Raw genomic sequence first — 267,523 nt, forward strand, 5'->3', positions numbered from 1 at the left:
TTAATTTTTTTTCTGGGACGCCTTCCTAAGAACGTCGTAGGAAGGCGTCCCAGAAAAATAATAAAATAGCCTTGCCAGACGTCATAATTATTTGGACTAATACATGAGATATTGTGTATTTTTCTGCATTATTTTAACCAGTTGAGCATTTTACAGGATTGTTGGTTTAATGCTGTTTAAACTTTACTGAAAAACAAACACCTTAAATTTGCTAATTATTTGGCATGAAAGTTTGATTTATTGAAAGGGACTCATAGTTTTCCATTTTATTTTAATAATTGACTTGTTTTTACAATTACACAAATTGTCTAATTGTTAAAACAACAGCTTTGGTAAGGGCTTCGTTGTTTACCTTTATACACTACATATTCACTTTCGTTTCGTGGTTTACCAAAATACACAACAACATATTCACTATGTACTTGGTAACAGTAATTAATTAGTTGAATAGAAAATATTATAACAAATATTATTGGATGCCGAATTGACGTCGAATAGGTGCCGATTTGACTAGATGCCAATTTAACCAGGTGCCGACTTGACTTGTACGTTTCAATTCCTCTGCGATCGTTTGCGGTATTTTCTTGAGAAAACCTATTTTCCATCATCATAGAGAAGAAGAAACTGCTTTAAAATGATTCTGGAACGCTTCATGATTGTTAAAATAAGTTTAATTCACTCAAAAACAATTTTAAAACAGGAAGTTTCCAAAGCACGTGTAAAAGAAGAAATTAACCGGTGAGAGTGGAAATCCGTATATGACAGATATCCCTATAGTACGACTTTGAAAGTAAAACAGTTCAATCCTTTTGTAAAACAATCTTTAATATACCTATCACATTAATGTTTGAAGGGTCTTAAGCTTATTCAAACCATATAAGTCGGTATGAAACACCAAAACGGAATGAACAATAACCGATTACGTTTTGTAGTTTACAAATTCTAAAACTGGTTCCCGTCAAACTACAACACTTTGTTCGAGTGTAGTGGAATACAAGCAAAAACCAGTGTAAACTGGGTCCTGGCTGATTTAATACTACACAATGATGCACAATGATAACACAAGCAGATTCCAGTTTGTATGGAAAATAGGAAATACGAAACCAAGCGCGGTAGGCAGAGAAATGTAATGAAGTTCAGGTCGGCAGTTATGGAACAATGACTGCGTCATTTTCCAAAAATGACAGCACCAAAATTCAAACTTGATCTGTATATTGTAGTAATAAGCATTGTGTATAAGTGTCATAACACTTGGTTGTGGCATACTTAAGTTAGAGAACGGACGTACAGACTGATTAGGGTAAAACTTAATGCCCCCTCAACTACGGTGGAGGCATAAAAAGACCAAAACGCAAAAACTTGACTATAACCACTGAACTATGAAAATTAGGTCAAGATCAGACGACACCTGCCAGTTGGACATGTAAATCTTACAGTCCTTCCATACACCAAATATAGGAGACCTATTGCTTATAGTATCTGAGATATGGACTTGACTACCATTCTTAACCTTGTTCACTGATCCATGGAATGAGGTCAAGGTCAAGTGAAAACTGCCTGATGGTATGAGGACCTTGCAAGGTAGGCATATACCAAAGATAATTATCCTCTTACTCATAATAAGAGAGAAATTAATATTACAAAAAATCTTAACTTTTTAGTGGTCACTGAAACATGAAAATGAGGTCAAGGACAATGGACATGTGACAGACGGAAACTTCGTAATGTGGAGCATCTATAAATAAAGTATGAAGCATACAGGTCTTCTACCTTCTCAAATATAAAGCTTTTAAGAAGTTAGCTAGCGCCGCTGCCGCCACAGCCGGATCACTATTCCTATGTCGAGCTTTCTGCAACAAAAGTAGAAAGCTCAACAAAAACCATTGCCAGTTTACTTCAGGCAGTCAACAGGAAAATGAATTCTACATTCTTTAATTGCCAGCCAGATATTGGGGTCATCCAAGCTAGCCATTCATTTCATGACAACTTTGTATTTATATTATCTGGATAAGATTAGCATAATCTCACCCAACAAAATGAATTATGAATCAAAACTAGAATGTCAATAATTTATTTCTATGTATGAATAAAATTATTTCTGTTTGTGAATAAATTTATTTCTTTTTGTCCTTTAATCCTGCTCCAGCATTGAATTTAAACAAGATAATGTCCCCATCTTCTACAATATAATCACGTCCTTTCTGTCTGTACTTGCCATTAGCCTAAAACATAAAAAATACATATACTCTTCGCTAGAGTAGTTTTTTCATTATTTATGTCAAAAATGTTTATTGTCACTAAGGAAAAGCATGCAATTGACAATATTTGTTTCTCAAGCTAAGAAGAAAAACATTGCATAGCAGCCCAAAATTTATGGAAGTGACATCTCTAACACTTCAGTTAATATATTTTGTAATTTTTGTTATTTCTTGACATATTTAAAATTCATTTATCCCCGATAGTTTTCCACCAAAAAAAAATGCATCTTCAACAATTGGCACTCTCAAACATACAGGCCTGGGGCCATTACATTGCAATGTAATGTATTACATTACAATTACTTTGTGATTCTTCCATTACAATTACAATTACAATTACACTATTTCTCACATGTAATGCATTACATTACAATTACTTTGCCTGTGTAATGCATTACATTACACATTACTTTTTCAATATAAAAACAAAAAGCATTTCAAAAACAGAGGTATATGTACATACAATGTATGTATACAGTGTAAGGGACATAGACTTCAAATACTGGTTAATTAATATGTCCATTGCACTTTATCATCATAAGTGGTTTAAATGTGATGCCATTATGAGAACAGCGATCAGTTCTGTACACCTTTCCGGCAATACTTAAAAGCCTTTCTACAGGAGCTTATGTGTGGGAAATGGCTAAATACTTGATAGCTGTATTAGCCAAAGAAGAAAGGCACACTGAATTTGACTTCCATTATTCCAGTGCATTGATTGAAATTTCTTCACATGGCTCAGACAAGTAGATGTCAACATCATGTACTGCACCTTACCTGTGTCTATACCCTTTGATTGTAGGAGGCATGAAACTGAAAAAGTCACTTTTAAGTTTCTTAGGTGGTGGTAAAAAATAAATAAATTATCTTATAATTTTGTTTCTAACATTGATCACTTAATCATTAAGACATCATTAAGGATTTCAAAGGGATATAATAAATGTGTCATTAAAGGATTATCTTGTGAAATGCCTAGGGTTCTGTGAGGACAAACATAAGTTAAGAAGATTTGATTGCAATAAAAACATTGTGATATTAATTAGGTGAAATAACAACACAGGCAGGACTCAAACCACAGCTTGGTTTAAAAATGTTGTTTGATATATATTCAATATTTCATTGAAATACATGTAAGGTGTGTATAGAATTATGAAATTTTCATCTTCATATTTTTTTCATTGATCTATATAGTTTTGTTTGATAATTCTTTTATAAGATTTTTCATAGACCACCAAACACCAAAATATTCCCATATCATATTAAACAAATATCAGAAACCAAGATCAAAGACTTGCTATTTTTTAACCATTTTATGTTTCTTACCTTATAATTAATGTGTGTTTTAAAGATTGATGTAATTTATTTAATACAGTAATCAACTGTGACAAAAGTTTTATTCCATACTTTCTTTTGTTTTTGTTAATATTTTATTTTTATTATACAATATTCTTCAATTTTATCTATTTTACCAATTTGTAATGAAAAGTAATGTACTGTAATGGAGGCATTACATCAATTTTTAACTAAAGTAATCATTACATTACATGTAATTGTAATGCAGAAAATGTGCATTACAAATTACTTTGCATTACATCCAAAAAATGTAATATTACAATGCATTACAATTACAAATTACCATTACCCCAGGCCTGCAAACATAGCAGACTGGTACAAAAATCATGACAAAAATCTCTTTATTTTTGAACTCATCTTTCTGAAGAAAAAAATCTATTTACAGATTTACTATATCTTTGCAAAAAACACTTAAAAGGGTAAAATAAAAATTGTTATTTAAGGCTAAAAAATTCCTAGAAAGATATAAGAAGATGTGGTATGAGCGCCAATGAGATAACTCTCCATCCAAGTCACAATTTGTAGATGTAAACCATTATAGGTCAAAGTATGAGTTCACTGACAATTTCTGCAAACATAAATCTTAACTTGTTGATCTTTTTTTTTTTATATAAGTGTCCATCTATTTTTTTTCTAGTTTTCAAGTTAACAGGCAAAAATATGGTGGACAGATGCGTCCATTTCGCCTTTTCACGTTTTCGTGTTTTCCCTTTTCACCTTGCAAACGCCAAATCAGGAAATCGAGAAATTGAGAAAGTGAAATTGAGAAATCTGGAAATTGAGAAATCAAGAATGCAAAAACGCGAAAAACACAAAATGAATTTTTCGATTTCATGTTTTTTGCTTTCTCGATTTCCCGATTTTCTCGATTTTCCGATTTCGCGTTTGAAAAGTAAGAGGAAAAAACGTGAAAAACACGAAAAGGGGAAATGGCCACATCCGGTTACCATACAAAAACATAAATCATTTGTACTACTAGTGGGTGTTTCATCACCTTGACTAGACATTGGGCAAAATTATTGGTAAAATCGTCATTATAGAAATAAAGCTCTAAATAGGAGCTGATTGACAATTTCAGCCATTTGACCAATTTGTAGATCTTGCCATGTTGATTCAATGTGTCTTTTTATATATTTTAGTTTTCAAGATAATAGATAAAACGCAAAAAAAAAGGTAAATATTGTCATTAAAGGGAATTAACTGAAATTAAGAGTTGTCTAACAATTTATTATATGTTAATCTATTTCAAGATCTTGTCTTGTTGATCTTTTTTTGCATTTTTCAGTTTCTATCTTTGATAACAAAATATAAGTCATAACTTCCAAAAATTGGAAAATACATTGAGAGTACTCTGTCCATGGGACACAGATGATGCCCCAGCTTGCATATAACATTATAAAGGGATAAAACTCAAGAATAACAAACGTAACCAACTTAAACTTGATCTAAGTTTTATGGTAATAAGCATTTGTAGAAGTTTCATAACATTTGAAAAGAAAAACCAAAAATTGAGTAGAGGGTCATAACTCTAGAAGGGTTAAAGTGACACCACCAAAATTCGAATTTGATCAGTGTTTTGAGGTAATAATCATTTTGTATAAGATTCATAACATTTGGTCTATGTTAATGCAAACTAAAGTAAGAGAACAGAAACCAACTTGGGACAGACAAACGAAGTGAAAACTTAATGCCCCCGCCCAAAAAAAACCTGCCTTCCTGGTCTGTTTACAAAGGGTAGACCCGGGGGAGGGGAGACAGACATTCTTTTAAATGTGGCCTAACATACTGATCTTATCATAAATTACAACTGCTCAACTTTTCTTTATCACAACAGTTAGTATTTGTTACCTTGCATTCCGCTTCTGATCCATGCTCTTTGAAATCATTGAATCCCATCACTTCTGCCATAATAAAACCTCTTTCAAAGTCAGTATGTATTCTTCCAGCAGCCTGTGGAGATTTGGTTCCCACCTGAGAGAAAAATGGAAAATTGAAAAGATTTATAAAGTCCCAATATAACATCCTTTGTATGTTCATGTGATCTTTTTAAGCTATATCTGCATGCCTGATAAATCCATTTCCATAATCAAGTGTGTAGTTTTCTTCTTTAGAATTGTTTAACATTAGTCATTTTGGGTCCTTTCACAGTGGACTATGGGGTTTCGGTTTAGCTCATTGTTGAAGGTGGTGACTTGTAGTAGTTAACTTCTAAGTCATTTAGTCTATGGGGGAGAGTTATCACACAACTTCTCATTTTATAATGTGATAGATGAAATATTTAAGTTTAAGGTGGTACATAACACTACAGGGAGATAACTCTGTAAAATCAGATGAATATTTTAATCGATCATGTTCAATCATTATGGAAAAATTAAGCTTCTCAATGTTCGAAATAAGAAAAAAGTGTTTCTCAAACTGCTATATACGACCAAAATTTTTCAATAAAATGTGTGGTTTTATATTTTTTAATTTTTTTTTTTATTAAAGGGAGTAAGTAAATAATTTTTCAAAATTTTATGAAAATTAAAGAACCTTAGTGAGCACGCTCACATACCCCACGTCCCCACATTGTCATTGGAGAAATTAAATAAGTATAAGAAAAAAAAATTGTATAAGAAAAAATATTGAATAATAATTTCCTGTCAATATACATAGTATGTCCTTATTATCTACAAAATTTCATGAAATTCTGTTGTGTGTTTTCAGAGGAGTTGAGATGACAAACTGTTGCAGAAGTACATTGAAGCAAATAAGTTCAAAGGGCATAACTCCTAGAAAAGAAAAATAAAACGTAATTTCCTGTCGATATGCACATCTACATAGTATGTCCTTATTATCTACAAAGTTTCATGAAATTCTGTTGTGTGGTTTGAGAGGAGTTGCGATGACAAACTGTTGCAGTAGTACATTAAAGTAAATAAGTTCAAAGGGGCGTAACTCCTAGAAAAAAAATTGAATCGCAATTTCCCGTCGATATGCACAACTACATAGTATGTCCTTATTATCTGAAAAGGTTTCGTGAAATTCTGTTGTGTGGTTTGAGAGGAGTTGTGATGACAAGAAACAGGACTGACGGACGGACTGACGGACGGACGGGTCAAAAACATTATACCCTCCGCAACTTCGTTGCATGGGGTATAATTAAACGAGCTAAACTAATTTTAGTCATTGTGATTGGTGACCCCTTAAATGTTATCGGTTATCCCACTGTCTATATCACTCTGTTCAAATCTTAATAAAATTGCCTATCAAGGCTTTGAGACGTCAAATACGTTGACCCTTAACAACTTTGACCTGGACGTCATAATGTTTGAACCGACGTTGATAAGTTTAAAGTCATCTTCCAGTTACTAATGAAACAAAGTAAACAATCCCAAAAGATGCAATTACAGCCCAATAAATCAATTATCGAGTTATCTGCAATTTGATCTTGTAAAATATCAGCTGCTCAACACAATATGAAGGCTTTTTAATCTCGTTTTTTGCTGCACTCACTCAACAAAAAGCTTTATATTATGTCTCACAGCTGATATTTTACAATATCAACATGCAGACAACCTAATAATCAGTACATATTAGCAGTAGTATTTTTTAAGTGATTTTTGTTAGCAATTTACACTATACTCACATGCATTGTCCATGCTTTAACTTCATCCTTTCCTACTGTGAAGAAATATATTAAATTCAGGGCCTTGTAACCAGTCACAATAATTTTCTCCAGGGCACTGCAATACATAAATATTCACCACAATCTGTATTGTTTTAAAACTTCAATATTTATAGTTTGTGACAAAATTAAACCAGATGCTCCGCAGGGCGCAGCTTTATACGACCGCAGAGGTTGAACCCTGAACGGTTGGGGCAAGTATGGACACAACATTCAAGCTGGATTCAGCTCTAAATTTGGATTGTGATTAAATAGTTGAAACAGCATAGGTTTCTGACACAGAATGAATGTGGTCTAATGAACTTAAAATAATTTTTTTGTCTTTGAGCAATCACTATGCTGTTGAATATTAATCCTCTCAAAAAAATGTTTGAAGAAATTTTCTTTTTATTTATGAAATCTGAAATGAGAAAAATTTAACCCCCCCCCTTCCCACCATTTTTTTTTCACATCCCCCCTCGCCTTTTTTCAAAACTGATCTCAATTCAAATTTCTAATGGAGTTTGCAACAATAACTACTCATTTAAATACATCATAAAATATTAAAATGTAACAAAAAGTGCTTGTTATCACTGAATGGTAAAGATTGTTTTAATTTATCAGTTGGTAGTAAAAGTGAATATACATTGTGTATTGTATAAAACAATGATTTAAGTTGATTCAACTACTATTCTGGACAAAGAAAGATAACTCCAATCAATTGAAAATTTCTTGCTATTGCACAATATTGTGCAATTAGATATTTCTTGCTATTGCACAATATTGTGCAATTAGATATTTCTTGCTATTGCGCAATACTGTGCAATTGAAAATATTTGCTATTGCACAATACTGTGCAATTGAAGATTTCTTGCTATTGCACAATACTGTGCAATTGAAAATTTCTTGCTATTGCACAATACTGTGCAATTGAAGATTTCTTGCTATTGCTGAATACTGTGCAATTGAAAATTTCTTGCTATTGCACAATACTTAATATAATAATTTTGGATCCTGATTTGAACCAACTTGAAAACTGGGCCCATAATCAAAAATCTAAGTACCTGATTAAATTCAGCATATCAAAAAAGCCAAAGAATTCAATTTTTATTAAAATCAAACTTAGTTTAATTTTGGACCCTTTGGTATTTAACGTAGACCAATTTGAAAACGGGACTAAAAATTAAGAATTTACATACACAGTTAGATTTGGCATATCAAAAAACCCCAATTATTCAATTTTTGATGAAATCAAACAAAGTTTAATTTTGGACCCCGATTTGGACCAACTTGAAAACTGGGCCAATAATCAAAAATCTAAGTACATTTTTAAATTCAGCATATCAAAGAACCCCAAGGATTCAATTTTTGTTAAAATCAAACTAAGTTTAATTTTGGACCCTTTGGACCTTAATGTAGACCAATTGGAAAACGGGACCAAAAATTAAGAATCTACATACACAGTTAGATCCGGCATATCAAAGAACCCCAATTATTCAATTTTTGATGAAATCAAACAAAGTTCAATTTTGGACCCTTTGGGCCCCTTATTCCTAAAAACCTGTTGGGACCGAAACTCCCAAAATCAAACCCAACCTTCCTTTTATGGTCATAAACCTTGTGTTTAAATTTCAAAGATTTCTATTTACTTATACTAAAGTTATGGTGCAAAAACCAAGAATAATGCTTACTTGGGCCCCTTTTTGGCCCCTAATTCCTAAACTGTTCAGACATCAACTCCCAAAATCAATCCCAACCTTTCTTTTGTGGTCATAAACCTTGTGTTTAAATTTCATTGATTTCTATTTACTTATACTAAAGTTATTGTGTGAAAACCAAGAATAATGCTTATTTGGGCCCTTTTTTGGCCCCTAATTCCTAAACTGTTTGAACTAAAACTCCCAAAATCAATCCCAACCTTCCTTTTGTGGTCATAAATCTTGTGTCAAAATTTCATAGATTTCTATTTATTTAAACTAAAGTTATAGTGCGAAAACCAAGAAAATGCTTATTTGGGCCCTTTTTGGCCCCTAATTCCTAAAATTTTGGGACCAAAACTCCCAAAATCAAACCCAGCCTTCCTTTTATGGTCATAAACCTTGTGTTTAAATTTCAAAGATTTCTATTTATTTATACTAAAGTTATGGTGCAAAAACCAAGAATAATCGGCCCAGCCACAATCAGATGTGCATTTTGTGTTTCACATGAAGTCAAAAATGAGTATCACCTCAGGGAAAAACTCTTTTGATATTTTGGTTCAAAAATGGTTTAAATTATGAAAAATTGCCATCTTTAGGCTAACACTGGAAGCATTTATATAATTAGATCCAGTTTTGGAAGAAATATTTAATTTTTTTATTAAATAAATGGTGTTTAATCAAAGTGATGGAAATCACTCATGGAAAGATTAGAAGAGTAGTTTGAATTATTTCATATTAAGGTATGGTGGGGAAAAATGAACATTTATAAAGCACTTTTACTGAAAATTGCATTTACAGCAGGTCTTTAGAAGGAAACTTGCTTTTCCAGTATGAGGATAAAACAAGCTCAAATTAAATAATATGGGTCTCTTAATTTGCACAATTTTATTTAAACTGCAGTTTATATCTTATCGAAATTATGTTGCCGGTTCTGAACATGTTTCAAAAAAACAAAAAAATGCAAAAATTCTTCTAGTAAATGTTACCAACTATCCTTGTAAGACATAAATCTGGACCAACATCTTAAAACTTTCAAGTGTCAACAAAAAAAAATTGAAAAATGTTGTTTTGGGGCATTTTGTAAGTTGAAACAGAGGTTATATGGCATTGAAGATTAAAAGTTTTAGAGTGCCTTTTGATCATTTTTTAAAGTATTTTTCAACAGGGGGCATTGAAAATGTACTTTTTCAACGTTAACCAATTGAAAAACTTATCTTATTGAAATGTGGATTCTTTCTCGATTGTAAAAATATATATTCACTTGTAATAACAAGAATGTGTCCACAGTACACGGATGCCCCACTCACACTATCATTTTCTATGTTTAAAGGACTGTGAAATTGGAATAAATTCTCTAATTTGGCATTAAAATTAGAATGATCTTATCAAAGGAAACATGTATACTAAGTTTCAAGTTGATTGGACTTCTACTTTATCAAAAACTACCTTGACCAAAAACTTTAACCTGAAATTTGCACTATCATTTTCTATGTTCAGTGAACCGTAAAATTGGGGTCAAAACTCTAATTTGGCATTTAAATTAGAAAGATCATATCATAGGGCACATGTATACTAAGTTTCAAGTTGATTGGACTTCAACTTCATCAAAAACTACCTTGACCAAAAACTTTAACCTGAAATTTGCACTATCATTTTCTATGTTCAGTGAACCGTAAAATTGGGGTCAAAACTCTAATTTGGCATTTAAATTAGAAAGATCATATCATAGGGCACATGTATACTAAGTTTCAAGTTGATTGGACTTCAACTTCATCAAAAACTACCTTGACCAAAAACTTTAACCTGAAATTTGCACTATCATTTTCTATGTTCAGTGAACCGTAAAATTGGGGGTCAAAACTCTAATTTGGCATTTAAATTAGAAAGATCATATCATAGGGCACATGTATACTAAGTTTCAAGTTGATTGGACTTCAACTTCATCAAAAACTACCTTGACCAAAAACTTTAACCTGAAATTTGCACTATCATTTTCTATGTTCAGTGAACCGTAAAATTGGGGTCAAAACTCTAATTTGGCATTTAAATTAGAAAGATCATATCATAGGGCACATGTATACTAAGTTTCAAGTTGATTGGACTTCAACTTCATCAAAAACTACCTTGACCAAAAACTTTAACCTGAAATTTGCACTATCATTTTCTATGTTCAGTGAACCGTAAAATTGGGGTCAAAACTCTAATTTGGCATTTAAATTAGAAAGATCATATCATAGGGCACATGTATACTAAGTTTCAAGTTGATTGGACTTCAACTTCATCAAAAACTACCTTGACCAAAAACTTTAACCTGAAGCCAAAAACTTTAACCTGAAATTTGCACTATCATTTTCTATCAGTGAACCGTAAAATTGGGGTCAAAACTCTAATTTGGCATTTAAATTAGAAAGATCATATCATAAGGAACATGTGTACTAAGTTTCAAGTTGATTGGACTTCAACTTCATCAAAAACTACCTCGACCAAAAACTTTAACCTGAAGCGGGACAGACGGACGAACGGACGAACGGACGAACGAACAGACGGACGAACGGACGCACAGACCAGAAAACATAATGCCCCTAAATGGGGCATAAAAATTCAAATGACTAAAATAGACATACTGATTGATGGGAAATAAACTAATAAACAATGGTTTGTTATAATTAAAAGTTTTAAAATTTTTAAACTGTTTCAAGCCAGTTCCTTCTTGTTAATCCATTAATAATTTGTCTTTCAGATATAATTTACAGAATCTGTCCGCGTGACGGTGACTATATGTAATGTAGATCAAAAGTAATTGGCAATAAATAAATCTATCATCCTTATAAATATCAAACATCTAATATACACATTTGTGGATTCAATTATGAGGTCAAATACTTGTGTATTAAGAATTATATGTATATTTAGTGGTCTGTATAATTATGTAAGACTGAGGTTGATAGGTAATGTGGTCAATTTGATTGGCAGTTTAGGAGGTGGGGCATTGTAATTAAAGGTCCACCTTGTCTCTGATTGTTTAGTGATAATGACAGTTGTCAATCATACTTCTAGTTGAATCAATACCCAGTTACCTAAGGCCTAAAATAAAATTTCATTTGTTTGGCATTGCCGCCCGACCCACTGAAAAACTTGCCGCCCAAATAATTTTATTTGCGTTTCAGAAATTATTTTTTTTTTATTTAAAAAAAATCGAAATTGTGCCGGAATTTGATCGTATCCGCCGAGTTTGTTCCTGACTTTACTTATTTCAAATCACGATCTTAAAAGCGCTTGCCTTACACCGTACTGGGAGCAAACATTTAAATGACATGGAATAGAAAAAGTCTGCCAAAAGTAATGTCAGAGAGGCCGGCAGGGGAAAGCATCTCCCTATGCTGCAATGCATTGGTTAATGGAGATGGATTTTATAAAAAATCAAATTTTCAGCTATTCTTTGAAAGAAACGTTCTGAGAGACCTTGAAGAGGACTTAAATTCTATCTTTTGTAAAGCAGAAACAGATGATTTCTGCTTAACTTTGTCGCTTCATGAGATAGAAGTTTTTCTCCGGGACATCACAGAACAAACATGCGTGGCTCTTACATTTGTTGAACTTATTAAATATTTGAAATTTATTATTGACAAATTTTCCCTTGAACCAGAGAACAAAGTATCTACTATAGTCAGAACCACAATGATGCATTCAAGATAATTATGGCTGTAAGCACCAAAGCTTAAAGACCAAAATGGTCCCAGATTTACAGGTTTATAGTAGTTTTGTACCAGTAGATGCTAGCCTGGTACAAAACATACATATTTTAAAGACTAGCATCTTCTGTCAATTGAAGTACTTCCCCCTTTTCTTGCCTTTCTTCTTAACATGAATAAGATAATTCTTAAAACAAAAGATACTGACAGAAACATATTTATAAATGTATCTAGTGTACTAGTGATGAATAAAATCCCCTCCTTTTCCACAATTCTAAGGGCTCATTAATTTATCTGTATTCATGTAATGCATGTCCAGATTTCTGTTAATCAAACAGGCATTACAACCCATAATTTATTTATCTGCAAAAATTGTCTGTCCTGCAGCATATTTCCATTTTGAATTTATCATACGTTTTAAACTTAGCCCTGAAAAACCTTGCACTTGTATTATCACCATGTCTATTTGTGTCAACCTTCCAAATTTTTAATATTTTGCTATCCTAATTTGGTACAGGTCCTTTATCCTCAAAACTTATCAGGGGCAGTAGGCGTGTTTGTATGGTAGTTCGTCACATCTTGCATGTATGATTACTAGCCTCTAGGTATTGGTTTGAGCCCTAGTTGGGCAGTTGCAAAATTAAGGTTTGATTTTCATGTCATATGTGATAAGGTTAGTCAGTTTCCTCCCGCAGGTTGGCGTTTTCCTTCAAGTACTACGGTTTAGTACACCACTAAAACTGACTGCCATGAAATTATTCATATGGTGTAGAAAGTGATGTTTATAAAACCAAAGCAAACAATCAAAGTTTTAAATCTTTGTCCATTTGTACAAGGAGCCGTAGTGGTTGAGCCATTTAACTTATAGTAATTTTACCAAACTGTGACCACAACTTCAAGATGTACATCAGGCCTCTGTTCAATGGGCAGTCCCACAATAAAACTTCAATTTTCACGTCATACATTTTATATGGTTAATTTGTCAGTTTCCTGCCTCAGTTCTGTGTTTTTTTCTGTGTACTTTGGTTAACTCTGCCAATAAAACTTACTGTCTTACATGAAATTATCCATATGATGTAGAATGTGACATTGACTGTTGACCCCTTTCAAATAAACCACCAGCATGTACACACAACAATGCTGCAATGCTTTATACAACATTGATCTAGATACTTCATGATTTACATGTATAAAGCTTTTAAATGTAAAAAAAAAAAAAAAAAAATCCCTACCTACCTACCCACCTGCTGATAGTGTGGGTCGGCAATGCCAAACAAACAATTTTTTAAGGGTGGCCTAATCAATATGTTTTTTTTAAAAAAAGCCTGCACATCAACACACCTTAATGACATACATTCTTGAATGAACTGCTCCAATAATATACCCAGTTTTTTTTCAGTTTATATGTGTTTTATGTGCACATACATGAGAACATAGGGAACTATATTTCAGTATGAATACATTAAGTAACAGTAGCTAACCTGTCCTGTTGTTATGGAGGCCAGTGGCTAAGTAAAGATTTAGAACAAGTTCTAATCTTTCCAAAAACTGTATAATTTTCTTTAATGGTTGCCTTCAAGACATTGTCACCAGTGTCAGATTTTTGGTCAATGACAAAGACAACAAAATATGTTTTGAATTATTGAATATCAAACATTTTAATTGAAAAAAAATTGACAAGAACATGTTTAACTCACAGTTATTTCAAACAACAGTAGCTTTCTTTGATCATTAATCTTATCTGATAAAACTGTATCTAAACTTATCTATAGATAACAAAACTTCAAAAAAAAACCTTTCTTTTGGTGTATAGAACATTAAAATAACTTGATGCATATTCGTACAATAAACAAAAACAAACTTAGCAATACAATTTATATGTTTTGTCTACGGACAAGACATTGTATTCATATTTAATGAAATGAACTATTAAAACCTAATTTTGATATTGCTGAAAGTGTTCTCTTGAAGAAAAAAAACATACATTTTATCAGGTTTATCTATCAAATGATGCTTAACTTCGAGGAAAATGGAAACAAATACATTTTGATAATGTCTACGGACAAGACATTTTATTGATATTCAATAAAATGCTTTCAAAGATGATTGTTAAAGTTAAGATTAAAAGTTACTAATTAAATTTTAAGTTGTGTTTTTTAAATTTTGGAAAATATAAAAATGTACCCACAATTCTTTACATATCTCAATAATTTATTGATTAAGCCAAAATGAAGACACATTCTTTTAACTGAAATCCATATATCTGACTGTTTAAAACAATCAAACTATTATTAAAACTCAATTTTGACATAGTCGAATGTGTTCTCTTGAAAAAATAACATACATTTTACCTATCAAATTATGCTGAACTCAAGGAAATTGGATACAAATATATTGTGGTGATGTCTACGGACAAGACAATTTCAGTTAAAAAAAAAATCTGTTTGAATTAATTGTGACTATATTTATGTTGAAAATACTGAGTTTTAATTTGAATAGATAACTTTCATCACCTATAAATAAGATTTAAGTTCCATAGCAGACATATAATTGAATTTAATACTTGTTATGTACAAGTGTCTTGTCCGTAGACACTTCCTCTTCTGCTGTTAATACTGAAATGCAAAAGAGAAAGTTAGAGAGAGAGAAATACTTTTTCTTCATTTGATTTAGTTAATCTTTTAAGGTATGCAGCAACTGGAATAATTAATATTGGAGTAAAATAAGGTTTGCTTTTTATGGCTGATAATCTGACACTTTTTAAAATCCACTCCTGTAAAGTAATTTTACAAAAATTGAGAACACTTAAATTACCATTTATTTATTAAAAAAGATATTTCTAAGTTTAAACAACACATAGGACTTATTAAGACCCATGAAGCCAAGCAATATTGATAAAAAGACATGTCTACGGACAAGACATGTGTCTACGGACAAGACATTCTGACATATTTTTGAATTTTTTCCTCTATTAATAGATGGTAGAAAAAAATGTTAGTAGTGTTTTCATATCTACAAAAGAACAGGCACTTAGCAATGTAACATTAATGTAATTATGCTTCCAGTTTACTAGGGAATGCATGTCTACGGACAAGACATTTTTTCACCTTATTTGTATATTCAACTTTGATGGCATATATCTCCAGCTAGGGTACTGCAATTTTGATAAATGAGGTATTTTTTTATAATGTATATACTAGAAGAGAAAACAAAACACATAATAGTATAAATTTGATTTATTTTTCTCTTTTATCACTACACTGAGCAAGCTAAAATCAAAAGTACAAAATTGCATAACAAGCGCATAGTATTCAACTTTTTATCATAACTTTGTAACCACTGAAGATTTTTTGTTGCAACAACCAGTAAAAGAAAGATGAATAAATTGTCTATAACAGTGAACCAATAATGTAGTTCAAATTAAGTTCACTTATTAACTATCAAATGATAAAAACAGCGAAATTTTAAATGAAACAACATAACGTGAAATTTTGCCCATTTTCAGCGTGTATTTTAGTGTTTTTTTTCAAAACGGTAACACCTATACATAATATTTGATATTCATTGTGAAGCCCTACATTATCTTCTTCAGTTCAAAGATGTATTACTTATGAAAAGTTTATCTTCTTGTCTTTACAAGCCTATAACATAGACCCAATATGAAATGCACATCTGATCTTGGCTAGGCCGAATGCTTACTTGGGCCCCTTATTGGCCCCTAATTCCTAAACTGTTCAGACCTCAACTCCCAAAATCAATCCCAACCTTCCTTTTGTGGTCATAAACCTTGTGTTTAAATTTCATTGATTTCTATTTACTTATACTAAAGTTATTGTGCGAAAACCAAGAATAATGCTTATTTGGGCCCTTTTTTGGCCCCTAATTCCTAAACTGTTTAAACTAAAACTCCCAAAATCAATCCCAACCTTCCTTTTGTGGTCATAAACCTTGTGTCAAAATTTCATAGATTTCTATTTACTTAAACTAAAGTTATAGTGCGAAAACCAAGAAAATGCTTATTTGGGCCCTTTTTGGCCCCTAATTCCTAAAATTTTGGGACCAAAACTCCCAAAATCAATCCCAACCTTCCTTTTGTGGATATAAACCTTGTGTTAAAATTTCATAGATTTCTATTCACTTTTACTAACGTTAGAGTGCGAAAACTAAAAGTATTCGGACGACGACGACGCAAGACGACGACGACGCCAACGTGAGCAATATACGACGAAAAATTAAAATTTTTGCGGTCGTATAAAAATCATCGGTGTAATTTATTCACAAACTTTAACTCTTACTATGCTCCAATGGCTCTGCACAACTTAAGAGGTCAACTTTATGCTATGTATTTCAAAATATATGCATTTTCTCTCAACCTCAGACTATTTTTTGTAATGTTTCTCAGATTGAAGGTGTAGTTTCAATGCTCTTCAACTTCGTACTTTATTTGGCATTTTTTACTTTTTGGGATTCGAGCGTCACTGATGAGTCTTTTGTAGACGAAACGCGCGTCTGGCGTATATACTTAATTTAGTCCTGGTATCTATGATGAGTTTATTTAGGTCTATTTGCAAACTATGAAAATTTAAATCAGATAAAAATTTGTTTTTCTGGAGGGATGGGGTTCTGTGTTTGGCCAAAGGTGTATCAAGGCCTTAGTTTTCCAAAAACTTTCAAAACATATGACGGTTATTCAAGTAATATCTTTAGTACTCAACATTTCCTAAAAAGTAAATATTGCTGTCCCATGGATGTATACCTAGCATTTCATTACATTCTTAATAAGGTGTAATCCATAAACTGTTTTTATTGCTTTTGAGACAATTCAAGGGACCTAAACAATACTTGCAGCAAAAGGAAAAATACATTCAGTCTGCATTTTATAAATAATCAAAATTTTGCAAAAGTTATCAAGTCTTACTTTTAAACCAAATGTATCATTCTTTAAACTATTGATTTTAAATACCTTGAGATAATTCAAGGACTTTAAAAAAAGAATTAGTGAAGCAGTAGAAAATGGACTTGACCCTGTTGAGGTTTGTTAAGTCCTTCTCCAAAGAGTTTTTAAGTTATCATGTTCAAAACTGTTTTTGATTTCCTTTGAATAATAGATTGTTTAATACGACTTTCTGAATAATTAAAATTGAATACTTTTTCAAGTGAGTAAAACTTCATATCATTTGTTACCTTGTTGTATTTTTCTCCTTGAAATAAGCTTCTTTTTCATCTGGTTCCATGTCAAATAATTTTAACTCTATAGCACAGCTCATCAAAATGACTATAGCTCCAGGATCGTTAGCATCAATCCATTCCTTTATCTTAACTAACCTGGAAATAAAAGAAATTTTGACAAACTCTTTTACTAAAAATCCTAGAAACCTTTCTACCGTAAAAAGTAAATGTATAATTAAATATCCTAATTAAATTAGATAACAGTAAACTGTAACACACTTTTTTCCGACGTAGTCGGTTATAGTTTCGGTTTGTGCCCTTTGAACTTAAAGACGCTTAACTATGGCAACAGAATATGCATGCTCGAAAATCCTTTCTGTGATTAGACAAAATGCTGTCATGGTGGGTGATTTGATTGTGTTTGAAAAAACGTCTCGCTAATTATATCGTGATGGAAAGCAAGTGAAAAACTATAAATATTTGATATTACAAAGACTCTACAAAGATTTATATTTTTATTAAAATAATTGCTTCTCCAATAGCTCTTTGCATCCGTGTCAGCTGTTTATTCGGGACAAGCATATAATTTTGAATGTAAACTTTGTTGTACGAACGTACTTGACTTTTAGAATGCACCTACGCATGTGAGATTTCCGCGGGGTTTTGGTGAATGTAAACAGAAAGATACGAGGACCGAGAATACTGAACACAAACAGAGAAAACGTTATTTAAATGGTATCTTTGTGCTTCTGAAGGTTATCGAAATGATAGTTTTAAACATATACTCAGATTTAAATACGTCGGATATCTTTTTTAAAGATAGTTCTTGTTTTTATTTATGGTATCCAAGGTACAAAGGCAATTACTAATAAAAGCAGTTATTTCTTCTTTTTTTTTTTAATATTTAAGAAATACTTAGGAATGATTGAATGTGCAATGTGATTTTCATTGTAAGAAGTATTTTCAAGGGGGATAACTATTCTAAAACATTTGATCAGAACTTATTTTTGAAAGTTTTAGACATTGTTGATATAACCTATGATACAAGTTTTATTAAAATCTGGCAAGAATAGTGCAACTGACCAGATGCAGTTTACCAGGTTTATTGAACGTCATCTTGTTTCCATACAATCTGTCAATAGCTAATTATTTTGTTAAGCTATTGAATAAAGTGGTTTACAAATCTAATGTGATTACTAAAGTAATACAATGTGAAATAAAATTTCCATTACAACTTTCAAATCTTTTATATTCATGTTAACTTTCATAAAAGTCCTCATGTATTAATATAAGGCTTTTCTAACTGCTGGTTCAGAAAGCAAGTCCTCTAAGTTTTATAGATTTAACCAGAATAACTTCAACACTTTAAATTGAGCAACTAAAGTACTAACCATTTATTCTTCTTTCTGATGTAATCTTTCTCAGACATATTCACTAAATATATAACAGGCTTGGCTGTTAAAAATAAATGTTGATTTAAAACATCAATCTGCAAAAAAAACCACCACAAGTATTAATTATTTAATGTAAACCTACAATTTACTATAACCAAGAGAGAAAGTAATGGTTCATAGTACTGTAAATCTTCATCTCAATAAAAGAAAGATATTTCTAAAACAAACCATCCATGTCAGGTCTCATCAGTGGTAGTTGAAGTGAATGTTATGGTGCTGAGAGATCTTTAATAGCCTGTTTAATCTATTCCCTATACTGACAGGCAACTATGCTATACCTTTAATGACTTTCAAAATAAGAATCCCCAGATCAGTGCATTTCCTCCCATGTTTCATTTTTAGCATTGGTGGTAATGATGGTTGCAAAACACTGAAAAACAACAAATTTTGACAGGTGAAGGAAAAGCTCACTAGGACCTTTGAAGCCAGACAAGTTCACTTCGACCTTTATTGGCAGGCAAGCTCACTAGGACCTTTGGACCCAGGCAAGTTCACTTCGTCCTTTGAAGCCAGGCAAGCTCACTAGGACCTTTGGAGCCAGGTAAGCTCACTAGGACCTTTGAGGCCAGACAAGCTCACAAGGACATTTGAAGCCAGGTAAGTTCCCTTGGTCTTTTGAAACCAGACTAGCTCACTAGGACTTTTGAAACCAGGCAAGCTCACTTGGTGCTTTGAGGCCAGGTAAGCTCAGTTGGTCCTTTAAGGCCAGGCAAGCTCACTTTGTCTTATGAAGATAGGCAAGCTCATTTGGTCCTTTGAGGCTAGGCAAGCTCCCTTGGCCCTTTGAAGCCAGTCAAGCTCATTTGGTCCTTTGAGGCTAGGCAAGCTCACTTTGTCCTTTGAGGTTAGGCAAGCTCATTTGAACCTTTGAGGTTATGCAAGCTCCCTTGGCCCTTTGAGGCCAGGCAAGCTCATTTGGTCCTTTGAGACTAGGCAAGCTCCCTTGGTCCTTTCAGGCCATACAAGCTCATTTGGTCCTTTGAGGCTAGGCAAGCTCCTTGATCCTTTCAGGCATTTGGAGATGAGATATGATTGCAAATTAGTTAAATGTACACTAGTTTCCATGTGAGCAATTCTATGTCATGCCTTTAACAATACAGATGAACATAATGTATAGACAAAAGGCCCGGACAGTTTGCAATAGAGTTTACAATTTTTGTGTTTTAGTTCAAAACTGTTATAACAGCGAAAGTTTCATGTTACAGAACGGACAGATCAGACACATAAGCTCAAATGGCCTATCTAATGGAGAGTTACAAAATTAAGTGTCTCCAAAAGTGGTCTTACCTCTCTATTATCCCATATTCCATTTCTAACCCATTTTCCTGCCTGCAGTATTTCTCGAACCTTTACTAAACAATCCTAGATTTAAAAAAAACACAAAATATCAAAGTCTGTAGATGAAAAGAAAACCAAACCAACATTGATCAAAGTGGGTCTTTGGTTACAAAAAACAACATTTACTTTATCACATTCAGAGGTCAAAAGTGGTTTAAAGCATGCAAGCATAAATGTTAGAGAACTTCAGATCAACAATTAGGTTTACTGAGATAAATTGTCTTTTTACCTAGATATTATTACCTTCAGTGAATTCCTGTTTTATTATATTTAAAAAAAAAAGATTACTTTCAAATAGATTTGATTTAAATTGTCAATCAACAAAATACTGACATGTTCAGCTTTCCTATGTTTATCAGCACCTCTGGCAACTGATTTCTCTAATGGATCAAGCTGTTTATGTAAATACTCCAAATCTTTGAACCTTAGCTCACTATGTATTATGTCTAAATCTCTAGCAGGATCAACATCTCCTTCAACATGAATAATTTCTTCCTCATCAAATGCTCCTAAAAGAAATATATGTGTGATTGAGAAATATATATACATGTGTGATTGAGAAATATATATATATGTGTGATAGAGAAAAATATACATGAGTGATTGATATTCAAATAAATCTACAAGAAATATATATACATGTGTAATAGAGAAATATATATACATGTGTGGTTGAGAAATATATATACATGTGTGATAGAGAAACATATATTATTAGGTCCGAGTACACAGTTATCGTCCCTTGATTTTCGTTGTCCACGAATATAGCCCCTAATGTGGACAGTGTGTTACTTGTCAATTTTTTTATACCCCTTCCAAATTTATTTATTTATGTTTTATGCCTCAAGTAGCAAGAAGGGGGATAAAATTACACTGTAAAAAAATTTGATTCATGAATTATAATGTAAAGTAGTGATTTGGTCCAGTTGAAAAAGGTCAAAAATTAGCATTTCGGAAGCTGTCAAAAGATTTCAAGACCCCCTTCACATAAAATTGTCCATATTTTGAGTTAGAGCTGATATAGTTTTCTATAATTTTGATATAATTTGTCCCAAAAGTAGTACAACACACTGTAAAAATATTGTGGAGAAAGCGCAGGTGGGATTTTTTTTATTTCCATTTATTGTCTAAAGGAAATGCACTACGAAATAACTGTGTACTCGGACCTAAGAGGTGAAATCATGAAATATAGAATCTGTACTTGGGCAACTTCCCTGAATGATTTAATGGTGTCAATTTGTCAAAAAGCATAAAACTAAAGGATTTAAACTTTTATTTGATAGAAATCTGCAAAAATTTCCCATTTTGGCATTACATGGGGAAATTGAGCATTTCAAAGCTTTTTCAATTTTGATGCATAAGTGGCATTCTAACTTGCTATCGGACAGGTTTTCATGTGTTAATATTTGTGTTTCTATGCTTTAATCCAGTTGTATAACTCATTTGTGAACTCTGAATCTACAGAAAAGAAGATTATCTCAGATAATGTGTGCAAAATGCAGGGGCGGATGCAGGAATTTTCGAAAGGGGGGGTGCTAACCCAGGGCAAAGGGGGGGTGCAAAACATATGTCCCGATACAAATGCATTGATCGGCAAAAATAAAGGGGGGGTGCGCACCCCCGGAACCCCCCCCCCTGGATCCGCCACTGAAATGTGCTGTATAAATTACCCTGGTCTAACGCCCTGTTTGGATCAAGTTAAATGTGAGGAGCTTGGTACATAAAAGTTGAAGTCCATATTGAAGATTTCACTAAATTTGTATAAAAAGCACTTTATAGTGTCTTTTGTACCTGTCTCATTTCACATAATATCTCTCTTTTCTTCTGTAGGATAGCAAGTGGTTCAAATATAAGCCTGTTTGGGCTAAAATTGCATGCAAGTTTTTCACTAAAAAATTGAAAAATCTTTGCATTTAACCATACTGTCTGCACAAAAAGTTGAACTAAAGAGTCCTTTTGTGCTCAAATTTATTGTATCATGTAACTTGAGTATAGAAATGATGAATAAGACACAAATTTTTATTTCCTATAGCTTTAGTATGCATTTTTAAATGTAAATATGTGCTACGGCCTAAATTGACCCTAAACTATTTTCAGACTTACTTGGCCTAAGACCCTTTTAAACTAATATGATATGCTATTTGTAATTTTTCTTTCCATTTAAAGTACAATAAATACATATGTGAGGATTATTTATAACCAAAAAACTTCACAAATTTAAAATTGCTGGAAAATATTACATCTTCATGTAAGGCTCCCCTTCATTGGAAAACCTCCATTTTTAGGCACAGGCTCATATAAATTTGACTTTTGAATAATTATGCTAGGTCTGATAAATTAAATGAGTATTCTATTGCTTTTCATACATGATATATTATATATTAAAGCATTTAAAAAGTGTTTATTTGCAATCTTTTGATTTTTAAAGCCCCAAATGTTGATAGTTGAAACTTTTCAATTTTAACGTCAAATTTTAACACGCAATGTTGAATATAGAATTGATCATACCGTCCTATTGCCATGAAACTTTGTAAGCAGTCTCAAAGTTTATTAGGCTTAGGTCATACCAAGTTTTATTAAGATTGGTCAATTTTTTCTATCCTATAATGAGTCTTAGGTCCGAGTACACAGTTATCGTCCCTTGATTTTCGTTGTCCACGAATATAGTCCCTAATGTGGACAGTGTGTTACTTGTCAATTTTTTTTATACCCCTTCCAAATTTATTTATTTATGTTTTATGCCTCAAGTAGCAAGAAGGGGGATAAAATTACACTGTAAAGAAATTTGATTCATGAATTATAATGTAAAGTAGTGATTTGGTCCAGTTGAAAAAGGTCAAAAATTAGCATTTCGGAAGCTGTCAAAAGATTTCAAGACCCCCTTCACATAAAATTGTCCATATTTTGAGTTAGAGCTGATGAAGTTTTCTATAATTTTGATATAATTTGTCCCAAAAGTAGTACAACACACTGTAACCAGATGCTCCGCAGGGCGCAGCTATATACGACCGCAGAGGTTGAACCCTGAACAGTTGGGCAAGTATGGACACAACATTTAAGCTGGATTCAGCTCTAAATTTGGATTGTGATTAAATAGTTGACACAGCATAGGTTTCTGACACAGAATGAATGTGGTCTAATGAACTTAAATTTTTTTTTTTTGCCTTTGAGCAATTCACTATGCTGTTGAATATTAATCCTCTCAAAAAAATGTTTGAAGAAATTTTCTTTTTATTTATGAAATCTGAAATGAGAAAAATTCAACCCCCCCCCCCACCCCCCATTTTTTTTCACATCCCCCTTTCCCTTTTTCCAAAACTGATCTCAATTCAAATTCCTAATGAAGTTTGCAACAATAACTACTCATTTAAATACATCATAAAATATTAAAATGTAAAACTAGAGGCTCTAAAGAGCCTGTGTCGCTCACCTTGGTCTTGTGCATATTAAACAATGGACACGGATAAATTCATGACATAATTGTGTTTTGGTGATAGTGATGTGTTTGTAGATCTTACTTTACTGAACATTCTTGTTGCTACAATTATCTCTATCTATAATGAACTTGGCCCAGTAATTACAGTGGAAAATATTTTCTAAAAATTAACAAAAATTTATGAAAAATGTTAAAAATTAACTATAAAGGGCAATAACTCCTTAAGGGGTCAATTGACTATTTTGGTCATGTAAACTTATTTGTAGATCTTATTTTGCTGAACGTTATTGCTGTATATAGTTTATCTCTATCTATAATATTCAAGATAATAACAAACCAGGTGCTCCGCAGGGCGCAGCTTTATACGACCGCAGAGGTCGAACCCTGAACAGTTGGGGCAAGTATGGACAAAACATTCAAGCGTGATACAGCTCTGAATTTGGATTGTGATCAAATTTTTGACATTACATGGTTTTTTTTACACAAAACAAATGTCAAGATTTTACAAATCAATTAAAGATTTCTTCTTATTTAAATCTAAAATTAAATAGTTGACACAGCATAGGTTTCTGACACAGAATGAATGTGGTCTAATGAACTTAAAAGTCTTTTTTTTGCCTTTGAGCAATTCACTATGCTGTTGAATATTAATCCTCTCAAAAAAATGTTTGAAGAAATTTTCTTTTTATTTATGAAATCTGAAATGAGAAAAATTTAACCCCCCCCCCCTTTTTTCACATCCCTGTTTCCCTTTTTCCAAAACTGATATCAATTCAAATTTCTAATGGAGTTTGCAACAATAACTACTCTTTTAAATACATCATAAAATATTAAAATGTAAAATAAAGTGCTTGTTATCACTGAATGGTAAAGATTGGTTGGTAGTAAAAGTGAATATACATTGTTTATTGTATAAAACAATAAAAACCAGATGCTCCGCAGGGCGTAGCTTTATACGACCGCAGAGGTTGAACCCTGAACGGTTGGGGCAAGTATGGACACAACATTCAAGCTGGATTCAGCTCTAAATTTGGATTGTGATTAAATAGTTGACACAGCATAGGTTTCTGACACAGAATGAATGTGTTCTAATGAACTTAAAATTTTTGTTTTCTCTTAGAGCAATTCACTATGCTGTTGAATATTAATCCTCTCAAAACAAGAATGTGTCCTCAGTACACGAATGCCCCACTCGCACTATCATTTTCCATGTTCAGTGGACCGTGAAATTGGGGTAAAAACTCTAATTTGGCATTAAAATTAGAAAGATCATATCATAGGGGACATGTGTACTAAGTTTGAAGTCGATTGGACTTAAACTTCATCAAAAACTACCTTGACCAAAAACTTTAACCTGAAGCGGGACAGACGGACAGACGAACGGACGGACGAATGAACGGACAGACGGACGGACGGACGGACGCACAGACCAGAAAACATAATGCCCCTCTACTATCGTAGGTGGGGCATAAAAATGTTTGAAGAAATTTTCTTTTTTATTTATGAAATTTCAAATGAGAACCAGGTGCTCCGCAGGGCGCAGCTTTATACGACCGCAGAGGTCGAACCCTGAACAGTTGGGGCAAGTATGGACAAAACATTCAAGCATGATACAGCTCTGAATTTGGATTGTGATCAAATTTTTGACATTACATGGTTTTTTTTTACACAAAACAAATGCCAAGATTTTACAAATCTATTAAAGATTTCTTCTTCAAACTTTTTAAATCTAAAATTAAATAGTTGACACAGCATAGGTTTCTGACACAGAATGAATGTGGTCTAATGAACTTAAAAGGTTTTTTTTGCCTTTGAGCAAATCACTATGCTGTTGAATATTAATCCTCTCAAAAAAATGTTTGAAGAAATTTTCTTTTTATTTATGAAATCTGAAATGAGAAAAATTTAACCCCCCCCCCCTTTTTTTCACATCCCCGTTTCCCTTTTTCAAAACTGATATCAATTCAAATTTCTAATGGAGTTTGCAACAATAACTACTCATTTAAATACATCATAAAATATTAAGATGTAAAAAAACTGCTTGTTATCACTGAATGGTAAAGATTATTTAAATTTATCAGTTGGTAGTAAAAAGTGTATATACATTGTATATTGTATATAACAAAGATTTAAGTTGATTCTGGACAAAGAAAGATAACTCCAATTAAAAAAAATTCTTGCTATTGCACAAATAGGATATTTCTTGCTTACTATTCTGGACAAAGAAAGATAACTCTAATTAAAAAAAAATTTGCTATTTCACAATATTGTGCAATTAGATATTTCTTGCCATTGCACAATACTGTGCAATTGAAAAGACTTGCTATTGCACAATACTTAATATAATAATTTTAGATCCTGATTTGGACCAACTTGAAAACTGGGCCCATAATCAAAAATCTAAGTACATGTTTAGATTCAGCATATCAAAGAGGCCCAAGAATTCAATTTTTGTTAAAATCGAACTTAGTTTAATTTTGGACCCTTTGGACTTTAATGTAGAATTTGAAATTTGAAAACAGGACCAAAAATGAAGAATCTACATACACAGTTAGATTTGGCATATCAAAGAACCCCAAGGATTCAATTTTTGATGAAATCAAACAAAGTTTAATTTTGGACCCTTTGGACCTTAATGTAGACCAATTTGAAAACTGGACCAAAAAAACTTCAATAATCAACAATCTAAGTACATTTTTAGATTCAACATATCAAAGAACCCAACCGATTCATTTTTTGTCAAAATCAAACTAAGTTTAATTTTGGACCCTTTGGACCTTAATGTAGACCAATTTGAAAACGGGACCAAAAGTTGAGAATCTACATATACAGTTAGATTCGGCATATCAAAGAACCCCAATTATTCAATTTTGATGAAATCAAACAAAGTTTAATTTTGGACCCTTTGGGCCCCTTTTTCCTAAACTGTTGGGACCAAAACTCCCAAAATCAATACCAACCTTCCTTTTATGGTCATAAGCCTTGTGTTTAAATTTCATAGATTTGTATTTACTTATACTAACATTATAGTGCGAAAACCAAGAAAAATGCTTATTTGGGTCCCTTTTTGGCCCCTAATTCCTAATCTGTTGGGTCCTAAACTCCCAAAATAAATACCAACCTTCCTTTTGTGGTCATAAACATTTTGTTTAAATTTCATAGATTTCCATTTACTTAACCTAAGGTTATTGTGCAAAAACCAAGAAAAATGCTTATTTGGGCCCTTTATTGGCCCCTTATTCCTAAACTATTGAAACCAAAACTCCCAAAATCAATCCCAATCTTTCTTTTGTGGTCATAAACCTTGTGTCAAAATTTCATAGATTTCTATTAACTTAAACTAAAGTTATGGTGCGAAAACCAAGAAAATGCTTATTTGGGCCCTTTTTGGCCCCTTATTCCTAAAATGTTGGGACCAAAACTCCCAAAATCAATACCAACCTTCCTTTTATGGTCATAAACCTTGTGTTAAAATTTCATAGATTTCTATTCACTTTTACTAAAGTTAGAGTGCGAAAACTAAAAGTATTCGGACGCCGGACGACGACGACGACGACGACGACGACGACGACGACGCAGACGCCAACGTGATAGCAATATACGACGAAAATTTTTTCAAAATTTGCGGTCGTATAAAAATTGAACCCAATTTTTTTAATCACATCCCCCTTTCCCTTATTCCAAAACTAATCTCAATTAAAATTTCTAATGGAGTTTGCAACAATAACTACTCATTTAAATACATCATAAAATATTAAGATGTAAAAAAAAACTGCTTGTTATCACTGAATGTTATTTATTATAATTTATCAGTTGGTAGTAAAAAGTGAATATACATTGTATATTGTATATAACAAAGATTTAAGTTGATTCTGGACAAAGAAAGATAACTCCAATTAAAAAAAAATCTTGCTATCGCACAATATTTTGCAATTAGATATTTCTTGCTTACTATTCTGGACAAAGAAAGATAACTCTAATTAAAAAAAAATTTGCTATTTCACAATATTGTGCAATTAGATATTTCTTGCCATTGCGCAATACTGTGCAATTGAAAAGACTTGCTATTGCACAACACTTAATATAATAATTTTAGATCCTGATTTGGACCAACTTGAAAACTGGGCCTATAATAAAAAATCTAAGTACATTTTTGGATTCAGCATATCAAAGAACCCCAAGATTTCAATTTTTGTTGAAATCAGACTAAGTTTAATTTTGGACCCTTTAGTGTAGACCAATTTGAAAACAGGACCAAAAATGAAGAATCTACATACACAGTTAGATTTGGTATATCAAAGAACCCCATTTATTCAATTTTTGATGAAATCAAACAAAGTTTAATTTTGGACCCCGATTTGGACCAACTTGAAAACTGGGCCAATAATCAAGAATCTAAGTACATTTTTAGATTCAGCATATCAAAGAACCTAACTGATTCATTTTTTGTCAAAATCAAACTAAGTTTAATTTTGGACCCTTTGGACCTTAATGTAGACCAATTTGAAAACGGGACCAAAAGTTAAGAATCTACATACACAGTCATGACAGTTAGATTCGGCATATCAAAGAACCCCAATTATTCAATTTTGATGAAATCAAACAAAGTTTAATTTTGGACCCTTTGGGCCCCTTATTCTGTTGGGACCAAAACTCCCAAAATCAATACCAACCTTCCTTTTATGGTCATAAACCTTGTGTTTAAATTTCATAGATTTCTATTTACTTATACTAACGTTATGGTGCAAAAACCAAGAAAAATGCTAATTTGGGTCCCTTTTTGGCCCCTAATTCCTAAACTGTTGGGACCTAAACTCCCAAAATCAATACCAACCTTCCTTTTGTAGTCATTAACATTGTGTTTAAATTTCATTGATTTCTATTTACTTAAACTAAAGTTATTGTGCGAAAACCAAGAATAATGCTTATTTGGGCCCTTTTTTGGCCCCTAATTCCTAAACTGTTGAAACCTAAACTCCCAAAATCAATCCCAACCGTTCTTTTGTGGTCATAAACCTTGTGTCAAAATTTCATAGATTTCTATTAACTTAAACAAAAGTTATAGTGCGAAAACCAAGAAAATGCTTATTTGGGCCCTTTTTGGCCCCTAATTCCTAAAATGTTGGGACCAAAACTCCCAAAATCAATACCAACCTTCCTTTTGTGGTCATAAACCTTGTGTTAAAATTTCTTAGATTTCCATTCACTTTTACTAAAGTTAGAGTGCGAAAACTAAAAGTATTCGGACGCCGGACGACGACGACGACGCCGACGCCAACGTGATAGCAATATACGACGAAAAATTTTTCAAATTTTGCGGTCGTATAAAAACTTCATCAGCAACATTTTATATTGGCAAATTTCCAATGAAGTTATTTACATAAAGTTATTGGCAAATAAAAATAGAAAATGACATCATAGTCATGTCTGGAAAATTTCCAACATACATTATCTAAAATTTTTTTAGATAAGATAAGGAAAAAAAGCTTCATCAGCAACATTTTATATTGGCAAATTTCCAATGAAGTTATTTACATAAAGTTATTGGCAAATAAAAATAGAAAATGACATCATAGTCATGTCTGGCAAATTTCCAACATATATTACCAACTACTATTCTATACAAAGAAAGATAACTCCAATTGAAAATGAATTGCTATTGCACAATATTGTGCAATTAGATATTTCTTGCTATTGTGCAATACTGTGCAATTGAAAATTTCTTGCTATTGCACAATACTTGATATGGAATCCTGATTTGGACCAACTTGAAAACTGGGCCAATAATCAAAAATCAAAGTACATATTTAGATAAAGCATATCAAATAAGCCCAAGAATATAATTTTTGTTAAAATCAAACTTAGTTTAATTTTGGACCCTTTGGACCTTAATGTAGACCAATTTGAAAACTGGACCAAACATTAAGAATCTACATACACAGTTATATTTGGCATATCATGGAACCCATTTATTCAATTTTTGATGAAATCAAACAAAGTTTAATTTTGGACCCCCATTTGGACCAACTTGAAAACTAGGCCAATAATTAAAAATCTAAGTACATTTTTAAATTCAGCATATCAAAGAACCCCAAGGATTCAATTTTTGTTAAAATCAAACTAAGTTTAATTTTGGACCCTTAGGACCTTAATGTAGACCAATTTGAAAACGGGACCAAAAATTAAGAATCTACATACATAGTTAGATTCGGCATATCAAAGAACCCCAATTATTCAATTTTTGATGAAATCACACAAAGTTCAATTTTGGACCCTTTGGGCCCTGTATTCCTAAACTGTTAGGACCAAAACTCCCAAAATCAAACCCAACCTTCCTTTTATGGTCATAAACCTTGTGTTTAAATTTCATAGATTTCTATTTATATTAGTCCGAGATTACTCTGACGTCCAACGGCTGTTTTGCCAGACAAGCTGGGGCCGTGGGACGTCAGAGCTCGCCCCATATCAAAAAGTGGATATTTGCCCACCCAAAATAGATGCGCTGCTTCTTCGCTTCTGGTACCGACTGACGGCCTTGGAATTATATAAATCGGGCATCAATCTGTTCATTTTTCATTTATCTTTTCATTTATGTAAGTTTCACCTACCTGCCAACTTTAATTTTTCCATATTTTAACAGTTTTCACAGAGACCCATCGATTTCTGCATTTTGACTTTCATTCTCAAAGATAATCACGTGACCACGAGAAAACCGTGATGATTTATGCAAATGACCATAATGTAACACCTCGTTCATTTACGATGCAAGTTATCTAAATGTCCGAGAGCTTCCGATTGTTCTCGTGGTCGGAACTAAATGCTTAATACCGATCTCCTGTAAAGGAGGTGTAAAATCGTGGTTGGCTACTAAATGTTAAACATCGATCTCCTACAAAATTTGCATATTTGAGTCTCGAGGACATGAACTCTCTCGTAACTTGACGTCCATTTGAAAGTGAAAGTCAAAATGCAGAAATCGATGGGTCTCTGTGAAAACTGTTAAAATATGGAAAAATAAAAGTTGGCAGGTAGGTGAAACTTACATAAATGAAAAGATAAATGAAAAATGAACAGATTGATGCCCGATTTATATAATTCCAAGGCCTTCAGTCGGTACCAGAAGGGACGAAGCAGCGCATCTATTTTGGGTGGGCAAATATCCACTTTTTGATATGGGACGAGCTCTGACGTCCCACGGCCCCAGCTTGTCTGGCAAAACAGCCGTTGGACGTCAGAGTAATCTCGGGCTATATTTATATATACTAAAGTTATGGTGCAAAAACCAAAAATAATGCTTATTTGGGCCCCTTTTTGGCCCCTAATTCATAAACTGTTGTGACCTCAACTCCAAAAATCAATCCCAACCTTCCTTTTGTGGTCATAAACCTTGTGCTAAAATTTCATTGATTTCTATTTACTTATACTAAAGTTATTGTGCGAAAACCAAGAATAATGCTTATTTGGGCCCTTTTTTGGCCCTTAATTCCTAAACTGTTGGAACCAAAACCCCCAAAATCAATCCCAACCTTCCTTTTGTGGTCATAAACCTTGTGTCAAAATTTCATAGATTTCTATTCACTTAAACTAAAGTTATAGTGCGAAAACCAAGAAAATGTATATTTGGGCCCTTTTTGGCCCCTAATTCCTAAAATGTTGGGACCAAAACTCCCAAAATCAATACCAACCTTCCTTTTGTGGTCATAAACCTTGTGTTAAAATTTCATAGATTTCCATTCACTTTTACTAAAGTTAGATTGCGAAAACTAAAAGTATTCGGACGACGACGACGACGACGACGACGCCGACGCCGACGCCAACGTGATAGCAATATACGACGAAAAATTTTTCAAATTTTGCGGTCGTATAAAAACGGCAAAATTTCCTTAAAATTACCAATTCAGGACAGTAACCTAACAACGGGTTGTCCGATCCATGTGAAAACATCAGGGCAGATAGATCTTGACCTGATAAACAATTAAACCCTGTCAGATTTTCTCTTAATGCTTCGGTTTTTGAGTTATAAGCCAAAAACTGCATTTTACCCCTATGTTCTATTATTAGCCGTGGCAGCCATTTTGGTTGATTGGCCAGGTCACGCCACACATTTTTTAAAGGGAAACTTCGCAAAAAAATCAAAAATTGATATTATGTTTATTCTGTATAAAAATGGTCAAATTCATAGGTATTAAAGTTTTATTCTGCTAGATAAGAGATCACCATCGATTTTAAATTTAGTGTATCAATTCTCTCCGGTCGGCCATTTTGTCACCTTGTCCGATTTGCAGTCGCGATATGTCTAAGGACCAGAACTACAGTAACCCGATGTAGTCGTAATTGCGTGTCGATATCTCGTCAATCGTACGGTTGTTTTATCCGACTAGTTAACTTGATACGGAAAATTTTCTTTTTTTTTTTAATAACCATGATCTGTTATTTTAAGACTGATAATATAGGAATTAGTGAAAAGGTCAAAATTTCAAATCATAAATAAGTCTTCCGTGAAACTTGATTTGTTTTCGGCAATCTAATTAGTTCATAATTCTTTTATGTAATAAACTTTATTCAAATAAATTAGGATCTTCCCTCCACTGATCACCCGCATGGCTAAAGGTATTACTCCCAAAGGTATTGTAGGGGGTGTGAGGTGACACGTCCAGGTATTCAAGCGATTTCCTGTCGAGTTTGCAAATTCATGCATCGTTTCACTTCTTAGTGTATTGATAAGTGTACACGGCCGATAACTTATAACTTTCCATTTTGAACTATTAGGTGTATAATATACATCTCTATCTTGCGTGTCCGAAAGTGATATAATATATAGTCATTACTAAACATATACGCTTGTTTATGAATAACATTTCTGGTTAAAAGAAAATTATTTATAAAAATATAAATAATACCAAAAAAAAACAACAGATCTGATGAAATAAAAAAAAAAATCCAAGAGTAAATTTGGTAACTGAATGTAATATATACTCGTTGTCAATGGTGAAGGACAGATTGGAACATACCAGAAATATATTGATTTAAAAAAAGGAGCGCACTAGTCGACCATTCGTATATACGCCTGGATTATAAGTTACGGAACTATAGCGCAAATTAAAATATATACATTTATACATAGAACATAAGAAAGAAAAATATATTTTGCGTAAATTGGGGTAAAAGTTTTGTAAAATGAAAAGTCCACGTATGCCAACAGTAAGTAATCATCAAATGTCGATAGATTATTGTATACCAAACGAAGAAGGAGAAGAAGAAGAGATTTAAACACAGGTCGATATATAACTTTATTTGGCTCATCGAAGTTATGGACATTTATAATTCAATTATATTGTTCTCGAAAAAAGGAAGAAATTCGTCTTCGTCACAATTGTTCCAAAATGCATACGCCACTGGAAGTACACTTATACCGAGGGATGTGAATATTTTCCGGGAAAACTATAGAGTATCAAAGTTTCAAATCAATTTCGGGATTTATTTTTTCTCTAGATATTCAATGACAGCAATTTAAAGAAACTGCTTGTCCGCTTTAGTGGTATTCTTGCCAGTTGAAACAGACTTATAATTACATTAAAAAATAGGGAAGGATGACATTAAATTCGTTGTCTTTCTTTATACATCGTTGGTCAAATAGCTAAAGTATTATATATAGTTCCGGTGTGAGACGAAGAGTATTTTAAGAAGGACATATTCCCGATTATGTATAAATTTTGTTGATGTTTTTCACACTTGAAAAGCATATCTGTTCGTAATTTGTCGATTCCATTCCAATTAGATCCTTTAATTTCCTGTCAATTTTTTTAAACATTTTTCTTTTTAAATATCTGAAGTCTTCATGTGTTGTCAGATTTAAAATATTTTGATGAGCACATTAATTTCTAAATAGGTAATTAAAGATCACTTTGGATGGACTAAAATATATAATTGCAATTGTTAATGATCTGTTTGAAATATTTAAGGCTGCCGATCCTTATTTGAAATAGTACAATTTTTAGTTCATAAACTCGTGTTTAGAAGGCTATTTTTATTTATAAATTCTTCAATTAAAATAATTCAGTGTTTTATCGTTACTAAAGTAATCAAAAGTCATAATTCATTAAAAAGTGATCTTATGCAAAATATAAAAATATACAACAGCTATATCCAGTTATTGTGCGATCTTATTATTCCCGTTAATTAATTTTAATTTTTTTTTTTTACATTCATGTGTCTGAAATTTTGTCGGAGTCCCGTTTACAATTATGTTGTTCACACCTGAATGCCAGTGAACCGTGACGCCTAGATTTCACTGAATGAGGATCAAAGGATTAGAATTACATAATGCTAATCTTTTAATTACCTTGAGTTAACCTACGCATTCAACATTCTTTAGGTGTCACAAAACAATACACATTTTATTTCCACCGTACAAGCAAGTGAAAATGTTTGCTGTAATGAAGCAAAAACGTCAGAATACAAACATGTATTTTTAATACACTATTGATCATGTCAATTTCATATGTTTGTTTAAAGTATTTGTACAAAACAAATCATAAAAATGTTCTATGTATGAATTAATTTTATTATTAAAATTCGGTTTAAAATATCCACACGATCTAATTTTAAAAGTTGCATGGCTATCACTTATTTTTCGTTGGTTAATAGCTACACCAAAAGTCGTCGATGCGCTTTAAATCGCGTAATTAGATTGTTAACGAACAAGACTTAAATGAGATATTTTCACTCCCGGCATGCATCAAAGACTTAAACTACGTCACATAAGTCAGGAAGCTTCAAGAAATAAAATTAATAATTCCCAATTTTCTTCTTTATTAGATTTCATATCAAAATAAAACTTGGTGAATATGTTTTTTATGGTATTATGAACATAATAAGATGATAAGTGAAAAATCGCGAATTATCCCTTTAAACAAGTTACCCCAATGATGACTGTGGCCAAGTTTAGTTTAATTTGGCCCAGTAGTTTCAGAGAAGAAGATTTTTGTAAAAGATTACTAAGATTTACGAAAAAATGGTTAAGAATTGACTATAAAGGGCAATAACTCCTTCAGGGGTCAACTGACCATTTTGGTCATGCTGACTTATTTGTAAATCTTACTTTGCTGAACATTATTGCTGTTTACAGTTTATCTCTATCTATAATAATATTCAAGATAATAACCAAAAACAGCAAAATTTCCTTAAAATTACCAATTCAGGGGCAGCAACCCAACAACAGGTTGTCTGATTCATCTGAAAATTTCAGGACAGATAGATCTTGACCTGATAAACACTTTTATCCCTGTCAGATTTGCTCTAAATGCTTTGGTTTTTGAGTTATAAGTTAAAAACTGCATTTTACCCCTATGTTCTATTTTTAGCCATGGCGGCCATCTTGGTTGGTTGGCCGGGTCACGCCACACATTTTTTAAACTACATACCCCAATAATGATTGTGGCCAAGTTTGGTTTAATTTGGCCCAATAGTTTCAGAGGAGAAGATTTTTGTAAAAGTTAACGACGATGGATGACGACGCCGGGCGCCTGACGCCAAGTGATGAGAAAAGCTCACTTGGCCTTTGGGCAAGGTGAGCTAAAAAAGAAGACGTGGTATGTCAGACGGCAACTCTGAAGTGTAGTCTAAATTTAACAGATAAAGATAGTCGGTAAGATAAATTTGTTACATAGCTTTAGCGTGCTAGTAACCTAATACGATATACACAGGGTCAGTAACTTCCATATGGGGTTTGAGCAAACTCTCACCCAATATGGAAATTACTGACCCCATTTATTTTGTATTGGGTCACTAACACATGATTTAACTAATAGTATTGTTGATATTGAATGCATATTAAAAGTATCATAAAATTTTATTTAACAGTCTTTTATTCTTATTAACATCAATACAGATAGTTAATACAGATAGCTACAAAACCACAATTTCACAGACCAAAATCCTATATATAAATCTAACCCTTATATCTAAGGTGTTACCACAGGAACCAACCATACTAGGGTGTATTCAGGAATCCAGTTACTGTGCTATCAAGTAAGAGATTTGTTGAATGTACACATTCCTAACACATGAAGACTTGACCGCTCAGTTTTTGTTGCATAACTTTCAATTATTGGAAATATATTACGAAAAACAAACAAATTTCAAGTTTACCCTTTTGACAGAAAATTACCTTTATTTAGTGTTGAATAATCAGTTGAAATTACCAATCGATTATCTATTACTATCAGTTGACAGCAACCAACCGACTATCTGTTATAATCGCATCATTATACCATGCCCTTTTTTTAAATGAAATCATGCATTGAGTCACATTGTACATGCATAATGTGTATACTCCATATCATTGCAGATCTCATTTGTGTATGTCCATATTTGATCTTTTGTTTCATTTTCATATTCAATTTAACAATTTAAACAGTGAATTGATTAGAATCCAGATTAAGATTGAACATTGATTACCAGCATTGACACTCAAATTTCTAAATTTCAATGGTGTTACTCACATCATAATTTCAATAACATAGCTGTGTAAACATTTCTTAGATATAGAGTATTTAGTTTAAGCAATTTAAAATTAAGAATAATAAAAATAAAAACAAAAACAAAACAATCTATACAGTAAATTAAGGGATCCAACCAATGCTGTTAATTTGTGTAGAATGCTTTTTTTTCATTTTTGTGATCATTATTCTTCTGTCAATTGTGTCATTCGCGAGGTCTGTACTTAAAATTGCAAGAATGTGGAATTACTACATAGTTGATCCGTTTCTGATCCGTGATTCATATTTACTTCAATGGCGTACAATCGGGAAAATTTACAAAAAATAAAACGATGTTTGACAAGCAATATGGAAAGGAATATGATGTTTTTGACGCAACAAACTGAAAAGTCATTAATAAAAGGCAATTTGCAACACATTATATGTAGCAAAGAAATTATTTTGTCTAAAATCAGAATGATTTCATGTACGCTCTCAAGTAACAAGTACTGGAATAGAAAGAAAGTATTTAAAACCAAAGTTATTGTTTTTTAAAAATACCATTCGATCAATCTGTATATATAGTCAATGCTTTTACCACGTCTAGAAATAAATAAATTGGTTGTGTCTTTAATTATAGGATGTTTGACAATGCTATTGTCATCAACTGAAATTTTTCGTTACAATTTGTTTGACTGCGCATATAAAATGCAAACTGGAAACGGACCAGAAGTTTATACGCTAAATTCCGGACACTATAACAACAAACGATTGAAAAAAATCCCAATCGATTATCGACATCGCCAGGCCCAACCAACTGATTTCCGACTTATTCCGATCATCGGAACCACTACCTTTATTTCATGCATTACATTTCTGGTATATCTTTCTAGGTATGATATTGGTTTAAAGATGTATACTTACTGATGACATGGAATATTGCATCACAGGCATTAATATTTGACAAAAAGGCATTTCCTAATCCTTTCCCTTCATGTGCCCCTTTCACAAGTCCAGCAATGTCTGTAACATTTAGAAATGCTGGAACCTTGCTGTAATACAAAAAGTTAGTGTTTAAAAGATATGAAAAGAACACCTTAGGATCAAACACATCCATCTCAAAATATCAATACATGCTAATAATAATAAATATCTAAGCAATTAGCTTTACATGATATCGTTAACAATAACACTTCAATCAGTTTTACACTATTGTGCGTATTTACCAAAGGAGATTTCATACAAGAGGTCCTAAGGGTCAGAATCATGTAGTAAAAATATGGTTTTTTTTTTACTTTTATTGCAATTCGTCATATTAGCTTACTTGCAAATCTTATTCTTATTATGTGGAATTTTTGTAGATGATACAGTGATTAATGATCATCCATGAGAGGCCAGTGTGACCTTTTGCCATTACGCGGTGTCCATCGTCTTCCGTCATCTGTGGTCATCATTCTTTAACTTTAAAATGATCATCTCCTCTGTCTAACAATTTACCGGTACTAGAGTCCTTTTTTTTCTGATGGCAACTATGGGACTGAATGTTATTATACACTATTCTTAACAGGACTGAGAATCTTGACTGGTTATTCTTACATGCTGTTTCAGTGCAGAGGGACTTGTTAAAGAGATTCAGCATCACAGAAGAGTTGACTTCTGTTGGAAGTTCACAGCAGGGAAGACTTAACACAAGTTTTTAAAGGCCTGGGGTTTCTTCATAAGCTTTCATCAGTTGGCATACTGAATACAACTAGAGGCTCTCAAGATCTAGAGCCTGTGTCGCTCACCTTGGTCTATGTGCATATCAAACAATGTCCAGACACAGATGACAGATTCATGACAAAATTGTGTTTTGGTGATGGTGATGTGTTAGTAGATCTTACTTTACTGAACATTCTTTTTACTACAATTATCTCTATCTATAATGCACTTGACCCAGTAATTAGTGGAAAATATTTGCGAAAAATTTACAAAAATTAATGAAAATTGTTAAAAATTAACTATAAGGAGCCAATAACTCCTTAAGGGGTCAATTGACAATTTTGGTAATGCAAACTTAATTGTAGATCTTATTTTGCTGAACATTATTGCTGTTTCAGTTTATCTCTATCTATAAAAATATTCAAGATAATAACCAAAATCTGCAAAATTTCCTTAAAAATTACTAATTCAGGGGCAGCAACCCAGCAACAGGTTGTCCAATTCATCTGAAAATTTTACAGCAGATAGATCGTGACATGATAAACAATTTTGCCCCATGTCAGATTTGCTCTAAATGCTTTGGTTTCAGAGCTATAAGCCAAAATCCACATTTTTTAACTAGATATCCCAATGATGATTGCGGCAAAGTTTGGTTAAATTTGGCCCAGTAGTTTCAGAGGAGAAGATTTTTGTAAAAGTTTACAGACGCTGGACGACGGACCCCAAGTGATGAGAAAAGCTCACTTGACCTTTCAGGTCAGGTGAGCTAATAAAAATTCATAGCAGAATCAGAAATTACCTGGCTGGTTTATAATGTTCACAGAGATAATCAAATCTTGCATCTGGAACTGGAACTCTGCCTGAAATTATGTTAAATTAAACAGGTTAATGAATAATATCATAATTACCCCAGTTGAAAGGCAAACGCCTGAATCTGACAGATAAAGGTCAATCTATCGACACAAAAAGTACCTGTACGTAAAATGTTTACGCCCACAAACAGCGCCACCTATATATTTTTCTACTGCATCTTTGAGAACGATGTCCTGTTTTGTAGTAAATTAAAACATTAAAACATATAGAAAAGTAAGTGTAAACCAGATGCTCTGCAGGGCGCAGCTTTATACGACCGCAGATGTTGAACCCTGAACGGTTGGGGCAAGTATGGACACAACATTCAAGCTGGATTCAGCTCTAAATTTGGATTGTGATTAAATAGTTTACACAGCATAGGTTTCTGACACAGAATGAATGTGGTCTAATGAACTTAAATTTTTTTTTTTGCCTTTGAGCAATTCACTATGCTGTTGAATATTAATCCTCTCAAAAAAATGTTTGAAGAAATTTTCTTTTTATTTATGAAATCTGAAATGAGAAAAATTGAACGCCCCCCCCCCCCCCATTTCCCTTATTCCAAAACTGATCTCAATTCAAATTTCTAATGGAGTTTGCAACATTAACTACTCATTTAAATGCATCATAAAATATTAAAATGTAAAAAAAGTGTTTGTTATCACTGAATGGTAAAGATTGTTTTAATTGTTTAAAATCTAAGTACATTTTTAGATTCAGCATATCAAAGAACCCCAAGGATTCAGGTTTTGTTAAAATCAAACTAACTTTAATTTTGGACCCTTTGGACCTTAATGTAGACCAATTTTAAAACGGGACCAAAAATTAAGAATCTACATACACAGTTAGTTTCGGCATATCAAAGAACCCCAATTATTCAATTTTTGATGAAATCAAACAAAGTTTAATTTTTGACCCTTTGGGCCCCTTATTACTAAACTGTTGGAACCAAAAATCCCAAAATCAATCCCAACCTTCCTTTTATGGTCATAAACCTTGTGTTTAAATTTCATGATTTGTATTTACTTATACTAAAGTTATGGTGAGAAAACCAAGAACCAGTTGCTCGGCAGGGCGCAGCTTTATACGACCCCAGTGGTTGAACCCTGAACAATTGGGGCAAATTTGGTCACAATATTCAAGCTTGATTCTGTCTGAATTTGGATTGTGATCAAATTTTTGACATAATATAGGTTTTTGTCACAAAATTAATGTGGTCAAAGATCTAACAAATCTATTGCACAATACTGTGCAACTGAAGATTTCTTCTTGAACTTTTCAAAATTCGAAATTTGAAAAATGTTGAAAAAAAGGAAGCCCTTCAAAAAATGGTAAACAAAAAATCCCCCCCCCCCCAACTTTTTGAAACCCCCTTGGAGCAATAACCCTTAAACTCAATCCCATGATTTCCATTGCAGTATTGAACCTTGCAGTACAATTTCAGAGAGAACCATACACTGAAACACAAGTTATTGTCATGATTGTTTGGAAACTAGAAACATGCTTCTTTTTGGCCCTTTTTGGCCCCTTATTCCTACATATTTTGGGCAATTAACCCAAAACTTAATCCCAGCCTCCCCTTTGTTATATGGTACATTTAAGAAACAAGAGGCTTTCAAGAGCCTGAATCGCTCACCTTAATTTTTTTGGTTAAATCTCTCATCAATGATTATTTTGGCTTTTCAATTTATTTAAATGTTCTTTGAATCGTCCTGTTTTCTTCAAAAGCAAAAAAAAAATCATTTTCTCCTACATGTATGTTCTATTTTAGCCATAGGAGCTATGTTTCTGACATACAAGGAAATGAAATATAAAATTTATACTAAATACTCTGAAACTCATTTAGCCTAAGTTTGGCTGAAATTGATACAGCAGTTTCAAAGGAGAAGATTTTTTAAAGTAAGTCAACATGATGAACAAATTGTGAAAAAAGTCTTTAAAGGGCAATAACTCCTTAAGGGGTCAATTGACAATTTTGGTCATATTGACTTATTTGTAGATCTTACTTTGCTTAACATTTTTGCTATTAACAGTTTATCTGTATCTATAATAATATTCAAGATAATAACCAAAAACTGCAAAATTTCTTTAAAATCATCAATTCAGGGGCATTATACCTGAAAAACCAGTAACCCAATTCGGCTGAAAATTTCAGGACAGGTAGACCTTGACCTAATAAATACTTTAACTTCTTGTCTTATTTGCTCTAAATGCTGGAGTTTTTGAGATATAAGCCAAAAACTGCATTTTACCCTGTGTTCTATTTTTAGCCATGACGGCCATGTTTTTTGACGAAATAAAAAATAAAGCACAAACTTTATTTTATACACCCTACTGATCATTCAGTTGAAGTTTGGTTGAATTTGGTTTAGTAGTTTTAGAGGAGAAGATTTTTTAAAGTTAGCAAATATGATGAACAAATTGTGAAAAATTGTCATTAAAGGACAATGGCTATTGGTACTTTACGGAACGGAACGGAACGGAACGGAACGGAATTTCATTTAAGGTATCCAAAGGGGGCATTTGTCAAAATTTCGAAAAATCTTTAAAACAAAACAAACTTTAGAATTTCTGTGTTTTACGGTTTTCCATATACAAATAACACAAATGTATACTTAATCTCATCTTCAGAGGTGAAATGTGTAATAATGTATAACATCGGGAAATATTCTGTAGATGAATATGTCGGATTGTCCTGATAAATTATCATGAAATTAACGCATTTGCAAGTCATGCATTATGATATCTAGACTGACCTCACGTCGTCCTTGATTAGAGACAGTGATCAAAATGAATCTGATTTAAACTTTTTAATTTATTTTTCCGTTCCGTTCCGTTCCGCAAAGTACCAATTGCTCTGAGGAATTGGTATTTAACGGAAAAAACGGAAACAGACATCTTTAATGTAATTAAAGCAGTATGATAAAAAAAATTGTCTGACACCTCTTTTTGCATGAGTGGTATGTGTTTAAGATAGCATTTTCGACTTGATCAATAATAAAAAATTTAACACAAAGGCAGGTTACACAAAAATTCTTTCTCCTTCCATCGGTAATTATATTTTAAAAAAGGGGCCTTCAACAGCCCGTTCAGACGATGATTAGAGACAGTGATCCAGTTGAATCTGATTTAAACTTTTTAATTTATTTTTCCGTTCCGCAAAGTACCAATTGCTCTGAGGAATTGGTATTTAACGGAAAAAAACGGAAACAGACATCTTTAATGTAATTAAAGCAGTATGATAAAAAAAAAATTGTCTGACACCTCTTTTTGCATGAGTGGTATGTGTTTTAGATAGCATTTTCGACTTGATCAATAATAAAAAATTTAACACAAAGGCAGGTTACACAAAAAGTCTTTCTCCTTCCATCGGTAATTATATTTTAAAAAAGAGGCCTTCAACAGCCCGTTCCGACGATGATTAGAGACAGTGATCCAGTTGAATCTGATGTAAACTTTTTAATTTATTTTTCCGTTCCGTTCCGTTCCGTTCCGCAAAGTACCAATTGCTCAGAGGAATTGGTATTTAACGGAAAAAACGGAAACAGACATCTTTAATGTAATTAAAGCAGTATGATAAAAAAAATTGTCTGACACCTCTTTTTGCATGAGTGGTATGTGTTTTAGATAGCATTTTCGACTTGATCAATAATAAACCAGGTGCTCCGCAGGGCGCAGCTTTATACGACCGCAGAGGTCGAACCCTGAACAGTTGGGGCAAGTATGGACAAAACATTCAAGCATGATACAGCTCTGAATTTGGATTGTGATCAAATTTTTGACATTACATGGTTTTTTTTTACACAAAACAAATGCCAAGATTTTACAAATCAATTAAAGATTTCTTCTTCAAACTTTTTAAATCTAAAATTAAATAGTTGACACAGCATAGGTTTCTGACACAGAATGAATGTGGTCTAATGAACTTAAAAGGTTTTTTTTGCCTTTGAGCAAATCACTATGCTGTTGAATATTAATCCTCTCAAAAAAATGTTTGAAGAAATTTTCTTTTTATTTATGAAATCTGAAATGAGAAAAATTTAACCCCCCCCCCCTTTTTTTCACATCCCCGTTTCCCTTTTTCAAAACTGATATCAATTCAAATTTCTAATGGAGTTTGCAACAATAACTACTCATTTAAATACATCATAAAATATTAAGATGTAAAAAAAACTGCTTGTTATCACTGAATGGTAAAGATTATTTAAATTTATCAGTTGGTAGTAAAAAGTGTATATACATTGTATATTGTATATAACAAAGATTTAAGTTGATTCTGGACAAAGAAAGATAACTCCAATTAAAAAAAATTCTTGCTATTGCACAAATAGGATATTTCTTGCTTACTATTCTGGACAAAGAAAGATAACTCTAATTAAAAAAAAATTTGCTATTTCACAATATTGTGCAATCAGATATTTCTTGCCATTGCACAATACTGTGCAATTGAAAAGACTTGCTATTGCACAATACTTAATATAATAATTTTAGATCCTGATTTGGACCAACTTGAAAACTGGGCCCATAATCAAAAATCTAAGTACATGTTTAGATTCAGCATATCAAAGAGGCCCAAGAATTCAATTTTTGTTAAAATCAAACTTAGTTTAATTTTGGACCCTTTGGACTTTAATGTAGAATTTGAAATTTGAAAACAGGACCAAAAATGAAGAATCTACATACACAGTTAGATTTGGCATATCAAAGAACCCCAAGGATTCAATTTTTGATGAAATCAAACAAAGTTTAATTTTGGACCCTTTGGACCTTAATGTAGACCAATTTGAAAACTGGACCAAAAAAACTTCAATAATCAACAATCTAAGTACATTTTTAGATTCAACATATCAAAGAACCCAACCGATTCATTTTTTGTCAAAATCAAACTAAGTTTAATTTTGGACCCTTTGGACCTTAATGTAGACCAATTTGAAAACGGGACCAAAAGTTGAGAATCTACATATACAGTTAGATTCGGCATATCAAAGAACCCCAATTATTCAATTTTGATGAAATCAAACAAAGTTTAATTTTGGACCCTTTGGGCCCCTTTTTCCTAAACTGTTGGGACCAAAACTCCCAAAATCAATATCAACCTTCCTTTTATGGTCATAAGCCTTGTGTTTAAATTTCATAGATTTGTATTTACTTATACTAACGTTATGGTGCGAAAACCAAGAAAAATGCTTATTTGGGTCCCTTTTTGGCCCCTAATTCCTAAACTGTTGGGTCCTAAACTCCCAAAATCAATACCAACCTTCCTTTTGTGGTCATAAACATTGTGTTTAAATTTCATAGATTTCTATTTACTTAACCTAAGGTTATTGTGCAAAAACCAAGAAAAATGCTTATTTGGGCCCTTTATTTGCCCCTTATTCCTAAACTATTGAAACCAAAACTCCCAAAATCAATCCCAATCTTTCTTTTGTGGTCATAAACCTTGTGTCAAAATTTCATAGATTTCTATTAACTTAAACTAAAGTTATGGTGCGAAAACCAAGAAAATGCTTATTTGGGCCCTTTTTGGCCCCTAATTCCTAAAATGTTGTGACCAAAACTCCCAAAATCAATACCAACCTTCCTTTTATGGTCATAAACCTTGTGTTAAAATTTCATAGATTTCTATTCACTTTTACTACAGTTAGAGTGCGAAAACTAAAAGTATTCGGACGCCGGACGACGACGACGACGACGACGACGACGACGCAGACGCCAACGTGATAGCAATATACGACGAAAATTTTTTCAAAATTTGCGGTCGTATAAAAATTTAACAAAAAGGCAGGTTACACAAAAAGTCTTTCTCCTTCCATCGGTAATTATATTTTAAAAAAGAGGCCTTCAATAGCCCGTTCCGACGATGATTAGAGACAGTGATCCAGTTGAATCTGATGTAAACTTTTTAATTTATTTTTCCGTTCCGTTCCGTTCCGCAAAGTACAAATTGCTCTGAGGAATTGGTATTTAACGGAAAAAACGGAAACAGACATCTTTAATGTAATTAAAGCAGTATGATAAAAAAAATTGTCTGAGACCTCTTTTTGCATGAGTGGTATGTGTTTTAGATAGCATTTTCGACTTGATCAATAATAAAAAATTTAACACAAAGGCAGGTTACACAAAAAGTCTTTCTCCTTCCATCGGTAATTATATTTTAAAAAAGAGGCCTTCAACAGCCCGTTCCGACGATGATTAGAGACAGTGATCAAGTTGAATCTGATGTAAACTTTTTAATTTATTTTTCCGTTCCGTTCCGTTCCGCAAAGTACCAATTGCTCTAAGGAATTGGTATTTAACGGAAAAAACGGAAACAGACATCTTTAATGTAATTAAAGCAGTATGATAAAAAAAATTGTCTGACACCTCTTTTTGCATGAGTGGTATGTGTTTTAGATAGCATTTCGACTTGATCAATATTTAAATAAACAGCTGCGCCATGAGCGCATGATACGCCCGTCGTCTTGTGAAAAAACATAAATCTTTTTTGAATAACACAGGGTTGTACAGGATGTCATGCTTAGTATATCCTGACTCATTCCTTATTCCCGCTCAATAGGAAGATTGTACAAGATGTATTTGGAAACTCGACGAAGCCTGTTAAGTTTTAAGCAATAGAGATACAGCGCAACATGTGAAAAAAACCTCTTTTTTTACAAAAAACTCAATAACTCGAAAATGTAAAAATGAATCATCACCAAAAAGTATACAGATCTTTAGATTAATATAACAAAGAAGTGTGTAAAGTTTTAAGCAATAATCATAAATCGTTTTTGAGATATGGTGCGACATGTAAACCCCCCCTTTTTTTTTAACAAAATACTCAATAACTCAAAAATGAAATTTTGAATCATCACCAAAAAGTATACAGATATTAAGATTAATATAACTAAGAAGTATTTAAAGTTTTAAGCCATAATCAAGAATCGTTTTTGAGATACGGTGCGACATGTGAAAAAAAAACCCTGTTTTAGTTACAAAGTGCTGTAACTCAAAAAGTTGTAATCTTATTTTCACAAAAAAGTATACAGATCATTTTACCATCATAAGAAACAACTATGTTAAGTTTAATGAAATTTGGATAAGTCGTTCCCAAGTTACGGTGCGACATGTTTACACCGGACAGACGGACAGACGGACGGACGGACGGACGGACACTGGACATTTGTATACCATAATACATCCCGTCAAAATTGACGGACGTATAAAAAATAACACAAAGACAGGTTAGACAAAAGGTCTTTCTACTTCCATTGGTAATTATAAATTAAAAAAGGGGCCTTCCGAAGATGATTAGAAACAGTGATCAAATTGAATCTGATTTCCGTTCCGTTCCGCAAAATACCAATTGCTCTGAGGAATTGGTATTTAACGGAATCGAACGGAAACAGGCATCTGTAATGTAATAAAAGCAGTCTTGATAATATCAGTGCAAAGTTTTTAAAAATTACTTCTCATCTTATTTCAGTTCCCTTATGTCAAATTTTTAATTCAAGCATTAAAAAATCAGTTTATCCATCATTATTCAAACTAGCTAAAGTCATACCAGTTTTTGAAAATAAATGTTAAAAAATGATGTATTTAATTACAGACCAATTGCATTTTTACAATTAGTATCTAAAATACTTGAGAGACACGTTAAAACTTATTTAATGAACTATACGGACACATATAATCTGTTGTATGTCCTGCAATCAGGTTTTCGTTCGAACCATTCCTGTCAAACTGCCATGACAACTTTGTTAGATAAATGGTTAAAAGCAATTGATGAAGGCGAATTAGTAGGAGCAGTATTTCTGGATCTTTGTAAAGCTTCTGATGTTCTTCATCATAAACTGCTCCTCCAGAAATTACAACAATACAGATTTTCTTATTCTTCACTGCACTGGCTTACTTCATATCTAACTGATAGACAGCAGGTTGTATACATTTCAACTTTATTAATTGTATTAAAATGAATATTTTGTACTGCAACAACATCTTACCTGTTAGTTATAAAGCACCTGCACGATCTGTTCGTGAAATGTCATAAATATTCACCTATTTTGGTATATATTTCAAAGCTGGATGGCTTTAGGCGCGATAAAACCCCGCTCGCATCTCTTACTTTGTTTTATTAGTATTATGTATTTCTGAACATATACATTTTAACTAATTTTCTTCATTTTCTTCGAAAGTAAAAAAAGTTCGTCTGTTTATTTATCATTCTACATTAGACATTTATGGCATATACAGTAAAAATGATATTTTAGGATCCGCACTTTACATACACTGACTCATGCAAAAAGAGGTGTCAGACAATTTTTTTTAATCATACTGCTTTAATTACATTAAAGATGTCTGTTTCCGTTTTTTCCGTTAAATACCAATTCCTCAGAGCAATTGGTACTTTGCGGAACGGAACGGAACGGAAAAATAAATTAAAAAGTTTAAATCAGATTCAACTGGATCACTGTCTCTAATCATCATCGGAACGGGCTGTTGAAGGCCTCTTTTTTAAAATATAATTACCGATGGAAGGAGAAAGACTTTTTGTGTAACCTGCCTTTGTGTTAAATTTTTTATTATTGATCAAGTCGAAAATGCTATCTAAAACACATACCACTCATGCAAAAAGAGGTGTCAGACAATTTTTTTTTTATCATACTGCTTTAATTACATTAAAGATGTCTGTTTCCGTTTTTTCTGTTAAATACCAATTCCTCAGAGCAATTGGTACTTTGCGGAACGAAACGGAACGGAAAAATAAATTAAAAAGTTTAAATCAGATTCAACTGGATCACTGTCTCTAATCATCGTCGGAACGGGCTGTTGAAGGCCCCTTTTTAAAATATAATTACCGATGGAAGGAGAAAGACTTTTTGTGTAACCTGCCTTTGTGTTAAATTTTTTATTATTGATCAAGTCGAAAATGCTATCTAAAACACATACCACTCATGCAAAAAGAGGTGTCAGACAATTTTTTTTTATCATACTGCTTTAATTACATTAAAGATGTCTGTTTCCGTTTTTTCCGTTAAATACCAATTCCTCAGAGCAATTGGTACTTTGCGGAACGGAAAGGAACGGAAAAATAAATTAAAAAGTTTAATTCAGATTCAACTGGATCACTGTCTCTAATCATCGTCGGAACGGGCTGTTGAAGGCCACTTTTTTAAAATATAATTACCGATGGAAGGAGAAAGACTTTTTGTGTTACCTGCCTTTGTGTTAAATTTTTTATTATTGATCAAGTCGAAAATGCTATCTAAAACATATACCACTCATGCAAAAAGAGGTGTCAGACAATTTTTTTTATCATACTGCTTTAATTACATTAAAGATGTCTGTTTCCGTTTTTTCCGTTAAATACCAATTCCTCAGAGCAATTGGTACTTTGCGGAACGGAACGGAACGGAAAAATAAATTAAAAAGTTTACATCAGATTCAACTGGGTCACTGTCTCTAATCATCGTCGGAACGGGCTGTTGAAGGCCTCTTTTTTAAAATATAATTACCGATGGAAGGAGAAAGACTTTTTGTGTAACCTGCCTTTGTGTTAAATTTTTTATTATTGATCAAGTCGAAAATGCTATCTAAAACACATACCACTCATGCAAAAAGAGGTGTCAGACAATTTTTTTTTATCATACTGCTTTAATTACATTAAAGATGTCTGTTTCCGTTTTTTCCGTTAAATACCAATTCCTCAGAGCAATTGGTACTTTGCGGAACGGAACGGAACGGAAAAATAAATTAAAAAGTTTAATTCAGATTCAACTGGATCACTGTCTCTAATCATCGTCGGAACGGGCTGTTGAAGGCCTCTTTTTTAAAATATAATTACCGATGGGAAGGAGAAAGACTTTTTGTGTAACCTGCCTTTGTGTTAAATTTTTTATTATTGATCAAGTCGAAAATGCTATCAAAAACACATACCACTCATGCAAAAAGAGGTGTCAGACAATTTTTTTTTATCATACTGCTTTAATTACATTAAAGATGTCTGTTTCCATTTTTTCCGTTAAATACCAATTCCTCAGAGCAATTGGTACTTTGCGGAACGGAACGGAACGGAAAAATAAATTAAAAAGTTTAAATCAGATTCAACTGGATCACTGTCTCTAATCATCGTCGGAACGGGCTGTTGAAGGCCCCTTTTTAAAATATAATTACCGATGGAAGGAGAAAGACTTTTTGTGTAACCTGCCTTTGTGTTAAATTTTTTATTATTGATCAAGTCGAAAATGCTATCTAAAACACATACCACTCATGCAAAAAGAGGTGTCAGACAATTTTTTTTTATCATACTGCTTTAATTACATTAAAGATGTCTGTTTCCGTTTTTTCCGTTAATGATACCAATTCCTCAGAGCAATTGGTACTTTGCGGAACGGAACGGAACGGAAAAATAAATTAAAAAGTTTAAATCAGATTCAACTGGATCACTGTCTCTAATCATCGTCGGAACGGGCTGTTGAAGGCCCCTTTTTTAAAATATAATTACCGATGGAAGGAGAAAGACTTTTTGTGTAACCTGCCTTTGTGTTAAATTTTTTATTATTGATCAAGTCGAAAATGCTATCTAAAACACATACCACTCATGCAAAAAGAGGTGTCAGACAATTTTTTTTTTTATCATACTGCTTTAATTACATTAAAGATGTCTGTTTCCTTTTTTCCGTTAAATACCAATTCCTCAGAGCAATTGGTACTTTGCGGAACGGAACGGAACGGAAAAATAAATTAAAAAGTTTAAATCAGATTCAACTGGATCACTGTCTCTAATCATCGTCGGAACGGGCTGTTGAAGGCCCCTTTTTAAAATATAATTACCGATGGAAGGAGAAAAACTTTTTGTGTAACCTGCCTTTGTGTTAAATTTTTTATTATTGATCAAGTCGAAAATGCTATCTAAAACACATACCACTCATGCAAAAAGAGGTCTCAGACAATTTTTTTTTATCATACTGCTTTAATTACATTTAAGATGTCTGTTTCCGTTTTTTCCGTTAATGATACCAATTCCTCAGAGCAATTGGTACTTTGCGGAACGGAACGGAACGGAAAAATAAATTAAAAAGTTTAAATCAGATTCAACTGGATCACTGTCTCTAATCATCGTCGGAACGGGCTGTTGAAGGCCCCTTTTTTAAAATATAATTACCAATGGAAGGAGAAAGACTTTTTGTGTAACCTGCCTTTGTGTTAAATTTTTTATTATTGATCAAGTCGAAAATGCTATCTAAAACACATACCACTCATGCAAAAAGAGGTGTCAGACAATTTTTTTTTTATCATACTGCTTTAATTACATTAAAGATGTCTGTTTCCGTTTTTTCCGTTAAATACCAATTCCTCAGAGCAATTGGTACTTTGCGGAACGGAACGGAACGGAAAAATAAATTAAAAAGTTTAAATCAGATTCAACTGGATCACTGTCTCTAATCATCGTCGGAACGGGCTGTTGAAGGCCCCTTTTTAAAATATAATTACCGATGGAAGTAGAAAGACTTTTTGTGTAACCTGCCTTTGTGTTAAATTTTTTATTATTGATCAAGTCGAAAATGCTATCTAAAACACATACCACTCATGCAAAAAGAGGTCTCAGACAATTTTTTTTTATCATACTGCTTTAATTACATTAAAGATGTCTGTTTCCGTTTTTTCCGTTAAATACCAATTCCTCAGAGCAATTGGTACTTTGCGGAACGGAACGGAACGGAAAAATAAATTAAAAAGTTTAAATCAGATTCATTTTGATCACTGTCTCTAATCAAGGACGACGTGAGGTCAGTCTAGATATCATAATGCATGACTTGCAAATGCATTAATTTCATGATAATTTATCAGGACAATCCGACATATTCATCTACAGAATATTTCCCGATGTTATACATTATTACACATTTCACCTGTGAAGATGAGATTAAGTATACATTTGTGTTATTTGTATATGGAAAACCGTAAAACACAGAAATTCTAAAGTTTGTTTTGTTTTAAAGATTTTTCGAAATTTTGATAAATGCCCCCTTTGGATACCTTAAATGAAATTCCGTTCCGTTCCGTTCCGTTCCGTAAAGTACCAATAGCCAAGGACAATAACCCCTTAAGGGGTCAATTGACAATTTTGGTCATATTAACTTATTTGTAGATCTTACTTTGCTGATCATTTTTGCTGTTTACAGTTTATCTTTATCTATAATAAAATTCAAGATAATGACCAAAAACTGCAAAATTTCCTTAAAATTACCAATTAAGTGGCAGCAACCCAACAATGGTTTGTTTGATTCATCTGAAAATTTCAGGGCTGATAGATCTTGACCTAATAAACATTTTTACCCCAGTCAGATTTGCTCTAAATGCTTTCATTTTTGAGATATAAGCCAAAAACTGCATTTGACCCCTATGTTCTATTTTAAGTAACGGCGGCCATGTTTTTTGACGGATCAAAAATCGAAGCACACACTTTGTGAAGGATAATCTAAGGAACAATCATGCTAAGTTTCATTCAAATCCATTCAGTAGTTTCAGAGGAGAAGATTTTTTAAAGTTAGTAAATGTGATGAACAAATTGTGAAAAATTGTCATTAAAGGACAATAACCCCTTAAGGGGTCAATTGACAATTTTGGTCATATTAACTTATTTGTAGATCTTACTTTGCTGATCATTTTTGCTGTTTACAGTTTATCTTTATCTATAATAATATTCAAGATAATGACCAAAAACTGCAAAATTTCCTTAAAATTACCAATTAAGTGGCAGCAACCCAACAATGGTTTGTTTGATTCATCTGAAAATTTCAGGGCTGATAGATCTTGACCTGATAAACATTTTTACCCCAGTCAGATTTGCTCTAAATGCTTTCGTTTTTGAGATATAAGCCAAAAACTGCATTTGACCCCTATGTTCTATTTTAAGTAACGGCGGCCATGTTTTTTGACGGATCAAAAATCGAAGCACACACTTTGTGCAGGATAATCTAAGGAACAATCATGCTAAGTTTCATTCAAATCCATTCAGTAGTTTCAGAGGAGATGATGTTTGAAAAATTGTTAACGACGACGACGACGGACGCCAAGTGATGAGAAAAGCTCACATGGCCTTTTAGGCCAGGTGAGCTAATAATTCATGGAAGCCATATATTGTTGGAAATTTACACATGGCCTGGGCCGTGATATTCGAATTTTATCATTTAAAATTAATATAAAATTAACGAATATCACGGCCCAGGCCATGTGTAAATTTCCAACAATATATGGCTTCTATGAATTATTTTGATTCTAATAGGATAAATACGGTCATTAAAAAACTGAAGCGAGGGTGGGTATGCTGTGTGTGTGTGTGACTGTTCTTTTTTACTCCCTGCTAGATAAAGCTCAAATATCTTTATAAATATGTAGCATGCGTAGGTAAGTTCGTGAATAACTGCTAGAAAAAACTTTTTAATTCTTTAAATTCTCACACCCAACATTTGCCATTTTTAATTTACATGTTTTTCTCGTAAGCTTCCGTTAAATCCAAAGTTGACATTTTGTAACTAAGGAGCCGCCATGTTAACTTGCTGAAACGAATAAATATGCGAATAATTCAATAGAATAGAAAATAAAACAAAACCTACCTTAAAAGTCAGTTTTAATACAATATCATACGAATTCCGATAGTTCACGCAACAGGAAACTTTCAACTTTAGTGGTTTCATTTGTATGACGTCATGTTTTGAAATGACTTAAATGCGCCAAAAAGATTAATAGACTTTCGCGGAATTTTATTTAATTTTTATTTTGTTGATTTCTCCGAGCTCTTGTGCATTACTTCTTTTTATTATGCATACGAATAAGAAAAAAAAGTTATTTTGTCTTTTTTAATTGCCCTTTTTAAAACAATAAAATCGGCAGAGGGTCTGCAAATAGGTTCCAATACATGTAGATTACGTGGGAAGTATATTGTAACAGCCATTATTATCTATATCTCTGAGTCTGCGCTAAGTATATTTTATCGAGAATTTTATCACAGTGTTGTTTACAAAGCTAAAGAAGCACTTCATATTAGAATGTGGTACAATTTCAGAGAGATCCATACAATTACACCTAAGTTATTGTCTTGAAACTAGCAAAATGCTTGTTTTGACCCCTTTTTGGCCCTTACCGTAATTCCTAAACTTTGGCCCCATAACCCCTAAATTAAATCCAAACCTTCTACTTGTGGTTTTAAACATTGCGGTATGATTTCAGAGCAATTGAAATACTTCTAACAACAAGTTATTATCCCGAAACTGAGAAATGCTTATTTTGGGCCCCTTTTGGGCCCCTAATTCCTAATCGGTTGGGACTATCATCCCCAAAATCAATCCCAACCTTCCTTTTGTGGTATTGAACCTTCTGAAAAAATTTCATGAAGATCTATTCACTTAAACTAAAGTTATTATCCGGAAACCAATGTGTCTTCGGACGACGACGACGCAGACGGCGCTGACGACGACATCATACTATTATACGATCCCAAAAAATTTTTGGGGTCGTATAAAAATGCTTATTTGGGCCCCTTTTTGGCCCCATATTCCTAAACTCTTGGGACCTCAACTCCCAAAATCAATCCCAACCTTCCTTTTGTGGTCATAAGCCTTGTGTTTAAATTTCATTGATTTCTATTTACTTATACTAAAGTTATTGTGCGAAAACCAAGAATAATGCTTATTTGGGCCCTTTTTTGGCCCCTAATTCCTATACTGTTGGAACCAAAACTCCCAAAATCAATCCCAACCTTCCTTTTGTGGTCATAAACCTTGTGTCAAAATTTCATAGATTTCTATATACTTAAACTAAAGTTATACTAAGTGCAAAAACCAAGAAAATGCTTATTATTTACCAGCCATCGTTACAAAGTAGCCATGTGTTTTGTGGGGATACCTTGGAATGTTGTGTATTCAAAAGTTACAGTAAAAATCAATGTTTTCTTCATTATATTTCCATGCATACACATTCTTAACAGACCTCATAAGGTCAACAGACATATTTAACTGTCTGCTTTAGCAAAAATTGTGTAAATAAACCTGATGGGTTGTTTTGAATTCAAGCACAGCAGACAAACACGTGGTAGATTGTTTATGTTTGACAGTTTTTTTACCTTAATTGCATGTTGATGTTCCTATATACTTAGCAATAACCTTAATCGTGTTATACTTTCAAGAGTTATATAATACATCTTGCCCAAGATAGGTGCAGGGACTTTCTTTACTAGGTCTTTAAATAATGATGGTGTAATGGTGTTTACAAATTGCCATATTTACATTTCAGCATTTTTTTTGCATTTGATATACATGTACATTTTATGTACACAAAAGAACAATAGAGTAAATGAACATACATGGGTTTAGTTCCCACCCTAGGTATAAATTTTGATACTCATAAGGCCAATTAAAATTAATTGATAGATTTTCATCCCCGCCCGCCCTGATTTTTTTTATTTTGAAAAATTTACGATTTGCGGATTTGTTCATCTCCGTTTCCGGTAACCGTCGAAAATTTTGTTTCCTTCCAAACTTCCTGTTTCAAATTTCGGTTTTCGTATTACTTCGAGTAATTAAATAAGATTCTGCAGCTCTATGATGACAAAATCGTTTACCGAGAATAGAGATTGATTTCAAGAAGGGCATGAAATAATCGGGTTACAAGTAATACGCTGTGTCCAAGATGGCAAATCGCGGCATGACACACATTTCTGTGATTTAGAAAACTATTGATTTTTGTATTGATAAAATGACTTTGTGGAAGGAATTTTGGACTGTGAATTATACCAGGGAATAAACTTAACGCTCGCCCAGTCGCCCATGGCGACCAGATTTTCGGCTGGGCGAATATATTTAGTCATCCTGGTCGCCCAGCTGGCGACTGTAAAAAATTTGAAGTAAATCCCATTTGCACCCTTTCCCCCGCGATATTAACGAAGACTGTTCCCAAAAGTAAACCTGTTTTGTCTTTTCAAAGCCATATAGTATATAGAATATTTCTGAAAACCAGTAGGTTCTTTCTAATAACCTAAACCCAGTCGAACAGCTATGTTTTCAATCCGAAGTGACGATATGTCATATACCTCCTTCAATCAGTATGTTTTCTTAACTCTGCTAAATTTTCTACGATTATTTCATTAGTGAATAGTGTTTTCTTCTAAACTGTTCAATAAGCATCGCGAAAGGGATGTTTTCTAATTGTCCTCGGAGTCATTACAAGCCTGTGTTAGACGGTAACTTGTCCCTGAATCGCTATTTACAAAAAAATACTTAATGTAAAAACGAATGCAAAGTCTCGTAAATAAATATCCCAATATTAAGTTTGATATCCAACCTTAAATTTAAACTTATTGCAAAATATATTTTGATCAACACTATTAGAGGATGGCTTGGATTGAGATAGTATTTATTTAAAAACTAGAGACTCTAAAGAGCCTGTGTCGCTCACCTTGGTCTATGTGAATATTAAACAAAGGAATCAGATGGATTCATGACAAAATTGAGTTTTGGTGATGGTGATGTGTTTGTACATCTTACTTTACTGAACATTCTTGCTGCTTACAATTATCTCTATCTATAATGAACTTGGCCCAGTAGTTTCAGTTGAAAATGTTAGAAAAATTTACAAATTTTATGAAAATTGCTAAAAATTTACTATAAAGGACAATACCTCCTTAGGGGGTCAATTGACCATTTTGGTCATGTTGACTTATCTTAAGGTCCTACTTTGCTGTACATTATTGCTGTTTACAGTTTATCTCTATCTATAATAATATTCAAGATAATAACAAAAAACGGCAAAATTTCCTAAAAATTACCAATTCAAGGAAAGCAACCCAACAACCAGTTGTCCAATCCATATGAAAATTTCAGGGCAGATAGATCTTGACCTGATAAACAATTTAATCTCATCAGATTTGCTCTAAATGCTTTGGTTTTTGAGTTATAAGCCAAAAACTGCATTTTACCCCTATGTTCTATTTCTAGCCGTGGTGGCCATCTTGGTTGGTTGGCCGGGTCACGCCACACATTTTTAAAACTAGATACCCCAATGATGATTGTGGCCAAGTATGGTTAAATTTGGCCCAGTAGTTTCAGAGGAGAAGATTTTTCTAAAAGATTACTAAGATTTACGAAAAATGGTTAAAAATTGACTATAAAGGGCAATAACTCCTAAGGTGGTCAACTGACCATTTTGGTCATGTTGCCTTATTTGTAAATCTTACTTTGCTGAACATTATTGCTGTATACAGTTTATCTCTATCTATAATAATATTCAAGATAATAACCAAAAACAGCAAAATTTCCTTAAAATTACCAATTCAGGGGCAGCAACCTAACAACGGGTTGTCCGATTCATCTGAAAATTTCAGGGCAGATAGATCTAGACCTGATAAACAATTTTACCCATGTCAGATTTGCTCTAAATGCTTTGGTTTTTGAGTTATAAGCCAAAAACTGTATTTTACCCCTATGTTCTATTTTTAGCCATGGCTGCCATCTTGGTTGGTTGGCCGGGTCACGCCACACATTTTTTGAACTAGATACCCCAATAATGATTCTGGCCAAGTTTGGTTAAATTTGGCCCAGTAGTTTCAGAGGAGAAGATTTTTGTAAAAGTTAACGACGACGGACGCCAAGTGATGAGAAAAGCTTCGGGTCAGGTGAGCTAAAAACAGCCATATTGTCAGGTCAACAGGAAGTTGAAAAAAATTGAAGGGAGACAATTTTGGCAGGAAATAACCTAAAATAAATATTGTCAAATCTTATAATACATTTCTGGTGGCATTAATTTAGATATTATAAGCTTTATTAAAAAAACTGTTTTGTTTCATACCATGAACATACATTTAAAGATGAATCAGAGAAATTTGTATTTGAACATAAACAAGACTGTACTTCCTGTTTTACTTCTTGTATTTATGATCCTCCTTACATGGGGGCACTTATAAAATGCTTTTAATTTTAACAATTATGGAGAAAAAAAGTAACAGTTCTAAGCTTCTGCAATATATGCAATGTATTGTTGCATCAAAATAATATATTCCTCTCCCATCTCAACTGTTTTATTTATAAAACTCCTTACTTAGGAGCACTAGCAACCTTCTGCCCTGAGATTCAAACTGGAACACCTGAACACTGTTAGTAAGTATATAAAAAGTTATTTTCAGTTTTATTTTCATTTAGTCTTTTTGTATAAAGATTGGTTGGGCTCCTAAAATTTCAACTGGGCCCCTGAAAAAAATATCTTAGGGGCCCAGCTGGCCCCTAGACAAAAACAGTTAAGTTTAGTCCCTGTATACTCAAAGAGCACGAATCGTGGGACACATTCGTAGAAATGAATAAATGAAATGACGCAAGCACGAACTTGTTAGATTTTTTACAGTATAATTGATTTCAAAAAGTCAGCAAACATACTTTAATCAGAGAGCACGATTGCGAATTTCATTACAAAATTGCTTGTCTCCACCGGGACTCGAACCCGGGACCTCTGTGTTACAAGGCAGCGCGCTAACCGACTGAGCTAAAGAAGTAGTTCCTTAGCTCAACCGCTTACGGCTGACTAAGTGTTTACTAAGTTTTTCTAGGGGAAGCAATGCAGTCACACTACTTAGATTTACCCATGTCTTTTTTGTTGACAGACGGCACACACACCTTCTGTCCCAATATCCTCAATAGAGCCATTAAACATCCTCTCCTTTTTGGTTAAGTTCATGTTTTACATATTAATTATATTAGCATCTATAAGAAGAATCATAAAAGCACCAACCCTTTCGTTTTCAAAACGGTTTCATTTTATTCTGAACTCGTAATTCTTTAGTTGCATATTTGTTTCATTTTATGGAGACAAAAAAATGGTCGCTTAAAAAGACACTAAATTTGGTGAAGGTAGTCCAATTAAAGAGAGCATTCTTCTTTTATGTTTTTGCTGTTTAGGTTTCTAAAGCAGCAATTACATGTAGAACAGTGGTTGCCAATTAGAGATTTTCATTCAAGTTAAGATTTGAAATATTGTGTACGATTCCTTATATATATGTATATACATAATATAAGCTTATTATTACACTTGCATATTTGAAGAACACGTCACAAGAGGGACCTTTGATAACTATTTACACCACTGGGTCGATGCCACTGCTGGTGGACGTTTCGTCCCCGAGGGTATCACCAGCCCAGTAGTCAACACTTCACTGTTGACATGAATATCAATAATGTGGTCATTTTTATAAATTTCCTGTTTCCCAAACTTTAAATTTTTGAAAAAACTAAGGATTTTCTTATTCCAGGCATAGATTACCTTAGCCGTATTTGGCACAACTTTTTGGAATTTTATATCCTCAATGCTCTTCAACTTTGTACTTGTTTGGCTTTATAAATATTTTGATATGAGCGTCACTGATGAGTCTTATGTAGACGAAAAGCGCGCCTGGCGTACAAAATTATAATCCTGGTACCTTTGATAACTATTTCATAAGAAACAAGAGTGCACACACTGAAATGTCTCACCTTCTTTACTAATCATTGATATTATGTTGATACTCCTAAATATAAAGCTTTATTATGACTGTCACATAAACTTAACATGAATCATGAAAATGAGGTCAAGGTCAGTTGAACCATATGCCAGGCAGACATGTACAGCTAACAATGCTTCCATACAACAAACATGACAAATATAGTTGAGCCTATTGCTTATAGTTTAAGAAAATAGACCAAAACACAAAAACTTAACACTGAGCAATGAACCGTGAAAACCAGGTCAAGGTCAAATAAAACCTGCGGGGTTGACATATAGATCATAAAATATTTCCATACACCAAATATAGTTGACCTATGACATATAGTATTAGATAAAAAGACCAAAACTCAAAAACTTAACTTTGACCACTGAACCATGAAAATGAGGTCAAGGTCAGATGACATCTGCCCGCTAGACATGTACACCTTACAATCATTCCATCCAACAAATATAGTAAACCTATTGCATAAAGTATGAGAAAAACAGACCAAAACACAAAAACTTAACTATAACCACTGAACCATGAAAATGAGGTCAAGGTCAGATGACATCTGCCCGCTAGACATGTACACCTTACAATCATTCCATACAACAAATATAGTAAACCTATTGCATAAAGTATGAGAAAAACAGACCAAAACACAAAAACTTTACTATAACCACTGAACCATGAAAATGAGGTCAAGGTCAGATGACACCTACCAGTTGGACATGTACACCTTACAGTCCTTCCATACACCGAATATACTAGACCTATTGCTTATAGTATCTGAGATCTGGACTTGACCACCAAAACTTAACCTTGTTCACTGATCCATGAAATGAGGTCGAGGTCAAGTGAAAACTGTCTGACGGGCATGAGGACCTTGCAAGGTACGCACATACGAAATATAGTTATCCTATTACTTACGGTAAGAGAGAATTTAACATAACAAAAAATCTGAACTTTTTTTTCAAGTGGTCACTGAACCATGAAAATGAGGTCAAGGACAATTAACATTTGACTGACGGAAACTTCGTAACATGAGGCATCTATATACAAAATATGAAGCATCCAGGTCTTCCACCTTCTAAAATATATAGCTTTTAAGAAGTGAGCTAACACCGCCGCCGCCGCCGCCGGATCACTATCCCTATGTCGAGCTTTCTGCAACAAAAGTTGCAGGCTCGACAATAAAAATTAAAAAATAAAATCCTCCCACCCGCCCCATTTTTTTCAAAAATTTTGATGAAAATCTACTAATTAATTTTAGTTGGCCTAATAGCTAGGTTGGAACAAATAGAGCAGATTGCAATTGACAATAATGTAATGCTAAAATGCTGATTGATGGGGCCAATGTCCTCAACATATTTTTTTCTAGTATACAGCAGCTCCTCTAAGGATTAGTAAGGGAATACTTTGCATATAGTCCAGTGGCTAAGTCCTGTCTTTTTTGTATCTGATATTTCCTTATTTATCTTATCATTTCTATTATTCTCTTGTACATGTACTGTAGTAAGACAAAAGCTATTGTTACTCTTATTTTCCTCATTTGCCTGAAAACAATGAAATGTATTCATTGTTGATGTATGTAAAGTGACTTGTAATTTAACTGTCACTGCTAACAGACTTGGACTCTGGTGATTAGTTTCTAGACTGTTATCTCATTGACAATTATACCATATTTAAATGTCAATTAATCCTTTATAACTTTTTAAGAAAAGAATTTAATGATAATATAATAATAAGTTGTAAAAATTTTGAAAAGTTAAGCACAATTGCCAAATTTAATTGGCTTTTTTTATTCAAGAAAACCTAGAGGTATTGAAAAGTGTTGCAATTTAAAATAAATGTTTTGAACTCAGAAAACTATCAATAAAGTACAGATATTGTTTTAATTAAGACTTTGAGAATATTTGCCTGTTAATAGAAGATGTAATTGTTATGCCCTTTTTTTCTAATATCAATTTTTATCATGTGTGGCTCTGATCTGGCTGTGATTTAAAATCTAAGAATGGAGTTGGTTATATTCATATTTATCTGATTTATATCAACATTATTGTGTCAATTATAAAAATCATTGTAATACATTAGTTTGCTCTTCATGGGCCCTTCAATTGGAATAACATATCTTGTCTTATACCACATTTATTTATTTTAGTACTAACAGGTTAACTTTTAAAAGCATTTAAAGTAAGTGAGATGTTGACAAGCTTAGTCAATGATTGTAAATCCAGATAAAATCATGAGGTTTTTTTTATAAAAGTAAATAAAATGATTAAATTAAAAGAACTGACATTCTGATTTGATACTATGAGATTATTTCTGATATCAGAATAATAAATATCTTATTGTTGTCCCTTTTTCAAAAAAAAATCTGAACATATTGTATTTAAGTGAGTTTTGTTTTTGTCTGAGACTAATCTAACATGGGAAGTGACCAATCTATATGCCATATATTGTAGTAGTCTCAGGTTTTTTGTTTTTGTAGTCCATTAACTATGCATTTTAGAGCAGTTAAATATGAATTTGGAATACATTTGAAGTTGATTCAGTATATTTTATGACATAATGCCACTATTTTATTTCAACAAACTTTTTCAAACTTTATTTACTGGTCAGCTTAGCAGCCTATTATTGAAGCAATAATTTAATTAAAAGGACCCAACAGTTGATTGCAGGACTTTTGAATTCAAATATAAGAAGAAAACAATATAAAGCAAACTTGAAATAATACATATACATTGTTGTAATAGAAATTATGAGATCTGCATGATATCAGATTGCAATACAGCTTTTGTTCAGTTATCTTTGTGTTAATCATTGTTTTAAATCCCTTTCTGGTTCTTTGGATGTTCAGGATTTTTTCTCTTGATTAAGGCAAGCAACATAACTTGTACATCTTATAAAGGTTCTTATCTCAGGGTGAATCTAGACAATTTTAAACATGGGTGGTGGTATTCTCAACCAAGGATAAATAGACAATAACTGTTTAGTGTCTTTACATATCAGCTGTATTTGTACGAGGCTAGGAAACAAGGTGTATGCGAGCTTTTAGCGAGCTAATACACCTGTTTCGAGCCGAGTACAAATACAGCTGATATTTAAAGACACTAACAGTTATTGTCTTTATCCTGCAATTAATTCTGTATATTGTTTGTGTTTTGAAAGACACAAAAACTAACATATTTAGCAGTTATTTTCGATTTGTAATCCCTTGAGGCCCGCGTAGTAATATCAAAATCAAACATTACGCTGAAGACGGGTTCGCAAAAAAGAATCTCGAATGGTCAACAATAATACATCGCTCAAGGTGAATAATTATCTATTTTAACATAACAACTAATTTCAACAGTTAAAACGAATAACAAAACATTGTCAAATTTGAAACAGAAGTCTACGAGTTGTCCTACGCTTCAGACTTGACATTCACTAAACATGCATGCTGAAATTGACATGGTTGATTTTGTAACACAATCATACACATTCAATACACATTCTGAGGTCACACAGGTTCAAACAATACTCAGTCCGGCAGTGGGCGGAGCTTTAAGCGATATCTGTATAGTATACAGATACAGCATAGCGATATCTGTAGGGCTGTATCTGTATAGTAGGACAGCAAATTGCAGGATAAAAAGGAGGATTCCAACTATATGATCCCATTTAAATGCATGTATTTTCCATAAAAAGGGGAGGTTCCAATCACCAGACTCCATGGGATCCGCCACTGTATCTTAAAGCAGGTATAATAAAACAAAAATTGTACATGTACTTCTGTCCACTGCAAATTGATTTTATTTTCATTCAATTTTGTAGACTATATATTTCCGTTTTTTCCATATTTTTTTTTAAATGTAATGAAAAGTTCAATTCTATTATAACACAGGTTCTGCTGACAAATGACTGATAAACCCCTCTTGTATCCTTTTATCTACCAAAAGGTGTTTGAGAATTACAATAAGTCAAAGTTTCAGAGAAAAGTCAGTTAAATATATAATTTTTTTCTTTGGAAGTGTTAAATAACCTGTAAGTACTTGAAAAAAATGTCATATTCAACCTTTCCATGACTATTTTTGAAGTAACAACAGTACTAGTAGAGAAACATGGAATATTGAAAAATTGTGCAAGAAATCTTCGAAATTTATCTGCAATCATTAATTTTACTCGAATTTACTGTTGTGAACTTGCAATATCCTACAATGCGCATACCGAGTTATCTCCCTTTGATCTCCGCTTTGCAACGAATAAGCTGACACAATTGCGTATCCCGTGTTTTTGTGATCTGATAGAGTAAAATATGAAGAAAAAAAAAAGGTTTTACTTCATATTCTCAACACGTTACCAAACCTATTTAAGGAATTATCAAGGATTTTCCGTGGACCTATGCAAATTTTCAGAAAAAAAGTTTCACTTCACTCGTGAATTTATAACATTTTAACAGCACTTTTTAATGATAATTATATAAAATAAGGAAGCTAATTCAATCTAGAATTGAACACTTTGGTTTTTACTAATGTACGAGTACAAATAAGACAATATGAGTCCAAAAACCACGAGGCATACACGTTTACCAAAAAATCGTAAACTCTGACCTTTTATCACGTGACCAAAGTCTTGACCTTAGAAGCCATTAAATCGTTTGCCGCCCAACTGCCCATCTTCATACAATTGACAAATAATTACCATATCTCATCTACTCATGTTACCAAATATATGTCTACAGCTAGATTTTGTATTCTACCTTCTTATTCTTTTCACCACCAATGGTTTGAACATTAACACTTACATTTTAATAGGTTATATAATCTTTAATAAATCTACTTATAAAAATTGCCCAAGGATAAAGAACAAGTTAACTTTTTTTAAAACTTGATCTTAAGAAAATGTTCTCTGAGACTGATATCATGAAGACGATTCCTGTTTTTATTTCAACATGTTACAGTTGGAGGATACTAGTATGCATTTCAACAAATAATCATCATTCATATAGGTAACAAGAGGCTGTCACAACGACAGCAAACCGGATTTATTAACATTTATTTGTGTCCTGCCAATATCACAAGAACCATAACTGATGAACGGCGAAAGTGAAAATCGTCAGTATCAAATTTGACATCCATTTTGTCATCAGTATCAACATATTAAAATTTGAAAAGCTTAGGTTGAATGGTTCATGAGTAAATGCAATAACATGAATGGAAACGCCATTTTTCGATCTTCCAAGAACCATAACTGATGAACGGTAAAAGTCAAAATCGATATTATTGAACTTGACCTCCATTTTGTCATCATTAACAACATATGAAAATTTGAAAAGCTTTGGTTGAACAGTTCATGAGTAAATGCACAGACACGACTGGAAAAGCCATTTTTCAATCTTTCAAGAACCATAACTCCTGAACGGTAAAAGTCAAAATCGTCATTATTGAACTTGACCTTCATTTTGTTGTCAGTAACAACATATTAAAATTTTAAAAGCTTTGGTTGAACGGTTCATGAGTAAATGCATGGACAACATTTGGTTGCCGCCCGCCCGAGCGCTCAACTGCCCGCCGTACATCCCCAAATCAATAACCGACATTTTTGGCACAAAAATCCGGTTAAAAACTGTGCTCCTCTACTTATTCCTTTGTTCAGCCTTTTATTAAGCTAGCAGCATCCTTAACTTTACATTTGGCTATCAAGACAATGTCAATAAATAATACAAAGCTAATGAGTGACTATTGAATGCATCTTTTCTGGTAATCTAAAGGATACAACAGATGTTTTGTAACAAGTGTTGTCTTTTATTTTTTTTTCTCTAAACTCATGCAGGCAGATTCCCAGAATACTTGTAAGGAAGAAGTCATTCATATTGCTACGGGTTTCTTTATTCTACGTTGGCTAGAGGTATAGGGGAGGGTTGATATAGATCTTACAAAACATTTTCAACCCACCAAATTTTTCATAGGCGGATCCAGGGGGGGGGGGGGGCCCTGGCCCCCCCTTTCGTGGGAAAAATTTGGTTGATTATATAGGGAATCATTGAAGCATGACTGGAGCCCCCCCCCCCTAGGAAAAGTTCTGGATCCACCACTGCTTTTGCATCTGTCCCAAGTCAGGAGCCTTTGGCCTTTGCTAGTCTTGTATGTGTTCTAACTTTTGTTCATTTATATGTTTTGAAGTTTAGTGTGACATCTGTTTTCACTGAACTAGTACGCTCTTTTATTTATAGACCATTTAAGGAACACCTCAGATTGCTGTATTTTCTTCCAGCGTTTAAGACCTATTGGTGGCCTTCTGCTGTTGTCTGCTCTTTGGTTGGATTGTTGTTTCTTTGACATATTCCCCATTTCCATTCTTAATTCTATTAAAATTAACCATGGCAGAAAAGAACAAATATATGGGAAAATCAAAGAAATCACCTATCCTATAATAGTACATGTATATGTTTACTTACTTTCATTAGGGTCTATTGTACAGAATGGAAAATTTTCTGCAGTAGCTTGACTTTTGGTTAATGTGTTGAAAAAAGTGGATTTCCTGTAAAATATATAACAGTTTTGTTTGCATACATGTTGTATATATTAAACAGTTATTTGATATGTAACTATGCAATAGATCAAAATATCTTTCCCTCGGTATGAAGATCAGCTCATTGTTCTATTGCCTGAAGCCAAACGCCTGAGGGCAATAGAACAATGAGCTGATCTTCATACCGAGGGAAATATATTTTGATCTATTGCACTGTAACACTTTCAACAACTGTTTTATTACCTAATACAAACTGAGTCAGTTCTAACAAATTCTAAGAAATAAAACATATTCATTATAATGTGTAAGGAGCATACATGTACAACCATTACTTTAGAAATTCAATAAAACAGCCATTAAATCAGAGTATTTTAAATGACAAGAAATCATTAAAGTCAACATATTAAATATTCTTCAAAATTTAACGCATATGTCAAGAACGTTTAAAAGACCCAATTTGATTGGACAACATGAATACCTTTCAACTAATCAGATTTCAGATTAAGAGGTCATAACAGGTCAGTGCAATAGACTGCACACAGGTGCAATAGAACGATATTTTCCAGTGCAATAGACCATGGAACAAAAAATGGCAGAAAAATAGCAAATAATATAGAAATATTAATAAAACAGTAAAATACTCTTTATAAGCCAAGGTGATAAATATGAATATCACATTTATTCACTTGAACTACATTTATACAAAGGACGGCTTATCAGTATTTCAATCTAACAAAACAAATTTGGTTAAACATACATTAACAGCTTTAAAACTTAATGTAAAACTAATACAGGTTGAAGTAATAAAAGTTCTTCTGTATTGAAATCACTATGAAGAGTGCAGTATCAAGGCTTTTTATCTAGTTTGTGCTGAGAATAAAACATCTATGTAATATACTATAGTGTATAAGTTTCATAACATTCAGTAGCAGCAAACATAAGAAAGAGAAATTCAGCATTTTATTCATTTGATTCAGAAAAGGGAAAAAACTTTTTAAACTTGATCTGTGTTTTGTGTTTTAATAAGCATTGTGCATAAGATTTGTAACATTTTGTTGAGCAAACTAAAAGAGAAAGAAAACAAAAAAAAAATCAATAATTTTTCCATAAATTTCTCAAAGGGCATAACTCTAATGGAAAAAGTAACAACCACAAATATTTTGTGGTAATAAACATTGTGAATAAGATTCATGACATTTGGTTGAGGCAAACTAAAGTTGGAGAACAGAACCCAATTTATGGATGTACAGACAAGGGTAAAACTTAATGTCTCCTCTGCTACGATAGGGGCATAAAAACTCTATCTTTCAAGTCATGTTAAAATGACCGAAATATATAGTATTCAACTTCCTGATCCTTGCTTTAGACAATCTTACCCTACATTTGGTAATCCTACAATACCAATCTTTAGACAATCTTACCCTACATTTGGTAATCCTACAATACCAATCTTTAGACAATCTTACCCTACATTTGGTAATCCTACAATACCGATCTTTAGACAATCTTACCCTACATTTGGTAATCCTACAATACCGATCTTTAGACAATCTTACCCTACATTTGGCAATCCTACAATACCAATCTTTAGACAATCTTACCCTACATTTGGCAATCCTACATTACCAATCTTTAGACAATCTTACCCTACATTTGGCAATCCTACATTACCAATCTTTAGACAATCTTACCCTACATTTGGTAATCCTACATTACCAATCTTTAGACAATCTTACCCTACATTTGGTAATCCTACAATACCAATCTTTAGACAATCTTACCCTACATTTGGTAATCCTACAATACCAATCTTTAGACAATCTTACCCTACATTTGGTAATCCTACAATACCAATCTTTAGACAATCTTACCCTACATTTGGTAATCCTACATTACCAATCTTTAGACAATCTTGCCCTACATTTGGTAATCCTACAATACCAATCTTTAGACAATCTTACCCTACATTTGGTAATCCTACATTACCAATCTTTAGACAATCTTACCATACATTTGGTAATCCTACAATACCAATATTTAGACAATCTTACCCTACATTTGGTAATCCTACATTACCAATCTTTAAAAAATCTTAACCTACATTTGGTAATCCTACATTACCAATCTTACCCTACATTTGGTAATCCTACAATACCAATCTTTAGATTCGATCCCAATCTTCCAAAAAAAGGAGTTGGAACATTGGCTTCTACTTTCTTTTTAGGAGGCATTTTCTGTTTATATCTACAAAACAAAAATGAAATACATCTTTATGAAAGAAATGAACTGCTTTTAATCCTTGACTTTTGTAAAGCATATACAATGTATATCCTGCCATTTTGAGAGATTATGCAGATGTTAGAATAATAAAGTCAGATACATTAATGTATCTTATCATCTTCATACATAAACATGTACATTGTGCATGTAATAAAATTTCCCAAAAAAACAATTCTTGTTACATATATTATAAGACCCAGATTTAGATAAGACATTGAATGAGCATCTTCTAATAGTAATTATTATACCTCACTTATCATTTGCTATATAATATAAGTACACAATATTTTCATTATTTTGCAAATTGCCAGCTTTGAACTATTGGACCGGTCAAAAAATTCCAACTATTAGACCTGGGTGAAACTATTTGACCACAAGGGTCATAATATTTAGCGTAATTTTAAATGCAGCTACGCGATTGGAGGATTTTGAAAATAACGCGGGAGTAATGACGTCATGTTTTACCTTGTATCTAGTGTAGGTTTGACGTCAGTGCAAGACGTAGCCTTAGCATCTATAAAGTAAACGTTATGGTTTGGTTTCTTCTTTTTGATATTCAGATACATTTGTAGTTGATATTTCTTGATCTTGATCTTGATAGGAATACGGTGATACATGTACATCCAAGGATATTATCACCGCCATTTATTGTCTGTTATCTTTATCGATATAATAACACTTACTGACTGGATATTCGTGGAATAGTAAGTTTATTGTCCCTCAGATACAACTATTGCCCTCGGCTACGCCTTGGTACATTAACCCTATTGCTACCAGAGGGACAAATGTGTCCATACCAAATATGCCGGAGGGACACTGTCGCGTATGTCCATGTTTAAATTTATGCAAGCTTCTCAATAGTGCTGTACCTTGGCTTTATCAAAATAAAATACGGAAAATTAAAAAGTGTCATATTTTTCTACAATGGCTCTCAAATGTTACAGTCATTACTGCATAACGTCATATATCGAATGACGTCATTGTTCGGCATGTCACGTCACAAATGTCAAGCAGTCGTATTTTCTGGCATATGAAATGCAACCACAAAAAAACCTCCTGGCAGCAAGACGGTTAACGTTTACCTTGAAATATTAATGACAGACTTGAATTCCTAGGAAAATTTGTCTTGGATATATCCTAGTGTTATCAGTTCTCGATAGTGTAACACACTTTTGATCTGTAGGGCCAGTTCTTTATTTTAATGTGGTCAAAGCTGATTGTGTTAATTTAGTAGATACTTTTATTCATTTCCCATTATCATCACAATTTTCTCTTGCGTAAATCAAGAAAAATCAAAACATTTGTTGTTGTGCTAAATTTTAACATTGTGTGCACTAGTACGTCATCAGTTCTCGATAGTAGTGAAAAGTCTAGTATGGTAAGCATGTTTGATATCAATAGAAGAAAAAAAATTAGTCAATTGAAGAAAGTATCAATAAAGTATCATATGTCTCAAGAAACAAATATTATTTTAATGAATTTTAGTCATATCGATCAATTAAGACATCTTTAACAGATATCCTAGGAATTCTCACTCAAGGACAAAAATATGCGTTAAATATTAATCTTTAATATATTTTAGATGATTTTAAATTATTGAACCAATTCTTATATGTTATTAGATGTTGTCACAGCTGTTATTAATATTTTACTGTCACAGCAACAATATTTAAGGGCATTACTTTTCCGATATTTGAATTGAATTAAATTTTAGGTTCATAAGGTATGGCCCAAACTGCGTTCCATAGATTTTTTTTCCATAGTGACGTGTCGTCATACCAAAGGTAACAAATGTGTATTTAATACGCATGTGGACTTGACCTTCTTATCGAGCTAAGTTTTGATTACATTTGAAAACGTGCTATTTATGAACCTATGGGATGAAGTTGGGGTTGTTTTGGGAATAAGGAAAAGTAGGACAACATCGAAATACATTATTTTTACTATTATAACATGTCTGAAAACTTGAAATTGTAAAATTACTGCTTGCTTGAAGCGAGTTTTTGTTCCGTCCTTCAAATACCGACAAATAGAAAACATGTGTGATTTCCCGAACTACTTCTGTTTTCTGCTATCAACTGATTACTATTGAGAACAGATGAGTCATGACTACACGATAACATTTATTTTGTTTGAAACAAATACTGTAATATTTGTTCCGATGGCAATGGAAATTATATTACAAAATATTTCTTTCTCAGAGATCTGTTCCATTTGGAACTTATATTAATATTATGAAGAAACTTCTATGTCACAGGCACTTGTTTCTATCCATTGGAAGACCCACTATCAACGTATATTTACATTGATAGTGGGTCTTCCAATGGATAGAAACAAGTGCCTGTGTTCTATGTGTATTTCGAGAATTAACGGATTCTTCTTCTTCTTCTTTATGTTTTCAGTAGTCCTTCAATGATCTGAAGATTATTTACTGTTTGCGCGCTCAGCGTGGCCTATATATATATATTTAAAAAGACAAAAACAAAAATATTTGGAAATAAATTTGAGGTGCGTAATTTAACTTTTTGAAAATAAAAGGTGATTAAAACTATGTACATACAGTCAGGGGTACTACTTGTACAAGTGTATTTTATTTACTTGAAGAAGTAAAAAAAAATATACACATATAAGTAAATTTGTAGGATACTTAAACAAGTGAATTTTATTTACTTGTATAGGTAAAAAAAAAATGGCTTAGTTATGTCCCTTAAGCATTTAGAATTTTTTACTTGTACAAGTAAAAAAATCATCCTTTCTTCTTTTCTTGAATTCTTAAGATTTCTTTGCTCTAATAGAATTTTAAATTGTGTACCCTTTACAGATGTCTTTACTAATCATTTAAGTGTAATTTCATGGACAATAAAAGTCCCAGTTGTTTGTTATCTTCTTAACACTGCTCATTTACAAGCCCCAAAGGAGCAATTTTTGAAGGCCTTGCGCAAATATACAAGATCTTTGCTCAATCAGTTTCTTTGATGAATTAATGAGATGAAACATTGAACTTTAATGAAAAAATTTGAGCAAACCTGGGAAAAATTTTTAAAGGCATGATTTTACATCTTGAAACTTGAGGATTTTTGTTGGATTGAAAGAAAAATTTACTTATACAAGTAATTTTTTTAGAAAATTAAGGGGAGATTATTCAAACATTATTTATTTACTTATATGTGTATATTTTTTTTCACTTCTTTAAGTAAATAAAATACACTTGTACAAGTAGTACCCCTGACTGACATAGGCTAATAATGAGTTAGATGAATTTGTGGAGAACAGCTGGTGTGAGCTGTTCTCTAAAAGTGTCGACTGTGGCGACAGCGACTGTTTGCATTGGCAATAAGTTCCACTGAGTTATGGTATATGGAAAAAATGAATATTTATATGTATCTTTTTTGGTTGAAATGTGTCTAAAAGTATAATTATGGTTTTTCCGTTTTCTACTGTCTGATGGTATGAGAATAGCAGATGGTATAGCTACGATTTGATGTATTATTTTGTAGAACATTATTAATCTTGTGCGTGTTCATCTTTCCTGTAGAGTTGGCCAGTTTAGGGTGTTTATCATATCTGTCGGGCTACTGATGTTATGGTATCTGTTACAGACATATCTGGCAGCTCGCCTTTGGACCATCTCGATTTTGGAGGTTTGTTCAACTGTGTGAGGGTCCCACACTGAACACGAATATTCCAGTTTTGGACGGACTAGGGCCAGATATGCCTGAGTTTTGATGTTCTGACATGTGGTTTTTAAGTTTCTTAAAACGATTATACGAGACAATGAGATTTAATCCGTCACAGTTGTCCTTTCTCATTCACTCTCAGATTAAGTTAAACCTAAAACAATTATATTTACCAGAAATTATCTTTCGAGTGGATTAAGACAAACAGAATTGACTGTCACAACAGCGTGTTACCCAATATGGCGAAACACAGGGAACCGTTGAGCCCAGGGAAAGAAACAATCACCACTAGTCTAAAAAAGCATGTACTGTACCGTGTATCTACCTCCTTTTACATTGAAGCACCGCCTTTAAGTTATCTCAGAAATGAGTGTTACACTAAAGACCTGAAAGTGGACCTGAAAAGACCTGAATAGATATACGACTCAAATTATTCAAACTGCAATAACTTTTTTATTATTCAATGGAATTTTATCAAGTTAGAATATTATTAAATGTAAATACCTATATTTCATTAAAAATTAAATGTTTTAAAATACAAAACATTTTTTTGATGCCAAAAATTGGACCTGAACGCAGATATGAAAAGACCTACACGGACCTGAAAATCTGTGTTCGGACTTATTCTAACTTCAATTACTTTTTAATATTCAATGGATATCTTTCAACTTTAGATTTTATGAAACTAAAATTTCAGTATAATGATAGGCACTGGCTACGGTTACATGGAAATGTAACAATAATAAAAATATTATTGTTACATTGGAGACTAATTGCCGGAATGCAAAGTTGGGTAAGGAACCGATTAATTACGAATGTAACAATAATTATTGAGGCTACGGTTACATTGCGTTATTGTTACATGAAAAACAGCAATGTACGCTAGATTTATTAAGCTTAAATCTTCTATATAGTTGTGTTGCTTGATTCATTCATGTCTACTAAATAATACTTGTTATAATAATAAATAATAAATTAATATTTATTATTTATTATTAAATAATAGCCGAAGGTCACCAATGGGTCTTCAATGTAGCGAGAAACTCCCGCACCCGTCGGAGGCGTCCTTCAGCTGGCCCCTTAACAAATATGTATACTAGTTCAGTGATAATGGACGACATACTAAACTCCGAATTATACACAAGAAACTAACATTAAAAAATCATACAAGACTAACAAAGGCCATGCAAAGGCTCCTGACTTGAGAAAGGCGCAAAATTGCGGCGGTGTTAACGTGACATGTTTATGAGATCTCAACCCTCCCCTATACCTCTAGCCAATGTAGAAAAAACAAACGCACAACACTACGCATAGTAAAACTCAGTTTAAGAGATGTCCAAGTCCGATTTCAGAATCCATGGAGGACGTACTATAAAAAAATCAAAAAATTGTATGTTATACTTGTATGTATTGTAAATATAAGATAATGTCTTCAACTTTTATTATTTAGTACATATTACTAGTCCCATCGAACATTGCTGTTTTTCATGTAACAATAACGCAATGTAACCGTAGCCTCAATAATTATTGTTACATTCGTAATTAATCGGTTCCTTATCCAACCATGCATTCCGGCATTTAGTCCCCAATGTAACAATAATATTTTTATTATTGTTACATTTTTTCCATGTAACCGTAGCCAGTGCCATAATGATATTATAAAAAAATATTTTTTGAAAAATATCGTTGGGGTGTCAAAACTTGGACCTGAACAGAGAATTAAAAATCTGACTGAGTCTGAAATTCCGCTAATATTTTTTTTTTCAAACGAAAATAAAAGAATAGACAAAAAATGTGGTTGTTTTAAAATTTTCATGTTCGATGTCATTTGGTGATTTGTCTCATTGGGATTACATCAAATTTTTTTTTTTAATTTTGAATGGACATACTAATAGGATACTAAAAAAAACATGTACTTTGGTTGTGTTATGTAGCTCATTGTTGAAGGTCTTACGGTGACTATAGGTGTTTACTTTTATGTCATTTGGTAGCTTGTGAATCCACTAATTATTTGATATATGCTTATATATTTTATTTGTTAAGATTATAGTTAAATTTGTGACAGAGCAAAATACCAATACAAGGTGTGAATCACAACCGGCACACGTTCATGTAATTAAAACGGTCAGAATCAATTTGCGCCAATTGCAGTTTTGAAAAGGTATTAATTGCGCCACTCTCTTTTTTTGTCGTCCAAAAAAAGAGGGATTCCAACCCACGAAACCTCCTCCCCCAAGATGCCACTGTGTGGACACAATTCTGGGAATGATTGGGAGTTAGGTACGCCGAGAGAATTGAGTCAGGCGGGAACCAGGAGACGAGGGTAGTAAAAAAGGGATAATTTATGCTTCACCTAAAAAAAGGTAAGGAGTGGGAACCATTCCATGTTCACCCCTCAATTACAAGGGTCAGTGGATAAATCTTTGTTTAGGATTACTGTAATGATTTTAAACAGTTTCGTTGAAAGTAGTACTTTTTAACTCTCAACCAAATATCACAAAAACTTTCAATGACTAAAAATTTCAGCTTTATCTTTTTTATACGACTGTGATGTAGACGGGACAAATTATGGTATGCCGTTGTATGACCATCTATCTGTCGTCAACACGCCGTACAATAACTACACCATGCTTTCTCAATTTCCCATAAAAATTTGTCGATTTTTTTTATATCTAGTGGTGTAAACTCCCTCTCGATTTTTAGAAATTTCAGATTTAACGTTTAAAAGAGGGGTGGTTACAGTCTTCAAAAAATCAATCTCATGTTTTTTAAATATAAATCCAATTGATATTATTACAGAAACCTTCATTTTGTTTTGACTGAGGTAAAAATGTAACAGTACTTCCCTTATGCCCAGATATCACTTTTGCATGAAGCCGCACAGTACCTGCAATACCACGAATCCCTGATACATTATTAAAATATGTAGTCATCACTGCAATTTATCAGGGCAAAAGAATGATTTACTTTATAAACAGTGAATTTAACTGATTTGAAAATAAAATAAAATAAAACAAATTGGTCAAAAACGTCAAATACAGCATTTTGTTGTCATATAATTTATCAAGTTGAAGTCAAAGCTAATAACTACATGCAGTTTTATTTCTATTAACTACTTTAAAAAAAAATATTCCAAAATATGTCGAGAAAACTGGTAAATCTTTTAAATAAATTTCGATAGGAATAGTGATTTATGTACACAGAAATAGAACGATATTTGAATTGATTTCAAGCTTTTGATTAATCGTAACTAAGGTTGCCTGGACCCAAAGGCCCCAGTGTGTAAGGTTACGGAAATTTTTTAATTAAAGTCCAAAGCTGGGATAGGGTGACCCCACCACCTCTAATCTTTAATTCATAAAAAAAAGTCCCTTTGGCAAAGCTTTTGTCCACACTAGGTACAATTGATAGGCAGTTGTCTAAGTTTGCCTGGAACCAAAGACCCAGGTGGGTAAAGTAACGGAAAGTTGGAGTAGAGGGCCTCAACCACCTCAAGACTTTAATTCATAATAAAAGTCCCTACGGCAAAGTTTTTGTCCACTCTAGAAACACATGATAGCTGTAGGCAATTGCCTTAGGTTGCCTGGACCCAAAGACCTAGGTGGGTAAAGTTACGGATTTTTTTTTAATTTGAAATCCAAAGTTGAGGTAAGGTGACCCTACAACCTCCCAACTCTAATTCATAGAAAAGTCCCTACGGCAAAGCTTTAGTCCACGTTAGGTACAATTGATAGGCAATTGCCTAAGGTTGCCTGGACCAAAAGACTTAGGTGGGTAAAGTTACGGATTTTTTTTATTGAAGTCAAAAGTTGGGGAAGAGTGACCCAACCACCTCCAAACTTTAATTCATAATAAAAGTCCCTACGGCAAAGCTTTTGTCAACACTAGAAACAAATGATAGAATAAGGATTTTCTTATCCCAGGCATAGATTACCTTAGCCGTATTTGGCACAACTTTTTGGAATTTTGAATCCTCAATGCTCTTCAACTTTTTACTTGTTTGGCTTAATAAATATTTTGATATGAGCGTCACTGATGAGTCTCGTGTAGACGAAATGCGCGTCTGGCGAACTAAATTATAATCCTGGTACCTTTGATAACTATTATTGACTGGACCCAAAGACCCAGGTGGGTAAAGTTACGGATTTTTTTTTTATTGGTGTCAAGGGTTGGGGTAGGGTGGCCCTACCATCCCCCATTCTTTAATTCATAAAAATTTCCCTACGTTAAATCTTTTTTCGACACTAGGTACAAATGATAGGCAATTGCCTAAGGTTGCCTGTACCCAAATATCTAGGTGGGTAAAGTTACGGATTTTTTTATTGAGGTCCAAAATTGGGATAGGGTGACCCTAACATTCCCTTCTTTAACTCATAAAAAATTCCATACGGCACAGCTTTTAACCACACTAGGTACAAATGATAGGCAATTGGTTAAGGTGGCCTGGACCCGCAGACCCAGGTGGGAAAGGTTAATGATTTTTTTTTGATTGACCAAAGTTCTGGTACACAGCTACTTTTGCATATGTACTATTTCTGTACCAAACATCTGTAGTACTGGAAATGACTGAGACATTGTTAAGTTTTGAATGCATAAAAAAATGTAATGTTCTGACTCTTTCAATATGTGTTTTCCACACCTAAAATATAGGATGTACTGAACTGTAACTTACAACCCTACATTGTTATTACTTAAGGCAGGGACTTTCTATACTAAGATATAGAAAGTCCATCAGAGCTTTAAGCTTTCCCCTAAATTGGTGACAAAATCTTTAAATAGTTCTGCTTCAAAATTCATCTTTTCTTCTAGTCATTGAAAATTATCAGAGGTAAGCTTTTTCATATCCAGCCTGCGACCCATACAATCACGGTATTATGTACAGTACCATTATGATTGAATTTCAAATAAATAGATTCGTGTTTAACATAATTATGATCTGTGTGGGAAACGTCTTAGATTTAAAATGGTTGATGTATTCATTGTTGGTCTTGAACGCCACTTTTAGCAAGTTATTTGATATTTCATGGCGCCCAACTTTATTTGTGTGTGGAAAGTTTGGAACGCCTGGAGAAAACCGCTGACCTTCGGCAAGGAAACTGTCAACCCTAGTCAATTAAGAATGGAGTCGAACCAAGATACATTTTTTTAGAACAGATAAGGGGCAGCGGCAGGTATTTCATGTATATTATGAACAGAGAAGATTACCCCGACACCCTTTGCCAAACAAACCTTCTTAGTCTTCTATGTTATGTGTGTTCCTTCAATTATTATGTTTTGAATTGTAGTTTCACTTTCCAAATTCGGTATTCATTCTAATGTAAGCAAAAAGCACGTGATGCAGGAATATAGTATCTTTGAGTTAGGCTATTTTTTCGGGCGGGACACCAAACAAACAACATGCATGTGTATATCGGCACTGCAGATTTTCTTTTTGAATAAAGAAAGTTCCCAGTCCGGTACATGAATAGATCGATTAGAAAGCAAGGTTTTAATTTTAATTCGATCAGTTAGAAAGCAAGGTTTTTGTTTTAAGTAGATCGGTTGGAAAGTAAGGTTTTAATTATATTGGAAAGCATTATTTGAGGAAGGTGTTCCACAGGGAATATTTACGAAATTTCGGCTTTTAAAATGCTTACCTCAGATTTTTTTTACTCTCACGTTGTAGCAGTATCCAATACATAGTCATTGACGCAGCGTCCACAATGCCTACACTAGCCATGAAGAATTACCGCGACAATGGATCGGAAAGAGGTTCCCTAATGCCGCGGTATTTTAGTCGAAAGGAGTAGGTTCAGTAAGACCCCTTTTTGGCCCCAAAATATAGCAGTTTTACAAAATTGTGAAAATGTAATCTTTTAACTTTTAGCTATTTACGGGAAAGCTTCTGCTACATAGATATGGGCTGTTTTTGACAATACAATGCACATATATCGGGTACTAGCATCATTAAGTCATGCTAAATTACTGAAATCTTCACAATTTTAGCATTTTAGTTAAATTTTAGACGGTTTCCGTCTTAAATGAAGTGGCGGCATTCGTGTTCATTCATAATATTGAAATGTAAGTTGTATTTGATGATAATACATAACATATAAAATTATAAAGGTTGAGGATGAACACGGATGCGGCCACTTTCATTTTTGACAAAAAACATATGAAAAGTGACGTTTTTTGGGCATATTTGATAGATTTTTCATATTTAAGCTTGAATCGGAGCGTTTTTAATGACTAAATCGGTTAAAATCTTTCACATAAACTAATTGAATCAATTGAAATATAAACTTAAGTGTTTAAAAAAGTGTCCAAAATCTTTCGATAGATGAACCTGAAATCGGACCTACTCATTTGGGCTTATTTCCATCTTTCGGGCGCAATTTTCGTCCTCTAGAAATGACAACCCCAGAAATTATTTGCCCCCTCGTTGAAGTACACTACACAATAGCTATTTATTGATGTGGAGTCTACTAGCCATTCAGCGCTGCAGGGGAAATGGGTCTAAACAAGTGGGTGACCCCAGTGCATATTAGATCAAATTTGACATTTTCCGTGTTACGCACGAAATTTTCGACTTTTAAGAATGCTTAACCAAGAAATTCTTTACTCTCAAGTTGTAGTACTACCCAATAGCTCTCTATTAGGGCAGCGTCTATAATGCATAGCCATAAAGAACTACCGAGACAATCATGAGGTCTGAAAGTGAATGCCCCATGCGTATTTTATAAGCCAAGTTAATTTAGGCTTATTTCCATGCATCTTTCGGACGAAATTTTCGACTCTAGGAATGATAATCCCAGGAATTCTTTGCCCCCTCGTTGTAGTACTTCACAAGAAGGTATTTCTTAGAGCAGAGTCTATAATCCCTAGCCATAGAGAACTGCCGGGGCAATCGATTTGAACAAGTGGGTGACCCAAGTGCATATCTTATCAAATTTACCTTTTTTTCCGTGTTACCGACGAAATTGTTTGGTCTTGAAGAATGCTTACCCCAGAAAATATCTACCCTCACATTGTTGTGCTATCCAATAGCTATTTATCAGGGCAGAATTAGAGCAGAGTCTATAAACTCTAGCTTTACAGAACTGCCGAGGCAATGGGTTTAGTGGGTGGCCCAGTTATATAAATAGAAGTTGTGTTGTAGGTGTACCATGACAAACTTTATTTTACATCAAAAATCTATATTTTTGGTCATTAATATGAGTTTCGAAAATCGCAAATGTGGGTTAGAAATGCGTTTATACGAATCACATCCTGGTCTTAACAGATCATACATGTACTTTGTTTGAATCTTCAGCATGCTATTAGTGTAAATACTAATTACAAAACCGTAAATGGGTCATTATCAAAAAAACATGCAAAACTATGATTGGGTCTTTTTAAGTCACAGTCATGAAAATATATCAAAATAACACTTGCATATGTTAGATATTAATGTTTTGTGATACACAATATACAGTTTACACTATAAAATGTTAAAAAAAAAAAAACAAACCCTGGAGATAGCCAGAATTAACTGTTATTTTTTACTATAAATCCTTTCAGACTTGAAATAGGACTATTATTCATATCATTTGTTATTAAGACTTATCACTTTTTATTGCATTTTGATACATGTATACAAACATTTTTTAATGATTAAGGAGGTGTAGGTTGGTTTTATAATAAAAAATTTCACCAAAAGGAAATGTTACATTTTTTAAGTCAATGGTGTAACCAAAGGACAAATTAGTAGGACAAGAGTTATCTTTCACAAGATTTGGGCATTTGCAACAGTTTCTCCCTTAGCAATGTTACCTGTAAGCATGTTATGCAAAAGAAAACAAACAATTATGTTGAAAATTTAGTGAAAAAATCTTAAAGTAAGTAAACGCTCTATCATAAATGAAAATAGTGTCCATGGTGTACCCTTGTAAAAATAATTTTTTGAAAACATTTCCTTAACTTTGAATTATAAAATATATTGATTATAGAAACATGCACCAGTAACAACATATAGAATAGGGGAATGGAGCACTTATTTCGTAACTGAATCTTAAAATACACCTTAAATCATTGGTGTTACTGTCAATGGTGAGACCATTTTGATAAAATAACACCATTGACCAGTTTAGTAACACCACTGAATATATCATGACAATCAGCATTGTTTTGTGTTTCTTTCATGTTTAACAAGTGAAACATCATATTATTTACGAAAAACAATACTTATTTAACTATGTTTTAACAATATCATGTATTACACAGTTTTCACAAACTGATGTATGCTGGTAACACCAATGACACTATTTAGTAACACTATTGACATTTTTAGTAATGGATGTTATGTTATATAATTTGAGAATTTTTAGCCTAAGAAGTATTTTTTCATCTTTTTCTTTTGCTCGGTGTTCTTGGCTTTGTGTTCAGTACTTAATAAAAGTAAAATTTGAAATGTGATGTCAATGGTGATAATTTTGTGTCATTGGAGTTACTGAAGGGTCAGTGGTGTTACTATATAAAAATGCCACATTTTTTAATTTTTATTCATAAATGAAAGTGTTTTTAGGTCGTATACGAAGGATTAGGTATATTATTATCATTTAATCTTATACATTTTACATATATTCAGTTTAAGTGTATTTTTTAGTATTTACAACGACCATAATTAGGACAGCCAACTTTTTTACAACAATGTATTCTGAAATTTATGTTTGAATAGAATGCACAGCTATATGAATAATGTCAATAAGTCGTAATTTAAACCTAAACAACAAATTGGAACAGTTGTTTGATGTTTAACAATAATATTTAGTACCTAAATGAATGTTTTAAATTGGTAACACCATTGACACGATTCTATCAAAGGATGACCTAAAATTGTTAAAATTGAAGGAACTCTTTATTTTCCCCATTGCATATTTCTGAATATCGTTGCTACCATACTATAGAATAGAGGGCCACATTTAAATGTTTTAAACAATGACATCATTTTTCAAAATATTACCTCGTTGAAATTTGCACTTTTTTTTATAATGACCCAAATATGAGTTAAAAATCTTAAAACTATTTTTGGATTTAGTTAATGGGATATGGAAAATATTATTTTCGAAAACAAAAACTGAGTCAAAAACTATGATTTTAATGAAAAAGGAAATTGTCATTCAAGTAGTTTTTCAAACACAATTGCAGGATGACGAATTGCTGGATAGATTTTTTTTATAGAGAATTGCAGGATGAGAATTGCTGGATAGATTTTTTTATAGAGAATTGCAGGATGAGAATTGCTGGATAGATTTTTTTTATAGAGAATTGCAGGATGAGAATTGCAGGATAGCCGTTGACACTAGTGGAATATTTTTGTCTTTTGAACTCATCATTCAAATCTTTTTATTATTTATTTAAAAGAGAGAAAAACAAATTGTGTACGGTCTTTTTTCCTTTTTTGTCGCTCATAATCGACTGTCTACAAATATAGTTCCTGTCATTTGTAACGAATGTAAACTTTAATATCAGTGTTTTTTTCTTTCATATAAATATTTATGGTTAGAATTATTAGTTGTTCTTTTATAGTGGACGTAAAGATATTTTTCATTATGCTTTAGAACATTAGGGCATTTTGGGACTATGTGTCAAAGGTGTATGAAGGGATACAAAAATGTGCAAAAGCTGTGACTGGTTGCATGTTCTTGTGACATAATTTCATGTCGGCTGAGCAGTTCCTAATAAGTAAATTTTGTAGACTGTTTACCTCAAATTTGGTAATGGAAAAAAAATGTCTTCATTGGGAACTGACTGTAGCTGAAACCCACACTCTTCAGGTTGGCAGGGCAATACTCTGTATTTCAATTTTGTCGTTTTTTGCGCATGGGATCATTAAAGTCACTGTCAGCGGTTCTTTTTGAAATAGATGTTTTTCATTAAAAGAAGCTGACTAAAAGTTTTTATTAATTTATGGAACTTGAATAACTTGTTTTTGAAAATGTTTGATTTATTTTAAGACTGAAACAAATGATTCCCATATATGTAATATGATGGACCCATCAACCTTTAAAGACAGGCCCCTTCTATCTTTGTCGCCTTATCCTTGGAAACCTTAAGTATCTCCTCATTAATTAATGCTTTCCCCTAAATTGGTTACAAAATTTTTAAATAGTTCTGCTTTAAAATTCATCTATTCATCAGCATATCAAAAAACCCAAGACTTCATTTTTTTATGAAATGCTTCTTAGTTAAACCATTTGTTCAATTTATTTCCATGACCCAATACTATAAATCTTAAGTTAAATATGATTTAACTATAGACCCTAGAATTATATATGATGTAAAGAAATATGATGTTATATATCTTTTTAAATTATAATCAAATATAATCAATAGTTTTCAAATAAATCTGTCACTCCAATTATATATTAGGTGATTGCATTGATAATTAACAGATGTGTCTTTCATCTTATCTCTTAGTGTTTAAATCAAAACCAAAATTTACATATATAGTTGATAGTCACCAATATTTTTCTTTCATTTGTAACATACATATATAGATCTGCACCTTATCTTATTTTAATTTGAACTTTTGACATGCCCATTAACGGGACGTATTATAGTCCGTTCGTCTGTCTGTTGTCAACATGTGGGACATCAACTAAAAAATGCTTCAATCAATTTGAATACAACTTTGGTGAATTTTTAATATCTATTGACGTTAGCTCCCTTTTGTTTTTTATAAATATTAGATTTAATGTTTCCGAGTTATGGTACACAATTTTTAATCTTTCAAGAACTGTAACTCAATTTTTAAATTTTCAAGAACCATAACTCTTGATCGGTAAAAGTGAAAATTATGAATATATCACTTGATCTCCATTTTGTCATCATTAGGCCAAACCAATTTGATTCATAGTTCTTCAGACAAGTTAAAAGCTCTAAAAAAATATGGGGCGAGCGAGCAATTTTGTTTTGATTGTAAAAAATTCTTGAAAATGAGTTTTGTTGTGGTTGCTCTACAAAAATAAAAAGACAAGAAGTTGCTATAAAAAATTTCAATAATAAATATAAATTAACAACATGGTATATTAATATGATACACTTTAAATAACATTGTGTAAATGACTTTTTCTTTCTGTGATGTCTCTTTGTAAAATTAACACTATGTCCAATCTGTTTATAATTGTGAGTGCCTTGATTAACACTTCCACTGTAGAATGTTTATATTTTGACCAATGGTTTAACAAATTATGTACATGACTGACAACTTCAGACGAACTCGATTCAAACTCGCCAATTTTCTTCTCTTGATAACCTGTAAAAAAATAAAATTAAATATAAAGTACATGATTTAATCTGAATTATTAAAGTTCAATACTAGTACATGATTTAATCGGAAAAATAAATTCCCTTATCCTGCCAGAGCACCTGCGATCACCCCCAATTTTTGGTGGGGTTTGTGTTGATTCATGTCTTACTAATGCACTATTATTTGTATGTTTGTCTTTTTCTTTTTTAGACATTATGTGTTGTCAGTTTATTTCCGATCTATGAGTTTGAATATCCCTATAGTATCTTTCCCACCTCTTTCAGTTGTCCAGCCTAAAGTAAATTTGTATTAAAGCAACAGGTTAAAATATTATGTCACAGTCTGACATCACATAAATTATAACATTTTACAAATCAGTGGCAGTAACCTCCCCTGTAACTGTATCTCACATACTTAAAAATGCAGAAACTACTTTTCAGAATTAGTCTGAACATTTTATTTGTTATCCATACCAATATTTACTTGAAGTAATTAAAACTGAAATTTTACATGTCAAATTAGTCATACATGATCATTTGAGGCTCATATCAAATCAAAATCTTTTGGGTAACCAAAAAAACACCATGCCAAATGTGCAGGAATAACAAATGTCATGTAAATGCTGCTAGTCTTTGGGATATTGAATATCATTATTACCTAATTCCTTTGCTAATTGTTTCCATGTATTACCATCAGAGGTATGCATGGATAAATTTTTTTCTAATTCTTTTTTCTTCTTCACGGGTAAATCTCTGACTCTGCTGAGCTGGTTATCTGTAATATAAAAGTATAAATAATGATAGCTTAGTTGTATTAACCTTTTAAGTCCAGTCAATCTAGCATAAATTTGACCCTAACCTTAAAGTAATTGCAGCAGAAGATTTTAAGTTTTAATCTTTAGCATTATACTCCAAATATGCACAGAAAAAAGTCCAATAAAATATTACTTGAGGAAACTAAAAAAATCACAATTTTAAATTCCCTATGGAGATTTGCATTGAAAAAGGGAGTTAACTCTGCAAAAAAGGCAGAAATATCAATAAAATTTATAACTTTTCCACTTCTATTCAACAGAATGTATTGATTGTTGAAATTTTTAGCTGCCTTTAGAGTATAAAAAACAGCTCTAAAGGTGTTTTCATATCTTTTATCAAGCTACAACCTAGATTTGGTAGTTCATTAGTAGAACATTTATTGAATTTTTCAACATGTAAAGGTAAAGAATCTCAAATTTGATAAAAAGTAATTAAGCATATATTCTTCTTTTTGTGGTTTAAAGTTTCTTGAAACAATGTAGATGCTGAACAAATATAATATACAGATATAAGCAATACGAAATTGTCACATTATTTTTTCAAAATAGTCACAAAGCCACAAAGCCACAAAGCCACAAAGCCACAAAGCCACAAAGCCACAAATTTGCAATTTCTTTAATGAAAAATGCACATTTTTTTTTTAATATACCCATAACACTTGGGTTTTGTACATTTCTTGAGCAGAAGACTATATAATATAGACAAATATGAACTTATAACCCCATTAAAGTATCATACTTTACATAAATTTTAAGAAAATCAACCCTAAAAAGACTCATTTTTGAGGAGTTATCTCCCCTTCCAAAAAAATTAAAATGCTGATTTCGAGTTTTCCTCAAGTTAGATTTTATGGGACTTTTTTCTGTGTATATTTAGGGTTTAATGCTGTAGAATAGTGTTGCTGATTTCGTCTATAATATATATAATATTTACAACAAATAAAAACTTAATGTGAAACAAAGAACTTTGAAAATGAGGCGATGGACATGAGAACATAAGACATCTGAAAGCATAAAGTATTCTGCTTTCTGAAATATATACCTCCAGACAAATACCTGGTGCATTGTTCACACACCAATAAGATGAAAATGCTGGTAAAATATCTTTTTTAACATTTTACTTATTTTAATTCCAAAATAAATGTAAATTAGCCCATTATTTTTCTTGTTTGACATTTGTAATTACAGGGCCTTTTAAAGATGAATTTGCAGTATGGGGTTTGCTCATTGTTGAAGGTCATACAGTGACCAATAGATTCTAATTTTTGAGTCATTTCAGTGGTGGATCCAGAAATTGTCATAAGCAGGGTCCCATTGACTGCCCAAGAGGGGGCCCATTGACTGCCCAAGATGGGGGCCGCTCCTGTCATGCTTCGGTGATTCCCTATATAATCAACCATTTTTTTCCCAGAAAAGGGGGGGGGGCCTGAAAAACCCTCTAAATCCACCTCTGCATTTGTCTCTTGTGGAGAGTTGTCTCATTTTCAATCTTAATATTTTTAGGTATATTTCTTCTCTCTGTCTATCAAAATCACCACATTCATTTATCAGAACAACTGACATAATTTACAATGGATGAACAGTTTTAATATTTGTGCTGTTTCAGAGGCCAAAAAATTACTCTTAATCCTCCTTAAATAGAAAGTATTTCTCACTGTGCAAACATTTCAACATAACGTAAACTAGAATGTATTTGCAGTCTCTGTCAATCTGTTATAGTACAAAATACAGAGCAGGCCAAACTCATACAATAGGTAAAATCATCATTGAAAAGCATTTCCTATATTTAAAAGTATGTAACTTGAATCAAAAATGAGAATTCAATCTACTACAAGACACCCTTAAGATGCATAATAAATTACCTAGGAGCAATTAAGTATAGTCTTTGACTGATAGTTGCAGAGGAAACATCCACAAATACACCATGATTCAGTCAATAAAAAATGTGACAAAAATTGTTGAGAGGATATCCAAATTCTCTAAATTTTTCCTTAAAAGTATAAAATTAAATAGAGTAGAGGCTTTCTTTGGAATTAATCACTGATTTTTCCAGTTGAAATAATAAAGTTGCACTAAAATTTCCAAGGGACATAACTCTTTAAAAAAAGTCAATTGTCTATCGTTTAAAAAGAATTTGCCAATGATATTGCGGATATTACCCTCTAGTATAATTTTATGAAAATCTGGCACGAATTGTACCTGTGAGAGTGCTAATGAGACCATTTTCCAAAAATTTAATATTTCCAAGAGACATAACTCTTTTCTTTATAAGTGGACCATCCACCATTTTAGAATTTGTCAGAGATATTGCTGATATTAAACTATAATATATGCTAACAAGACCAGACAGACATTAGGACCCACCACAAGAATGTCCATGCGTTGGACAACATTTTTGGGTAAAAATACTATTTTATTTAAAAGCAATTCATTCATTCTAAAACAGGTTATTTCAAATTCATTTAAATAAGCGTCTGTTTCTATTTTACAATTCTTTTAAAGCTAAGCTTTTTATTACCAAATATGTGCAAATTAAGGATAATATTTGTTTAGCAATAAAATTGCAATCAAATTTGCATTATGTAAATGTGAGTTCCACCCCTTGCCAACGATTGTTACATAATTACCTATGAACTCAATGACACAACACATCAAACAAACATCTGTTACCAATTACATAAGATAAATAGCTTTGATGTTGTTCCCTATTGTCAAACCAAGTTACAGTATATACTTTATAGGTGATGCATGTGAAGACTTTTTTCCTTTTCACACTAAAAATGTACTTGAAATGAAAATATTTTGAGCTAGTTGAAATTTCTGAATTGTATTGATACTCGGGGGAAAAATTTAGATATAAAGTAGAATGAAGAAAATGGCTAGATAACCACCTAAACAATAACGCCTTAAGGAATATATCCACTAGTATTTCAAACTACATTTACTAAACCCTTTCCTATATGTTTAATGTAAAGTTTATTTTTTTATATGAATATCAAATATATATAACGACTATATCAGTAAGTCGATAAAAAAATCTGTCAAAACCATGCACAATCAAATATTTTCAATGTTTTTTCTGCTGAGTAATTACCCTTAAATTAGCCTTCCTGATTTAGCAGAAAAGAAACTTTTGTTTTTTTCTTTTTTTGTTAGCTGGACTATCATCATATGTATATGCATGGTTACAAGAACTCTTGATGAATTGGATAAACCATACATTATGTTTCTAATTCTAAACGCTTCATTTCCTTACGATGTTGTATCCTATGATTGGCTTTACCACATCAATTATAAATGTAGTGTAAACAAAGGGTATATTGGATGCTTAGACTCAACCTTTATAAGAATATATTATAAATAGAAAGATGGAGTAAGTACCATAATCCTTCAGCAAACTTTGTAGCAAAAGACAAAACATTGAATGACAATTGAGGTATATCTTTGTATTAGATATACTTTTGTTCTCACTCCAGTTCACAATCATTAAAATTGTTAAAAAGTCTATATGATAGTGGATGGAGAATAAAGCATACTTGGCGTGATACTAAACACCTAGCGGAAGGAATTGTGTTTGAGTTTCATATGATATAGACATAGTTGTACAATCAGTTTGTTTGAGGTCTGTAGCCCAGCCATGCCAGTTACTACTTCCGTTAAGTTCTTTGTAAAGTTATGTTGATCATTGTCATTTTGCTTAGTTTCTTGTGTTACATTTTATTATATTGGACTAAGGATTTCTTTTAAATAGAGTTGTACTGTGCATATTGCTGTGTGCTTGCTTATTCAACACTGGCTCGAGGGATAGGGGGGAGGTTGAGTCAGGAACTACAGGCCTTTGTTTTAGTCTTTGTGTTTTAAATTTTGATTCATTTATATGTTCTGTGTTTAGTGTGGTTGTGGTGTACATCTCATTGAACTAGTATACATTATTGTCAAGGGGCCAGCTGAAGCCTATCTCTGGGTTCAGGATTTTCTTTCTACAATGAAGACCCATTGGTATCCTTGAGCTGTTTCTGCTGTTTGATTGGGTCTCTTTGACACATTCCCCATTTCCACTCTCAATTCCAGGGGCAGATCCAGCCATTTTAAAAAGGGGGGGTTCCCAACCCAGAGTAAAGGGGGGTTCCAGCTATATGCTCCCATTCAAATGCATTGATCAGCCAAAAAAAAAGGGGGTTCCAAACCCCGGAAACCCCCTCCCCCCTGGATCCGCCAAAGAATTCTATTCTAATCATCTGACTATCACCATCTTATTTTACAGAGGTCTTGAGTTTATAATAGTTTATGTGTGTCCTGTGGATTTTGATTATTCTAGGTATTGATATCTAATGCTTACTATAATTTCAAAAAGTATCTTTCCATCAAAATATTCTACATCCTATTATCATTCACATCAACTTTCCTGCAATTGCATTAAACTTAAACATTAAATCTTTACACAACTGAGACATTTATCACACAAAATTTAAATTGCCTTCCAATACAGTCATCATAAATATGTGGACCAATATTTTGACTAGCTCCTTATTACCTTATATTGCTTGAAAGTGTTTTAGGATACTATGACTTACATTGAAGTGTTTTGAGGATACTGTGACTTACATTGAAGTGTTTTGAGGATCCTGTGACTTACATTGAAGTGTTTTGAGGATACTGTGACTTACATTGAAGTGCTTTGAGGACACTATACGTTATATTGAAGTGTTTTAGGATACTATGACTTACATTGAAGTGTTTTGATGATACTATGACTTACATTGAAGTGTTTTGAGGATACTGTGACTTACATTGAAGTGTTTTGAGGACACTATACATTATATTGAAGTGTTTTGAGGATCCTGTGACTTACATTGAAGTGTTTTGAGGATACTGTGACTTACATTGAAGTGCTTTGAGGACACTATACGTTATATTGAAGTGTTTTGAGAATACTGTGACTTAAAGTGAAGTGTTTTGAGGACACTATACCTTATATTGAAGTGTTTTGAGGATACTTTGACTTACATTGAAGTGTTTTGAGGATACTATATCTTATATTGAAGTGTTTTGAGGATACTATACCTTATATTGAAGTGTTTTGAGGATACTATACCTTATATTGAAGTGTTTTGAGGATACTTTACCTTATATTGAAGTGTTTTGAGGATACTATGCCTTATATTGAATGTTTTGAGGATACTATACATTATATTGAAGTGTTTTGAGGATACTATACATTATATTGAAGTGTTTTAAGGATACTATACGTTATATTGAAGTGTTTTGAGGATAATATACATTATATTGAAGTGTTTTGAGGATACTATACGTTATATTGAAGTGTTTTGAGGATACTATGACTTACATTGAAGTGTTTTGAGGATACTATATCTTATATTGAAGTGTTTTGAGGATACTATACCTTATATTGAAGTGTTTTGAGGATACTATACATTACATTGAAGTGTTTTGAGGATACTATACATTATATTGAAGTGTTTTGAGGACACTATACCATATATTGAAGTGTTTTGAGGATACTTTACCTTATATTGAAGTGTTTTGAGGATACTATGCCTTATATTGGAGTGTTTTGAGGATAGTACTATATGTTATATTGAAGTGTTTTTAGGATACTATATGTTATATTGAAGTGTTTTGAGGATACTATAAGTTATATTGAAGTGTTTTGAGGATACTATACGTTATATTGAAGTGTTTTGAGGATACTATATGTTATATTGAAGTGTTTTGAGGGTACTATATGTTATATTGAAGTGTTTTGAGGGTAGTACTATATGTTATATTGAAGTGTTTTGAGGATACTATGACTTACATTGTTTACAAAATTCATTTTCCACATAAACTCCACTATCACATCCTGAAGCTTTGGAATATTCCACTTCTTCGTGGGGTTCATGGCCTTTATGAATCTTTCTATTTTTCAGTCTTGTATACTGTTTAAAGATAACATACACCAGTAGTCCCAGTACAACAGCACCGAGCACAGCACAGTAAACAGGTATCACATCAAAATCTTTCTTGTCCTTGGCCGTTGTTGGTTGTAATGTATAATTTTCTAAAATAAACAGATATTGTATAAAAATCTATGTGATTTGATCTAAATGTACAAAAACAATCATTCTGTCAGAATTACTAAGATTTCTAGGTTTAAAAAGGCAAAAACTTTCTTATTGGCACTTTGTGTCTTTTGTCTGTATCTTAGTCTTTTATTCATGCTTAGTGACGATTTGAGTCGAGGAAATTTCATACTGATTTTGACTGTCTGCTCTTCTGTTGAGCTGCATGCTTCACCACTTCTTGGCGGTTAGGGGGAGGGTTCAACACCTACAAACATCATTTAACCTTCCACATTGTATAAGTGCCTGTTACCAAGTCATGAGTGAGGAGCCTATAATACAGAGGTTGTCATTGGTTGCTGTCTGTCATATTTGTTTTCCCTGTAGACACTCAGTAAGTTTGTGTACTTAATAATTATGTTCTTTAAAGATAATGGTTATTGCATGTAGTGCTTGCAATAATTTCCCTAAAACAAGTTTTTTAATAAAGGTATTAGCTTAAACTGTCACGGAATAGAAGTTCCTTCATAATATAAGTTCCAAAAGGAAAATATATTCTGGAATATCATTTCCACAGGAGTAAATATTACAGTATTTGTTACGGAATAACTGGTATAGAATATTTGTTCCAACAGGAATAGATATTATGACAATGTTTATAACAAAGTTTCTGTAGGAACTTCTGTTAGGTGGAACAAATATACATTGACAAAACAAGTACAAATATGGACCTATTCATGTACACCTTCTAGGTTTGATTTCTTTGGTTCTTATACAACTATAATTTCATACATTATAAAATTATAAAATGACTGAAGATTTTTAGGCCACCCTTAAAAAATTGTTTGTTTGGCATTGCCGACCCACACTATCAGCAGGTGGGTAGGTAGGTAGGGATTTTTTTTTTTTTTTTTTTACATTTAAAAGCTTTATACATGTAAATCATGAAGTATCTAGATCAATGTTGTATAAAGCATTGCAGCATTGTTGTGTGTACATGCTGGTGGTTTATTTGAAAGGGGTCAACAGTCAATGTCACATTCTACATCATATGGATAATTTCATGTAAGACAGTAAGTTTTATTGGCAGAGTTAACCAAAGTACACAGAAAAAAACACAGAACTGAGGCAGGAAACTGACAAATTAACCATATAAAATGTATGACGTGAAAATTGAAGTTTTATTGTGGGACTGCCCATTGAACAGAGGCCTGATGTACATCTTGAAGTTGTGGTCACAGTTTGGTAAAATTACTATAAGTTAAATGGCTCAACCACTACGGCTCCTTGTACAAATGGACAAAGATTTAAAACTTTGATTGTTTGCTTTGGTTTTATAAACATCACTTTCTACACCATATGAATAATTTCATGGCAGTCAGTTTTAGTGGTGTACTAAACCGTAGTACTTGAAGGAAAACGCCAACCTGCGGGAGGAAACTGACTAACCTTATCACATATGACATGAAAATCAAACCTTAATTTTGCAACTGCCCAACTAGGGCTCAAACCAATACCTAGAGGCTAGTAATCATACATGCAAGATGTGACGAACTACCATACAAACACGCCTACTGCCCCTGATAAGTTTTGAGGATAAAGGACCTGTACCAAATTAGGATAGCAAAATATTAAAAATTTGGAAGGTTGACACAAATAGACATGGTGATAATACAAGTGCAAGGTTTTTCAGGGCTAAGTTTAAAACGTATGATAAATTCAAAATGGAAATATGCTGCAGGACAGACAATTTTTGCAGATAAATAAATTATGGGTTGTAATGCCTGTTTGATTAACAGAAATCTGGACATGCATTACATGAATACAGATAAATTAATGAGCCCTTAGAATTGTGGAAAAGGAGGGGATTTTATTCATCACTAGTACACTAGATACATTTATAAATATGTTTCTGTCAGTATCTTTTGTTTTAAGAATTATCTTATTCATGTTAAGAAGAAAGGCAAGAAAAGGGGGAAGTACTTCAATTGACAGAAGATGCTAGTCTTTAAAATATGTATGTTTTGTACCAGGCTAGCATCTACTGGTACAAAACTACTATAAACCTGTAAATCTGGGACCATTTTGGTCTTTAAGCTTTGGTGCTTACAGCCATAATTATCTTGAATGCATCATTGTGGTTCTGACTATAGTAGATACTTTGTTCTCTGGTTCAAGGGAAAATTTGTCAATAATAAATTTCAAATATTTAATAAGTTCAACAAATGTAAGAGCCACGCATGTTTGTTCTGTGATGTCCCGGAGAAAAACTTCTATCTCATGAAGCGACAAAGTTAAGCAGAAATCATCTGTTTCTGCTTTACAAAAGATAGAATTTAAGTCCTCTTCAAGGTCTCTCAGAACGTTTCTTTCAAAGAATAGCTGAAAATTTGATTTTTTATAAAATCCATCTCCATTAACCAATGCATTGCAGCATAGGGAGATGCTTTCCCCTGCCGGCCTCTCTGACATTACTTTTGGCAGACTTTTTCTATTCCATGTCATTTAAATGTTTGCTCCCAGTACGGTGTAAGGCAAGCGCTTTTAAGATCGTGATTTGAAATAAGTAAAGTCAGGAACAAACTCGGCGGATACGATCAAATTCCGGCACAATTTCGATTTTTTTTAAATAAAAAAAAAATAATTTCTGAAACGCAAATAAAATTATTTGGGCGGCAAGTTTTTCAGTGGGTCGGGCGGCAATGCCAAACAAATGAAATTTTATTTTAGGCCTTATTGGTTGAGTCACTTGCCTACACATAATCTAGAGGATGGAGGGTGATTAAAGATTTAACCTCTCTTTCTTTTGTCTATTTCCTTATTTCTTAACTAACTTTGGTTATTTGTAGTTTGTAAATTATTCTGTGCTCATGATGTTCAATTATTTTCCAATTCTTTATAATCTACAAAAATCTTTTAGAAATCATTTACAAAACTAGAAAATTCCACTAATCATCTTATATATAAACTTCAAAATAGCATTTCACCTGCCATGAAATAAACATTTAACCATGAAAATGAAGGTAAAAATCTATTTAAGTCACCCTTCTTGTGGTGAAAATTAAAATTTAAAAGTAAAGTAATATATTTGATGATTTGAATACAACTCATCAGGTGGAAAGTCAAATGTGTTACACTAATAGACTTTCAATTGAATTTTTAGTAATTAAAGCAGAAATATTCTCTTCTTCAGTGCACACAAAAATTGTGTGAAAAATGAAATAAAATACTAGTTAAATGACATCAAAGGCTAATATGAAATAAAGATAAAAATGAATGAGAAAATTTGGTATGATCAATTCTAATGTCCGTATGTCATGTTAGATTCATCCTGGTATAGATTGCCTGACTTTAAAAACTGGTGATATTTTCTTTATGTAAACATGATACACTAGTTTTATTTGATTTCATTGGAATACTCGCTGCATAAAATACTACCATCAAATACAGGCTGATGTGGTTACTGCATCAAGATTAATTTAATCATCTCTTTTAGATAGGCTTGTTCATTTTCTGATTCGTTTTTCCCCCTAACAACTGCTTTTTGATGAATATAGTTTTGGTAATGTAATCAAAATAAATCTTTTACAAAAGAGGCATTCCAGGCAATTATAAACTAACTTGGCAGAGAATATATACAGGATATATCATAAGCCAATATCATTCACAGAATTTGTACATGAACCTTTAATTCTGTATGTATGTGATTCAGAATAGAGAAGTAATATTGCACCATATATACCACAACTTTGTTGGGCAGAAATCTGTACAAACAAGATGTATGTCTTTGAGTCGAAGTCACAAAAGGTAAAACAATTAACATCGAAGAAAAGAAATCATAAATTGTATAGTGTCAACAGTATGATTTTTGCTAATTATTATTTTTATCAAATTCAAGCAAGAACAAGATTGATAATTTATAACAGAGTCTTCCTATTCAAATAAAAAATCTCATCACAGGGTTCTTGCATGAACCAAACATGTCTTAAAATTATTATAAAGGATTGAAAGTTTTAAGCCAAATATACTATATATATACTGTTATATTTGTAAATAAATGGGGAATGTACGTGTTCATGGGTAACAGATGATGCCACCTGCATATCATATAAAGTTATAAAGGGACATAACTGAAGAGAAATAAAATTGACACCATCGAAATGTGTACTTGATTTGAGTTTTGTGGTAACTATTAGTTTGTATAAGTTTCATAACATTTGGTCGAGGCAAACTTAAGTTACAGAACGGAAACTAAAAAAATCAGCCATTTTTTCATTTATCTTGATATTCAGATTAATAAAAATGTTGTAGCCACTGGACAAGGTTTTATGTAGAACAAGAATAACCGATATAAAAAACACTTTAAAACATTATTGTCCCTTCGTCCAGGAAGAAGCATATATTTCAAGTATGAAAGTAAAGATGCTGCATCTTAATCTTAAAAAAAAAATGTTTTAATTTGTCAAAGTTGTATTTTTAGTTTCACAAAATTCCCATTTAGTTTAACAAGGTATTTAACTAAGAAAATAGCCCCAGTCAGAACTTTAAAGTTAACTACAATAAAATCAGGTTTATCTATCTGTAACATTCAGAATATGAAGAAAGAAAAAAACTTTTTCAAAATGTTGATTTATTTTAAATTATCTCTATCATAAAAAGTTTCTACCTTCAAAGCTTCATGAAATTCTATGAAAGTTTATAAGTTACTGGTGTCTTAAATATTAAACCCCAAACTGTAATTGTACTACAGAAAGCTATGAAGTCCTGCTGATTAATAAGATTTTACAAAGTTATTATTGTCTGAAACAAAGAGTGGACACCTGAAATGTCTCACCTGCTTTACTTACTAACCATTGATTTTATGTTGAGTGTCAATTAGTTTCCTAAAAGTATCATATAAACCTAATATTTTTAAAGATCCATGACAACATGGACAATGAGTTAAGGTCAGATAAATCCTGTCCAACATATGCTAGACCAAAGTTTTAGAAACATATCACTTTTTATTGCTATAATGGTTTATATTGAAAAACAGACCAAAACACAAAACCTTAACATTGACCAATGAACCATGAAAATGGGGTCAAGGTCAGATGATACCGACTACCCCTTACAATTATTCAATACAACAAAATTAGCTGATCTATTGCTATTAATGTTTGAAAAGAGACAAAAAAGAAGCCATCGCTGGATTGTTATATTATAGTCTTACATACTACAATGTTTTTTAGACTTACTGCGTCTTTTGTTGGAGGCAAGACAAAAACTTAAACCACAGACTTAACCTCACTTTTGCCACTGTTGACTATGACAGAATTATCACTGTGTCACGCTTTTGCAACATTTTTTTCCCAACAATATGTTGCAGGCTCCACAAAAATCAAAGTTGTTTGTTGCCATTTACTGTGTAGACTTAAATGCTTTTATGTTTCTTTGGGAAAAATCATTAAATTCTTTAATCTCAAGGCATGTTTGAAATATCTAAAAACAAATACCTAAAATAGTAAATTATTTTACCTAATGTATAATTTGAAAATTAGAAACTCTTTAAAAAATGTTTTTTTCTGTAATTTACTGACATGCATGAACCATCATAGAACTCCAGGTTTCTTTTTTTTCAGCATTTATGTATAATTTAAACCATTATTTCATTTCTGTTGCAATTTTTATTCAAATTATTCCCTTTAATTTATACTGAAAAAGGATATAGCTTTATATTTTATGCTGTCAATTATTTCAGGCAAACAAATTTGAAAAGACTTTTGATGTAATTGGAAATTTGTTGCAATTAACTTTAATGTAATCTTTTTGAAGTAACTTTATATATTTTTTATAACGTGTCAAAGAACTCATCTTCTTTTAGTATAAATTAATAAAACATAAAAAGATATTTAAACAACGCCACTTCAGTTAACAAACGTAACCATTTCTATTCAAGTTCTGGAAAATTTTCAATCAAGAATAAAATATGCACCAGAAGTAGCATCGATACAGCGAATCAATAGTACAGTAGTATATACCATGATATTAGGCTAGTTGAGCTTGTGTAACTGGACCATCTAAGGTGATATATGATAAATTCACTGAAAATGCAAAAAAGCCACCAGAGCTCTAGAAATTCATAAAATGTGAGACATTGGTATTACAATCAGGCAGCAAAGTAAACTGATTTTAAAAAACTTTATATTTCAAACGGCATATATGCCTTATGTTAGGATGTTTATGTCTGTCATATATGTCCATTGTCCTGACCACATTTTGATTGTTCAGCAATTTCTAAAAAGAATAGGTTTTTATTGTCATAAGAATTTCTCACTCATTAATATGAGAAATATGATAACTATATTTGGTATAATGGATCCTTGTAAGATTTTTTCAGACAAAAGTAAAGACATTCATACTTTAATGAACTGCTCCTTAATTGTTCACAGACACAGGCATACAAATTATTAGGAACTAATATATTAGTGTGTATAGATTTAGAAGCTATTATCTATGCTACTTCCAGCTATTATCTATGCTACTTCCTTCTTGGGAAGCTGGAATCGAAGGAAAGAATGGAAAAATAAATGAAGATCCAATCTTTTAAAACTAAATAATTTTGCTTTATCACAACTCTTTCATTCAAATATTGTGTATGTCATGTCCTATGTACACGTATGCTTTTAGGTTGCAACTGTATAAATTATATGGTGTTAAGTTTACCAAATATGAGATGATTTGACAGATTTATATATGTTTTGGTCCCAAGTATACATGTAATAGAGCTCTCACAAAACATTTATCTAATAAGCATCTTTGATTTTCTTTTCACATTTAATGTCACATAAGGTGTTTATAGTGAAGATGAATTTTTTAAATGTACTTTTTGTGCCCAAGATCAATAGGTTATATGGCCTTCACCTTAATCAATTCCACAACTTTGACATAACTTTTTTTAAGACCATGTCTGCATTAAAGCAGATGGAAACATAGTCGGAACAACCATTTATTTCATAAAACGTCAGTTTATTTCTGTTGTTTAATTTAATTTGAACTGGATATATATGCTTGTTAAGATACATTATATATGTGTGTTTATATATATATATATGGACTTCAAAAGAATTTAGGGATGATTTTTTCCAACTTGTTATAACTGTGGTGTGAAATAAGCCTTTCATATAGTTTTCAAAAGAGATCAATAATTTTTGTAGTTAATTGTGTGATCAATTTCAGAATTAACTTCAATGAAGCAGCTCAAGTGTACCACTTGTGTATTCAAGTACAAACCAGTTAATATCAACAAGAGGCTGAGCTTTGTAGATATCAGTATAGATGTAAGAGATCACAAGTATTCTTTGAACTCTGATGTTGAATAAAACAAAGAATTTAAGATGTCTTTTTACCTAAATTAAAATGGAAACATTTAATATTACCTTGTTAATTATTATTTTTGTGCTTCAAATCTAAAGTAATCATGTATATCAATGACTTATATATTAGATTGATCTAGATTAGTTTCACCATCCTGAAAATCTGCCATAATTAGCAAAACTAGTGAGTTTAATCGAACGTGGTTAACCAAACTGCGTACATCAAATTTACATTTACCTATAGAAACTGGTCGTTGGTTCAATATCCCAAGGGAAGAAAGAACATGTAACTTATGTACAAATGGTATTGGAGATGAATTCCATATTTTGTTTATATGTAAAAATGAAGATATTGTTTTATTAAGAAACAAGTACATACCTATGTACTACACAGATCACCCGAGCATTATCAAGTTTGAAGGTTTACTCTCTTATTGTAATACTGAACTATACAAAAAGCTATCATTGTTCATCAGAAAAGTTAATGTATTTCTTTGATTTATGTCATATCGATCCATATATGTTGTATATCTTTTTCTTTATAATCATTCACACTGTTTGGTTCTAATGAGTTGTATATATTGATTTAAATATGTTTAATCGTTCTTCTGTCATGTTGTTTGCATATATTGTATTATATATTTGACCTCATGTTACACGTTTATATGTATCTGAGTGTTTTCTAATAAATCAAGCAAAATTAGCAAACATATATGTTTCATAACAGGGGGGGGGTTACACAGTGCAAGCCCCCACTTTTTCAAAATCCTCGATCACAATCTATGATTTCTGTCTTAATAAACAGATGGAACCTCTATCTTAATATCTTATAGTCAAATTAAATATATAACAATTTTAAACTATGTTGCATGCCACAAATTGTCTATTAAAACATTTGAACAAAAAACAGGTACAACATGTAATACTGATGTATTGTTATTGTGACTTGTATGAATTTTTCAGTTTGAAAAAAAATAACCTATATTCTTTCAATAATTACCAAAAAAAGTCCAAAAATTTCCTTATCATTGAAGGTAATATATATAACAAATTTTTTTCCAAAGGGATAATCAAGTTTTCAAGAGGGTTAAGTTTTATATTTTTTTTTAAAATAAGATTTAAAATACTACTTCTTAAATTTGCATCACAACACAATATAAATACCTTTTGGGTGTCCATAACAGATGGTATTTTCTGTGTCACTACAGGGTTTGAATTCTGCCTGGCCTGATGAACATTTGGTACAGCGTTTACATGGCAATGTTGCACTTTTAACATCAGAGTAAGTCCCATTAGGACATTTGAGACAAATAGAGTTCTGTAATCTATTGCAGGGAATGATGGCACCATATCCGATTGGACAAAAATTACACAATGAACATTCTTTTGCTACAGTATGGAAGTAAAAGTCAACATTACATTCACAAATGGTATCTTCTACAATTGTGCATGGAGTTTTGACGTGAGAATCTTTTTTGCATTCAGAACAGTTTTGACACTTTTCTGTATGCCAGAATTCTGGTGAAAATGTCTGTCCTTGAACACAAGATCCACACTGTGTATCATTACCATGAGAGCAATCCTGACTTAATCCTTGTCCAGGTGGACATTTATTGCAGCACCTCTTCCCATTGAAGTCATAAGCTTGTTCTTTACAGTCTAATGCAGTACACACTCTCACCTGTTAATACAAATAATTATTGGTTTATAAATGCTTTTGATACTGATTTATTGAAAGGGGGGTCATTTTATTTGCTGGGGATGGTGATTTGGAAAATATCCTGGCCTGATTAGAGCTGATAATAAAAAGTCTTGCACAAGCCAAGACCATGAAATCATTCTGCCACAGAAAGCAAGAAACAGTTTAAAACAGTTGTGTGCCAAGGTGAAAATACATTTTCTGTTGTTCTGTGGAACAAGCATGCTTTAAAACACTCATGATTATCTATAGTCACCACTTATGTCAGTACACCTTTCCTCTACTGCCTATGTATAGTCAATCCACAAAAAATGCTTCTCAACAGGTCAATGATCATCCCCTAATCAGACAAGGACAGACATTGACATTTGCATACCTTGCAATACCTCATTTTAGTGTTTTTAATGATACGCAAATCAGTGCTTCAAGTAGAAATTAAAAGAGGCTATGTGCCAGAGGAGGTAGGACACTTTTTGAGCTTTTATGGTACTTATTTTGACAAAAAATATGTATTTTATTTGTTGTTTTGATATTCTTTTATAAAATTAGGTGCAGTCAAAATACATCGAAATACCTGTAGATGAAAAACCAGGATTTTAAAAAAGGGACAAGCTTAAAACAACATTTGTCTGAGTGGAACGTGACTGTGGAACCATAGGTTAATAATTTTATTGAGGACATATGACAGTTCCCCTCCACTTTTTTTCCAAAATCCTTTTTTTTTCTATTAATTTCGATTATTTTCACGTTTTCCTGTATAAATATATATCAACATAGTTACATAAGAAATAATTTGTATTGCTTTTTACTATCCATTCCAAGTTTATTAAATTACTATGCTCAGGAGATCATCGTAGTCAAGTTTGCAATGCCAATGGCGGTGCGAGTACTCTTTGCATACGTTGGTATTCCGCCTCTTTTACGGTATAAGTTTTAAAACTTTCAAAATAAAAATAAAAATATCACTGTACCGTTAACGTTTGTAGTACCAATAAGTGAATTAATAGTGATTCACTTAACTACCAAACTATATGTCTTCGTCTTATTTCCATTCTGATTCCACAATTCGTGAGCAATTTACTGTGGTATTGATTAAGGGTTGGAGTTGAGACATCGAGTAGACTTATCCCCCCTCCCTATTCATGTCATTTATGTACTTTGAAAACTTAAAGAAATCAATCACACTCTATCATATATTTTGAGTGACAAGTCCTAGATATGTATTACGTTATCCGTGGATAGTAATGTTAGATTCATCAATTTATCTAATCTAAATCTATTCTATTAACTTACATTGGTATTTCAGTGACATGATGGTCATCAGTGCATGGCGGATCCAAAAGTGGGGTCCGGGGTTGGAACCCCCTTTTTTTGGACGATCAATGCATTTTAATGGGGACAAGATAATTATGGTTGGAACCCCCTTTTGAAAATGTCTGGATCCGCCCTTTGACCCTGAACCTAAAATTATGAATAGACTAACTAAAAAAATTACAGATCATAGTTTAGAAAGAACGGGAAGGCAAAATACCTATGTTAACTTACTGATTATATGTTATAAAGCTTGAACACATACCTTTTCCAGCGGTTCATGACATTAGAAAGCGTCCCCTCTCGAGTCTAACAATACATTCAACATTCACCAGTGAAACATTTCTGCTGAATGGTAGACTACTTAGGAAATAAGATGTCAACGTTTTGCATCCAGTCGTCATCCCCTGGCTAGTCAGTGTTTGGGAAAAGGCTTGGTTCATTGTAAATTTTAAGCTCGTCGAGTCGTCAATGGTTTGTTTGTCGGGAAACTTGAATGATCCTGGTCTAAATTGTGTGTCAGTCAAAGGGCGGTGCCTGGACATGCACAATAAAGTCAACGATTATCAGTTATGGTCCGTATATATATATGTCGAATTCGTGTGAATATCTAAAAAAAAAAAAGAGAGGGGAAACTCAAAATCTAGGTACTTATACAGTGGCGGTCGGATCCAGCCATTTTTATAAGGGACACCACAGGTTTAAAAAAATGGGGGGTTCCAACCATATGTCCCCATTCGAAAGCATTGATCGTCAAAAGAGGTGGATCCACCACATGTATACCTGGTACTATTATATATACTGAATAATTATTATGTCCCAGCTTATACCTTATACAAGTTTTTGTTATTAAAAGCAACTGCCGATGGCAGGATCGATCATAGGTGTTTCCTACTTGACCCACCACTAATATAAGTTTAAGGCGTCAGCAGTCACAATTTTATTGTTTTTTAACCAATTTCCAATGAAATAAAAGTGGCCGTGTCCTGTGGCAATGATCATATCTGTGTCAAGCGTTTAGCACCTGTCCGAGTTAAACATATTAAAAAATTCAATACAGAAAAGTAAAATTAGAAGTTGACCTAAGATAAACAGATAAAACGTGTTATTTTTTGTCCTTGAGGTGAAATTTGGTTGATTTTTATTTCCGTGTTTCTAGAGTCAAGGCTACAACAAAGAGAACAGATTTAATAGTCTGTGTCCCCGAGTAAAAAGTAACACTTAAAATCCCATATAAATTTTTATTGTACATCTTCTGTTTGGTCACTTTGATTAGAATGATAGAAACTAACGCAATATAAAGGTATCAATTTAATATCGTTATTTCACATAGAATAATTAATGATTTTCAACTAATAGCAGGTGTTTCAATTAGCATAGAATTGCTTTCAATTAATTAAATCAATTATTGATCTACTGAAAACAATGTTTGATTTTTAACATCAGAAATGCCTGCGTCAACAGTTTGAAAATTAAATTTCCAGGCTTCTATCTTCTTGTCCTTTATTGAACACCATTATCTGGTGTGTTTTCCCTCTCGTCGTGCGATTATTTCCCATCCCTTTTCCTATTTTGTTACGTTTAATGATGGCGATACATGCAATCGAGGGAAAACAATCGTTCTATGGACTGTATTTTATTGATTAAAGGAAAACATTACGTTCGGAACCAAACCGTCATAAAAAATATAATTGTATTTGACTTTGATCTTCACTATTACATTAAAGTTAAGTTATGCTTCAGCAACCAAACGCTGTTAATTATGACTGAAATTCTCATCAGAGAAAATAAGATGCACACGAATGCTATTAACAAGTATTATAGCTTTGAGAAGATATCTTTAATGTTTGGTTGCATGGAAACTTTAGTTCGACTGATCGTGTTACTTTATGATGATACTGAGATAATGTTTTATACATTCAATGCCTGTACTAGAGTTTCAGATCAGTTATATTGGCTACATTTGATGTAAAATGTTTGACTTCTTGGTGATTGGAACAAAAATGTCATATATTATATATTTTATTTGTTGACATAAAAGTCCTTGTGGGTAGTTTTCCTTTATTTACTTTTTTCCTACACAATTCGAATAAAAGGACAAAGTACTGTGTAATTCCTTTCTGTTAAGTTCTGTCATATTACCTAATACAAAGTAACAGCAGAGCCCTAATCAGTAACAGGAAGAATGTTATAAAGACAATTTCACTGATGAATCATAAAGTTCAACTTCTATATGCCAACCATTTCATTAAATATAAGTTATGATCATCATATTAAATAAATCTCAACGTAATATACAGTATATTGAATGAAAAGACAGGCTTTTCAGTTTACTTTAGATAACAGCAGAAAACACTGTGCAATTCTAGTCTAGTAGATGGTAACAGAAAGGAATTATTTAAAAAAAAAAATCATTACCTAGGCAGGTTTTCATCTTGAAAATACAGTTTCAAAAGATAAATGACATTGTTTGCTGTTATCTTCCAATTGTGACCAATTTGAAATGATATATTTTTCTTAAACTATGAAATAAAGCATTTTTTTTTTTAAATAATTCCTACGTGTTTCCAACTCTGTCCTGTTACTTGTACTGTTACTCAAGATTCTTTCATGTTACCGACATTTCAGACTATATTTTAGTATATTTATTTACCTTTTGTATTGAAAATGCTAAAATAAATAATTGGCATTTGATAAACTATTGCAGGATATACTAGTAAACCACAAATAGTATCTGTAACTTATTCCTTATTCCCATTAGAAACTTTTTTAAATTGATTCACTTTGGTAATAGGAAAGAACTGGAATTTTTGGTACCATTTTTAAAATTGTCATTGTTACCCCCCACATTTAACATTTGTTTGAATTACAGACAACAATTCCTAGATCCTCAATGTGTGTTCTTCGATTGGTACTATGAAAATACCGGTCAGTCTAAAGACAATTTTTTGGGTTTTTTTCCTATTGCAAAAAGTTAGACATTTTCAGATATTGTCTCATATTTAATGTTATATAAACATAATAAGTTTTGGAGAAAAAAATAATATATCAAAGTAATAAAAAATACTACATTAAGCGTGCATGTATTATTTAGACAGCCGAAAGAAAACATAAGTTAAAATCAGATGACTGCAGAACGGTGTATGGATAAACAAGGACTTTCCATTAAAAATGTTAAACAATGTAATACATTCAACAAATTATGTACTGCATTAATAATAGGAACGGATACTACTATAGGAATAACCCGTAAGAAGAACGATTATATATATATAATCCAGAAAATATGTACGCCAGAAAATATAAATTTCAATCACTTAAATTATTGTGTAAATGACTAAACATTTTTTTTCTATATTGACACTATGATTTAGACAACATAAATATCACTTACCAAAATCCAACAAAATAATCCAAGTAGACAAGCAATATTTTCCATTGCGACTCTTCTCTTTACTTTATTATGATTTGTCAGTTCAGATCATATTTTCATACCTGAATCAATTGACCTTCGGTGAACTTTTGAATCAGATGATTGGATAATTCTGCCAATCGTGTACTGTCGGAGTCGGCGGAATTTAACGAGATTTCTTAATATAAAAAATATTGGAAGAGTTAATGAGCCGAGCACCAATATCTGTGTTACAAGACCGGGAAAACAATCAATTAGCGTATAAAACGATTCTCGGTCTATATGGTTCACCGCGCATTCTGTCATAATGTTTGAATTTCTCATAAATATCTTATGAAAAGAAAAAAAGTTTTAGAAAATAAAGAAAGTGACTTTTCATCACAGATAATATAAAAGAAAGTAATAAAGGAAAGCTTGAACTTATGAAGTGTGAAAACTATACAAATGCATTCTTTCAAAACACTTTATATTAGATTTTAAGACTTTTTAATCATAAATATTTGACAGAGTAAAAGTATTGTATATACAAAATCAAACTTGTGAATGGATACTATATGTTCGAGCAGACGGACGTGAGAATGGATACTTTTGGAGCAGAGACGTTTATATACTGTATATATTTCTCTGGATAGAGTAATGGTAGAGTAAGCTTAGACTCTTTACAAAACCCTTGTACAAAAACCCTTGTACAATTAGAAATCTATATCAAGTGAACATTTCAAACTTAGTAATTTCAACCAATTTATCCCCGTACCTTTGTTCTTTATATGTTTATACAAATACTTATAAAATCCACTAGTAGTTCCTTTACATTTAGTTTTTTGTCCATTAGACCGAATTCAAAGATTTATATAGTGAGAATTGCTGGATAGCTTGAAACTGGTAAAGTATTACTATATAAATTCATCCAACAGGCTAGTCATGAGCTCCTATTATCGTGAATAAGATTTTTGTCATAATGTCTTTTTGTGAATTATAAATGACGTACCAGAGTATTTAAAACACTAAATGGGGTTTTGATAAAAGTATTTGTACTGAGATGAGGTAGCAAATAAATTCATCCATTTACTAAAATTAAGTCAGAAATACACATGACAAAAAATGGCATCTATATATGCATTTACAAGTGTTGAAGCCGATCCAGCTAAGATTATAAAGTTGAACATAAAAATACTTTGTCTTAGTAGTTAAGGTCACAGCCAGACTAGCACCCCTGTGTCTCGCAAATCAGTCAGACGAGATAAAAAAAAAAAAAAAAAAAAAAAAAACACATCACCTGGGACATACCCTGACCGCATTAATATATTTAACTTTTACCGTGGTTGTGTACTCAAAGCCGGTTTGAAGAACGTTATATTAGAATATAGATAGTTAAAAATTTACTCTTGTTCGTAAATTTTTGTTGCAGGCTTTGCTCTTTCTCGTTATCAACTCTAGATGTTCCAAAGAAGGTAATAATGATTTCGTTTCTCATTTTTATACGCTCGTCAATTCTGACGGGACGTATTATGGAATACATATATCCACCGTCAGTCTGTCCGGCGTCCGTCTGTCCGTCTGTCCAGCGTAAACATGTCGCACCGTAACTTGAGAACAACTTATCCAAATTTTATTAGTTGTTTCTTATGATGGTCAAACGATCTGTATACTTTTTGGTGAAAATGAGATAAAATGTTTTGAGTTATAATACTTGATTTTGTAACTAAAACTTGGGTGTGACGTTTTTTTTTCACATGTCGCGCCGTATCTTTAAAAAAGATTTATGATTATTGCTTAAAAGTTTACACACTTCTTAGTTATATTAATCTAAAGATCTCAGATGATATACTTTTTGGTGATGATTAAAAATTTTGATTTTAGAGTTATTGAATTTTTGGTAGTAAAAAAATGGGGGGGGGGGGGGGTTCACATATCGCGCTGTATCTCAGACACTATTTATGATTATTGTATAAAACTTCACACACTTGTAAGTTATATTCATCTGAAGATCTATATTCTTTTTCGTGATGATTTTTATTTTATTTTTGAGTTCTTGAATTTTATTGAACTTTTTGGTAAAAACACATATAAAACATGTTGTGAGCAATTTTTTTCTGTCTCTTATATAAACTTCCTATTGAGCAAGAATAAGGAATGAGTAAGAATATACTTAGCATGACTTCCTGTACAATCCCCATGTTATTCAAGACGACGGCCGTATTATGCGCTAGTGGCACAGCTGTTTATTCAAACATCAAAGTTCCTTCCCTAAAAGTAAGCAATTGTTTACACTTGAATACCAGTCTCCTCAACAAATCTGGTGGTCTTCTGTAGGGCATCCACTGGTATATATAGCTTCTCTTAGAGTTGTGTGTCTGAGTGCCATATCTTATCTCTCAATTCCTGGTGGATCTTGTTTGACTGTAAGAGGTGTGCCGTATCCTGCTCTACTTCTCCACAAGGACACATTGGAGATGGACAACTTTCATGACTTTGTGTAAATGTTGGTTGAGTCTGTTGTGTCCTGTCTCCAGTCTCAAGATGTTAGTTTGTTCAGATCTTGTTAGCTGATGGTGACTGTCTTGTTGCTGTGGAGTGTTGAACAGAGATTGGATAATAGTCTTCATCTCTGTGTAGCAGACTGGATTTTCTTCCTGTTGTTGTTCAGCACCATACTTTGCTAATTTATCGGCTAGTTCATTACCCCAAACTCCACAATGTGAAGGGATCCACTGATGTACTGTTGTCAGACTTTTGATGTTGTTTAAAGCTTGTTGGAGTTGAGGTAGCTTGTCGTTCTTCAAAGCTTGTAGCAGAGAGGGCATCAGTCAGGAATACTACTTGAATTGTGTTATCGATTTTGTTTTTGATGGAGTGTGCAGCTTGAGTAAGGGCTTCTTCTTCAGCTTTGTAGTTTACACAATGTAGGCCTGTTGGAATTGCCTCTGATTGTTGATCTCCATTAGGGTACTTAATGTATATGCCAGCCCCTCCTTTTGATGTGGCATTTGTGGCTGACCCATCTGTATATACTCTTACCCAGGTTTCTGAAGGGTACTGTTCTTCAAGCATACTTTGTCAGTGTTTTCTGAACATTGCTAGTCTGTTCATCTTTGGTGGTAATGAGCGGAACTGAGGTCTGAATGGTGACATTTCCAAGTTAATCTTCACATGGGTTGTTAATCATTGTGAAAGCTATGGGTTCGATATATTTAGGTAGAGTTTCCTGGAGTTTTCTTTGTGATGCTCTTGTCTCTAATGTAAAGCTGGATCTTTTGAGTCTGCCTGGGTAGAGTTGTTTCAGTTTGGTATTCATTGAGTGGTCTTGTGAACACTGATATTTGGTGGCCTGTATCATGGCTTTGCATTCCTTTCTCTTCTTTAAAAAGGGGGACGAAATATACCAGAGGGACAGTCAAACTCATATATTGAAAATCAACTGACAACGCAATGGCTAAAAATAAAAAGACAAACAGACAAATAACAGTATAGAAAACACAACATAAACCCCACCAAATACTGGGGGTGATCTCAGATGCTCCAGAAGGGTAAACAGATCCTGCTCCACATGTGGCACCCGTCGTGTTGCTTATGTTATTACAAATCCGGTAAATAGTCTAATTCGGTATGGTGGTATGTTTGTTATATCCTCCATACTTTTTAATTGGTGTTGATTTCATAGCACCTGTGCCTGATTCTGAACTTTGTTTAAAGTCTGATGATGAGACTTGGCTGCAGTCACTCATCCATGAGCTAGATCCGTATTCAAGATGTGGTCGTACATTTCCTTGGTAGACAGATTTCAAGATTTTTCCATTTGCACCCAATGTTGTTCCTGCAAGTTTCCTCATGATGTTCAATTTTCTCCTAGCCTTAGCGTCAGCTGATGTTATATGTTGCTTACACGGCATTCTTTTGTCAAAAGTTACCCCAAGGTATGTTTGTTGGTGTTCCATCTTAAGTGGAGTATCATCCAAAATCAGCTCGACAGATTCGGTTTTGGGAGAGAGTGTGAAGAGTGTTCCGGTTGTTTTTTCTCTGTTGATGGTAACACACCACTGCTTAGCCCATGTGAATATCATATCTAAAGCTTTGTATTCTGTATTTAGCTGTAGATGCATACTCTTCTGAGCACCAGATGACAAGATAGAGTGCTGATTGTACCCCCTTTGGTAGCTCTGGTACTAGGTGGTTCATAAAGAGTATGAATAGAGTTGGTGGTAATACTCCTCCTTGTGAGACCCCTTGTTTTAAGAGTACTTTCTGTCCACAATGTCCATCTACCAGCACTCTGGCTTTTCTATTGTACAAGTACGATTTGGTCCATTTGTAAATTATTCCACTTATGCCATATCTCAATTTTATTAAAATAGTGATGAGAACTTAGTTTAATAAGATTGGCAATACCTAAGCATTTCTACAAGGAGTCCATCTTCCCATACCTTATCAAATGCTCTTTGTAGATCTACACAGACAGCCAACGTTACTATCTTGGATTGGAAGGCATCTTCTACTTCCTGTGATATATGTGTAGTCTGGTCTTCTGTGCTTTTGTATTGTCTAAAACCAGCTTGTTCATGTCAAATGATCTTCTCTGTCTGACTCTAAGTTCATGTGCATGCGCTTGTTTATTATGTGCTCCAACAATTAACAACAGCTGCTTGTTAGATGTATAGGACAATAACCTGAGGATTGATTTATTCTTTCCTTTCTTTAGTATTGACATTATTATTGCTTCCTTCCAGCATAATGTGGGACTTGACCTGGTATCTAGCTAAAATTGAATATGTCCAGCAAAGTGTTTAGTGACGAGTTCCCTAGATGTTGAAGCATCTCATTTGTGATGTTATCTGGACCTGGAGACTTTTTCTTCTTTAGCTTTCTTATACTAGTAGATTGTTTCATCTAAGACATTGTGTGATGTCAGTCTGCATGATTTCATGTGCTGGTATTTTCTGTCTTTCTCTAATACCTGTTCATTACTTCTTTTTTTACGTAAAGTTGGATTGTTGGTATTGCTTTCTTCTTCATAACCTTTTGCAAATGCATTTGCAGCAGGTTTTCCTGTAGTTGTTTTTCCTTCAACATCCAGAGTTATCTTTTGGCCTTAACTTCCCTCATAATTTAGACCTTTTGTCAAGTTTTTTCGTTTTTGTTTTTTCTCTCCATCCTCTTCTCTGGCACTCAAGTTTTGTTTTGAGCTGTTTTGCCTTGCTTTGTTGGAGTTTGGTGTTATTCTCCTTGCTGGGGTTTGATTCAGACTCTTATCTTGCTCTTGTGATTGCATCAAGTGTTTCCTGATGATTTCATTGGATCAGTATGGCTTGTAGTCCTTTCTCACACCCCTTGGTATACTTTCTTTTGCTTGCGTTGAATACCGTATCTTGACAACATTGTTGATGTTCTTTCCTTCAGTAACTATGTCCTTTTTAAGTTCATTTGCTCTTGTTTCAATTTTGCCCCAGTTTGCCTTCTTGTAACTCCATCTTGGTAATTGAGCATTAATAGGTGTCTTTGTTCCTCTGTACAGAAAGCTAGGTATAGTGTTGTTATTGTGTGCCAGCCGGCAAATCGAAGGTTTGTGTATCAGTTGGGTCATTGACAAGAATAAGATGGTGTTCATCTTGCCAATCTTCTATGATTTCTCCTCTTTTTATCATTTGTGTTGTATCCCCAGCTATGAGATTGGCTGTTAAAATCTACCGTAAGAAAGTTAATGTCTGATACCTGGTATCTAGGGAGAGTTTCTTATCATTAAGTGACAGTAGAAGTTGACAATGTTATAAGAGCTTTGCCCAATGGTGATTTTTCAAGATTTTCTCGGTGCTTCCATCATATACTAGTATGTTGTAATCTCCCTGGCATTTATGTTGTTTCTTACTAGGTTTTTCATGAACACCTCCTTTCTTTCTTTTCTGTCACTCCTGAAAATTTGGTATCCTTTGACTTTAAAGAAAATTCCTTCTTGCAAGTGTGTTTCCTGAACACAGCAGATGTTATCATTGTTTTCATGTAGAAAATGATGCAATTCATCTCTTTTGTTAGATACCCCTTCTGCATTCTAGTGCATGATGTTGATGACTGGTTGTTCTTTCAGCTTTGGCTTGGTGTTTTTTTTCGGCCAGTAGCTCTCCTTGTTCGACTCCTGACTCCACAAGACGAAACAAAGGTACCCCCAGTAGCATTTGATGGACTCTTTGGTGGGTCCTCACAGGGCGAGCACCACATCGATTGGTTGTGATTTCAAGTGTCATAACGGATGTTTGTGCGTGGTGTTGTGGTCTGTCAAGAGTGCGCTGTATAGCCCAACACTGCCGTCTTCAGCACTCTAGGTTTTCTGTAGGGGTTACCTTCAACTTCGGAACAAATGTTCTGATCCTAGAAATTCAGATTTTCCTCAAGGTTGTCTTCTGAAGCCTTTCCCATCTGCCCAAGGCTATCTGATTTTGAGGCGCCAGTGGCTTGCCTTCGTCCCTTCTCCAGTCAGATGAAACAGTTCCACCAGGTTTACAAATAATAAACCACTCGTGAAAGTTGGAGCTGAACTTTGGTTGTCAGAGGCTGTATGAGACGCATGCCAAAAGCAGTAATTTCATTGAATTGGGAGCCTATTTCCCAATTCCACCCCTTTGCTTAACAACTTTTTGGAAGCAGGTCAAGGTCAAATTCTATCAGCCTTTAAATAAATTTTCAGATGAATCTAATAACCCATTATTGGGTAGCTGACATTAAAACTACCAATTTATAATGAAAGTTTGCAGTTTTGGGTTATTATCTTGAATATCATAATAGATAAAGATAAACTGTAAAGAACAAAAATGTTCAGCAAAGGAAGATCTACAAATAATTTTATATGAACAAAATTGTCTATTTACCCCTGAGGAGTTATTGCCCTTTGAGAACAATTTTACACAATTTGTTGATCATGTTTGCTAACTCTTAAAAATCTTGCTCTCTGAAACCACTGAACTAATTCCAACCAAACCAAAGCTGAATGATTCTTAGAATATCTAGAACAAAGTTTGTGTTTTATTTTCTGTTTAGTCAAAAAACTTGGCTGGCATGGGTAAAAATAGAAGATTAAGGTAAAATGCAGTTTTTGGCTTATATCTCAAAAACCAAAGCATTTAGAGAAAATCTGACATGCTGTGAAGTTTTTCATTAGGTTAAGTTCTATCAGCACTGAAATATTAAGATGAATCCAATGCTTTTTAAGAAAATATGACAGATGCAAAGAGTGTTTTAATAGCATTTTAAGCTATAATGGTTTACTTTTACAAAATGTGACTTGGATAAAGAATTGTCTTATTGACACTCATACCACATCTTCTTATATCTATATACCACACATCTTCTTTTATTCATAATCAGCTGACCACATAAAATGTGTAGTTCATTAAAAGAAGTATATTTTTTCATAAATTTTATTCATAATTATTTGATGAAGTATTTTACATCCATTAAAATCTGTAGTAGCATTTTGTATAAACAGATAAAACAAAGATTGCATGCTAAGCACTAAAACAACAAGATTTAAACATAAAAATTTGTGAAAATGCAATATTACAATAACGATGTAAAGTTTGTTAGGTGGGTAAAAAGAAATTTGGCATAATACATTGTAAATATAAAAAGTATGATAAAGCTAAAAATTTGTCATATTTTAAATGTTAAGTTTTCTGTACATAAGACTTTATCAATAATTATAAGATCATGATCAAACTTACTCGACAGACTACCAACTAACTTTATTGAAGACAAAATGAGATATGTAAGAGAACAACAATAATATGATATGGTTTGAACAATAAAACTTCTGTCATGCACTTGATCTTTCTTCACCAGAAAGAATATAAAAAAGATAATGCCTCTATTACAATGCATATTAACCAATTTCAATCATTTATTGCATTCAAAAATTTTGTTGGCATTGGTTTCCTTTCTCTAGCATAAACTGGTTGGTGTAGGATATATAATCCAATAAACTGGAAAACAAACATTTAGCAGAGGTCTAGTGAAGCCATCTGACCATAACATATCATGGAACCAAACATACAAACAAAAATAAGGCCATGTTGCTAATGTTGGACAGAAGTATACCATACACAGCCAGTCTAAGGAGAGGCTTACTTTCATACATTAAAGAACTCATTACATCAACTTATATGCATCAACTTGAAAACAAAATCAACTTAAGGAAGACCTGTTTGGAAATCAAATTAGCAAGAATTGGACTGGCATTCTTTATAACCAGGTGTATTGGACTGGTATTCTTTATAACCAGGTGTATTGGACTGGCATTCTTTATAACCAGGTGTACTTCTCTCATTATCTTTTTTCATGCCAAAAATAAATGTTAAAACATTGAAGGTATCAATTAATAAAAACATGATATCACTATTAATTTATCAATACAATAAACAAAGAATGTTATACATGTAATTGTAATGAAGACTTGATACAAAAAAATACTATTTATTACAATACAATGTCTAAAGACATTTTCAGTAAAACATTGTTTTGAGTCAAACAAATACTCTTGTTTGTTGTATGAAAACTGACTCAATATAAAAGCACAAAGCTGGAATCCTAAAATTGCTTGTTTGGGTTAATAAGTTTTAGAAAGTGGCTTCTCTGGTCGATCTAATAGACATTCCTAAGTTGTCTGAGTTCCAATAAAATACAAAAATAAAATTCTTCTATTAAAAGAATATCTTTGTTACTGATGGCTCAACAACTTAATGAAGTGTGTGTGATTCTATTTTACTTTTTTTTTATGGCTAATGAATCATTATACTCAGAAACTGAAACATCTTCACATAGTATGTCTCTTTGATTGAGTAAAAAATAACATGAAATAAATTTCAATTAAATATTCATATTTTGCACATAGCAAATTTTGTTGACATTAATTCTTTCTACCCTTTTAACAGAGAATTCTCTTTTTTCAGTATAATACCAGGCTACCATTATAGTTTGGAGATGAGATGAAGGGAGAAACTCATTATTTACAAATGTACATTATATGTAGGAAGACTAGAACTTTGAACATAGAAAAAGATGGCACCATTGAAGAGAAAATGCTCATATTATATTAGTTAAGGGATGCTTATCTATGAGTCAATGGACATAAATATTTTGACTGAGTAAGACAGGAGTCAAGATTTAAATTTAAACAAAAAGTAAAAAAAAAAGAAAAAAAGTTTTAAAACTAAATTTGAAATGTTTATATATTTTTTGTTATATAGAGGATGCATCACAATTGTTATGACTTGACATACTGTATAAAGATTAAAGTGAAACATGAAAAGACAATATCTAAGCATACTTCACTTTGCTTTGTTGAATGTGAAAAAGTGTTGTCAACAATGGACAAACAATTGTTTCCAGTGGCGGATCCAGAAATTTTCATAAGTGGGGGCGAACTGACTACCTAAGAGAGGACCCACTCCAGTCACGTTTCAGTGATTCTCTTTATAAGCAACCCAATTTTTTCCCAAAAAAGGGGAGCCGCCCCCCCCCCCCCCCCCCAAATCCGCCTCTGGTTTCACGATACATTTATGTCCACTGACTTACAATATATAGTTGTTAGTATTACATTTATTGTATCAACTTGGTTGATTAGGTCTGAGATCGTACAAAATAAATAAGACAGATACAACAACATGAATTAATGAAAAGAACTTCAGGCAAATTATCAAATGAAGTTAAAATCAAACCAAATTATTAAGTTGAAACTTTTGTTCAGATGAATTCAAGCAGATTTGCAGAGTCAATGTTACAAGACTTTTTAATTGGATTAAAAATAATAAATACTTAGCTAAAAATAAGAAGAACCTTTTCAATCTAGCTGCTTGTTAATGTTCTTTTTTTTATATTCCTGAGTGAAATAGATAGGATTCTCAGGTCTCACTAAAGTCCAATAGTTAACTGGTGTTTTGGCACAAGTTATCTGAAGAACCTTAAGTACTTGTAAAATCAGCTGAATTTATGTAATGGTAAAATACTTAGAATTTCATTAAAGAAACATGTAAAATTTCAAAAACCAAAGCTTAATGCACTTTGTATAAACTTGAAATCAAATAAAAATATGCCTCAATATCAGCAAAGTTTATTGTTTTTCTGGTAAATCCAATAGATATTCTCAGACCTTGATAATGACATTATTTATACAAACTATAATCATGTTAATAGTATGAAATATTCAAGTAAATATGAGGTCAATTGAAACATCTTACTTATCCAAATTGACGGAAAACAAAATTTATCAATAGATATAAAAGTTTCATTTTTCAGCTTTTTTCCCGTTATTAGAAAGTGAAAGGAAGATATCCTTAAACTGGGATACAAATTAAAGTTGCACATGAAAACTGTTGATAAACTACTTTTGATAACTTTTGTTTTATGGAGAATTACACCACTAAAAAATCTAATTCCAGCTTTGGTTTTGTGCAATTCATCATTGAATTGATAAGGTTTGATCAACTATAATTTAATGTCATAATCAAACAGAATAACTATCACAATAAGCACATTAGTTTGGCTATAGTTTCCTGATGTATAAAATGATTTGTCACAATGAAGAAATAATTGTCACTACATGAAACATTGGCATTTAAAAATACACAAAACATATAAGCCATTTACTATCATTATATTGCATAGCACAGATACATATAACATACATATACATACTTATCATTGGATTTCTAAAATGTTAAATGAACACTTGTCATTGAATAGTACTTTACTTGTATAATTCTCTTAAGAAATCACATTAAGTCTCTGTTGTGTCCGGTCATCTTTGAAACGGAATTTCATAAGGGAAGTCTAAACAAAGTTAAATTTGTAAATTTTGTGGATGGTTTACTAGAAAATCATCTGACTTTTAACTTTATTAATTAGAAGTCGTCCAGGAACACAACTTTTTAACATCATTATTATCATTTCAGTTAGAGCTTAATGGAGTTAACCCTAACACATTGTTTTTAAAACTTGTATTTGTCAAATTGAGATAGAGTTAAAGTATTTGTAGAAATGATGTAGGGAATACAACACTGAGACATTCTCATAAATATGTGATGGATTTCTTAACAATAAACAAAATAATCTCTAAGAGGCACATTGGTCTTATAAACACTTCCAAATATAACAATGTACTGTTCACACCAGAAGTATAACCTCTGATTTAAAATGCAAAATGAAACTTGATTTAGTCTAAAAATAGTAACAACTCCAACAACTATGTTTTATACTTCATGAGGTTATAATGTTTCTTACATAACAGATAGAATAAATAACTGAAATATCAACAATTAATATTTGGTAAACTCAACAATACTTCAGTAGTAAAACAATTAACTGTCAAGAATCTATATGGCATACTCAAACACTTGCAGAGTAATGTAAACTTAGAGGTAATGATGTTTCTGATGTTAAATTGTTATTTTTTGAAATCCAAAATTTAACAGATCAAGAAAAGATGTGTTTTTTGACTGAATTTGATTGATAGCTTGCAAACAAGTACATAGACCCCTCTTTTTAAAAAAGACATTTGACTTGTACCAATTTTAAGGAACAAATCAGATAATTTCTAAATAGATCAGATAAAAATACAGCAGGACATGCTGGTTTCTTCTAAAATAATGATTTTTTTTTTAAAGTGAATTATTTCCATAGAATTGTATCACATATTTAGATCATACTTCTATAAAGAACATACTTCAAATGCTTTCACCAAAAAAACAAACATGCCTGTTTATCATTTGAAACAAAAAAGTAAGGTGTGATTTTTCAATATAAAATGTTGAAAAAAATAACTTTTGAGTAAATGTCTAAATTTTGACCCCATATATCTCTAAAAGTAGTACTTGAATGTATATTTTCAAAAAAAATAGCTTGTATGCAATTTTTCGTCAAAAATTCAGGGTGACATGAAAACTGTATCATATGCCATTAACCAATTTTTAATATAACTTTTTACCTACAACCACTTTAATTTATTTTTTTAAATCATTACTGGACTTTTTTAGTGGAAATTGAAACATAAAATAAAATTTAACGGTAGCAACCTAAATCTACATTCCTTTTACAGGTAAGAGGCTTACTAATTACAGGTAGCAAGTTTCTGTAGATTTAAGCATTAGACAGATCCAGTTGTCACTTTTGACATATTCATTATAGTACTTTTTAGTCTCCACTATTTCAAGAAAAACTTTGTTCAATTTAACAACTTGTTTCTAACAATTCATGCTCACATAGGGTGATCATATATACATATATTTTTAAATTCCATCCTGAAAAATTAAATTCATTTAAAATTAAGATCAGATATATGTTTTTTAAATAAGATTAATCTGAACTCTCTCACACGCTTAAAATAATTATCACATTTCATAACATTTACATACAGATCTAAGATAAACAATAATTTAATGGTCACTTTTGATTCGGTATGTAAGGAAATCGTATTCTATAACCTGAAAAAATATTTGATATATAAAATGTTTTCAGCGGCAAATTAAAAAATATTGGTGGCATTTTCTTATATTTTATCTGAATTTTGAAATGCGGAAACAAGTTCCCTTATAAAATTGTCTTAATTTTCTTGTCATTGATATATATGGTGGATTTGCAGTCAAATGTAAATATGATTCCTTCTTTGTTAACACAATAGAGATCTTACCATATACAATTGGACATAACAACATGTATTTGTCACCTTCCACTCTCTGTTTATATCTAATAGTATTGTACTTTCTTAACACAATCAAATTCATCATAAAATTGGTACATATATTTGTTCACAATTTACAATAAGACAATTTCAGACAATAATATGCCGCTTATGCAACACAAAAAATGTATTTTGTATTTAGGTAATATCTTTGTTATCATAGTGCATTTATTTCCTTCATGTTTTATTTATGTTCATTTAAAAGATAACTAAATTATAATATATTACATCAGCTAGAACACATTGTTTAACAATTTAAATAGTATAATATTTTCTAACAATAACAACATATATATTATCTAAGCTGCATGCACAGATCTATCACCAGCCTTGTATATAAAGTCACATGGTGTACACGTGTACTGTACTGAGCCTTGTATATAAAGTCACATGGTGTACACGTGTACTGTGGTCCCTGCTCAATGTCGATAGTATCACAACCTGTTCAGTGAATAATCTCAAACAAATGGTTCTTGTGTATAAAATGACTGTATATATATCACATATCTTCTTGGCAGTATTAACTGTCCCTGACCACTCTTGGCTTAACAAAGCTGTATAACACAACCATAAACATAACTCCTGGTTGGTTAATGTATCCATGGTTATCACAACCAAGTTAGTTATCACTATTTGGCAGTATGGGCTATAACATGTATAAAGTTATCTCCCTTTGTAATAAACAGTTGGTAGTAAACCAACATGTTAAAACTCCCGAACTTTCTTACGAGTGATTAACTTTGTGAAAGGGAGATAACACTGACAACACACATGACTACACTGTTGTTTCAGAGTTATCCTCTACAATCATTAAAGGCTTCAGTTCTGTGCCGTTTACTTTCATGTCATTGTAATAATCAGATGAGTTAGATTTTCGTGGCAATTGAGCATTTGTATGTACTGGACTGTCAAAATATTCCGGGTTATGAAATTGTAGCACAGGATCAGGCTTCATGTATGGTGTATCATCCTCGTCATCAAACACAGGCTTATTCTCATTGATGTAATCTGTAATGTAAACTCAAGTTGTAGTTTATAAATAAATAAAAGGACCATATGGCCAATGATCAAGATTAAGAGGGTGAGGGTTGAGAAATCAGCCTGAAAAGTTTAACCTTGCCACATGAACCTATAATAAGTGAGGAACCTTTTCAGTGGTTGTCTTTTGTCATTTCATATATGTTTTATTTTAGTATTTTATGTTGTTGATGGCAGATACTTGAACATACTGATTTATATTTTAAAAGTTGTAGCTCACAAGGTCCTTAACTGCCAGTGCTGGCGTATGGAATGGAAACAAGAAGCTCTCAAGAGCCTGAATCACTCACCTTGCTTTTTTTGCATTTATCTTTCGTTTAAGAGTTTAAGTGTCCAATTTAATCGTCAATTGTTTTTTTTTTTTGTTTAATGTATATTAATAAGTGTTTGAAAATGCCGTTTTTTGTCATACTTTCTTCAAAAGCAAAGGGCAATAACTCCTTCAGTGGTCAATCGACAGTTTTGGTTTTTTAAACTTATTTGAAGATCTTACTTTGCTGAAATTTTTGTTGTTCACAGTTTATCTTTATCATTAATAATATTCAAGATGATAACCAAAAACTGCAAAATTTCCTTAAAAATTACCAATTTAGTCAATAGTTGCAGCAACCCAACAAAGGGTTGTAAGATTCATCTGAAAATTTCACAGCTGATACCGCGTGAACACTTTATTCCCATGTCAGATTTGCTCTAACTGCTTTGGTTTTTAAAATAAAAGCCAAAAACTGCATTTTAGCCCTATGTTCTATTTTTAGCCATGGCAGCCATGTTTTTTGATGAAACAGAAAATAAAACATAACTTTATTCTAAATACCCTAAGGATCATTCAGCTTAAGTTTGGTTGGAATTGGTTCACTAGTTTCAGAGGAGAAGATGTTTGAAATAGTTTACACCAGACAGACGACGACGACAGAAGACGATGAACGCCAATTGATGGCTAAAGCTCACCGTTCCTTTTTTTGCTTAAAAGGGGTACCATCTGCAACAGCTGGGTTGGTGAGGTCACAAAAAGAGAAACCATCATTTGCATAGGCACATTTTGATAGTAACTAGTCATTTTGTTAATGTAGTGCTGGCTAGACATATTGTTAATTGAAAATGTTTGTTGTGAATGTGTAATGGCTGACAAATCAAACACACGCACATCTTTACCATTGCTCTGAATTGTTTTTTTTTTCTTTGGTTGACAGGACTCTTATCGTGAGGCCATTTGAGACTAACAAACTATTTTAATACCATCATACGGCTCAGAGTCTTCTTAAATAGTCACTGTCTACATTTTTTTTAACAAAGTCAGTGTAAACAAACTGCCATACAACAAGGGAGACAATCAGAAACATCCATCGATACATTATTTTCTTTTTTTGTGTTTATATATATTATAATAATACTCAAATTGACAACAACACTTCGAATGGTCTGCAATTTTATTTGCTATGGTCTACATGTTGGAAGAGAAGCCTTGCGAAGTGGTAGGAACCATGGGAAGTTCGTCCAATTAGATACCAAGCCTGTTTTCTTAATTTTCTTAATTTTCTATATTTATCTTATCTATTTATAACTCTGTATTGCTACTTTCACTTTTGATTGTTCTCTCACCATGACGACGTCAAATTGCACCACTTTGAGTACTTCAGGGATTAATATCTGTATAAAAATTGTCCTGATGAAGCCTGCCTTGCAGGCGAAACATGTAGACCATAGCAAATAAAATTGCAGACCATTCGAAGTGTTGTTGTCAATTTGAGTATTATTTTAATGTTGCATTTATTTGCATAATTTGACAACCCTGCATACCAAGGTATCCACTTCAGGGACTCTAACGAAATGATTCACACAGGCGTTGGTTCACCACATGGAGTTTAATATATATTATAAGTATACCAAATCTAACATTCAAATTAGTTAACAAAAAGACATTGGTAAGTATCAAGCTCATAGTGATGTGTTTTATTTGTATATTGCGTAAAGGTGGCTTCAACAATGTTATTTGCAGATTTGTGATAGAAATGTGATTCTTTCTAAAGTGTGTGTTTCCTAATCTGTCACAGAGGCTGTGTTTACCTGGGTCTTCCAGAAGGTCCATATATTTCCGTGGATGACTTGACTTTGGTTGTAGGTAATCATCTTCATCAACAGGAAGTCGTATCTTGACATCACCATTTTTGTGACGTTCATACTGACCTAATGATTTGGTGGGGTACTTTCTCTGTGGTGTCAGGATCTGTTCGGTATCCTCTACAAAAATCACATGATGGCTGTTATCACCCGTATTTTTAACTATTAAGAAATCATGATTTATTCTATGATGAACACATAGAAGACTTCTTTTGTTATATCTAGCTGTAAAAGGATTGTTCCACTAAAACACTGTGAAGACAATATTGAAATAAGGACAGCATCCACAACAAAAAATAAGGATCCTTGGAGACCTTCTCTGTTTTGTCTTTTTTTCTCCAAAATTTAGTAAAAAATTGACTGCCATAATCATAATTTGTACTTATATTTTCTAATTTTAGTAATGATGACCACTATATTTTGTTAACCACAAGTCTTAAATGGACATCATACTTATGAGTATATAAACATTTTGTTTTAACAAATTTGAGCAGCAATTGGCACTTTGAGTAGTTTCCTAGAATGTTTGCAATGACCAAACATTTGATGTTGGTTAGGGTCATCAAACAACATTCTGAAGATAGTAATATATGTTTTATTACATATTCTCAACAAGAGGATATGCAAGGAATACAAATGTCTTTGGCAGTAATTCTTACCATTGTCTTGTAAAACTTGAACGGGATCAGAACTGTATCTACTATTGATACTATCACCTCTTCCTCGAGGGGACATTTCTCTTTGTTGTCTGGCATTCAGGGCAGAATCGAGATGAGCGTAACGTTTTTCCCGAAATGGAGGTCCACCATAGTGTCTGTTTTTATTGTCAAACATCTTTGTTCCTTCTGGTAACTCAAGTAATGGTGCCTTATAAATAAATTGTCATAGTTAATGTATATGAAGATAAACTAAATGCATCATCCAGGGTGTAAAAGTATTTAACAAACACACTAGAAACTTATAATGTGTTGGACCATTCTTTTTTAACCCTGTAATTAAAAGTTGAAAGGTTGAGTGCTAATTAACAACTTCTATGATTGTGTATGTGTGTGACACCACCAAAATTCAGACTTTATTTGTGTTTTGTGGTCATAAGCATTGTGTATTAGTTTTATAAAATTTGGTTGTGATAAACTAAAGTTAAAGAACAGAAATAAAAAAATCAGCAATTTTTACATTTGTAAAGGGGCATAACTCTTCAACAGTAAGCCACCAAATTTCTAACTTTATCTGTATTTTGTTGTAACAGGCATTGTATATAAGTTTCATAACTTTTGGTTGAGGAAATCTAAAGTTAGAGAAAGGAAACGAAAAATTCTGCCATTAAATTTTTTCATTAGTGAAGGAGCATAACTCTAGAACGGTTAAAGTGACACCACCAAAATTCAAACTTGATCTGTGTTTAGTGGTTCGAAGCATTTGATAAATAAGCTTCATAGAATTTGGTTGAGGCAAACAAAAGTCAGAGACGGAAACCAACTTTGAGTGGTACTTAAATATTTTTCCAAACTTGAAATTCATGTAACATTGTAAATACTTTATTCTTGTAATTTTTCATTAATAAATACTGTTTAAACTAAGAACAAACAAGGGTAAAACTTGATGTCCCTCCCCTACAGCACCTCAGATTCATGTGATATTAGTAGACATACCTACTTGATGCCCCTCCGCTACAGCGCCTCAGATTCATGTGATATTAGTAGTCATACCTTGATTGATACGGGAGAGACTGGAGCCTCAGCTTCATGTGATTGTGGTTGTAAGTAATCGTCTGCTTCCATGAGTTCTTCTGGTCCGTCTGCTGCAACACTCAAACTTCTGGCAAGGTCATTCTTATCATATGAATGACTTGGTAATCTCATCAATTTGTCTCCCTGTAATAAATCATACATAGAACTTATATATTTGTAATGCTTCACATATTATCACATGTATTTTCTAATTTTCAATGTATTGTCTTTGAATATTGGATAAATCCTCCTTTTTAAATATTTTGACTTAAAAGGTAGATATCATATATATTAAACATTCAGTATTACAAAATAGTCAGATAAGCTTAGCTTGCTGACAGAAACAGATTTGAAGAATACCAAGATGGTTCTTTTCATTATTAAGAATTCAAACAGGTCTCAGGGTGTGATAGCATATTTGAACATCTAATGATAATTTATTGCAAAACTTCACCGAAAAACCATTATTAGTTGTAAATACAGGAACAATATAACATATAATATTGAAGGGATATTTTGATATTTAAAGGCAAATCAGGAACAAAATAACTTTTAGCTGCTTTGATAAGAGTCAATGATGAAACCATTAAATCAAGTGAATCTACAGTACCTTAACACTAAAAAATAATAGGAAATCAATAAAAAATAGAATGGAGGTAAAACGAAATAAAAAGATATAGAATAAAAAAGATGAATGCTCAAACTCATGCATAATTGAAAAAAAAAGATCATATCTAGAACCAAGACAAAATTTATATTGGTTACATAAAATATTTAGGTATATGATGGGGTCTATTGTTTTCTAACCAATAAGTCTACATACACTGTTTTATAAGTAACAAAATCCAAATTTTACTGAATTGTTTTGTGCAAGAGGAAAGTATAGTTGTGAAATACCATTGAATGTATATACATGTACATGAACATTTATTCTGTCATCCAAATCATGAAATGTAGGACTTAGTGACAAAACTTATTTACAATGTATCAATATAGAAATGTATAATACTGAAGAAAGTAATATTTATTGATATACATAGTTCTAGTGATAAATCATCATGGATTCCAAAAATGGAAACATATGACATGACAAAGTCACTCAAGCTTGACCTTAGGTTAAGGTGACTTAATTGATAATGGTAAATCATTTTTTATTGCGTTCCACATAAGAAATCAAGTACTAAAATCTTCAGCGAAACCTGTAACTTTTTTTAACTGGGATATGGAGTTTTAACACCAAGCTGAAAAGGGCGGCTATCAGATAACAGATATCTAAATTCACACCAGGGCAATTAAATGCCACTGCAAATTGTCCACTCACATGGGATTGGGGTACTTCTAAACCGAGGAATGATTGAAATGATGTAAATTAACATTCTAAAATAAGATAAAACTACATAGGTAATAAAGGAACACACAACAAACTGATACAATACAAACAAGAGGCTATTTGGGAATTCGCAACCTATGTCACAAAAAAATTAAATCTAAGCAAACAAAAATACAACTTATCACATGTCTGTCCAAATCAAATGAATAAAAGAAAAATAAGAAGTCTAATAACTAATACAAAGTCAGTCAACTGATGTTTTCAGAATGAGAAAATTTCATAAATCCAAAAATGGGTTGATATAAATAGGACATATAATAGTGTACACCCAAGATCTAACTGCTGACTTGCGACATGTATTTAATGAATATTGCCAAGTTAAGTGTATTAAGCTTTCAAAAGTTAAATATTACTAAATTATATGACTTTTTGGTTGATAGTTATTTCTTAACTTTGTGGGTTCTAACACTGATGGGTGTATAAGGTGAGCTGTTAACAGATTTGCAGTAGCTATAGAAGCAGATTTTGTCTACTTCAAGGAAGATTGTCAAGTAAGATGACAATTTATGTCATATGCTGTGAAACGAAAAAAATGTAAAAATTTCCATTGCTGCTGTACCTTTTACCTATTAACCTGGTGACCTTTTTATTCAATACACAACAGTGAGGAGAGGATACCTATGTATAAATCTTGGATGTACAATTGATAAACATGCATATCATTGTCCTTGTTTGTCAACATTTAACTCCCTGTACAACTTTATAATGCAACCAAAAATGATTCAAAATTTGCAAACTAATGTAAATAATAAAATATCCCATGAAAAGCATAATTTGTACACATGAAGTGAAATGTTGAGAGGACAACATCAGTATATATACAATGATGTTACCTGGTGATGATGGTGTTGTACCTATGATAATAATAATAATCTATCTAGTAATACAGAACTCTCGTTCACCAGGACTGCTTCAAAAAGGAGCTTAAAATCAAAAGCATATTGAACTGGATATGAAAAGGGAGATACACTATCTGTGGGATAATTAAAGGGAGATAACAGTCACTATCTGTGGGATGATAATAAAAGGGAGATAACAGTCACTATCTGTGGGATAATTAAAGGGAGATAACAGTCACTATGTGTGGGATGATTAAAGGGAGATAACAGTCACTATCTGTGGTATAATTAAAGGGAGATAAAAGTCACTATCTGTTGGATAATTTAAGGGAGATAACAGTCACTATGTGTGGGATGATTAAAGGGAGATAACAGTCCATATCTGTGGGATGATTAAAGGGAGATAACAGTCCATATGTGTGGGATAATTAAAGGGAGATAACAGTCACTATCTGTGGGATGATTAAAGGGAGAAAACAGTCACTAGCTGTGGGATAATTAAAGGGAGATAACAGTCACTATCTGTTGGATAATTTAAGGGAGATAACAGTCACTATGTGTGGGATGATTAAAGGGAGATAACAGTCCATATCTGTGGGATAATTAAAGGGAGATAACAGTCACTATCTGTGGTAAAATTAAAGAGAGATAAAAGTCACTATCTGTGGATTGATAATTTAAGGGAGATAACAGTCCATATCTGTGGGATGATTAAAGGGAGATAACAGTCACTATCTGTGGATTGATAATTAAAGGGAGATAACAGTCACTATCTATGGATTGATAATTAAAGGGAGATAACAGTCACTACCTGTGGGATAATTAAAGGGAGATAACAGTCACTATCTGTGGTAAAATTAAAGGGAGATAACAGTCACTATCTGTGGGATAATTAAAGGGAGATAACAGTCCATATGTGTGGGATGATTAAAGGGAGATAACAGTCCATATGTGTGGGATGATTAAAGGGAGAAAACAGTCACTAGCTGTGGGATAATTAAAGGGAGAAAACAGTCACTAGCTGTGGGATGATAATTAAAGGGAGATAACAGTCACTATCTGTGTGATAATAAAAGGGAGATTTACTGTCAGTGGGATAATTAAAAGGAATCAACAGTTACTATCTGTGGGATAATTAAATGGAGATAAAAGTCACTATCTGTGGTATAATTAAAGGGAGATAACAGTCACTATCTGTTGGATAATTTAAAGGAGATAACAGTCCATATGTGTGGGATGATTAAAGGGAGATAACAGTCACTATCTGTGGCAAAATTAAATGGAGATAAAAGTCACAATCTGTTGGATAATTAAAGGGAGATAACAGTCACTATCTGTGGGATGATTAAAGGGAGATAACAGTCACTATGTGTGGGATAATTAAAGGGAGATTACAGTCACTATCTGTGGTATAATTAAAGGGAGATAAAAGTCACTATCTGTTGGATAATTAAAGGGAGATAACAGTCACTATCTGTGGTATAATTAAAGGGAGATAACAGTCACTATCTGTGGGATAATTAAAGGGAGATAACAGTCACTATGTGTGGGATGATTAAAGGGAGATAACAGTCACTATCTGTGGTAAAATTAAAGGGAGATAAAAGTCACTATCTGTGGATTGATAATTAAAGGGAGATAACAGTCACTATCTGTGGATTGATAATTAAAGGGAGATAACAGTCACTATCTGTGGGATAATTAAAGGGGATAACAGTCACTACCTGTGGGATAATTAAAGGGAGATAACAGTCACTATCTGTTGGATAATTTAAGGGAGATAACAGTCACTATGTGTGGGATGATTAAAGGGAGATAACAGTCCATATCTGTGGGATGATTAAAGGGAGATAACAGTCACTATCTGTGGTAAAATTAAAGAGAGATAAAAGTCACTATCTGTGGATTGATAATTTAAGGGAGATAACAGTCCATATCTGTGGGATGATTAAAAGGAGATAACAGTCACTATCTGTGGATTGATAATTAAAGGGAGATAACAGTCACTATCTATGGATTGATAATTAAAGGGAGATAACAGTCACTACCTGTGGGATAATTAAAGGGAGATAACAGTCACTATCTGTGGTAAAATTAAAGGGAGATAACAGTCACTATCTGTGGGATAATTAAAGGGAGATAACAGTCCATATGTGTGGGATGATTAAAGGGAGATAACAGTCCATATGTGTGGGATGATTAAAGGGAGAAAACAGTCACTAGCTGTGGGATAATTAAAGGGAGAAAACAGTCACTAGCTGTGGGATGATAATTAAAGGGAGATAACAGTCACTATCTGTGTGATAATAAAAGGGAGATTTACTGTTAGTGGGATAATTAAAAGGAATCAACAGTTACTATCTGTGGGATAATTAAATGGAGATAAAAGTCACTATCTGTGGTATAATTAAAGGGAGATAACAGTCACTATCTGTTGGATAATTTAAAGGAGATAACAGTCCATATGTGTGGGATGATTAAAGGGAGATAACAGTCACTATCTGTGGCAAAATTAAATGGAGATAAAAGTCACTATCTGTTGGATAATTAAAGGGAGATAACAGTCACTATCTGTGGGATGATTAAAGGGAGATAACAGTCACTATGTGTGGGATAATTAAAGGGAGATAACAGTCACTATCTGTGGTATAATTAAAGGGAGATAACAGTCACTATCTGTGGGATAATTAAAGGGAGATAACAGTCACTATGTGTGGGATGATTAAAGGGAGATAACAGTCACTATCTGTGGTAAAATTAAAGGGAGATAAAAGTCACTATCTGTGGATTGATAATTAAAGGGAGATAACAGTCACTATCTGTGGATTGATGATTAAAGGGAGATAACAGTCCATATGTGTGGGATGATTAAAGGGAGAAAACAGTCACTAGCTGTGGGATAATTAAAGGGAGAAAACAGTCACTAGCTGTGGGATGATAATTAAAGGGAGATAACAGTCACTATCTGTGTGATAATAAAAGGGAGATTTACTGTTAGTGGGATAATTAAAAGGAATCAACAGTTACTATCTGTGGGATAATTAAATGGAGATAAAAGTCACTATCTGTGGTATAATTAAAGGGAGATAACAGTCACTATCTGTTGGATAATTTAAAGGAGATAACAGTCCATATGTGTGGGATGATTAAAGGGAGATAACAGTCACTATCTGTGGCAAAATTAAATGGAGATAAAAGTCACTATCTGTTGGATAATTAAAGGGAGATAACAGTCACTATCTGTGGGATGATTAAAGGGAGATAACAGTCACTATGTGTGGGATAATTAAAGGGAGATAACAGTCACTATCTGTGGTATAATTAAAGGGAGATAAAAGTCACTATCTGTTGGATAATTAAAGGGAGATAACAGTCACTATCTGTGGTATAATTAAAGGGAGATAACAGTCACTATCTGTGGGATAATTAAAGGGAGATAACAGTCACTATCTGTGGGATGATTAAAGGGAGATAACAGTCACTATCTGTGGTAAAATTAAAGGGAGATAAAAGTCACTATCTGTGGATTGATAATTAAAGGGAGATAACAGTCACTATCTGTGGATTGATAATTAAAGGGAGATAACAGTCACTATCTGTGGGATAATTAAAGGGAGATAACAGTCACTACCTGTGGGATAATTAAAGGGAGATAACAGTCACTACCTGTGGGATAATTAAAGGGAGATAACAGTCACTATCTGTGGTAAAATTAAAGGGAGATAACAGTCACTATCTGTTGGATAATTTAAGGGAGATAACAGTCCATATCTATGGGATAATTAAAGGGAGATAAAAGTCACTATCTGTGGATTGATAATTAAAGGGAGATAACAGTCACTATCTGTGGATTGATAATTAAAGGGAGATAACAGTCACTATCTGTGGGATAATTAAAGGGAGATAACAGTCACTACCTGTGGGATAATTAAAGGGAGATAACAGTCACTACCTGTGGGATAATTAAAAGGAGATAACAGTCACTATCTGTGGTAAAATTAAAGGGAGATAACAGTCACTATCTGTTGGATAATTTAAGGGAGATAACAGTCCATATCTATGGGATAATTAAAGGGAGATAACAGTCACTATCTGTGGGATAATTAAAGGGAGATAACAGTCACTATGTGTGGGATAATTAAAGGGAGATAACAGTCACTATCTGTGGTATAATTAAAGGGAGATAAAAGTCACTATCTGTTGGATAATTTAAGGGAGATAACAGTCACTATCTGTGGGATGATTAAAGGGAGATAACAGTCACTATCTGTTGGATAATTTAAGGGAGATAACAGTCACTATCTGTGGGATAATTAAAGGGAGATAACAGTCACTATCTGTGGGATGATTAAAGGGAGATAACAGTCACTATCTGTGGGATGATTAAAGGGAGATAACAGTCACTATCTGTTGGATAATTTAAGGGAGATAACAGTCACTATCTGTGGGATGATTAAAGGGAGATAACAGTCACTATCTGTTGGATAATTTAAGGGAGATAACAGTCCATATCTGTGGGATGATTAAAGGGAGATAAAAGTCACTATCTGTGGATTGATAATTAAAGGGAGATAACAGTCACTATCTTTGGGATGATTAAAGGGAGATAACAGTCACTATCTGTGGATTGATAATTAAAGGGAGATAACAGTCACTATCTGTGGGATAATTAAAGGGAGATAACAGTCACTATCTGTGGGATGATTAAAGGGAGATAACAGTCACTATCTGTGGGATGATAATTAAAGGGAGATAACAGTCACTATATGTGGGATGATTAAAGGGAGATAACAGTCACTATCTGTGGGATAATTAAAGGGAGATAAGTCACTAGTATCTGTGGGATATTTATAGGCAAATTTACTAAATGTATCTGTTGGATATGTAAGGCATATCCACAAACAGAATACACTCTATTGTAACTTTAATGTCAGTTTTTCTGACTTTTGTGATTATTTGGATTTTTTTTTAAGATAAAGTTACTTCCTAATTGGACATTCTAGTTGTCTAACTGGTTTCTGTTTAGCAGTTTTAGAGGATTTGTATGCATACATGTACATATAGTTGAAATCAACAAATAAATAAAAATATTCTATCTGGACTTGAAGTTTTTGAAATAAAGACCACCAAACCATTTTCTGAGGACAAACTGTTATGACAATAATAGTCTTTTTATTACAACATATAACATTTAATTTGTCCATATATAATCACTAACAATTAAACTTATAATTCCTTCACCAATGGTCTAGTAGAAGTTTGGTGTACAGTAAAACCTCAGTGTAATGTTATATAGGGATTCTGTCAGGCAAAAAGTCAATTATTCTTACAGAGAGAGGATGAGGGACTTTTTTCAGAGATATTACAAGGATTTGAGTGGGAACTTACAAAGGTTTTACTGCACTTAAGGTTTTTGCATCACAAGCTAACATTAAGTTTTATTTACTGATTTTAACAAAATTCAAGAAAATAAATTGTACTTATAAAATCTTTTTTGATTGTTCAGCAAAAAAACTTCTACTATACATAATATATACTTGTTACTAGCAGAATTAAAAATAGACATGCTGTTATATTCATACAATGTTTTTTATTGACTACACAGACAGAGCACACATAAAACATAGTCATGCCCAAGATAACAGGGCATGCATGACTCATGCCTGGGGCATTCTGTATACCTCTGTCTGATCTGCTTCGACACCCGAATCTATTTCATTAGTAAAAGCGAGTAAAGGTGCATTTTTTTCAGGTTCATCTGGGATTTTCTTGTTGACATCTCCCTAATGTTGTAAAGCAAGAAATTGTGATGAATGTTTGGAATGTGCAGAGAAAGCAATAATTTATCCCCTTTAACCCTAGTAACCTCTAGCTAAATATAAATGTCAACTATTGTCCCTGTAGACATACAAGATTTAAGGTAATTCAGTCAGAACTAAGGTTTTAATTCCTATCTATTTCTTCCTAATTCAAATATTCTGAAGGATTTTTTTTTCTCAACAATATGAACTTGTTAAAAGTGTAATTATAAATATAAAAATTTGATACATATTAATTTCTGAATCCAAGTTTTTTTCATGATCTAAAAAAACAAATTAAAATGACTTTTGTCCGACTAAAATTTTCCAAAAGATTAACTTGTATCACATAGAATGTGATGGACTGATACAAAAGTGACTAAAAGAAAATAAACATAATAAGTGTGTGATGAATGCTGCTGTATTTACCTGTATTACAAGGTATCTACCAGGATCTCTTGCCATCTTGGCAAACTCGTCTGCAAGTTCTATAAAACTTGGTCGACTTTCAGCATCCAACATCCAACCTAAAATACAATTAACAATTATATTCAAGGCTTTTAGCACAGTATGATTGTTTTTAAAAATCCAAAGTCATAAGTTTTTTTGGGGAATTAAGGGTGTACTCAAACCGTTTAAGCTGATTAGTTTCTTGACAGTGTGTTGTTTATTGTATTGTTGTTGTCTTTGTTCATGCTTATAATTTTTATCCTTATTATACATTACATGTAAACTCACATTTGATCATAATCATATAGACATCAATAGTACAGATATTTGGTTGTGGAAGTCTTTCTCCCTTCTCTAAGATTTCTGGTACATTTCGAGCTCTCACATGTTCATATGGTTTCTGTCCATATGTAAATAATTCCCAAATTGTCACTCCTAGAATATAAAAGAGCATTACCATAAAAAATCTGAGTTAAAAAAAATAAATGAAAAGCTAAAGAACATTTTAAAATAGTCTGAGACACAACAGTTGGACAGTTGAATGGATAAGATTGTAGATAGACTTAACCAACCTTATCCGCAGCACAGACAGACTAATTACAGTTGGACAGTTGAATGGATAAGATTGTAGATAGACTTAACCAACCTTATCCGCAGCACAGACAGACTAATTACAGTTGGACAGTTGAATGGATAAGATTGTAGATAGACTTAACCAACCTTATCCGCAGCACAGACAGACTAATTACAGTTGGACAGTTGAATGGATAAGATTGTAGATAGACTTAACCAACCTTATCCGCAGCACAGACAGACTAATTACAGTTGGACAGTTGAATGGATAAGATTGTAGATAGACTTAACCAACCTTATCCGCAGCACAGACAGACTAATTACAGTTGGACAGTTGAATGGATAAGATTGTAGATAGACTTAACCAACCTTATCCGCAGCACAGACAGACTAATTACAGTTGGACAGTTGAATGGATAAGATTGTAGATAGACTTAACCAACCTTATCCGCAGCACAGACAGACTAATTACAGTTGGACAGTTGAATGGATAAGATTGTAGATAGACTTAACCAACCTTATCCGCAGCACAGACAGACTAATTACAGTTGGACAGTTGAATGGATAAGATTGTAGATAGACTTAACCAACCTTATCCGCAGCACAGACAGACTAATTACAGTTGGACAGTTGAATGGATAAGATTGTAGATAGACTTAACCAACCTTATCCGCAGCACAGACAGACTAATTACAGTTGGACAGTTGAATGGATAAGATTGTAGATAGACTTAACCAACCTTATCCACAGTACAGACAGACTAATTACAGTTGGACAGTTGAATGGATAAGATTGTAGATAGACTTAACCAACCTTATCCACAGTACAGACAGACTAATTACAGTTGGACAGTTGAATGGATAAGATTGTAGATAGACTTAACCAACCTTATCCGCAGCACAGACAGACTAATTACAGTTGGACAGTTGAATGGATAAGATTGTAGATAGACTTAACCAACCTTATCCGCAGCACAGACAGACTAATTACAGTTGGACAGTTGAATGGATAAGATTGTAGATAGACTTAACCAACCTTATCCGCAGCACAGACAGACTAATTAACAGGTAAAAACTGATAGTGATTCATATAAATATACCCTTGACTTTCATTATATAAATGCATATGTAAACACATTAAAGGACATAGTTAGCCTATCCAAGAGTTCTTTCAATGAAAAATCAAGGCATAAAAATACAAAAAATCTACCAAGCTATTCCTTTGTATATGCAGCCTGTTTAAAGAAAATAAAATATATCCTTTTCTGCTATTTCTAACATGTTAGATTTTTCATGAAATATTGATAACAAATAAATTTTCTTAAACAATGTTAACTTTTAAATGGTGATATAACATTAGTTAGCTAGATTTTCATTGAAATGATTATGATAAATTAACATACCATAACTCCAGACATCACTTTTATGTGTAAATACTCTGTGTTGTATACATTCTAGTGCTAACCATTTGATGGGCATCTGAAAATAAAAAGTTGAAGTGTGATCTCTTGCTCTCCATGGATATAAGTATTCTGTTAAGGGAAGTTGGGGAGCAATTGGTTTGAAAATACATTACGCAGTATAGCAGGCTCGCATGAAGCCCTAATAACCAATTTCAGGATGCTATCATTAAACAAAGTTTGCTTCATAGGGTTTACTTCATACTTTACATTTGATCTTCTAAGGTGTTTTATCTATTTAAATTAACACTAAATTTATTTGATTGTTACTGGATTTGAGAATTGCAACAATTATTTTTCAACTCTTGTCTCCAGTAGTCTTCATCATGTTTATGGATTACCAAGTAAAACTATTGTGGACATTTATGAAACTTTCATTAAGTGATTTACTTTTCAAACATGTTCAGTTACATGAAAAACAACATGCAATTTGCATAGAATTAAAAACTTAGAATTTAACCCTGTATATTTAGAGAATAATTGGTCATTCCATTTATCTCAAAATCATATTTTCTGATTAGAAAAGGGGAAAATAGTAATTTTGGGTGTTAGAAGATCTCTCATCCTACACTGATTTAACATATGTTATGAAACAAGGGAGATAATTAGACATTTTGGTTTGCTTAGTAACTTTTTATGTAAAAATAATTGCTTACTAAATACTGATTCCTAAATTTTAGGCTTTCTTTGTACTTTTTCTTGAAATAGGGTAGATAATTTTCCACTTCCATTGTCATATGACGGATGAGAACAGACTGATTCCACAAATATATAATTTTACTAAGGCTATTTTTGCTAACACTTGGTCACTTAAGATCAACCTTCACTGAGGTCATATGTCTTCTAATCTAATGCTTTAAAAGACGTTATGGTATCATGGTACACTGTACAAAGTTATAAGTCACTGATTGCTTTATAATCAATAAATCATAAATTCTTACCATTCAAAGGGCAATAACTAATGACTATTTTACCTTTCCTCCACCAGCTACATTATAACTATTCAAAGGGCAATAACTAATGACTATTTTACCTTTCCTCCACCAGCTACATTATAACCATTCAAAGGGCAATAACTAATGACTCTTTTACCTTTCCTCCACCAGCTACATTATAACCATTCAAAGGGCAATAACTAATGACTATTTTACCTTTCCTCCACCAGCTACATTATAACCATTCAAAGGGCAATAACTAATGACTCTTTTACCTTTCCTCCACCAGCTACATTATAACCATTCAAAGGGCAATAACTCTTTTACCTTTCCTCCACCAGCTACATTATAACCATTCAAAGGGCAATAACTAATGACTCTTTTACCTTTCCTCCACCAGCTACATTATAACCATTCAAAGGGCAATAACTAATGACTATTTTACCTTTCCTCCACCAGCTACATTATAACCATTCAAAGGGCAATAACTAATGACTCTTTTACCTTTCCTCCACCAGCTACATTATAACCATTCAAAGGGCAATAACTAATGACTATTTTACCTTTCCTCCACCAGCTACATTATAACCATTCAAAGGGCAATAACTAATGACTCTTTTACCTTCCTCCACCAGCTACATTATAACCATTCAAAGGGCAATAAATAATGACTCTTTTACCTTTCCTCCACCAGCTACATTATAACCATTCAAAGGGCAATAACTAATGACTCTTTTACCTTTCCTCCACCAGCTACATTATAACCATTCAAAGGGCAATAACTAATGACTATTTTACCTTTCCTCCACCAGCTACATATTCATCTTCATTGTAGTCCAGAAGTTTAGCAAGACCAAAATCTGTTATCTTTATTTGACCTGGACTTTGAACTGAAAAATATTATAAAATATCTGCATTATCAACATAATTTCTAACAAAAGAATAATATGTTTTTTTATACCTGTAGGAACTAGTTTGTTTTAAATATGTATTCCAACCATCTATGTTCTTTTTTACTCAGAGTTGATGGTGTTACATCTTAAACTGTCTATCAAATCATTTGCCCTAAACATATGTTATTTCCTCTAAATTTATCCAACAGTGTGATTGTTTTATGTTCATGTTTTATTTCTTTGATGTGAAAAACTTGTAACTTTAGATTTGACAAAGATGTCAGTTTTTTAGGCATATAATGTCACCTTTTTTTTTACATGTATCTATTTCTTATAAGCAAACTAGTTCTTAGTGTTCAATAAAAATATTTATGAATCTTTGTAATATGAGGCAGGCATTACCTGTAAATGGGGACGAAGTCTGTATGAATTATTTTTTTGTAACTTAAATATTTGTTAAGAAAAAGAAACGGAAATACCAAAAGTTTCCGATTTTGGTTCTGTTGCTAGGGATTTTAGTCGTGACTTTATTTAAGTTATGACGTCATATGCAATGTAAACAAAGAAACGTTATCATCAGGTAACGTTTTTTCATATCAAGGAATTAATAAAAATGAAATTGGTATTGAGTTCTTTCCTATTTTATATTAGACTGATAAATATATATTTTACTCAAAGTTTCATACAAACGAGACCTGAAAAAGGAAGTACATTGTAGATTTCTGTGCAGATGCGGGAATACAAAACATGACATCAAAAAAATTGAACGATTTTGAGTTCATTAGTACAATGAAAATTTTGTGAAAATTCCAGATTTTTTTTTTTTCATTATTGATTTTTCTACTGTTATTGGGGACTTTGTCCCCATAATATATGAGCTGCATTAAATAGAAATTAACCTTCTGCTTATACACATACACATTGCTAATACTTTGATTGAACATTCAAATACCAAATTAAGATGAATGTTTGTCTGTTTTGTGGGTTCTTGTATTGCCTCAATTTTCAAACAGTTACACACTTTGAATAAAGATTTTTTAAACCAGTAATGTTAACAGATATTAGGATATTCATTTCATAAGGTTGATTTCTATCCATACACTGACTATATCTTTTTCATTTCCTTTTATTATATCAAGTGCAATAAAAATAAGATAGGATTAGTCTATGTTCTGTATAGCCTTAATCTGAAGTCTGTGATTGAGACATATCCTTACCTAGTACATTTCTGAAGTCTGTGATTGAGACATATCCTTACCTAGTACATTTCTGAAGTCTGTGATTGAGACATATCCTTACCTAGTACATTTCTGAAGACTGTGATTGAGACATATCCTTACCTAGTACATTTCTGAAGTCAGTGATTGAGACATATCCTTACCTAGTACATTTCTGAAGTCAGTGATTGAGACATATCCTTACCTAGTACATTTCTGAAGTCTGTGATTGAGACATATCCTTACCTAGTACATTTCTGAAGTCTGTGATTGAGACATATCCTTACCTAGTACATTTCTGAAGTCTGTGATTGAGACATATCCTTACCTAGTACATTTCTGGCTGCTAGATCTCTGTGTACAATTCCACGTTCTTCTAAATATGCCATACCCTTTAAAACAAATTTATTCACATTTTAAATAATAGAATACAAATTATACATAATCAGAAACAAAATATACACAGCTTAAAATCATTCTTATTCCATTGTTTAATAAGTACTAAAGTTTTGTGCTTTCAATATTTAATCACCTATGATATTTGGTATGACACATCCATGGAGATAATTTGGTTCAATCTTAATTCAAATCATCAAATAACTGACCCACCTCAAGTGGTTCCCTATAAAGTAACATAATAACAAACTAATACATTGTTGAGGCTTCCTACACCACAGGATGCCTCAGTCTCATCAACTCAATCTCCTCTAGGCAAGACAAAAATGTATCAACCAATTTCTTGTTAACATCCATTTACAGAACTTACCCTTGCTATTTGTGTGGCCCAGTTCAACAGCACTTTAGAACCCACATTCTCTTTGTGTTTCCTAACATAGTCCAGTAAACAGCCAAGTGGCATTAACTGTGTAATTAACATCATTTGTGCAGTCATACAGACAGCTAGAATCCTGATACAACAGACATTGTCCACACTGGACATCACTCGTGCCTCTTCTAGTAATTCTTTATTCAGATTGGGTGAGGTACCTTCCTGTAGTACTTTAATGGCTACTGGTATCTTTACATTTTCATTGTCTGGTATCCAGAATCCCTGAAAATACATATAATTTAGTTCAACGACTTTCATCAATAATGGCTAATTTGAATCATTTAACTTCTAGATGATTTAAGTATTTATGATGCAACCCAGATTAAAATATTTATCAAAATATGTTTGACTCTAGGCTCCTATGACCCTGAATTACTCACCTGGTAATAGTATGCCAGACTGATTTCTATTTTCACCTTTTTTGCAGTCACCATGGGAACATTTTTTCTGGAAACAAATTTTCTTTTCAAAAATTCAGGTTTTAAAATTTTTTTCAAAGTGAAATAAAGACCCTTTTTTTTCAAACCTAGATCAAACTGTACCCCTGTTTTAGAAGTGACCTGTCATTCAAAGCAAAGCAGTTAATAAAATTGATATTCTGGTATGATTGTTTCTCATTTCCTTATTGCTTATGGTGTCTTAGATATCACCTGCAGATCCTCTTATAATTAACAGTAGTCAAATTTAAAATTGACAATTTCATAGTATTTTTGAGTTCCATAATATTGTACTAAATAAGATATATTACCTTATATACTGTACCAAATGCACCAGATCCAATGATACCTCCTCTTCTTAACTCTGATTCCTTAATCAATCTTAAACTTGACATATCGGGTTTAGCATCTGTGGGGGTGATAGGCTGAAATTCAAAATAAATCTTTCAATTTACTAAGCCCATTGGCATTTTATTATAAATATTTGATGTAGACTTTTTAAATAAACCATTATAGAAATAGGTTCCACTACTCCACTGTTTCTACTACCCTACTGATTTGAATATAATAACAAACAAAGCATTGAAGTAGAATTATATTTAATTTGTAAAGAAATTATATCTTGATATAAAATTAAATTGTGTTTTTCCTCATAAAAGAGGATAGAATTTATTTGTTAGCCTCATGTTTCTACCCGTTTCTCAGTCTAGTTTTAATAAATTTTATATTCCAAGAATGTAAGGTTATTCCAATCTTGCAGCTATTGGGTTGTTATTGGGTATATAATTCTATAATGAGTCTTTTAAATTCTACGCAGTTGAACTATGTTAGCAATTTCTATAAAACTTTATGGCCCTCAGCCTTGCTTCAGTCAATAAACTGTAGTATGGTATATGCAGGGGATATGTTGTAAATGTCAAGGCAACTGAAAAGGGGGTGTAATAAGCATTTGTTTATATGCTTGTTTCACTTCTATCCAACATCTATTGTCCTTCCAAATCATTTTATATGACTATGTGTGATATAAGATCAATATTTCTGTAATGAATGGATATTTATACATTCATTCAATTTAAATTAACACTTTCTTGCATTTTTACAATATCAGAAAATTAAAAACTGCCATGTTTTTTGGGACCAATTGCAATCTCAATTGACCTTTCCAGCATTTCATCACTTTTCAAGAGCTATAAAATATACCTCATCCTCATATCCTGTCATTCTAGCAGTCAGAATAGCTGTCTTCTCCTGTGACTTAGCTCTCTGTTTCCAGTAATAGGCAAACAGGACCAGCAGGACAGCAACCAGTAATATTCCTCCTACTGTAGGTACTGCTATAGCCAATATCTTCTTCTTCTCCGCACTTAAAAGATAAAAACAAAGGTTAAACATGGGTAACACTTCTTCATTTTAGTTTATGGAAAGACAGAAACAACAACACAAGTGGTAAGTAATGACAGAAATCATGAGAAAAAAATTTTAAACAATTAGTAGGAAAATATCTTAAGCTGGTATTTTTTATCCCGTTATTAAAAAAATAGGACGTTGAAGTTTAATGGATGAAACTTAACTTGATGGACAGAAATGAAAACAACAATAGAACCAATAACAGACGAATATAAATTTCATTCTAGATGCTATTTCATTTATGCATATTCATACATGACTTGAATGAATTTCTATTTAAAACTTTAAAAAAAGATCTATGAATGAAAAAAAGGAAGACTGTGTGCAAGAGATACATACTCTCTGTCTGCATTTAATCTAGCCTGTACTCTTGGATGAGAAGCACCAGCACATACAATCAATCCTTCATCATTAACATCTTCTGATTCAACATGGTGACTTTTATCATCTGGACATTTTTCTGTACAATTAAACTGAAATCAAGCAATATATTTTTAATTCACAGATCATAGTCTTAGCTGCACAGGCTACTAAATATGTAATATGAAAAATCTCTTAAAAGTTAAGATAGTCATTAAGGCTGATCCAAGAATTCAGAATTTCCAGTTCTTACTTTGTTCGGATTACAATGAATGACCAACAAGCAAAATAATATTTCACCTATTTTTACTGTTTGCAATTATGAGAGTTGTCCATCTTCACCTACTGTGATGATCAGAGTTGTCCATCTTCACCTACTGTGATGATCAGACTTGTACATATGATTTGTGTCATCTGTACTTATTGTTTGTGATTAGCAGTTATGTATGTGATGTTTTTCATATGTAATTATTGTTTGTACAAATGTATTATAATACATGTGCCACTCACCAGTGGTGCTTTCATTTATGTGCTTGATTATCAAAATTACATAGCTATTTTGTTATTTGTACTTACTCTGTGTAGATTATCTGTGTCATCCCAGTAAACTTTGAAGTTTTTACAAGAATTACAATCAGCAGCTGTTGGTCCATAGCAGCTGTCTCTACACTGTTCATGACATCCCTGACAGATGTTGTTAGTGTCAGGATAGAAGATGGGATAACATTTGTCTACACAGTAGTCAAACTGCTTTAGATATTTACATGTTATACAGTGGGCAGATCCAGAGCCAGTACAGTCAGTACACATCTCATGGCATCTTTTACATACCTAAAATAAAACAACATGCTGAAACCTCTCACCTGCTTTACTCAATATATTTGAATATGATGTTGATAAAAAACAATTGTACATATGATAGAACTCACAAGACCAGCCACAAATGTGCCAGGTAATTCTATTTCCCACCCAAACTGTTGCTCGTTATTCTTAAGTTTTCTATGTTGTGTCATGTGTACTACTGTTTGTCTGTTTGTCTTCTTTCATTTTTAGCCAGGCATTGCCGGTTTATTTTCGATTTATGAGTTAAACTGTCCCTCTGGTATCTTTCTTCCCTCTTCTTGAATGCTTCATACAAAAAATGTGTCTCAAGATGAACTTTTATACAACCCTATAAAATTGGAAAGATTTTCGTTTGTTTGTCTATGCATTGTAGTGACAATGACTTGTGCAGTCATCAATGTTAAATATTATTTAAAAATAAAATTTGATATTGGAATGCCCCACAATTTCTTTCAGCCATTACAGACATGTAATGTAATTATTCTAAATCAAAAGAATCATTAATTTGGCTTGATAATATTCTATAACTATGACAACTCACTGTTTTGCCAGCTAATGGATTATCTTTATTTGATTGAGACACTGTATGTCTGTAGAACCCTATTGGACACGATTCTTCATTTGGATCCATACAAGTAATTATAGTATCTCCCCGTTGATTTGTCTGTTCAATACCAATGTTACAACTGTTACATCCACCAATCATTACAGTCGAAGACGGACCAGTGCAACTACAAAATCAAAGATCATTGTACAACATTTATCCCATTTCCATTTTTCATTTTTTTCTAAATAATTTGTCCCTGTATTATGCAAATACCTGCTGTATATCAAAAGGTTTTACCATATACAAATTACTGTCATAAATTTGAACTTGTTGGTGAAAAAAAGTAGATAATCTTGTAAGTGCAGTGTGAAATATCAACTAAATACAAAATGTACTTATGTAAATCATTCATGTTAATATCTGTATTATCATTTTTCTTTATAATCACTTTTTTAAGTCTGGCTGAAATGTTCAATGACATTATCAAACAAGAATGTTTGCCCCACTCTTACTATCATTTTCTATGTTCAGTGGACCATGCAATTGTGGTCAAAACTCTAATTTGGCATTAAAACTAAAAAGATCATATCATAGGGAACATGTGTACTCTGTTTCAAGTTGGTTGGACTTCAACTTAATAAAAAAAACTACCTTGACCAAAAACTTTAACCTGAAGTGGAATAAAGACGAACAGACGACTGAATGGATGCAGACCGAAAAACATAATGCCCCTTAGCAAAAATTTCATTCCTAAATACTGGTATTTTTGAAATAACATGAAAGCTTTTTATGATATCTCTGGTATCTAAATAGGCATAAAGTTCAAACTAAATCACAAAACCCTGATGAAAGTGTTTGAATACATACCCATCATCACAGTAGTCGTGACATTTCTTACAAATCTTTTCTTTGTCAGGATAAAACATTTCTGGACATTGCTTTAAACATTTCTTTATCATGTTGCCATCTTTATCTTTACCTGTCACAGCATTATGTTTACACTTATGACAATTCTCTGGTCCCTAAAACAAAATATAAAAGTTAATGAAAGTAAAAGGATGTTTGTACTGATAAATACTAAAATATTCTTATTAAATACTTTATAGCTCAAAATTACATCAGTGGGATTTTAATTTTCACATTTCATTAAGATATAAAATAATAGGCTAAATATGCCATATTTTCAAATAAATTTAATGCATCTTTGTCAATCTGTGATTTCATATTTGTGAAAAGAATGGACATATACTTGTGCCCCTCTTGCCAGGTGGTCTTAATGTTAGAAGTTATTTATTTATGACTTGACAAAACTGTTACAGTGGTTTTGATTCATACTGTCCGTATAAAATTGCATGAATAAAATCCTGTGGTTTAATGATGGCTTTAATGCATAAACAGTATGATGTCATACAATAGTTCCACTGTTAAAACCCATTTTGGCTTTGCGTTTGCTTGATACACTAAACATAAAAAAATTGAAAATCTACAATCTGCAATAACAAAATTAACAAAGAAATTACTTACAAGACCTGAGCATGTAGACTCACACTCTACATCACAGAATTTACACAGATTTCCTACTTGATATAACCATGGTAACTGTGAGCAATCATTGATACAGATATTGCTACTGTTGTCTATCTTGAAGTTCCTACACTGTAAACATTTATCTGGTCCCTTGAACCAACATCCATCATCTGAACAGCTCTGATCACATACTTCACCTTCATCTTCTGAGAAAACAGAAATTGTCATTTAATATTGATAACTATCTTAAAAATGTCAAACATCTTACTAAACAGAAACTTGCAATCAAAAATGTAATGCCTCCATAAAGGTTCATGAGGACCTTTTGTCTAAAATGGCTGCCTTTTTCATCTCAAAACTATGCATCTGTAAAGTTTCAAGGCATGGTATGCCATAGGTACATAAATAACAAATCTAACAGCACTTGCCTTTTATCTTATTTCATTCATAAAACAATATTAAAACAGAAATGTCCAGTGTCTTTGTAAATCTTATTTTCAATTATCATTTTTGAGTCCTACAGAAAAGTAAGTCATAAAAAATCTTAAACTGACCACTCAAATGTCCTGAAATTTAAAACTGAACTTACTACATAGTTCTTCCTTCTTATTTTTCATTTTCCTGACCATCTGTAAATTTTTGTGAACAAACATTGGTGTAAAGTTGATATCAGAAAGGTAACATAAATGATGGTTAAATGCTATAGTAACATGGCCGTTCTTTATCTGCCGTAATGATGTTAAGTCTAGCGTCTTCAGTGGTGTAAACATAACATTCAGGGCACTTTGTGTTCTGAAAAAAAAAAAATACATGTTATATCATTTCACCAAAAGATGAAGTTACCAGTTTCTATTTATTTATACTGATTTCAAAACCTAACAAATGCTAAAATAGCTCAAAATAAAATTCAAATTTATCGAGTTCATTGACTTGTTGCAAGAAATGGGTTTGGGTGTAAAAAAAAAACTATTGAAAATCTTGAATAAAATATATCATACTGAATTAAAAATAGACGATAAGAATTTATTGGTGACATATTAAAAAACTAGAAAAACTTACGCATCAACCTCTCTTCCATGGATAACCTCCAAGTTTGAGAGAAAAGATAAATTTCTGAAGTTAGTGTCATTTGACTGTATCATAATATAGCCTGTTACTTCCTTGACGCTCTTAAGAATTTGTAAATCAGCAACTGTAATTCCTGGTATCTTATACTGGGTATCTCTGTAAAACAAAATATACAAAGAATATAAAACATTTGATAATACTGATCTTAATGTTGCCACTACTTTGGCTTCTTTTTCTCTATATATTTTTTTTTCAGATAGAATTTTCTTGAAAATTTTACTATCCTTTTTTTCGAAAATAGAATGAAAAGTATGGGTCAAAGTGTAAGCTAACAGTCGTTCAAAATTGCCCAAATTTTCTTAGATTGTTCATGAAAAAAACTCATTTTTTTTAATAAAAATAAAGGAATAGTTCCGCTAAGGACCGATTTTGGCCTTAAATTTTAGGTTCATTAAGACAAAAGATTTTGACCACTTTTTAAACACTTAAGTGTCTATTTCATTTAAATCAATTAGTTTATGTGAAAGATTTTAACTGATTTAGTCATTAAAAATGATCTGATTCAAGCTCACATGTGAAAAATCTACCAAATATGCCAAAATTGTCACTTTTCAGATGTTTTTTTGTCAAAAATGAAAGTGGCCGCATCTGTGTTCATCCTCAAGTTTTATATATGTTATGTATTATCATAAAATACAACTTACATTTCAATTTTAAGGATGAACACGAATGCAGTCACTTTTGTTTTACATGCAAACCGTCTAAAATTTAACTAAAATGCTAGAATTGTTAAGATTTCAGTAATTTAGCATGGCTTAATGGTGCTAGTATCCGATATATGCATTGTATTGTCAAAAACAGACCATATTTATGTAGCAGAAGCATTCTACTGTCCAATAAATAACTAAAATGTTACATTTTAACAATTTTGTAAAACTGTTATATTTTGAGGCCAAAAGTTTTACTGGACCTACTCCTTTATGTGATAGAATTTTGAAATAAAATAAGGGAAGCTAGGTTTATAATATGCAATTCATGTGTAAGATTTTTGTTTGTACATGAAAGGAAACAAGTTTGGTGACAATGTTTTTTTCTTTATATTTTCTTTTCACATATTATAGTGATGATATAAGACTGACAGACAGCATGTGAACAATGATGACAACTTTCACTATAAATAGCAAAAATTCTGTAAATTGATGCTGTTTTTTTTTTTCTTTCACTCTCTAATTTGTATGATATATCAGTAAAAAAAATGCTGAATTATTTAAAATAACCAGACCAGACCATTAAATTATAAAATTAATTCCTTTTTAAGATCTTACCCTGCAAATGAAGCTTCAACAATTTTGAGATTTCCATTTATAATTGTACAATTTTCAAACTGATTAATGTTCTTGGCTGTGATGTACTCCCCGCCACTCTGACCTGTACATGCTGAAAAGTATACATATTATTACTGCTATATCTACATACAATAAGGTAATCTAAAACATTTTCTTTTCTTAATCGAAATTGTATTTCCATGCACTTTAAATACCTAAAAGGAAAAACTTTGAAATTCAAATGCTATTCACTGCACTTATTTTAAGACCAAGTTTAAGCACTGTTGGTCTTATTTTAATGTTCAAATGCAAATTAATATAAATTCACTTTACAATAAAAATTAATATCCCTGAATATATGTAGCCATAAACCCTCTTTACAATGGGAGAACCTCCCTTTATCTATGTAGCCACAAAACGTAAAACATAAAAACCTCTTTTTATATATACAGCAAAACTTCTTAATATGAGAACCTCCTTTATTAAATTCTTTACAGGTTTTGATAATGTAACCAGATGCTCTGCAGGGCACAGCTTTATACAACCGTAGAGGTCGAACCCTGAACAGTTGGGGCAAGTATGGACACAACATTTAAGCTTGATACAGCTCTGAATTTGGATTGTGATTAAATAGTTGACACAACATAGGTTTCTGACACAGAATGAATGTGGTCTAAGAACTTAAACAAAAAAACTTAAAAATTCTAGATTGGACATTTACCTATTATGGTCCAATATCCCAAATCTAAATACATGGTTAGATTCAGCATATCATAGAACCCCAAGAATTCAATTTTTGATGAAATCAAATAATGTTCAATTTTAGACCCTTTAGACCTCAATTTGGACCAATTTGATAACCGGGCCCAGATATTAAAAATCTAAATGCATGTTTAGATTAATCATATTGAAGAACCCCATATATTCAACTTTTGTTGAAATCAAACAAAATTTAATTTTCGACCCTTTGGACCTTAATGTAGACCAATTTGAAAACGGGACAACACTGTGCAATTGAATATTTCTTGCTATTGCACAAAACTGTGCAATTGAAAATTTCTTGCTATTGCGCAATATTGTGCAATTAGATATTTCTTGCTATTGCGCAATACTGTACAATTGAAAATTTCTTGCTATTGCACAATAGTGTGCAATTGAAGATTTCTTGCTATTGCGGAATACTGTGCAATTGAAAATTTCTTGCTATTGCACAATACTTAATTAGATAATTTTGGACCCCAATTTGGACCAACTTGAAAACTGGGCCCATAATCAAATATCTAAGTACATGTTTAGATTCAGCATATCAAAAGACCCCAAGAATTCAATTTTTGTTTAAATCAAGCTTAGTTTAATTTTGGACCCTTTGGACCTTAATGTAGACCAATTTGAAAACAGGACCAAAAATTAAGAATCTGAATACACGGTTAAATTTGGCATATCAAAGAACCCCAATAATTCAATTTTTGATGAAATCAAACAGTTTAATTTTGGACTCTTTTTGCCCCTAATTCGTTGGGACCAAAGCTCCCAAAATCAATCCAACCCTACCTTTTGTGGTCATAAACCTTGTGTTAAAATTTCATAGATTCCTATTATCTTATACTAAAGTTATTGTGCAAAAAAAAAAAAAAAAATGCTTATTTGGGACCTGTTTTTGGCCCCTAATTCCTAAACTGTTGGGACTTAAACTGCCAAAATCAATCCCAACCTTCCTTTTATGGTCATAAACCTTGTATTTAAATTTCATAGATTTCTGTTTACTTATACTAAAGTTATGGTGCAAAAATCAAGAAAAATGCTTATTTGGGCCCCTAATTTCTAAACTGTTGGGACTTCAACTCCCAAAATCAATCCCAACCTTCCTTTTGTGGTCATAAACCTTGTGCTTAAATTTCATTGATTTCTATTTACTAACCGGTATACTAAAGTTATAGTGCGAAAACCAAAAATAATGCTTATTTGGGCCCTTTTTTGGCCCTTAATTTCTAAACTGTTGGGACCAAAACTCCCAAAATCAATCCCAACCTTCCTTTTGTGGTCATAAACCATGTGTTAAAATTTCATAGATTTCTATTTACTTAACCTAAAGTTATAGTGTGAAAACCAAGAAAATGCTTACTTGGGCACTTTTTGGCCCCTTATTCCTAAACTGTTGGGACCAAAACTCCCAAAATCAATCCCAACCTTCCGTTTATGGTCATAAACCTTGTGTTTAAATTTCATAGAGTTTTATTTACTTAAACTAAAGTTATAGTGCGAAAACCATGAAAATGCTTATTTGGGCTCTTTTTGGCCCCTAATTCCTAAAAATTTACCAAATTAATGAAAATTGTTAAAAATTGACCATAAAGGGCAATAACTCCTTAAGGGGTCAACTGACCATTTTGGTCATGTTGAACTATTATTAGATCCTACTCTGCTGAACATTATTGCTGTTTACAGTTTATCTCTATCTATAATAGTATTCAAGATAATAACCAAAAACGGCAAAATTTCTTTAAAAAATTACCAATGGGGGGCAGCAACCCAACAACCAGTTGTCCAATTCATCTGAAAATTTCAGGGCAGATAGATGTTGATTTAATAAACAATTTAACCCCTATCAGATTTGCTCTAAATGCTTTGGTTTCAGAGTTATAAGCCAAAATCTACATTTTACCCCCCATGTTCTATTTTAATCCATTACGGCCATCTTGGTTGGTTGGCCTGGTCACCGGACACATTTTTAAACTAGATACCCCAATGATGATTGTGGCCAAGTTTGGTTAAATTTGGCCCAGTAGCTTCCGAAGAGAAGATTTTTGTAAAAGTTTACAATGACGACGGACGCCAAATGATGAGAAAAGCTCACTTTGCCATTTAGGCCAGGTGAGCTAAGAAATAACATTTCTGAAATTTAATAATTTTTCTAAATACATTGAGATTTGACTAGTTGTCAGTGTTTTATACTATCTTAATGAGAAATTATGTTTCCATTATAGACCTGAAGATAAAAACATAGAATTTTTCTGTTGCCTATACTGAACAACAGCAGACCTTTCATTGATTAAAATATGATATGAGTGTTGCATTCACACCTGCATTTACTTATGAATAACTGTTAAACATTTATAATTTCATAATCACTTCTGCCATTATATTTGCTAACACCCTTATATAACTCATGTATCATATAATCGGAAAACTCAATTTGCTAGACTGAAAACAGAATTTAATAAATACAATAAAGATATAGTATCAATCTATCCATTATAAAGATAGATATATCGTGTATAAAGTCTCATGACGTCCATTATCGCTGAACAAGTACATTTTTTTGGTTAGCACTGAAGCACGCCTTCTGGTGCAGGATTTTCTCTCTGTATTGAAGATACATTGGTGGCCTTTTTCTGTTTTCTGCTCTTGAATGAGTTGTTGTTTCTCTGACACATTCACCATTTTCTTTCTTAATTTGATCATGTCATAACAAATTTTGACCAAAATCAACAAATCAGCATGTTTTTCTTGAATATAAAATAACTATATGTCAAATGATGATACAGACATGTTGTTTTTCACTGAATTTGACCCTAATTTTGATTTGATGGCCATTACCAAATTTGGTAATAATGGTGCTGCAGTTTGATAATGTTTTAATTTACCTAAATTGATCATGCTGCAAGATAAACAACTCGATGAAAAACCCCAGATTAATAGCGTGTTCACACTATAAAAATCCACACCAGGTCGAACTCGGGTTAATTAACCCAAATCAATTACCCCACTTCACACTTGATAAAAATCAACCTGGTTTTGGATTTTCCCTCTCAACAAAAATAGAAATGTTAGCGCCAAAATTGTAATCTGCATCTGTCCACAATTACATATTTACATATTTTTTTTTTAATCACAGATGCATTATTTTAAAGTCTTAATTTTTTTTTTTGCTGCAATCCTGGCAGCTTTATTAAATAAAATGCAGTAAAAGTATATCATGTATGTATTATTTTTAATGAGTTGTTATAAATTGCCAGATCTTTCCAAAATATTTCTTTGCAGTACTTCAGCTGTCCATTATTTTTTTAAATTCTGTTCTTCACATTTATTTGAAATTTGTTTAGATAGAAGTATAATAAACTTACCTTTAGGACAGGGTCCATTACATTCTACACATGTACCATTAACATCATGGAACCTTGTTCTGCAGGTTTTTACACAAACATTCTGTTCCTTATCTTTCAACAAATGTTCTATAATATACAATAATATTTATGCATATGACCTATCAATATATCTTCAAGTAAAGTGGATCTAAAATTCATTAAAAAAAAAATACATTTATGAATTTTACAGTACCCTGGTATGCTATTTTTCTTTGCATGCTCCTTAAAGACCCATGACTATGTAAGGTATATATCTAAAACCTTTCTTAAATTCTTTTTTGAAAGTTGATAAATTACTTAGAAACTTTGTTTCAAAGTTGACCTCCTATGGTTGGCTATTTTTTGGAGGATGTCCTAAGTGATATTACTTTTTGAGTATTCAAGTATTAATACGAATCCTTGGTTTTCAAATTTTTTGGTTTGAGATTTCCTGGGGAAGATCCAGAAATCACTTTAAATGCACCAAATTTTAATAGAACCCCTCCGACCCCCCCCCCCCCTTTTCTAATATCATAACACATAATTTAAATATTTTAGCTTGTTTGTTATGCTTTAGTTTCATTTGCAACTTGATATTCTCAATCTTTATTTTGAATTACTTCCCTTTGAACATATTTTATACTTACTTGGACAGTCTTTTTGACAAAGTGCACCATATGCAAATTTTCCATCTGGACTTTCTTCCATTTCAAGTTTGTATGGATTATAAACCTGATGTGGAGGACATCGACTGACACATTCATTATCATTAGAGTAATGCTTGCATGCCTGAAATTAAGGTGAAAACAAGTGTCATGTTATATAATGATGGTTTCAATTTTGATTTTATAAAGCCTTTATTTGAATAAATCCTTATGTCTCACGGTATATTTCACTGTGTTCAATAAATTGCATGTAGAATTTCTTGTGTTTCTGTTTCAAATTTAAGTAACATAATATCAGTAAATTTGTGCGAAAATTCCATTATGGAATATATAAAAGTAAACAATAGTTGCAGAGCTGACTTACATAACAATCTGTTTTCTTTGGTCCGCGACACCCAGCAGCACATTCTGGATGGCAACATTGATTTGGGTCCCTACCAAAACATCTATCTTCACATGTCTGACTACAAACTGATGCATGGTTCACTGAAATTTAAATAAAGATTATAACTTATGATTACCCTCTTTTTTTAATATCTGAGTGAGTGAGTGAGTGAGTGAGTGAGTTTCCCCCACAGCCAAGAAACCAATGTGTCCATGGTAAACTTTCAAACCTTTCTGTTAGTTAAGAATTTCTAATCTGTTTCCTTGCAATATACAAAATATAGTTGATATATTTTTAAATGTATCAGAGAAACTCAGACCCAATCATTAAAACTAAATGTTGCTTCTTGAACAATGAAATGAAGTCAAGGTTAAGTGAATCCGGATTGAAGAACATATTTACATAGCATTGATTCTATATATATAAAAGTTTTATTGATACCCATATCAACTGAAAAAAATCCAAATATTTATAATGTGGTGTTTTTAAGCAATCATCTAAAGATGAAAATGAGGTCAAGGACAACTGAAGTATGGCAAAAGAAAACTTAAAAATTGACACAATACAGTACAGAGTCACTATAGATAATCCTAATTCTCTCCTTTCAATTTTCTCAAGTGCAAGGCTTTATATAAATAGTATATGTATAGGCTAAATAATAGCATTCTAAAGGTGTGACAAAAAAAATCAAACAATTTTATAAATTGTTAAAACAGAGGTATATCTTGTCTTTATAAATGCAATTTTGATAGTGCATGTTGAAATTAAATTGGCAACACTCCAACAAGTAAACTATGGAATAGTTTCAAAATCAATGATTATGACCAAGGGAGTAACCAAATTGAAATTAAGATATGCTAGTGCCTATACAATTGCAATTCTGAATATCATTGGTGGTAATACAAGCTTTAAAAAATTGTTGATGTTAACATTTCCCCAACTCCCACTCACATCTGCATCAAACTTTAGAAGAAACAAAAACTAATATGTACAATTTGATACATATTAGATTTAGTATCATCTGGACTTGTGGACATTTATTAAAAAAAAATTGTCAATGTATTTATATTTAATTCTCTACTAATAACAAAGTAAAGTATTTCTGAGCTCTGTTCCCTCCACAATTGGGTATAAACACATTTGATTAGAGAGAAGACAAACTGTAGACAACATGGTATTATTTCCACCCTGATTTGACCTGTGTTATTGAACAGGTTTTCTTGTGATGGGTTATTTAACATGTTGTTTGACTGGAATACAGTGATGAACTGTAAATTATTGGTTTAATGAGAACTGTCAGTAAAGGCATGACTGGTAACCATTTGTTTGTAACTGTTGTTTCTAGTTAAGTTTATCAATCTTAAGTAATTACAACTTGTTCTTCTGTTTGTGTGACATGCGATGGAGAGAGATTGGTGTGTCTGCTCTTACAATGCTTAGTCTCTTAGTTTAATGTTATTACTACAAGAAAAAAAGACATCATTTACAAACTGTAATAATTCTAATTGTATCTGATATTGGCAGATTTTACAATGTCAATTATAAAGAGATAATCAACATTAATGATTGTTTTCTAACCTTATTTTATCTAAACCATGTAACAAGTGATAAAGAAATAATCATTCCAAACTCAAAGCAATTGCACAAATCTCGAAAAATGATTAAAAAAATATCAATGTTCTGCAAAATAATTCTTTTGAAACAACCCAAGTATTCTATATTTGAAGGCCATCCTAATCTAATCTGATATAACAAAAAACAAACAAGGCTTTATTCATAAAAATCATGTACACCTAATTAAAACAAGAGTGCACACACTGAAATGTCTCGCCTGCTTTACTTATCATGATTTAGTTTCTTACCATACATAAAATAAAGTGTAACCCTTTTGTTTAAAGTATTTGAAAAATATACCTAGTCATGAAAATTTACCAATGAACCATAAAAATTAAGCCATAGTTGTAGAGTCTGTGCCAGACAAAAGGACCACCATCCAATCATTCGATACACCAAATATATTTGACCTATTGCTTATAGTGTCTGATAAACAGACAAAACCATCCAAACTTAACATTGTCTCATGAAAATGAGGTCAAAGTCAGATTAAATATGCCAGACTAACATGTACAAATCTACACCTATAATTTTGTAACTTAAAGGTATTTGCTGAAATAATTTTAATCTAGGCAAATAAAAATCCAATTTTCATGAAAATGGTCCATATTTCTATAATCCATATTCTTAAAAATTTCTTAAACTATCAACCAGAGACAAAGAAATGTTCCAGCATTAGTTTCAGTGTAAAAAAAAGAGGTCTAGAAATAAACCAAAACATTTTTCATTTATAGAACACACGATATTTGATTAAAAATATTTATTTCCAGACCACTTCATCATTTACAGTTGAGTAGATTTACAATTGTTTTAGTCTTTGTCGTGTTTTTCCTACTGTTAATGTAATTCACTTGCATCCCTTTATTTTTTCACTAATATCTGTGGTAAATGTGTCAATCTCCTAAATTACCAATGTTTAATCTCATTAGAATGACACTCACAGTTTATCAACACAGAACTATGACAACTCTCTATAGAATATGTTATCCTCTCTGAATCTATTATAAATTTTGTTATCTTGAGGACATCATTCAAATTCTCTTTTTAGAAATTAATTTAATCTGTCACTCCAGACTTATGTATCTATATCAGGATGCAATAAATGTAAACTACAAAGGGAAACAGGTGCTTGTTTCTTACTAATACAATTCTATATGAAATAACATTCCTTCAGTTTGATACACCTTTCTTCCAAGTTCCTTCCAAAGATTCTTTTTTTAAGAGATATTTGAAAGTTAATTAATAATCTAAAACTTTTGGCTCTCAATATGTGCTCTATTTACTCTTATAACAAGTTATACAGAATCATGTGTAGGATTGAAAATTTTGAAAATCCTGTTTGCACTGGCTTTGATCACTGTTTAACAACTTCAAATTTTAATGATGGCAAAATCACAGTACAATTTTCAAGCTACTACACATTTTGTATGGCTGTTTAAGCTCTTCTTGCACTGTTAAGCTTTCAAAATCTATTGATTCATCCAACAATCCCAAAACTAAAAATAAACTTTAGGCCACACCAATTTAATTCCTTGTTCGACGGACCCGCCCGCACATATTTTTTTCAAAGCAGAATTTTTTTATTTTTTTTATATTCCCACTTCCCGCATCCGGAAATGTAATCGTGTCCATTTCCAGCACCGTTTTTTTTTTGTAAATATTATAAACAGATATTTGTATTTGTTTTTATAATCACAATCTAACATGTATTTATAACGATTTTAAACATATAAGCACCCAAGTACACTGTGTCAATGTCTGTGATAATATTTGATTCAGCATGAAACCCATTTATCCCAAATGGGAGTGCTCTGATATAAATATAAAACAGAAGAAAATACCTGTACAGAACAAAACATTGGTTTCCTTCCCCCTTACTTAGATTCCCTATCAAAATATGTTCGTTGTTAGAAATAAACTTCAAAGAACTTTGCCTTCAACTGCAATATGCTGGCGATACAAAACTATCCATACCCCCTGCATGTTTATGCACCTGTCCTGATTGATTCAGGGGCCTGTCGTTCAGCAGTTAGATATCGTTCGTTGATGTTCATAAATATTATTTGGTATTTTCCCGTTTGTATATACAGTATATAAATTAGATCGTTGGTTTTCCTGTTCGAATTGTGTACACTTATAATTTTGGGGTCCCTTATAGCTTGCTGTTTGGTCTGGGTCAAAGCTCTGACGTACGTACTATGACCAGACGACCTGAATTTGCTATTATCCATCAGAAGGGCACATATGGGGTCATTTTACTGTTGTAAAAAAGAAACTTGAAGAAATACCAAGGATTTGCATAGTGTTACTATACAAATCCTTTGAAGAACTTAAAAAATTAACTAAAAGAGAGGAGAAATACATCATCTTTAAATAATTTTAAACAACATTACTATATTCTTAAAGAGAATTATTTATGATATTATTTAATTTGAATAATATTAAAGTAAATGTGTTAACATGGCCTAAGTCCAGGAATATTACAACATTCTTGGGCATGTTTTGACCATTAAATACCAGATAGATATATAGTTCTTTTGGGAAATATGAGCTCTTTTGTACTAAAAAGTTTTATTTACAAAAAAATATATTGTAACTTATAATGACCCCTCATAACAAGGATATTTATAAAATTGAGGGGTTGTTCCCAACCTGATTATGACTTGGATGGAGAATTGTCTCATTAATTGGCACACATACATATACCAAATCTAATTATTCAATTATTTATTGGTGAACAGGGAAAAATACTCCATAAATTAAAGAAATGTCAAAGTACAAGTGATAAATAAAGTTTTAATATTGTCAAAACCTACTATTTTATGTTTACAAAAAAAAAATATAATCGCTCGCCTTTACTTTTCAAGCTTCGCCTCAAAAATTTGCAAAATAAATATTTTTTTATTAAAATTTTCAAATCGCTCGCTCGCCCCAATTTTTGGAGTCCAAAAATCTGTAGAACAAGAAATTACATTGGTGTGGCCTTAATAGCATTTGACCTAAAAAGTCAATAAGTCAAAGATTTTCTTTTTAACTAAGCATTCTTTTTCGCTGCCAAAAATACTTCTGTTAAATGAAGATTGATATTGAATCTGGCACAAAGATGTAAAGATTTTGATTGTGACCTTTGGTATCTGACCTTGAAAATCAATAAGGTTCATCATCTCTTGGTGGTGATAAGGCTATACATTGTTATACTTATACTTATAACATATTGACCTTTGAGCTTCAACTTTAGAAAGCAAAATAGATAATTTTCTTTTCATGAAGATTATTGTTTGATGTCAAAGGCTGAGACCATATATATGAATAACATTGCATCAAGGTTATTTCATAGTAACAGCTTTTTAAAAATGCCTACAACTGCAATAATAATAGCTTTATGAAAAATCTTGTAATTCCAATGGTAATAGCTATAAGAACAAAACATAACCAAACAATTAATACATTTAATAAGAGTGGAAACAAATTTAATCCCAGACTGTCTGTAAAGGTTGAAAAAAAAACCTAAATTCATCTAGAAAAAAATACTGAAAATGAAAATGTATTTACAAAAGTTTGCTTCAGACATAATATCCTAATCATTAAAAGTCATATATGACAGTTTAACAAAGTATGTGATGCTCTAGTAACAAACTCCTGATCACATTGAATATATTGCTTGTCAGACAAGCTTTATGAAATGCTTATACTTTTGTGTATTATGTTGGACAGTATCAACAGGTCTTTACTTTTGTGTATTATGTTGGACAGTATCAACAGGTCTTTACTTTTGTGTATTATGTTGGACAGTATCAACAGGTCTTTACAGTATCAACAGGTCTTTGATTGCCTCGTGCTAAATGATCATAGGACACAAGGACCAAATGTATGGACATTCTTTACTTATTGTCTCTTCCAAACCTTTGAACAGGGTTTAAACAATCCCAATAACATAAGTATTCCAAATGTCATTCGTTACAAAAATAACTGTGCATTAAATATGGAAATCAATGTTCAAAGTTTGCAAGGATAAAATAGTTGAAATAAAACATGTTAAAAAAGGTCTTGGTGTGAAGGATTAAATTAACCATCAAAACTCTGATAGCTAAATGTTCTTAATTGTCAATTATACCTTTGAAAATCATACAGTAATGATCCTGATTGAAAAGTAGAGATCAACCAGGCTGAAATAACCAGATATTCAAAGTTAGGTTCAAAAGATATTGACTAATTGAAAAAGTTTGTTTTTACTAAGGATAGATTCTGCTATACAATTGCTATAGTGGATGCAAAATATTCTAAAATTTAATGTAAATCCAAGCAATTCACCATATCCATAGAAACTAACTGCAATGCTCCATACATCCATTAGAAAACTTGGTTCGAATCTTTTTGTTATATTTCGTGTACTAATGTTTGTCTGTTGGTCTTTTTCTTTTTTAGCCATGGCGTTGTCAGTTTATTTTTGACATAAGAGTTTAAATGTCTCATTGGTATCTTTCGCCTCTCTTTCACTTGCCAAAGCATTAACCACATATAAATGTGAACTTACATGTTTGACACATATCTGGACCTGCTCCCCAACATTGTTTAGAATCTGTCTTCTCATTATAACATGCTGGATGACATTCATCACCTGAAAAATAAGGTTTTACCTCTTAATCTATATCACTTGAAAAATAATCAACAAATTACTACTATTTCCACGATATGTTACATATGCAAATTTCTGTGATTAAAAAATTACCATAGAAAATAATATTAAGACTTTTTAAATAATTAACATTTACAGATGGATACAATTAAACTATTTGAAAAGTAGACTACATGACTAGTAAAATTTCATTCTGACTAGTAAGTTTTTGCAAAAATTTGTTTAAAAGCATATGAAAAATGTTGGAATATTGATCTGAGTTTTGTGGTAATATTTAGCATTGTGTATAAGTTTCATAATATTCAATTGAGGTTAACTAAAGTTTAAGAACAAAAACTAATTTTGGGACTTAGGTTTAGATGTACAAACGGACAAGGGTAAAAGTTAAGGTGGGGACATGAAAAATCTAATAAAACATAATGGTTCCTTTCTTGAACCAATACAACTGTTGAAAAATCGTTGGAAAAGTTTTCATGTTGTCTCAATTATAAACTAAAATAATTATTCAACTTGTTTTAGGAGAAAAAATTCTGTAGACTGGGAACTTTAAGACTAATTGTACTATTGGTTTGAATGGACAAAGCAAAACCCTTTCATGCCAGTATAAACTGATTATTATGTGGATACCACTGGAGATTTAAAACAGAGGTTCAATGATGACTGTTATCCAGAGCCTTGGGCCCAAAGTTGGCATCACTGTCATATTGTAAATGGGAAATATTAGCAAGGTATTTATAAAATACAATGCAAAAAAAAAACAGACTAAGTATTTGTTAAAAGTATAAACATATTATTTGTTAGGATTATATTCGGAATTATATTTCTTGTTTATAATTTTCGTAATCCTTTCTCCCGGCAAAAATATAAAGTCATAGTTAAGCAGATAAATAAACCCAAGTTTGAACTTGTGCACTGTATTAAATAATAATACTTTATTTTTTAGAAATTAAGATACCCAATCTTTAGCCCCGATAACTTAGGTAGATATTCTTTTGCATGCAATTTCTAAAATACTGGAACTGACACATGACCCTTCCAAGACATAACTAATAGTTTACTAGCTCTGCTATTAAGATATAAATATTTCAATAGTTTCTGAGGAAAGTGTGACATAATTTTTTATTCACTCAAAATAATGAAAATTTCAAAGAAACTGCTAACACTCAGCAGGTGTCTAGACAGATCACAGAAGTGCTCAAAGGTTACATCCTATTACTGCTAAACTGTTGACCATACATGAACTCATACTGTTCTTAAGTTCACAAGAAAATGTGAAGAAAACATGTTGAAGAAACAGACATACAGACAGAATGAATCAGAACTTAAACCTCCACACCTAGAGTAGGGGTATAAACTCTAGGAAACTCTAACTCTGTTCATATATATACATGATCTGAGTTTCACTACAACAGAATGTTTAATCAACTGGAATACTTACATTTCCTTTTGTGATAGGTATTGTTAAAGCTGTATTTAGCATGAGGTGTTACACTGGGATTGATGTCCGCCCAATGGATTGTTTGCTCATAACACAACAAATTATTGTTGTAAAAATAAACAATTCCATTCATTATTTCTACAAAATAAAAATGTGCTTATTAAACAAATATATAAGTCCACATAAAGTAACTTTTTGTAAAATTCATATCTTGGTCGACATTAAGAAATTTGCAATCTAATCATTACTACAAACATTTATCTGCACTTTTCTCATTGTTAACTTTCCATTTTTATAATGTAGTTTCGACAGCACTTGCATATGAATTATATTCATTCTAGTTGAAGTTAAAAATCAAGACTTGTGATTTCTTCTAACAATTTTCCTCATCAAGGATTTGTTTCTAATAAAGACTTTATTAAACAAAGATAAGGTTCATTAATGTAAAGCTGATCTCTATGATCGTGTTACAGATGCCATCATGATTTGGTTGACTATAATAGAATATCTGTGTCACAGATGAGCATGCATATGTACTATTTATCTTAAACATAATCCTGTGTAGAATTGGAATTCAGATAAGATAAAGTCACCTGAAGCAAGATGTTTCATCTAAGTAATATTGATTTCAATATCTAACAGGTTTATGTAAAATTCAAAATAAACTAATTACATGGAAATTAGTATGCAGCCATGTAAGAGTGCTGACCTTTTATCATTAATTTTGAACTATGATTTCTTATGTATTTGTCACACAATGACATGTGTTAATTAAAGTCCTGGCCCTGACTTTGGAATAGTTACATGGAATGAATTCTCAAGTCAACATGTAAAACTAATAGCAAATATTCAAATTCCTGTCAGACCTGTTTAAAACTAATAGCAAATATTCAAATTCCTCTGACCCGTCAGTAGAATATAGAGCATTGAAATTGATTGGTCCTGTAAATTAGCCTTATGAGTTTATGATGTCTGTCTAATATGTAGCTGTCATGATGTCTGGACTTTGGGGTTTTGTCAAAATCTGGATACAACTTTATAGAGATTTGTATATGGTTGAACACTTAAATCACGACACCCACGAAAATTTGTATTCAATGAAAAATAATGAATTCACAGAATTTGATATATGTGTTATCGTTTGTGGTTTTGACAGAGAGATGTTTTGACTATGAATGGTCTGATGATTTGCCTGAGTGAAACTTTGTGCTATCATCATATTTGTGGCTTTGACAATTATATGTTTTACAATGGTAATGGTGCTTTGCCCGAATGAAACCTTGTGCTCTCGTTTGTGGCCTTGGTAATGAAATGTTTTATTATGATCCGATGCTTTGCCTAAGTGAAACTTTGTGCTATTGTTTGTGGCTTTAACAGTTATATGTTTTACTATGGTCTGATACTTTGGGTATTGATGTTTTTTTATACATGTTCGTTTCATGTTTATAGTTATGTCTGAGTGACTGGTATATGAAGAAGTTGAGTGATTTTGCACAATACATATAGTTACTGGCTGATGTCAGCTATGCATATCTACATGATTTTTTTCTGTATAAATGGTTTGTGGCTATGTCTGACTGATTGTTGTATGTCATACTCTTTACTGTGAACAATGGCCATGCTTTAAGTTATCTTTCCCAGTGCACTTATTTTTTTCCTGAACTTGCTGTTAACTGTGTGGTTGATGTATCAATACAATAGCTATGGTTGTTACATAAGAATATTACTCACCTACTTTTTATATTAGTTTCTTATCAGGACCTTTGAATACCTTTTTTTCTTGCCACTTTTTAAGACTTTGCATGTTATTTACCTTGTAAACTTTTAAATCCTAGGTGCATCAATCCTTTAGTTGTAGATCCAGGTTTACTATTACTTGCTAAAACCAAGCTATATAACTTCTCTCCCTTGAATGAGAACAACTGGCTTCCTCTTATAAGACGTAAGTTCTTCAAATGCAATTCTTGAGTAAAAACAGAATAAATCAAAACATATCCACTAACTTCTTCAATGGATTCCAAGAAAGTCAAATCCCAATCTGAATTCTCCTCATTTTTATCTAAATATGTTATTTCCAAATTTCCATCTACATATGTACAGTTTGTGTATCTACGTTTATATAAATCATAGTGGTCTTTAGAGGTTCCACTAACACTCATGCCCATTTTAGTTCCTCGGCATACCACTGAAAAAATAAATGGTCTTTATAAGTTAGTCATTAAAAACAAAACAATAAAATGCTTATATATTTATGCTATAATTGGTTTTTTTAACATACCATGCACAATAATTAAGTACATCAAAGCATATACCTTAATTTTCACCAGTACTAAAAAGATTTCTTAAGCTGACAAGCAGACTTATCTAAATAACTGATATATCACATTAGGTATGGTGTACTCGAGTGTTATTTCATATTATTTCATGTTTTAATTATGTATTTCAAGTTTGTGCCTTAATGTTTTTGTATTATATAATAAAATGTAAATAAGACAGGAAAAACACAAAATTCTTTTGGTTAAAATATTATCTATTTATGCATTTAATAGGTTTGAAAAATATTGGTTGCACACTCTGAAATTTCAACAGCTTTACTGATCATGATTGCAGTAATATGTTGAAAGTCTTAAAGACAAGTATTTAATACATAAACTTAACATCATACTTTCAAATCACTCAATACAACAAATATAGTTGATCTATATTGCATAGAGTATATGAGAATCCTAATTATGAAAATGTAAGTTGACCATCACACAATCAATCAAATGTAATTATCCTCTGAGAAACTGACCATGAACAACAAAAACAATGACCAATGAACCAGATTGATATTAATTTAATAATACTTTTGTAACAAAATATATTTGTGTTAACATTTGCCCCTTGTGATGGTTTAACTGGTGAATTCTTAGTATTTCCTTGTAAAGTTGTCATCTGACTCATCTGATGTCAAATTAAAAATTACATTTATACCTTCAAGTTATTGTTCAAGAATACTTAGTTAAACTACTAAAAGTTAAAATAGTAAACCGCTGATATTTGTTGTAAGAACATTATTACATTCATTTAATGAGGTATTACATATAGAATGTTTTTACTTTTTTTTCTTATGTTGAAACAATTATCAATGTTGAGTTATTCTTGATGAAATATTTGGAAGCTTTTGCTTTTTGTAATTACTATACTGAAATAGTTATTTTCTACATCTATAAATATATATACTGCACTAGGCTGTACGAATTTTTGTAAGTCTGTACTAAAGCTAATTAAAGAAATAGAAAATTGTTATCTTTATTTCAGAACAGGTGAAAACTGACTTATCATGAACTGACCTAAAAAATGTCAGAAAATGATGAAAATCTTAAAGATTCTTGTCTGAAATATATAAATGATCAGATTAGATAAGAGGTGAAAACAAGCTCCATGTATCAATGATGGGTAAACTGCACTACAGAAAATCAAAGGATTGCCGCTAGATAACCTTTATCTTTACCTTACGTTTTTTAAATGTATCTTTTCACAGCAGTGAAGGAAAGAAGATCATTCCAAGATAATTCTACAAGGAGGTTTTTACATCATTTGATAAGATTTCATTAATTTTTGAACAGTTGGAAGAACTATCATTTTCAAATCGTAGATCATGCATACTTTTAACTGGTATGTTTGGAAGTTCACATGCTGTTTTAACATTTATTTTCAGTATATTGTATAACAAAATATTTCTAATCAAATAACATCAAACTTGACAAAATACAGGAAATAATGTATAACTCAATTTAAAGGAAACATTGAGGTCTTGACAGGCCATGTCAATTATAAACATCTCTTAGGCCTGAGTTCAAAGATTTCAAATTTGATTCACTTAGATGAGTGTTGTTATGAAATATTGGATCAAGATGTAGTTTTCCTCCAGTGACCATGCAAGTTATCTATGGAAAAAACATTTTACATCAGAATCTGACATTCAATCTCATTTTCATTTCTATGCTTTTCCCTAATCCAAAACTGTTTAAGGTGGTACCTAACACTACAGGGAGATTACTCTGTAAAGTCTGCTAAATGTTTTAATTACGTTGTGTTGTAAAAGGAATATTAAGCTTCAAAATGATCAAAATTGGTGTTTGTCAAATTGCTATATAACCAGTGCAATTTTTCTGACAAAACGGTTGGTTCAAAATTTTTTATATTTTAATATTTTTGTTAAAGGGTCAAAGTAAATATTTTGGTAAAATTATATGAAAATTAAACGAGCCAAATTAATTTTAGTGAAAGTGTTGGGTACTACCTTAATAAATTTTCAAACTTTCAAGATTTAATAATTAGGTCCAAAGTAGGTCAGATGGGGAAAAAATATATATGTTGTAAGTAACTGGTAAAGATCTGTTACACCACTGTAATCCGCCATCCATCAAACATTTTTTCAAAACAAGTGCCTGAGCATGTATACCAGGTAATGTGTTAGAAACCAGAAATCTAAGGATGAAGTGGTGGTGTCTGATGATCAGCTTTAAGAGAGCATTTGTTAATATGACAATAAAGATAATTATGATTAATGTTTTAATTTAATAACAGAGATACAAGGAACAAAGAGATAGATTACCGACAAACAATGGATGCTTTCAGTACTGACCCTAAAAGCCACGAGTTGAGAACTATAAAGTTAAATAAGCCTCTGAATATGTATACCTAGCTAAATATTTAGGCAAATTTCAAATTTCCTATAAGAAAAGGTCACTAGTAAAGACTTTTAATTACTTTCGTGATTGCATTGGATACAAAACAGAACCAGATGCTACGCAGGGCACAGCTTTATACGACCACAGAGGTTGAACCCTGAACAGTTGGGGCAAGTATGGACACAACATTCAAGCTGGATTCAGCTCTAAATTTGGATTGTGATTAAATAGTTGACACAGCATAGGTTTCTGTCACAGAATGAATGTGGTCTAAAGAACTTAAAAAAAATTTTTTGCCTTTGAGCAAATTAACTATGCTGTTGAATATTAATCCTCTCAAAAAAATGTTTGAAGAAATTTTCTTTTTATTTATGAAATCTGAAATGAGAAAAATTGAACCCCCCATCCCCAAATTTTTTTTCTCACATCCACCTTTCCCTTATTCCAAAACTGATCTCAATTCAAATTTCTAATGGAGTTTGCAACAATAACTACTCATCTAAATACATCATAAAATATTAAAATGTAAAAAAATTGTCAAAAACTTTAACCTGAAACTCCCACTTTCAATTTTCTATGTTCAGTGGACCGTGAAATTGGGGTCAAAAGTCTAATTTGGCTTTAAAATTAGAAAGATCATATCATAAGCAATAAGTGTACTAAGTTTCAAGTTGATTGGACTTCAGCTTCATCAAAAACTACCTTGACCAAAAACTTTAACCTTCATTTTCTATGTTCAGTGGACCGTGAAATTGGGGTCAAAAGTATAATTTGGCTTTAAAATAAGAAAGATCATATCATAAGCAACAAGTGTACTAAGTTTAAAGTTGATTGGACTTCACCTTCATCAAAAACTACCTTGACCAAAAACTTTAACCTGAATGGACGCACAGACGAACGCACGGAGGAACCAACGAAGCCACAGACCAGAAAACATATTATGCCCCTCTACTATCGTAGGTGGGGCATAATAATTTTTGCAGTGGTATAAAAATTAACCTGAACAAAATTCAGATCTTGTTCTGTTCTTTATCAACAGAAACTCAAAATTGATTAAAAAATCATTTTATCTAATGCTAGCTTATAAATTAAGTTACAAAGTGTTTCATTTTAACCATTCTGAGGATAAATATTTGTGTTAATTGATTCCCTTATCTAAATACAAAGTAACTAAATCAAAGCAAATTCAATACATCAAGGGAGATAATCACATAATAGTCGGAGATTTTACCAATGAAAATTAAATGAAGACAGGATATCCCGTTGTTATCTGTTCTGATAAACTATGGTGATACATCATATTTACATTCTTATCATCCTTTAAAAAAACAAACCATTTAAATTTAAGCTGATGCAGTACTCAGGTGCTGGTGAAATTAAAAAGTTAATTTTATACACAACAATTTAATATAAAAGAAACATAATATAAGTATATGTATGTATACTTTTCCTAGACAACAAATTACTACTGAGTGTCGATATCATTTCCATTTCCAACCAATACTGATTTTTTGTCATATTGTTTATATTCTTATGACTTAAAAGAATATTCTTGATCTGCCCTGAGTCTTCATTCAGTAAATATGAAAAAGAGTATGGCAAAATAATGACATTGAACACTGAATGCCAAATTGAGGCGTTCAATAAAATTGGTCCTATGAGCTAAAATGAATGAAGATAAAGCTCGAGAAGAAAATTTCAATAATGGTAAGAAAAAGAAACTGGTAGGTCGGAGAAAAGCAACAATCATTTTTCAATGTATAAACTGAGAAAAATCCTTTAAATCCTGCTACTTGATGAGTACATAGATGTATACGGGTATTACATCTACAATTAGTAGTAATAGATCACTATACACCATAGGCGGATCCAGGGGGCCCGGGCCCCCCCCCCCCCCCTTTCGTGGGAAAAATTTGGTTGATTATATAGGGATTTTTTGGCACATGACTGGAGAGGGCCCCTCCCCCCTTTTAGGAAAAGTTCTGGATCCGCTACTGTACACCCAGAAATGACTGGATTGTTTTGACATTACAAGAAGTTCATTGATTGCCACTAGAGAAGACCATGTAACTAATTGGACCTTTTCACCTTGTATATCTGAAATGTTACTGTCTGCATTCAATCTTCACTAATCCTGATTTATGATTAGTCTTATTTTAATTGTTCAGTAATTCGATTTTGATTGGATACTGTCATGGAAACCACTAAATCAATGCTCATTTGTTATGTCAAATTATATCCATCATTATAAAATGATGATGTTATGACATATATGCAAATGAGACATCATTCTAATTAGAAAGTAATTGCTTTACTTTTTCATTATATAGTTAAATGTTAAATTTGAAACCTACAAAATGATCATCTTTGAGTTTTCTATTATTTTATTTTAAGATCTGTTCTCACAGTAATAATATAAAAAGTAATAATCATTATAATTCAGTTTTATGTTTTGCTCCACTACACTGTCCATGGTAAAGAGAGGGTTGGGTACTCTAAAACATCATACACACCACATTCTATATATGTCAGTCACAAGGGGCAACCTGAAATGCAGTGGTTGTTTGTTGCTGTTTGGCTTAATTTTTTGTTGTTTTGTCATAAATAAAAGCAACAGTAGTATACCAAAGGATAGTAGATGCCCTTTATGGTCAGGCGTCAAACCGTCATTTTCGACTACCATTGGCGTCAAATTGGTTAAAATTTTACCATGTTTCATCAAAATCCTTATGGCAATTCATCAGGTGTCTCAAATAATTATCGTTATGATTATTTTTGGAAAAAAATTAACGTGATATCGTCTAAAAGAAAGTTTACATTCTATCGTCATTTACCAAAAATTACTTTTAATGTCATTTATCAAGAATTTAGGTAAAAAAAGAACTCTAAAATCTTATTCTCTTTTAATATATCTTATTTCTTATTATTTGTTCAAATTTTTTTTGTTACAAATCATCTTTTAGCAAACGTATACATCCTACTTATTAGAACTCATCTATTTGTAGGTTATAATAGTGACAATTGTCCATTCATTTGTAGCTGATTTCTAAATATCCTTTACAGATGGGTGATTACTACTTTATGATCAGTGATGGACAAATGAAGAGAGTCGATTATCATACAATTACAAAAAAGATTAACAGAATTTCATCAAAACTGAAGTATTAATCAATGGAGGATGATTTCTGTGGGTTAAGTGTTGGTTTTGTCCAATATTGCAATCATTGAATGCTTACAAGAGAGAAATGTCCATATTACATAGAACATTGTATACAAATTACAATAAGCAATGCAATTTTCTATAGGAACTCAATTCCATGCCTAAAACTATGCACTTTTACCATACAGATTCATCAAGGAAATGAGAACTTATAAATTTTGTGCCATCCTGAGTGCTTTTCTGGATGTACCACTCAGTTCACCTGAGCAACGCAATACTTAAAAAAGTTAAAGAGCTGTTATGACCAAAACTTACCTAAAATGAATAGCCACATTGAAATTAATTTTAATTTCAATTTACTTTGATGCAGTTGGAACCTTCTCGAAAAAAAAGCCAATTCTTAATTTATTGAGAAGTGAATTTTAGTATATGCCATCAAGTAAGCATAAAGGTCAATTGTTTATCACTATACATCATCTCTGTCTTTGAATAGAAAAAAATAAAACATATTTCCTTAAATCCCACACTGAAAGCTAAAGAAAATATCTACCAGGGAAATTAGATACAATTCTTTCCTAATGTTTGAATTACTTAAAAAAGTTAAAGAGCTGTTATGACCAAAACTTACCTAAAATGAATAGCCACATTGAAATTAATTTTAATTTCAATTTACTTTGATGCAGTTGGAACCTTCTCGAAAAAAAAGCCAATTCTTAATTTATTGAGAAGTGAATTTTAGTATATGCCATCAAGTAAGCATAAAGGTCAATTGTTTATCACTATACATCATCTCTGTCTTTGAATAGAAAAAAATAAAACATATTTCCTTAAATCCCACACTGAAAGCTAAAGAAAATATCTACCAGGGAAATTAGATACAATTCTTTCCTAATGTTTGAATTAAGAATAAGTTTACATGAAACAATCTTTTGACATTAAGCAATGACATTTCAGTTCAATGACTTCATCAAGTATTCTGCATATTAACAAAACACATGAAAATGGACAGTACACCCACAATATGAGGTAAATAAGTCATCTGCGCTTACATTAATTATTAACAAACATTACCACCCTCTGGCAATGCTGAACTTTTTTAATAACTGATAACAAATTTGCTAATTTTAGTTTCAAATTTCATGATATGTGTAATAATTATACTATGAGGATATAGTGCATCAGTGACGGATTATCCTGTACAAGCCAGAGGCTGACAAAATGATTTTACAGTGACAAAAGTCTAATGTCAACCAAACTGTTACAGAATTTGAAAATAAAGAGTACTGTAAATTAAGTTCTGAATCAAGGTATTATTCTATTCAACAGCTAATATTACCATTTCAGAATATCATTGCTCTTGTTCATGTAAAGACCAGTTAGGGTCAGCACTAGACTAGAGTATTAAAAATATTTTATTCTTATTATTCCTGATCCTGGTTTGATATGTTACATGTTAGATCAGTACCCATAAGTGTTCACATAGTCTTCTACACTAGACCAGCATCCACGTGTGTTCATATAGTCTTTAAAACCTTAGACCTGAATAAGTACCCATGTGTGTTCATATAGTCTTTAACACTAGACCAGCACGAACATATGTTCATAAAGTCTTTAACACTAGACCAGCACCTATGTGTAAAATTGAAAATGGAAACGGGGAATATTGTAAAGAGACATTACCGGACCAAAGAGCAGATAATAGCCGAAGGCCACTAATGTGTCCATATAGTCTTCAACACTAGACCAGCACCTTGCATGTGTTCATACAGTCTTCAACACTAAACAAACACAAAAAAAGACATGTGTTCATATAATAAGTCTTCAAAACTAAATATTAAACAAGCACCCCCATATGTTCATATAGTCTTCAACACTAAACAAGCACCCCCATGTGTTCATACAGTCTAGACAAGTTATTGAATAAATTCTACATAGCTGATCAAACATTTTGCATTACTACAAAATTCTCAATAGACAAAAAATCAGTAGTATTGACATTTTTTTGTAAATTAATTGAGGAACAACATGACAGTTATTTGTCACATGTACTATAATAGTCTACTGCCTTTGCTGTCAATAATGTTTAACCTTTTATAATTGTTATTTCTTCAAAAAAAAGCAAAAATGATTTAAATATCTACTATTATCATGCTTACAGTCTATTTTATTCAGTTCAAACGAACAGAAACTATCTTACAAACTTAATAGCTCTTGAAAAAAAAAAATTGCTCAGGTAAATACCTTGATCCTTATTGACTTCCAAACAAATTTTTCATTAGACTGACCTTCTCTTTTGGATGTGCTATTTTGACAAGATTACATTCAAGAGATAGACAAGTAATTACAGAAAGTTCCTGTGATAGAGTTCTGTACAATGACAACTTCCTAAGAACCCATAATCTAATATTTCTATATATAATTCAATAACACACAAGATCTGCACATCACTGCTTAAGACATTGATTCATTGATAAAATTTTCCTTCGATTAGAGAAATGTCCACTAAGCTGACAATGTTTTATAATGTAAATACCAGACATCCATTCTTGATTTATGTTCAATCTATATTGAAAGGCTAAAACAACTGACACCTCTACTGTCAATAATATCCACAAAGATGTGACAAAAACAAACAAGGATTCTGTATCACAATAGGGCAGCCAGTTACATGGTTATAACTTATCTAAAATAAGAGAGACAACAAAGACCCCTTAAAATGAATATTCCCATAAAACAGTATTCACCTGCACAATGCATAAGTGCTGTTCTATAGGCAAATACATAAGTGCTGATCAATAGGCAAATACATAAGTGCTGATCAATAGGCAAATACATAAGTGCTGTTCTATAAGCAAATACATAAGTGCTGATCAATAGGCAAATACACAAGTGCTGATCAATAGGCATATACATAAGTGCTGTTCTATAGGCAAATACATAAGTGCTGATCAATAGGCAAATACATAAGTGCTGATCAATAGGCAAATACATAAGTACTGTTCTATAGGCAAATACATAAGTGCTGATCAATAGGCAAATACGTAAGTGCTGATCAATAGGCAAATTCATAAGTGCTGATTAATAGGCAAATATGTAAGTGCTGTTCTATAGGCAAATACATAAGTGCTGATCAATGGGCAAATACATAAGTGCTGTTCTATAGGCAAATACATAAGTGCTGTTTTTTAGGTAAATACGTAAGTGCTGATCAATAGACAAATACATAAGTGCTGTTCTATAGGCAAATACGTAAGTGCTGTTCTATAGGCAAATACGTAAGTGCTGATCAATAGGCAAATACATAAGTGCTGTTCTATAGGCAAATACATAAGTGCTGTTCTATAGGCAAATACATAAGTGCTGATCAATAGGCAAATACATAAGTGCTGATCAATAGGCAAATACATAAGTGCTGATCTTTTCCAATAAATAAGTGCTGGTCTATAGGCAAGTGCTGTTTTATAGGCAAATATGTAAGTGCTGATCAATAGGCAAATACATAAGTGCTGTTCTATAGGCAAATACGTAAGTGCTGATCTATAGGCAAATACATAAGTGCTGTTCTATAGGCAAATATGTAAGTGCTGATCAATAGGCAAATACATAAGTGCTGTTCTATAGGCAAATACATAAGTGCTGATCAATAGGCAAATACATAAGTGCTGATCAATAGGCAAATACATAAGTGCTGATCTATAGTCAAATAAATAAGTGCTGGTCTATAGGCAAATACATAAGTGCTGATCTTTAGGCAAATACATAAGTGATGATCAATAGGCAAATACATAAGTGCTGTTCTATAGGCAAATAAATAAGTGCTGATCTATAGGCCAATAAATAAGTGCTAATCTATAGGCAAATACATAAGTGCTGATCAATAGGCAAATACATAAGTGCCGATCTATAGGCAAATACATAAGTGCCAATCAATAGGCAAATACATAAGTGCTGTTCTATAGGCAAATACATAAGTGCTGTTCTATAGGCAAATACATAAGTGCTGATCTATAGGCAAATACATAAGTGCTGATCAATAGGCAAATACATAAGTGCCGATCTATAGGCAAATACATAAGTGCCAATCAATAGGCAAATACATAAGTGCTGTTCTATAGGCAAATACATAAGTGCTGATCTATAGGCAAATACATAAGTGCCGATCAATAAGCAAATACATAGTGCTGATCTATAGGCAAATAAATAAGTGCTGATCTATAGGCAAATACATAAGTGCCGATCAATAGGCAAATACATAAGTGCTGATCTATAGGCAAATATATAAGAAGTGATCTATAGGCAAATACATAAGTGCCAATCAATAGGCAAATACATAAGTGCTGATCTATAGGCAAATACATAAGTAGTGATCTATAGGCAAATACGTAAGTGCTGATCTATAGGCAAATAAATAAGTGATGATCTATAGGCAAATACATAAGTAATGATCTATAGGCAAATAAATAAGGTTGATCAATAGGCAAATACATAAGCACTGATCTAAAAAAAAAAAAAAAACACCATGCCTATGTATTCAAAATCTTAGGTCATCTGATGTACAATTGATCTAATATATGATTCCATCACATTCTTAAGTGAAACAATGTATCCTTATCATTAATTTGGCAACCTAAATAATCACTGCTACTTAATTCTTCCATATTGCAAAAAATGTCAATCTCAATATTTCACAAAAATATCTTTCATCGTATTACATTTTTACTGGAACATTTGAGTGAGGATCTAAACTTTGTCGAAGTTAAATTGTCCACAGCTATCTTATATTCTTTTATACAGGTCCTTTGTAAGGGGAATATTGTGACTTTAATTCAAGCATACTTTGAAAGACATGTAGGACCTTGTAAAACAAAAATAGATCCTGACCTAGGACCAAATACAGTATTAATCTCATTATTTGACATTTTATTTAGAATACATTCATTTCTAATATTATCCCCTTGTCACATTGATCAACCCTCCCTCCAGACAGGTTTGGCTGTAATTTATAAGATAGACTTTTTTTCCTGATCCTATTAATGTTATTTCGAAAGTGTGGAAGTGGTCAGATCAACAACATCTGTAAAAAAACACTTGTTTTATGAAATGGTTTTGGTGAGATGAAAGAAAAGACAGCAATTCCCTGAAGGCACATAACTAGATCATTGTTAACAATATTCTTATTTCCTTCCCAGTTGTGAGTCTTCATTTAATTTCCCTTGAGACAAACATCAAGCCGCCTTCTGATCCAAGTCAATCAAATGCTTTAACAATTTCTATTGTCCCCTGATCAACACTGATAGTTTATACTGGAAGTTTTACACCATTTTTATTCTAAAAATTACCAAAAAAATATGTAATGAATACTAGAATTATACCGCTAGATTTTGTGATAGATTCTGTACTTTTAAACATTAAAATGATCAGTCTTTATTGAATATAATTACATCACTACTCTTTCTCTCCAGGAATATCAAAACCTATAAACTTATAATAAGTTTCTTTGGAGTTTAATGAATCAATAATGTCATATTTGCCACTAGTTATTAAACCCACATCTATCTATCAATCATATTAAATTTTAAATACATAAGATTTCAAAAATATTCTTACTCAGTCTAGCAAATACGCATTGTAAACATGGTAAATGTTAATGAACATATAGTTTGATAAGTACTGCATCAGGGGTTCAAATAAGAGGGTTCTCCTGGTATGTGGACCAGTTTTTTTCTGGGAAAAGACTTATCATTTCTATAAGCAGTAAAAGACCTATTCTTAACACTAATCCTTAATACAGGAATTATTGTTGAGTTTTTTTTTTCAATATGGAGAACCTTATTAAGGTCATGGAACTTTCATTATTTAAAGCAAGGTCTAACCCCTGTGCAAGGGTAATGACATTGAACAATATGGAGCATATGGCTTTACATTGCATTTGTGAAATCATCAGTCACTGACCTTCAACAATTGTATTGTGTTAATTGTACCTTATCTAATGCATAAATATAACAGCTCAATGATCAAATTCAATTGTTTTCCAATTTTAAGTCAGTAAATATAAAAATGACCTAAGAAAAGCATCAAACTGGAAGATTTTCACTTATCAATTACATGCATGAAAATAAAATTCTTAGAAAAAATATTCAAAATTTCTGCCAAGTTTCAGTACTGTAATATTTTCACTAATTATAAGATTTATCTTAAAATTATTTTTGCTTTATTTCATTTGACTTTTTTTAAATTTAAAGACAAACAGGATATTGATTGCTGGCCAAGTTTCAGTACAAGTAGATGTTTTTACTTTCTATCTTATCACTGATAGTTAACAGACAGATAAATACTAGTAAAATTTTGATGAATGTTTCACTGATAATCATTACTTTATTTTTTGTGGCATTTATTTCTAAATGTCTTAATTTCAAGATAGACACCTAAGATAACATTGTAAAGTACCTCTTAGATCTTTCAAGAAATATGCACTTAAATGGAATCAGAGATACAATGTATACATAAAGGGGCAGATTCAGCCATTTTCAAAAGGGGGCTCCAATCCAGGATAAAGAGAGGTTCCAACAATATGTCCCCATTCAAATGCATTGATCATCCAAAAGACAAGAGGCTCTCAAGGGCCTGAATCGCTCACCTTGATTTTTTGGCATTTATCTTTCATTTTTAGAGTTAAGTGTCCAATTTCATCGTAGTTTGTTTTTTTGGTTAAATGTATATTAAAAAGGATCATTCAGCTTAAATTTGGGTTGGGATTGGTTCAGTAGTTTTAGAGGAGAAGATTTTTTATAGTTAGAAAACATGATAAACAAATGGTGTAAAATTGTCCTTAAAGGGCAATAACTCTTTAAGGGATCAATTGACAATTTTGGTCATATGAACTTATTTGTAGATCTACTTTGCTGAACATATTTGCTGTTTACAGCTTATCTTTATCATTAATGCTATTCAAGAAAATAACCAAAAACTGCAAAATGTCCTTAAAATTACCAATTTAGTGGCAGCAACCCAACAATGGGTTATTAGATTCATCTGAAAATTTCAGGGCTGATAGAACTTTACCTTATAAACACTTTACCCCATGTCAGATTTGCTCTAACTGCTTTGGTTTTTGAAATATAAGCCAAAAACTGCGTTTTACCCCCATGTTATATTTTTAGCTATGGCGGCCATGTTTTTTGACAAAACAGAAAATAAAACACAAACTTTATTCTAGATACCCTAAGGATTATTCAGCTTTATTTTGGTTGGAATTGGTTCAATAGTTTCAGAGGAGAAGATGTTTGAAATAGTTTACACCAGAAGGAAGATGACAACGGACGGACGACGACGAAGTGACTTAAGCTAATTGTTCCTTTAGAATGGTGAGCTAAAAAAGGGCATTCCAACCCTGGAACCCTCCCCCTGTATCCACGTGACCACTGACATACATGTAAAGTTATAAAGCAAAAGTCTAAAAGTTAATCAGACCATGACTGAGGCGAAATGGCCAAATAATCTCATTGGATCCTTGGAATCCCCCCCTTTTTTTTTTAAATATTATATATTATTAACAAAATATAGTTTTGAATGATATCTGAAACTTTGCACATCAACATGAAAAAGTTTCAAAAATGAAAACAAGAAGAATCTATGTTCAATGTCTATAACGGTTATATTAACCACAGACATTTTACCCTGAGTTCTGTTAAAACTAAAGTCGACATATACAGAAATAAACTTTCACTTGTAATGAATGTATTCCCTACTTGTATAAAAACTATGAGGACAGAACGATAACATGATGTAACAAGTGATTGTGGGAGTATATTGATTGCATTATAGTTTATACTTGAAACATGTCTTTCCATCACAACCCCAGATATTCAATAATTATACTCAATATCTAGGAAGGGTTCATCCATCCTTCTGTGTATAAACAAGACAAATAACATTAATGCATTAACCTATAAGACAACACTGAACAGGAGTGCAATAACAACATAAGTCTGATGATCGGAAACCAATCAATAAAACAAATACTGTAAAATTGTCTATGTACATATAATAAAACTGATAACTTAAATTCCTCACTCAATGCTACCTGCTATTACTTGTGTACACAATCCTACATTTCTCCATATAACCCTACAATGTCTCCATATAACTGGAGTCATTTCTTTATGGTCTTATCATGAAACTAATATTTAAGTATATAAAACACAAATTTTACAACATTTTAAGTGTTTCACACCAAGTTCTTTTTAGCCATATTCAAGACAGAAGCAATTTAACAAATTAGAACTATAACAATTAAAAATCTAATTTTAGCTGAAAAATGAATTCTTTTGTCAAAAGGTCTATGGATTTAGGAAAACAATAATCAATCCATCAAAATGGCCAATGAGCTTTCAAACTTTAGAAGGTCGATTCAATGGTCAAATGAAATCGACCAGTGACATCACTTGACCACTGGAATGTGACAATGGTGTGACTGCTATGTGTCTGTAAGTTGTCATGATAAAACTTATAATATACCAAATATCATATCAATATCTTCAAACACCAAGATAAAATGTGTTTAAATGGATTTGCTGGACTGACAGATGGACAAGACAGACCGACGGACAGACCGGAGAGTAAACCTAAAGTCTCCTTTGACTTCATCAGAAGGGGACTTAAAAAACAGATATATGATAAGTTCAAACTTCAACTATTTACAATTTATAAATTAGAGTTAAAAGTTATAAAATACACGCTACTAACAATATTTCACCCAAGTAACACAAAAATTTCTGTTTTCACTATCAGGGTACACTACAAACTTTTTCAGAAAATTATGGCATCTTATATAGGTGAATGAAACATTTGAAACTACACATTCAGCAAACAAAATTAATCATTCTATCATTCATTCATTATGGACAAATTTAACAAGTCAGTGCTTCAATTGAGTATGCTATCATATGTCCTGCAAAATTCTGTCCCTCATTTTGCTTTATCTACGATGTCAATATCATCTATTTATAATATCTAACACCTACAATACAAATCTCCCTTGAGTACAGAGCTACATTAGTCCATCCTACAACATCTCATTAAGTTTTGTATTCCTTATTATATATATATGCTTTGAACAAATAAATCACTTTGTTTTTATTCATAGTTCATTGGTATTAATATTCTTTGTAATTACTTTACAATTGTCTAAAATGGAACAAATTGACATCCTTGGTGGAAATATTAATTGTCTTCTATTAATAGCATAAAACAGCTCTTAATGTGATCCCATAGTCAAAAAAATAAAATATTGTAATTCAACATGACATTCCTAAATAAGGATCAGACTTAAGTGGCAGGGTTGCCCACACTGTTCATAAAAAAGAAAGAATGATCTATACTGAACACTTAAATATATGGAAAAACAAAATATATCAATAATACACATGCTGAAATGTCTGATTCCTTGCTTTACTGATCTCGATTCATTGTACATGAAAAATCTTTAACAGTAATGACACTGCTACATGCAAAAAAAAACTTTTACAAAGAACTATTGATCCATGTTAAAAGACATATCCTCTGAGAAACTAACCAAAAACTAATATACCATAAAAATGAGGTCAAGGTCATATGATACCTGCATATTGTATCTGACAAAGGTTCGAAATAGTTGCAAACCTTAGATATAGTGTTAGTTATGCAACTTAATAAAAAATATCATTGTCAAATGTAAGAAGTATCTATCAAACTAATTTATGCAGAAAACTTTAAAAATGGCTGATTGATTCAAAAAATAATAAATAATAGACTTGAACATAGAAGGCTGGTCCTCAAAATAGTCACCGAACTAATATGTACTGATAGTACTGCAACTTTATAGAATATATCATTGATCTATTAAAAGTATTACTCCTATCAAACTATTTTGAGCAGAAAATTATTTGTTATTGAAAGTAATGCTTGACCTGTCATAGGACTTTGACATAAGGGACACTGCATGGTGTTCAAATTAGATGTCAAATTGATGGTACAAATAGCAATGCAACTTTATATAAAATGTCATTGATCAGACAATTGGCAAGCAGTACCTATAAAACTAACTTAATCAAAAAATTAAACAATTGTTGACTCCAACAATGACAATATAGCCACCATCCACAGAAAATTAACACTTAATGTCTCGCCATGGCAACTTTAGGTTGCAGGCTAAGACAAAAACCAGATAGGAGTTGACTAACAGAAACACTTATTATCTTTCTACCTTTTCTGATGATTAACCTCATAGGTCACCTTTTAAAAGACTGTTTTGGACTTTGAACTGGGTCAAAAATGGGGTACAAAAAACTCAATAATTCTTACTTGTATATATATATATATGAAACTGTTATAAGCAGCATAATGGTTTGTATCGATTGCATTAATGTTTACAACACTCGATTTTTGTAACAATATCTTGGAAGGAGAAGATATTTTAATGGCAACTGTTTCCAAATTACAAATCATTCTGTATAGACATTACATACAACAGAACATAAAGTACTATGAGCAACTTAACTTTGTCGTAAAAATATTGATAATACTTCAAACTTAAACAATACATTTCAAATAAATAGTCTTTTTTATTTAGGGGTAGATTTGTATAATTACAGAAAAGCAGAACGTTATAATGAATTAAAATCATTAAATTATTGGCATAGTCCTCATTTTGGCACTTGAAACTTCGAGAAACTTAACTGCTGTCTGTATGTTACAGACAAATTAACAATCACAAATCATTTCCTCAATATTCATGAAATTTTCTTGGATACAAGTCAGAGAATAAGAATAATTAATCCTGTGTTCATCAGGAGACATTCAAATTAGGTGTTAATTTACACAACCAGAAAATCGCTTATTTCATTCATTGCTTTTTAGCATGTTCTTTATTGTGCTGTAAAATTTGCATCTTTGTGTTACGCAAAATATATTTTCAAAAGAAAGTAAAGTTAAATTTTTTCAAATGTTTTTTAGACAATATCCACAACTCTACAGGAGGAAGTCAAGCCATTAACAGGGAATCAAAACGAGAATTCTGAGTTTATTGCATGTCAATACAGAGCCCCTATCAGTTGAAAATTCATTGTACTAGCTGGAATTAAATGATAACTTGAACTATAACTTGTCCATCTCTCATGGTAAAAAGTGTATCAGAAATAGTAAATCAATATCTTCAACCATGACCAAAAAAAGTGTGGAAAAATGATTATTTGCATGAATGTTCTAAGATGGACCATAACTCTGCCTAAATTCATCAGTTCGCAACAAAATTTAAAAATATTATCAAGGGTCAATTAAAGATTTCAGCAATGTGGACTCTAATGCAAATCTTATCTAGCTATTTACAGTTTCCATGTATCTTATATAATTTCCAAAAACACAACATTGGTAGAATTTGTCATTTAAGGTCAACAGAATATTTTTCAATTTTGATTTATTTGTAGATTATTTTTGCTGATTCTTTTTACTTATACTGAGTTTCAACAAAAAAGAACATAATTCAGTTAACATTGTGATTCTAGGGCAGTAACTTCTATAGTTTTTCTCAAATTATATGGTTCACGATAATACCCAAATTGCCAAAATTTGGAAGGTGAAAATATTCAGGGAAAAAAAAATCATTTACATTCACAATGCTATTTGAATGCAAAAGCTCTTTTTCAATTTTTTTTTAGAAATTAAATAGTTTCTCCTCTATGTTATGTGCTACGATTCATTTCATAATCTCTTTATTGTACATTTAATATTCCTTTGATATAAGTTTCTCATCTGAATTTGGAAAAGACCATTTTAGGATTTTTTAGCATATTTTTTTTTGTTTTGATCAATTATTGTGTGTAATTATTCTTTCATTTGTTTCCAGATAATTGCCATCTTTATTTGAGTTGTATGTAAGATTTTGTTGTTTTGTTGTGATAGGTAGGGAAAGATAAAAATAATTATGTTTGAGTTTTGTAGAGGGTTATATTTTGCACATCTTAACAACATCACTGTGCCAATTTATCTTCTTTAAAACAATTCTAAATCAACTTATAAATTGATTTCGTAAATAGAATCTTTGATATGTAGCTAAATTTGGAACCATTATAAATTACACTATACCATGTTAAAAAGGACAGAACAACACTGATGATCATTTATTTTTGTTGGTATCAAATTGTTAACCCATGAGTATTATATAAATCCACAGTATATGAGAATGATGCTATTTCCCACTATAGTTATTATCATTTATTTCCACAAAATTCTATAAAAATCTATTTCAATTTCCTAATTAATACAGAAAATATGAGAATAAACAGGAAATTCTGTTAAAAACAAGTATTTCCTGTCTCTGTAGGTATCTATTGATGATTGATAAAAATCTCTTTTGAAAACCATTATGTTATAAATATGTGCATGGAGGCATCATAAAGCATCCACTAGGTTTAATAATACTTCAGGTAGCACAACAGTCTATTTCTAAATAATGCCACTGTGTATGTTTGAGATAAAGAAAGAAGAATCAGTGGGCTGACTGCTAATACCCTGGATGAGCTACAGTCAGAGCTACTTACCCATGATGAGCTACAGCTTTATTAAACTCTCAACAAAATACTGTTTATACCATAAATGAGCTGTTGCTTAAGCCATCAATTAGCTACTGCTTGAACTTTCAATAAGTTACTGCTTAAATCCCCAATGAGCTATTGCTTTAGCTATAAATTAGCTACTGCTTAAACCCCCAATGAGCTACTGCTAAAACCATCAATGAGTTACTGCTTAAACCCCCAATGAGCTACTGCTAAAACCATCAATGAGTTACTGCTTAAACCCCCAATCAGCTACTGCTAAAACCATCAATGAGTTACTGCTTAAACCCCCAATGAGCTACTGCTAAAACCATCAATGAGTTACTGCTTAAATCCCCAATCAGCTACTGCTAAAACCATCAATGAGTAACTGCTTAAACCCCCAATGAGCTACTGCTAAAACCATCAATGAGTTACTGCTTAAACCCCCAATCAGCTACTGCTAAAACCATCAATGAGTTACTGCTTAAACCCCCAATGAGCTACTGCTAAAACCATCAATGAGTTACTGCTTAAACCCCCAATGAGCTACTGCTAAAACCATCAATGAGTTACTGCTTAAACCCCCAATGAGCTACTGCTAAAACCATCAATGAGTTACTGCTTAAATCCCCAATCAGCTACTGCTAAAACCATCAATGAGTAACTGCTTAAACCCCCAATGAGCTACTGCTAAAACCATCAATGTGTTACTGCTTAAACGTCAAATGAGCTACTGCTAAAACCATCAATGTGTTACTGCTTAAACCCCCAATCAGCTACTGCTAAAACCATCAATGAGTTACTGCTTAAACGTCAAATGAGCTACTGCTAAAACCATCAATGAGTTACTGCTTAAATGTCAAATGAGCTACTGCTAAAACCATCAATGTGTTACTGCTTAAACGTCAAATGAGCTACTGCTAAAACCATCAATGAGTTACTGCTTAAACCCCCAATGAGCTACGGCTAAAACCATCAATGAGTTACTGCTTAAACCCCCAATCAGCTACTGCTAAAACCATCAATGAGTTACTGCTTAAACGTCAAATGAGCTACTGCTAAAACCATCAATGAACTACTGCTTAAACTCATGATAAGCTACTGCTTAAACCTTTAATTAGGCCACACTTAAAAATATTTTGGTTTGCCCAAATCCTACCAATCATTGAGACAGTGGGTAGGTAAGGTAGGCATTTTCTTTTTCTATTTTTTGGGGGAAGAGAAATTTAAGTATGTCAATATAGTCTTCATGCCTATTTGAATAAAACAAAAATATTTTAACATCAGGTCAATAAAAGATTTCCAGTAGGCAGCTAGTTTCTGGGTTGGTAGGGTTAGGGCAAACAAACCTATTCTTTTTTATGGCCTTAGCTACTGTGAATACCTTCAATGAGCTACTGCTTAAACCCTCAGTGAGCTACTGCTTAAACCCTCGGTGAGCTACTGCTTAAACCCTCGGTGAGGTACTGTGTAAACCCTCAATAAGCTACAGTGTAAACTCTCAGTGTGATACTGTGTAAACCCTCAATAAGCTACAGTGTAAACCCTCAGTGTGATACTGTGTAAACCCTCAATGAACTTGTGCTTAAAACCATTAACAAGTTACTGCTTAAACCCCCAATGAGCTACTGCTAAAACCATCAATGAATTACTGCTTAAACTCATGATAAACAACTGCTTAAACCATCAATTAGCTACTGTGAATACCTTCAATGAGCGTAGTAACTGCTTTAGCCCTCAGTGAGGTACTGCTGAAACCCCAAATGAGCTACTGCTTGAACCCTCAATGAGTTACTGTTTAGACCCTCAATGAGTTACTGCTGAAACCCCCAATGAGTTATTGCTTAAACCCTCAATGAGTTATTGCTTAAACCCTCAATGAGTTACTGCTTAAACCCTCAATGAGTTACTGCTTAAGCCATCAATGAACAATTGCTTAAACCATCAATTTTAAAAGTTACTGTTTAAATCCTCAATGAACAATTGCTAAAACCATCAATTAAGTTACTGTTTAAATCCTCAATGAACAATTGCTTAAACCATCAATTACTTAACTGCTGAAATCCTCAATGTGCTTCTACTTTAACCATTAATGAGATTCTGCATAAACTCTTGATGATCAAGCTACTGCTTTAAACCTGAATGACCTACTGCTGAAACCATCATTGAGCTACTGCTGAAACCATCAATGAGCTAAGACTGCTGAAACCATTAATGAGCTATTGCTATAACCCTAAATACCAGTATATTTTCAGTATTTTTTTTCTCCATTCTACACCTCTACACCAATTGAAACAGAAAAAAATTAACAAAAGATTATCTACAGCTAATCCCTTTTCTAATAAAAGAGAAAAGAAATAAATTGTTATCATAGAATATTTTTCCAAATAAGAGATTGCCTATTTTAGTGTAGCAATGTGAAGAGATCAAATATGCAATTGAATGATAAAATATTGATGGGACTTTTTGGTCTATCCTACAGATTAAGTGAGATACATAACAACAGGCATCTTACTGTCAATCAAATCAGTCAATATTTTCAATAATCATGTACAATGTAACTAAGCCAATAAGAGCATTTTCAATTAATCATAACACATGGACTTAAAAAATGTCAGTAATTACCAGATGCTGGTCTCACTTACTTTTTATTTTCTTACACTGCATTCATTAGCAATGTAGCATTTACTCATGCTAAAGGAAAGTGAAACTCTTAATTCTTTTAACTTAACCTTGATTTATAATTATTGACCATAAAGGAAGTTAAAATGAGCTGCAAGACTGCTCTCATACCAAAAAAAGCACACAATTTAACGATTTCTTTTAAGAGTGTTTCACTAGCATTATGTTTAATGTGCAATCTATAGGGAAAAAATGTATGCAATGAATATCTAAACATTACAAATAACTAAAAGATACAACTTTAAATTCAACAACTGAGATAACCAATTTTTAGAAAATTGAAAAAAAAATTCTCTAGTACTGACAAACTGCTGCTTCTTTTAAACACATTTGATTAGATAACTTTTTGTTTTCCTGTTTACAACATGTGTACTAAAACTTAAACTGGAGACTCCTGTGTCTCTCAGCTAGGTCTATGTACATCTTCAACAATGAACACTCTCCAACATGATAGACAAGAATCAAGTCATGACTAAAATCTATTACACTCTCCAACATGATAGACAAGAATCAAGTCATCACTAAAATCTATTACACTCTCCAACATGATAGACAAGAATCAAGTCATCACTAAAATCTATTTGATCTTGATCAGTTCTCTGTTCATAGTTTTGATAATATTAAAGATACTAATCTTTCGGCACACGATGCACGTTTCAAGAATAAAACACTCTTCATTTTGCTCTATCTTGTATAGTTTTTTTTTCTCAAAATACCAAAAGGGCAAAAACAATAATTTTAGGGAGATAACTCCTATTAGAAGCCAAATGACAATATCTATCCAGACTAAATATTTACAGATCTTGTCTTACTGATCATTTTTTATTTTTAAAGTTTAATTATATATCTTATTGTAGTTTTCATAATAATAAGCAAAATCACAAAGAATTGGTAAAAATTGTCTATAAATCACTATAAAAGTAACTTTTAAAAATATTAAGGAGAAGACTAACTATTTCAGCTGTTAACTTTTGCAATTTAAAATTTTCAATCTTTCCACCTAATAATATAATCTTCAAAATACATGTAACAGGCAAATTGAAAATTGGCAAAATTGGTCCTATTAGGGAACAACTCTTATTAGATGTTATCTGACAGATTCAGTTAGAGACCAGATAAATCTCAGTGGTTTTTTTTTGCCTCAATGTCAGATTTTCTTTATCTATAGTTTTTTTCCAAATAAAGACAAAACTTGCATTTTACACATATGTTCTTTTTTTAGCCATGTTAATGTGGTGGCATGGCAGACATAATTTGTTTTAGATACCCAAATGATGAATGCAGACAAGTTTGATTACATTTTACTCAGTAGTTTCAATGGAGAATATTTTGTAAAAGTTAACAGATGACAACAGACAAAGATGGTACACATCAAGTGCTGTGAAAAGCTCAGACTGGCGTTTGGGCCAAGTTTAATTAAAAGGGTAGTCAAGAGCTTTAAACTGAAAACAATTGCATAAGACAACACTATGACAATCACTTCAAAATATTATAATACTTAAAGACATTCAAAGTAGGACTCCTAATTTTCCAAGCATGCATTGATAAAATTATTGCAATTTTTCATAATAAATAACTTTCCAATCCTACATACACTGATTGTTTCTGTACATTGAATGTATCTCTTGTTGTAGGAGCTGTAAGTTCTAATTAATAGACTTGTAATACAGGACTGTCTTCATTAAGGTAAACAATTTTATGTAAATATACAAAATCAGTCAACTCAAACTATTTTTGACATTTTATCAATAAAATATACATATGGGAGACAATACAAATTTGACAATATCTTCAATCTTAATTACAACTTTCCCAATATCAATCACAACTTTTCTCATTTTTTGCAAGACTTAAATGAAAAAACAAATATTTGAATAGATCTTTTTACAACTGCAGCAAATTGAAAGAATTTTACATCATCTATCACAATATATGACTTTCACATACGTACATTTTCATATACAAGTTATTAAATCACAGTGAGAGTCATTTAATTGATCACCATCCCAGTTTGAACCATTTGAAATCATTCTCATAATTTTTGTGATTTCCAAGAAAATGTTACCCACGAGAATTCAGAAACTTTTTTAAAAATCAGAAAAAACAGAGGCAACTGTTCTTTATGAAAAACCAAGAATAAGGGCTTACAAACTTTATTATGGGGCTGTAATAACTTTGAGAAATAAACTGGTTTAAATAGCATAACTACAAATATTGAATCCAAATGGCAATATCAAAACATGTAAACTAGGCAAAACATTCAAAGTCAATGAACCATGACAAATAATATGCTGCAGGACCAAATAACCAAATGGTACTGAGAAATGCAAATCCTTATAAAACTGTATACCAAATACCATTGACTTAATGTTCCCTTTACAATAACATGTCATAAGCCACAAACTTTAATTCATAAACAAATGCTACTACAACTAATACATTGTTGACGCCGCTGACACCACCATTAGAAAAACACAAGTCAGGCTTTATAATGCATCAAGTCGAGAAAAAAATTCACTAATTTATTCTTTGTCTGTATACAGTCAAACATAACTCAGTTAAAAATGTTGGTTTTCATATTTTGTTTCATATTTTTGAACCTTAACTACAAGAATGCTTCAAAACATGTAGAATTAGGACATCATTATCATTGTTCTTGTATTTATAATTTCAAATTTACATTACGATAAATGGCCATTAAATATTATAAGTTTCATCCAAAAATTGCTAAGTTTTACATTAAATTGTTGATTTTATTACACTTAACAAAACATTGCACTGAAATATTTCAGTAGTTAAACAACTGCAAGATAATAATGCATCTAGTTACCTGACAGGATATACAATAGTTTTTTTGTGTAAATCAAATATGACGCAAAAATTGGAAAGTTCTATGTAATAAAGCATAGTGAGCTACAGTACTGCTCCTTTAAAACAAACAGAAACTATATCTTCTACTAAACAATACTATATATAAAGGTTCACATAGTCGTGTTATTTGTAGCTGCCATTCATATGAACCAACTCAGTATATATAGAAAGGGTCATTGAATGAATTTTGAAATTCACTAAGCAAGAATAAAATTGAGAAATATCAAAGAGACAACAACCCGACCATAGAGCAGACCAACAGCCGAAGGCCACCAATGGGTCTTCAATGCAGTGAGAAACTCCCACACCCGGAGGCGTGCTTCAGCGGGCCCTAGAAAAAATGTATACTAGCTCAGTGATAATGGACGTCATACTTTTAAGTATAGTTATAATGTTTTAAACAATGCAGTGTAATGCTGATACATGACACGTTTATATTTGACTGTCATGTGATGTAAAACATCTTTATAAACATGTCATTAACATTAAGTTTGGTTGTAATGACAATATATTGCGTTCCTTATGTGGTGTACAAAAGAGGAATGAACTCCGTAGCATAAATAATCCCTTAATCATCATCAATGAATAAATTTAACATAAATTATGAAATTGGCAGACCTCTTTGTTCAAACTAAAACTGGCAGACCAATGAACACCAGCCTTCAATGAACCTACGATATTAAAAATAACCTGATCTTAACAAATTTTCAATATTTCATGAACACAAATAATTATCTACTGATAAAAAGTCTTAGTAAGGGTATGAAAGTTAATGAACTGCAACAGTTCTGCCTGATAAATCCAAATAAACACATCAGGTCTTAACCTAAAACACTTTATACTTAAATGGTGAAGAATGTCATTATTATAGAATTATTTATTTTTGTACAATGTCCAATATTTAACTTAACCTTAATATCTTTTCAATTGCTAATAAACAGGCGCATGTTTAAGAGGATTAAACTGTAATCCATAAAATACATAAATTTTCATCAAATTAAACAACTACAAGCAGGGAATTACATTTATCCTTGACCCAAAACAAAGAGGTACTGATCATGGTTCATGACTTGTTTTACTCAGAGGGCCAATACATTATAGTTTGCTCAGGATTCTTGGAAATAGACTAATCAACTTCTAAAGTTGTTCTCCATTACCATATATAATCTTGTGTTTACACTGTTTAAATCAAAAGGTGTTTATGAACTTAAGTTCAGGCCTTAAATCATGTATATAGTGTATTAGTCTCACAGTTTGCAAGGATTTTGGTACTTTGTGTCAGTTGTTTTATGTTCTTAGTACTAGTTTGTTCTAATCTTCTGCTGTTAAACCAAGTTTAGAGGATGTTTAAACTCCACCACATGCTTTATGGGTCTGTCCCAAGTCAGGAGTCAGTAATTCAGTGGTTGTCTTTGATAACTGTTGCTGATTATATAGTATGGGTTTTGCTCATTGTTGAAGGCCTTAGTGAACTAAATTTGCTTAAATCTACATCTTTAGACTGTAGTGAATGATTGTCCCATTGGAAATCAAATCATATCTCTTTAAAAACTTATTGAATCAATTGGGAGAATGCCCCTTGGGGCCCCTTAATCACATTATTCCATTTTTTCACTATTTGGTCAAAGATTTGTCATCAATAATAAGTAAACAAATAACCTATACAAATAAATTGAGAATTAACATTAAAATCACTTAGGATTGAAGGACATTTAATTGTTCAACAATAGTCCCCCTGAAGTTAAATACTTGTGAATCATTATATAATCATTAGACATGAGAATTAAATACAAAGTCAAGTTATAACACCACCTGTATACAAGGCTCACCTGGATAACTTACTATGTCATCAAACATATAAGTAATACACAAGTGTTCAAATTCAAATTTTCTCCATTTTACCCCATCTCTATACATTATCTAGAAAAACTGTATCTTCAATACAAATCTAATTTACCCATAGCTCTAACAATATCACCATTTTAATCTCCTGCTTAACTTTTCTTTGAGACTTACCTAAAAATAGAAAGAAACATGTAATATAGTATGCTTTAAAATGTGTCTTTGGGACACAACTCCAGCTTTGCATAATGTTATCAAGGGACGTAACTCAACAACAGTAAAAGTGACACTTCCCAAATTAGTTGTAACAACAATCCAGATCCCTTTTCATGATTGTGACCTACTGGATATGTAATAGCATGAGCAACATGACAGGTACCACATGAGAAGCAGATTATGCTTACCCTTCTGAGGCACCTCTGAGATCACCACCAGTTTTTGGTGGAAATTGTGTTGCTTTATTAAGTCTTTAGTTGTCTATGTTGTGTCTTGTGTACTACTATTTGTCTGTTTGTCTTTTTCATTTTTATCCATAATGTTTGTTCTATGAGTGGTAATAAGCATTGTGCATTAGTTTCATATCATTTGGTTGATGCAAACTAAAGTTAGAGAGTCTGGAAACTATGATTTACCTACAGACAGTAAAACCCCCTCTGCTACAGTGCAGACATAAAAATACACAAGTAATCATTCTGGTATATTTAGGTTTTCACTATTTAAGTTGTCATCAAAACTGTGAACAATGGATTATTACTGAAATCTTAACATTGTTTGTTTAATTAGTTAAGTTACCTAAAATCTTATATTTTGTTTTAGTAAAGTCTGTCTGCTTATTAATTTACACCAACAAAATTATTCATTTAATTTTCTATTATCATTTTGTGCTTTGTAATTACAGAATGAGAATTGTTTATTAGTGTCGATTACCAATATAAACAACAATGATACTGAATACACTATTACATAATATGCAATTAAAAATTAAATATTACAATCAAAATATTGGTACTCAGCCAAATTAATGACTTAAATTGAGACACTTTAAAAATAACACATACAATAAACAATTAAAACTTATGCATTAATAATATCATTACACACATTATAATCTTCTTCAATCAAACATGTTATGTAAACTTTTGGCTATAAATATGCAATATATATCTTGTTGAATTGCATCATTTGACATTAAGAAAATAAAATTGTCTTGTAAAAGAGGGATCAAAGATACCAAACTCATAGATCCAAAATAAAACAACAATGCCATGGCTAAACAAGAATGTGTCCATAGTACACGGATGCCCCACTCGCACAATCACTTTCTATGTTCAGTGGACCGTGAAATTGGGGTCAAAACTTAAATTTGGAATTAAAATTAGAAAGATCATATCATAGGGAACATGTGTACTAAGTTTCAAGTTGATGTAACTTTAACTTCATCAAAAACTACCTTGACCAAAAACTTTAACCTGAACTTCGCACTATCATTTTCTTTGTTCAGTGGACCATGAAATTGGGGTCAAAACTATATTTTGGCATTAAAATTAGAAAGATCATATCATGGGGAACATGTGTACTAAGTTTCAAATTGATTGAACTTCAACTTCTTCAAAAACTACCTTGACCAAAAACTTTAACCTGAGGCGAACGAACGCACAGACGGACGAACGAACGAACGAACGGAGGCACAGACCAGAAAACATAATGCCCCTCTACTATCGTAGGTGGGGCATAAAAAGAAAAAGACAAACAGTAGTACACAAGACACAACATAGAAAACTAACAACTAAATCTTGTAAATCAAGACCTTTCTAACTCAAAAATATTACCAGATTTTTTCAATAAATCATGCATATCTTAAATCTGAATAAAAATCACACCCTAACAAAACATGGTTTACATCCTCAACACGATTCTCTGTACTGTATTTATACAAGTACAATTTTATTTAAAGAAATTTTGGCCTGATCCAACTGACAGTCAGGTAAACCGCCAAGTTCTAAAATTTTACATGTCTATTCTGCATTTTATGAACAACATAATTTTACATAAGCAATATATTTTTTTACTCCTTATTAATATGTTACTTATTACAGTTTACTTTCACACATGTTTGTTTGGTATAGTAAATATTATTCACTCAAAGAAAAAGCGAAAATATCTGCTGTGTTAACTGATATTTCTACTTATTCAAATTCAACTTTTATTACGAAAATTAATAACCTTTGTTTTTTATGAATACCACCTTTCAAAGAAACCTTGATTTTACTCTAAAGTGTAGACAAACTTGTAGGGAAATTTTAATCTAAAATCATCTGATTGACTTTCAATTAAACTAAATGACAGGTTTTGTCAATGGTTGTGTAAAATAAAGAGCTCATTAAAAGGAGATGTGGAAATTACCCCTCAATGAGACAGCATAAACAATAACATGGGAAACTGAAGAACTTTTAAAATCTACATTGATTTGTATTCTAATGGCTTATAATAAATATACTGGTTAAAAAACATGACTGAAGTTCCAAAATCTTGGATGGAGGCCGAAGGTAAGATTTGGTATTCTGTATAGTGTAATCCTGTCTTTTAAAAGATGATCATTTCATCATTTTGCTCATTATAACAATCCAGATTTCTCAAAAAAAGCTATAATAATGCTCATTATATGTAAAGAAAGCTAACACAGTAAAAAAACATAAAGCCACAATAAAAAAATCATAGCTTTCACAATATTATCTATATAACAAACTGGTGAACGATTTGCACACAAATAAATAAGTAACAATTTTTTAAATTGGAAAAGCTTTTGGTTGAACAGTCCATTATTTCTCAATCTTTCAAGAACTACAACTCCTGTTCATTCTTTCAAGAACTACAACTCTTGTTCAATCATTCAAGAACTACAACTCTTGTTCAATCATTCAAGAACTACAACTCCTGTTCAATCATTCAAGAACTACAACTCCTGTTCAATCATTCAAGAACTACAACTCCTGAACAGTGAAAATTGTCAATATTGAACTGATGACTTCCATTTTGTCATCAGTTACAATAAAATTTGAAAAGCTTTAGTTGGACAGTTTCTGAGTAAATTAACGGACACTGTTTGGTGGCTGCCCCCTGCTGTACATTCCAAAATCTATAACTGATTTTTCCTTCAGAATTTGGTTAAAAATATAAATGAATAGACTTTAATTCAAGGAAATAACTTAGATGTTTAATAATAGGTTGTATTAATAGAAATTTCATCTATTTTATGCAGCACTCATTATGGGCAAGAACATTTTTTATTTATACTTTCAAAGAGTTTGAGCTTATTTAAAAATTCTATTACCTGTTGTTTTCTTTTGATTTTGATGAAAGCTCGTTACCCCATCCCCCCCCCCAATGTTTTTCAGTGTAAAAGTGCAAAAAATCTATCAATTATTGTATTAATATTTAGTCCCAAACCGTTATTCTTTAATTTTTAAAATCATTTCAATTTACTATGCAAAGATTAATTAGCTAAGACTTCTCTGCTTGATGCCTTTTACTGTTCAAAAATCCTCTTATATTACCAATTATCATGGTATAAATAGTTCAGTCACAAAAATTTGAAAGTTATGTCCTATAAAGATACATAAACATCTACTTGAGACAAACATATAGCAAAGTTAATGGATTTTGTCCACTTTGTACCAATATGTCAAAGATCTCCCTGGAGGTTGATACTGCTATTGTTCTCCATGAATAAAAGATAAGATAATTCTATTTAGTAAAAACCCTCAATCTATACTGTACAATGTAACTGCCAATGTTTATACTTCAAATTGTTAGGTTTTCATACAACAAGATATAACTAAAACCATATCAATCTGGTTAAGTCAGACGGACTTAATGTCTGTTCATTCTTAGAACAATATGAACAGTGACCTTATTGTTCACCAATTATACTTCTTAATATTTTCCCTCTGTTTTAAAATAAGTGTATAACAGACTACTGCACAATTGTACACAGAAATGTCATATGAAAAAAAAAATTAATGCAGCATTGTGATCATTATAACATGGCCAGCATGAGAATATTATCATTTGGAAGATGTCACTGAGCTTGTGGTAGATTTCATCAGGGTAAGGAAGTCAAACTAGAACAGTGTGGTTGACCTTTTTTTAGGTAGAAATCTAATTAAATCATACCATTTGCTTCAATCCACTGTTTGTTGACAGCCAGACAGGAAAAACGCTTAACATAGTTAAAAAACAACACAAGTTTTTTAGTTCATATTAAAAAAAATATATATATAATACAACACTTTATCTTTGAAACCGATTTTTTTTTAAACTTCTAAATAATTGGGTCAAACAGATAATGTGTTACATAACAATATAAATATCAGTGCATTGTGTACATGTATCTTATTCTACAAAAATATAAGACAAATGCATTTATTTGAACAATTTTCTGAATTTATACAACAAATAATTTGAAAGTGTACAAATGTAACTGCACCTATAAATCAAGGTATTATCCCACTGTATTTATACAATTTCATGTGGATTAATTGAGTGGATGGAAAAATCTGGATCATGGGGCTAAGTTCAAGACGCACTACTTTACATCCATATAAACCAGACATACTCAGTTATGTAATACATGCAGCTGCATGCTACATTATAATTTGTAATACGACTTTTAAAAAATTGCCATATAAACAAGAAAAACTTGTGACAAAAAGCTAAAACAAAGGAAAACATTATCTTTTGATAGTACATTTGTAAATGGATACATGAACAAGAATGGACAGGCTGATATTACTTCTCTTCTTTACTGATCATGATTGAAGTTAGTTGAACCTTTCAGAATACCGTTTTTACTATAAATATTATATAAATATAACATTATCAATGTCAAATGATCTTTGTAATGAGGTAAAAGTCTGAGACAATCAATGCAAGAAAGATATGTACCATAATCACAAAAAAATACAACTGACCTTAAACCATTAAAAGTAAATATTGACCAATATCCATGCAAATAAAGTCAAGGTCAAACCAAAGACATGGTCACTTTACAATCATTGGATATAATAAAATATAAGTGACCACAATGATTGCTTATATAGAATCAGGGAAACAGACAAAACCACACTGAACATTTACAATGAACCCTGAAAATAAGGTCAAGGTCTGAAAAACCAGCCTGGTAGTTATGTTAACCTAACCATCATTTCATACACCAAATATTGTTAATATATACTGATTAATTATAGAAAAGGAGAAAAAAATTAAAACCACAAAAACTTAACAATTTGACTTATGTTAAACCATGGAAATGAGGTCAACGTCAGATGGAACTTGTCATAGGAATAATGTATACCTTACAATTATCCCCTACATTAAATACAGTTGACTAACTGCTTATAGTGTTTGAGGTATGGATATAATCATGAAAACTTAAACCTAGATCTCCCTTCAATGAGGCTGTGGTCAGGTAAACCCAGTTTGAAGAACATGCAGTCTTTGTCAGGATTTTGTATTCCAATATACTATTAATCATAATATGTCATAAATTCACTTTAAGAAAAATATATTTTTGACTGCAGTGGCTGAACAATGATTAATTAGCCAATGACATAATGGACAGATTGAAACTTTATCATATATACAAAGTAAGAAGCATCCAGGATTTCTAATTTTGGAAAAAAAGTTGTATACAAATAAAGTAAATGATAAAGCATTTGAAAGTAAAACAAAAGTATAAAAAGAAAAGAACATACAATACAATGCAATACAGAACAACACACAAAAAGTTACTAAAACAAATATTTATTTAAAATTTTTCTATAATTTTAACAGTTGTACAATATCTTTCTGTCTGTACACTCCAGTAAAACATTTAACTGGTATTTTTAAATTGTATTTTATCAGGTATGCTTCATTTAAGGATTGGAAGGAATTAATTTGTGGTTTAAGTTACATGATTCACAGCTGAAATCTGATAAGATTTTGAAAAGAACTTGCTTTTTAAATTTCTAATAGAAATGTACTTTAAATCGCTTTTTCGCCTGTACTTGTTAGCATTTATTTCGAAATTGAAAACAATATCTAAATAAAAAAAATTCAACTTCCTATGTCATTGAACGGGTCATTATAAATAATTCATTTGAATCAAGGTATAACTTTCTAATTGAATTACAATCAATCTTTTCCTAGGTAGATGAGAAAGTCTTAAAGATTACTTGAACTGATACTTTTTTCTAGCAGGCATTCTGTAGGTGACGGTAAAGAATAGATTTAAGTATTTTAAATTAGTATATAAACCTTCCTCAATTCCTGATAACTAAAAAGTTAATAGATTCACCACATGGATTGAATGCACATGTAATAATAAACCAAATGTTTTTTTTCAAACAGACAAACTTATAAATCATAATATGTCAAGTGTTTTTTCAACAAATATTTTTTTCAAAACTGCTCATGATAAAACAATAAATAGGTACACATATTAACAGTCTATTTTTTCATATCATAGCTATTTTATTAACAATTATATCATCATGTATATAGTTAAAATATATATTTTTAAAGTATTATGGACTAAAGCTTTCAAAAAATACCATACATTGTGTATGGTTGATTGACTGGTGCTTAAATGCCACTTTCAGCACTTAACTGTGCTGTTTCTTGATGGTCAAATGGTGATGGTGAAAACTGACAATCCTAGTCAATTAAGGTTGAAGTCAAACGCACCTGTCACATTCTGGATTCAAACTCACAACCTCAGTAATGACAGGTTGTGATAGAGTAGTTAGACCTAAGCCCACTCTTCAAGTCAGGCAAAAACAAAAAAAAGCATGTACTGGTATATATATATGCAACTCCTTTATATTGGAATACACTGTGATCTATAAACTCAAGATATATTGAAATATCAATCTTATAACTCAAAACTAAGTCTAGTCGAAATTAATTAATTAAGTTCTGCTATTAGAGTTGAAATTTACATTATAAAAATACAGACGTGGAGTTATTGTTTAACTTAATAGTGATATGGATCAAAAGGACAGATATTTGAATTTTAATAAACCAATTACTTGCAGTTTATGCTGCACCAAGGATCTTAGTGGAATGAGTGAGCTAAAGAGGAGAAAGAGACCTGTCATCCCCCCCCCCCCGAGTTAAAGAGGAGAAAGAGACCTGTCATCCCCCCCAACTGAGATAGAGGAGAAAGAGACCTGTCATCCCCCCTCCCCCCCCCCCCCCCCAAGTTAAAGAGGAACAAGAGACAGGCTGTCATCCCCTTGTTGTTAATGTTGTTGTTTATTAGGGTCGAGACATCAAAGGGCAAAACAGACAAGACATGTTATTAAGTTGAGTTATAAAGAATCAAGATTGAGAGAGTCTTTTTAAATGCAGTTTCCATCTTTTGTAATTTAATCTATTTAAAATTCTTCCAAACATATTATTTAAATAAATGAATCAAGTTACTTATTTCACTGCATTTCACTTGATATAAATTTCTGTTATATCAATATTGATATAATCAGTGTTATTTACCTGAGAAATACACCTTGACATACAAGCATTTACCTGTAAAGCTCAGGTGTGTTATTTAAGACACACGATCCTATACTCCACAATCATTTAGATTTCTTTACAATTTACACTTAATTTTATTGAAATGAACCTGATATTTACCACAAATTTATTCCATCATATATCACTTGAGCCACTTTACCCATCTTACTCATGTCAAGTGGAACAAGTAGTCCCCTGCAGTGCAAGGCATTATAGCCTGGGTTAACAGACTGTGTAAATGTGCTGTCAAATTATATAATATATACAACTTCATTAAAAGCTTACAAAACACCATTTTAAGGCAAATGACTTAAATACAAAATATACCAAATAAATAATAAAGAAGTTTATATGCTTTAAAGTAAAATAAAAAACAATTTATTACATAAAGCTAGATCAGTCATCTGGCTATTTAGCTCCACAGGAACTATAAATACAGCTGAGCAAGTTCTACTGGTAACTATTCATTTTCCAAAAATTTAAGTATCAAACATTTTTTGGTGTATTTAATTGCTATTGGCCATGTTATATTTCAGTTTTGGCAGTAGTGTTGGTTGTAAAGTTGAAGGAGTAAATCCGAGTTTGTGGGGACTGAGCGAAGAGAAGTGGGATAATAAATTAAAGCAAATAGTCTTGAAAATAAACACTCTTTAAATAATCATGATTGAGATCAACATTGCATCCTAAACGTCCAGTGTCTTACAAGAATACTAGCCATAATGCCAAATGATATCAAAAGTCGATGCACCATTGTTAATGAAATGCAAACTATATTTTTTTTCCTTTTTATCATTGCTTTGAGAATCAGTTTTTGCTTTAACTCACAAATGCCACATAAATAAGCAGAAAAGCAGCAAGTTCCAATTTTTCAAGTCTTAAATGGTTGGTCAGAACGTACACAGAGTTAGTTACATAAACCCTCAAAGCCAGGACATAACCAAAAGTCCACCTGAATAATGGTAAGTTAGTTCTATGTATAAATGATTGATAATCCTTTTAATTTTTGCTTTATTCTAAATATACAGTAAACACTGAAAACATCAGTTTATTAAGAAATTTATAAATGATTCAGAAGTGAAAGTAATGAACACAATTATCTTCTAATGTGTTTAAATGAGAGCAGTATTGTCTCTTTAGATTGTTACATTATGATGTGTTTCTTCAAATGAATACATCATTATATAACTTTTATTTGTCCCAGTTTATCAACAATAACCATTAGTATGCAATAAGGAAATTAATTTCACTGAGACACAATATAAATTTAAAATTGTTGGCGTAATTATATAAATCTGACCCAAATCAAGCGGCATGCAGGTACAGGTGAGGTAAAAAGGATTTTGAAAGTTCTTCAAATTTCATGAATTTAAGCAGAAATAAACCTGATTTAAATATTTATGATTGTTCATGGCAAAATCATACTTATTAATTTATCTTTTTCTATGTACATGCATAAGATATTGACACAGCTTTTTAGAATGTTCCAACTACATGTATTACTTTTTTATTAACTTTTGTATGACGTATTCTTCGAAAAAAAAAAAAATTGCTATAGAATTCAAATTAGGAGATAACTGTATTGTATTTTAAGCTCCGACGGCATCAATTGGGGATTTGATGGTCGCAAATTAAGTTTACTGGCGACGCGTTAGCGGAGACAGTAAACGGGTATTTGCGACCATCAAATCCCAAATTGATGCCGTCGGAGCTTTAAATACAATATTGTTATCTCCATTCTAATGAAACTGACAGGAAACAACGTAAAAACATGTATTTAAAATTTGTCATATGCGGTCTGCGCTTGCGCGTACGTCCCATAGCATCAATTGTCAATTGATGCCATGTAAGAAAGTGACGTTATCCAATCAAAATGAACGTTACCAACGTTGTTGCATTAGAATTCACAATTTAAAACATAAGAACAACAACAACAACAATACTTTATTTTAATAGGGTTACACAGTTAGCCATATAACTAATCTTCCCTGAGGCCCTCGACATGAGAAATCAAACAAAATGCAAACATATACATTGCATGCATAATAGTATAAAAAGTCAAGTATGATAATAATGTTCAATACAACTTGATAAAATGTGATGAAAAACATGATGACATGATCAGTTTTTTATATTATTGATACAGCTAGGTTGATTTCAATAAATGATCTGTTACTTTGTATTTGAAAGAATTAACATTTGATAAGATGATCCTGATCACTTCACTCTGGTTCTCTCTGGTTCTAAGACATGAATCAGGAAATACAAATTCTATGAAATGAATGAATTGTTTTCTAATTTTGAAGTTTTAATATCCATTCATATTTTGATCATTAGAGGTCAATACTTAAGATGTTAAAGTTACATGGTATTTTTACCATTAAAAGTAAGGTTTGAATGTTCCTCCAGGTGGCAGTGTAATAGACAATTGTAAATGGTATTTAATTATAAATCTGGCTCCAGTAAAGTCATGTATTGACCAATTATGATCATGTTAATATCATTGATCACAAAACTAAATTGTAGTTACAACAGAAGGTTAATATTGACTAGTCACAAATTATTTTTACAATTGTTAGAAGACCCTGAAAAATAATTTTACATTTATTTCTTTGGTGATAGGTAATTATTTGTAATTGATATGTACTTATATCCAAACCCCATTTCAGTCTATTCAATTCACAATCATTTACTTCCATTTTAACTTGATCTCCTGTAATCTAACCAACCAGGGAAAGCAACCTCTTATTAATTCCAATGTCAGCTTGTACTCAAATCTTCTACTAATTAAGATTATAGCTTTTACCTTTTAAGACATACATCAATTTAAAATATAGTTGTCTTTGACATTGGCAATCATACCACATCTCCTTATTTTCGTATCACTTTATAACATGTTCATACCTAGTCTTTCTTTTATTAATATCAGTAGAGGTAGAGTTTGAGGTTAACATATATATGGTTTTAAGTGTAACTTATCATTTTAGAATAAACATGACAAAACTTACACTAAAAGACCTTTTCATGTGCATTAACTTTTAACAATTAAAGTTATGGACTAGGTCACCTTATCATCACTTTTACATAATAATTAATCAAATCAGTAGAAACATTACAATTTCTTTCTAAAGATTTATATTATTACATTAGTTTTGTTGTTTGACCATCTCCAATAATAGGTAGGCCGCAGATTGAAAATAAAATAATGTGTCAATGATGCCCAAGCTTGCATATCGTATAAAAGTTTTAAAGGGACATAACTAAAGAACAGTAAAAGTGATGCCACCCAAATTTGTAAATCATATGAGTTTTGTAGTTATAAGTATTGTGTATAAATTTCATAATATTTGGCTGTGGCAAACTTAAGGGAACAGAAGCAAAAATTCATTTGTGAAGGGGCATAACTGTGGAACAGTAAAAGTGACACCACAAAAAAAATCAAATAAATATATATTCAAGCATGACATAAAAAGTGCAGAAAACTGATTAATTTCAGTGAATTTTTCAAGTCCAAAAACCATAACTCTGCACAATTTCATCACACCAGACCTGAATTCAAACTTGAACTGTCATGATAAAACTATATACCAATTATCAAATCAATATCTTCAAGATAGACAAAAAAAGTGGGCAATTCCAAGATCATAGTCAATGTTCATTACATTTTTGGTTATAAAATGACTGGCCATAGGTAGACTTTGAATCCTATTCAAATTCAAGGTCACATTTCTTTAAATCAAGGTCATAACATGACTTGGAGCACCTGACAGCTTTAGGTTTTTCATTTATTTATTCCTAACAAGGATTTTTCTACCCAACTTTATGAACATTTTTTAAAACACCTGAGGAATAACTTAATGTAAGGAATAAGGTGACTGTCCAATATCTAAAATTTTCATGTCCAATTTTCATGTTGACTGTCAATTTATCATTGTGACATGTCTTACATGATAATCCTGACCACTAGTTGCTAACTTAACACCTCATGTGACCTGTTATACCTTATTTACCTGTCAAGTTACAACCATTGTGACAAGATCATTTCCTACTCTTTTAAATGTTATACATGTATATTATTCGTCTTAAATTAAGCCCAGCAATATTAGATCTTCAAATTTGAGTTGACAATTTTTTTTTCTTTCCTCAGTATTTAACCTGCTTTTTGATTGGCAGTTTGGTAATTTCATGAACCTTGCTACACTTCCGTGAAATAAACACTTCTAATACCATATGTCTCACATTCATGAAAATCGCCAAGGGCTTAAATTAGAACCTTTTATTTTATAAATTGAAAAAATCAAAAGAAGAACTTTTCATACTTCTATACTTTAGAGAAATAAAATCGGATGTTTTTAAATCTTGTGGAATGAAATAATGCATTTCCTCCACAGGTATCTTAGGAAGTCTGTTAGATGTTTCAGAGTTTATTTATATTTACAATAAATAAAACATAAAAGAGATGTAAAGCTCTTATCACCAAAAAGGTAACTACAGACATTAGGATTTACTTCTTTTTATCTCAAAGCAGGGAACTCAATCTTAGACCTATCCTATCTGTTCAATATTGGTTACATTTATATCTATAGAGGTGATGGGCAGTTCTGTTTTACTGTCTGTCTCAAACTGGGAGAGCCAGACTTCTTTATCTCACTTTGGTTTTGTCTATTTCTACCTTAGGTTTAACACAGGAAACTGAGTCCATAGCTTAACCATCCTAATGCACGTAATTTAATTTTCAATGAAAAGCAGCACACCACAACACTATTTTACCAATTCATTTCCATATAAGATTTACCATTTATTTATATAATTACAAACCAAAGACCCCATTATTCTCTAATTTACAGTTTTGGTCTATTTTTCTCTTTGTTTATTTTGATGTCCCAATTTTTTGTAGAATTAATAGACCATTTTCACAGTCACTACTCTGTTAATAACATCCAGACCTTCTTAAATGCAAGGGAGATAATTGTTTGCCGATAGATTTCCACTGGGTAAAATCTCAACTTTGAGTAAATTTGTTCCTATAGTATTACAGATACTTGTGTTTGGCAAATATTTATGAAATACTATTATTGTGGCATATAATTACAGTGCTTATCCAGTGACCTTTGGGGTATCACAATAGCAATGACCAAAACAGTTTACCAAATTGCAGTTAGATTTCTTCTCCAACTAACTGATCAACTGGTAAAATATTTTAGCAGATTGCTCAAGTGAAATGTTGTTAGTATGAAGTGAGTGCTGTAAAATCAAAAGTAATACTTACCATCCAGATCCAGTTAGTTGATATCTTTGTCATTTGTTTCAAACACAAAAATGACTTACTATAATATGAGTCACTGAATAAGAAGGTCTAATTTTGACATGGAAACTTTTATCATAAATAGATTTTATAAATAAATAGTTGAAAACATTGTTTTGTAAGTCTATAATTAATAGCTCTGTTTTCCAACAACAAGTTTGTGCATTATTGTAATTTGGATTTTTTTTTCTAAAGCAATTACTTATCTGCTACCATTAAAGGGAAATAATTTACATTACTGAAAATCAGCAAAATGTTGTCACAATTTTTGTCTGACAAATTTATATCAACTTTCCTCATTTAATTTGTTTGTAACATTACTTTTATGATTATTAAACTTTTATCCTCTGTTTTGAAAAGAAACAATGAAATTTATTTTTAAGATGATTAAAATTTTGAAAAAAATTGTAGGCAAAATCAGAAGCCAGGTATCATTGATTAATTTTTTAGTGTACAACAACTCAATAAAAATTATTTCCCTTTAATGCCAGCAGATCAGTAATTTGTATAGAAAATATTATACGAATCATAATTACACAATAACTTTGTCTTAGAAGACAAAGCTATAAAATATACATCTACAAAACAATGGTTTGAACTATTTATTTATAAAATCTATTTATGATAGAAGTTTCCATGTCAAAATTAGACCTTCTTATTCAGTGACTCATATTATAGTAAGTCATTTTTGTGTTTGAAACAAATGACAAAGATATCAACTAACTGGATCTGGATGGTAAGTATTACTTTTGATTTCACAGCACTCACTTCATACTAACAACATTTCACTTAGCAATCTGCTAAAACATTTTACCAGTTGATCAGTTAGTTGGAGAAGAAATCTAACTGCAATTTGGTAAACTGTTTTGGCCATTGCTATTGTGATACCCCAAAGGTCACTGGATAAGCACTGTAATAAAAAATAATGCTCATTGAATTTAACTTCCTGACTTATAAGGTCAATGTAGGTAGTCATTTATTGTCTAAAAACTTCTGTTGCAAACCATACACCCAAATTTTCTACAAGACATCACAAGAAGTCTGAATTGATTACTTTTATTCATTAAGTAGCCTGGCCCAAATTCTCTGGATAATCTCAATTTTTAGTTTCTCAACCACTTAATGGAAAAAATCAAGTAAAATATTATGTCATCATAGTTGGCTTGATTTATTGATTACAAAAATTATAACTGTGATATAAAACTGATCCTGTAATATCCTGCTATCATAATTCACTTCATAAAAGACATTTTATTGATGAAAAATTTTCTTCATACAATTGAGGTCACTAATGCATACTATTTACTATTAAACAAGTTAAATGAAAACTGCTGGGGAGAGACATTCAATACAGTGTTGTCATCCGTTTATTTGCTCTTAAACTCCCAGGAAATGTGCCTTCACTCATCATAAATATCCCTGACTGATAAAGATATCCCAAAACAAGGGTTTCCTAATGAGGTTAACTTTGGTGACTATGTAATAGGAGAGGTGGTCAAATCTTATAAAGTTAAAAACAGGCAAAAGAGAAAGAGGAGTTCATACTCACAAAACAAGTTTAACCATGGATAATACACTATGAGACTGTTCTAGTGAGGAAGGTCATAGTATTTTATTATGTCTGACTGTTTATGAATATATATGTCCATCAGGGGTGTGGAACTGCTATGCCCGACTCGCCCGACTCATACATTTTAACAGCCGGACAAGTAATTATGATTGTCTTGGTTGCCCGTAGACAAGTAAAATAATATACAAGACAAAGTTCAAATTCAGCAAAAATATAGGATTAATTTCAAAACGTTTAAAGATGTTTAATTTATGTAAAAGAAACCAATAATCAGCGAGTAAAAACATAAGTATAACATGTATAAACATCAATGTTCATGACGATAAATAACATAACTCCGGAAAGAGATCGATTACCAAAATCAGTAAAAATAAGTATGCAAAACCGAGTCACGCATTTGCTTTGTCCTGACCTGGGATCATCGATTATGTTTTATCCACTATTCACAGGAAGTGTCATTTCTTACGATTTTGAATCGAGATTCAGATTGATGAATACTTTTAAAATAAATCATCGGGCAAGCAAGACAAAAATAATGACGATCGAGTCAAGTCGAAAGCATGAAACGCAAACGGAGATGGTCAAGGTATATGTAAAAAAAAAATACGGAAGCAATGTCCCATTGATGTTATAAACCCATTTCCAACATTCCTAAATTTTTACACATTAAACCAATTGATTTCACTGATTTGTTTGGGATGCAAAATCATATATTAGCTAACAATAAAATACTACAATATTTATTTGGACCATCAGGGCAAGTAACTTTTTTTCCAGACAAGTAAAATTTACAGTTTTACTTGCCCAGGTACAAGTGCTCACAACAAATATTTCCACACCCCTAATGTCCATGGGTAACTGTCTCTAAATTAAAATGATCATCTCCTTCAATTCAAGTGATAAACCATCATTAAGTCCATATATTGTCACAGAGAAAAATTATGACCCCGTCCCCTGCCCCCCCCCCCCCAAATAAATAAAAAATCAAAGTGCAAAATAATTTGAGTTAATTGATTGGATATACATCATTCTATAATCATCTATAACAAGTAAAATAATATTATTTTTCATATTGGAGAATGTTTAAATCTGATTAGTTTTTAACCTGAAATGGTTATTGAGTGACTTTATCCATTAATTGGCTTCAATAAAAGTCATGTAAAATGAAGACAAATAAAATGTTTCAGCAGACGTATCTACACAGCTGTGATGATGTTGTAACTTTCCTCCTTAACGATTAAGATTTTAATCAGACAACTTCATCAGAAACTCCAAGACTTCAAACATAGATAAGGTGTGAATTCTACCAGTTTTATCTCTCTTAGGGAGGATCATATCTGTAACAGGTGCCTCTGGTTTCTAGTCCTACTGGTATTCCCCATATAACTTTGATAAAATCACAATTATTTTTTCAATAAAGATCAAATACACTGGTCAGAAAACAAGAGGCTCCAATGAGATTTAGAAAAAAAAATCATTAAAATAATTGTGTCTCCTATTTTACTAGGATTATGGATATGATTTTTTCAAGTCACAATTTTTATTTTTCTTAGGAACTTATTTTTTACAAAAATATAATTGTGTATTCCAAGGTTACATTAAATCGTTGCAGGTAAAATTTATTGGCTAGGTAGCTTTTTCTATCTGTGAATATTGCCTTAAAAACATGATATTTTTCATGCAATTATATATTTTGACTTTTAAAAAATGCAAAAATGTATGTACTCAAAAAGTAAACCAAATTTTTACAGTATCCAATAATAGACTACATTTGTCAATAGTTTGTAAGTTAAAGAAATATTTTTGAACTTCGCACTTCGGACACTGTCGCACTTCGGACACTGTCACAGACTTAAAACTGATGATTTTTTTGCATCAATTGAAAAATACTTTTCTGCAAACCCTTAGATAAACATAGTTTTTGTTTTATAATATATCTTCTTATCATTTTAAGAACTTTTATCATAGCCTCTTTCACTGTATCTCTTCTATGTCAATTGCATAGATAAAAATAACAAAAACAAAAAATCTACACTGCCCTAAAATAACTGTGATAGACAAGTTCTAATAACACATGAAGACAACTTCATTGGATTCAACATTGATTGAACCTCCGTAGATAAGATCTAAATTGGATCAAAACATTGAGAAACTTGCTGCCAATTCAGTCCCAAACTTAAGACTTTTAACTTACAATATTACTTTTTAATAACAATTGAAATAAAGATAAACCTGTCAGGTTTAACTATTATGTCTAGGGAAATTATTTTAATGTGTTTGGCAGTATGTAGTATTTGGAGGAAATCCAGAAAGAAGCAAACTACATGCAACCCATACACAAAAACCTACTTATATATATATACTACCCCACCTAATGTTACCTATAGATACATACACCTTTCAAAATTCATTTCTGAAATCCTAATGTCTTATTCTCAAGTTATCATCTTATGCCAGTTAGTGAGATAACTCATAAGAACTAATATAGCTATGTTAAGTCAAAGATATTTGGTATTTAGTTTTATTATATGAATAAAACTTGTTGATTCAATGATTTATAAACCCCAGAGATATGATATTCACATTGGCCAGTTGATACAATGCTTTATTAACTCAAAAATTATGACATTCAGCCTTGACCATTGGCCTCAGTGAATATCATAGCTCTGGGGTTGAACAATCATAGGATCAACCTGATGGAAAGAAAATTATTGTACAGTATCATTCTTTTGAAGTCTCATTTCAATGGAGATTATTTGACACTCAGCCCCCTCAGGATTTTATCTGGAATTTTGTAAAGGATGAGTACGGTTCTAAAGAATATCAAGAACAGTAAAGCTAGAAAACATGAAAAAAAAATTTGACTGTTTGTAATTGTGAAGTCAAACAACTGCTGCTGAAACTTATGAAAGGACAATACTTGGATCAATATGAGGGTGTGATGGTAACATTTCAAACTTAACAGCCAGAATATTTGTCAAAATGAAGCTCAGTTTGCTATGTGTGAGTGTCATCATGTACAAGTCCATGATTAGGTACATAACGGATGTGGTGCAGTGCTGATCCTCTGTTTATTTCAAAGTGGTCAAATTAAAAAAAAACATTGTTATAAATCATTCATTCTAAATATTAGCCTGAGGCACTAATTTTACAAAAAAAATATAGTACAATTACAATTTATAACGAAATGGACCTATTGTCTTTAGAACCCTACTGACCCAAGTATTGTCCTTTCTTAACTTCAACCATTTCAAACTTAATGACAGATATCTTAATTATTGGAAAGAAAATATATTTAGTGATAATAAATCAGTACACGGTAATAAGCTGAGAACATATAGACAGATTAAAGAAAATTATAAATTGGAAACCTATTTATTGTTAAATATAGACAGAAAAGTAATAGGGCATTTTGCCAAAATTCACATTAGTAAAAGTGTTCTTAGAATTGAACAAGGGTGTCACACTAAAACCCCTGTAGAAGAAAGAATTTGTCCTTTGTGCCTATTAGAAGTAGAAGATGAATTTCATTTCACTTTAAAATGTACAAAACTAAATATAATTAGAGACCAATTGTTTTCCAAAATTTGAGAAATAGTTCCATCCTTTTTAAATATGACTAATGAAGCAAGATTTAAATTGTCTTGGTATCAATCCTGTAATTTTGGATTTCAAACCAATTAAAATTACTTACTTACACTGAGAAAACCATAAAATCATGACTTCTTATTTCAATCATAAATAACAATTGATAGTTATATTGTATTTCCAGCAGTCTGGGCATAAATCTTGATTTAAAGATCAATTAAAGCTACTTCACACACTCACACACCTTAACATAAAGTCATAACCTCAAATTTAAATATTTTCATTTGATAGGTGTACATGTGTATAAATAAATATTCAAAGCAATATGAAGGGAAGTTACCATCAAAGGTTGTAACACCATAAAAGTTACACATTGTACCAAAATATAAGAACCATCATTATCTTTCTGAGTGAACCATTATAGTTGAAGCCTGGACCAAATAGTGAAGTGCCTATTTTCTGACAATGTTGTTCCCCTAACAATGAGTTTCACTGTATACATGTAAATGATTGAATAGCATTATTATTTCACAAATACTCTGTCACAAAAATGATGTCAAATGAAGAATTTTGATATTTCTATGTCTGTGTTAATATTGCAGCCTACAGGTTAATGTTATGTCAGTTCCTAGAATCAAAATTTCAGTATGAAAGATGCTTTTGTTGTTTTGGTGATTATCTATTAAATTGGTAAAAAGTATTAAATGATAAAAGTAGTGATATTCCATGATAAAGACTGACGTCAGCAAACAAAAAAAATAGACAGATAGAGCCTTTGATGGAAAATACAGACTCTTTATAAAATCCTTGAGAGTAATCACAGAAGCAGTGATGCTATCAGAGAGATTTCTATTGCGTACATCAAGGAAATAAGGTTAAACACGTTACTCAAGTCTTACACTGGCTGGAGACAATGTTTAATTATTTAATAATAATATGTATAATTTAATGTTTGGATTTTAAAACAAAAAATTGTTAATAAATTTCATACTGTTTTGATTTGTATCATGCTGTCCATCAAGGTTCCTTACTTGGTAATTGACACTATAAATATTATTATTCTTATTTTATTATCTAATACTTTTTATGTTGTACTTTAATAATTTATAAAATGCATGTATAGTAAATATACTACTGACAACAAGGGGAGGTTCGATCGATGTGCATTGAACCTGGTAAAAAAAATCTTTTCAATAACAGATGTGGAATTGGATCCTAAGTGAGAGGGTTACAGGATTCCAGTCCAGTACACATTTTAAAAATCTACTGTCTTAAATGGAATATTGTATCGAAAATGAAAATTACATAATGGTGCTTAAATTTGTACTAATATTGAAACTTTCAACTTCTATTAAATTTTATGTGATTCTGAAATGTTTATGGTGGATTTAAAATAGATAAAATTCCAAGTTTTAACCAGGAAGTGAATGAAATGATCCTACTTTGAATCTCAAACAGTATTGCTCTCTTATATACCTTTCAAGAATTAGCCCTAGGACCCACACTAATTTCATAAGATAAGAGTAGTAAGTATCTTTTAAAAACAATTTCCAAATTCATCAAATGTAATGTACATGTATCAATAAAATAATAATGTCAATAAAGCCATTCATTGTTTCTATGAAAATTACTTTTAGACAACATATTTGTTGGTATTGTTTGTGTTTCAGCAACAAAAATGGTATAAATAAGGGTGGTAATGCCCTTTACCATCAGGTGTCAAACAGTCATTTTCTGCTACCGTTAGAGTCAAATTGGTTAAAATTTATCCTCATTGTGATTGGTCAGATGTCTCAAATAATTATCATTACTGTTATTTTTTGGAAAAAAATAGTGTGATTCGTCAAGTTCAGATTTTTTTATCGTCTAAAAGAAAGTGTACAATTAATCGTCATGCACTAAAAATTACCGTTAACGTCATTTGGCAAGAATTTTTACCGTTATACGTCATGAAGGTACCCCGATAACTTCCCTTATAAACTTTGAAGACAGAATAAAGACATGTTGATGTTTTCCAATGTTCTCTTACAAGATCTGTATATTTAGGTGATATCCATAAAAGAAAAATTGTCATGAATATAAGAGTATTGTTATCCCTGTTGTAATGTAACAACAGAAGAATATAAATATGTTATGATAGACTAAGTAGTGTTGAAAGTGATGTTATAAATATTGACAGTAGTTAGATATAGATCATGTTTCCCTGTATAATTAACTGACAGTTGTAGTCACTTTGGTATCTGAAGGTGTAGTAACTTTGATTCAGAGGGCACCTGATTAAAGAAGTAAGTATTAATTATTTAATTAATTATCTAAGTAACTTATGTTTTTTATTGATCTTTCAAGTTCAAACCATAAGTTTACCACTTTTAATGTGTTTTTTCCCTATATATATTAATTACAAAATTATATAGTTGTTGCAAAAATGACAGGTTAAAATGCATACAGCAAGTACATATACATAAAAAACATAATACAACACATGAAAACAGTTCTTAACAAGTCATGTTAATATTAAATAAGTATATAGACATTTTAAATTCAGAAATTCATTGCATGCATTTGTTATAGGGATGATGCATTTAGACTTAAATGTGTTTTTTAATTTCTGCGATATTGATAAAATCCTGTTAAATTCATATAAAAAATTTCAAAATGTGAGTTCGAATTGTTGTGATTATAATCCTGTCACATTTCTTGCAATAATAAAAACATCGCAATAGTTTCTGAATTTACAGTAATCAATCTAATTATAATATAGAGCGCAGATGTTATAATACTACAACCCATTGGTAGTATAATGAAATCAAAGTTCTATATTTTGGTAGTATAACGAAATCAGAATTCTACATTTTAATTAGATTGATATTTAATTGACATTTATTATCATTTAATACAATGTTTTTTTCCATTCTTGTAATTCTTGGTTGTTGTTATCTTCTGCTTTTGCTTGACCTATATAGTTGATTTGCAAATAAAGTTATTATAATACAATGGCTACTCAGCCTAAAAAATTCACAAGTTGTCTTTCAACAAAAGACATTAAACAACACCACAAGTCTATTTCAGCAACAATTTTCTAATAAAGTTCTAAGTTAATCTCTTTAATATTCAAGCCTTTATAATATACATGTAATTGCTGTGAACTACTTTTTTAAATAATTTGTCAAGATCTTTTAATCAAACACTTTTGAAATAAGATGTAATATTCCTTTTATTCTTCAATCTTGCTTGTAATATTTTTAAACAAAATCTCCATTTTTCAAAATGAAATCGACCTTCAAATACATGTATTTTTTCTTGAAATCTTTGAATATTTTCCCTAGGAATTGAAGTATATAAAAGAAGACAAATATTGATTAAATGATTAAATGTTGTTGTAAATATTTAATCCTTTTGGCACATTCAAGACTCTTAGTTAATTGTACATTTGAGAATAACTTAAAGTTCATCTTGTGGAATATCACACACAAGTTAACAAGTTACCAATTTAAATGCTTCTTCTATAAATTTTGTAATTGTAGGCCTGGGACTATTACACTAACCATATTAGTCCTAGGTGTAGGATCATTTTTAACATGTAAAAACAATAACAAGTGTTAACCTATATGTTTCTATTTAAATAATTAAAATCGTTGGTAACTTGGAATCCACATAAAACTCTGAACTTAAATATTATGTTCATCAAATGGTCTACCTAGTATAAATCAATTATTTTCTTTTTTTCTTTCATTGGTCTGGAAATAAAATGGTTCCATGGTGTATGATTAAGTGTAATAAAATGTTCAGAAAAGTGATTTGTTTCTTTAATTAAAATAGCATTTTCAGAAATTGATGACACCAATGTCATTGTAATTCTAGTTAAAGAGCTATGACATCACTTTCAAAACTGACATCAAATTCAATTGGGAAATTAAATTTGATTTTTCAACATTGTATTGAAAAGTAATAACATTGTGTATCATTGGTAGTTACATGCTGATTACAAATATTTAATCAGGTTGAAGTCTGATAAATCATACACCACAAAATATTTCTTCACTGAAAGTGAAATTAGGAAATGTTTATATTGGTAAATCTGTTTCAATTAGTTACTTTTCTTTTCCTAAAAAAAACATAAATCCCGTTTTCATTAAGCATGAAGTGACGAGTGAACAGGGGTCAAAACACATGTTTTGATTGCTATCAGTGATAATATTGACAATACAAACAAAATCATTGCCAACAGACTCCTGCTTAATTACCCTGTAATTGCATACTCATTAATACAAGATAAAAATATTCAAATACACATAAAGGATGGTATTGGCAATCACTTCATTCACAAAAATACATTCACTCCCCAAGAATGCAGACTGATAACTTTTACACCACTCTATTTACAAGTGGAACTTTTAGGTTTTAACGTGTTTATTAAAACTGTTATGTAATGAAGATAATTTTATTGTGAAGGTGTAAATGTAAAGGTATTTTCATTTGACATATTCACTGCATGAATTTTTGGGATTGTTGTATAATCTTCTCCGTATCTGTAATACTAAACTATTCAACTTTATATAAATGTGTTTAATATTATAAAAAAAAAATGATTTTCATATGAAGATTTGTATAAGTTATTATCAGCAGAACGAAAACAACAAATAAGATTTCTTCTAAGAATATAAACGACTACGGAACCTATTATGTCGTTTGAATAACTTTTTCAATGACCCGAAACCTTACCTGTAAAGTTAACCTAAATATTATTTAATGTACCTGAATGGAATAAATAACATAACCAGACTGAAAACTATGAAGAATAACACTTGATTCAATTATAAAATCTGATAAATATATAAACATTTTATTACAGCCACAAAATGGGACGTCTTCTAAAACTGTTTTAAAGTATACCTGGATAAGGTAAAAATAACAAAAATAAAACGAAACACCTACCGTGTTCAGGATTTGATATTAATCCATATCCATGGGAAAAACAAATTCCAAAAAGAATACATATATATAATAATAAATTTATATCCAAAGCCATTTCAGGAAATATGTTATTAAAAGTTAGTTCCCAAACTCATGTTAATTCCTACTTGGACTTCCCCGCTGTAGATACAAATAAACATGCGTTTGTTTAACTGCGCCACCGGAAATAACGTCATCAAAAGCCTGTCCATTCATCTTTTACAGAGCTTACTATGATCTTACTACTATAATCAGCTGTTTGTGATATCGTAATAATCGAAATATTTGTTAACAGGTTAAATCAATCCAAGAATCGTGATTCGCTATTTTGATAAAACTCTAGTATACACCTCGTGGCTCACTTGGCATGTTATATTTCTTGATACCTAACTTAACTAGCCATAGTTCACCGGATACTTTAAATAACTTATGTTTTAATAAAACAACCACTATATTCATAATAACACCAGTTTATTTTTGTTTTATAATATTAATTGGATATGATCAATATTTGGCAAAACTCGTAACTAGTATGAATTCCTGTAGTCTATTCGCATGCTTTAAGGGGTTGAATTTTTTAGATGCGCTACCTATTAAAAATATCACAAAATTAAATATATCTTTATTGCAAAATTACACCCATGAGGGTCAAGCAATACAATGAAACAATAATTTTATACTATACAATGCAATACAATGAAATACAATGTAATACAAAATAATACAATACAATATATGGAATAATAGAACATTAGAGTTCAATTATAAATGTATGTAAAAAACACCATCATAACCTTGCCTGACACGGGTCAAGTTGAGACTCAAGTTGAAAATGTATAAACATAGACATTCGCATAGGAGTTTATCGTGTGTATCTTAGTGTAAACTCTATATCTCTTGCAAACAAGCAGATACCAGCGTTCTACTCTTATTCTTCAGTTTCTCTATTTTTTATCGACATGTCAAAAATGAGCTTCTGGCAAACTGAATATTAGAGGAAAGATAAAGTTGTTATCTCAGAGTGCATTTGTTTCTAACCCGAAATTTTGTCAACGATGACTATCGTTTAGTAAACGTTAAGCTGCTAGAAACAAATGCGTCGTTTAATAAACTTAATCGACCCCACGTAGTTAGACAGAAATAGATTACACTCACGAACTGTAAACAAACAGGTAAAAGTGCGGGAAATAAATAACCAGGACTTTGCGAAAACAACACGTGCTCGTAATTATTTAAACGACAGATGCAGAAACAAATTGATCGTTTACACGTCTCAACGATAAACGATCAACGACTACGCGACTATTTTGCGCGTACATCGTTTACGTGAACGATGTCAACGTTGACAAAAAAATGTAAGAAACAAATGGATTAAGCGACTACGCGCGTAATCGTTTACATCGTTTAGGTTAGAAACAAATGCGCTCTTTACATATCGACATCAAGTATTTGAATATCACGGGAGTGTCTGCGATCTGTATCTCATTTCCCTACCCTTGGGACATCTATACTTCGGTTAATTAAATTTCCAAACTTTTAATATAAAAGTTAGGAGGCTTGGTTTAATTGCTGATGCGATATCTTCTCACCAGAGTGAAAATGAAGCAACCACCCGTCGCCGTACGGCCTTCAACAATGACCAAAATCCATTCAGCAAAATATATAAATAAGTTAGGAAAAGTTGAAAAAATGAAAACGAACGGCCTGATAAGTGACAAAAGACACAATGAAAGAGTTAACGACAAACAACTATGACAGACAGCAACCAACAACAAACACTAAATAACAAGCCAATGGTGACTTCGGAAATGGACACAAGGGACAGCATACATAAATTATTGTAATATCTGTAGGGATAACATCAAGAACGGTCCATGCATGCCTCAAAGATAGCGGAAGCGCTTTTAATTATTTGTTCCTAAAACTGTGTTTTACAATGTTTCTTTTCTTTTAAAGACTTGACTAATGAAAAAAATAATAGTTGAAGTTTATGGCAAGAAATATTTGAACTGAATTGAATTGAAATTTTTCTTAGGGATAACACTACCGATTTGTTTGTTTTAATGGAAATTCCAGGAAGTATTCCTCTGATTAAAAAAAAGATTACCGACTCAAGAAAGCTAGCAAATTAACCTAAATAATTTTAAATTTTGTCATTTTATGCAATACCAGTTGTTCTGGGTAACCATGTGATTTTAATGTAATTTTAAGATTCTGGAACGGTAACAGAAATTGTCTGGATTTTGTCAAAGCCTTTAACAACTATACCGTGCAAAATAAGTAATTATTTGAAATTTTGAATGGCGGATTCGTACTTTTGCCAAGAAGATGATAAATTATAAAGTTTAAGCACGTTGTATAAGTTAATGGGTGTATGTATCAATTTGATTGATTATAGTACAATAAGAATAATACTGTTAGTACATCACATCTCATTTATTTTCATTAAAGACTTAATCTGACATTTATGGCACGCGAAATGCTGTTCAAAGTAGACAGGTGGTATACAAAATGACCGCAGATTTATATTTACGCAGCTTTCTTTGAGTGGAGAGTGTTGGAAATGAAAAAAAGTTAAAAAAAAAAAAATAAAATAAAAAATAAACTTAAAGTGATAGCAGGATGAACGGGAAAAGTCTATAATTAGTACATCAAGTTTTAACACCAGACCTAAAACAATTATATTTACTGAAGTGTACTAGTTGATACAAACAAAGAACCATATGCTCCTCACTTTACGAATGGTCTTTGCCCTAATATTCCGTCATCTCATTGCTTACGTCAGTTGTTTTAAACGCATACAAGTATAGTAACACACAGATGTCTGTTGACCATATCCCCAGTAACGCAAATACAAATGCAATGCCTTCAAGTTCAGAACATTTATATATATATATCTACTAATGCAGCTTAGAAACACACCATGTATATAACAGCACTCACACATGCATTGCTTACCCCCAAAGCAATAAGCTATTTTTATATGTCAACGGGATTCAAATTTGAAATCAGATATTTTCCAGAAGTATACTAGTATACATACTATTAGTTACATAGTGTGCTAGTGACCTAATGCGGTATATATGGGGTCAGTAAATTCTATATGGGGTAAGAGCGAATGTAAAGGAGGTTAGATAAAGATTGATATCAAGTATTTACATAATGCATGTTCGGTAATCAATAACTAAAATGGGAAATTTGGTTTGATACAATTCTTTTTTAACTAAATAACTTATCATAGATAGTTGGATGTTTCTAAACAATTGCATTTTAAAGCCCCTTATCTAGTTACATTGCACACTATAGAAACTCCATTATTAAACCATGGATGTGGAGGAATAGGTCTGGGCCATTGGTTCTATGAGTAATCGGTGTTTTGATTGACGCTCAATGTTACAGTGAGAGATGTTGTTTACCGTGTGGCCAACGATTGGCATTCTACAGCTTAACACATTGCAATTAAGCTGTTTGAATTATTTCAATGTTTTGAGATATTTGTAGACTAAATGGGGGCACATTGAAATATGTTTGTTGCATATTTAGACATTTTTTACAAAGTTTTATGTGATGTGAGTGTAATACAAGATGTCATGTGATATCTCGCGATCCTCTACATTTTATGCTGAAAGCTTAATTAGATTGCTGTCAAATCAATAATTATTTCAAGAAAATACGTTAGCACGTAAGACCATCATGCTAATAATGCATCTTGTTGCTTACAGCTTTAACATCTTTTGATTAATTGAAAGACGTTGATATATCAAGATGTTATGACATCAACAGCAGCTTTGCTTCCACTGTTTTAAACTATCACGACATCTCGGCCATTTAGGTAACATACATACATGTATATAGCTTTCTATAGTCAAGCGATGCCTTTCATCTCTAGCTTTATCTATTGCCGTAACAAAGCACAAGCTATATAGTAGCATGAACACGTATTGTAGGTATAGTTATCAAAGGTATACATGCAGGATTATAATTTTATACGCCAGACGCGCGTTTCGTTTACACAGGACTCATCAGTGACGCTAAAATAAAAAAAGTTATAAAGCCAACAAGTACAAAGTTGAAGAGCATTGAGAATCCAAAATTCCAAAAAGTTGTGCCAAATATGGCTAGAAAAAGTAATCTATTCCTGGGATATGAAAATCCTTAGTTTTTCGAAAAATTCAAAGTTTTGTAACAGGCAATTTATAAAAATGGCCATATTTGTATATCTAAAATGAAACAAAATGACAATAATACATTAATGACAACAGACTACCAGCAGTTACTGACATGCCAGCTCCAGACCTCAATTAAACTGATTGAAAGATAATGTCTTTATCATATGAATATCAGGCACAATTCCTCCTGTTAGTAGTTTAGTATTATACCATCATGAAATATATTAGAAGAACATAACTCGTGTCATGCCAACAACTGGTTTTAGAATAAATGTTTTTAATTCCGATGCGAAGACCCTATAAGTGAATCAATAATATTACAGCAAAAATATGCAATCTTCAATTACCTGACAACAGAATCGTAACTATATCCTTTTTTAATAAGTCTGTTTAAAGGTTTTGTTAGATTTTGAGGTGAATACTGACATTTTTGTGCGTTGTAAAGAATATTACAATAAAAGATTGAATGTGAAATACCTGAACGTATAAGATGTCTGCCTGTCAAGTTATATTTTCGAATGATTTCCTTAGGGAGCTACCATTTGATTTTTATGGGGGGGCTAGGATGAAAAATTTTGTCCTGCATTTTTTTTTAGTTGTAATCTCTGTCCTGCCTTTTTATTTTTCACTCTATTCGGTCCTGCCTTTTTTTTTTTTTAGTTTATCCTGCCTTTTTTTACCTAAATTGTCATCCTGACTTTTTTTTTTTGCAAGTGTCTCATCCTGCCTTTTTTTTAACTCGAAATTCCTGTCCTGCCTATTTTTTTCAAATTTCATCCTAGCCCCCCCATAAAAATCAAATGGTAGCTCCCTTATACCGATGATAAATTTAGTGAATGTTTTGACTAGTTTGTGATATCGAAAACCCTGGTATAGTAATTTTTCAGTAATACATAAATTTCTCTCGCTAAAATGTAATACGTTGTTACATACACGAGCGAATCGTACAAGTTGAGATATATAAACACCATAAGATGGTGACAAGTGAACGGCACCATCTAAAAATGGATAATTAACGATAGGAAATGAAAAATCATCTCTTTTATCATAAATTTTTGTATTAAGCTTCCCGTTAATGATATAGATATCAAGATCAAGGAAAGGGCAGTGGTCATTGTTAGTATTAACTCTATTTAATGTAAGTTCAACAGGATAAATTTCTTTAGGATACATACTGAAGTCGTATTTATTGAGAGCCGATATATATCATCCAAATATCTAAAAGTATTGTTAAAGAGGTAGGGCCAATTTGCCGTGATTTTTTTTCACAGAAGGGCCAATTTCAAAAAGTGCCGACAGAATAGAATTTACTATAAAAACAAAAAATAAAAATACTTATTGATCATATATTATGATATGTATGATAAATAGTTAATTTAACCATAAAAAAGGATGAAAGTCCAATATGCGGAATTTAGGGTGTTTTTAGGTGTGAAAAACAGGGAATCCCCTCAGAAGGACATTTCAAACCAAAAAAAAGTTATGTTTTTTGTGACTGTTGTAATTTATACTCCTTTTCCCCTCAAAAATGAAATTGGTAAGATATGTCCTTATTACATAAAAAAAAAAACACTTTTTAATGAAAACATTGTAACATCGCTAAATTGTACTGATATACAGAGTGTGGCCATAAGTATTCGTTACATGAGATTTTTCGCTATCTATTGTATATAAAACTAATTTTTTTTCAAAAAAATATATAGGGTAATTTTTGGTTTGATTTTAAGCAACTTGGTACCAACAGAAGTAGAATCGTCACAGGTTTATTTGTTGATTTGGTTATATATTTTGTGTGGATCATTTTCATTTTTTCACAAATTTTCAATTTCTGTTCAGAAGTTTCGCTATATATTCAACCAAATTAAATCTTAAAAAAATATTGTATGTGTTCACATCGAGAGAAAACAAAAACACCTGAAAACAAAGCTATTATCAAATACACCTGAAAACAAAGCTATTATCAAATAAACAAACATTCTTTAGACAATTCTGCGTCTTTTAAGGCCATGTTGATAAAAATCCAACCTTAAATGCCCTCAAAATATTTTTTTGAAAAAATGTGTTTTTGTATGAAATATATAGCAAAAAAAATCAGGTGACGAATACTGTACTGTACTGTAGCTCCTTAATAAAGTTTTATAGGCAATCGTCGCCGTGGCTTCATCAGTAGAGCATAGAACTACTAATCAAAGATAGTTTTGAAGATAAGGTTCGAATCTCGCATAGACTTTTTGCATTTTTTTGTGCTGTTATATTAAATTTTCATGTTTTTATCATATTTTTTCGGATGTTGGCTTAATTCATAGAGTCATTCTGGTTCATTTTGACGATATAGTATACTAGTATATCATTTTATTAAAGAAAACATAATGTATCGTTTATTGTGTGCATTCCTATGACTGTCCATACTCTTGACTTACTTTCTATTCATGTGTTTACATTTATTACATATTTGCAAGGAACAACTGCCGTCAAACTGATGTAGATGTCTGTACATAACCAATAACACGAGAATTGATTATATAGCAATGAAGCCCAAAGCTTCGTGTGAATATACACATAACTTAAAATGAGGCCATTGTATACAAGTTTCAAAACAACACAAACAATTTTTCGAAACCTTTTTAGAACATGGTATTATATGTAACAAATGCAGTCAACAGCAATTTTGTCGCAAATTCACTAACTTTGTAGATACTAATACTGATATTTTTACCACCGTCCCTGCACAGGTACATCATCAGAAAATAAAATAACACCACAGAACAAATCAATTACACTACAAATCGTGATTGTAGGTAGAGCATCAAGAAGCTATTGCATCTGTATCACAACGAAGGGCCGATGTGTTAAAATGCCAGAAAAGGCCATGTAACATGTGTTAGTAACACTAGGTGTTCTATGACCAACTGATGTTAGATGTTCTCCGGTTAAAATATATATTATCTTATCTCATCTGATAGACGATAAAACCTTAAAAGACAAGGACAAATACAGATATAAATATATATTCAAAATGAGAAAAACAGCATTCCATTTGAATTTGTTCAATATTATTTGGATTGTTGACAAGTTAAGTGGTATGGTACCTTATGCGCATAAAGGGTGTTAACAATTAAACAAAGTCAATATAAAAAAATCAATAGTCTTGGCCGTGTTTTTTTGTAGGAATAGCTGTTCAAGTTATAAAAATAAATAATGTGACGTGTGTTCATGTACTCTAATTAGCATCTATCTGGCTATTTAAAACATGATTTACCTATCTTATCGAATGAAAAGAATTCACGGAAAGTGGACATACCTCATTTTGTATCAAATGTTGTTTCGATGGGTCTTAAATTGTAACTCACAACAATATAAAAACAGGTCCGCAATAAGTGGTGCACAGTTAGACCCCATTGGAATTCCAATAACTTGACGATATACGGAATCTCCAAAGCGAACAAAAATGTTATCAAGTAAAAATTCAAGCGCAGATATAGTATCAAATCATGTCCAATTGACATAGTTCTTTTGTTTGTAGCTACTAGAATTTGAACTAAAAGAGTTTAAACATATGTATTCGCATTCTGATTTTCTAAATGCCCACTTTATTAGGTGTGATTTTTTTCTTAATAAGAATATGAAGCAAAGTGGTATATAGGGTAAAAAAAATCAAAACTTTGAACAGATGCAAAATCCCCAATATATGCATGCAATTTATCAAGTACTTCCAACGAGTTTTTGACACTCCAAAAAAAAGTAATTAATTCCACTATTTTCAAAGGCCTTATTTGAACAATTTATTATCAGGTTTTTGATTGTTCCAAGTGTACTAGTAAGTAGAATAAACAATTAAGTAGTGGAACAATGGCTTGAAGATGAAATAAATCTATATTTGTAAGGTGTTTTGTGTAGCTTCGGAAGCCAGTACTTAGTTGGGACTTTCGTTGCATTTGGTTCTGCTTGTAAAGAAGTAGCTAAAAGATTATGTTTGTTTCAGATGTCGTTTTCTGAAAATGAAGTTAGTTGGAATGTTGGTGAATTCGTGATTTCCTTTTGCAGAACCTCAATGTAAAATTTACGTCAAACAATAATGATATTATTTCCAGCTTTAACAGCCGGGACAAAAAATCCTTGGCTTTTTCTTTTGGTTTATGTTTGATACGCGAAATAGGGTTTTTATGGTTGTTGTTAAGAGTAAAATGAAAATGTTCCTTAAAATGTTGTATAGATCTACGTATATCAACTATCTTCATTGCAGAATTTAAAAAAGAGTTCAAAGATTTTTTGTCAGCTTTTTTTCCCGTTTTACCCATTTCAGTGAGTTGTGGATGATATTACGACACTCATTTCAAAGCATACCGAGTATCATGATACAAGTCTAAAGTATCATGATACTCGCTCAAAACATACTTGCTCAAGGCATAATTATCATGATGTCAGTCTAACGTTTATTTGCACAAACCATGAGTATCACGATACAAGTCTTTATCATATGTTTAGTACATAATACAGCAATTTTGTATATATAATAAAGGTTTTTTTTTCCAGTCTGTATCACCTACCCTGTATCGCATGGCTAAACCCGTATCGCATACCTTGTATCGCATAGCAAAACCCGTATCGCGTACCTGGCATGACGTCACAATTCGAATGACGTCAACGTTTGACCTATGACGTTCCTGTATTTCCTGGCATAGGAAAAAAAATGAGTTTTCACAGCAAAAAAAATGTCCTATCATTTCAACTAAAATCGGTATTTTTTCCAAAAATTAATACCCATGGTCTTTAACATATATTGAGAATGTAATAAGATTATAGGGGCATTACGATGTGGATATTAAGCAAATAAGGATGTCTATAAAAAAAACAAGTCAGCTGGAAAAATACAGGAAAATCATAATAGAATTGAGAATGGTAATGGGGAAAGTGTCAAAGAGACAATAACCCCTACCATAGAGCAGACAATAGCTGATGTCCACCAATGCTAGCTTATAATTTCAGACGATTTAAAAAAATGGATATCCCATAAATCTGATTCTATTAAAATATATGATAGACCGAATAATACATGACAAAATCCGTATCGCATGCTGTATCACCACTCGACCAATATCAGCCTTCGGGACCTTCGGCCCTCGGGACTGATATTGGTTTCTCGTTATGATACAGCATACGATACGGATTTTGCCATGTATTATTCTATATTTATAGTATGATGATACTTACTCAAAGCATAATTATCATGATGCTTTTGAAAAGTATCATGATAGTTGTTAAAAGTATCGGGATACTTGTGAAAGCCATCACGATTGAAAAATATGAAGGAAATGTCGTTATTTTGTCATGAACGGTCACTCGTAGATTTGGATTATTAAGGAACGTTTGTGTAGATAAAGACAGTTGTTCATGTAAAGGCGACTTATTGTATTTACCATTTAACCACCAGGATCCGACTCTGTTAACACTCAAGCTGTATGAGTTAAGTTTCCATTTCTAGGAAATCCTTAATTCTGTAATCGTTGAACTATCGTGCCTGTCACGTTTGTAAATTAACCACACATCTGTTATCTGTCTCTACAGACTAATTTTTAATGGCTTCTAAACAACGCAATATCATTTATACCATCTTCAGCAATGAGCACTCTCCATAATAAAATAACAAAATACTTCTAAAATCCATTTCCGAGATGTAAATTTCAATTAACCGATTTAGACAACGATGAGTATATAATATGTATAATCATTCTTACGATAACGGAATGATTAAACAAGGAAATTGTTCACAGACCTAACAAGTAAAGTGATTGGGATGGATATATTTAACTCTGCTCCCCAGTATCGAGGTTCACATACCTAACAAGTTTAATGATTGGGATGGATATATTTAACTCTGCTCCCCGGTATCGAGGCAACCATGCCTATCCTTTTCACTGATTCTTTTATATTGTAGAGGTCGTTGGATATGAATCACACTTGCAGGATAACTTCACTATATCTTCGAAACTGAATAGTATTATTAAAAACAATGTCACAATCAATTAAAAACTTATATACACTAGTATATATATATTTTTGTCATATCCGATAATGCCACCGCAAACTGTCCAGACCCGTTGGCATTGAAAAATACTATAGGGATAACCGCTACTTTCTAGAACTTTTGTCAACACAGTATTGCTGCCTTTTACCTAGTTCATGTCAATCAGTATAAATCTGTATACATTCTATGAAAATCGGCTTTACCTTATCTATTGCATATAAAAATGTCAGCACGTCTCGACAAGTGACTATGAACTGGCTGAATCTACAATTAGTTGTTACTAAGATGTTGCAACCACTCACTAGGTAAGAATAAGAAAGGCACTTTCACATCCTAATTACACATGTGAAAATCTCATATTAAACTAAATAAAATGGAGAATGGAAATGAGGAATGTGTCAAAGAGACAACCAAAGAGCAGAAAACAGTCGAAGTTTACCAATGGGTCTTTTATACAGCGTAACATCCCGCTCCCGTAGTCATGCTTCAGCTGACCCTTAAACAAAAATGTGGACTAGTTCAATGAAAATTGTCGTAATACTCAACTCCGAAATATACAAGGGGACGACCATTTGATATTCGGGGAGGGGGGGTGCAGGAGGATTTTGAAAATAAATAACTTGGCCTTGATAATCACAACTAGAGGCTCTAAAGAGCCTGTGTCGCTCACCTTGGTCTATGTGAATATTAAAGAAAGCAGATGAATTCATGACAAAATTGTGCTTTGGTGATGGTGATGTGTTTGTACATCTTACTTTACTAAACATTCTTGCTGCTTAAAATTATCTCTATCTATAATGAACTTGGCCCATTAGTTTCAGTGGAAAATGTTAGTAAAAATTTACAAATTTTATGAAAATCGTTAAAAATTGACTATACAGAACAATAACTCCTAAGGGGGTCAATTGACCATTTCGGTCATGTTGACTTATTTGTAAATCTTACTTTGCTGAACATTATTGTTGTTTACAGTTTATCTCTATCAATAATAATATTCAAGATAATGACCAAAAACAGCAAAATTTTCTTAAAACTAACAATTCAGGGTCAGCAACCCAACAACGGGTTGTCCGATTCATCAAAAAATTTCAGAGCAGATAAATGTTGACCTGATAAACAATTTTACCCCATGTCAGATTTGCTCTAAATGCTTTGGGTTTTGAGTTATAAGCCAAAAACTGCATTTTACCCCATGTTCTATTTTTAGCCATGGCGGCCATCTTGGTTTGATGGCCGGGTCACCGGACACATTTTTCAAACTGCTAACCCAAAAGATGATTGTGGCCAAGTTTGGATTAATTTGGCCCAGTAGTTTCAGAGGAGAAGATTTTTGTAAAATATTACTAAGATTTACGAAAAATGGTTAAAAATTGACTATAAAGGACAATAACTCCTAAAGGGGTCAACTGACCATTTCAGTCATGTTGACTTATTTTTAAATCTTACTTTTCTGAACATTATTGCTGTTTACTGTTTATCTCTATCTATAATAATATTCAAGATAATAACCAAAAACAGCAAAATTTCCTTAAAATTACTAATTCAGGGGCAGCAACCCAACAACGGGTTATCCGATTCATCTGGAAATTTCAGGGCAGATAGATCTTCACCTGTTTAACAATTCTACCCCGTCAGATTTGCTCTAAATGCTTTGGTTTTTGAGTTATAAGTCAAAAACTGCATTTTACCCCTACGTTCTATTTTTAGTCATGGCGGCCATCTTGGATGGTTGGCCGGATCACCGGACACATTTTTTAAACTAGATACCCCAATGATGATTGTGGCCAAGTTTGGTTTAATTTGGCCCAGTAGTTTCAGAGGAGAAGATTTTTGTAAAAGTTAACGACGACGACGGACGACGCCGGACGCCGGACGCCAAGTGATGAGAAAAGCTGACTTGGCCTTTTAGGCCAGGTGAGCTAAAAATAAAATGGTTTGTTCTGTGGTAGTTTGAAAATAAATTACTGACTTGCAATGTATTGAAAATATACAACTCAGCAGGTCTAATCGAAAGTATGAGAGGGCACCAGATTCTTCATAAATTATTTTTTCCCCAAAAAAACATCGGGAAACTCTTCCCAATTTTTTTAATAGTAAAAGTATAAATATTATTTAAATATACTTAAAATGTCTGAAAATTGGTTTCATTTAACTTGAGGTATATTGTCTCAGGAAACCTTACCTCACTTTTATTTTAACAGGGTCGTAACTACATATTGAGGCAAATGCCTCATGTACGACATTTCAAAACCAAACAGTTGTCTCCATACCAAATTGTGTTCACAGCGAGTGCATTGCAAGAAGCAAGTTCTGTTTTCCTCAGACGTAGCCCTTATTTTTCAGGGTCAATGTTTCTTATTTATTTGTCTTCTGTTCATTGATTGCCCTTCTGTATTCTGTTAGTGCTGCATTCCTTTTGTAATCTAGTAATTTTGTTAGGAACTTGATCATGAGTTTAAAAACAGCAGCCCCAGACCTAACTATGTGAATTCCATTTTTTGCTTTATCATGCACATAGGTCTTTTGATGTTGTCCCAAGAAACAGAAGACTTGCGCTGAATTTATACATTTTGCTTTGAGACAAAAAAATATCGTCAAAGAATTTTTAAAACAAAACTTGCATTTTCAGATTATAAAAGGGTCTTCGGAACACCAAGAAAGCATGATTTTGCATCATTTGTTCTATAGCTTCTTGGGCCTTCAGTGGCTCCATAATCCCTCAAAAAATATGTTTACCAATACTTGTAAAAGGGCTAGTTACAACCAAACTTTTATACTAAGTATGTATGCAGTACATGTATATGCAGTTGGGAATATAAAAGATGCATTTCTGCAGAGGATGATGATTAATTCTGATTAAATGGTACATAACGACTTGACTATACATGTATTATTCATAATAAACAAATCTTTTAAAAATGCTCCTGACTTGAGATAAGCGCAAAAATGCGGCCGGTTTAAACATGTTTTTCCTTTCAGATTTCAATCCTCTCCCTATACCCCTAATTAATGTAGAAAAACAAACACACAGTAATACGCACAGTAAAACTCAGTTCAAAAGAAGTCCTAGTCCGATGCCAGATTAGGTTACAAAAGAAACTAAACAAAATGACAAGGATACATAACTAAACAAAGGGCTACTAGCAGTGACTGCCATGCCAGCTCTAGACATCAATTAAACTGATTGAAATATTATGTCTTCATATGAATTTCAAGCACAATCCCTACCGTTAGAAGTTTATTATCATACCATCATAAAATATATGAGAAGAACATAACCCGTATCATGTTAACAACTGGTTTTAAAATATTTTTTTTTATTCCGATGCAAAGACCCTATAAAGTGAATCAACATATTAGCCCACATATGTCATCTTTAATGACCTCACAACAGTATAGTAACTGTATCTTTCTTCTAAATAAGTCTTCATATTTTTAAAGGTTTCGTTAGCTTTTGAGGCGAATGCCGAAATTTTTGTGCTACGTAAAAAAATATAACCATAAAAGTTTGAATGTGAAATACCTGAATGTATAAGATATATACAAAAGAAGATGTGGTATGATTGCCAATGAGACAACTCTCCACAAGTGACAAAATGACACAGAAATTAACAATTAATAGGTCACCGTACCACCTTCAAAAATGAGCAAAGCCCATGTCTGTATGTTAATTTATATTTACGAAAAATGTCGGCTTGTATCGATGATAAAATTAAGTAAATGTGTTGACTAGTTTGTGATATTCAAAACTCTGGTGTAATAATTTTTCAGTAATATATAGATTTCATATGCCAAAATCTAATAGTTCATTTAAAAAAAAGATATCAAAAAATATTGTTAAATCGGTTAAAATTTCCAAAACAAATTGACCTTAGACAGTTTTGGCCAGTGTCAATTTTAGATCCCTTTTGGTTATATCATAAGAGATACGATAATATGTCTATAGACATGATATGGCAGCAGTCCTTTTGCGCCAATTACTGTTTTTCAAGGGTATCATTTGCGCCAAATTTTGTTTTCCAAATATATCAATTGCGTCAATATTCGGAACTCATTTGCGCCAATTTACCTGTCCACACATCTATCATAAATATTAATGATTAATATATATTTATTCTTATTTTTGGCTTAAAAAGTATCAAATGTTCTGAGATATTTCACCATGAAAATGAGCATTTGAAGAGAAATGACTTAAAATGCATTAGACAGTCAATGTACAGAGAGAGAGAGAATAAAACGTATTGCTTTGCTGAATAATTAATAAAGATATGCCAATAGATTTAATAGAAGCTTTTGCTGATAATTTTTTAGCCACATATGTTGATGACACAGTGCTTTAATTGATCTCACCATGCGTATGGGCTTTATTATTATTAAGAATTATAATGAACTGTTTTTTATGCATTTCATCCTGCAAATTTTGTGTTTTTGGACAATAGAATGAAATTACAAGCTACTACATACTTTAAATCGGGAAGTACCCATGCAGCAGCGGTAAAAAGAAGATATGTTTCAGAAAAGGAAACATTTGCCGTTTGAACTGCCGGTTCCAAGTTTGAACAAAGCAGTAGGGAAGTCATTTTTCTTCTAATTGGCGTAAATGATACCATGTAATTTTAAAACATGTGGCGCAAACGTAGCATTGGAGAACAAAGTTATGGCGCAAAAGGACGTCTTTTGGGCGCAAACGGATCGCTCCCCATGATAGAGGAGCTATTATTGGCAGAAATCTGTACAAATGATTAGACAAATGATAAGACAAACAATAAAAAACAAATATGGAATACATGTGTGTTTAATTATACAATATAGCGAAGTGGTTAAATATGTCAATATCAGTGACAATACACCTACGTCATGAAATTGCAGTAATTCCGAATACATTTATGGCCCCAGACCCAAAATTTTAACAGCTGGCAACAAAAAAAAAATAATCCGTAAATTCTTTTTTTATTTCAGTTATGAACATAGTTGTTATTCGAATTAATAAACATTTTAGAGAACATTTGACTCTTATCCATGAAAGCCCTATTTTCGTATCAAACATAAGATAAAAGAACTCGCCAAGGAATTAGTTATTGGCCCGACTAATAACACTGCCAATGATGATTATTGTTTGACGTAAATTTTACATTGAAGTTCTGCAAAAAGAAATCACGAATTCACCAACATTCAAACTACCTCCAATTTCGGTAAATGACATCTGTAACAAAAATACACTTTGAGCTACCTTTTATCAGACAGAACCAAATACAATGAAAGTTCCAACTATATGTACTGGCTTTCAAAGCTGCACAAACCACCTTACAAATATAGATTTATATTGTCTTCAAGCCATTGTTCCACTACTAAACTGTCTTTTCTACTTATAAGTACACTTGATAAAATTATAAATCTAGTATGATAAATTGTTTAAATAAGGCAATAGTGGAACTAATTAATGTTTAAGTGTTAAAAAAAATATTGGAGGTACTTGATAAACTGCATGTTCATATTGATGATTTCGAATCTGTTCAAAGTTATGATTTTTCTACCCAATATTTCATTTTGCCTCATAATCTCAAAAAAAAAAACCCCCATTCATACACCTAATTAAAAGGACATTTAAAAGTTTGATTGAGAATAAACTCATCATAAATAGCAGGATTTACATTTTACATTTGCACCGGACGCGTGTTTCGTCTTCAAATAATCATTGTCAAATACAGCTAAGGTAAAGATAGAAAAGGCTTAGTATTTAAAAAAAATCTAAGTTGTTTAAACAGTTAATATTATGATTATGACCATATCAATGATAATTTAGGTCAACACAAAAGTGCTGAGTACTGGACTGGTAATACCCTCGGGGAATAGTAACTCCATCAGCAGTGGCATCGACCAAGTGGTTGTAAATAAACTCACCATAGATACCAGGATTGAATATATATCTTCAAACTTTTTTAGGGATTTATTTTAGTAACAAAAGAACTATGTTAGTAGGACCTGTTTTGATACGATAACTACACTCTAATTTTTATTAGATACCATTTTTGTTGCTATAGAAATTCCGTATATTGTCAAGTAATCGGTCACTGTAAACCACTTATTGAGAACCTGTTTCTGTAAAAGAGGGACGAAAGATACCAAAGGGACAGTCAAACTCATAAATCTAAAACAAACTGACAACGCCATGGCTAAAAATGAAAAAGACAAACAGAAAAACAATAGTACACATGACACAACATAGAAAACTAAAGAATAAACAACACGAACCCCACCAAAAACTAGGGGTGATCTCAGGTGCTCCGGAAGGGTAAGCAGATCCTGCTCCACATGCGACACCCGTCGTGTTGCTTATGTGATTACAAATCCGGTAAATAGTCTAATTAGGTAGGTCAAATTCATGAAAGGGAAGGGGATTGTAGTTACGACGTGAGGAACATATCCGATATCATTTGTGAAATGGTTATTCCATAACGGTCAACCAACTCGTGATGGCGTCCGTAAAATTTACGAAGGGATGATTTCAACTTCACCATTTGGAACTCTTGATTTAATAGCTTCCTTGTGAGCAGTAACCCTCTATCAAGAAAATCATGATAGGAAATGCAAGCACGGGAATATCGTATCAATTGAGAGATATATACCCCGTATGCAGGTGCTGCTGGAATGTTGCTACTTAGAAATGGAAAGTTCACAATTGGAAAGCTGAAATCATCTCTTTTGTCGTAAAGTTTTGTCTTCAACCGACCCTCATTGTCAATTTCTAGATGTAAGTCAAGATATGAAGCTGACTTAACTGTATCTGTAGTATCCTTTATCTCCAATTCGATGGGATAGATGCGTTCCACATAGTCACCAAATTTTGAATTGTTTAGTGAAAGAACGTCATCTATATAGCGGAAAGTAGAGTTAAAGGATATTGCTAACTTCTTATCTTTCTTCCTAAGAAGTTCCTGCATGAAGTCAGCCTCATAATAATAAAGAAACAAGTCAGCAAGTAGAGGGGCACAGTTTGTTCCCATTGGTATGCCGACAGTCTGTTGAAAAACACGTCCTCCGAACGTAACAAATATGTTGTCAATCAAGAAATCAAGCATCTTGATAATATCGATTTCAGAGAATTTTTTGTTTGAATCAGAGTGATTCTTTACAAAGTAGGATTTATCCCTCCCTAAGACAAGATACTTGTATCTACGTTGGCCATTCTTTTTTATGAAGCAAAGTAATACCAACTCTTTTAATTTGTCTTTAAGTTTGGAATGTGGAATACTTGTGTAAAGAGTAGAGAAGTCAAATGTTTTAATACTGTTACAAGATGAAAGAGAGTTAGATTGTATGTACTCTAAAAGATCTTTGGAATTTTTAAGTATCCACATCTGATTCACGCCACCTCTAGAATAGGCAGTTTCACAATAACTTTGAAGCCCGTCTTTGATTGCTGATAAAATGGATGTTAATAATTTAGAAAGAGGTTTTGTGGAGCATTTGGAAGACCCAGCAATATACCGCTGTTTGTAAGGACACTTATGTAGTTTAGGTTACGTGTAAAAATTTATGACTAAATTCAGCAAAGTCTGATGCATCGAAAAAACATCTGATGCAAACATTAAAAACACTTTATATATTTGGATGACGTCTTCAGTATAAGATATGAGATTTATCCTTTTGAACTGACTAAAGAGAAAGCTAATACTAACAATGAACACTGCCATTTCCTGGATCTTGATATGTTTATCTAAATCGGGAAGCTTCATTCTATTGTTAATTATCCATTTTTAGGTGTTGATGTTCCAATGTCACCATCTTGTATCATGTATCTGAACTTGTTCGATTCTCTCGTAAATGTAACAACGTATTTCATTTTTACGAAAGAATTATCTGTTTTACTGAAAAAAACTGTTACACCAGGGTTTTCGATATCACAAATTTGTCAAACATTTACTAAATTTAATTATCGGGATTAGGACATCATTCCTCAATATAAATCGAAATGAAGACATCTTATACGTTTAGATATTCACATCCAATGCTTTATGGATATATTCTATGCAAAGCACAAAAAAGTCGTCATTCACTTCAAACGTTTACCAAACAATTTAAAGAGTCGTATTTAAGCCTCTGACCATTGTTAGTCTTGTTTCGCTTTCTTTTTTTTTATTTTGGTTCATTTACCCGGTATATGTTTCGAAGATTAGTGAGACGTCATTTTTACTAAACTAGCACACATTTTGGTTAAGAAGCCAGCCTCCGGGTTTGGGATTTGTACTGTTTTATACTCTTTGGTCGGGTTGTAGTATCTTTGACATAATCCCGTTTCCATTCTCAGATTTATAATACAACATGAATTAATATTAAATTCAACGTTTGTTGAACATGTACCAGAAGCATCCCGAAGTCTATCAATAATGTTAGAAAGAATAAATAGTAATATGAGAGTTACTGTCAATTTATGCAACAAACTAATAACTATAATTCAATTACGAGTGGAACATACTTATAAGGGAACCTATGTTTTCTATCTGTTGTGTTGATAGGAAGAGAATACATAATTCATTTTCTCATTATTTTTCAAATTTTTACACCATTTTTCCTGTTTAGTTTTTGTTGAAAGCAGGCCTGATGATTAATTTTTCCTGCAATGCAGAAGAATATGTTTCCCATCTCCAATTGTATTGCAGGAAAGACAGAATAGGGGTTCAAGTTATGGTCTAATATATAATTCCTAATGTTCTCAAGAGACATGAGACACAAAGGATGATAAAAGGAACCAGATAAATATATTTGTTCTTAATGAAGAACTTGCACAACATTTCTACCCACAGTTAACATACCCTGTTAAATCGATACTTTTTGTGAGTAAAAAATGGTTTTTTTTTATACAACATGTATGATCACACACCAAGAAGTCTTCTGTGGAACAGAAGACTATGAAGGCATCGTATAGCAACGAAAATATTAATTGAAGCACACTTATCAAACGCTTACATACTATTGGAAGATATAGATAAATAGTACGACTAGTTCACACATAACAGCCATCTGTGTTGCATTCGAATAAACACAAATAATCTATTTATACATACCATCAAATTAAAGTATGTCACATATTAAATGTCCTTAACTTAGATGTAAATCTTTTTTTTTTTTTTAAGTTAATATATATATATACAACCCGTCTAAACATCAACCCAACAATGTTAGATCTGTAAATTTGCTTTCGCAAATTTTTGGTTCTTCCTTCGCCGGGATTCGAACCCATGCTACTGTGATATCGTGACACCAAATCGCCTGCACTGCAGCCATCCCGCTAGACCACACGACCACCTGGGCTCTCAATAAAAGAGCTTTCGCTGGCCGTGTGTTACCTTTCCTCGTCAGTTTTAATCTAGCGGCGTACTACAGTACATGATAATCCCGGCGAGGGAAGAACCAAAAATTTGCGTAAGCAAATTTACAGATCTAACATTGTTGGGTTGATGTTTAGACGAGTTGTATATACATTATGTACACAGCCATGTATCACCATCATTGATGGCGATCCGATGGATACATCTGTTGTAGAGTTGTCACTGACTCAGACGTACTTATAAATATAATTATTTTCTTTGACTGTATATTACATTAATTTGTAGGATCCTTTACTATAGATAATTTAGCTGATCTGTAACAATAACATCTTCATGCCTTATATATCATGCACTGTAGTACGCCGCTAGATTAAAACTGACGAGGAAAGTTAACACACGGCCAGCGAAAGCTCTTTTATTGAGAGCCCAGGTGGTCGTGTGGTCTAGCGGGACGGCTGCAGTGCAGGCGATTTGGTGTCACGATATCACAGTAGCATGGGTTCGAATCCCGGCGAGGGAAGAACCAAAAATTTGCGAAAGCAAATTTACAGATCTAACATTGTTGGGTTGATGTTTAGACGAGTTGTATATATACATTATGTACACAGCCATGTATCACCATCATTGATGGCGATCCGATGGATACATCTGTTGTAGAGTTGTCACTGACTCAGACGTACTTATATATATATACAACTCGTCTTAACATCAACCCAACAATGTTAGATCTGTAAATTTGCAAATTTTTGTTCTTCCCTCGCCGGGATTCGAACCCATGCTACTGTGATACCGTGACACCAAATCGCCTGCACTGCAGCCGTCCCGCTAGACCAGACGACCACCTGGGCTCTACAAACATAAAGCTTTCAGTGGCCGTGTGTTACCTTTCCTCGTCAGTTTTAATCTAGCGGCGTACTACAGTACATGATATATAAGGCATGGAGATGTTATTGTTACAGATAAGCTCAATTATCTCTAGTAAAGGATCCTACAAATTAATGTAAGATACCATCACAGAAAATAATTATATTTATAAGTACGTCTGAGTCAGTGACAACTCTACAACAGATTTATCCATCGGATCGCCATCGATGATGGTGATACATGGCTGTGTACATTATGTATATACAACTCGTCTAAACATCAACCCAACAATGTTAGATCTGTAAATTTGCTTTCGCAAATTTTTGTTCTTCCCTCGCCGGGATTCGAACCCATGCTACTGTGATACCGTGACACCAAATCGCCTGCACTACAGCCGTCCCGCTAGACCACACGACCACCTGGGCTCTACAAAAATAAAGCTTTCAGTGGCCGTGTGTTACCTTTCCTCGTCAGTTTTAATCTAGCGGCGTACTACAGTACATAATATATAAGGCATGGAGATGTTATTGTTACAGATCAGCTCAATTATCTATAGTAAAGGATCCTACAAATTAATGTAAGATACAGTCACAGAAAATAATTATATTTATAAGTACGTCTGAGTCAGTGACAACTCTACAACAGATTTATCCATCGGATCGCCATCGATGATGGTGATACATGGCTGTGTACATTATGTATATACAACTCGTCTCAACATCAACCCAACAATGTTAGATCTGTAAATTTGCTTTCGCAAATTTTTGTTCTTCCCTCGCCGGGATTCGAACCCATGCTACTGTGATACCGTGACACCAAATCGCCTGCACTGCAGCCGTCCTCCTAGACCACACGACCACCTGGGCTCTACAAAAATAAAGCTTTCAGTGGCCGTGTGTTACCTTTCCTCGTCAGTTTTAATCTAGCGACGTACTACAGTACATAATATATAAGGCATGGAGATGTTATTGTTACAGATCAGCTCAATTATCTATAGTAAAGATCCTACAAATTAATGTAAGATACAGACACAGAAAATAATTATATTTATAAGTACGTCTGAGTCAGTGACAACTCTACGAGGGCAAATTTACAGATCTAACATTGTTGGGTTGATGTTTAGAGAAAGAAAAGCAAAGTCGAAACGCTTTTCTTGAAAACCAAAAATGACTGATACCTGACGTCTTTAACACAATAAGCTCACATCGATTTGAACTTAGCTAGACATGCTTTATCTAAATTGGTTGTTTTCTGCCGACTGTTCAACTTGGTTATCTTTGTGACGTTGTTTGCCGTGTACGTATAACATTTAGATACACAAGAGTGCACGTGAAGAGTATAACTTTGAAGAGCGATAGGCTACGAGCCAAACAATATCGTTCATAAAGGCGATAACTTTATCTTTGCCTTATCTTTAAAATTATATCAGAATGTTATAAAGTATTTGCGAAGCATATCAACACGTGCTATGCACCTCGTGAAGAGACAAAAAATATGAATTTACATGTGTGATAAATCTGTTCCCGTTGTTTACTTAAGCTCCAGAGATCTATTAAATCTAAAAAGATAATATATTTATATTTAGGCAAGGTTCGAGTTTTCTTTGTATGTATAAGTTTTTACACGGGAATAGCTACATTACTTTTGAAAAACAATAACATACACAAATATCGGAAAGAACTAGAAGAAGAAAGACAACTTGTAAGCTCATTCACAAACATCATCTTAAGCCAAGAATAAAATAAATAATAACAACACTTTATAAATGGTATGAATTCGAACAAAATACAAATAAACTCATCATAGATATCAGGATACAAATTTTATATTACGCCAGACACGCGTTTCGTCTACAAAAGACTCATCAGTGACGCTCCTATCAAAAAATATTTAAAAGGCCAAATAAAGTACCTAAAGGGACTATCAAACACCTTCATCTTTGAACATAAACTGTATTGAAAGAGGAGCTAAAAATGTGCATCAAATCATCATATTTAACTTGTCAGCGTATCGGGACTCCAAAAATACTTTACATAACCTACACAATTGATTTATTGTTAACTTTGTTCATTTCCTAAATGTGTATAAGAAACTTGTCAAAAGCCAACTTGATGTTTCTAGTGACAAGAGAGAATGCAAGTCACTTGTACATATTTGCATTCATTTTTTATACATAAGAAGCTTTGGGGTAATAAGTGAGGGAAGATGACTCTGGATTATTTACGGTAATTCAATGATTGCGTATGTTGTTTCGGTTTTATTGCGTACTGTTTTTTTTTAATTCACACAAATATTATATGTCATTGAACATTTGAATTTGGAGTTGAAAATTTTGAATTTGAATTTGTTAATGCAACGTTTAAGAACCGCCTTATATGGAATATCTTATTTACCAAAATAGTTACTTTATAAATATCATCTATTGAATAGCTGAAAATAATATTCATTGTAATTAGATGATTTCCTGTCTCTCAATAGGCCACATTTCAGCGAAGGTTTGTATCTCATTAACCCCTGGCCAATGAACTTGACACTAAGGACATTCCTATATTAGTATTATAAATTCTGTTTCTGGTTCCTTTTATTGAAATTAACACAGTTGGTTATATTCAAACTTTAAATTTTTAAAATATTAATGCTTTTCCACTTCAGGAATAGATTGCCTAAGCTGTAATTGGCAAACATTTAGGAATTTCTGGTCCTCAATGCTCTTCAACGTCGTACTTGTCTTGATTTTGCCTTTTTAAAGTTTTTGATTCGAGCGTCACTGATGAGTCTTTTGTAGACGAAACGGAAGTCTGGTGTAAATATAAAATTTTAATCCCGGTATCTATGATATGTTTATTTAAAGAGTAATGATTAACCTGACTATTACTCCAATTGTCAATAACCTTTCACAGTAAAGTAATATATACCATCTGCTTAACGTTTCATCCAATGGCTTAAAGTGTTAGAATTTATCACATAACTGAAAACTCTACCAACGGCTTAATTAGGAAGAACGACTGAATTTGGAATTTTTAATGGTAACCACAGTAAATTTTTGTCACCCGTACTTTTTTTTAAAGTTTTAAACAACGATTTGGTGCAGATTATGTCTAATGTAATTAATGGCAATTAAAAAAAAATATGTATTAAAAAAAACAAAATCGTTTTGTTTAAATCATATTTATAAGAGCTTTCTTTTATTTGTGGTAGGAATATTTTCCTGGAAAATGAGGATTTTTTTTTAGAATTACTGCTGAAACGTGGTGGTATTCTGTCATGCAGTACGACTCAATTGGTTAAAACATAATGCATTATTTGTAATAAATCTTATACAATGTCCTTAAAAAATCTACCTGTTCTCATTCTATTCGAAAGTGGAAACCACTGTTTTATTTACAGTAGCAAGCGCAAAAGTATTACGTGATCTAGCACATATACTCAAACAAGTGTAATTTTTTGCAGGTGAAAAATATATCTCGTCGACACAGGTAACGCGTTACTATTTAAGTTAAAGGCAAATTGTTGTTCGATCAAGTTTTTCGATTATTTCAGAAAAATACATGAATCAGAGCAAATTTTGCAAGACGGCTATGTTTGTACATGAATCGGATTGCATTTTTGCAATAACATTAACGGGTGAAAAGTGTGCTTATTGCGATGTGTTTCTTTATTCTGCATTGACTAGAGGTGTAGGGGAGGTTAAAGATCTCACAAATCATGTTTAACCCCGCCGTTTTTTTGCGCCTGTCCGAAGTCAAGAGCCTCAAGATTTTGTTAGTTTTTCAATTTTAGTGCATTTATATGTTTTGGAATTTAGTGTTACGTCAATTTTCACTGAACTAGTAAACACTTTTGTTTAGGGGCCAAGTGCGGGATTTTCTCGCTGCGTTGAAGACCCATTGGTGGACTTCGGCTGATGTCTGCTCTTATATAGGTGTCTCTTTGACAAATTCTCCATTTCCATTTTCAAATTTATTGACCTTCACTCAACCGAATTGTGGATCCACAACAGAAATAATCAGGGAAGAGGTAACCTTATTGCTTGATAAGATACATGCACATAATGATAGATGCATAAGTTGAAGTTATAATTATAACTATAATTTGTTGATTTGACCATTTCATAGACATTAACCTCTAAATAAAATGAGGCGTACAATTTTGAGGTTATCTCAGCAAAAATGAAAGTATATTTGTTGAATCAGATAAAGATTTAGGCAAAAATAATATAGTGAAACATAGAATAGCTACTGGGAATGCGCAACCAGTAAATACATTTCCTAGGCGCTGTACAGTGCATTTACGAAAATAATTGGATAATAATATTGGAATTTTTACATAAAAGAGTGATCGAACCATCTATGTTCCAAGTCAGCGAAGAAAATTGACAGATCTTATCGATTCTGTGTAAATCATCGAAAATTAAATAAAGTGACGAGAGAAGATGCATATCCTCTCCCACGTATTTACGACTCCCTGCAACTACTTTCAGGGAGTACACGGTTTTCAACAATGTTCCGGTTATAATATAAATAGTATAATATAAATACTAAATTTAAAGGCAAATTGAAAAAAAGGGGAAAGTCAATAAAAACTGACGCTATCAATCAAAAGAAAAAGTGACAGTAACTTCCATATTTCCTGATTTAGAACATGCATTTTACAAAGATAATGATAAGTTAACCTGGTTTTCTAGGCAGCTAAAACTCCCACCAGATGTTTATAGTTCCGTTATATTGCCAACTTGGATGAGAAACCGAAACAAACATGATATGTTAATGTGACCATAATTGGGATCCAGCAGTGAAAACTGTATTAACTTACACCACAGAAATACAGCATAACTGACTAACAAATGCAAACATACACATTAATCTAACAAATAAAGACGACAAAGTAGATAGTCGAAAATGTGAACCACACGGGAAATAAAATTGATGCGTTTGACAATGACGTCATCAACACAAATTTATACCGTGGACAGTAAAAGCTGTATATAGTATAAACTTTCTCGGTATTAAAAGTTAACTAGAGCCCTTAAGAGCCTGTGTCGCTAAACTTGGTCTATGTGCATACATGTATTAAAGAAAGGACACAGATGGATTCATGACAAAATTGTGTTTTGATGATGGTGATGTGTTTGTAGATCTTACTTTACTGAACATTCTTGCTACTTATAATTTTCTCTATCTATAATAAACTTGGCACTTTAGTTACACAGAGGAAAATATTGTTTTCAAATTTATAAAATTAATGAAAATTGTTAAAAATTGACTATAAAGGGCAATAACTCCTTAAGGGGTCAACTGACCATTTTGATCATGTTGACTTATTTGTAGATCTTACTTTGCTGAACATTATTGCTGTTTACAGTTTATCTCTCTCTATAATAGTATTCAAGATAATAACCAAAAACGGCAAAATTTCCTTAAAATTACCAATTCATGGGCAGCATCCCAACAACGGGTTGTCCGATTCATCTGAAAATTTCAGGGCAGGTATATGTTGATTTAATAAACAATTTAACCCTGTCAAATTTGCTCTGAATTCTTTGGTTTCAGAGTTATAAGCCAAAATCTACATTTTACCCCTATGTTCTATTTTTAGCCATGGCGGCCATCTTGGTTAGTTGGCCGGGTCAGCAGACACATATTTTAAACTAGGTACTCCAATGATGATTGTGGGAGAAGATTTTTGTAAAAGACTACAAAATTTACGAAAAATTGGTAAAAAATGACTATAAAGGGCAATAACTCCTTAAGGGGTCAACTGACCATTTTGATCATGTTGACTTGATGTAAATCTTACTTTGCTGAACATTATTGCTGTTTACAGTTTATCTCTATCTATAATAGTATTCAAGATAATAACCAAAAACAGCAAAATTTCCTTAAAATTACCAATTCATGGGCAGCAACCCAACAACGGGTTGTCTGATTCATCTGAAAATTTCAGGGCAGATAGATCTTGACCTGTTGAATAATTTTACCCCACGTCAGATTTGCTCTGAATGCTTTGGTTTCAGAGTTTTTAAATTTTACCCCTATGTTCTATTTTTAGCCATGGCGGCCATCTTGGTTGGTTTAAACTTTTTTTAAACTAGATACTCAAATGATGATTGTGGCTAAGTTGGTAAAATCTGGCCTAGTAGTTTCAGAGGAGAAGATTTTTGTAAAAGTTAACAGACGACGCCGGACGACGACGACGACGACGACGACGACGGACGCCGGACGCAAAGTGATATGAAAAGCTCACTTGGCCCTTAAGGACAGGTGAGCTAAAAATGAAGTCAATCTGAATACAATATGAATACAAGGGTAAACAAAAGAAACAACATTATAAACCCTTCGAACCGCCAATCAGGGCCCAAAAGAATTTCAAAAGGTAAAAGGCAAATACACGATGGGGGATGACATAGATACTGAGTACCGTACCATCAAAAGTCATACGACCAAAAAACACACGAAGACAAATAACGGGGCAAATTAAATTAATTTAAAAGATACACAACTTCAGCACATAGAATCTTTAACTAAAGTCTATTGCGCATCTTGTAAAAAAACTCATCATAGATACAAGGATTAAATTTGGTATTTACGCCAGACGCGCGTTCCGTCTACAAAAGACTCATCAGTGACGCTCGAATCCAAAAAAGTTTAAAAGGACAAAAGTTGAAGAGCATTGAAGACCAAAATTCCTAAAAGTTTTGCCAAATACAGCTAAGGTAATCTATTCCTGAGATAGAAAAGCCTTTATTTAGTATTTCAAAAATTCGAAAGTTTTGTAAACAGATAATTTATAAAAATGACCATATCAAATTATGAATAAGACACTGAATATTTATCTATAAGGTTTGGTACTTTTCGTTTAACTTTTTAAGAAATTGGCAAAACCCTGGCTCATTATTTTTTTGCTCAGACACCGATAATGTTTTACAAAGTCTGAGAAGTAGCTTTATCCCCGGCTTAGTATATATCTAGGATTTTGATTGGTTAACGCACGTCGTTACAAAACCCATAGCCCCTGGGTGTTGCTAACCCATATCCCCGGACGTTGCTAACCATTATCCCGGGGAACTTCACGCAAGTTTTCCTTAGTTCCATGATTGCTCCTTGTGAAAAATTGAATTCTGTAGATAATCCATGATGTTTGTAATTAAATATTTAATTCATTAACGATTTTGTTTTATTATGACGATCATTTTACAGTCATTTCATTAAATGCATCACTTGACTGCCACATTTTCAAGGAATGGGACTACAGACCTAGCTATGCAAATGACCCATGTTGACGTCACACCATCTATGACGTAACTCTCACAACATTGAGCGCCAAATTTGACTCAATCCTGTAACTCTGTCTCCGTATTAAAAACGTCTTATATTTGACAATCTGTAGGGTTCTACCAAAGGTAGTACCCTACACCCCGTAAACAATATGTAACATTTCCAAATTTCAATAAAACTTTTTTAAATTATGAAAAAACGTTGTTTTCACGTTACACTTTGTACCCAAATTTCCATAAAACTCGGCCGATTCGGACTAAGACCGGGGATAAATTCGTTATCTACGTTCATATCCGTAGATATGGGTATTTTGACACCCTTCAGTACCCTGTACACCCTTCGGCTACGCCTCATGGTGTACTGGGGTACTTCAGGGTATTAAAATACCCATATCTACGGATATGAACGTAGATAACTTATATTGATATCCAATGAGTTGAGAAATGTATACTCCAGAAGTTGGTTAGTTGCTGCATAATGATAATCTTCTCGACTGTCATATATTCTGGTACTGATATGTTTTAAAATTCGAGAGAAAATCCGAGAAATGATGCAAAGGCAGCTGTATCCGTGCTTCCTTTTATCTCTTGCTTAGTAGGATATATTTATGGGAGCCAATCAGAACCGTTTGCATTGTCAAAGAGCATCGTCAAAATACTAGTACTAGTACCTGTTTGTGAAATTAAATAATCTATATATGAGGCCCCTCATGGGGGGTCCTAGTAATCACATAATCACCATTTTTTTGCCAATATAATCACATAATCATTTAATATTTGCTTATCTTTAGTAATCAAATAATCATAAACTAAAAATACAGTCCTAGGTAATCAAATAATCATGAAATATTTGGCTTAATAATCAAATAATCATTAAAAAAACGGCCAAGTAATGACATAATCAAAAACCCCATGAGGGCCCTCATATATATTTTTTTATATTTCAGTTTTTACAATTGTCTGAAAGAACTCCAACTCCTGTGAAAATAAGAAAAAATTTGCCAGGAGAGGTGCACCGTTGCTACCAATAGGGAACAGGATGATTCGACCTCTTATTCAACAATATTTCAAGAGAAGCAACTTTCCAACTTAAAAATGTTTTATTTTAGATTTTTCCTAATTTCACAACTTTTGAAATCATAAAAATGGTCACTTTAATTAAAAATAATAATTCAAGAGAAACGATTCCCTAATTGCATGTTGTTTAAATTGCAATAAAAACACAGAGGTTTAATTTGTTTATTTAATATTTTTATCTAAATTCACATTTCGCCTTAATTCAATTCCCATCTGGCCTTAGTATATTTTTTACCTTTTTTACCTGGAATTTCCAGTTAAGGCGAAATGAGAACACACCTATTCAACAAACATGTTGTCAATGTGAAACTCGTGCATTCTGATCACTCATTTTTTAGTGTGGCATGTTTTATTTTCGGGCTAATTTTTAAAAAAATTTGTAGAATTGTCTCCCATCCACCCGCCCCCTTTTCCTTAAAAAAAATGTACCGTATGGTTTCATTTTTATGGAGGAAAGTATTGTGGATTAATTCTTTAAAACGGATTTCAATCTATCATGTTGATACTTAATCATTAATGGTATAGGTTGTGTTTGATTTTCATATGATGAAGACATAATCTGTCATTCAGTGAAATTGAGGTCTGGAGCAGGCATGCTAGTAGTTCTTTGTTAATTTATGCACCAATGTCATTTTTGTTACTTTCTATTGTCACCTATTCTTACATTGGACTCGGACTTCTTTTAACCTCAGTTTTACTGTATGTATTGGTGGTTCTTTGTCCCGAAGCAAATGTCTTAAATGTTCCTCAAAAGAATTAATGAAGATAAGGATATCATCAATGTATATCAGTAAGAATTTCCAATTAAGACCTCTAAAAACTTGAGTCCTTAGACATTGAAAGATGATAGCTGCATTCATCAGCCCGTAACTCATACGATTACATTCGTAAACACCTGATTGGATATGAAAGCACTCTTATATTTAGTGTTCGTCATGAGAGGGATTTGCCAAAACGACCTTTTTAAATCTAAATTTGTAAAATATTACGCTTTAGCTTCAACAAGATCACCAAAACACTTTCAATATAAGGGAGAGGATAGCTAATAGGAACCGTTAATTTATTCATAGAACGATAATCAAATGCCATCCTCCAACCTCCTGTTTTCTTAGGAATCATGATTGACAGGGAACATCAATCAGAATTTAATTCTTCATTAATTCCATTTTCTAATAATTCCTGAAATTGATTTTCAGTTTCACGCCTTACTTGAGGTTAGTACCTATACGGTTTACACATAACGGGCCGTGCACCTGACTCAATTATAATTTCTTGTTGATACAATGGGGTTTTTCTTACTTCAGTAATATCTGTAGCAAAACTTTTTTATTTTAATTTTAAAACTTCTGCATCTTTTGTTTTTCAATATCTGTTAAATCAGATTCTGATAAATCAAACTTAAGATCTGAGCGTGATTTGCTGTTTTGTGTTTTAATTGATGATACTGATGGGTCAGTTTTATAAAACAAAATAAATAGTTTCTGTATTGAAATGAGCTGCTTCAGCCAGTTTAGTACGTGCCTTATTGATTAATTTTGTATCAGTCGGGTTTAACAAGCTTTAATAAACTTTACCGTGCATGATTTTAGCTATAAATGCTTTTGCTGCCAAAATAATGTGCTTGTGAGCTTGTGACTTTAGCGGTTTTAATAGCACTGTTGAACCATGTCGGCTTTTCTAATTTTTGTTAAACCCTTTTTTTTTAATGTTAACCGAGTTAGGGTGCATCGTTGTTATCTAAAATTTTAAATGTGTCGATTTCAAAATTGAACTTTTCCTATGTTTATTTAAAAAAATCAACACCTAAAATTAAAGAAGGGTGTAACTGTGGCTAAACATAAATTGATGCACTAAAATTTTTGTTTCCTATAGGAGCGGATATGTTAACTTTGCCTAGCAGTTTTACATGATTACGCTAGCAATTACGCTAGTATATCTGGTGGTTCGAGTTTGTGTGTTGAGTAAAGAGTTCTGATGAAAAACTGCTTACTCATTACAGATATGTATGCTCCTGTATCGACTAAAGCACGTGTTTTGTCCCACCCACATAGACTTTTGGTGTACTCTTCTTAAAATCTTATGTGGTTATTAAGTTAATTACTCTTATTTCTTTTCTATGTGCCCATCTATGGTTTTTCTTCTACACACAGGCCCGTGTCCCTAATGGTGACATTGAACTGCAAGTTTTTTCTCAATGATATACAAGACTTTTCAAAATGAACTATCTTCTTACAATAATTACATACTTTATCTGATGCTGGACATTATGACCTTATTCTACAGGACTTACCCCCACAGCACTGACAGCCCTTTGAATTTGTACACTTGCAACTGTTATGGTTTTGTTAATTGCTTGATTTGTCTGTGTTCATAGCGGATTAGGTTTTGTCCATCCTTGTCAAGAGGCTATATGTGGATGGTCTGACACTGCATCAGGTATTCCTGCAATTTAAGCAATCTCTCTAAAGGTTAGCATAGTCTTTGAACGATGGGGGAGTACGATATGACACATACTCTTTTTAAACCATTTTCGGTCACTGATATGATAAATTCCTCAGACATACAATTATTTGAATAAAAACTCAAAGCCCTGTCGATGTATTCCTCTACAGTTTCATATGCATTTTGTTTTAATTCTGTTATTTTAACTCCTACATTCAGTTGATTCTTCTCTGGATTTGGTCGCTAGCTTGAATTGGTCGCTATATTGAATGGAAGCTGAAATTGGTCTGATTATACAAAATGCGAATCCAGACATATACACATAATTTCATTAGATTTCAATGAATTAAAAGTTATCTGCTATCATTACAATTTACATTATTTAAAGGAAATAATCACTGAAATAACTAAATGAAGCTTGTTAAATACTTTCAGTTACAGTTATAATGTTATTGCTTCTAAATTCTTTTAGATAAAAACAAACTTACTCCAAGTTTCTCCCAACTTTTGACCAAACATCACTAAATGTTCAAATCAAAATCTTTGGTATATTTTGACAGCCATGTATCAATTTTTAGTTCCATTAAAAAAGAAGGTTCTTTGTATTTGACTAATTGAGTAATATAGTTTCTTTGAAAAATTAATCAATGATTTTACCAATAAATGGGAAATGTGTCCATGAGACACAGATGATGCCCCGCTTGCATATGTAGTTATAAAGGGGCACAACTCAAGAAGAGTAAAAGTAACGCCACCAAAATTCTTACTTGATCTAAGTTTTGTGGTATAAGCATTTTGTTTAAGTTTTATGACATTTGGTTAAGGCAAACTAAAGAAATAGAAAGAAGGCAAATGAAAAATTCAGCAATTTGTTCATTTGCCGTAAGGCATAACTCTAGAAATTTAAAAGTGACCCCACCAAATATTCATACATGATCTTTTTGTGGTTATTATCAGGTGTACTAGTTTCATATCAGTTGGTTTAGGCAAACTTAAATTAGAGAACGGAAATGCAAAATTCAGCATTTTTTTTATTTGATAATGAGCATAACTCTTGAATGGTTTACGCGATTACACCAAAATTTAAAGTTGATCTGTGTTTGTGGTAATAAGCTTTGTGTATAAGTTTTATAATATTTGGTTGAGACAAACTAAAGTTATAGAATGGAAACCATTTCGGGACATACAGACGTACAAGGGTAAAACTTAATGCCCCTTTGGCTAAGGGGGTGGGGGGTTCATAAAAAAAAACCAAAGAACTATGTCAGGGACTGTTTAGAGTCACCAATCTTTATTTGCACAATATTTCCTGTAAATATATTTCCAATTCCAAAATATTTTTTTAAAAAGAGGGACGAAAGATACCAGAGGGACAACCAAACTCATAATTCGAAAATAAACTGACAACGCCATGGCTAAAATGAAAAAAAAAAACAAACAGACAAACAATAGTACACATGACACAACATAGAAAACTAAAGAATAAGCAACACGAACCCCAGTATGTGTTGATCTTATTTCATCACTGATAGATATTTGTCTCATTGACAATCATACCACATCTTTTTTCTTTCATGCAAGTTGATTACATCTATATCAGTTGGGCCTGTGTTTATAGTTGTCTCATTGGCAACCATCACACGAGTCCTTATATAGACTTTAGTTCATACTAGTTTAACCTTAAAGTTTGAGAGATATCATCAATTGTATATGATAGTTTGTTTCTTTAATCACTTTAAATTTACCTTCAATACTGGCTGGGTAAGACACGACTTTTGCTTTCCCAACATGACAATTATGATAATCTAGACATACTTCAGACAAGAAACAAAGAAAACCTAAATGAATATTAGAGATTGACTGAAGTGTAGTGGTTAATTTTTTTCGTATTTCTGACGACGACGATGCCAACGAAGGCGTGATAGCAATATATAGTAAAATCATGTTCGTTAGAAAGAAAAGGTAATATTTTTAAAGATAACAGAAAACACCCATCCACACCCTCCTTTGTTTTGCCCATATCATGGTATAGATCTACGAATAAAGCAAAATAAACATGTTATGGTGGTCCCTTGTGGAGAGTTGTCTCATTGGCAATCATACCATCTATTCTTTTTTTTATCTGTAAATCATACAAATGTGCATGAAATATTTGTCAATGGTCTTCTCAAACAAGTTGCAAACCCCAAAGACTCAAAACTGAATATTCTGTAAAGATTGTTTAAATTCTCGCTTATGTTAATGAATCTTCAATCTTTAATATCTGATAAATATGAATCTTTTGTTTAGGCTGTCTAATTAATTGTGTTTAGGTCTTGGAAGCCTGTCAGATAAATATGTGATGGGTGGTGGGTATTGTAAAATCAACGAAAATGCCTGTACCAAGTCAGGAATATGCAAGTTGTTATGTATTCGTAAGTTGTATTGGAGTTTTTGATTCTGCCATTGATTAGGGACTTTTCATTTGTAAATTTCCTTGGAGTTCAGTATTTATTATATTTTTCCTTTTTTGATTATGCTTCTTTCGGGTCAATATTATATAAATATAGCCTTTGTATGAGGTCGATACAAGGATATATTGACCCGAAAGAAGTATATTGACTGAGGACGAAGTCCGAGGTCGATATACTTCTTTGGGTCGATATATCCTGTATTGACCTCATACAAAGGCTATATTTGATATATTATTAATTTCCCACCATGTTAGTTTGTATGAAAATTGTCATTTAGGTTTGTTGGAACTTTATAGATATTACATTGTCCCCTTGACAATAACAACATATTAGTTGTTATTTCATTTACTTTTTATTTGGACAACTTATGTATTTGAAGATTTTTTTCGTCAAATAATCGATCACAGATATCATTTGTTTCAAAACGTTAAACAATATCCTGAAATTCATTACATGACGTCACAAAGTATATCAGTTTTTAGATATTCTAAAAATAACCGTGCAATATGCTTTTTGCCGGTCAATATGCTTTTTGCTATCCGCCGTTTTCTCTCTACCTTCGAAAATATAGTTTAACATGTGACTATCCATAAACGAATCAAATTTGTTAAAATATACGAATTAATAATATATGTATATATATTCTTTGATATCATGAAAAAAATAAGAAAATAAGGAGAAATCTATCTTTCTACTGTCTATTGATGTTCCGTCATTGTGCCCGATGTTAGATACCATCGAGTCCGAACAAATTTTGCCGGTGTGGTTTAGACACAGTGAATATAGGAGGTGTCTTCTGGCTATTCCTACATTTTGTATTTTACTATTCTGGCTATTCCTACATGGGGGATTAGTAGAAGCAATACATGTTTTTATTGCAAAATATGTTGTTTTAGTCATTAGTGTCTAATTTGGTAAATTTACCTGTGGAAATTAAATAAAAATCATTATTTATATGTAAAAAATGAGACTTTTTTGTTTGAAAACATGCATGAAGTAATAGTTTTAAGTATTTTAGAACCATGGAATTTCTAAAAAATAAAACTAATTGAAAGAAAAAGGAAGTAAAAGCATTGGAAAAATAAAAATAAAATGAAAGAAAACGTAGTAAAAGCATTTAAATGTCTGGAAAGTCTGAAAAGGCCCTGATATGACAATGTGAAACAATTCAAACGAGAAAACTAACGACCTTATTCATATATAAAAAAAATGAACCAAAAACAAATATGTAACACGTAAACAAACGACAACCACTGAATTTCAGGGTCCTGACTTGGGACAGGCACAAAGAATTTATTAATTTCATTATTTTAACAAATTATGATTTTTAAAAACGAATATAATATCAAAAGTACTTAATTATCATAGATAATAATAGAAAATAAGGTTACAGAATGATGAACTTACTCCAGTTGAGCATGGAGATGCTGCTTCGCATCTCCTGCACATTGATTAAGACTTTGAATTCTCTTATATGTTCAATCATGTTCAATGTATTACTATGTGAGTATATATTATTGTAAATAATTGGAATTACTTGTGCATGCCATTATATATATAGCTATAAATTCATATTGTGCATTTGAATATTATTTACATAAACTGTGCTATGAAATATTATTAAAAAAAATTATATTTTGTGATATAAATTATTCTTTTTCTTTACTTTCTACAAGAATTACCTGCATTTACCTTGATTCATTAGATCTCATTAGTTTAGTGTTGTTACAACATAATCCTACATAATCCCATTGTTTACACAAAAATTCTGGGAACTCCTACATAAAATTTTACTATTTTACCTATAAAATTCAAAATGTAGGAATAGCCAGAATGAACCATATAGGACAATAGTGTTGATTAAAAATTACATCACTCCAGACCCTTTTGTTTTCCACATAATTTATATTGCCAATAATTACCAAGTTCCGGGTCGAATCCGATACCGATACCAATAGTATATTCACCTGTTACCTATTACATTATCTGTATGTTTCTCATCTGACAGGCGCACCACCAAACGGTGTATTTAGGATTTTGCTATTTACACGGGTCATAATCACAAGGTTGACACTACTAAATTCAATAATTGTCAAATTGTTCCCTATTGTAGTATTTTAAGCAGAAAGACTTTCTAAGATGACAATACGAATACTAAAAATCTGGACTTAAAATAAGGCGTATAGGTACAGTTTTCAATTGTTTAGCGGGCATGACATAAAACAGCGAATCAAAGAATTCAACTTTATTTATAACTAAATTAATAAATATAGGACAATGCTGTTGATTAAAAAATAATCAATTCCAGGACCTTTTGTTTAGTCCAAATAATTAATATTACTAATAATTGATAAGCTCCAGGTTGACGGATTCAAACAGAAAGATTTTGAAAGCAGAGAAAACCGTGCATCTTATATTCGGTAGGACTTTACCAGATGACAATCCCAATACTAAAATAAGGCTTACGCATAGTTTAAACTTTAATTCAGTCACGCACCCAAGATATCACGGGTGTGTTCTAGTGTGTACTAAGTTTCAAATTGATTGGACTTCAACTTCATCAAAAACTACCTCGACCAAAAACTTTAACCTGAATGGGACAGACGGATGAATGGACAGAAGGACGGACGGACGCACAGACCAGAAAACATAATGCCCATAAAATAAATGGAGCATAAAAAGTGAATTTTGGAAATTGCTGGCAAGACAATGGTTTAGTTTGAATTAAATACATATTTGAAATAATACACGTCTATAACCTACATGACCTATTTGAAATAATACACATTTACAGTTGCAAACTTTCCAGATGTGCTATCCAGCACTTTGATTGGTTATTATCTTGAATACTATAATAGATAGAGATAAAATTGGGGTAAAATTGTTTATTAAGTCAAGATCTATCTGCCCTGAAATTTTCAGATGAATCGGACAATGAATTGTTGGGTTGCTGCCCCTGAATTGGTAATTTTACATGACTTTAACCTTAACCCCTCTATTACTTAAGGCGAAGTGTACGTAATTAAACTACACAAAGGATTTTTTTGAAATTTTACATGTATATTCTACTTGTAAAAATAAATCGGAAAATAAAATAAAAAAAGGGGGTAACCGTTTTCGTTTTTGAGATACGAGCTGATGAAGTTAACAGCATCATACACCAAAATTACAAAGGATATATAGGGAAAATCGTGAAATTCGGCAGGAATTGTTACATTTCCAAGATTTTCTATTATATTAGACAATCGATTTTTTTTTTAAATTTATGAGACGATTCTAAAATGTCTGAGGAATCGATTGGTGCAAAGAAAGTCCTTAGCAACCGTGCTGCTTTTCAAGCTATACCCTGTTAAAGTTGAATTTTGCGTGTAAAAAAACAAAAAACAACGACAACGTTATTGACGTCGCTGAAACAGTTACGACGCTTCATATAGTTCTATACTTGTATGAAATATATACCGTTTTGTTGGAGTTCATGTTGCTCGGTCTTTAGTTCTTTCTGTTACGTTTTGTGTACTATTGTATTGTATTTGTCTATTATATTCGGGTGCATGCGGAGATCGCCAAACTAGAAAACGGTTGACATTTTCTTCATTATAAACTAGAACTATTTTCGACCTTGGTGCCTTATTTTTGTTAAAATCTAAACACTGCGACGTGTTTTCAAAATCTTTGTTCCCATAAAACTTCATTTCATCAAGGTCTCTTCTCAGAATATCAGCCATCTGTCTGGCACAGGATAACAAATCAATATTTAAGTAAATTTAAGTTGTGTGGTAATTCTTAGTACATTTGGGTGAATTAATCTTATCTTTGTGCCGCATAATCATCTCTATAATTCAACACATCCCTGAGCCACGACATTATACATTTTATGCATTGCATGATCTTCTTTTTATCACAACCCAGACCGGCTAGTAATCGTTGTATAACTTTACACGTCTGAAGACGAATATTTGCGTGAAACATTTTTGTATGATTTTTATTTCTGGAAATCAATCTGAAATCTACAACAGTCCTTTTCCGAAAGTCGGGCTGGACCTTTACTTTTATGTGCATTCGGGATTTACACAAATTGTAACCCGAATAATTCAGTCGTATTATTCAGCTGATGTACGAATGCTACATTTCTCGTGTGGGAGAAAATCGGACACGGAAAGGGCTTGAATTATTCGAGTTACTCAAATTGAAACTCGGGAATATATTTCTAACTGTTCGGAATTCGCGGAAACAAATGATTGTTTTTCGCATTACGGTATTGAATCAATATGAGTCAGAGATACCAATTATTTCTTTTAACAAATTCGAATACCAGTCAGTTTATAGGACCTCAGTTTGAAATAGGGGCGGCAATCCATTCATTTTATCCAATCAATTGGAAGGAAAGGGGGGGGGGGGTCAACATTGATAGTCAAAAAGCCTTGAAATATTCGATAAAAACGTTGAATGTAAATTATATGAACTCCAAAGTCTCATATTATAAGACTAGTAAACCACAGTCTTCTCAATTCTTGTACATGTATGATCATGAACTAGGTGAAAACCTAGAGCTAACCGAGTGCGAGATCCTCATGGATAATCATCGAGGTCGTTAAACACCCCTTGCAGTAAACTTGGGTTAAATTTAAAAAAAAATCTAAATGTAATAGTCTGAACACATTTCACCTCTCATTTCACTAAATATTAAATTGCAGTTACAAGTATCACAAAACTTCCCTGACCTCTTTTCTTTAACCATAATAGAGGGAGGAGGGAAGGAGGGATCCAGATCCCGAAATCCCGGGCTTAAAAACACGAAATCCCGAGGTCCCGAATTTGAAAAAAAATTAAATCCCGAAAGGGTCAATTCCGAAATCCCGAGCTTAAAAACACTCGATCCCGGAGTTTCGATAAAGGTCCTACCCTCCCCCCTCCCCCCCGTAATTCTATATTCTATTCATTCATAATCTTGAATGGGGTTTTTATACTTCAAAATTACATTCTCTAATTTTGAATGCTGCACACAGGCACAATAAAAGAAAACAGATATCGCTATATATCTCTTCGAAATTGGAATTTGTGAAAGAAGAAATTACATGTTATATTTTATCTTACATGTGTACTTTCAATTTCAATATGGTTCTAAATTTAGATTTAGTTTTCCCATAAATTGCGGACGGAATAGAAGACACCCTCTTTATTTTCTGCACATGTAGAAAAAGTTGAAAACTGGGAGTTGAATGAAATAATTTTTACTTATTTTAAGATAAATGTTAGAGTGAGACAATTTTTAAGTTACTGAGTAATTTTTGGGGCATAATTTGTTTATTTTTTGTTTGTTTTCCGTCTTTGTTCTTCCTACTTGTAAGTGTTGCACTAGTGGTCAAATTATTCTCTTGGTATCGTCTGATATCTTATATGAATATAAATCATGTCCTTAAATTTTCAATTGCACAAAATACGAACATTTCAACGTCTTTTTAATTAAACAATTAAATTCACACGTCTTTCATTAATTATTTGTAACCTATTTTAAAACTTTACGTTGAGTACTGTGTTTTTCGTTCAAGACTACGGCTTTTTAAATCGATATTGTTGGGTCAATTCAGGTTTTATTTTAATTAATTTGATATCAATAGAAGAAAAAATGTTACATGTTTATTTGTTTATAATTTTGTTGTGAGGCGTTTTTTCTTTCTGATGATATCATAAACACGAAATGCCTTCTCCTACGCGTCTAAAACCAAAAAAAAAAATAGTGTTTTTAAGTAAGACTGCACACAGAACAACGTACAAAATGCTGTGATTTCTAGTTGGAGTTATTTAGATAATTTCTATGAGGTTTAAGACAACACAGGCGTGCTTGTTGGATTCATTATAGACCGCAGAAAGTAGTTTCTCTTTCGTGTGTCCTTTCTTGGAGTAAGGGAGATAACTTGCGTAACTAACGACGAACGTTTTTAATCCCGTATTCCGCTAGAGGCGTGCAATTACGTACACTTCGCCTTAAGGAATGACTGTAATATTTTTTCTGTCTATCAAGAAATAACATTAAAAATTTGGTGCACACTGAATAACGCGCGTAGCGGGTTATTTAACAGTGTGCACCACATTTTTTATGTTATTTCGAATAGACAGAAAAAAATATTACAGTCATTTCTTATAATTTAATTCTAAATTCCATTTTAAACCGTAGAAAACCATGAAAAAACGTTGATGACGTCACGGTCACATGACTAAATTATGTCTATGGGCTCATAACAAAATAACGTCAGCCGACGCGTTACATCCAAAATTAAATTATATGACTTTAACGTTAACCCCCTCTTTTACATGACTTTAAAGTTTGGCAAAGTAACAAGTCTTGTTTAAGCTTCAAGCTTAAGAAAAAAATAGTACCAAAGTATGGAAACAAATGAAGACATAAATGAAAAAAATGTTTTATCTAAGCAAAAACGTCTATTTAACGTTATAAAATAACGTTGTTTTTGTAAAATGTGATATTTTAACATGCAACGCTACATACATGACATATATACTAAATGAAAAAATGTCCTCTGCTTTCTCTTTATATTTTTCATTTCTGAATATAACCCAAAATTAACAGTAAGGACAATATTTGGAAATATAACTATATACTGATGACCTTTGACCTTAATTATTCAAAATTCCGACCACTTCTCATGCTTACTAAATACTAAATTTAATCCTGGTACCTTTGATAACTACTTACGACATCATTAATCTGAAAGTTTACAATTTTCTCTTTTCAGTGATATATGATTCAGCCGTGTGTTCGGTGGGTGCATTAAATTATTTTTTTCTGATTCTACCGCTGATCTAATAATAACAAAACACACCAATTTATTGTAAGGGAGTGACTTTGACACCTTATGAAAATGGCATCAAGCGTCTTTGATATCTTATGAAAATGGCATCAAATGTCTTTGACATCTTATGAAAATGACAACAAGTGCCTTCACATATTATGAAAATGGCATCAAGTGTCTTTGACATCTAATTGAAATATCTTCAAGTGTCTTTAACATCTTATGAAAATGGCATCAAAAGTCTGTGGCATCTAATTAAAATGTCTTCAAGTGTCTTTGACATGTTATGAAAAAGGCACCAAGTGTCTTTGACATGTTATGAAAATGGCATCAAGTGTCTGACATCTTATGAAATTGTTATCAAGTGTCTGACATCTTATGAAAATGGCATCAAATGTCTTTGACATGTTATGAAAAGGGCATCAATATCTTTGACATCTAATTGAAATGGCATTAAATGTCTGACATCTTATGAAAATGGCATCAAGGATCTTTGACATCTTATGAAAATGTTTTCAAGTGTCTTTGACATCTTATGAAAATGGCATCAAGTTTCTTTGACATCTTGTGAAAATGACATCTAATTAAAATGGCATTAAGTGTCTTTGACATCTTCTGAAGATGGCAACAAGTATCTGACATCTTTAATATAAAAATGGCAACAGGTGTCTGACATCTTATGAAAATGGCTTCAAGTGTCTTTGTCATCTTAGGAAAATGGCAACAGGTTTCTGATTATCAAAATGGCAACAGGTGTCTGACATCTTATGAAAATGGCTTCAAGTGTCTTTGTCATCATAGGAAAATGGCAACAGGTTTCTGATTATCACAATGATAACAAGTGTCTGACATTCTCTGAAAATGGCAACAATTGTCTGACATCTTATGCAAATTGCATCGTGCACATGTCTTTGACATCTTATAAAAATGACATCAAGTGTCTTTGACATGTTATGAAAATGGCATCAAGTGTCTGACATCTTATGAAATTGTTATCAAGTGTCTGACATCTTATGAAAATGGCATCAAATGTCTTTAACATGTTATGAAAAGGGCATCAAAGTCTTTGACATCTAATTAAAATGGCATTAAATGTCTGACATCTTATGAAAATGGCATCAAGGATATTTGACATCTTATGAAAATGTTTTCAAGTGTCTGATATCTTATAAATAAACAAAATTATTACATTGGTTGCAATGAATTACATTGATTTCCCAGTTAGATAAAAACCGATAATTTCACATGTGAAATAAACGTGGTTATTTCACTCTCTGACGTCATACAACAATAGGCGTTGTCAAGACGTCGAGAACGTCGGATCCAAACAAATTGTCAATGCGTAGGAAAAAGATATAGTTCCTTACATTTTCTACATTAATTTCATAAGAAAAAGTCATTTGCCAATGTAATAAAAAGAATAACTAATCGCCGTATTTGAATATTAAAAATAAGACAACTTGTGACCGAACGCCGCTATTGATTAAACTTGTGCTGCGCACTCGTTTAATCCATGCGTCGTTCGGTCACGCGTTGTCTTATTTTTGATATTCAAATACGGCGATTAGTTATACTATAAGTGTTTTTGATACCTTGTGAAAATGCAAGAAGTGTCTGATGCTTTAGGAAGTTAAGCAACCAACAATCAATCAATCTGATGCTTTACAAAAATGTGAGGAAGTGTTCGATTAATTTTACAAAACTGTTAGGAATTGCTTTGCCACCTTACAAAATGTCAGAAAATGTCAGGATGAGTCTCACTTTACAAACATTTCAGGATGAGTCTGTGTCTCTACCATCTTACAAAAAGTGCAGGATGTGTCTTTGTAACCTAATGAAAATGGTAGCATGTACTTTGTCACGTTATGAATAAGTCAGTAAGTGTCAGACACCTTGTGAAATGACAGGAAGTGTCTTTGGACGAAAGTGTCAGAAAATTTCTTTGAACGAATGAATGAAAAAGGAAAAACGACATAGATTACGTAGTAGCAACTTCAGTCTATGGACGAAGCGAATCGATAAAAACTTGTCTTATATCACATAGCGATATTGTCTACTATCAATTGTAAATATGCAGACATTGCATGCGGAAAATGTTGTATTCGGCAACGAAAAATTAAGAAAATACTAACTTTAAACTTGTTGTTCAAATATAAACAACAATTGAGTCTAAATATACATTCAGAAGTTAGTTAAAAGCAAACGTTTATGTCCGTGTAAAATTTGAAGTGCTGTGTTTTTCTTATATACTTAAACATACAAATGCTATTATTTCTAATATCAATGCGATACTTTTAAAATATCATAGCGGTGTTTTTGTTATATCAATATTAGTACTTATTGACTGCTGTAACCATATTTTGACAATTTTACCTATTTAGTCTGTTTTGTTCACGCATCGTTATAAATATGACAGAATTTGATGAGACTGTCAAACACGTGAGACTGAGGTTTAGCGCTATAAAACCAGGTTCAATCCACCATTTTCAAAATTTGAAAATGCCAGTACCGATGGGGTTTAAGAAACAATGTCGTAATCAAATAGCTAAGTATCAAAATTTGTTCACATATATAACATTTTATAGCAAATTTTATAATGAACGCACCGAAATAATATATATCTGATATGCTCGCAACGCACGCATGGAAGACTTCCGTTATTGATAACAATGAAACTAATTTGTGACAAAGATGAATCATACTGTTCTCGTTCAGATTGATTCGACAAAATCTGACCTGTACTTTTGAATTTCTTTTTATATACAAATTAGACCGTTGGTTTTCCTGTTTGAATAGTTTAACACTAGTATTTTTTTGGTTCCTATATAGGTGGTGTTCGCTGTGAGCCAAGGCTCCGTGTTGAAGACCCTACTTTGATCTTTAATGGTTTACTTGAAACAACTTATTACTTTGATGGAAAGTTGTCTCATTCGAACTCATCTTCTCATATCTATAAATCTTTAAAATTTCCCCTTATAAATAACTGCCGTTTCCAGTCTTCCAAACACGTCATTTTGTGTGCTTAATCTTTGGTGTTGCCATGAATATCATAATGTGGCAATTTTTATAAATTTCCTGTTTACAAAACCAGAATATTGTCGAAAAAATAGCTAAAAATGATTATGGACGTCAAGTTGGTTACTTATTCCCTATTCCCTATTCGTTACCTATTCCCTATTCCCTATTCGTTACCTATTCCCTATTCCCTATTCGTTACCTATTCGTTACCTATTCCCTATTCCCTATTCGTTACCTATTCGTTACCTATTCCCTATTCCCTATTCGTTACCTATTCGTTACCTATTCCCTATTCCCTATTCGTTACCTATTCGTTACTTATTCCCTATTCCCTATCGTTACCTATTCGTTACTTATTCCCTATTCCTCATTCGTTACTTATTCGATTTTTAATATCCTTCCCCCTTTTTAATTGTTTATACTCTTATATCTGGTAATAGTTCTAAATTTGTTGAGGTAAAATGATCTTTTTATGACCTATTTATATGTGTTTGTGCTCAACCGATCATTTTACTTTATGTTCGATACTCATTTGTTCCTTATTTGATTTTTATACGTTCTACCTTTTAACTGCTAAATTATGTCCGTATGTTTGAAGATGGATCTTGGTTCGAAGGGATGAAATCACCGTGTTAGCGCTTGCATAAAAAAGATGTGGTATGATTGCCAATGAGAACACCCCACAATAGACCAAAATGACACAGAAACTATCAACTATAGGTCAATGTACGGCCTTCAACAATGAGCATAGCCCAAACCGTGTAGTCACCTATAAAAGGCCCAGACATGACAATTTCAAACAGTTCAAACAACAAAACTAACGGCCGTATTTCATATACAAAAAAAATAAACGGAAAACAAATATGTAACACAAACACAAACGATAACTACTTAATTTCAGGCTCTTGTCTAGGGACAGGCACATACTTATGGCAAGCCGTTCTCGTCAAAACTATGTTTAAACCCTTTTTTCGACAAAAATACACACTGAGATTTAAAAACCTAAAATAACACACTGAGAAATCGAAATTACACACTGAGATTTAAAAAAATAAAAAACACACACTGAGAATTCAAAATTACACACTGAGATTTTAAAAAGACACACTGAGATGAAATAAATTGAAAAACACACACTGAGAATTGTTAATTACACACTGAGATTTCAAAAATACACACTGAGATTAATATGCAAATTACTAATGAATATTCATGAGATGAATAATTCAACAGATTAATATCTTGATCTCAAGAACTCTTGTCATTATAATGAAATGCGATTCCTTCAACCAACATTCGTATTAAATTTCAAGACTTAACATCGCTCATATTCATAAGTTTGTTGCCTATAATTCAATGTAATTCAGATCATTACTACTACCAGTAATTAAACATGGGTCCCTTTTCAAAAGTCTTCCAACAGTTTCCTTGATTTCGCTAGTTAATCTTTTATATTTTTGTTACGTTTATATGCTATAATAGACACTTGGGTAAAAATTTCACTGCATTCTTTTGCAGATTGTTCCAACGTTTTCTTATAATTTTAATAAAGTTTTTCACCATTTGGTTGTATTTTGTAATAAGAGTAAGTGGGTATTTTTCTTGTTCTTGTATTTCTAAAGTTTTTTTTATTAATAATTTGGAACCAAATCGAAGGACTAACGAGTTCTGTCCCCTTGTTGTTTTAAGCTTGTAATAGATTCAGATTAAGTATGCTAATTAGATATGTGCGCATAAAAAGTGCGCACAAATCTCAGTGTGTAATTTTAAATTCTCAGTGTGTAATTTTAAATTCTCAGTGTGTAATTTCAAATTCTCAGTGTGTGTTTTCAGTTTATTTATTCTCAGTGTGTCTTTTTGAAATCTCAGTGTGTAATTTTCAATTCTCAGTGTATAATATTCAATTCTCAGTGTGCATTTTTCATTTTTTGTAATCTCAGTGCGTCTTTATGAAATCTCAGTGTGTAATTTTTAATTCTCAGTGTGTAATTTTCAATTCTCAGTGTGCGTATTGAAGTTTTTAAATCTCAGTGTGCATTTTTTGTAATTCTCAGTGTGTAAATTTTTCGAAAAATGGTTTAAACATAGTTTTGACGAGAACGGCTTGCCATACATACTTACATAATGTGGTGGGGTTAAACATGTTAGCAGGGTGTACATCGTTTCGGAGCATGCTATTACCTTGTTTAATTCGTTCCATCACTCGCTTATAATTCGCTTATGATACGTGTATCATACGTTGCACCTTTTAAAACATGATTTTCAATTGTTTTGTTATCTCTGGTGGAAGATTTGGGTTCTTAGGGGTGATATAACTCTATAAGCGCATATGTACCCGTTCCAGCGCTCGGATAATACCCTATTAAATATTCGTTACTTATTCGCTTTTAATACGTTTGTTGTACGTTGCACCTTTTAGAAACGGATTTTCAATAGTGTTCATATCTCTGGTGGTAATAATGTGTTCTTATAGATAAAATATCCCTATTAGCGCGTATGTACTCGTTCCAGCGCTCGGATAATACCCTGTTACTTATTCGTTCCTTATTCGCTTTTTATGCGCAGGGTATACGTTGCACCTTGAAATAAATCGTTTTTTAATTGTGTTCATGTCTCTGGTGGTAACAATGTGTTCTTAGAGATGAAATAACCCTATTAGCGCGCATGTACCCGTTCCAGCGCTCGGTTAATACCCTGTTACCTATTCGTTACCTATTCGTTACCTATTCACTTATAATACGTTTGTTGTACGTTGCACCTTTTAGAAAAGGATTTTCAATTGTGTCCATGTCTCTGGTGGTAACAATGTGTTCTTAGAGATGAAATGACCCTATTATCGCGCATGTACCCGTTCCAGCGCTCGGTTAATACTCTGTTACCTATTCGTTACCTATTCGTTAACTATTGACTTATAATACGTTTGTTGTACGTTGCACCTTTTAGAAAAGTATTTTCACTTGTGTTCATGTCTCTGGTGGTAACAATGTGTAATTAGAGATAAAATGACCCTACTATTATTAGCGTGCATGTACCCGTTCCAGCGCTCGGTTAATACCCTGTTACCTATTCACTTATAATACGTTTGTTGTACGTTGCACCTTTTAAAAAAGGATTTTCAATTGTGTTCATATCTCTGGTGGTAATAATGTGCTCTTATAGATGAAATACCCCTATTAGCGCGTATGTACCCGTTCCAGCGCTCGGATAATACCCTGTTAAACACTCGTTACTTATTCGCTTTTAATACGTTTGTTGTACGTTGCACCTTTAAGAAAAGGATTTTCAATTGTGTTCATATCTCTGGTGGTAATAATGTGTTCTTATAGATGAAATATCCCTATTAGCGCGTATGTATAACCGGGAGTTTTCCGTGTTATAGTTATTCAAAGACGGAATATCAATACTTTAAACTTAGTTAGCAAGGTCCGGACAGTACCAGACCTAAGACCTAAACTGACCACAAAATAACATACAAAAGCATATATAAAAAACAGTTACTATAGAAAAGGATTAGTGTCCAACGGATTAACTTGTCATGGACTGGTCAGAGTGATTTCCATCACGACAAACATATATTTAACAATAGAATTAATTAGACACAAAGAAATGTAAAAGGTTTGATAAAAGGATTAATAAATTGTCACTATAGCACTTAAAATATATTGTCTGAACTTGATTTATATCTAAGTCCTAATTGTCCAAATCTTCCTGGTTATATTCGCCACTACTCCACCTAAACTCGGTCTCCGAGTTGGCCGAATGAATTTTGTTATCGTCGTGGGTATCCTCCTCCACGCCGATGATGTTGCTGCGAATTGCCACGCGAGCAAATTGCAAGGGTCGAACGCACACCTCGGTTTGAATGTTTTATATCTAGATGTTGAATCTCTTGTCTACTGTTTACGTTCTCTTCCCTCAGTCTCTGAATTTCGCCTTCCATATCATTTAAGATGCGATTGTAGTGCATGTCAGTATTTTTAAACTCCATTGTTAAGCGTTGTCTGGCGTTCGTTAAATTTAGGTTTTCCTCTTTCAGTTGCACTATTACTCTTTCCAAATGTTCAGTTCTACTGGTATGTTCGGCTAACTCGTGTTCGATCTTTTGAATTATCCGGCCATGTTCTAAACGTTCCAAATTTACTTTGTCCAAATTGTTCCTTAATATCACATTATCTTTCACTACGGTATCCAATCAGTTTGAATTTTCACACTTGAGTATACTGATTTCTTTGGTGAAGTTTCGGTTAGACTCTTTCAACTTGTTTAGGTGTTGTTTCACGGATTCGTCCTGTACGGAGCACGTAAATGAAGAGATTTCCTTGTCCTCAAGTCCTTGAAACGGAAATTGAGACATTTGTTTCTTCTCAATAAACGTTCTCATTCGATCGCTGTCTCTTTGGATTTTGGATTTCGACTTTTTCTTCGGTTTTCGGATTTCACATGACTTAACGTGAAAATTGCACATACGGGCAAAATGTCCATGATGTCTGCACTTGTAACAATAAGCGTTAACTGCATAACACCGATGGTAGGTGAAAACATTCAATGTCTTACCGCAATATTTGCACAGAAAGTCCAAACAGGTATCGGCTTTTCTCATCGGAAACGGATGTCCATTTCGGCAAGGCTGGAAATTCCAGGATCCTTCCATATTGTTGCTTCTGAAGTTATTTATTTGCTAGTTTGGGGGAACTAGCTCGGATCGTGCCGCGGGTACCTCAACCAATACATAACCAGGAGTTTTCCGTGTTATAGTGATGCAAAGACGGAATACCAATACTTTAAACTTTATTAGCAAGGTCCGGACAGTACCAGACCTAAGACCTAAACTGACAACAAAATGACATACAAAAGCATATATAAAAAACAGTTACTATAGAAAAGGATTAGTGTCCAACGGATTAACTTGTCATGGACTGGTCAGAGTGATTTCCATCACGACAAACATATATTTAACAATAGAATTAATTAGACACAAAGAAATGTAAAAGGTTTGATAAAAGGATTAATAAATTGTCACTATAGCACTTAAAATATATTGTCTGAACTTGATTTATATCTAAGTCCTAATTGTCCAAATCTTCCTGGTTATATATGTACTCGTTCCAGCGCTCGGATAATACCCTGTTACTTATTCGTTCCTTATTCGCTTTAAATGCACAGGGTATACGTTGCACCTTGAAATAAATCGTTTTTTAATTGTGTTCATGTCTCTGGTGGTAACAATGTGTTCTTAGAGATGAAATAACCCTTTTAGCGCGTATGTACCCGTTCCAGCGCTCGGCTAATACCTTGTTACTTATTCGTTACTTCTTATTTCAAGGTGCAACGCATAGCACGCGTATTTAAAGCGAATTAGGAACGAATAAGTAACAGGGTATCAGTCGAGCGCTGAAACGGGTACATTATGTTCGATTAAGGTTATTTCACCTCTAAGAACCGACAGTTACCACCAGAGACACAAAAATATTTCTTTTTAAAGTGCAACGCATAACACTCGATTTAAAAGCGAATAAGGAACGAATAAGTAACAGGGTATCAGTGTAGCGGTGAAATGGGTACATATGCGCTAATAGGGTTTTTTTCAACTCAGAGAACACATAATTACCACCAGAGACGTGAAAGCAATCGATAATCGTTTTATTTCAAGGTGCAACGTATACCACGCGTATTAAAAGCGAATAAGGAACGAATAAGTAACAGGGTATCAGTCGAGCGCTGAAACGGGTACACATGTTCTATTAGGGTTATTTCACCTCTAAAAACCGACAGTTACCACCAGAGACACAAAAATATTTCTTTTTTAAAGTGCAACGCATAACACACGTTTTAAAAGCGAATAAGGAACGAATAAGTAACAGGGTATCAGTGTAGCGGTGAAATGGGTACATATGTGCTAATAGGTTTTTTTTCAACTCAGAGAACACATAATTACCACCAGAGACATGAAAGCAATCGATAATCGTTTTATTTCAAGGTGCAACGTATACCACGCGTATTAAAAGCGATTAAGGAACGAATAAGTTACAGGGTATAAACCGAGCGCTGGAACGGGTACATACACGCTAATACGGTTATTTCATCTCTAAGAACACATAGTTACCGCCAGAGACAAGAACACAATTGAAAATCATTTTCTAAAATGTTCATTTTTATACAAGCGCTAAAAGGTGATTTCACCTCTTCGAACCAAGAACCAGATCTTCAAACATACGAATATAAAACATTTAAAAGGTAGAACGTATAAAAATCAAATATGAAACAAATAAGTATCTAACATAAAGCAACAGGATCGGTTGAGCACAAACACATATAAATAGGTCATAAAAAGGTCATTTTACCTCAACAAATTTAGATCTATAACAAGAGATAAGAATATAAAAAATTAAAAAGGGCGAGGATATCAAAAATCGCATAAGTAACGAATAAGGAATAAGTAACGAATAGGTAACGAATAGGGAATAGAGAATAAATAACGAATAGGTAACGCATAGGGAATAAGTAACGAATAGGTAACAAATAGGGAATAGGGAATAAGTTACGAATAGGTAACGCATAGGGAATAGGGAATAAGTAACGAATAGGTAACAAATAAGTAACAGGGTATTAACCGAGCGCTGGAACGGGTACATGCACGCTAATAGGGTCATTTTATCTCTAAACACATTCCGAGCGCTGGAACGGGTACATGCACGCTTATAGGGTCATTTTATCTCTAAACACATTGTTACCACCAGAGACATAAACACAATTGAAAATCCTTTTCCAAAAGGTGCAACGTACAACAAACGTATTATCAGCGAATAAGTAACAGGGTATTAACCGAGCGCTGAAACGGGTACATACGCGCTAATAGGGTCATTTCATCTCTAAGAACACATTGTTACCACCAGAGACATGGACACAATTGAAAATCCTTTTCTAAAAGATGCAACTTATAACAAACGTATTAAAGGCGAATAAGTAACAGGGTATTAACCGAGCGCTGGAACGGGTACATGCACGCTAATAGGGTCATTTTATCCCTTATTACACATTGTTACCACCAGAGACATGAACACAAGTGAAAATCCTTTTCTAAAAGGTGCAACGTACAACAAACGTATTATAAGTGAATAGGTAACAAATAGGTAACGAAAAGGTAACAGGGTATTAACCGAGCGCTGGAACGGGTACATGCACGCTAATAGGGTCATTTTATTGTCGAGCCTGCAACTTTTGTTGCAGAAAGCTCGACATAGGGATAGTGATCCGGCGGCGGCGGCGGCGGCGGCGGCGGTGTTAGCTAACTTCTTAAAAACTTTATATTTTAGAAGGTAGAAGACCTGGATGCTTCAAACTTTGTATATAGATGCCTCATGTTACGAAGTTTCCGTCAGTCACATGTCCAATGTCCTTGACCTCATTTTCATGGTTCAGTGACCACTTGAAAAAAAAGTTCAAATTTTTTGTAATGTTGAATTCTCTCTTATTATAAGTAATAGGATAACTATATTTCATATGTGCGTACCTTGCAACGTTCTCATGTCTGTCAGACAGTTTTCACTTGACCTCGACCTCATTTCATGGATCAGTGAACAAGGTTAAGTTTTGGTGGTCAAGTCCATATCTCAGATACTATAAGCAATAGGGCTAGTATATTCGGTGTATGGAAGGACTGTAAGGTGTACATGTCCAACTGGCAGGTGTCATCTGACCTTGACCTCATTTTCATGGTTCAGTGGTTATAGTTAAATTTTTGTGTTTTGGTCTGTTTTTCTCATACTATATGCAATAGGTCTACTATATTTGTTGTATGGAATGATTGTAAGGTGTACATGTCTAGCGGGCAGATGTCATGTGACCTTGACCTCATTTTCATGGTTCAGTGGTCAATGTTAAGTTTTTGAGTTTTGGTCTTTTTATCTAATACTATAAGCTATAGGTGAACTATATTTGGTGTATGGAAATATTTTATGATCTTTATGTCAGTCGCGCAGGTTTTATTTGACCGTGACCTCATTTTCACGGTTCATTGCCCTGTGTTAAGTTTTTGTGTTTTGGTCTATTTTTCTTAAACTATAAATAATAGGTCAACTATATATGTTGTATAGAAGCATTGTTAGCTGTACATGTCTACCTGGCATGGTTCATCTGACCTTGACCTCATTTTCAAGGTTCATTGGTCTTTGTTTAGTTATCTTGGTTAATGTTAAGTTAATGTGACAGTTGTTATAAAGCTTAACTTTATACTTAGGACTATCAACATAATATCAATGATTATAGGCGAGTGACTTATTTCAAAAAGACGCTTAGTTAACGACTTTAATGCACCCACCTAACACACGGCTGTATTATATATCATTCGAAAGCTGTTAATCTGTACTTTCTGTTTTGCCCGGTCGTAAAAAAATCGTACCGTGCAATTTTTGTTAAATCAAGGTCAAAGGTCATGAAAAAAAATTCCAATTTTTGCGATTACTAAATAAAACGCCATTTTCTAATTCTTGTACCATAAAATTTTCCAGAAGATCATATGAACTTTATGGAACATGATACATAATTTCCAAATCAAACAGAAAATAAGAGATTCGATGCGCAAAATTTCCCGAAAATTGAAATTTATCACAAATCCTAAAAAAAATGAAAAATTATTCAAAAAGCAAAATATATCTTGGGGAATCGATATTTGAATGCTAAAAAAATAGATAAATGTATATGTTTTAGGTCAAGGAATATTTGTTTTGTAATTTTAAGATGCAATTATTAATTATTGTTCATGGAACAGCCTTCTATTGAAGTGTTTGCAGTTGCCCAAAAATCTGCCATCTGCAAATAGCGATCATTTTGTTAATCTATGTTAAAATAGCACATCGCTAATTGTGAATATCAGGGAGGAGAATGATTTTCCATAATAAAAGAAGGGGTATTTAAAGTAAGAAAAGAATATATGCGAGGTAATTGAGGTTAAAATATGTTTTTTACGAAGTCAAACTGTTTTACTTTTTGTAATCTTGTTTAAATGCAAACATTACTTTGCGACTAAATCGTAGGCAACATTGAAATAAGTAACCTTGTTTAGAAACACTTGGTTGTCTAAAGCGGGATGTAAACGAACTAAATAAAATGCGGCTGCTTCTTATTTAGTTTTAAATCGTGTTATAGTAAGTCATATTAAATGTGTTTAGAAGTTTAATCGCTTTAATTATTTGAATAAAATATGCTTTGAGTATTTTCTACATAAGCTTTAAAAATACAAATGCATGTCATTGTGTATGTAAAACACTATAAGCAGTTGTGAAATAACAAAATGAAAAAGTTAAATACCCTTTCTGACCTCATAAGATCATTCGCTGTTTTAGGAGTGTTCGTTTTCATGGTATGCTGTGTTTTTTGGACTGTTGTTCATCTCTTGGACTTTAATCTTATTTTGTGCATGGTTTTAATTAACTTTATTTGATTCATGGTTTGAGATGTTGATTGTCCCTTTGGTATTATTTTACTTTAAACACATTAACTTGCAGTAATGAAAATCAGCCAAAAACTCACCTCAAAGTAAAGTGAAGAACATTAACGCAATAAGACAAATATCCGCGAAAATAACTTAATTTGCTCACGATGATATATATATATAGAACCAAATCGTTATCATGATACATTTAGCTACACTGATCTACAATTTTTAAACCTTTTACTACTTGAATAGTGACGAAATATATCAAAGGGACATCAAACTCATAATTAAAAACGAACTGACAAAGCCAGGCAAAAAACGAACAAGACAAGCAACAGTATACAAAACACAACATATAAAACTACAGATTGAGTAACACAAACCCCCAAAACATTTTTTGAGTGAACTCAGGGGCTCCCGAAGGGTAGGCAGATCATGTTCCACAAGTGACACCCGTCTTAGTTTAAACATATTTATTTATAGTGGATTGGGAAACAAATTTTGCAACTTAAATTAATCGCTTTCCACTTTGCGGGTGCGAGTGCTGCCTTGTAGCGGCATTAGCCTGCTCTTTTTCGAAATCTACAAAGGTGTGTTTAACGTGCAAGAGATATGGCTCTCTCTTAACACGGGTCAGCCATTTATCGTCCCCTTCCGACGGACTTTCATCGTTTCCTCAAGACCATACACACAAATGGTGTCAAGGAAGAGCCGAAAAGTCAGTCCCTGAAATTTTCATCATGGAACGGAAACGAACCAGGAACCTTTGTGTTAGTAGTCCGATGCACTAACCACTACACCACGACTCTCTTTTACCCGTCTTGTGGCTCATGTATTTCCTAACTCAGTGCCTAGCCTTATTCGGTTGGTGACATTCACGGTAGAAATGACGGCAATTTAGTTACATCGATGGAACTTATCAGTCGTCATCTGGCGAAACAGATATCTAATAATTGCAACCAACTCGTAGTGGCGTCCATGAAATTTTCAAAGGAATGATTTCAACTTTGCATTTGAACTCTGGTTTAAAACATGTTTAAACCACCATTTTTCTTCAAATGTCCTGTACCAAGTCAGGCATATGGCAGTTGGTATCGAATAATCTGTTTCTTTGTATGTTGGCGTTTGTTTTTGTAGCAGTTCTGTGTTTCTGTTATATCGTTGTGTTCCTCTTATAGTTGATGCGTTTTCCTAGTTTTTGCTTTGTGACCCGGATTTATTTCAGTTACTAGTAAATCGATTGATGACTATTTAATAGCGGTATACTATAGTTGCCTTTTTTCAGAGGAGTTGAGGCTCATATCGGTCTCTCCTTTAGCAGTAAAGATATGCAGGCGTTGCTATAATGTTGTTACATAGAAATGAAAAGTTTATAATTTGGTAGTAAGGGGTAAGGGGTGTTTTTATGGGTTGTTTTATGCTCATCTCTTTTGTCGTAAAACTTGTTCTCAACCAACCCTCATCATCGATTTCAAGATACGTGATAGAGTAAACTGTATCTTTTGAGTCTTTTATTTTTATTGAAAATACGAGTCCAACATTGTCACAAATTTTGCGATATTCAGTGAGATGACATCATCTATATAATGGAACAGGGGCGGATGCAGGAATTTTCGAAAGGGGGGGTGCTAACCCAGGGCATAGGGGGGGGGGGGTGCAGGGGGTGCAAAACATATGTCCCGATACAAATGCATTGATCGGCAAAAATAAAGGGGGGTGCGCACCCCCGGAACCCCCCCCCCCCCCTGGATCCGCCACTGTGGAACGTGAAGTTTCAAGATAATGATAGCTTCTTTTCAGTCGTCATCAGAAACTCTTGCATGAAGTCATCCTCGTATGAAAAATGAACAAGTCATTCAAGCTATTCAGGAAGTCTAGTTGTAACTAGAATCGTTGCGTATTAATGGATATTTTTTCTTCAAAATTATTCTTATTTGACGAATTAATGCATGTAAACAATGAGCAACGCAATTTAAGCAATCAAGTAGTCAAGTTTTATAATGTGTTTACTAGTTTTTGAAATTCTTTGAAATTTCAATTTTCATCAATTTATTTTCTATTTATTTTGGTCTAAATTTTCTATTCACATTAAATAAATAAAAGGTCTTTTCACTACATCCATATTTATTATGAAGCTACAAATCAAACAATTAGAAAAGTCGAAATATGTTTATTTCAGTCTGGTAGTTACAATGCAGATTGCAATCTCTTAGTTTCACCCCCTTTATTTCAAGCTATAAGATGATTCGCGCACATATTTTTTCTACTCTAAACTTTTTCAGATTCTTAAGAATTTGTTGATTAAATCTTATATTGACCACATACAATGTTTAAATAGGAAGACATGCTTAAAAGCTGTTTTTTCACAGATGGCGGTATTTTGGGCAACTGTATGAGTTGTTATGATTTGCTGTTTGATTAGAAGTAAGCATAATTTTAGGAAATTTTACTATGTCAAAAACTTCTTTGATAGTCATTACAGGGTTTTACTTAGTTTTAATTGATTAGCATTTGCACCAGAAAGAAAAATTTGGGTTTTCACACATTTTGTTAACTGTTACTCGAATTTCAGGAAACATGTGCTATCTGTCAAAAACACGCTTTAAATATTAAAAAATGCATTTGAATAATGACTGTTAATCTCTCTGCTAGAAGTTTAAATTGTTTGCATATGTGAATTTAGTATATAAAAGTCATAGTATGCAATCAGGCTGAAATCTTAGAAAATATGCACTTAGTCGTCCTTGGCCTTTGATCTTGATTTGACGGAAATTGCACCGTACGATTTTTTTACGACCGGGCAAAACAGATAGTACAGATGTGTAGCTTTCAAATGATATATAATTTAGCCGTGTGTTAGGTAGGTGCATTAAAAATTTATTTTTATGGTTAAAGTCACTCGCCTATTAGTATAGAAGGCGAGACATTTCAGCGTGTGCACTCTTGTCTCTAATTACACATTGTTACCACCTGAGACATGAACACAAGTGAAATCCCTTTTCTAAAAGGTGCAACGTACAACAAACGTATTATAAGTGAATAGGTAACGAATAGGTAACAGGGATTAACCGAGCGCTAGAACGGGTACATGCGCGCTTATAGGGTCATTTCATCTCTAAGAACACCTTGTTACCAACAGAGACATGGACACAATTGAAAATCCTTTTCTAAAAGGTGCAACGTACAACAAACGTATTATAAGTGAATAGGTAACAAATAGGTAACGAAAAGGTAACAGGGTATTAACCGAGCGCTGGAACGGGTACATGCACGCTAATAGGATCATTTTATTGTCGAGCCTGCAACTTTTGTTGCAGAAAGCTCGACATAGGGATAGTGATCCGGCGGCGGCGGCGGCGGCGGTGTTAGCTAACTTCTTAAAATCTTTATATTTTAGAAGGTGGAAGACCTGGATGCTTCAAACTTTGTATATAGATGCCTCATGTTACGAAGTTTCCGTCAGTCACATGTCCAATGTCCTTGACCTCATTTTCATGGTTCAGTGACCACTTGAAAAAAAAGTTCAAATTTTTTGTAATGTTGAATTCTCTCTTATTATAAGTAATAGGATAACTATATTTCATATGTGCGTACCTTGCAACGTCCTCATGTCTGTCAGACAGTTTTCACTTGACCTCGACCTCATTTCATGGATCAGTGAACAAGGTTAAGTTTTGGTGGTCAAGTCCATATCTCAGATACTATAAGCAATAGGGCTAGTATATTCGGTGTATGGAAGGACTGTAAGGTGTACATGTCCAACTGGCAGGTGTCATCTGACCTTGACCTCATTTTCATGGTTCAGTGGTTATAGTTAAATTTTTGTGTTTTGGTCTGTTTTTCTCATACTATATGCAATAGGTCTACTATATTTGTTGTATGGAATGATTGTAAGGTGTACATGTCTAGCGGGCAGATGTCATGTGACCTTGACCTCATTTTCATGGTTTAGTGGTCAATGTTAAGTTTTTGAGTTTTGGTCTTTTTATCTAATACTATAAGCTATAGGTGAACTATATTTGGTGTATGGAAATATTTTATGATCTTTATGTCAGTCGCGCAGGTTTTATTTGACCGTGACCTCATTTTCACGGTTCATTGCCCTGTGTTAAGTTTTTGTGTTTTGGTCTATTTTTCTTAAACTATAAGTAATAGGTCAACTATGTATGTTGTATAGAAGCATTGTTAGCTGTACATGTCTACCTGGCATGGTTCATCTGACCTTGACCTCATTTTCAAGGTTCATTGGTCTTTGTTTAGTTATCTTGGTTAATGTTAAGTTTATGTGACAGTTGTTATAAAGCTTAACTTTATACTTAGGACTATCAACATAATATCAATGATTAGTATAGAAGGCGAGACATTTCAGCGTGTGCACTCTTGTCTCTAATTACACATTGTTACCACCAGAGACATGAACACAAGTGAAAATCCTTTTCTAAAAGGTGCAACGTACAACAAACGTATTATAAGTGAATAGGTAACGAATAGGTAACGAATAGGTAACAGGGATTAACCGAGCGCTAGAACGGGTACATGCGCGCTTATAGGGTCATTTCATCTCTAAGAACACCTTGTTACCAACAGAGACATGGACACAATTGAAAATCCTTTTCTAAAAGGTGCAACGTACAACAAACGTATTATAAGTGAATAGGTAACGAATAGGTAACGAATAGGTAACAGGGTATTAACCGAGCGCTGGAACGGGTACATGCGCGCTAATAGGGTTATTTTATCTCTAAGAACACATTGTTTCCACCAGAGACATGAACACAATTAAAAAACGATTTATTTCAAGGTGCAACGTATACCCTGCGCATTAAAAGCGAATAAGGAACGAATAAGTAACAGGGTATTATCCGAGCGCTGGAACGAGTACATACGCGCTAATAGGGATATTTCATCTATAAGAACACATTATTACCACCAGAGATATGAACACTATTGAAAATCCTTTTCTAAAAGGTGCAACGTACAACAAACGTATTAAAAGCGAATTAGTAACGAATATTTAATAGGGTATTATCCGAGCGCTGGTACATATGCGCTTATAGAGTTATATCACCTCTAAGAACCCAAATCTAGCACCAGAGACAACAACACAATTGAAAATCATGTTTTAAAAGGTGCAACGTATGATACACGTATTATAAGAGAATTATAAGTGAGTGATGGAACGAATTAAACAAGGTAATAGCATGCTCCGAAACGATGTACACCCTGCTAACATGTTTAACCCCACCACATTATGTTAGAATGTGCCTGTCCCTAGACAAGAGCCTGAAATTAAGTAGTTATCGTTTGTTTTTGTGTTACATATTTGTTTTCCGTTTATTTTTTTGTATATGAAATACGGCCGTTAGTTTTGTTGTTTGAATTGTTTGAAATTGTCATGTCTGGGCCTTTTATAGGTGACTACACGGTTTGGGCTATGCTCATTGTTGAAGGCCGTACATTGACCTATAGTTGATAGTTTCTGTGTCACTTTGGTCTATTGTGGGGTGTTGTCTCATTGGCAATCATACCACATCTTTTTTTTTATGCAAGCGCTAACACGGTGATTTCATCCCTTCGAACCAAGATCCATCTTCAAACATACGGACATAAAAGCAGTTAAAAGGTAGAACGTATAAAAATCAAATAAGGAACAAATGAGTATCGAACATAAAGTAAAAGGATCGGTTGAGCACAAACACATATACATAGGTCATAAAAAGATCATTTTACCTCAACAAATTTAGAACTATTACCAGATATAAGAGTATAAACAATTAAAAAGGGGGAAGGATATTAAAAATCGAATAAGTAACGAATGAGGAATAGGGAATAAGTAACGAATAGGTAACGATATGGAATAGGGAATAAGTAACGAATAGGTAACGAATAGGGAATAGGGAATAGGTAACGAGTAGGTAACGAATAGGGAATAGGTAACGAATAGGTAACGAATAGGGAATAGGGAATAGGTAACGAATAGGTAACGAATAGGGAATAGGGAATAGGTAACGAATAGGGAATAGGGAATAGGTAACGAATAGGGAATAGGGAACAAGTAACCAACTTGACGTCCATAAAATGATTTGCGTAAATATGTAAGAAAGAGCCCGGGAAACGCTCAGAATGCACGATTTTGCGTTATTTTTCTCAGAGCTTCTGGGGCCTTAAGCGGCCCCCAAACCCCTCGCAAAATGTTTTCGCCTCGCTACGCTCGGCGAATATATTTTGCCTCAGTATTAAAAGGGGCTAGTTACGGCCCTGTATAATAAAGATTATCTAAAATACGGACTTTGCCATAGCCTTATATTGGGCATATCTATTTTATATCCACAACTGAAGGGGCGGATTTAGGATTTTGCAAAGTGGGGGGGGGGGGGGGGGGCGAATTTTTTTAAATTGCCGAGCGGAGAGAGGCGAAAAAATTTTGCGACCCTTTTTTTACCAAAAAACATAAAATAAGTGTAAAATGCACTTTTTAAACGGTTCGTGACGTGGGGCATGTATATTTTATAATTGCTGTTAAGTGTAAGGTTTGGATATTTTTGATGTTGTATTCTCCCCATAAATTGTCTATCATAAAATGATAGTATGGGTCAAAAGCTATGAACTGATATATTTGATGTGGGACTTTTCAGTAAAAAAAAAAAGACATTGAAAATTCTCGCTTGTTGTATGTTAAGTTAGCATAAACTCACAGATTTCTTGTGGTAAACAAGATACATGCCGCGCTATTCGATGAATTTTACAATACGAGCGACACCAGTTAAAAAAGACAAACAAACAATTTTAATACAAATGTTTGGTTGATATGTTTTACCGAACAAAATTGAAAATTAACCAAAGGCTACGAATGAGTCTGAAATGACAACGAATTTATGAATGACGGTCGACAAATGGAGACATACAGGCCACACCCAGCAAGTAGGTTGCAGTCTGATCTTGATAAAAGTATTCAATATATCAGTTCATGCAAAACCCCGTCCCCAAAAAAATACGCCCGTTTTTTATTTATTATGTTCATTTAATGCTATATTATTCTGTTGGAAATTTTACCGACAGTTCGAGTTGCGCAGAAAATTCAAATTCGTCAGGTACATATCTCCTTAAGGCAAAAAGTACAGTAAGATTTGTTCTCTCAAATATCTCAGACTGCCTCCTCAAACAAATGGTTCGTACCTTTCACTTTAAATCTATCCAGAGTTTATTCTGACTGGAGATAATTATTCAGCTATGTTATTTTAAGATAGGCGCGGGCGTTTGGGGTTAAACATAATTTCGTAGGTAAATAATATTAATGTGTTACTTTTTTTCATGAGAGTATAAGAGGGTATAACTTTCTGTTTGGTTGAGTTGTGAAATACATGTAGAAGTCAATACGTTCTTGCTCACTCCTTTGTCGCTTTGAAGGTGTCATGATTTTTCATGCTCAGAATTGCAAATGTGTTCCTGTAATTTGAATTTCAAAATGACTGAGTGACGTTTATTCGCGAATTGGTCAACTCAACCATACCGAATCACTCTACTGTGATGCAACTGTCATATAAGTGAGAGGTTTAGCGCTACAAAACCAGGTTCAATCCATCATTTTCTACATTTGAAAATGCCTGTACCAAGTGCACCAAGTCAGGAATATGACAGTTGTTGTCCATTCGTTCGATGGGTTTTATCATTTGAATTTGCCATTTGATTAGGGACTTTCCGTTTTGAATTTTCCTTGGAGTTCAGTATTTTGTAATTTTACTTTTGACATAATCAGTAAATACTGGCGAAAAAAAAAATCTTTATATGAAAAGAATTGTCTCATAAAAATTAAATACACGGGAAATGGCAAAGTTCACGAAGTCTAGTCTTATTAATCTTTTTACAAAAAAAAAGGTCCAAGCAAAAAGGGGGGCGTACGCCCTCTACGCCCCCTCAGGATCCGCCACTGATAGATATAAACACTTAAACATGTTAAAGTGAAATAAAATAAATAAAATATTAAACTATTTCAATGGCTTGCACAGTGATGGAACTGATCCGAATGAGAATTAGATAGAAATAAACGGCTCGGAATGCAATTCTGGAATAACATAAATGGTGTAATGGATTGATGTGTCCTATCTAAATTAAAAATTTCTTATAAATCGAATAAGAAATGTTACAAATGAAAGATGTTTTGTATAAAGTAAATATCAAAGTGTATATTTATGCCAAATAAACACAACTGAAGCGTTTTATATTATCCTGTAATTAAAGGAAACCGGTGAAAACTTGTTTACCACAACTTCTAATCATAAAACGGTTTTTAAAATGTTGACGGTAAATATTTAAAAAATAATTATAGTCTATTTTCATCTTCAGTATTATATTCTTACATTTGCATATCAAACATTAGCCGTAATATTGTGATTCGTATTAATAATTAACATTTGAGTGTATCAGTTAGTTTTGTCTTATACACTACATAGCGCCATAAAAGGCAATTTTTACAGAAATTCGACCACACGATTTTCTTACGGCATGTTTAAAATGTAAGTTTAACATGTATTCTTTCATA

General features: G+C 32.4%; 3 protein-coding genes and 1 long non-coding RNA gene across 6 annotated transcripts; 1 reads left to right on the forward strand and 3 right to left on the reverse strand.

Annotated features, from left to right (window-relative positions):
• Nucleotides 1-2,055: 2,055 nt before the first annotated feature.
• On the reverse strand, nt 2,056-71,357 carry LOC143059802 (obg-like ATPase 1). The gene is made up of 12 exons (XM_076233365.1): nt 71,211-71,357; nt 67,211-67,324; nt 65,007-65,089; nt 39,026-39,086; nt 37,450-37,577; nt 20,944-21,119; nt 20,560-20,634; nt 19,210-19,307; nt 17,834-17,974; nt 7,240-7,336; nt 5,460-5,582; nt 2,056-2,222 (listed from the first exon to the last, which is right to left on the reverse strand). The coding sequence occupies exons 2-12, from the start codon at nt 67,309-67,311 to the stop codon at nt 2,115-2,117; spliced, it is 1,191 nt and encodes a 396-aa protein (XP_076089480.1). The 5' UTR covers nt 67,312-67,324; nt 71,211-71,357; the 3' UTR covers nt 2,056-2,114.
• Nucleotides 71,358-78,164: 6,807 nt separating this feature from the next.
• LOC143059777 (tumor necrosis factor receptor superfamily member 16-like) lies at nt 78,165-103,078 on the reverse strand. Its single transcript, XM_076233340.1, has 5 exons — nt 102,942-103,078; nt 97,702-98,218; nt 88,939-89,181; nt 82,964-83,080; nt 78,165-82,312 (listed from the first exon to the last, which is right to left on the reverse strand). Exons 1-5 carry the CDS (start codon nt 102,984-102,986, stop codon nt 82,101-82,103), a joined length of 1,134 nt encoding a protein of 377 aa, XP_076089455.1. The 5' UTR covers nt 102,987-103,078; the 3' UTR covers nt 78,165-82,100.
• A 7,268-nt stretch (nt 103,079-110,346) lies between these two features.
• On the reverse strand, nt 110,347-206,282 carry LOC143059801 (epidermal growth factor receptor-like). 3 transcript variants are annotated; one of them, XM_076233361.1, is made up of 28 exons: nt 206,075-206,282; nt 157,133-157,504; nt 155,320-155,457; nt 153,780-153,863; nt 147,611-147,732; nt 147,229-147,370; nt 146,582-146,689; nt 142,458-142,569; nt 141,124-141,288; nt 140,654-140,856; nt 140,062-140,270; nt 139,405-139,559; nt 138,532-138,721; nt 137,724-137,978; nt 137,127-137,260; nt 136,581-136,743; nt 135,692-135,805; nt 134,881-135,165; nt 134,443-134,506; nt 132,803-132,894; nt 131,013-131,088; nt 129,326-129,472; nt 129,017-129,114; nt 128,471-128,572; nt 120,540-120,704; nt 119,490-119,697; nt 118,777-118,950; nt 110,347-116,682 (listed from the first exon to the last, which is right to left on the reverse strand). In XM_076233361.1, exons 1-28 carry the CDS (start codon nt 206,166-206,168, stop codon nt 116,450-116,452), a joined length of 4,404 nt encoding a protein of 1,467 aa, XP_076089476.1. In that variant the 5' UTR covers nt 206,169-206,282; the 3' UTR covers nt 110,347-116,449. The 3 variants fall into 3 exon arrangements, with proteins under 3 accessions (XP_076089476.1, XP_076089477.1, XP_076089478.1); XM_076233362.1 differs by lacking the exon at nt 206,075-206,282 and adding an exon at nt 183,241-183,259; XM_076233363.1 differs by lacking the exon at nt 128,471-128,572 and having other exon boundaries at nt 206,075-206,281.
• On the forward strand, nt 203,353-235,104 carry LOC143059803 (uncharacterized). Its single transcript, XR_012973614.1, has 3 exons — nt 203,353-203,424; nt 230,328-230,496; nt 234,700-235,104. It is a non-coding gene; the product is annotated as an uncharacterized LOC143059803 (long non-coding RNA).
• Nucleotides 235,105-267,523: the final 32,419 nt, after the last annotated feature.

Source organism: Mytilus galloprovincialis, chromosome 14 (assembly GCF_965363235.1).
Source record: "Mytilus galloprovincialis chromosome 14, xbMytGall1.hap1.1, whole genome shotgun sequence".
Classification (NCBI taxonomy): Eukaryota; Metazoa; Mollusca; class Bivalvia; order Mytilida; family Mytilidae; genus Mytilus; species Mytilus galloprovincialis.

Bases quoted from the DNA above. Each gene is read 5' to 3' on its own strand.
- LOC143059801 (XM_076233361.1), bottom strand. From the start codon at position 206,168: ATGGCTTTGGATATAAATTTATTATTATATATATGTATTCTTTTTGGA. The intron at 142,570-146,581 runs GTAAGTTTATTA...TATACTTTTCAG, and splicing joins TAATGGACCCTGTCCTAAAG to CATGTACAGGTCAGAGTGGC. The intron at 137,979-138,531 runs GTGAGTTGTCAT...GTTTTATTTTAG, and splicing joins ATCCATTAGCTGGCAAAACA to GTATGTAAAAGATGCCATGA.
- LOC143059777 (XM_076233340.1), bottom strand. From the start codon at position 102,986: ATGGAAAATATTGCTTGTCTACTTGGATTATTTTGTTGGATTTTG. The intron at 83,081-88,938 runs GTAAGTCATAGT...TTTATATTACAG, and splicing joins AAATGAATTTTGTAAACAAT to ATAACCAGCTCAGCAGAGTC. The intron at 82,313-82,963 runs GTAATAATGATA...ATTTTTTTACAG, and splicing joins ACAATTAGCAAAGGAATTAG to GTTATCAAGAGAAGAAAATT.
- LOC143059802 (XM_076233365.1), bottom strand. From the start codon at position 67,311: ATGCCTCCTAAAAAGAAAGTAGAAGCCAATGTTCCAACTCCTTTTTTT. The intron at 20,635-20,943 runs GTCAGTATTTTG...TTTTAAATCTAG, and splicing joins AACATAGGAAAGCTGAACAT to GATTGTTTAGTAAAGGTTCG. The intron at 7,337-17,833 runs GTAACAAATGAT...TATGTATTGCAG, and splicing joins AAGGAGAAAAATACAACAAG to TGCCCTGGAGAAAATTATTG.